The sequence below is a fragment of the Trachemys scripta genome, chromosome 5 (genome assembly GCF_013100865.1).
Source record: "Trachemys scripta elegans isolate TJP31775 chromosome 5, CAS_Tse_1.0, whole genome shotgun sequence".
Lineage (NCBI taxonomy): Eukaryota > Metazoa > Chordata > Testudines > Emydidae > Trachemys > Trachemys scripta.
This window is the reverse complement of record NC_048302.1, coordinates 113,625,853-113,914,210: the sequence shown is the minus strand read 5'-3', so window position 1 is coordinate 113,914,210 and position 288,358 is coordinate 113,625,853. Positions and strand designations below refer to the sequence as shown.

General features: G+C 41.4%; 4 protein-coding genes across 12 annotated transcripts; 2 read left to right on the top strand and 2 right to left on the bottom strand.

Annotated features, from left to right (window-relative positions):
- The first annotated feature begins 65,556 nt into the window (after positions 1–65,556).
- On the top strand, positions 65,557–161,327 carry STX18 (syntaxin 18). 5 transcript variants are annotated; one of them, XM_034771320.1, is made up of 12 exons: positions 65,807–65,915; positions 105,906–106,096; positions 111,237–111,304; positions 128,265–128,380; positions 131,342–131,419; positions 131,599–131,665; positions 137,224–137,339; positions 144,064–144,152; positions 155,685–155,743; positions 156,589–156,658; positions 157,315–157,395; positions 158,913–161,327. In XM_034771320.1, exons 4-12 carry the CDS (start codon positions 128,272–128,274, stop codon positions 159,006–159,008), a joined length of 765 nt encoding a protein of 254 aa, XP_034627211.1. In that variant the 5' UTR covers positions 65,807–65,915; positions 105,906–106,096; positions 111,237–111,304; positions 128,265–128,271; the 3' UTR covers positions 159,009–161,327. The 5 variants fall into 5 exon arrangements, 4 of the variants coding, with proteins under 4 accessions (XP_034627209.1, XP_034627208.1, XP_034627210.1 ...); XR_004645826.1 differs by lacking the exon at positions 105,906–106,096 and having other exon boundaries at positions 65,558–65,915; positions 157,278–157,395; XM_034771317.1 differs by lacking the exon at positions 105,906–106,096 and having other exon boundaries at positions 65,564–65,915.
- Positions 160,118–194,347, bottom strand: NSG1 (neuronal vesicle trafficking associated 1). Of its 2 annotated transcripts, none has more exons than XM_034771321.1 (5): positions 194,071–194,347; positions 193,221–193,354; positions 184,223–184,339; positions 168,733–168,843; positions 160,118–162,091 (listed from the first exon to the last, which is right to left on the bottom strand). In XM_034771321.1, exons 1-5 carry the CDS (start codon positions 194,306–194,308, stop codon positions 161,891–161,893), a joined length of 801 nt encoding a protein of 266 aa, XP_034627212.1. In that variant the 5' UTR covers positions 194,309–194,347; the 3' UTR covers positions 160,118–161,890. The 2 variants fall into 2 exon arrangements, with proteins under 2 accessions (XP_034627212.1, XP_034627213.1); XM_034771322.1 differs by having other exon boundaries at positions 193,221–193,374; positions 194,071–194,158.
- Positions 194,348–244,447: 50,100 nt separating this feature from the next.
- Positions 244,448–268,418, bottom strand: ZBTB49 (zinc finger and BTB domain containing 49). 3 transcript variants are annotated; one of them, XM_034771044.1, is made up of 8 exons: positions 268,306–268,418; positions 265,046–265,218; positions 261,471–262,576; positions 254,785–254,831; positions 249,320–249,393; positions 248,223–248,305; positions 247,971–248,132; positions 244,448–245,650 (listed from the first exon to the last, which is right to left on the bottom strand). In XM_034771044.1, exons 2-8 carry the CDS (start codon positions 265,195–265,197, stop codon positions 244,977–244,979), a joined length of 2,298 nt encoding a protein of 765 aa, XP_034626935.1. In that variant the 5' UTR covers positions 265,198–265,218; positions 268,306–268,418; the 3' UTR covers positions 244,448–244,976. The 3 variants fall into 3 exon arrangements, with proteins under 3 accessions (XP_034626935.1, XP_034626936.1, XP_034626937.1); XM_034771045.1 differs by lacking the exon at positions 268,306–268,418 and adding an exon at positions 268,069–268,294; XM_034771046.1 differs by lacking the exon at positions 247,971–248,132.
- Positions 268,419–268,511: 93 nt separating this feature from the next.
- On the top strand, positions 268,512–284,892 carry LYAR (Ly1 antibody reactive). Of its 2 annotated transcripts, none has more exons than XM_034771047.1 (9): positions 268,512–268,667; positions 270,495–270,685; positions 273,331–273,445; positions 275,942–276,049; positions 278,921–279,004; positions 280,813–281,236; positions 281,545–281,661; positions 283,718–283,803; positions 284,218–284,892. In XM_034771047.1, the coding sequence occupies exons 2-9, from the start codon at positions 270,564–270,566 to the stop codon at positions 284,353–284,355; spliced, it is 1,194 nt and encodes a 397-aa protein (XP_034626938.1). In that variant the 5' UTR covers positions 268,512–268,667; positions 270,495–270,563; the 3' UTR covers positions 284,356–284,892. The 2 variants fall into 2 exon arrangements, with proteins under 2 accessions (XP_034626938.1, XP_034626939.1); XM_034771048.1 differs by lacking the exon at positions 284,218–284,892 and adding an exon at positions 283,117–283,182.
- Positions 284,893–288,358: the final 3,466 nt, after the last annotated feature.

The following is a 288,358-nucleotide window of genomic DNA, read 5'->3' as shown; positions in this document are numbered from 1 at the left end:
CCCAAAACTAAACCCTATTCCATAATGCTGCCAGGAGCCAAGCTCTAAATACAAACCAAAATTTGGCACGAGCATTGTATAAAGTAATTGGGGATGAGGGTGGAGAGGTAGTTATGGTAAACTCCCTGGGGTTAGGAACTGTCTTCTTACTATTTGTCTGTACAGCATCTAGTACAGTGGGGCCTTGATCCTTGATTGGGGCCCCTAGCTGTTCTTGCAATATAAATAATAATCTAGGGGTAACCAGTGTTACTAACTATCATGCTTTATAGCAAGTCTTATGATAGTTGATGTTTTTCTTAAAGCCCCAGTTCCCAGTGACTATTTGAGAATCTCAGCTTTCATTTAAAAAAAAAATATGTTTTTAGCCCTAATGGTTGTGGAGACAAGCCTGCAAACGTTAACCAAGCGCACCATAAAATAAACCCACAGGCAAATGTAAAGAACCCAACATTCATTATATATTATGATTTTTAAGACAGTCTTGTGATTTTTTTGGAGCCTTACTCATGATTTTTGTTTACTTAGGGTTGGCAATACTGAGTACTAATTTTCTTCTGGCCTCGCTAGCACAGATTGGCCTAACAACCATGTCTTGTTTGATAGATTGATAATGAGGGCAATTTAATATTAACATATAACCAAAGACTGCCCCCTGTTGTAAGTAATTTTCAATTAAGATATCATCACTTAATCTGAGATTAAAGCAAAAGAGATACCATAGGGAGGATATATAACCTTAAAGAGCTGTACAGGGAAAAATCTTAAATGTCAAATGGCTGTTTACTGAGAATCAGAGGGGGAAAGAAGAGTGATGACTCAGTGCATATTTTAGACCTAGGTCTAAAATAGAGAGAGAAATGGTAAGATTTAATTTTTGTCTGTAATTTGTTATACTTTGACTCATGAATCTATCTTGTTTTTATACCTTTTGGGATTCCTGTACTGACAGATCTAAATGCAATAGAAATTCTGTTATCTTATTTTCAACAAGTATTTTCTCTGCACTAGTTCTTTATCAATATCTATAAATAATAAATACCATTCTAAAGAGATCTGATTTTGATCTGTTGTTTCAAATTAATTGAATTAATTAGCCTCTGAAGGGAGATATTATACGTGTAAAGCCATATAGTGCCAGATCTTAGACTCAGAGCCTAGAGAGATTCTGTTTTCTCTAGAAGAAGAAGCAATGCATAAATCCAGAGCATAAACCAAATAGTCAGGAAAGATAACTACACGCCCAAAGTGTGGATTGGAAACAGGCAGCTTCATGATGCATCTCTTTCAGGGTATATTGTGTCTCTAATTCTTACATTAATGGATTTCTACATTTTCTTCCTCTGTATGGTAAACATGAGAGAGCTATAAACATGACTTAGATGTATCTGACCCAACTAGCACAAGTGACAACGAGCAAGACAAGGCAATTTTGTTACTCTCAATCCCCTGCCCCCCAGTTTTCTTCAATATTTCCTGTAACAGTAACCTCCATAGGGCAAAGCAAGGCTCCATTCTCTGTACTGCTGCTCCCAGTTCACTCCTGGCATGGTGCCGTTTATAGCTGCGCCAGGTATTTCCCGTTCAATGCTTTGCCGTGTCAGAAAATTAAGTCCATCCACTGAATAAAAACATCATCTCCTGACGTTATAATGGCATGAGCATTGTGTGTGGTCTTTTAGTGCCTCCTGTCTTTGTTACCTCTGAATATGCATATTGCTTATGGAAAACAGACGTTCCCCAGTCTTGAAGGAACCAAATACAAATGGTGTTTTTTGGCAGGGCCAAGTAAAATAAATAAAGTAGCTTTCCAATTTCAAAGTCATTCAGAAGGCAGTGTCTGAAATAAGTGTTAGTTATGGGTAAATAACTAAAGGGTCAGTTTAGCTATGCATCCAAAATATCAAGGGTGAATACCTGGCCCTCTTGAAGTCAATGGAAAAACTCCCATTAACTTCAGTGGGGCCAGGATTTCATCCCCAATGTTTATCCTAATTATTCAACCTTTACACTGACTTATCACCAGCCCCAAGCCTGGCTCTATTATTTGTTGTGTTCCCTCTTTATGGAGACCAGCGGCCCACAACCTTCATGGGCCCTCATGTTGAGCAGCTTTAGGGCTGGACTTTCAAAAGAACTCAGTATCCAGTTAGGCAACTGGAAGTGACCAGAGCACCTAGCAACTCCCTCTGTTCTCAATGGCAGCTTCTGCTGTTCTGAGCACTTTTGAAAATCTGACCCTTAGAGTTTAGCATGACTGAAGAGTCTCTGCAGTTTATGCCCCAGCATGAAGAGTAGGATACTTAAAGCACCGAGCATTTGAGCTCCCTCCTTCCTTTCACATAGGAAGCACTAATACCACAAGTAGTGTTTTCACTCACTCTCTGAGCTTTTTCTGCACTCTGGGAAGACATTTAAAGGAAACCCAACATTTTTAAGTGGTCACTTCAGCATAAGGTTGCCAGTTTTGGTTGGACATATTCCTGGAGGTTTCATCACATGACAATCTTTAATTAAAGATTAATCTTTAATTCCCTGGAGGCAACCTTAGTTCAGCAGGCCCTTTGGCATGGGTTCTCACAGAGCAGAGCACATAGTGACCTACCAGATCAGTCATGACCTACTTGATCAATGTGTAAAAAGTACCCTACAAAAGAAGGGGAGGGAGTATACTATCTAGCTACTGTAGCCTTCAATAAGACATGCCACAACAGGTTGGTAATGTGATGGATAGGTCCTTAGGGATGGGATAGGAGAGCATGGAAGCTTTCTCTATGTTGGCTGGTTGACAGTGGGGAATGGAGGGATTAGGAGCAGAGGACAAGTATACCTATCTCTATATCCTCAGTATTGTACGCTGTTCAAAGGGTTTAAATGGTCAGATAAGCAGACCTTGGGTCCATCATATCACAGCCAAACTGACAGAGTATTTCCCAATGAAGAGATGACTAATGTGCAAGTCATCCTGTCTTACTACAGTGAGAACTTCACAAAAGATTCATAAAAGAGAAAAAAATAACTTGTGATGGTGGTTCTGTGAGCTGCCTTAATGAGAATGGACACTACGGTTTTTAAGACATAGCAGTTACAATGATATTTGTGCCTGGAAATACTGACACTTCAAAGTTATTGCATGTCATTTAGTTTCTTGCAGTTTTATTGGATCTGTTTCGGGGGAGGGGAGTTAAATGAAATTCCATGGGATTTTGCTCAAAAATAGGATCAATGTGGAGTGGAAATGGGCTCTGGTTTGATCAAAACAATTTAAAATATAAATTGAAGAATCAAAATAATATTTTTGCCAAAAAAACATTTTTTCTACTTTTTTTTTAATTGCACTTATGAAAATTTTGCATGAGTTAATGCACAGCTGCCATTTTTAGAGATGTTTTGTGACAAGGAACATTAGGGAAGAAGCCTGCAAAACAGTGACACATTTTTTCACTCCATTTTCACTTACTCCCAGTTCCAAATGATAACACCAGCAGAACTGAGCCAATGAGGGGAGAAATCCTATCCATGGGGAATACTGGTATCTTACCCTGACTGAGAAAAAGCAGTTGTCTTCGAGATGCAGAAAAGGAACATACGTTCAAGTGTTTTTGAAAGACTATCACCTCATGCATCACTAGGAATGAAGAAATTCCAATCTAATTCAACATCAAGAAAAAAAAAAAAAGAACAACAACAAAAACAGTAAATCAGCCAAGCTTGAATAGTACTAAGGAGAGTTTATAGCAGTTACTAGGTAACGTGTTTTACATGATTATATAAGTGTTGAAACTGACTTAACTTGCTCTTATAAATAAAGAATACCAATATGCATGTTTATCTCCCTGGAAAAGATAAAAGCGTTCCATCTGCCAATAGCCTCTGGTTGGGTTTTATCTGTATTGCATGGGTTCCAGATCTGGTAATCAGCAGTGAGCTTTCCCATGTGGAACAGTTTTGGCACTCTAACTTTATTTTAATCTTATTTTTAGTTATCTAGAATTGCTGATTCATAAATGTAAAATTAGGCTGCCAGGGAGCTGGGTCCTGATGGTCAGTTTTGTGGCACTTTGTTTTCCTGTACTTGCGGTTCGAATAAATTACTGATGCCACAATGGAATTTAGTGCTAATGATCACCTGTACACCTCCCCTACCCTTATCCTGCTGAACACATGACAATGAGTATCAAAGCTATCTTCTTCAGTGAAAACTAGGTGAGAAAAACCTGAATGTATTGAAAACCCCAGGAAATTTTATTTGTTACATTGTTTAAGCTAGAAACACCGATGTATGACAGCATTTCTGTGAAGAAATATGATCAGACTCTTCCTTATGCAAGTTGTGTTTTCACTTAACCTCTTTATTACATTGTACATATTTGGTATTTTTTTTACTACAAGCTTAATAAATTCTAACATCCCTGGACTTCCTGACCACCACTGTCCTACACTAACATGTATATCTTTGGAAACTTCAGTAATTAGATATAACTTACTTTTCTTGCTACCTTTGCTACTTATGCTTTAATCCAGTATAAAACAAATAAACTTTCATCTTCTAAGCACTTAAGCTAATTACATTTAGTCAAAATTTTAAAGTACTGGAATCTGTTCTATATACAGCCATTACGAAGCCAAACATCATAAAATCCAGATGCAAAACTCACAGCAACTTAGTCTAACAACTTTTCTTTGTCATGAAGTACAAAGCCCTACAAACCATTGCGCTACTTCAAATGTCCAACTGTTAATCAGACCTTTAAAACCCCTTTTTATTTTATCATTATTAACATATATTCACTTTCTATAGAAATATTAGCAAATCTGAGTTGTAACCTTTAAAAGACCCATTTGGATTTGGTCAGCCTCTTATCTGTGTATTTATTTTGTCCATATTCCAAAGATATTAACCATATGTTATAAAATCTACTTGATCCTGATATAAGATTGTCTGTCATTTTTGCCATAGAAAGGATTTCCCATACCTTATTTTTCCAGGCCACTAATGTAAGGGGATCTGTCCTTTTCCAAAAATGAATGAGCTATCATATTTGGCAGCAAGTAGTAAATGTGGTAAATAGTATATGTTTAAACTGGTCCTTCCCTGATCAATCAGCCTTTTTAGGTCCAAACATAACATTTGAAATCATCCCATAACTTTTTTCCCAAGCCATACTAAATAGTTTGAAAAAGTAGAACAAAAAAAATCATAATCTTAACTCAAATCAGATAATCATAACTGATCAAGAGTATGAAGATAATTCCCCACTGCCTCGTCCTTTTATTCTGTGCAAAGTGGGTCAGATATACTGCCCACCCACTGTGCACAGATGGAAGTGAATTTTGATTTGGTGCATTTTACACCTACTCTACAGAGATGCATATGACTTCAAAAGGTTCAGAAAGGTGTTATATAATCTCCAGGTTACAAAAAGACCAGTTCATCCATATAAAGCTATAGTGTAGAATTGCTGTAACTTCACTGGAGTTACTCCCAATATATCTACCTCTAGGGATGGTGTCCTTAGCCTCTGTTTGCCAGAGGCAGGGAGTGGGCAGCAGGGGATGGATCACTTGGTGATTGCCTGTTCTGTACATTCCCTCTGTGGCACCTGGCATTGGCCGCTGTCAGAAGACAGGATACGGGGCTAGATGGACCTTGTTTCTGACTCAGTGTGGCCGTTCTTAGTTTTTAGGTACCCATCTGTCCTAGAGTTTTATACAGCTGTAGTTTCTGAGCACCTTCAACATAAAATCAATTAACAGCAACGTTTCTAGTAGATTTTGTGGCATCTCTGGCACATCTCCCTTTACTTGAGGTAGTTTTTGTTTTCCTTAATTTATTTTTTAAGGTTGATTTTTTTTGATCAGGGTTATTTTTTATTTTGTTTGAGGGGTTGAGGATTTTTTTTTTTCTTTTAGAAGAATGGGGTGTCAATGTTGTGGTAGTCATATGGTAGAAAGGCCTTTTCAAAGAGGAAGGTTTTGCAGTAATAGCAAGATAGCAAGACTGTTTCTGTCTGGTTTCAAAGTAGGGACCACATGAGACAGATGTGATAACCAATAAACTATAGAAATTGGAAACCTGTGTGTTAAGTGAGAGGGAAAATCAGTCTAATGTCTCTTTTAAAAGGAGCTATGCTAGAAAAGGTTAGCCATTTAAGGGCCCACTCCTGCTGCCCTTACTCAGACAAAATGTCCACTGGTATTAATGGAAGTTTTGTGTAAGAACAAACTGAGCAAAAATTAGCTATCTAGTTTCTCATCTAGACCCCATCAGAGCAGTAACTGATCAGCATATTAAATAAACTGGATTAACTTGACCACCCTACTAGGGTTAATAAGCTTATATACAGGAGCACCAAGTTAGCCCTAATAGTCTTATTTCACTTGACCCTTTAAAGGGGTAAATTAAGGGCAGAGAAAAACCTTTACCTCTGAATTTCCTGGATTTTGTTCCTTTAAGCCAGACTCTTAACTTCTTTAATATATTTTTTGTATGTAATAAAATGATGTTTTGTCTAGCTTAAGATATTTCCTCCTTTATATGTTTTTAAACACAACTGATCAGCAAGAGTTTCACAGTTTTCTTTTTTGTGAGTGAATATTATTGCTGGCATGGTCTGAGACACATTTAATTCCTGAAAGGCAAATATCCCATGAAGACATAAAAATACATAAGAAAGAGTAATAATATTGGCATTTTTGAAAAGAGCAAATACCACACAGGTTATACTTCAATTTATTTACAAGAGATCATCAAGTCTTGCTGGAGTTTAAAGGGATTCTTTCCTTCATCTAAGCAAGCAAGAAACCAGTAATGCCAATTTTATAATGTAATCATAGAATCATAGGACTGGAAGGGACCTCACAAGATCATCTAGTCCAGTCCCCTACATTCAAAGCAGGACTAAGTATTATCTAGACCATCCCTGACAGGTGTTTGTCTAACCTGCTCTTAAAAATCTTCAGGATGGAGATTCCACAACCTCCCTAGGCAATTCATTTCAGTGCTAAAGTACCCTGACAGTTAGGAAGTTTTTCCTAATGTCCAACCTAAACTGTCCTGTTCCATTTGTGTGTTCCATTACATGGTCATTGGACTAGAGAGAGAGAGAATGATTCTATAGACCACCAGCTAAGGCACCCACGTGGGAGACCTAGATTCAAGTCCCTGCTCTGAGTCAGGCAGAGCAAGGATTGAACCTGTATTTCCTGCCTTGTGGCTGAGTGCCCTAACCTCTGAACTATTAGGTATAAGCCTCCTTGGATTTTCCTGCAAAAGAACTGATGTGAGAAGGTTCACAGCTGTGACTCCCAAGTGGAGGTAGGTGCCCGCCTCCTTCCAGCCAGATATTAGGCACTTAACATCTTTTGAGAGGCTGGGTTTAAGCCACACCCCTTTCCTTGGCTTTTCTTACTGGTTTAGGCACCTGCCCACTCACCATATTGGCTTCTGTTAATCCCTTTTTAGGCACCCAATTCTCCATGTGGATTGTATCGGGAGCCTGAGTGCCTAACTCAGTGCTGTGAATTCCATGAGATAGTAAGGCATCTAAGAGTTAGGTGTTGCAATGCTGAACTTTGCAATGCTTAAATCCCTTTGTGAAGCTGCTAGCCCCTAGACTCACACCTGCTGACCACTATATAATTTATAATCCACCACTTATCAATTTGGCCCAATAAATCTGAATGTAAGGGAGTCTAAGACCTTGTCTATACTAGAAATTTGCACAGATTTACCTAAATGTAGTTAAAACTTGATCTAGTTAAGTTGGTACAAATCCCTCGTGTAGACACATTTAACCGAGTTTCATCCTTGCTTAAATGGGATTAGTTTGCAGCTATAAATTGTGAGGCAGAGACAGTCATTTATTATATCTCTACAGCATCTAGCACATTGGGGCTCTGATCTGGTTGAGGCTTTTAGGCCCTGTTTCATTATGTTTATATGAAAAAGATATTCAAATGTACCAGTGGCAGTTAATCATCTAAATCCAATTAAAAGTCAATGGTGGCCACGTGCCTAACGGCCATTAATGCCTTTGACAATGCTGTTCAATGGCATTTATTGTTCATAGCCAGTAAGTTCCTAAATTACAAATAGACTTTAAAGCAAAGTATAAGGAATGCAGTTTATTTTTCACACAGCTCCCAGGTAACAGCTCAGAGCCGTTTCCCCAATGTAACCCCTGGTGCTCACTAGCAGAGGCCAGGACCTGTGCCTAGTGTGTAATTACTATAGCACTTATTGATGTCATGCCCTTAAACTAACCTCTTTTCCAATGGGATACAAGAGAACCTACAATACTCATTATTACAGCTGGTCAGAAATGATCCATTGAAATGTTTATTCAATGGGAAATGCAATTTTCCTCAAGAAAACTTCACTTTTCCGGATTTTTTTTTTAATTTTCTACTGAAATAATTTAAACAAAATATTTTGTTTCAGGTCATGTAAACCTGAATCTAAACATTTCAATTTGTCAAACTGAATTCAAATGTTTAATTTTGGATCAGGTTGACATTAATTTTTGTCTGCCTGAGTTGACGTACTGCCTCATGAGAGTTGTAGTCCAGCCAGAGAGAGAGCCTGGCCTGTAGGGGAGGGACTTGGAGTACCTGAACTACTTCTCCCATGATGCAATATGGTGTCCCATCTGGTTGAACTGATGTGGTACATCATAGGAAATATGTGAGCTTGATTCCTCATGGGAGAGTTAGTCTGATTGGGGAGCCCAGCCCATAGGAGTGAATTAGGATCTGAGGCTTTCAAACTACAGCTCCCATTAGGCACTGTGGCAACTCAGGGGGCACAGATTAATGTCAAACTGAGTCAAAACTAAACGTTTTGACATTTCCAAAACAAATTGTTTTTGGAATTACCTTAGAACGGAAATTTCAATTTTTCAACCCAGCTCTACTTGTTATGCAGCAAGTACAATAGCTGTTTCATCATTCCATCCCATGAAATTCAATAACCAGACAAACAAATAGCTAAATGCAACCATCTGCTGAACCCGGAGGATGCTTTAATTGGCATCACAAAGAAGACTTTTTAAAGCGATATTTTAAAAAAGGGGGGGAGGGGACAGGAGAGCAAGGATTACAACATAATGTGAATAACTCATGTAAAGGACCATGTTGTATCATATTCCTTGTCTTCCCCTAAATGGGCTTCAGCATGTGTTCTCTTTCCAAACTATTTATGAAAATAGCTTCTAATTTTGGGTGCCCTTGATTTCTGATTGCCTAATTTCTGACTCATTGAGTCAGAGGTGCTTTGCAGCCTCAGCTTCCATTGATTTCAGCTGGAGTTTTGGGTGCTCAACGCTTCTGAAAATTAAGCCCAAGTTATTCAAAATTAGAGGCTATTTTTGAAGCATTTGGCCTTGGTAATCTTGTGATATTTAGGCCTAAACCCTGTTTATCTACTGCATTGTTAGAGGGCAAACAGGTTCATGTAGTTACATACTATGATGATTGGTGCTATGTAAATACAGACACATGTGCTAGATTAGACAGAGTTGGCAGTAAGTTGTCCAAATGATCTGTGTTCCTCTACATGTACAGTAATAGTTAACAAACTTCAGGGAATCTTCCAACTGTGACTAAATAGTCCCATGGAATAAAAAGGGTTAATGAGTTCAAATATGGTAGATTCTTCCAACGTGATGCCAATGGCAAACTAACCACTATGCTTTCTGTGGAGGAATACATGAGGCAGCATTCAAACCTTTTCTGGGTTCTTTAGTTAGATTTTTTGGAGAAAACTTCCATCACCTTGACATATACCCTAACAAATGAGTTAATTAATGATACAAATCCCAAGTGCAATGGTGGAATTTCCAGTTGGCTATTTAAAGAAGCTATGTGGCCCATTTGTACTGCCAGAGCAGTGGGAAAAATTGATTTAAGTGAAGCTGTTAAGTTTTACACCAGCTGAGCATCTTGGTCATATTTTGTTGTTCTCTTACATTTCTAATTCTTCATATTAATTAGTAACATTAATACCATTTTTAAGGTACCCTTCATCAAAGTATCTCAGCTCCATTAAAAGCACTGATGCCTTCTAAAAAACTAACCAAACTTTTCTCCAGATTTTACTTTTCTTCTCTTCTATAAACATGCATATCTAAGGTGGGAATGTTTCACTAAGGATTGTCATTATTTCAGCTTGCCTTAGGACTGAGCCTTTGGTGAGAGATGATATGTGACTTCACTTTAGAAGAAAAGGGGGGTTTGTGAGTAGTTAAAGGGAAAAAATTGAATTTGTTAATGGTGCATTCCACACTTTTACAACTAAGCCTGTGACACATGTCTTTGTAACTGGCATATAACATAGCACCAGATGAACCCACATAACTAAATTGCAACATACCATTGCTTTTAGTTACTAATAAAACACGGACATGTGTCTCAAATGTTTTTAATTATGTGTTTATTATTAAAGTGCATTTTCGCTGCTGTGTTCCTATAAAGTTTTGATGTAAGTAAAAATTTATGCTCTGAAATTTAAGCTTAATTGTATAATTCAGAACTCTTCTAAATTGGGCATACAGCAGCTAATGGTCATTATCAACATGTGTAGATAATGTAGTGTCACCGCCTCTTGGGGTGGTCTCTCAAGGGGCCTCAGCTTCTCATAAGAACGGCCATACTGGGTCAGACCAAAGATCCATCAAGCCCAGTATCCTGTCCTCTGACAGTGGCCAATGGCAGGTGCCCCAAAGGGAATGAACAGACAGGTTATCATCAAGTGATCCATGCCCTGTCACCCAATCCCAGATTCTGGCAAACAGAGGCTAGGACACCATTCCTGCCCATCCTGGCTAATAGCCATTGATGGTCCTATCTTCCATGAATCTCTCTAGCTCTCTTTTGAACCCCGTTATAGTACCGGCCTTCACAACACCCTCTGGCAAGGAGTTCCAGAGGTTGAGAGTGCATTGTGTGAAAAAATACTTTCTTGTGTTTGTTTAAACCTACTGCCTATTAATTTCATTTGGTGGCCCCTTGTTCTTGTATTATGAGGAGTAAATAACACTTCCTTATTTACTTTCTCTATGCCACTCATGATTTTATAGACCTCTATCATATCCCCCCTTAGTCGCCTCTTTTCCAAGCTGAAAAGTCCCAGTCTTATTAATCTCTCCTCATACAGAAGCCGTTCTATACCCCTAATAATTTTTGTTGCCCTTTTCTGAACCTTTTCCAATTCCAATATATCCTTTTTGAGATGGGGCAACCACATCTGCACGCAGTATTCAAGCTGTGGGCATACCATGGATTTATATAGAGACAATATAATATTTTCTGTCTTATTATCTATCCCTTTCTTGATGATTCCCAACATTCTGTTCGCTTTTTTGACTACCGCTGCACATTGAGTGGATGATTTCAGAGAACTATCCACAATGACTCCAAGATCTTTCTTGAGTGGTAACAGCTAATTTAGACCCCATCATTATATATGTATAGTTTGGATTATGTTTTCCAATGTGCATTACTTTGAATTTATCAATATTAAATTTCATCTGCCATTTTGTTGCCCAGTCACCCAGTTTTGTGAGATCCTTTTGTAGCTCCTCGCAGGCTGCCTGAAACTTAACTATCTTGAGTAGTTTTGTATCATCTGCAAATTTTGCCACCTCACTGTTTACTCCTTTTTCCAGATCATTTATGAATATGATAAATAGGACTGGGCCAGTACAGATCCCTCGGGGACACCACTATTTACCCTTATTCTTACCTTTTTTCCTAACTTTTAACCAGTTACTAATCCATGAGAGCACCTTCCCTCTTATTCCATGACTGCTTATTTTGCTTAAGAGCCTTTGGTGAGGGACCTTGTCAAAGGCTTTCTGAAAATCTAAATACACTATATCCACTGGATCTCCTTTGTCCGCATGCTTGTTGACCCCTCAAAGAATTCTAGTAGATTGGTGAGGCATGATTTCCCTTTACAAAAACCATATTGACTATTTCCCAACAAATTATGTTCATCTATGTGTCTGACAATTTTGTTCTTTACGATAGTTTCAACCAATTTGCCCGGTACTGAAGTGAGGCTTACTGGCTTCCTGACTGATCCTCCTTAGTTTTCTCTCAGTCCAGTCAGATCCTTGCCTTCAATTAAGCCTGTCAGCCCTTCACTTTTGGGGCTTGTCATCTCTTTCCTTCTCTGTGCTCTCCCCTTTATAGCAGGCCTTATTTCCTCTGGTTTCAGTCTGGGTGCCTGCCTCCATGATTGGCAGCTCTGGTAGCTGAGTGGAGTTGTGATCAAGCTGCTTGCTTGTAAACAGGAGAGACTCTCCTCCCTCCTCTGCCTGTGTTCAGAGGTTTGTAGACCTCATTACATATCCTCCCCCACAAGACCGGCGTCCCACCTTGGCTACTTCCCTAGGCAGAAAATCGGTAGTGTAATGCAAGCTTCCTGCCCGGTGCTGTATCCAAAAGACATATGATTGTAGTGACAGGTACCATCTCATTATCCTCTGGTTTGTTTCTTTCATCACATGTAGCCAATGAAAGGGAGCATGATCAGTAAATAGTATGAACTCGTTTCCTAGGAGATAGTAGCACGGGCTTTCTATTATCCATTTGGCACCCAAGCACTCTTTTTCTATCACTGAGTATAGAAAGTTTCTGACTGACATATGCTAGCGGATGGTCCTCTCCATCTACCTTTCAGGAAAGGCCTGCCCGTAGTCCTACCTCTGATGCGTCTGTTTGTAGAACAAATTCCTTTCCAAAGTCTGGGCTATAGAACACTGGGTGTCTGCAGAGTATGGCCTTAAGTTCTTGAAAGACATTCTCTCAGGTGGGTGTCCACAACATCTGTCCCTAGTTAGGTCAGTTAGTGGGGCAGCTATGATGGCAAAATGGGGTATGAACCAGTGGTACTAGCCAGCTAAGCCTAGGAAGGCTGGCACTTGCCTATTGGTTGTGGGGGTTTGTATGTCTCTAAGACTTGACCTCCACTGACTCTGTCTCCCAGATAATAGACTTCTTTCTTCCCAGTTGCACATTTAGCAGCATTTTCTGTCAACCTGGCTTCTCTTAGTGATTGGAGAACAGCAGCTACTTTGTCTAGATGGGAGTCCCAATTCTTGCTAGAGTTAACTACATTGTCTAGTTATGCTGCCGCATATTGACTGTGCTGTTGGAGTAATCAGTCCATCAAACATTGAAAAGTGGCTGCCACCCCATGTAACTGTAACCCAAAGGTCATGGTCTTAAAATGAAACAGGCTGAACGGCATAGAAAAAGCCATCTTCTCCTGGAATTCTGGCATTAAGGGGATCTGCCAATGCCACTTTGTCAAATCCAAAGTGGTGATGTGTTGGGCTTCGCGCATTTAGTCTAAGAGTTCATCCACTTGGACGGGGCATCAAATTTAGAAATTGCATTCACTTTTCTGAAATCTATGCAAAACATTAGTGAGCTATCTGGCTTTGAGACCAGCCCAATAGGACACCTCCAATCACACAAGAATTCTTCTATCACCCTGAATTCTAAAATGGTCCTGATCTTTTTTGGAACAACCACTTTCACCTTGTTGGGGATTGGTTGGAGCCCTTCCTGTATTACTTTAACAAGTTTGGTATTAATGTGACATTGTGCCAGGAACGTCTTCCCCAGGAGAGCTGAAAATACTGTGGGAAAGTGACCACCAGTTGGAGTGCCTGTTCCTTTTGCTTTCAGTTTAGATTCTTCCAAGGAGTTCTGAGCTTTCTTTTAGGCAGTCATTAACTTGGGGTCTTAGTTCTGGTTCTTCCAGATATGATGTGATGAAAAGGTTTTCCCTGTCTTTCCAGGGCTTCAGTATATTTACATGGTAAATTTGTTGCTCCTTTCTCTTATCTGGTTATTTGACCACGTGGTCCACAATCCCCACTTTCTTTATCACCTTATAAGGGCCTGGCCACTTGGCTATTAACTATGATTCCAAGCTTAAAAGAAGTAGTAGAATTCTGTTGCCCAGTTGAAATATGCAATCTACGCCCCTTTATTATACATCTTTGTTATTGTTCCTGTGCTTCCCTGACATTTTCTCTGGTGTATGCCCCCGAAGCCTCCTCCAGTTTCTCACGCAACTTTAAAACATACTGCACTAAGTTTTCAGCTCTCAGTGCTTGGCTTTCCCAGGTTTCCCATACCAGGTAGAGAATAACCCTCAGTTGTCTTCCATATAGCAGTTCAAAGGGTGAAAACCCTGTTGGGGCTTGTGGCACTTCTCTGATGGTGAAGAGTAAGGCTGGGAGTAGTTGGTCCCTATGTTGGGGATCCTGGGTAATGAATTTCTAGAGATGTTCTTAAGTGTCTTATTGAATCTTTTTACTAGGCCATCCGTCTGTGGGTGGTAAACAGATTTGATTTGATTTTTAATAATTCTTATACTTCTCTCATCAGCGAGGATGTGAAATTTGTCCCCTGGTCTGTTAGGACCTCTCTAGGAAACCCATGCAAAGACTTTCAGCAACTCATTAGCAATAATCTTAGCAGTCATAGACCAGAGTGGTATGGCTTCCAGGTATCTGGTGGCATAGTCCACAATGAGAAGTATATGGTGATATCCAGAGGCATTCTGCCTGCAGGCACTGCCCCCACAGCTCCCATTGGCCATGGTTCCCAGCCAATGGGAGCTGCAGAACCGGGGCTTCTTGGGACGAAGAAGAGGCAGCATGTGGATCTAGGAGCTGGAGGTCGCCGCCTCCCAGGAGCCAGGTAGGAAGCCAGCCCCGCCAACTCCCCCCCCTCCGAACACCTGCCACACACACTCCCCCAGCACCTGTGGCACCCTCCCCCCAGCACCTGCAGTGCTCCCTCCCCAGGCCATGCCCCCCCAAGTGCATGCCATGCACTCTGTTCTACAAACAGATACATCTGAGGTAGGACTAGGGGCAGGTCTTTCCCAAGAGGTAGGTGGAGAAGACCATCCGATAGTATATGTCAGCCAGAAACTCTTTCCCTGCGAGAAAGTATACTGCGTAGGAAAGACAGGAAGTATGGCAAGAAACCACCCTGGCTTAACCAGGAGATCTTCAATGATCTAAAAATCAAAAAAGAGTCCTACAAAAAGTGGAAACTAGGTCAAATTACAAAGGATGAATATAAACAAATAACCCAAGTATTTAGGGACAAAATTAGAAAGGCCAAGGCACAAAATGAGATCAAACTAGATAGAGACATAAAGGATAACAAGAAAACATTCTACAAATACATTAGAAGCAAGAGGAAAACCAAGGACAGGGTAGGCCCGTTATTCAATGGGGGGGGGGGAAGAGAAATAATAACACAATATGTGGAAATGGCAAAGGTGCTTAATGACTTCTTTGTTTTGGTTTTCCCCAAGAAGGTGATTGGATGTCTAACATAGTGAATGCCAGTGAAAATGAGGTAGGATCAGAAGAGTCTAATATAGAAAAAGAACAAGTTAAAAATTACTTGGACAAATTAGATGTCTTCAAGTCACCGGGGCTTGATGAGATGCATCCTAGAATACTCAAGGAGCTGACTGAGGAGATATCTGAGCCATTAGCGATTATCTTTGAAATGTCATGGAAGATGGGAGAGATTCCAGAAGACTGGAAAAGGGCAAATATGGAGCCAATCTATAAAAAGGGAAATAAAGACAACCCGGGAAATTACAGACCAGTCAGCTTAACTTCTGAACCCAGAAAGATAATGCAGCAAATAATTAAGCAATCAATTTGCAAACATCTAGAAGATAATAAGATGATAAGTAACAGTCAGCATGGATTTGTCAAAAACAAATCATGTCAAACCAACCTGATAGCTTTATTTGACAGGGTAACAAGACTTGTGGATGGGGGGAAGCGGTAGATGTGTATATCTTGACTTTAGTAAAGCTTTTGATACTGTCTCACATGACCTTCTCATAAACAAACTAGGGAAATGCAACCTAGAAGGAGCTACTATAAGGTGGGTGCAAAACTGTTTGGAAAACCTTTCCCAGAGAGTAGTTATCAGGGGTTCACAGTCACGCTGGAAGGGCATAACGAGTGGGGTCCCGTAGGGATCAGTTCAGGGTCTAGTTCTGTTCAATATCTTTATCAATGCTATAGATAATGGCGTAGAGAGTACACTTATAAAGCTTGCGGACGATACCAAGCTCTAAGGGGTTGCAAGTGCTTTGGAGGATAGGATTAAAATTCAAAATGATCTGGACAAACTGGGGTAATGCTCTGAAGCAAATAGGATGAAATTCAATAAGGACAAATGCAAAGGACTCCATTCAGGAAGGAACAATCAGTTGCACACATACAAAATGGGAAATGACCGTCTAGGAAGGAGTACTGCAGAAAGGGATCTGGGGGTCATAGTGGACCACAAACTAAATATAAGTCAACAGAGTAACGCTGTTGCAAAAAAAACGAACGTCCTTCTGGGATGTATTAGCAGGAGTGTTGTAAGCAAGACACAAGAAGTAATTCTTCCGCTCTACTCCACGCTGATTAGGCCTCAACTGGAGTAATGTGTCCAGTTCTGGGCACCACATTTCAGGAAGGATGTTGACAAATTGGAGAGAATCCAGAGAAGAGCAACAGATATGATTAAAGGTCTAGAAAACATGATCTATGAGGGAAGATTGAAAAAATTGGGTTTGTTTAGTCCAGAAAAGAGAAGACTGAGAGGGGACATGATAACAGTTTTCAAGTATGTACAAGATTGTTACAAGGAGGAGGAAGAAAAAAAAATTTTTTTAACCTCTGAGGATAGGACAAGAAGCAATGGGCTTAAATTGCAGCAAAGGAGGTTTAGGTTGGACATTAGGAAAAACTTCCTAACTTTTAGGGCGGCTAAGCACTGGAATAAATTGCCTAGGGAGGTTGTGGAATCTCCATCATTGGAGATTTTTAAGAGCAGGCTAGACAAACACCTGTCAGGAATGGTCTAGATAATACTTAGTCGTGCCATGAGTGCAGGGGACTGGACTAGACGACCTCTCGATGTCCTTTCCAGTTCTATGATTCTTCTCTAGAGGGCCTATAAGGTCAATTCCTATTATTTCAAAGGAAGTCTCCAGCAAAGAAAGGGGTACTAGTGAAGCCCACGGGATTCCCTTAGGGGCTGTTAACTGGCATTTGGGACACAAGGCGCAGAAATTCTTGACTTCCTTAAAGAACCCTGGCCAAAAGTATTGGGCCAGGATCCTACGCTGTATCTTGTCTTTCCTGAGATGTCTTTTACATGGGGTTGCATGTGCCAGATGCAGTAATTCATGGTGAAACACCCAAGGTACTAGCAGTTGTGGTCTTGGTCTATGCCAGGGGTCGGCAACCTATGGCACGCGTGCCAAAGACGGCACGCAAGCCGATTTTTAATGGCACGCTGCTGCCTGCCAGAGCAGCATGCCATTAAAAATCCTGCCCGGCCCGGCCCATTCTTCTCTGCACCCCCCACTTCTGGGGGCAGGAGGCAGAAGCATAGGCATGCGCACGGGCTGTGCCAGGCACACCCTAATGCAGGGGTGGGCAAATGGCCCCACTCTTCCAGCGCAGCAAGCCACGGGGTCCGCATTTCCAGGCCGGAGCGCCTGGCCGAGCACAGTAAGCCGCCGGCCCCTCCCCCACCTTCCCCCCTCTCCTGGAGCCCTGCCGCCGCACGTGCAGCGCTCTGGGGGCCGGCACTGCGCGCTCCCGTGGGGCAGCATGTCTGGCTCTGCATGGAGCAGAACATGCTGCTAGAAGCCTCAGGGTAAGGAGTCCGGGGGGGTTGGATAAGGGGCAAGGCCGGCTCCAGGCACCAGCTTAACAAGCAGGTGCTTGGGGCGGCCAAGGGAGAGGGGCGCCACCTGCTGCAATTTTTTTTTTCCAATTGCCGCCAGCGATCGCAATTTTTTTTTTTTTTTTGGGGGGGTGGCAGAAATGCTGGAGCCGGCCCTGATAAGGGGTGGGGGCAGTCAGGGGACAGGGAGCATGGTGGGATCCCAGGCAGGGTGGTTAGGGGCGGGAGGTCTCTGAAGGGGGCAGTCAGGGAGCAGGGGGGGTGAATGGGGCCTGGGAGTCCTGGGGTCTGTCAGGGGGTGGGGGTGGATAGGGGTCAGGGCAGTCAGGGGACAGGGAGCAGGGTGGGTTGGATAGGGGGTGGGTTCCTGGGCGGGGGGGGGTCTCTGGAGGGGGCAGTCAGGGAGCGGGGGGGTTGGATGGAGCATGGGAGTCCCAGGGTCTGCAGAGAAGAAGTGGGGGCAGGGCCTTGGGGAAGGGGGGGGTGGAATAGGGGCACACACATTCCAGCCCCCTGCCCTGACCCCCCACAAACCCTCCAGCCCTCTGCCCTGAGCCCCCCTCACATACACCCAGCCCTCTGCCCTGAGCCCCGCAGCCCTGCACACCCCCAAGGCCCGTGCCCTGAGCCCTGTGCGCCGCACACACCCCAGGCCCCTGCCCTGAGCCCTGTACCCCCCTCATACATACTCAGCCCTCTGCTTGACTCCTTCACTCACCCCTCATGACCCCAGCCCTGACTCTGGCACCCCCACACATACCCAGCCCCCCCTGCCCTGACACCTGCACCCCCCTCACATGCCCCCAGCCCTCTGCCCTGACTCTTGCACCCCCCGCATCCCCACCCCCACCCTGAGCACCAAGTGGGAGCTCCTGCACACACACACCTCCCACATTCCCACCTGCACCCCTCGCACCAAATGGGAGCTGCCCAGGTAAGTGCCCCCCACCCAAACCTCCTGCCCCAACTCTGAGCCCCCTCCCTCATTCTAGCTCCTGGCCAGACCCTTTACCCCAAGCCCTGTGCTCAGTGCATTCCCACCCTCAGCTCAGTGCAGAGAGAGGAAGAGAATGGGCCAGAACCAGGGAGAAGGTAGGTACCCACTGTATGTGGGCAGGGCTGGGACCCCAGACCAGCAGTGGGCTGAGCGGGTCTGGCAGCCGGAATCCCGGCTGGCAGGAGCTGGCGGATGGAACCCCTGAGAGGCAGTGGGCTGAGTGCCTCAGCCCACTGCCGGTCTGGGGTCCCGGCCACCGGCCCCGCACCGCTTGCTGCCGGTCTGGGGTTCTGGCTGCCGGATCCTTGCCAGCTGGGGTCCCGGCCGCAGGCCCCACTCAGCCCACTGCCGGCCTAGGTGAACAGAACCTCAGACCAACAGTGGGCTGAGTGGGCCGGTGGTGTAAGACCAACGTTTTAATTTAATTTTAAATGAAGCTTCTTAAACATTTTGAAAACCTTGTTTATTTTGCAATACAACACTAGTTTAGTTATATAATATATAGACTAATAGAGAGAGACCTTCTAAAAAACATTAAAATTGTTACTGGCACGCGAAACCTTAAATTAAAGCGAATAAATGAAGACTCGGCACACCACTTCTGAAATGTTGCCGACCCCTGGTCTATGCAATATAAAAGGTCTGTTTTAAGGGCAAAGTAGGGGTACTCCTATGCCTTTAGGGGATCCACCTCTTCGTCGTCTATTGGGTCTACTTGTTTGAAGGCTTGACTCAAGGTCTCATCATTCCTTTGCTCCACATGGAAATCAAAACGTCTGGAAATCAAAACGTCCAGTTAACTTCTCCAGGGTCAGTTGTGGAGAGGGAGTTGTATTTGGTTCCATAGACGGCCATGGTCTGGGGTCCTCCACCCCACTGGCATCAGCTCCAGTGTTTGTGGTCTCTATTATGCCTACAGAGGGGTTTGCCTCTCTCACCAACTTTGCTTTTTCCTTTCTCTCCTTTTTTCTTTCTGGGATTTTCTTTTGTTAGGCCGGGAGGTAAAAAGGTCAGGGTCCTTAAAAGGGAACAAGAACCCTAACAACTCTTCTAGGATGTCTTCCTCAGGCTCCTGTGTTAATGGAAGTCTCTGCAAGAGCTCAGGGAAATATAGCCAGTCTTGGCCTAATGTCCGCTCGGTTCTTGTTCCTATGTAGGCGTGGGGCAAGGAGCTGGCAGGGCACTTAAAGGCACAGGCCTACTGTTGCATGGAAATATTACTCAAGAAACTTGAGGCATTTGCCTGCCCCCATCCTGTCCACCAACCAGTCAGCTGTCAGCGTTTTCTTGGGGTTTATATGAGGGGGCCACCACGCTTGGATCCCTGGCCCATTTCCTTCTCCAGTGTATCTGGAGCAGTTATTTCCTCTGGAGAAGATCCCCAAATGGCTTGTGTGGCCATATAGTCCATGAGGCAGGTGGCCTCAGCTAGAGTTACCGGTCGGTGTTTACAAACCCAGTCTCAGCCAGCGGGCAGAAGAATCTGTATGAACTGTTCCATTACTGAGATCAGCTATCTGGGGTCCCATCCGGGACTCGGGCTTTAACCTTAAAGCTTTGGGCGATTACCTGTGGGGGATTACCCCTTGAGGGGTAGCACTCATGGCAAAAACACTGGTGGTAGATTTCTTCATCTAGTCCTAGCATTCCAATATGGCTGCCTTCACTCGCTCATAGCCCTGGGCTGCTGCGTCATCAAGCTCCAGGTATGTTGCCTGGGCTTCCGTGCTGAGGAGTGGATGAACCAGATCACCCAGGCTAGTGGAAAGCCATGGCTATCCTCTCAAAGGTTATCAGGAATGATTCCGGGTCATCATCTATTGTCACCTTGGGGAGCATCAGGATTGCAGTGATCCCCTGAATTATGGGGGACACATTCCCCATAGGGGCAGAACTCTTAGGGGTAGCGGCCAGTACTAGTGCTGCCATCCATTGCAAAAACAGTTGCTGATGGGCTGCCATCTGTTCAAATACCTGTTGTTCTCCCTGTTGTTGTTGTGCTTGTGAGTCAGCCAGCCATTGAAGGAGCTGATTCACCTCCATAGTTCCCTTGTGTATATATAGAGAGAGAAAAAAAAAAAAAAAAAAAAAAGGAGGGAAGGATTTTTTTTGTTTTGTTTTTCATTCCCTTTTTGCAGGGATGGTTAACTGCAATCGCAACTTTAGTAACACACTGTCACTGCCTCTTGGGGTGGTCTCTGAGGGGCCTTAGCTTCTCTTGATTGACCTTCCTTAGTTTGCTCTCAGTCAGGTCAGTTCTTGGACCCTCATCTTCAATTAAGCCTGTCAGCCCTTCACCTCTGGGCTTTTGGTCTCTTTCCATCTCGTGGCTGTTTTCTTGGAGGCAGCCTGGTACAGGACTGTCACCACCTTGTTATCCCAGCCCTTTCTGCCTCCCTTTCCTTTTCTGCACTCTCCCTCTTTTGTACCAGGCCTTGTTTCCTCTATTGGTTGCAGCTGTGGGTGCCCGCCTCCATGATTGGCAGCTCTGGCAGCTGCTTGTGATTGTGATCAAGCTGCTTGCTTGTAAACAGAAGAGAGTCTCCTCCCCCCTCTGTCTATGTTCAGTATGGGCTTTGTAGACCCCATTTCATGTAGATACACTTGTAGATAAAAGAAAAGCCACTTTTGAGAATGTGATAGGTATATAAACCTCACACTGGGATGGAAGGGGATAAAAGATTATACTGGGCTCAGATAGTCCCAACCCCCCACCCTGCAGAGCATGCTCCAACTGTACAGGGTTGAAAGGGAGCAACCCAGCTCAGAAGGGGAGAGCCTGGGGAGGAATGCATATCCTGCAGGCTCCTGTGAAAGGAGTCAGAGATGCCTCCCCAAGACACTAAGACTGGGTACTGAGCCCATTTGGGGCTGACGGTTTGCTTTCCCTTTTATATTTTCTTTCTCCTTAGCTGGGACTGGAAGCAGAGAGAGCAGTGATAGGAAGCATGGAGGGTAACACAAGGGGCCCACAATTCTCTCCAGGCGCCAACATTGATGACCCTCATATGGCCCTGGGTCAGAGTCCAGTGGAGTAGGTGCGCATAGGCTCCCCTCAGGGCCGGCTCCAGGCACCAGCTTGGCAAGTGGGTGCTTGGGGCGGCCACTTCGGAGAGGGGCGGCAGGTCCAGCTCTTCAGCGGCAATTCGGCGGACGGTCCCTCACTCCCGCTCGGAGCGAAGGATCTTCCGCTGCATTGCCGCCGCAGATCGCGATCGCGTCCTTTTTTTTTTTTTGGCTGCTTGGGGTGGCCAAAACCCTGGAGCCGGCCCTAGCTCCCCTACCACTAACCCCCACCTGCGGCTGGGGAGGATGCTAACTGCTAGGCCACCTACCCTACCGAGGACCCCACTACCCAGAGATGGAATGTTTTGTTCAACCCAAAATTAAATTTTTCCAAATGTTTTAATTTGCTGAAAATTCAAAAAAAAAAAAAAAAAATCAGTTATTTACCCATCTGTAGTCTCTATCCCTTTCCTTGTGAGACAGTGTAAGATGACCACTAGTGATGTCTCCCACTGAGATGAAAAACCCAATTATCCATATTTTTGCCGATATGGGTTTCTGTTAAAGTTTCACCCTACTCTTAATTTCCTGGGTTTCGAATAGTTGTTTTTGACAGTGATAGCATCCTCTATGTGCCTGAGCTATTTCACCTGAAAGGGCCAGCTAGTGCCCAGTTGCTGCACAGGTATACAGGACAGGAGGGTGCAAGACGCCATTGCTCACACCAAGTTTGCATGGACAGGACTATGATTCCACTATCACCAATCAACCCCTACACACTGGCTAACAGAGCTAGCTGGGCTCAGAGAGGGGAGTACATGGGACCAGTCTAAAGGATGGTGCAGTGCGCCTGTTTCCTTCTGTATTCCAGGGAACTGTAGGAAGGACTGTGGAACCCTGAAACACAATCCCACCTAGAACACCCTCTGGGGGGATGTGGCTATTCACCCCCCTAATGCACATCTGGTAGGTACAAGTGAACCCTAAAAGGAGGTGGAGGGAATGTGAATCACCTACGTCAGAGGGGTGTTTGAAGTCTACGTCCATTGACGTTGGTAAAAGAGGTTTAAAATACTTGGATGAAAGGCAATATAAAAATGCGAAATATTGTTAATTTCCTACTCCTGCAACCTTTGCTCACAGGAATAGCTCTCATAATCTGTAATCCTTATCTTAGTCACATGAGTACAGGTGATAGAACTGACCCCTAAAAGAAGAACAGAATCTCAACTATATCTAAGTATATGAGACTGTCAAGAGGTCACAGTCCTGTTTTATTATTTGTTCATTAAATTTAAAACCTTTTTTCAGTAACTTACTCTTCTTTGTAATTAAAGGCGGTGAGAAGCATATCATTTATATTAAACTGAGATTTCCTTTAAGAACAATATGATGATGTACTGTACATTCTGCGATATGGTTTGGAAGAGCCTGTGGTAGAATGACTCCTTTTGTTTCAAAACTTTGTAAGCCTCCAGAGAAAGGGGAATGGTTTATTTGAAAATATAATGGATTTGTCATGGACCATTGAAATGCAGAGTTTTGAACTGAGAAGAATACACAGAATACAGACCGGTTATTTGGAACCTAACTATCCCTTTGTCTCTTCTTCATATTGTAGTTTTTGTATAAAGAACAAAAGATATAACACATACCTTAATGTAAACTAATATAGTACAAACCCTGTTAAACCATATATAAAAGTGGCATTAGTTTTGTCCACACACTCTGTATCTAGCATTTTGCTATCAGTTCTTGTTACACATTACAATTACTAGCTATTTTATAAGTTTAATAAATGCCCGTTACCTTAAAAAAAAGCATTCCTGTCAACAGAAAAAATACTTTACACATGGCTTAATTTTTTTCTTTACAGGTCCAATTATAAATGTTTATGTGTTCTGTTAAACAGAATGTGTGCAGCAATCAAAAGAAACAGATATCCCTTTGAGAAAAAGCTAGTTTGGGAGATATTGTAATCTGGGACCTCTTTCTGGAGCCTTAACTCGTGTTGGTAAGCACTTGGCCATCCAAGTAATCCCATTGGAGGTATTTACAATGAGACTTTTTTGCTCCAAAAGTTCCACCTTTGTTTCCAGTGGTTTAATTTCACCAGTGCTAGCAACGTTGTGAGCTTTTGAGTAGAAAGGGCTCGAGGCAGCAGTTGGTATCTTAAGCATTGTGTTGCCTAATTCTGCCAACAGCACATCTAAATGACATGGCATTTAAAACACTGGCACCCTGTCTTCATTAGTGCTTCCAATATAAGCCCAGGTAGAGACATTTTAGAGAACTAAGTCTAGTGCAGACAAAGCTAGTGAACTACTTGTGTAAACGCTGACCAGGGTGATTAAAGGCAAGTTAGTACATTCTCATCAAAATGAAACAGTTACTTTTAATTCAGTCTCATGAATACAGCACCAAAGTAGATTAGTTTATAGATTACAAACTCCAGCCTTTCAACACTGATATCAATGTATATAATTTAAATACGACTTTTCTCAAATAATTGCAGTTGTAATAATCTTAAATTAGTTTTTGTTTCATTTCCTTATGCTTTGTTGCCTTGATTTGCAAAATACTTACACAACTCTTTATGTTCCTCTGAGATCTAATGTGAAATGGAAGTTACATTCACTCTAGCATGATAGGGTGCTTTCTGCCTTTCACATCCTCCAACCCCTACACACACAGACCCCTCTATTTTTTCTGACTGAGTGGTTTTGCAGAGCAGAGATCAAAAGGAAATTTATCAGTATCTGTCTCCCTTCAGACCATTGAAGCCAGACTTCTGACAACGTGTAGCAGCCTGAAAGCTGAAAAAGGCACCAAGACCAGCAAAAAAAAGAGAGAAAGAAAAGCCCCATGACTACATTGTAATTGTCAGATTACGAAGGAGGAAATTGCTGTGTGAGCACCCACAGATGCTTTGAAGGTAGGGTGGCAGGGCCTGGGTACTGTGGCCTTTGTTGATTGTTGGTTTGTCCAGCTCAAAAGGCTCCAAGGTCACAGGCCCCTGAAGACCCTTGAGCTTATAGCTCTGAAGTTGAAACAGCATCCTCTTGTGTTATAGAAACTGTGGTTAAAGGTGAACTGAAATGCTTTAAATATACACACACACAGCTCTTGGAGATCTCATTTCCCTAACAGAACACATATGTAGAGATAGAAGTTACAAATATTGCACTGTAAATGCAGCTTAACACAAGTTGTTAAAAATTAGTTCTTCCCTCATGTAGCTTCAAAAGCATGAGTTAAGAACAACAAAGTTCTGAGTTTCTTATGACTGCTGTGCTCTCGCACTCAAATGCTCTGGTGATGGGTGAAGTAAGAGAACCTAGATAGAGAAATCACTGACACCTAAAGCGTTTACAGATTGCTTTGAGCTGCAAAATTGGGATCCTGATTTGAACTTTTCCAGACTTCCAGGAGGTTTGTCTTGGGATTGTCTGCAGTCCCTTCCCTGACTGCTTAGCCAAGGCCTGGTATCGTGATATTAGGCAGCAGACTCTGTTTAGCTAGATTGGAGCTATAGTGTCAGAGAGCACTACAGGAGCCTGTCTATCAAATGTGCACAGTATTCACTCAGTCGTATCCTGTCTCCACCACACTGCAGGGGCCTTCTCTAAAAGCACTATGAAAGATGCAGCTCCTGCATTACTTTAGATGATCACATTAGTGACATGATTGTTACAAGAGAAACACACAAATTCCCTGAGCTCAAGACTTGGAATGTAAAAACGAGTGGTAGGTGAACCTTCCATTTTGGCAATTCAGTTGGGGTCAGGTAATGAATTAAATGGATAGATGCTTATCTAAACCTCATCCCAACCGAACTATCCAAAACAATGACATTTACTACACCTGGAGCCAATCCAACTCTCTTTGAAATCAGTAAATGGCCTCTCACTGACTACAGCAGAAAGAGGATCAGGCCCTTGGGCTGGAATTCTAAAGCAAGTATGCTTTCTTGAAGGATTTATGGCTCTTTCCAAATTCGGCACAAAATGGACAGAACGCTTGTATTTTGACTCTTGTGCTTCTAGCCTCAGCTACAGCCAGGAAGGGTAGAGGCAAGTGTAAATGCAAAATAATGTCATAATCTTCCCCTGCAAAAAATTAATGGAACTTTTTATTAACTGAATTAAAAATTGGTTCTGTTTTACTCTTTCAGTTTGGGTCAGTTTCAATTTTATCTCAACTGGTTCACCAAGCACTAGTAAAAAGCATTCATTATGAATAGGTAATTGTTTATTTTCTGTCTAAATATTTATTTTTATTAATGAGTTGAGATCTCAATGGAGTTTTTTAAAAAAAAATAGTTTTATCTTTAAAGTAAAATAACAGCACAACAACAGAGCAAATTCTCCATTGATCGTAAATGAATTTTAGAGGTTCCATATGGCAACTGGCACCAGACAAAAGGAAGTTGACCAAAGAGGTTAATTATTTGGGACACATCTCCGCAAAGTTTCACACCATGTTATTACTATCCAGATATTCAGCAGGATGTGGTTATACTTCTGGTTCATGGCATTTCAGAAATGTTTAAGACAGCATTGCTGAGCTTTTTCCAGATTTAAAAACTGTCATTCCCAATATTTGTGTTTGACGGTGGAAATGACAAAACAGATATTTGCTTATAGGGTTCTCAACATAACACTCGTATTTAAAGAAAAATCTTTACTTCTATTGCTAGTGACTTTAGTTGGTCAAAAACATTTTTACCATGAGAAATTTTGAGCAATTTCTTTTTTACTTTTCATGGGAAATTTCTAAAAGCAAATTTTCATTTCTATCTTAATAGACAATTTTCATCGTGATTTGATTTTAATTGAACTTTTTAAAATGAAACAGAATACCATTTGAAATTAAACAAATTGTCTTTTCACTTTGAAATTTCCTAGGGGGGGACAAAATAAAATCAAAGGCTGGTTGAAAATTATTTCCCCACCAAAATGTTTGTATTTGATGGGAAAATTTTACCACACTTTTCTTCTGCCAGAAAACACAATTTCAATCAGCTGTACTAACAAACATCTTTGATTTTCAAAAACATCTGGGCACATTCTGGAACTCTTTGGGTTTCCCTTTCAAAAAGGCATCATTGTTGGAGCTCAGGGGAGGCAAGAGCAAAGAAGTTTTGCAATTGTAGTCTCTCTTAATGTTCCTTGGGATGCTAGCCACCCCAAAGGGGGTGGGGAAAAGCAGCGAGGAGGTGGGATCATGGCCTTCCAGAGGCCCCCTGTAGTGCTGTAGTTCTTCACCACCCCCAACAGCAGTCTGTGCTCATCAGATACAACTGAGCCCTTTAGAGCACCGACTGTGGTATTAGTTTTGTGTCTCCTATGGCCCCATGCACATTCTCTCTATATAGATGATTTCTTTCAGGTGCATGTGTAATCTGCAGGACTATCGCCAGGCAAGGGCATATACAAGCTTAAATGAACATTCCTGGACCCTGGACCTCACAATGAATGTTGCTCCATGATTCTTTTCTGAACCTCTTGAAGAGGTCTGTGATGTGGTCTTTCTGTAGGTTTTGGGGAACCAGATTTGAGGTGCTTCCTTATGCAACTAGGCACAAATGCCAGCCAGAATTTGGCTCAAAGGATTTCTCAAAATCTACTTTTCTTTTTATTATTGAGACCATTTATTTACTTTCTCTCAGTTGCATGAAATGCAAATTGAAAACAGTCATCAGTGTCACTTTTTTTATACTCACTTTCTGGTAATGTTCATATTCTGGTTTTCAGGCACTCACATTCCAGTGTTAGCTGGACTCACAACTTGGCAAGTGATGTTCAAATGCAAAATGCTTTTCATTATAATGAGAACAAACCATAACGACTTTTCCATTCATATTATTCTTTCAAAAACCCTCTTTATAAAAACTAGCTTGGGACCTTACACCAAACAGCAGTGTCCTTGTAAAGGTAAAAGTCCTGATGGAGATGAAATTTTCATCTATTTATGTTGAAAGTTAGAGATTTCCTGAAAGGTGCAGAGTACTCTCAATTCCCACTGAATTCACTGGGCATCTCAGACCAAATCCTGACATCTGTACCAGGAGCGGCGCTAGGGTTTTTGGTGCCCTAGGCAGGGGTCCTTCCGCGCTCCCGGTCGTCGTCGGCAATTCTGCGCCGGGGGGGTCCTTCCGCGCTACCAGTCTTCGGGGCACTTCGGTGGCGGGTCCCAGAGCAGTGAAGGACCCGCCGCAGAATTGCCGCCGAAGACCCGGAGCACGGAAGGACCCCCCGCCGCAGAATTGCCGCCCCCCCAAATCCTGGCGCCCTAGGCAACTGCCTAGGTCACCTAAATGGAAGCGCCGGCCCTGATCTGTACTCACCCCTCCTTCAGGCGAAACTCTCACTGACATCAGTAAGGACTTTGGGTTGACACTTAATTTCTTAGGACAAGATTGAGACTTTACATCTCAGCTAGATAAGGGATGGTGCATAGCTGCACTACCTCTGAAGCAGTCCAGGGAAGAAATTGTGACTTGGAAAAATACATTTCCTTCCTGCTTACTCCCAGATTGGACGTAATCTACTCATGGCCCTTACCAGTAGTAGATTACTTCTTCACATGCTGCCTCAGTTGCCTGTGTACAATATAGATAGCTTGTGAGGAGACAAAGAGTGTCATGCCCTGCTGGAATCACAGGTGTGTGATATGCCTTTTGTGATATTCACTGTAGTTCTATGAATGAATCAGGTAGAAATCCCAACCAGTTTGAGTGAGCTGAACCTAACACAGTGACTGTGAGGTCAGGTTTGGCAGACATTGTGTTGCTCGCATTGTGGCACAAATTCCATCATGTGCCAGAGCCTTATATTCTTGGTGACCCTCCCCAGACTGAGGGCATGAAAATAGGGTTAGATACTTCCTCAGAAAGCTGAAGACCGAGAACATCATCACCACAGCACAAGGGTTAGAATACAGCCAGTGATTTCTGCATGTGACTGACTAAAAGCCCTGCACTCTGGGAATCTATCCTTGGAGCATAGGATTCAGAAGAAGTTCAGATTCAGAAACGTTTATGGAGCATAGGAAAAGCCAAAGCCAGACTTTCCTCGGCTTGCCCATTCCCCACCTGTTAAGTGTCAAAATATGCTGCAACTATCTTTCAGACTGTATAAACAGTTTCAATTGTTTGTCCTTACATGGAGATGAATTCTGATTTCATTTACACCAATATAAATCCTGAAAACCTCCACTGAATTCAAAAGCATTACTGTGGGTTTGCACTCATTTAACAGAAATCAGACCTGGCCCAGGGAGTTGGAAAATGTTCACACAGTTATGAAGTCAATGCTGACGATGCAAGTTTCAACTCTGGTTCTACAATTTATCAGGCATCTGTTCTTTTTTGTTTTAAACAAAATATGAAGTGAAGCTGGTGCGATTGTGCTGACAGAAGATATTTCTTTTAAACTGTCCACACACATTTCAGAGCCAGTCAAAAGTCTGACAGGGAAAAATGTGCTTGCAACTTTAATTAATTAATCTACAGTCAGAAACAAGATCGTGCTTCTGAAGACTGCAGCTACAGACCACTGAGATGATGTTCTCTTAATGAAGTGTCTCAGGCTATATCACGCTCTTATCTTTGGGTCAAAGTGCATTATGTGAATGAGAATCTGCACTGCTCCCTGGGAAAACATCCAACTGTGAAAAAAAGGACTAAGAAACAATAACAATCAGTGAAACGCTACTGACGTCTGGTGAAGGGAATAATTCTGCTATGGTAACAATGACCTTTTAGGTCTTTTCCACCTCCAATCTCAATGGCCCAGATCCTGAAGTTCTTACTCATTCTCTCTTCAGGCACAATCACAGATGCCAATCTGGCTTTTGTCAGTGTAAGAACTGAGTAAGGACTTTGGAATTTGGCCCAATGTCTATTATGATAACATACTATGTGCCTAAAATTTTCAAGTTTGGATGCCTAGACATAGACATCTAAATCCATGTGTAGGTTCCTAAATGAGCAGTCTGACTTTCAGTGGTGCTGAGTGCACACAGCACCCATTGCTTCCCATTGAAGAACAGCGTCCCTTTTTTCATTGTTCTCTATTAACTCTCCTTCCCTTCCCTGCATCCTTTTGTGATTGGTTACCACTTTTTAATAGTCATCAAGATTGCAAGGTCTTCTGGGCAGAGACGTTGTTGTCTTGCATGTCTTGCAAGTTGTTGTCTTGCATATGTACATCTATGGAACTCGATACATTATACATAATAGTAAAAATCTAATTTAAAAGCCTTCTTTTAAATAGCAGCTTGGAAATAGTATTAAACACCCTTTAGATTAAATCACTTAAGTCTGGAGTTGGCCTTTTGTGTTCTGTTACTGTTACACCTATTTCCAAGAAGTCCAAATGTACTTGTTTGAAAAATGTTGAAGGCTAATCATTTAAAATTTCAGAAAACTTGGATCGTAATGAGCTACTAACTTTCTGTGCCCGATGTTCTACCCACAGTACCAACCTCAGCTCCCTGTGTGGTGAGTACATGTGTTAAGTACATGTGCAATACATGTTTACCTTGTGTTTTTCAGGTGACAAGTCAGGAGGAGGAATTTGGGGTGAGAATTAAAGTAAAATTAGTTTCTTCATTAAAATTGAAAAAACTAGTTTTGTGATGGGAAGAAGTGTTACTGTTTGTAAATGGGATTTTGCCTTTGATTTTTAATTTTAAGGAACCTGTTTGCATCCTGCATGACTACTCCCTTGGAGAAGCAGGGAGGTGTTTGGCAGGAGGAAGACCAGCTGAGCACTCCCTTAGCTGCTCCTAAACCCAGAGCCGGCTTTAGGAATGTGGGGCCCGATTCGAACAGTTTTGATGGGGCCCCAGCAGGGATGACTGAAAAAAAAAAAAAAACACGTAAAAAAACATGTGGGGCTTGTTCTCACCGGGCGGCACTCGTAATCTTCGGCGGTTTGTCCTTCACTCGCTCCGGGTCTTTGGTGGCACTGAAGAACCTGCTGCCGAAGTGCTGCCGAAGACCCAGAGCGAGCTGAAAGCCCGGCGCTGAAGTGCCGCCAAAGACCCGGAGCACTGCCGGGTGAGTAAAAATTAAAAAGGAGCCTCTAGCCAGGGAAGGGATTCTCGGCCACTTGCCCCCACCCCAGCGGCCCTGCCACTGGGCGCGGGGCCCGATTCGGGGGAATTGGTGGAATTGGCCTAAAGCCAGCCCTGCCTAAACCTGCGTGCAACAGAGGGGTTGGGGTAATAGGCAAAGCCAAGAGCTTCCTCATGCATGCAGCCAGTGGTTGGGTTTGACAGGTGATAGAGGCAATGCTCTGAGGTTTGTCACTGAAAGCTGCGCAAGAACATTGTGTAGTTGCGCTTGAAGAACAGTTGACCCAGTGCAGGTTCGTTGCCTGCATGTCCTGTCTATGCTAGACTGAAATGGCAGATTTGCGTGGTTCTAGTGCAGTTGCAGTGGTACCTGGAATGCTTGGGAAGCATTTGGAGCACTTGTATGTGTTGACATGAAGTCTTTCACAAGTGCTTCAGCTGGTGCTGTGTGCACTAAAATTCACTAGTGTAGATAGACCTAGAGGGAAACCCCTCTAGTAAGGGCTGAATATGTTACAACCCTAATAAAGGAATGGAGTTAAGGCTCCTGTAACTGCAGTCAATTGCACTGTTAAAATTTCTATTACTTACTACACTAACTACTTTCCCATGTTATTAGGGTTACTGGTTAACACCTCCTCCCATATTCTCTTCAAGCAAAAGGCTTAATTGCCCAATTTAACAGCCCAAACAGCCCCATAGAACAATATAACATTCACATAGTTCACATAACTCACTGGAGTTTTCAAGGAAAGCTGGCATGCGCAACTCAAAGGCACTGAAAGCAGTGACGAGTGTCAAAGGTCTGTATGTGAAAACGCTGCTTATGCCCTTTACTCACTTTACAATTCTTCATGGAGAAAACATGTAATTTAGAGCTCAGTCCCCTAAATACCCCTGCAAGGTATTAACTTAACTCTCATGGAAGTCAAAAACATTTGAAGGTGGAGGTGCTCAGCATCTCAAAGAATTGGATCCTGTATATGTGTTGCCTTAGAATCAGCCTCATCATTACCCACTTTGTCCTGTTTTGGGTTTTTTTAAGTTGCTTTATTTGTTTCACAGGTCCAGATCCTGATTGGGGCCTTTGGGCACTCCCATAATACTAACAATTAATAAGTAACTAGTAGTTTGGGTGTACTGGAAGGATGACCCCACATAATTCATGCAATGTGACATTGTATACTTTACAGCGCCAGCAGCAAGGGTGCCATTCTCTAATAACCAGAACTAATTGTAAGCAGTTTGTCAGTTCTCACATTTCGTTGTTTGTTTCATAACAACCAATTAAAAAGTCATTTTTAATACTGTCATTAACGAAGGGGTACCTGGAATGAAATGCTCCCCCCTATGGCATGGGTAGTAAGTAACTGGAGAACATACCGGCTTTCCATGTGCACTTTGATTAATCCAAACTGAGCAGGACACAAAAGGCAAATACAAAATATCTAACAGGCAAGAGAGATAATTACAGAGCTGGTATGACTCTGGCATAAGAAGTAGAGTGATGGATTACAGAGTATTGTAATGGTCCACAGCACTTTGCAAATACATGGCTAACAAAGGCCCTTCCTGAGGATCTTATGGTCAAACACCAAACCTATTATAAAAGATTCACTAGCAAACACTAAATTCACACCAGAGTCAGGGGCGTCAGACTGGTGTAAAACTGGGGTAATAGAGCAAAGAATAAGCCCTGAGTTCTTTAAGCCAGAAAGAAGCTCATGTTAACCCAACCTACATTATGAAATCTCAGCATTCTGACTACTCGGTATAGTTATAAACTCATATAGCATTATTATAGAGAAGGAAGAAATGTTGAGAAGAAATTATAAAGTGAAAAAGTTAGTTCCTTAAGGACTGCTCCTGAGATGTACTGAGCACTCCATTCCCCGCAACTTCAAAGCTATATATTTGGTTCACATGAAAGCCTCTTTAATTCCCCATTACTGTAAGATATACTTGTATACAACTGTGGGAGCAATTGTCATCATAAATCAGACAATTTATCAGGAGAGCTATTCTCTAGGGCAAGGCAGATTCTAACGCACCACGACAGACTTTATTTGTAAGCCTCAATTCCACAGGAATTTTATTCAGGCAGACACCTCAAGGCATGCATCTTTTCACAGTGTTTAGGCAGCAGGAAACGAAATTCAAATTAGATACAGTCACGATGCAAATGCATTATTATTTAGTTCAAAACGACTGAGGCTTCAGGGTCGTAAATTCCCCCATAAAGAGATCCTTCAATTACCCTTCTGTTCAGTGAATCAGAGAAGAGGAACCCTTTTCCCTAGCTTTTCTCAAGCAGAACAAAATTGACTCCCAAGCAAATATCAATCAGCATAAAACTCCTGTTCTGAATATTTTGCCCTCTATATAAACCTAACTCCAAACTGTGTTATATGGTTTTTTCTAGAGATAATATCACACCAACTCCTTGGGGTGATTGAAATCTTGAACCTATATATGAATTTGGATAATAGATCCTATCTTTCTGAGCTGAACCACAACTCTAGAGTGGAGGATGCTTGAAATCTGAATGATCCATCTCTGGATCTGAATGTGAAAGACCAGGCCATTCTCTAACATTTTTCTTTCTTTTTAAATTGCATCTTCATCTGCAACTCTTCAGTCTCCCTCACCCAACACATACAGGCCATGGTCAAAATTTTGCCACTCTTCCTCCACAACATTTCTAAATACTGAACTTTTCTTGCAGCTCACACCACTAGAACTCTCATTCAAGTCATCATCACCTCCTTGTGAGATATGAAAACTCCTCTTCTCTGGCCTCCCCAATACCCACATCCTACGCCCCATCCTATGTATTCAAAACCTTGTTACTATGGTCATCATCCACCATACTGACCATGTTATACACAAACACACTCACTTTGAATCCTTTAATTGGCTCCCCCTTTTTCACTACATCAAATTCAAGTTTCTTGTCTTCAGTTTCAAGACCTTTCACAAATTTGCCCATCCATACTTATCTGCTGATCTCTGAACTATACACCCCCTCTTCCCTGCAGCCCTTCCAACTTTAACATTAATGCTAATCTTATCCCCCAGCATTGAATGACATGGATGAGGAAACATGGACAAATTGCTAAGGATGAGAACAAAAGAATAGCTCAAACATACAGGGACAAAATCAGAAATGCCAAGGCACAAAATGAGTTATACCTTGCAAGGAAAATAAAAGGCAATAAGAAGAGGATCTATAAATACATTGGGAGCAAGAGAAAGATGAAGAAAACTGCTCCGGGGCTGGAGCACCTACAGCTGTTTGGCGGCGACAAGCGCTGGGAGGTACGCAGCGGAGCAGGGATGTGGCACACTCAAGGGAGGAGGTGGAGGTGAGGTGGGGTGAGGTAGGGTGGGAAGGGGCACTTGGCTGCTGGTGGGTGCAGAGCACCCACTAATTTTTTCCCCATGGGTGCTCCAACTCCAGAGCACCCACGGAGTCGGTGCCTATGCCTATAAGGAAAGGTTTAAAAAACTGGCATGTTTATTCTTGAGAAAAGAAGGAGGGGGAACCTGATATCAGTCGTCAGTATGTTAAGGGCTGTTATAAAAAGGATGATGATCAATTGTATTCCACTGAAGGTAGGACAAAAAGTAATTTCCTTAATTTGCAGCAAGGGAGATTTAGGTTAGATATTAGGAAAAGCTTTCCAAATATAAGGATAGTTATACTCTGGAATAGTTTCCAAGAGAGATTGTGGAATCCCCATAATTGGAGGCTTAAAAGAACTGGTTAGAAAAAAACCTGCCAGGAATGATCTAGTATACTAGGTCCTGCCTCACCGCAGGGAGCTGAACTAGATAAGCCCTCAAGGTGATGGTCCCTTCCAGCCCTACATTTCCATTATTCCATTATTCTTTTGTCCACTTCTTCCATAACCATCTTTGAGTTTTATTGCATGAAATCCTGGGAAATGGAATGCGCTCCTAGATGTGAACTGTAAGACCACTATCTTTTCCTTCAAATTCCTCCTACAGGTCTACTTCTGCTTGGGGCTGAAGCTGAAGTCTGAGCAACTTAGGTTCACGGGGGCCCTGGGCAATTGTTTTACCTGCTGCCCCCTAATGCCAGGCCTGGCTTTTAATCTACTGAAAAATAGCTGTTGTGGCACAGGTGGGCCACGGAATTTTTATAGCATGTTGGGAGGCCTCAGAAGGAACCTCTGCTTAGGTTATCCATGTGAATCAGACTAATGTTAATTGGAGTTGTAATTAATGGGATTTGTTTACTTCACTCAGTGGAACAATATTTATGCATGACTTCTAAGAAAAGCTTGTTGTCAATGTCCAGATATTGTCCATTATATGTTGTCACTGCAAACATTTGGTTGTGTTCCGATTGTACATATATGTTTTCTGAAATATAGAACTCATGACCTTGAATCATAAAATCATAGAATATCAGGGTTGGAAGGGACCTCAAGAGGTCATCTAGTCCAACCCCCTGCTCAAAGCAGGACCAATTCCCAACTAAATCATCCCAGCCAGGGCTTTGTCAAGCCGGGCCTTAAAAACCTCCAAGGAAGGAGACTTCACCACCTCCCTAGGTAACGCATTCCAGTGCTTCACCACCCTCCTAGTGAAATAGTGTTTCCTAATATCCAACCTGGACCTCCCCCACTGCAACTTGAGGCCATTGCTCCTTGTTCTGTCATCTGCCACCACTGAGAACAGCCGAGCTCCATCCTCTTTGGAACCCCCCTTCAGGTAGTTGAAGGCTGCTATCAAATCCCCCCTCATTCTTCTCTTCTGGAGACTAAACAATCCCAGTTCCCTCAGCCTCTCCTCATAAGTCATCTGCTCCAGACTCCTAATCATTTTTGTTGCCCTCCGCTGGACTCTTTCCAATTTTTCCACATCCTTCTTGTAGTGTGGGGCCCAAAACTGGACACAGTATTCCAGATGAGGCCTCACCAATGTCGAATAAAGGGGAACGATCACGTTCCTCGATCTGCTGGCAATGCCCCTACTTATACAGCCCAAAATGCCGTTAGCCTTCTTGGCAACAAGAGCACACTGTTGACTCATATCCAGCTTCTCGTCCACTGTGACCCCTAGGTCCTTTTCCGCAGAACTGCTACCTAGCCATTCGGTCCCTAGTCTGTAGCAGTGCATGGGATTCTTCCGTCCTAAGTGCAGGACTCTGCACTTATCCTTGTTGAACCTCATCAGGGTTTTTTTGGCCCAATCCTCTAATTTGTCTAGGTCCCTCTGTATCTGATCCCTACCCTCTAGTGTATCTACCACGCCTCCTAGTTTAGTGTCATCTGCAAACTTGCTGAGAGTGCAGTCCACACCATCCTCCAGATCATTAATAAAGATATAAAACAAAACTGGCCCCAGGACCGACCCTTGGGGCACTCCGCTTGAAACCAGCTGCCAACTAGATATGGAGCCTTTGATCACTACCTGTTGAGCCCGACGATCTAGCCAGCTTTCTATCCACCTTACAGTCCATTCATCCAGCCCATACTTCTTTAATTTGGCAGCAAGAATACCGTGGGAGACCGTATCAAAAGCTTTGCTAAAGTCAAGGAATAACACGGCCACTGCTTTCCCCTCATCCACAGAGCCAGTTATCTCATCATAGAAGGCAATTAGGTTAGTCAGGCACGACTTCCCCTTGGTGAATCCATGCTGACTGTTCCTGATCACTTTCCTCTCCTCTAAGTGTTTCATAATTGATTCCTTGAGGACCTGCTCTATGATTTTTCCAGGGACTGAGGTGAGGCTGACTGGCCTGTAGTTCCCCGGATCCTCCTTCTTCCCTTTTTTAAAGATGGGCACTACATTAGCCTTTTTCCAGTCATCTGGGACCTCCCCCGATCGCCATGAGTTTTCAAAAATAATGGCTAATGGCTCTGCAATCTCATCCGCCAACTCCTTTAGCACCCTCGGATGCAGCGCATCCGGCCCCATGGACTTGTGCACGTCCAGTTTTTCTAAATAGTCCCGAACCACTTCTTTCTCCTCAGAGGGCTGGTCACCTTCTCCCCATATTGTGCTGCCCAGTGCAGCAGTCTGGGAGCTGACCTTGTTCGTGAAGACAGAGGCAAAAAAATCATTGAATACATTAGCTTTTTCCACATCCTCGGTCACTAGGTTGCCTCTCTCATTCAGTAAGGGGCCCACACTTTCCTTGACTTTCTTCTTGTTGCTAACATACCTGAAGAAACCCTTCTTGTTACTCTTAACATCTCTTGCTAGCTGCAACTCCAAGTGTGATTTGGCCTTCCTGATTTCACTCCTGCATGCCTGAGCAATATTTTTATACTCCTCCCTGGTCATTTGTCCAATCTTCCACTTCTTATAAGCTTCTTTTTTGCGTTTAAGATCAGCAAGGATTTCACTGTTTAGCCAAGCTGGTCGCCTGCCATATTTACTATTCTTTCTACACATCGGGATGGTTTGTTCCTGCAACTGCAATAAGGATTCTTTAAAATACAGTCAGCTCTCCTGGACCCCTTTGCCCTTCATGTTATTCTCCCGGGGATCCTGCCCATCTGTTCCCTGAGGGAGTCAAAGTCTGCTTTTCTGAAGTCCAGGGTCCGTATTCTGCTGCTCTCCATTCTTCGTTGTGTCAGGATCCTGAACTCGACCATCTCATGATCACTGCCTCCCAGGTTCCCATCCACTTTTGCTTCCCCTACTAATTCTTCCCTGTTTGTGAGCAGCAGGTCAAGAAAAGCTTTGCCCCTAGTTGGTTCCCCCAGCACTTGCACTTGAACTGATATCTTTGAACTACACTCATTTTTTCCCAGTACATTTAAAATTGTAGTGCTCTTTTTCAAAATGTAATTATGTGACATTAGTGCTGGTGAGAGGTGTCAGATAAATATCTGTAAACATTGAAGTTCTTTGTGGGCCTGATCCAAAACCCATTAACATCAATGGATTTTGGGGGAGGTCCTATTAGAGGAATTATGGTCTTTTGGTTAAGACACAGGATTATAAGTCAGGAGATGTGGGTTCAATTACCCACTCTGCCAGACTTTCTATTTAACCTTAGGCAAGTCAGTTGATCACTCTGACTCAGTTTCCCCATCTGTGAAAGAGATAATATAGTCCTTACCTACTTCATAGGAAAGTGATGAGACTGATTTTGTTCATGTTTGTAATGGGTTTTGTATGGAAGATATTACAGAAGTGAAAAATATTATTCATTTATCCACAGAAAAGATACAGTACTTGCAATGACAGTGCAAGATCTCCCACCCTGCTCCACCGATGAAACTCAGGCTTTCTCTACACTGGCACTTCATCAGCAAAACTTTTGCCGGTCAGGGGGTGTTAAAAAAACACACATTGAATGACAAAAGTGTTACAGACGAAAAGTGCCAGTGTGAAACAGCGCTTTGTCGACAGGAGTGCTCTCCTGCTGACAAAGGTGCGTGGAAGCTTTTTGTTGGCAGAACAACAGCTACACTCTGCCCCTTTTAGCAGCACGACTGTAGCAGCACCGCTGTGTCATTAAAAGGTGAGTAGTGTAGACCAGAGGTTCCCAAACATAGTTTGTGGCCACTGGGTGCTGCGAGCAGCCATACCTGCGGACACTCAGGTAAACAAAGTGTCTTGCAGCCCGGGGCTTACCCTGAACAAGCCGCGAACCAAGTTTGGAACCCCAATGCCATAGTTCAACCTAAAAGGATTGTTGTCATTTTGTAACTTCACTAAAGCATTTATTCTTTTTTTCCATGTGCTCTTCTCCTTCTACCAATTCAAGTGAGTCTGCTTTTCTTGAGGCAAAACATAGAGATTAAAAGGCAAATAATCTATATTTCAGACATTTTCTCTTAGCTTCAGCCAAAAAAAATTACCCTCACTCTAAAAATATGCCTTATTTCTAATCTGTACCTATTTAAAATGAACTGACTAATCAGTCTTCATGTAAATTAGGCTTCATGAGTAGTACTAACAGATAAATACAATGTATGGGATCACAATGCTGCACTTTAAAAGATAATATCATTCGGGGTTGAGCCTGTGCAGGCTATTTCTAGTTAGGCCGTTATCTGTGATTCTGCTATCTAAACAAAAGCTAATCTTTGTTTGCTGTTCTTATCTTGTTCGTCAATTGATCGCATGTTAAGTGTCTCAACGAACAAGGCTAAAATAAAAACAACCATTTACATATAATTTGTTTGGATCAGATTACACTGGAATCAAGGTAAAAGTGGGAGACAGAGAAAGTAGTGTGGACCCTACAAACAGCTAGCGGAGGTCAGAATGAATTAGCAAAATCATTGTTTGCAGTTTTCTTCTCCCCCGCCGCACCCCATCTGGTTACTCTATGTACTTTAGGGGGGGCGTGCTAGTTACAGTTACATGACCAGGAGGAACTATGTGAATTTGAAAACATTCCCTCATTGTTTTTGTAATGTAAGAGAGTCTGGAATTATTAAACTTATCAAGGATTTTCCCTCTTGGATAGAATTAAAAAAACCCACACAATTACAGTGAATGTAGTTTCCTTTGACTCTCTGCTGCCTGCTGACAATTCTTCCAGCTGCTATTTCTAGTTTCTGCTGTATTGTGCAGTTCTCACATTGCTTCGTTGTACTGAAGTACCAAAATAGGTCTTGATCCTACATTTCCTGCCCCCCAGAAACTCCTAGTGAGTGATTGGGATTTTTTGTGTGGAGGAGGAACTAGCAATGACAGAGAAGTGCTTTGATGTTGTTTTTATAACAAGGTAGCATCTGGAGGCCCCACCTGAGAGAGGAGTGCTAGGTGTAGTACAAGCACATAGTAAGAGACAGTTTCTGCCTTGAAGTTTACATTCCAAACAGATACAACAATCAAAGGGTGCAAAGGGTAAACAGACACAGAGGTGTGTAGTGACATGCCCAAGGTCACACAGCAGATCAGTGGCAGGGCCAGGAGCCCTGAGTCCTAGACCAAAGCCCTATCCATCCTGCAAGTACAGCTGCCCTCCCAACTCCTAATGTCCCCCAAGCTGCCTCTTAAAATCTGTGATTCTGAGTAGGGAGAGTTAAGGCCAGAAGGGACAATTATGATCATCCTAGTCTGACCCCCTGCAGAACGCAGTCCAGAGAATATCAACAAGTGGTTCCTAGGCTAGAGCATATTTTTAGACTAGAGCATATTTTTAGCTATACATCCAATCTTGATGTGCTGATTTAAAAACTTTGCAGTGGAGGAGAATCGTCCTAAGTAAATCGTTGCAATGGCTAATTACCCTCACTAAAAAATGTGTCCCTTATTTCAAGTCTGAATTTATCTAGCTTTATCTTCAAGCCTCTGGATCTTGTTATGCCTTTGTCTAATAGATTAAAGAGCTCTATACTATCAAAAATCTTCTCCTGTGTAGATATTTATAGATTATGAGCAAGTCACCTCTGAACCTTCTCTTATATAAACTACACAGATTGAACTTCTTTAGTCTATGACTGTAAAACAGGTTTCCAGACCTCAGATCATTCTTGTAGCTCTTTTCTTCAGTTCTTTCCAATTTGTCAATGTTCTTTTTGAAGTGTGGACACAAGAAGTGTGGACACAAGAACTGTACACAGTATCTCAATAATGGTCTAACTAACACTGTATACAGTGCTAATAGCATCTCCCTACTTCTGTTTTTATATTTCCTTGATTGCACATTCAAGCATCACATCTGCTTTCTTAGTCACAGCATCAATGTTCATGTTCATTTGTTATCCTCCATGACCCATAAGTCCCTTTCAAAGGGAGCTGCTGCTTTCTGAACTAGTCCTCCACCCTATAGGTGTGACCTACATTCTTTGCTCCTGGGTGTGGGACTGTACACTTAGCTGTATTGCAACACATGTTATTCAAGTGAGTCTCATACCTTTACCCACACAGCCTTGTTCTCCCACTGCCAAAGGCAGGAGCGGCTCTATGTATTTTGCCACCCCAAACACAGCAGTCAGGCGGCTTTCGGTGGTGCGCCTGTGGGAGGTCCGGCTGGCAATGCGGATTCGGTGTACCCGCCGCCGAATTGCCGCCGAAGCTGCAGGACCGGTGGACCTCCCGCAGGCATGCCACCGAAGACTCCCTGACTGCCGCCCCCACAGCAACCGGCAGGCCGCCCCCCGTGGCTTGCCGCCCTAGGCACGCGCTTGGTGCGCTGGTGCCTGGAGCTGCCCCTGGCCAAAGGTACTATCCCTCTCTGGTAACCTCACTTCCTAATTTACTGAGGCCCTTCTTCTGAAACATAGGAGGGAGATACCAACCAACCAGCTCAACCTCCCTCTCAACCACCCCCGGACAGGGGTGAAAAGCCTTCCCCCCAGAAAAGGAAGAAAAACACCCTCACAACCCGTCTCTATCAACCCTCCAGAACATCCTAATCCCTTCTAGCTACAGTGGCCTCCAACCAAACCCCACAAACTTGTTACTCCTCAGGTAGTTTTCCTCCCAATTACAACTTTTTCACCCATTGACAGGAGGTCACATCCAGCTCAAATCAACCCCCTGCTGCGCAGGTGGGACAGTAGGGAGTAACCCAAGTAAGAAAGACCTGGCCTTTATTTTCTCCTTTTCCCAGGGGAATCTCTCACTTCCATAGAGAAAAAGGCAATGGAAACAGGGGATGGGCACAGAGGGAAGGGGAGCATAAAACTCCCTTCCCACACACTCATAACAGTCCCATGAAACCTCTCCCTCTGTGGCAACCTACACAAACAGATGTGCCTTGCAGCATGCCCTGAGGGACTATTTTGGCCTGAGGTGTGGGGAGGTAAAGCTTGTTCCAGAACTTTCTGCTGCCAGTCCCCACTCTTTTATAGCGAGGTGAATCGGTCTTGACCACCTGCCCCAACTACAGCTGTGGCAGGACAGCATGAGGCTAATATATCTCCATTCCCTATCAGTTATTATTAAAATGAAAATCAGGTCAGCTTTTTCTTTCTCATTTACTGGGACCTCTGCACAGTGGAGTTCAAAAGTGCTGCCAGACAGCCCATTCCTGAAGGGAAGGTTGCACTGTGGGATTGCAGCTGGAGGGCTGCTTATATTGGTACAGGTGTATGTGCATCCACGCTGCCACTGTGCCAAGTAAAACTATACCATAAAGGGGAATAACTATGCTGGAAAAAGTGGAGAGTTTTGTTGGTGGAGACAAAAGGAAGAGTGGGCGCAAGCTAGGCTGTGCTGACGTTTGCTTGTACAACTTTCTACTGTAGACCAGGCAAATCTGACTTTCCAAACATTGGTCTGGTTGGAATCTAGGCCTGGTCTATATGAGAAAATTAGGTCAATTTAACTAGGTCAGGGGTGTGAAAAATCCATACCCTGCCCTGAGCAGTGCAGTTAAGCCAACATAAATCCCTATGTAGATAGAGCTAGGCTGATGGAAGAATTCTTCTGTTGACCTAGCTACCACCTCTCAGGGAAGTGGATTACCTACACCAACAGGAGAACCACTCCCTCTGATGTAGGCTGTGTCTACACTGAAGTGCTACAGTGACACAGCTGTGTCCCTATAGCATTCTAAGTGTAGACAAGCCCTAATTCTTAGGTCTAAGATGGAAGCAGTTTAGAATATAGGCCAATAATACAGCTCGACTTATTTCTCACATACAAACTGATACAAGTTATATCACTAGCACGCCATCTCTAAAGCTGTATTGTTTCCTCTGTCCATGAAACCAATCATTCATTTGAAAGTAAAACTTATACAAATATTTTGTGCAGCTGTTATGATTATTGTCTGTAACTATCTCTGTTCACACACAGGAATTCCTTTGGTCTCATAAATACTAAACAGAGTCTTTCCCCTCTCCTGCCCCCTCCCCCCTCTAACTGTCAGATAATTACACAGTTGGCTTTAGAGTTTAACTTGTCAAAGGAGTTGCATTACTTTGTTCCTTTTGGGCAGCTTCTCCTATTGTGCTCTCTGAACACTAAACAGAACCTATATTAACTGTCAGTTAATTACACACCGTTTTCTTCAGTATTTACCAGTCAAAGGGGCAGGTAGGCTGCAATCGTATCATCTCAATCACTGTCTCTGCTCACAAAAGAATCAATAAAGATGAGTCACTTAGTGTCACCCAGTGTCTGATACTCAAAGCCACCCATTCCTAATTGCCTTTAGAGATGGATGATAATACAAACTTTGAAGTGATAATCAGCCTAATGAGTGGCCTTGCTGAGAGGGTAGATCATGTGTCAGAACAGTTTGCAGATGCTTACAGGCAAACAAAGCCAGCTTTCCTTTTAGAGCTGAGAGGACCATGGCAAGTCTGGTACCCAGAGCCCAGTACAATGGCAGAGACTGGCGCACAGCAGGAAACTGAGCCAGCTGATCACAACTGACTCCATCCATCTTGCTCTTTGCCTTTAATCACCACCGTCAGAACAAGTCCTCCAGATTTTCTGCATGTTTACACTGGGTATTTAGGCAATAATTGTATAACAGATAAATTATCCAATTCTGAATCATTGGATTTAAAGAATAGTTATTGGACTTGATGGGTAATGATCAGTGAGCCTGGATAAAACTATTGAGTAAGTGTAATTAAATGCAGTTGGGTGCAGCCATCCAGGCAAAGGCAGACACCACAAAAGGATCATTCAGACAGCAATGAAAACAAATAGCAGCAGCAGCAAAAACAAAGTCAGTGTTTGCTTTACTAATAAGAGCATGCTCTGAGGCCTGGTCTACACTCAGTTTTTCACTGATTTAACTAAATAATAGAAAAAAACTATTAAATTGGTGCAACCCCTAAGTGTGGCTGCAGCTATAGTGACATAAAGGTGTTTATTTTGGTTTAGCTAAGTTACATCAGATAGTCAATTGTGATCATCTAGCTATGTATATGTGTGTGTGTGTGTATATGTAACTGCATCCACACTAAAGAGTTGTACTGATTTAAAATCATGTTCTATGCCAATTTAGTTTAAATTAGTTTAAATTGGCACAGGAATTGAATGTAAACAAGCCCGCAAAAACATTTCCACAAAGGTTGTTACTGGATATGATTTAGTTTTAAAATAAAATTTGATATGCCTATGTGTGACTGGGTTGGCTAATATAGGGTTTAGCACATCAACTTGAAAAAAACCTGTGGGCCATAATCTGAAATCTTTACTTACTTTTTTTTAGCCTAATTCTAGTGCTAAATCCAAGATGTACTAAAGTGTTCACATTGAGGTAGTGATTATAAATGTCTAGTAAATCTTTCTTTGTGATACACACACATATCATAATCAAATCAGGTGTTAGTAATGTATTAATAATTGGCCTAATCCCATATTCGTTACTGGGACAAAACTCCCAATGAGGAGCTAGATTGACCCTTCTCAAGAAGAACATTGTAGGAGGGGGTCAGACAGGCAGAAAAATACTGTGAGGTTTGACTTCATGGCATTTTCTATAAACTATCCCTTCAGTAGGGAGGGGCTTCTAGAGCCACAAAGATAAGTCCTGTCAATACCATGGATCTCCAGGGTCCACAGAGAAAGGACATCCCAAATCTTGGGTGCATAGAGTCATTTATATAGGAGAATGCCCTTCAGTGCAACTTCACTTCTCTCCTGGACTCTCTTTTGGCTTCTCAGTAACAGCTATGAATGGAACCCATAGGGAGTTAATAAAGCCCCAGCTGGTTTTCTATAAGTCTGTATGGATTGGTGTCTCAGAGAGCATGTGGTCCAGTCCTCCATCCCTTCCTGCCCCCAAAGCATCATGGACCATTGGATTCCAATGGAAACACATCTGCAGGACCTGGCGCAAGAGGTTTGGTGCTATACAGTCAGTATTCCACATTCCACCCAAACAGCAAAGGTCCACCCATGAAAGGTCACCTTGGCAGTGTTGAGGTAACACTTAACCCAAAGAATTTCCAATGAACATAATTTTTTCGTAGCCCAAAATTATATTCTTATTTAATCCCACACAAGCCCCCACTTTAAATGGACAGTTAACATTGCTCAAATGTGTTTTCTAGCAACACAATCACTAAAATTCAAGGAAATCACCAATTAAACTAGCATCCTTATGCACACCAATCTCAGCTCACATGCCGCACTACCCTAAAACGTTAACACATAAGGACATTTACAGTCTTCTTCACTCCAAAACAAATTTCCCTGTCAATTCCAACTACATACCCAGCTATTATGCTCACATCTAGCTCTTCATAATGACACTCAAACTTAGCTAAATTAAGGTAAAAATTACCTGTTGACATATCTGTATCATTGAAGTCTACAATGTGTTGTTTGAAAACCAAAAAGTATGGAGGTCTGAGTTAAAGTTGTGCATTTGAGTGTGTGTGGTTATAGTTTAGAACTGAAAGGAAGTTGTGAAGCTGGGAAAGTTTTATGTATATTTGGGTATTAATATTGACAAGGCTGGGATTGGTGTAAGCAGCATATTGGTTTAATTGGTGATTTCCTGGATTTTTAGTGATTGAATTGATAGTAAATTCTGATGAAGAAGCTTAATAACCTGAACTCTGAGTTAACAAAGTTGGGGTTTTTTGGCAGGTGGGGGGAATTTCCCAGGTTTTTGGAGACAAATTTAAATCATTAAATTGTGAAAACACAGGTTTGAATTCTGCTTTAATTTCAATGTAAATTTATCTGTAGAGCCATTACTGCACCTGCATAATAACAAACAAAAAATAAGAGGCAGAAGCTCATTGCTTGATGAACCTATGATAATTTATCCCAGCTGAAGTTCTGCCCTTATGAATGTGTGTGAGATCCCATACATTGTAAACAATTTGCTGAATTGGATTTTAAACGAAATAAATTTGACTTTCAGTGTTTGCTGGAAATAAATTCAATCTAACTTTTTTTAGGCCATGAGATCCTTAGGACAGAAATTCCAGGGGATGTGGACTATGGCCAAGAATTTCAAATGTCACTAGTGATTTTGGCAGCCTCAATTTTTGGTTGTCCAATTTGAGACACTTTAAAGGGACCTAATTATCAAAAAGGGCTAAAGTCACACACCCTCTAAAAATCAGGTTCATTTAAGATCTCTTTCAGCTTGATCATCCCCAAAATCAATAGTCATTTTTGAAAATCTTGGCCAATGTGTGTATTTGCAGCTTGTACTGTGCCAAACATTACACTGCTTGATAAATATTTCTCTTAAATAAAACAAATGTTCTGACTTTGCTGTTGGGGTGGGAGAAAGAAATAGGAGGGAGGAGTCTGGGGAGACAATAAAGGAGTTTGAATTTATTTAAATGTATAATTGCGGTTTAGATTTACAATAATCATGTATTTAAAATAGAATCTAATTTGCATTTCCATCTCAAGGTATTTTACAAACACTAATTGAGTTCCACAAAACCCCTGCGTGGTAGAGAAGGTATAGATATACCTACCCCTGAAATGCCAGCTCATCTGCGAGGGAACATAGCCCATGTAAAAATGAATAGCAATAGTACACAATTATTGGACAAAGTAAAGAAAAATAGCATAAATAACTGTAACTACAGGAGGAATTTAAGGTAGGTAAATATGATTACTGGAGTTGGGTTTTGGTCAGGACAGTAGGGTTAACATTTTTATTTGTATAAAAAATGCTATGGAATTGTTAATGACCAACAGTAATTACAAGCTCCTTTTTATGCTTCCAGGAGCACAGCACCTGCAAACACCACGTAACAGCATAAATTCAGTACTGATTTAGGCCCATCCTTGCTCCCATTGAAGTCAATGTTAATTTTATCATTTGACTTTAACTGCAGCAGGATCAGACCCTCAGAGAGTGTAAGTCATCAAGCCACTTCCTGCAGGACCTACATGGTCTCCAACTGAAGTACTGGGGAGGGATAGCTCAGTGGTTTGAGCATTGACCTACTAAACCCAGGGTTGAGACTAGTTCAATCCTTGAGGGGGCCATTTACGGAATTTAGTTGGGGATTGGTCCTGCTTTGAGCAGCGGATTGGACTAGATGACCTCCTGAGGTCCCTTCCAACCCTGATATTCTATGATACTGGCCCAGTCCAGCTGTGCTTCATTTGAGCTGTCCCCCTTTCTGGTCTTAGTGCTCTGACAGCTGACAAATGGAACTGAAATGTATTTTGAACAATTTTTTTTAAATGTGTGCAATGTGCTAATATATATATATATATATTTTTAGCAGATAATCACAAAAAACAAAGGTACCTGCTTTTGCTATGGTTTTCTTTCCTTTGCTGCTTTTTTTATTTAAAGAAAATATGCTAGCATTGGAATGTCAAAACAGGGCTTTATTCAGCAAGTCGCTGTATACTCTTTATTTCCATTGACTTCAAAGTAAATAGGATCAGCCAGGGAATCTTTGGCCTTGGCTACACTGGCACTGTACAGCGCTGCAACTCGCTGTGCTCAGGGGTGTGAAAATGCACCCCCCGAGCGCAGCGAGTGCAGCGCTGTAAAGCGCCAGTGTAATCAGCGCCTGCAGCGCTGCACGCTTGCTTGCAGTGCTGCAAGCTATTCTCCTCGGAGAGGTGGAGTACTTGCAGCGCTGCGAGAGCCCCAAGTGTAGCCAAGGCCTTTGAATTATCGCTACTTGGGCATAGCTACATATTTAGGTTTGACAGAACTCAATTTTTTTTTCTAATTTTGACAGATAATATTGATGCTTATTTTTGAAACGTTTTTTAGTTTTAGCAAGTTAAATTTTCACAGTTGTAGGAAATTATGGAGGGGGTAGACAATAATTATTTAATGACAGTAGACCAGAGGAAGGCAAACTACGGCCCGCGGGCCACATCCAGCCCACGGGACCCTCCTGCCCGGCCCCTGAGCTCCTGTCCCAGGAGGCTTGTCCCCGGCCCCTCCCCTGCCGTTCTCTCCCCCACAGCCTCAGCTCGCCCCGCCAATGGCGCAATCCTCTGGGCGGCAGGGCTGCGAGTTCCTGGGGCAGCGCAGCTGCAGAGCCGTGGCCTGACCCGGTGCTCTGTGCTGCGCAGTGGCATAGATGGCTCCAGCTGGGTGGTGTGGCTGCCTGTCCTGGTGCTCTAGGTGGCGCAGCTGTAGCACTGCCAGCCACCGGCTCCAGGCAGCACAGTAAAGGGGGAGGGAGTGGGGGAGTTGGATAGAGGGCAGGGGAGTTCAGGGTGGTGGTCAGGGGGCAGGGGTGTGGATAGGGGTCAGGATGGTCAGAGGGCGGGGAACATGGGGGTTGAATAAGGGAAGGGGTTCCGGGGGGGGGCAGTCAGGAAGGAGGGGGCGGCGGGGGGCAGTCAGGGACGGGGGTTCCCGGGACTGCCAGGGACAGGGCATGGGGGGCGTTGGATGGGACAGGAGGGACAGGGCATGGGGGGCGTTGGATGGGACAGGAGTCCCCGGGAGGGCTCTCAGGAGGCGAGAAGCAGGGTAGGTCGGATAGGGGGCGGAGGCCAGGCCACGCCTCACTGTTTGGGGAGGCACAGCCTCCCCAAATTGTCAACATCACATGTCAAAATATACAGAGTAAATATCCTTAAATCAAACCTCTAATAAGTTCTCAAGCAACAGTTTTATTATTTTGCCTATTTGTAAATACTGATTATTATCAATTGAAATTAGGGCCGTCAAGCGATTAAAAAAAATAATCATGATTAATGCGCTGTTAAACAACAATAGAATACCATTTATTTTAAATATTTTTGGATGTTTACTACATTTTCAAATATATTCATTTCAATTACAACACAGAATACAAAGTGTACAGTGCTCACTTTATATTTAGTTTTCGTTACAAATATTTGCACTGTAAAAAAAACAAAAAAAAAATGTATTTTTCCATTCACCTCATACAAGTACTGTAGCGCAATCTCTTTATCATGAAAGTTGAACTTACAAATGTAGAAATATGTACAAAAAAAACTGCATTCAAAAATAAAACAATGTAAAACTTTAGAGCCTTCAAGTCCACTCAGCCCTACTTCTTGGTCAGCCAATCACTCAGACAACCAAGGTTGGTTAAAATTTGCAGGAGATAATGCTGCCTGCTTCTTGTCACCTGAAAGTGAGAACAGGCGTTCACATGGCACTGTTGTAGCTAGCATTGCAAGATATTTACATGCCAGATTCGCTAAAGATTCATATGTCCGTTCATGCTTCAACCACCATTCCAGAGGATATGCATCCATGCTGATGATGGGTTCTGCTTGATAATGATCCAAAGCAGTGCGGACTGACGCATGTTTATTTTCTTCATCTGAGTCAGATGCCACCAGCAGAAGGTTGATTTTCTTTTTTGGTGGTTTGGGTTCTGTAGTTTCAGTATCAGAGTGTTGCCCTTTTAAGACTTCTAAAAGCATGCTCCACACCTCGTCCCTCTCAGATTTTGGACGGCACTTCAGATTCTTAAACCTTGGGTCAAGTGCTGTAGCTATTTTTAGAAATCTCACATCAGTACCTTCTTTGCCTTTTGTGAAATCTGCTGTGAAAGTGTTCTTAAAACGAACATGTTCTGAGTCATCATCTGAGACTGCTATAACATGAAATATATGCAGAATGAGGGTAAAACAGAGCAGGAGACGTACAGTTCTCCCCCTGAAGGCGTACAGTCACAAATTTAATTGATGCTTTTTTTTTTTTTAAATGAGCATCATCAGCATGGGAGCATGTCCTCTGGAGTGGTGGCCAAAGCATGAAGGGCCATACGAATGTTTAGCATATCTGGCATGTAAATATCTTGCAACGCCGGCTACAAAAGTGCCATGCAAATGCCTATTCTCACTTTCAGGTGACATTGTAAATAAGAAGCAGGCAGCATCTCCCATCAATGTAAACAAACCTGTTTGTCTTAGCGATTGGCAGAATAAGAAGTAGGACTGAGTGGACTTGTAGGCTCTACATTTTTAAACCGTTTTGTTTTTGAGTGCAGTGATGTAACCAAAATAATCTGCATTTCTAAATTACACTTTCATGATAAAAAGATTGCACTTCAGTACTTGTATGAGGTGAATTGAAAAATACTGTTTTTTTTTTATCATTTTTACAGTGCATATATTTGTAATAAAAAATAATATAAAGTGAGCACTGTGCACTTTGTATCTGTGTTGTAATTGAAATCAATATTGAAAATGTAGAAAAACATCAAAAATATTTAATAAATTTCAATTAAGTGTGATTAATCGCAATTAATTTTTTAATTGCCATTAAATTTTTTTAGTTAATCACGTGAGTTAACTGTGATTAATTGACAGCCCTAATTGAAATATTTTTTCATTCCTTTGTGTGTATATGGTTAAATTGATATTTACCAACATTTACCAATAAAAATCTAATCCTTCCAAGTTTATATATAATTTGATAAATTAGAATAAACATTTTTCACATGCCTCAACTCAGTCTATATTCTAAAATGAAAAGGAAGCCTTCTTTAAAAGGACTTTACTTTCTATTTTGTTGTATTGATGGTTTAGAAAAGGGTTTTATTTTGTTCTTTGACTAAATATCAAAAAGTCTAACAGCTCACTAATTGAGAAGATAACTGTAGTTGTATATCTTCCACTTTGGGTTGTAAAGCCAGTGATTTCATAGTCATGAGTTTATCGAGAAAAGAGCACGAGAGCCAGGATATCAACATTAGTTAGACTGATGGGATTAATCAACTCATGTTAACATACTGATTATCATACAGTAAAGAGGAATGTTTCAAAAGAATACTCCAGTCTGAGACATAAAGTGAAATCATTGAAATAATTTCTAGAGAGGTCATGGTTGAATTATCACAAAACTCTCTTTACTCAAAGCAGATGCTTATTAAGATTAATTTAGTGTGAAAAGTGAACCAGGATGCATATAAAAGACATTGTCTCTTCAATTATGTAATAAGACACCTCCTCATTGTATTGTGTTCACTTAAAATGATTGTATTTTCCTAAGGGATGTATATCTACAGTTTGCCAAAGTCCTCTTACAATCCTTCTTCCCCATTTTAGATGAAATATCAGACTGCAGAGGATGAAGCCAAGAGAGCAGAAACAAGAGAACTCAAATAAACATCAATTTAAATGAAAAAGAAAAGGCATTTCTTATGTTTCTATTATGTTTGTATTCTCAATATACATATTCCAACTAGCAAATCCTAATGATGCCATAATATGAATGCAGAAAGAAATGGAAACAAACTAATACTTAACCTAAGGGTAGGTCTACATGGGGGATTTAATGCAAAACTTTTTGATGGGCATCTGGTAACTCGCAATATGCATGTCACACCAATAGCATGCACACAGGATTCCTGTTCCATTTTCAATTTTCATCATGTGAACACATGGTGGCAGTATGCTGTTAACTGAGGGAGCACTGTTCTTGGAGGGTATCCATGGTCCTTTGCTTTGCGGCTGAGCAGCGTGCATCATGGGATTGTTGGAGCTGTGATTTGTGGCATGTGGAAGCCAGGCAGGTTCAAATTTTTTTTTTTTTAAGTTCTTTCCATTGTCTCCACCCATGCTTCCTTTCTGGGCAAGTGTGATGGAATACACCTCTGTGTCCAACCCTACACACGATTGTAATAATTTTTGTACAAGGTATGCCTTGTAGGGTATCATTTGAAAACTCATAATTTGCTGGTCAGTATTGTTCTGATAAAATATGTGTGGCAACACTGAATGTGAAGTTATAAGATTCCCCTGTATGATGTTATTAATGCATGTTCCAAACCCCAAGCAGAAGTCAGCGAACAGGTCTCACCTAAACACAGAAATATGTACTTATCTTAATTTGCATTTAACCAGCAAACAGAGTCATCAAGCAGAAAGGTAAAACAAAGAAATCTCAAACAGGTTAAAATAACCAGCAGGGAACATCCTTCCACATAGACAATTTGTCTTCTGGTTCTCAGCTGGAAAGGTTTTTCAAGAGGGCTACTAGAACTATTAAAAGGAAGGACAAACACCCCAAGGGACCCACCCCCCCCCATGGCAACTGCACCTGAGAAGACGAAAGGAAACAGCTGCTGGACTTTGGGTGGGAGGAGATGTCCTGAAGCGTTTGATAAGTAACCTGGTAACTTGGTGAGAAATTTTGCTTGAATCTAACACAGTTTGTTAAGTTAGGTACTAGTAACATTTTATCTTTATTTTTCTTGTAGCCATTTCAGGGTGTAGCTGACAGGCTGCAGTTCCACACAGACACTCAGGGTGTGGCTTGCGTGTGGGAAGGCTGTTTGTGAGCAGCCCAAGTGGGAACTAATTCAGCAAGGCATTGTAAGGCACCCAAGATTGCAGGACAGGGGTGACATAGCCCCCTCAATGGTCTGGATTGACTCCGGTATGCCATAGCAGGCTAGCCCTATCTTGAATCGCTGTCTGCCAGCATTAGTCTAAAAATTGAACCCATGCTTTATTTGAAAATGTATTTACCAAAGCAATCTACTTACTGACCAACAAAGAGCAAACCTTTAAATAAAAACACAATGTAAACCATATTGAAAGTGCAACAATGCAGGCAGTGCAAAAATTACAGAGGAGGGGGGAAGGCTTAAATTTAGAGGCCCGTATAGGTCTTTCCTGTGCCTCTTCTTATTCACAGGGGTCCTGGAGCTGAGTGCCCCAGCATACAATTTTCAGGTACATTGAAGGGCTCAAAAGTGCTGGGATCCCAGGAGCCAGTGTTTTCAGTGGGCAGATGTTGGACCTGAAAGGAGAATGGCCTCTGGGACAAGTGCTGTGCAGGTATGGTGAGGGGGAGTTGGTGTTGGTTCCAGTAGCCAGTTTTGTCCAGGGGCTGAAGGCCATAGCTGGGTCCTGGCTTACAGGACTGCAGCATCTTCTGGCCTAACAGGAGCATGTTTTGTAGGAGAGTCTTCTGGCTCAGCACAATGCCATGAGTTGCCTTTGCATCTCCCTGACTTTTCCCATGCTCTCCTTGTCCATGGAAATGCTTTGTATTTGTGTATTTGAGGCACTTCTATGATGTCAGAGGGACTATGGGGGAACATCAGAGGCTGAGCCCCCCTGCATCTCCTTTAGGCTGACAGTAGACTGAGGCAGGTGACTAGGAGGCAGAAAATGGTCTTATACAAAAAGGCAAAGAGCAGAGCAGTGACATACCCTGTGAAGTTGGGTGGCTTCTCCAGAAGTGCTTCAGGAGTGGGAGGGGCTTGCGAGCTATGCCATGGGGCATGGGTGTATGTGGCTATTCCCTACAGCGTGTGAACCCAAAATTGAGCAATTCTTCGGGCTTAAGTTCTGCTTTATTTCTGCAGACATGAAGAAAGTGCAGAGAAAAATAGAGTCCTCCAATGCTTGTCAGCTGGAAAGCATGGCATTTAAACTTCAGCAGGGAACAGTCCTGTTTGTACCTTTCTACCCCAGGCATACAATGTCCCTGTATACCTCATGCAAACTACAAACATACTAACCAAGCTTCTTTCCCTGTAACCATTGTCCCAATAAACTGTCATGTTTTGCACAAATGATTTTTTTCATTATTCAAATATGTCGTGGGAGAGGGGTGGGCTAGGGATGGCAGCTGTGCTGCCAGATACTATTTTGGGCTGGCAAATAGGATTTGGGGGGGGGGGGGAAAAGGCGTTCTCTGGGCAGAAAGAGTTGAGGTAAGGGGAAAGGAAAAGAGGGGGATGGGCAAGTGCCCTCCATGCCTCGGTCCTGAAAATTGTCAATACTTGTGGCTTTAGCATGAGACAGAAGCCAATCGCCTGGGTGGGGCAGCTGGCATTTTGGAAATATGTATGGGAAGGAGGGAGGCAGGGGCTGGATACTCAAAGGTCACCCAGAATAGAAGGTAGAATGGCAGAATAGCACAATAATAATAAATTGTAAGCATAGCTGCTTACATTCCAAAGTTCCCTCCAAGGGATCTGCCTCTTCAGTCCTGGATATTGTTTCTGGCTAGGACTCGGGCTTGCCCTATGCGGATGGGGATCAAGGTATATTGCCCTTGGCTAAGGCTTTCCAAAAAGATCCTGGCTCTCAGGGGACAGCTCATCCCCAGTTGGCCTTGCCAGTCGTCCTCAGCGAGGGGTAGAATGGAGCCTGCAGGCTCAGCATGGTGTCTTGGACGATTGTGCTATTAATTGCATAGGATCCTGCCCAGTTCATCATAAAAATGGACAGGTTATGTGTCCCCTGCTGGATTGTCCCCTTTTGTCTCTCGTTTCAATGTACTTACTCCTGAGTTGCTTGGTCTTTATCCAGCACTGGTCAGTGTCCTGGTCATGGCCCCTCTCGGACATCTGCTTGGCAAAATCCACAAAAAGGTCTTTATTCTGGTGGCTGGCCACGAGAGCTTCCTATGTCGATGAGGTGATGAGATCCAGTATCTCAGCATGAGCTCAAGCAGCTCGAGGCACGTTGTAGGGCTTCTGGAGTGCTGTCCTTGTCATATCACAAGAATGCTAACACACTTGATTCCAGGAGCAAACGGGCAAGTTCTGTCGCTATGCCAACTTTTAAAGGGAGGAGGAGATATCTTGGGAACTTGACACCAGATCGGAGAATGGCATACAGGTGAACAGACAGGTCAGTAACTGTTCACCTGAAAAACACTGTGGGATAGCCATTGGAAGTAAGGAAAAAAGTGGTGCAGAGAAATTGCATCCACCCTAATAATAGACTACATTAATTCAATTTGTATCAAACCTACTCCACTTTATTCTTTATTGCCATAAATTCACAGGACTTTGTAATAGCTCCTCTCTCTTCTCCTGACTCTTTCTGTTAGCTCCCTCTAGTGTTTACAGTGGGTCAACTGGCAGAGCCAGGATTCAGCCCTGAATGTTGTAGAAAGCCAAACTTTATGAAGTTCCATAATTTTGTTTATACTACATACAAAAAAATCTTTAGTACTTTGATTATGTAATTTAGATGGTATCTGTCATATCAGTGGATGCACTTACACTACAGCTGTCCTCCAATACAATTTAAAAATGGTTTCATCTTCTAGGGTACCCATGTCCCTGAAGAGTGCTAAAGACAGGTTGTGTTTTCCCCTAAACCCTTACTCAGACTTTAATGTTTCCCCAGACATCCCATATAACAGAAGATTTTAGGAAATGATACATTTTAAACTAGGTTGTAATGATTTTTTTGTTGTAGATTGGATAGTAGTGGTCTGGAGTCAAAAGAAATAATTTAACTTTGATGTTATTGCAAATTGCATTAGTATCTAGCAGACACAGACAATGCAATTTGTTGCCATAGACAATGTAACTTGCTTATAACTATGCTCTTCAGATCCATTATTTCCATACAACATTCTGTATATACTGAACATTCTTTCGGTGAGGTTCTTCATACAGACATTGTAAATTTTTTCAAGTTTAGTTTCAAACGCTGAAAAAGAGTTCTTTACACATCCATGAAGTTGCTGAGTTTACTTTGAATTTGGGCCAATGAGAATGCATGCAATTGGCTCAGAGATTTAAACAATCTTCAAATACAGCTTTTCTCCCCTTTTGATTTGCCTTGATTACAAATGTGATTTGTAAGCAAATTGCCTTCCTTTTGATATGTTGATTAAGTTTTCAACATTACCATCGCATACAAGAAGTTGCTGTTTCTATGCCAAAAAAATATGGAACACATAAAATACACTGGAGGTAGTTTTATATAGTTAGGGCCAAATTATTGCTGCTCCAGCATGAGTGTACTGAAGAGGAGAAAGTTCAGGAGCTTCTTTACCTCTACTGAGCCACTCATGTAAAGGAGACTGTAAGTGACAGGGAATCTTGTGTTGGGGAGGATTAGCCTGTCCCAGATCCCATTTATCCCAGCAGGGCTGCACTGGGGACAGCACTGGATACACCTGTTGCTGTTGTACAGATGTATCAAGTCCTGATGCCCACCAAGCTCTCCTCACAGTGCCTGGAAAATTATACTTTGCAAAGGCCTAATGCCTCCAGGCATTGCTTGGGTATTTCTCTCTCTCTGCAGAGGTATAACTGAGGCCTCAGTGTATACATTTTTACATATTTACCTGCAGTGCTTATGGAAAGAATGTAGTTCTTTGTGTGTGTTTAGGAAATTTACTCCACCCTGAAAATCTTAAGTTTCAAAGTTAGTCCTTTTAGCAATTACAGGAAGCTACAGCATGTACTACTGAAACCTATCTGGCCCCAAACTAAGCTCTAAACTTTCAAAACAAGGTGCGTGCCTGTGGAACTGCAAATAACCATTGAGTAGATGCAGTTACTGTATACAGGAAGCTAGGATCAAGTTCAAATAAAAGGTCTGGGCACCAGTTCTTACCAACTGATTTTAAAGTAGTTGTAATCTACAAAGCTATCTGTTTATCTCTGCGGAGGAGGACAAGGGTATTATATACCTAATGAGAAAGACCATTTAAGCAGCCTTCTCTCCAGGTAAAAAAAAAAAAAAAAAATATTTTAACTTTTTCCTCTTCCAGATTAGCTGCTCAGTCTATTGCTGACAGATGAGATCAGCTATGCAGAATTTTAACACCATGTTGCCACTGAAACATATATCTGCTTCTGTCCTCATACTCTGAGTGGAAGTTTTAAAGACAGTAAGTTCAAGAATGGGTTCTGTAATTTTATTATGAATTAACCAATATTATAATTTTGCTATTTTCAGTAAATAGATGAAAACTCTCTCATTCTCCACCCACACATTATGTCTAGGCATGTAAAAGCATGCAGGGGCCTAACAGACACAAGTAAAGAGACAATCCTGATTTTAAGAGTTTACAATCTTAAGTCCTGATCCTGCAAAGAGTTAGGTATGTTTTTAATTTATGCATTATGAGTAATCCAATTGACCTCAATAAGAGAATTCACAGTGAACAAAGTATGTGCATAAGTCTTTTCAGAATCAGGACCTAAATTATATTTTGCGGTTTAAAATCTATTTTGCTTTAATATGCTGAAGCTCCCACTATCTTCTTTTTCATTGCTCAGATTTTTATTTATTTTAGCTCATAGGGTTAATATGACCCTTTCAGCCAATAGCGAATCACCCATGGTAATAGGTCAAATTTTCATTCCAAAATCATGTATAACATACCATTTAATTATAAGTACCTACATGCATATAACAAAGCAAAAATTGAATAGGCCATGATATGAAATAAGCACCAATGAGATGCTGTTTCTGAACACAAGAAGATAGGATGAACGTCAAAGTTTCAAACTAGTCTTTTATATTCCTAAGAGCTACAGTACAGTCAAATAGCATAAGAGTACATTAGCTACAGTCCAATAATATAAAAATTCTAAGTCTCATCCAAAGCCCATTGGAGTCAATGAAAAGGTTTCCACTGACTTTTTATTTTTTGGATCAGGCTCTATAAGCATAAGAATACATAGGAACACAGCCTGATTCTTCCACCTTCTCTCACTTTTAGTAATACCTTACTATGAGCCAAGCTGTGAAACTGTTATTCCTAGTGGTGAGGAGTTATCTGCCCAAGCAATCGCATTGACTTCAAGAAAACTGCTGGTGCAAGTAACTGCTCATCAATGGAAGTAAGGGATTCACAATGCCGCCCTAAGTGAATAGTCCCATTCATTTTAGGGAGACTGTTTGCAGAGTGAGGGACTACTCAGAGTAAGGATGGCAGAATCATAGCCTGCAAGAAATATGTTAACACATGGCAACAACATTAGTTATAATGTGTCAAAAATGTCTACAAAAAGTTCCATACAAGGGTGACAACAAGATCAACAAGTCATTATTTCTGGAATTTTATCAAGTATGCTTGTTTTATTCTTAGTAATGCAAAGAAAGGTGGAAATATGCAACATATCTTCTAAAAAAACCATCTCTCTAAGTATCTAATTTACCATATGTGAATTCCAGGCTTTATTACATACATATTTTGCTGAAATATCCCCCATACATTATGTCTTAAATCTCAAAAGAGCAATGGCATTTGACTGCTAGTTCACACAAATAATTGTGGCATTCCTGGAATGAAGAATCTTGCCTCCCCTGGTGCCCACTTAGTTAATACCTTAAATATTTTCTCTTTACAAATCCAGCACAGAAGACAGTGACTTAACTGAGATTAGCCACCAACTGTGTATTCTTTTTATTGGAAATATACATTAATGTCACAATAGAATCACCACATAGGATGATGAACAGAACAATAAGTAAAATATATGAATTATTATTAGGGACGTACTTAACGTGCGATATTGCAGAAATTGTGGATTCCACAATATTAGGCTTTTACCCCAATTTTGACAGCGGGAGTCCCAGCCACGCCAGGACTGAAAACGAGAACTGTCAGGTTGGAGGGAGGTTACTAGTGGAGTTCCTCGGGAATCGGTTTTGGGACCGATCTTATTTAATCTTTTTATTGATGACCTGGGCACAAAAAGTGGGAATGTGCTAATAAAGTTTGCAGATGACACAAAGCTGGGAGGTATTACCAATACAGAAAAGGACCAGGACATCATACAGGAAGATCTGGATGACCTTGTAAACTGGAGTAATAGTAACAGGATGAAATTTAATAGTGGAAAGTGCAAGGTCATACATTTAGGGATCAATAACAAGAATTTTTGTTATAAGATGGGGATGCATCAGCTGGAAGTAACAGAGGAGGAGAAGGACCTCAGAGTATTGGTTGAACACAGGATGACTATGAGCCGCCAACGTGATATGGCCGTGAAAAAAGCTATTGTGGTCTTGGGATGCATCAGGCGAGGTATTTCCAGTAGAAATAAGGAGGTGTTAGTACCGTTATACAAGGCAGTGGTGAGACCTCATCTGGAATACTGTGTGCAGTTCTGGTCTCCCATGTTTAAGAAGGATGAATTCAAACTGGAACAGGTACAGAGAAGGGCTACTAGGATGATCTGAGGAATGAAAAACCTATCTTATGAAAGGAGACTCAAAGAGCTTGACTTGTTTAGCCTAACCAAAAGAAGGCTGAGGAGAGATATGATTGCCCTCTATAAATATATCAGAGGGATAAATATCCGGGAGGGAGAGGAATTATTTAAGCTCAGTACCAATGTGGACACAAGAACAAATGTATATAAACTGGCCATTAGGAAGTTTAGACTTGAAATTAGACGAAGGTTTTTAACCATCAGAGGAGTGAAGTTCTGGAACAGCCTTCCAAGGGGAACAGTAGGGGTAAAAGACATATCTGGTTTCAAGACTGAGCTTGATAAGTTTATGGAGGGGTTGGTATGATGGGATAGCCTAATTTTGGCAATTAAGTGATCTTTGACTATTAGCGGTAAATATGCCCAATGGCCTGTGATGGGATGTTAGATGGGGTGGGATCTGAGTTACTACAGAGAATTCTTTCCCGGTGTCTGGCTGGTGAGTCTTGCCCACATGCTCAGGGTTTAGCTGATCGCCATATTTGGGGATGGGAAGGAATTTTCCTCCAGGGCAGATTGGCAGAGGCTCTGGGGGTTTTTCGCCGCCTTCTGCAGTGTGGGGCAAGGGTCACTTGCTGGAGGAGTCTCTGCACCTTGAAGTCTTTAAACCATCATTTGAGGACTTCAATAGCTCAGACATAGGTTAGGGGTTTGATACAGGAGAGGGCGGGTGAGATTCTGTGGCCTGCGTTGTATGGGCGGTCAGACTAGACGATCATAATGGTCCCTTCTGACCTTAAAGTCTATGATTCTATGATATCCCAAGAAAAAGAACTGGACAACTATAACACACTGTAATAGCACTACCTGGTGACACCTGCCATAATAATATTGTATATAAGAAAACATTGCATGAAAACACCCACCTAAGGCCAGGTCTACACTTACAAGTTTTGCAGACATACCTATGTAGTTAGAGTTATGATTTTTTTACGACACTTATTCTGGCAAAAGCCCTAGTGTAAATGCAGTTATACCAACAAAAAAGTGCTTTTGCCAAATAGCTTGTTTCATTCATTGAACCAGAAAAAGAGATACTGGCAAAAGCACTTTTGTGACCATATAACTGCATCTGTATTAGGAGGTGTGACGGGTTGAATCACAGAAACCCCCTTGGGGCGGCCACTGATGTGCCAAGACTACTTCTGCACCTGCTTTCCTGCTCTGGCAGCTTAGGACTTCAGTGCCCTGCCTGGTTTGAGCCAGACCTGCTAGCCTGCTGCAAACCCAGACCCAGGGTCTGAACCACGTCCCCTAACAGCTGTAGGCTTAACTGAAAGCAACTTACAGAAGTATTCCTGTCTTTAACACTTAGATGTCCAACTCACAATGGGGTGCAAACCCCAAATAAATCCGTTTTACCCTGTATAAAGCGTATACAGGGTAAACTCGTAAATTGTTCGCACTCTATAACACTGATAGAGAGATATGCACAGCTGTTTGCCCCCCCTCAGGTATTAATACATACTCTGGGTTAATTAATAAGTAAAAAGTGATTTTATTAAATACAGAAAGTAGGATTTAAGTGGCTCCAAGTAGTAACAGACAGAACAAAGTGAAACCAAGCAAAATAAAATAGAACACGCAAGTCTAAGCTTAATACAGTAATACAACTGAGTACTGATAATATCTCACCCTGAAAGATGTTTCAATAAATCTCTTTTATAGACTGGATGCCTTCCTAGTCTGGGCACAATCCTTTCCCCTGGTACAGCCCTTGTTCCAGCTCAGCTGGTAGCTAGAGGTTTCCTCATGATGGCTCCCTTTTCTCTGTTCCACTCACTTATATATCTTTTGCATAAGGCAGGAATCCTTTGTCCCTCTGGGTTCCCACCCACTCCCTTCTCAATGGAAAAGCACCAGGTTAAAGATGAATTCCACTTCAGGTGACATGATCACATGTCACTGTAAGACTTCATTACCCACTTGCCAACACACACATATACAGGAAGACTTACAGGTAAAACAGAGCCATCTGCAGTCAACTATCTTGGTTAATGGGAGTCATCAAGATTCCAACCCACCATTAATGGCTCATACTTTGCATAATTACCATAGGCCCTCAGAGTTATATTTCATATTTCTAGTTTCAGATACAAGAGTGGTACATTTATACAAATAGGATGATCACACTCACTAGATTATAAGCTTTGTAATGATACCTTACAAGAGACCTTTTGCATTAAGTATATTCCAGTTACATTACAGCCAAAATGCTTCTGAAATAAATGTAGTCAAACTTTACTAATTCTGGGTCACTGAGAACGAAAATGATGCTTAAAATTGTTGATTGGCTCTAGTTTTCAAGATATGCTATTGGGTCAGTATATACGACCCTTGACTTGGGAATGGCGGAGGATAAGTGAATTATAAAAGGAAGGGATCTCAATTTAAGCCAGAAATGACTAAAAGACATCTTTGACTGGATCTATGAATAAATCTATGACTGGGTTTGGACAGTACTTCCTTTTTAGGAAAAACAATGAATGATGCAATCTGAAGCTGGTACTGTGTCATACATGAGATGAATTGCATCATGTTATTCCTAGAAGTCATGGATGATGCAATCATAACGAAGCTTACATCACTCTGCTGAACAAATTGCCCTATATCAGCTCTAGAAGTCATACAGTGTCGTGCTCTCTTATTTGTCAGTGTTTGATTTTGCAAAGGGACACATTTCTGTTTAGCCAAAGTGAGCAGAGATGCCTCGTACTTGTGTGAACAGTGCAGATAACTTCTGCTACGTTTGTGGTGAAGTGACTTTTGCATCACAAAAGCGCAGTATAACCACTATGGTTAAGAAAGCCTATCACCTTTATTTTGGCTGCAAAATTGGAGATCAGGACAAGAGGTGGGCCCCACACATATGCTGCAACACTTGTGCAACAAATCTTCACTAGTGGTTGAACAGGAAAAGGAAATCTATGCCTTTTGCAGTGCCAATGATTTGGAGAGAGCCAACAGATCATACCAGCAATTGTTACTTCTGCATGGTGCCTCCAGTTGGGAAAAGTGTGTCAAAGAAGAAAAAGTGGACTGTGCATTATCTAAACATTCCATCAGCTATACGCCCAGTACCCCACGGAGAAGGACTGCTGGTTCCTGATGCACCAGAATCATTCTCACTTGAGTCAGATGAGGAAGAGGATGAAACTTCTGGTCCTGAATCATCAATGTCACAGGACCCACATTTTCTCCCATCCTCCTCCTCTGAACCACACCTCATAACATTCAGGTGAACTGAATGACCTTGTCAGCGATTTGGAACTACCCAAGAGTAAGGCAGAACTGTTGGGCTCCAGACTACAGCAGTGGAATCTCCTGGCAGGTGATGTTAGGGTTTCCATGTTCCGTGACCGTCAAAAGGATCTTGTCCCATTCTTCTTCATGGAAGGTGATCTTGTAGCCTGAAACAACATCGATGGTGTGATGACAGCCCTCAACATCGTTCACGATCCAGATGAGTGGAGACTGTTCATTGATTCATCGAAGACGAGTCTTAAAGCTGTTTTACTGCATAAAGGTAATGTTTTGCCATCAATTCCAGTTGGTCATGCAGTCCATATGAAGGAAACCTATGACAACATGAAACAACTTTTGAGGTGCATAAACTATGACCAATATCAGTGGCAGCTTTGTGGCGATTTGAAGGTTGTTGCTCTCTTGCTTGGTCTGCAGTCTGGATACACAAAGTACTGCTGTTTTCTCTGCGAATGGGATAGTCGTGCAATAGATTACCACTACATCAAGAAAGATTGGCCACTCTGACTGTCATTGGAGCCTGAGAGGAAAAGTGTTCAGCATCCACCACTTGTTGAATCAAGGAAGATTTTGTTACCACCCTTACACATCAAGCTGGGTCTGATGAAGAACTTTGTCAAGGCCATTGACAAAACACAAGCAGCTTTCAAGTACCTCCGTGGAAAATTTCCAAGGTTAAGTGAAGCTAAGATAAAGGAAGGTGTCTTTGTTGATCCTCAGATTCGTGAACTTCTTCGAGATGATGCATTTGACCATGCACTGCGTGGCAAGGAAAACACGGCATGGAAAGCCTTCCAGTTAGTGGCAATACATTTTCTTGGAAACAACAAGGCAGACAGCTACAGGTTGTTGGTGGAAAACCTCCTCAAGGCATACAAAAGCCTTGGTTGCAACATGTCACTAAAGATACATTTTTTGCACTCTCATCTAGATTTTTTTCCACCGAACTGCGGAGCAGTGAGCGACGAGCACGGCGAGCTATTTCACCAGGACATTGCAACAATGGAGAAACACTATCAGGGCAAACGGAGCCCATCAGTGCTTGCAGACTATTGCTAGACCACTAGTGACAAGAGATGCTCCATTTAATGAATACAAGAGACAAGCCAAGAAGCGCTGAGTAGACACTGAATAGGACTAAACTATGTACATAATAGTTTTTTGCCTTTTGTTTCATAACAAATTTTATTTATATAACCCTTTTGCTGATTTTTAAAGTGTTACATAAACAGGACAGGTGAAATATTATCATGTAAAGCAACCATAAACACATGAAAAGACCTAGGTTTACAATTTATGATTAAAACTCTACTATCTACACAATATACATAGACATAAAATGTAAAAACTTAAATATCTTAGAAACAGTAGCCAGTTGTTTTAATTGTCATATTTGAATTCAGCACATCAAAATACATAATAAATAGCACATTTTATCTCTGAAGCAGACGACTTCTCAAAAATTGTAGACCAGTGTTTTCATTAAATCATATAGAGTGCAATGTCACAGGAGGGTTTGGCCAGCATTGCTATACTGGCAAAATTCATGTGTGTGGCCAAGGCTTTAAATTAGTGTTGGCTTGTAATGGCTAAGTGTTTCCTTTTTACAAAATGTTTATTCTAAGAAACAAAAAGTGAATGCTAAACATAAGACCAAACTATGCTCTTGGATACATCAGAGCTGTCATGGAAGTAAATGGGATTAGAGTGCAAAGATCCAAAGACAGATATTGATCTCATTTAGTAAATGCATGAACCCTTCCAATTTTTATTTTACATGATTCAATTGAAGAAAAATTATTCCCCAAACCCCAGTCTTGATGGACCTCCACCATTCCTGCAGGGAGTCCTGTTGATTTTAGTGGGGCTCACCCCTTCCCACCTGACAAATTGGGGCTGTGCTGGGCCTCACTGGGACTGAAAGGGTGGCTCACCCCACACCCGAGTGGGACAGTACAGGGTTCCCAGAGGGATGGAGGGGGATAATCCCACACACACATGCAGTAAGGCAATGGAGGGGCTCACCTCCCCCCTCCCCATACATACACATACTAACTTGGGCAGTGCAGGATCTCATTGGGAGTGGAGAGGAAACTCATGTCCCCACACACACTGAGGCAGTGAAAGGTCTCCTTGGGGCACCCCCCACACACACACACTGGGGCAGTGAAAGGTCTCCTTGGAGGTTGAGGGAAGATTCAGCTCCTCCACATACTGGGGCAGTGAAAGGTCTCCTTGGGGGCTCCTCCACACCCACACTGGGGCAGTGAAGGGTCTCCTTGGGGATTCATCACGCACACACACCCTGGGGCTGGGCAGGGACTCACTGGGGGTGGAGGGGAGACTAACCCCCCCTCCACACACACACACACACACACTGGGGCAGTGCAGAGTCTCCTGGGGGGCTCACTCACCACATATACACACACTGGGCACTGCAGGGTCTCCCTGGGGGTTCACCCCCCCCACTAGGGATGCTAACTTTCTAATAGTACAAAATCGAACACCTAGGCCCCACCCCCCACGCACTACATTCCCCCTCCCTTCGTGGCTCGCTCTCACCCACCCTCACTCATTTTCACTGGGCTGGGACAGGGGGTTGGGATGCGGGAGGGGGTGAGGGCTCTAACTGGGGATGGGGCTCTAACTGCAGGGTGGGGCCAGAAATGAGGGGCTCAGGGTGCAGGAGGAGACTATGGGTTGGGGCAGGGAGTTGGGGTGCTGGAGGGGGTGAGGGCTCTGTCTGGGGGTGCAGGCTCTGGGATGGGGCTGTGGATGAGGAGTTCAGGGTGTGGGAGGTGGCTTTGGGTTCGGGTGCGGGGGGGGATTTGGACTCCGACTGGGGGTGCAGGCTCTGGGCTGGGGCCAGGGATGAGGGGTTTGGAGTGCAGGAGATGGCTCTGGGTTTGGGGAGGAGGCTCAGGGCTGGGTCAGGGGGGTGGAGCGTGGACTTACCTTGGCACAGTGGGGCTAAGGCAGGCTCCCGGCCTTCCTGTCTCCTTGGTGCCCCCTCCGCTTCAGAGCTGGATCTGCTGGCTGCTTCTGGGGTGCAGCGTGGTGCCAGGTCAGGTAGGGACTAGCTCCACACACTTACACAGACATTGGGGCAGTGCCGGGTCCCCTTTGGGATTCACCCTCTACCCCCAGGGTAGTGCAGGGTCTCCCCCTGGGGGCTCACCCCCACATACACACACACTGGGGCAGTGCAGGGTCCCCTTTGGGATTCACCCCCTACCCCCAGGGCAGTGCAGGGTCTCCCCCGGGGGCTCACCCCCACATACACACACACTCGGGCAGTGCAGGATCTTCCTGGAGCCTCGCCCTCATATACAGACTAGGGCAGTGCAGGGTCTCATCCCCCACATGCACACTCACTGAGGCAGTGCAGGGTTTCCCTGGAGCTGATGACTCACCCCCCACATACCCACGCACACTGGGGCAGTGCAGGGTCCCCCGGGGGGCTCACCCCCCACATAGACACACACTGGGGCAGGGCAGGGTCCCTGGGGACTCACCCCCCACATACCCACGCACACTGGGGCGGTGCAGGGTCTCCCTGGGGGCTCACCCCCCACGTACACACACACACTGGGGCGGTGCAGGGGCTCACCCCCCACATAGACACACACTGGGGCGGGGCAGGGTCTCCCTGGGGGGCGGGAGGGTCTCATGCTGGGACTAGGACTGGCTCTGGGTTCTCTCCCCTGGTGCGGCGCTGGGGCCGGCCGGATAAGGCGGCGGAACCCCGCACAGCGGCCCGCGTTGTGCGGGGAGGACTGTGCGGAGGGACTCGGGGCCGGCGTGTCTGGCTGGCAGCCGGTGAGACGGGGCCGGGCTCGCTGGGTCGGGCCGGCCGGCGGCGGGAGCGGGGCGCCATGGCCGTGGACATCACGCTGCTGTTCAAAGCCAGCGTGAAGACGGTGAAGACCCGGAACAAGGCGCTGGGGGTCCCGGCCGCCGAGAGCCCCAGGGATGAGCTGCTCAAGCGGGGCAGCCAGCGGCCCAAGAGCGACTTCTCCTGCCGGGCCCGCGAGGTGGTGAGTGCGGGGGCCGGCGTAGGGACTGTCCCGGGGAGGGGACCCAGGAGTCCGGGGAGGAAGATGGTTATGGGGGTAATGGTAGTATCAGCCAACAGCCCCGTCTGCAGAGGCGCCGAGCCCCCAGGCAGCCCCCTTCCGCAGCTACAGGTGACCCGCAGATTAGTGCCGTGCAAAGTGATTGCGGGGGCTGACTCTCTTCTCTTCTCCCCCCTTTTACTTCGTGCACTTGACAACCCTCCAGGCACCGGTCTCTTTCCCCTTGATAGCCCCCTCGTCCTGCCAGCTGCGGTGCGCATGGAGTCCGTCGGTGGCTCTGCGTGGCTGCAAGGCTCTGTCTTCGCGAGTCAGATTGCAGGTGGAGGTTTTAGGAGGTTTTTAAAAGGCTCAGTTCCCCCTAAGACCCAGGTGCTGGCCGGGCACTTCTGAAAAATCTGCCCAGTGGTCGTTTACTTTCTGTTGTTTGTGTGGGACTTTCACGCAAGAAAACGAGAGAAAGAAAACATTAGAATAAATAAAATAATAGCAAACAATATGATTGCAAAACTCTCAGTATTTGGTGTGGGGACTCAGGAAAACTTAAAACTACTCTCAACCCTTAAAAAAAAAAAAAAAAGAAACGGACTAGTTTTCCGGTTGACATTATCCCTTTGAAACTAATCCCTCCCCCAAGTGAGTTGGCAGATCCTCAGTAAGACATGCATATTGTTTATAATAATGACACGTAGTACAGTCTTTGGTGGTGTTATACAGCCTCTAGTCTGTACTCATTAGTGCTGATTCTGTTGCCTGCAAGGACCAGAATTTCCAAAGACACAGAGTCATCTCCTTTTCTGTAGGCCCTGCTCCTGCAAACATTTATGCATGAGTGTAAATTTACTAATATGAGTAGTGGTATAGGAATTACTTAAGTTTATTCACTTAAGTAGTTCTAGTATGTGCATAATTACCAGTAGTTTTTCAGAATTGGGGCCATACACACTATCAGTAGTTTTCTTGACCACTACTCATGCATAGCTGGGTTGCAGATTTATGTATATGTTCTGTGTGCAGATAAATGTTACACACCATTCTTCTTGCATCTGAAGAAGTGAGGTTCTTACCCACGAAAGCTTATGCGCCCAATACTTCTGTTAGTCTCAAAGGTGCCACAGGACCCTCTGTTGCTTTTTACAGATTCAGACTAACACGGCTACCCCTCTGATACTTGACACCATAAAGGTATAGTGCCATAACCATGTTTATAAATTGTATTCACCATGAACCTTTTGACAGCCATACCTGCCTTCTGTTCATTAATCTCCCTCTTTGGGATTTAGTCTGTCATTCCAATCATCTGAACAGCTTTAATGAAGTGCCACTTTTTAAAATCAACAACCAGAGAAATGTTTGTTTCTGGAGTTGAGGTTTTTTAAAAATAAATTTAATAGGCTAAATTCAATCCTGGTTTAAATATTGAAATCAGTGGACTTGTACCTACATACACTAGAGCTGAAGTGACCTGGTATCTATAAATTAAATATATAACCTGCAGTTATTGGGAACAAAAATATGTATATTAGAGAGAAAATGCATTATTAATAAATGAAAATGTTGTGACACTTTTGCTGGAAGGTATCCACAGAGTTGCACTTTTTGGCATAATGTCACAGGAATATTTTACTTTTGACAATATCAGAGATTTGCAGAATTAAAATCCCATTTAAAGACTATTTTGTTAGTTTAGGATAATTAATAAAATTGTGGTGGTAATTTGACTTTATCAAAACTGGAAGCTTGTCTCCAGGAAATCTCTCATCTTAAATCACTTAAAACTGTAGTCATAAGCACCAGAAAACTTCATGTTCCAGGCTTCTGGGCAATAGCATGAGTGCTGCCTAGGCAAGTGGAAGTGTCGGATTTCCTGCCTGCCAAACAAGGACAACAGGGTTGACTGGAAGTGAGTGACTGAACATGTACAGCAACACTGAGATGCCAGTTAGAGGGGCTAAGTATGAATGGCACCTTAGGGTTAGTCTGCACTGGCAATGCTAAAGTGCTGCCGCAGCAGTGCTTTAACGTGGCTTGTGTGGTTGCTGTCTCCCAGTGCTCTAAAAAAACCCACCTCCACAAGGGGCGTAGCTACCAGCGCTGGGGGCCTAGCTACCACCGCTGATGCACTGTCTACAATGGCGTTTTACAACACTGAAACTCTTGTTCAGGGGTGTGAAAAAACACCCCCCTGAGCGCAGCAAAAGTTGCAGCACTGTAAATTGCCAGTGTAGACAAGCCCTTAGTCATGAACAGAGCAATAAGCTGAGCTGTCAGTTTGAGGGGAAGGAGGGATGAGCTTACCTGATCTCAGCCACATAGAAATTGCTTCAAAAATTAGTTGATAAGTGTAAATTAGGATAAGTGTTCTGCTAAGCATGCATACCTGAGGCTGAGTTCCAGTTTCAACATGATGCCTGGTCAGTGGTCTCTGGCGACTTCACAGGAGAGATTGGATATGGGTTTGTCAGCTACTTAAGTAGTTCAAAGTATTTTTGTCAGAATGGCAACCAATGGTTTAATTTTCCAGCCAAACCAGAGTAGGCTGTGTAGCAACCTTTAGGGCCTTGCAAACTTGGTCATAGCTGTTTTTTGGAGATACGGTTTGATATTAAGAGGGAGAATAATGCAAACTATAAGCTGCAGTCCGAGGCATTTATTTTTGCTGGAAAGGCAAGAGATGGTTGGCAAATTAAACTAAGTCTGGGTAGGGCTTGTAGTAAAATAAACTACACTGCTACCTCGATATAACGCTGTCCTCGGGAGCTAAAAAATCTTACCGCGTTATAGGTGAAACCACGTTATATCGAACTTGCTTTGATCCACTGGAGTGCTCAGCCCCACCCCCCAGAGCGCAGCTTTACCGCCTTATATCCGAATTCGTGTTGTATCGGGTCGCGTTCTATCGGGGTAGAGGTGTATAATTTAATTGTTTGCTACTGCAAAACACAACTTGATTTGATTATGCGGAAGAGAGAGCGCCTCTCTCTTAATACTTTTACAGGCTTGCAATCACAAATTTAGCTGGTTTTGCCGGAGCTAGGCAATTTAACTTGCAAATTAATTGTTGATTTACACATTAACTCCTAAATATATTGTATAAAAATTATGCATACAGGGTTGGTTGATTTAAAATAAAAAGATGTCGGGAACATATCAGACCACTATTTTTTGTCTTAAAACCTCTCCCAAAAGCTCATAAGTCAGAATCAGCAGAGGTTAATTCTGCAGGCCCTGGGCTAATAGTAGAATATGCTGGGGAACAATAGAAATTTAGAACAAAGCACAGTTTTCATAATTTATGGAACACTAAATATCCATGTCAGAAAGATGAAATATTTAATGTAGTTTTCAGAAAATATGAGATGCTCACTGATAAGGGCCGACCTATTGCAGTCTATTCGATTCCTTATAGGTTCTTGTACCGCCTTCCGTCACCAATGTATCAGAGCACCTTCCAGGAGTTCATTAAGCAACATAACTAACATCTCTCATATATGGTTTGTTCTCTCAGCTTCTTCTTAGAGGCAAACTTCTGTGTGTTGTGTATTGTTTAGGTAGGCTTGTCTGTTTATAAATAATTACACGGTACTGTGTGTTTATGCTAGAGAAGGCAAGATCAAAGAAGTGTGCCTTGCACTTGGAGCAGAAGGTAGTGAAGTTTGTTCCTCAGTCTTGGACCAGTCTGCAAGAAAGCTCTACGTTCTGCACAGATGAGTTACCTTATTGTAGAAAGTTCCACTGTGTGTGAAAAGTAGAGTAATTGAACCATGGTCCTCATCACAACACTTTAGACAATCTTTTAGCTATCCTGGTCCCTGACCGTTGAGTGTCTTGAAGATAAGGACCAAGACCTTGAACTCAACTCAATATTCCATGGGAAACCAATGTAGAGAACAGAGGGAATAGGTTTGATGTGCTCAAGGTAACTCTGGTTGGTGGATTTATTTAAATCAAAGCAATTTAAATCACTGATTTAAATCATGACTAAAATCAGCAAGCAGGAAACTTTTTGATTTAAATAATCCATTATAATCGTGTTTTGCATTTGTACTTCTTAGTTACTGTTATGAGATGGGTGAAACCTTGTTATAGGTCGAGTTAAACCCTGCTGAGAAGGATGGGTATGAACTGAGCCTTGAATTAACATAACTATAAGAATAAATTAATCACAAGCCCTTACCTAATATTAAAGGGTTATGTGAACCCGCCCATGAGTTTGGACTGAATGGGTGGTGGTGGGGGGTTTGCTGAGTATCGTGTGAGAGAGTTTGAGAAAATAGGTAGAATACAGAGGACCAGAGAATGATATAGCTGGAAGGAGCAGCTGAAAGTCCAGTGTTTGACCTTAAAAGAAAAGTAGGGAGTGGTTTTTGGGTCGGGGTGCAGGATGAAAAGAGTGCTGTGCTGTGGTGCTGTGAGGAAAAGAAGCTGTTTCCTGCTTGATTCCTTCTGCATTCAGAGACACATTTGTAAATAAACCAAACTGCATCAACGAAATACCTGTCTATTACCAGTTTTTACTCCCAGCTGGAACAAAGCCAGGGCCCCAAAGTTTGACTAGCTGCTCAGATCAAAAAGGGGCAACGTTATTTTCCTAAAGAAAGGTTGTGTCTCATTAGTTGGTAAGCATTAAAACATGTTGAAATCAACATAAATGTGGCCTCTACACTAAATTTGATGCTTCTTTTTGCTAACTAGGAGGATGCATTATATCTATACAAAGTTATTTAAACAATTATCTAGCTTAATTTACATTTATTCAGATTCTTAATTTTTCTTTTTTTAAAATTGTTAGAAAATGGTGAATGATTAATTTCTTATTTAGTAGAAGAGGATTAATTCTTTATTTGAGATTGTTTTATGTCAAGCTCTATTTGGATGGAAATTCAAATTCAATTGAATGCATAAAATCAACATTTTAACCTTTTGATTAAATATATATGGCAGCCGACCGTCTCAAAAGACTATGGTGTAATCGGCAAAGCAGTTCAGTTACTGTGTATCAAGCATGGTGAGTGGCTAAATAGTCAATTCTCAAGCAACAGTCCTTGCCACTTACTGTGCAGGTGTTAGGCACAGGGCCAGAGAATGAAGCCAGTTAACTACATGAGGCTTGACGCCTTCTGTGCTTTTCTCTGCACTTTCCTCTCTCACATCCACCTCTCTTTGGGTACATCTACACTATCCGCTGGATCGGCGGGTAGTGATGGATCTATCGGGGATCGATTTATTGCGTCTCATCTAGACACGATAAATAGATCCCCGAACGCGTTCCCCGTCGACTCCAGAACTCCACTGCTGCGAGAGGTGGAAGCGGAGTCGACGGGGGAGTGGCGGCCGTCGATGCCGCGCTGCAAGGACGCAAAGTAAGTCAATCTAAGTCGATCTAAGATACGTCGACTTCAGCTACGCTATTCTCATAGCTGAAGTTGCATATCTTAGATCGATTTCCCCCACCCCCCAGTGTAGACCAGGCCTTTGACTCTGTGGTGCAGTGCAGTCCTCTAGTGAAAGGAGGGCGTGTCCACCGGGTTGAGGAGCTCCTCAAAGTGCTCCTTCCACCTCTCAACCATCTCCTCTGTCAAAGTCAGCGTTTCACCACTCTTGCTGAGAACAGCCTGGGCAACATCCTGCCGACCCCTCCTAAGGCGACAAATGGTCTTTCCAAACTCCTCCCAAGCCCGAGCTTTCGCTTCAATGACCACCACAGCTGCAACTCTCTTCGCCAGGGTGAGGGTCGGGTCTGATGCAAGGATGGCAGCAAGAGGGATGGACCACGATGGACTGGCCCTCCGCAATGGAAACTGGTTTAAATTTTTTCTTTCATTTTGGGGTTTATGTTTGCAACAAAAATTAATTCGTGCATAATTATAAATATATATTTTTATTTTTTGTGATATCACACATTTTCAGTTATGGATAAAAAAGGTCTTTATTAGGTTTATTTTTAAGTTGTAATAAGTTTATAAGTTGTAAGGCTATTTCTTCATATTTTGCTTTGTAAGCATCTTTGTTTTAAGCAATCAGAACCTTTATTCTGGTAATCAGTATTATAAATACAACAATATATAATGTAACCATAGCAATCCCTATAGCAAAATTGTCGAATAATCTGGAAGAGCACAAAATATAGAGCATATAGAGAATAATATAATCCCCCTTAGGGGAAAAGTTATAAATGGCTCATCCCTCAGCCAAATGAGTTGTTATCCCTATGGCATAACTTACCAGCTATGGGGCATCAAAAATCTTAAAAATCCACATTAATCAGTTAAAATGTTTAAAGAAAAAGCATATTATTAATATTTTGCAAAATGGTTTTGTTGGCGTGTTTTCTAAAATGCTTGTTAAATTATGAATTTAAATTGTACTGAAACAGACAGACAGTGCAATTTCTGGGAATGAGAGGATTTTCTCAGAGGTTTATACCTGAATCTGCAGAAATAGCTGTTCTCTTACATACTTTAATTAAAAAAGATATTGGAAATCAAACCTACAATTGACTGAAGCAGTCACTAAATTGAAATGGGCATTAGCCTCAGCTCCTGTATTGGTTCAGCCTGACTATTCACAAACATTTGTGTTGGAACAAGCTGCTACAGAAGAAGCAATGGCAGCTGCCCTGGGTCAGTACAGGAATTCAATTGTCTATTGGAGTCCAATTGTTTATGCATCTCAAGTATTAACTACAGTAGAACAGAAATATTCTTAGTGTAAAGAACATATGGTGGCTACAATTTGGACTGTTAAGCATTTTGCTTATATTGCCTTTCATAGAATCATAGGACTGGAAGGGACCCTGAGAGGTCATCTAGTCCAGTCCCATGGACTTATGGCAGGACTAAATATTATCTAGACCATCCCTGACAGGTGTTTGTCTAACCTGCTCTTAAAAATCTCCAATGATGGAGATTCCATAACCTCCTTAGGCAATTATTCCAGTGCTTAACCACAGACAGGAAGTTTTCCCTAATGTCCAACCTAAACCTTCCTTACTGTAATTTAAGCCCATTGCTCCTTGTCCTATCCTCAGAGATTAAAAAGAACAATTTTTCTCCCTCCTCCTTGTAACAACCTTTTATGTACTTGAAGACTGTTATCATGTCCCCTCTGTCTTCTCTTTTTCAGACTAAACAAACCCAATTTTTTCAATCTTCCCTGATAAGTCATATTTTCTAGACCTTTAATCATTTTTGTTGCTCTTCTTTGGACTTTCTCCAGTTTGTCCACATGCTTCCTGAAATGTGGTGCTCAGAACTGAACACAATACTCCAGTTGAGGCCTAATCAGTGCGGAGTAGAGTGGAAGAATTACTTCTCATGTCTTGGTTACAACACTCCCGCTAATACATCCCAGAATGAGGTTTGCTTTTTTTGCAACAGTGTTACACTGTTGACTTATATTTAGCTTGTGGTCCACTATGATCCCCAGATCCCTTTCCGCAGTACTCCTTCCTAGGCAGTCATTTCCCATTTTGTATGTGTGTAACTGATTGCTCCTTCCTAAATGGAGTACTTTGCATTTGTCCTTATTGAATTTCATCCTATTTACTTCAGGCCATTTCTGCAGTTTGTCCAGGTCATTTTGAATATTAATCCTATCCTCCAAATCACTTGCTTGCAACCCCTCCCAGCTTGGTATCGTCCACAAACTTTATAAGTGTAGTCTCTGTGCCATTATCTAACAGAACCGGACCCAGAACTGATCCCTGCGGGACCCCACTCCTTATGCCCTTCCAGCATGACTGTGAACCACTGATTATCAATACCCGGTACATCCTAGTACAATTCTTATTTCCCAAGTATTAAGGGAAACCCAAAAAAGGATTAATCGGTTAATTAATCACAATAATGATTAAAACTGGAAATTATAGTAGAGCTAAGGAAATAATGTGCAGTGCAATGCGTACATATACATTCATAAACATTCAAGAAGCTTTAAGAGATATCCAAATGGGGAAGATGCCTAGCTTAATCACCAGTAAATATTTGCTGGATTGGTATAGGAATGAAACGCAACTAGTCACAGAGATTGTTACCACAGCTAGGTTTCCCAGGATATCAGTGTTACCACTTTACAGAACGTTTGCAAGTTTGTTTTTCACTTTCCCTTCCAATAATTGAAAATAGTATACGTTCACTTTGTAGGGGTCCATTTTTAAGGGACGTGTCAAGGTCTCCCACATACTAGTAAGACACATGGATGATGGCAAACACCAGTGTTCCATCTAATTTTTTACGTCCATGTGCGGAATGAATTTTGTTATGTGCACCAATATGGAGGCGATGTGTGACACATCACCTTCGTATTGGTGCACATAACAAAATTCATGTGATGGGGGTGTTTTCAGTTTACATGATGATTTAATGTTTTTTTTTTTTTTAAAAAGAATTGCCATAATGGGCCAATGTACACATCAAGAATATGCTAGACTGCTTTATACAGGTATTGAGTATGGAAGAAAAGAAAAATTCCCCATCTCAGCGGTTTACTGTCTGAAATTACACTTGAGTACAAATCCATAACAAATGACGGTGTATATGCATGTCTAACAAAGTTTTTAACCACCAACCCACCTGCCTGCCCTGATATATTGACATTAGTAAAAAGACAGTTCTCGTTGTCCTGTAGCATTGCAGTGGTGATGGTTTTTCCATAACATATTTAAAAACCAAAAACAAAATCAGGCATACACTTACAGCAAAGCAGTCTCTTGCACTTGTTATAGGTAAAACCAAATGGGGTTAAAGCATCTACATCAGACTATTCTTTACTGATTTGAAGGGGGTCTAAGAACAACATATGTGGACACAGTCACAATATGTAATCAGCAGCAACAACAGGCGGAAATAGAACGCTGCTAGTCTATCTAACTGGATCTAGATTTCAAACAAAATAGCTGTTACCCATATATTACAATAGTTTAATAATGTTTGCAGTGTTGTTGTAGCCATGTTAGTCCCAGGATATAGGAGAGAGAAGGTGAATGTGATAAGATCTTTTATTGAACCAGCTTCTGTGGTGGATGAGACAGAGGCCTGGTCTATGCTAGAAAATTAGGTCGGTTACTAAGGGAAGCTACTGACACCATAGCGGCATGAGTTCCTTAACACTTTATGTATGTTAATACAGTACTATGTTTGCTAAAAGTTCAGGCTTGGTATGTAGGGTATAATAATTGAGGAGACTAATTTCATTTAAGTCTATGAGAAAATTGAGAGGACGTCAGAACTGAGTCTGTTTCATCATAGTTAATTAGTTATTCTGTGATGAAATACACCAGAAGAACTAGTGCTATGAAATCTTCTCAGAAAGAGACTATGGGACAAGAAATACTACCAAAAATGTCAGAATTGAAGTTGTTAGAATCCTTATATAATATATATAATCTTAAACAGATTTACTGTTTAGTTTATAGACTTGACTCTAATGGTTACCTAATAATTCCCCAAAGAGAACATATGCCTGCAAATGTATTATATAGTATTCTTGGTATTGCCAATTATACTCTTTAGTAGAAATTAATTAATATGACCAATTTTGGACTACAAGTTATTTTTAGTTCACTTTTTTAAACTGTGGTAATGAGTTAGAGTCTAATAAATTGGGCTCATAGCTGAGGTCATTAGGAAGAAAAAACAGATTTATTCTCCCTCTTCTAACTATTAAAAAGTTCATTATTTCATAACATATTTCTTGATATTCTTGATGCTGTGTTTTGTACAGTACTTGCACACAAACTTTTATCTTTTGAATGATTCCAAATTTTACATTTTTTTTAGCACAATTTAAATGCATCTCTTTCCAGCATGAATGTCAGATTCTGCTTCATAACTGAGGTTGAAAGTGATATCTGATTTATTATCAGCCTGATTCTTTTTTATTTTTCAACCCCCCCTTGCCCCCCCGTTGCATTCCCTCCCTCCTTCTTAGAGAAGAATTTTGTCCTAAAAGATTGAGGGAAGCTATGAAGATCATATTAAAAGTGCTGGGGAAGAAAGAGTGAAAAGCAATAAGAGAAAATGATATGGGAAAGATATTAAAATGATTTCAGAGTACAATAAAAAGCTTTCATTCAATCAGCTAATGGTCCCCATGTGATTGTTTCTGGTTTCAGCCAAATTCGTTTAAGAAATAGTGGTGAGTATACATGGTCAGCCTTTGGAGGATGTAGTTATGAGTGTCCTTATTTTTGGGATCTCTTAAATGTCAGTTCAAATTCAGCTACCTTTAAGAAAAGAAAAGAAAAGTAAACTCCTAACCCCGTTGTATAAGTCGTTTTCTCAATATAAAGTAAATGACAAGGCTGAAAATTACGGTGATTTTTCCCCCCTCTGAGTTGCTAGTTAATTTTGCCACTGTGGCTAATCGACCATCCTGTGGCAGTGAAGCATCCAAAAGTATTCCAAGTCTGCCACTCAGTATTCTGAGGGCATATGCCCTCTGTGGTGAAGAATATCCATTCCTCCCCATCCCCCCATTTTAGTCTTCCAGGGCCAACTTTGATGCCCCTGGGTCACTGACTTTTTTTGGATGAGGGGGCAAGGGGATTTTTTTACTGGGTTTTAACTGTGGGAGGATCTCCCTAGGATCCTATTGGTGGAGTTAGAGCCACTGTAAACTCTTTTCAGCCGCTGGCTAGCAGTTGAATTGGCTTCTCCTCTGAGTTGCTGACTTGATATCTTGCCACAAGTACAGGATAAGTTCAGTGGAGGCTCAGTTACAGGCTTCTAGACATGGTGGATTGGGGAAGAAGGGAGGATTTGGCCTCTTGCTGTCCTTAGAAGCAGGCCCAATTGTGGCGGGAGATGAACCCCAGGAAGGGGAGAAACAGAAAGGAGACTGGGGGGAGAACCTCAGAGGGAGCAGAAGGGGAGTGAACTTAAGTGGAGGAACAGTGATGGGGAAAGACAGGCACACAGAGAGGGGGGGGGGAGGACTGGAGAGAAAGTGGAATACTGAGTGAGATCCAGGGAGCTAGAGAGAACAGAAGAAGAGGAGAGACAACTGAACACACAGAGTAGGGAGATGGACAAAACAAATAGGACAAATGAGAGAAAGAAAATGAGGGAGAAAACAGAAAATGGCATGGAGAGTGATAGAATGGGTCTGAAATGGGAGGAGAGAAAAAGGGAATGAAGAAGGGGAAGCAAGGAAAAACTTAGAAAACTTTTAGATTAGTGAATTCTGTTTCAATTATGCTTTATTTTTTATTTTATTTTTATTATTCTGACAGATGTTATGGATCTCTAAATTTTGGGAGTAGGATGGGCTGACCATTTTGACCACTTCTGTCATGTTCATATTGTTGGCAGTTTGGATTCTGCAGTTAAAGAACTCATGAAAAAGACAAAAATCAAATTTGAAATTTAGCCGAGCAAACAGAAAATCAGCTTCATTCTTTGGAGAGTTGTCCACTGGAGAGTTTTTCCCCCCAGATGTTGCTTGCTTTGAGAATACTTCAGCTCTTTTTCTTCTTCAGGAGAAAGCTGAAGATTATCATTTCTCCCTTTCCTTATTTTAAATAAGTTAGGGGAGGGGAGCTAGGCCTGTACTTTTATCGGTGCGTATGGCATATGTCCCACATTTTAATTGATGTAAAAAAAAAAAATCATGACGAGGCAGGGAGGGATACCCTATTTGTCTTGGGCATTTGTAGAATGCTGTTCACCACAGAATCTGCTGAATACAGAGGCGGGCCGAAGTGGTTTCCTTTCTCTGACTAACAGAATGTCAGAGAGATCATAGATCTTAGGAACTTTGTGCTGTGAAACTTTTACCATATTATCAGAAATACAGTTGTGCTACTGTAGTTTAGGACTCTAGCAGTGATTATACATTAAATTTTGTCAGCAACAAAATGGGAGTCTTTTGGTTGTCGTATTCTCTCTCAACACAGGTACAAAGGCACGTGAGTAGGAAGTACTTAAGATGTGGCCATTCAGAGCTGAAAAACCAAAGAAACTGTATTGTGTAAACAAATAGTAATAAATATTTGCTGTCAATATGTGCTCAGGTAACATTTATGCTGCAGTATCTTTGGAATTGTTTTTGTGACCATAATTAGATGCTAGGGTAAAATCTCAATGTTAAGCTGTTTCCTTGTATTTTTTGGCACCTAATGGATTAAAATTCTTTTTGTTTCAGCATTGATGAAGAGATATTGTATGTCAGTAAAATATTGTGTAATGTTCTTTGTCTTGTGATCTCCATGCCAGTACACCTGTAAAATGTTTTTCAAGGTGGAGAATAAGTAGGTCAAGGATTGGAATTACATCTTTAGCAGTTAGAGCAATTAAAGGGTAAAATTGTGGGGTGAGGGGAGTTGCCAACAATTTTTGAAAAATGTTTCTAATAACTAAAATATTACAGTTTAATTGCTTAGAATGATAAATAGTGGCTACTTTACTAAAAACATAAGTTTTCCTGGTTTCAGGGCAGTGGTGGCAAACCTTTCTGTCTGCCAAAAATAACACTTCATAGTTGTCAGGTGCCAACCTTTCAGGTGTTTGTTTGCCTCTTCTCACCCTTTCATTCCGACTCAGCTTCCATCTTTCCCTTTGTTTGGGGGCAGGGACAGCAGTACAAACACGTGTACCTCATTTACTCAAGTTTAAGTTTCTGCCTTCTGTTTACACAAATATTTTGTCTCACACCTTTGAAAAAACAAATACATTTAAAGGTAATCCATCCCTCTCCTAAGTATTGTTTTCCTGGTAAGTAAAGTCCTCATGATGAAGCCCACAATGGATGAAATTTTTAAAAATGTTTTCACCCGATTATCTATTTTTAATACATACTAAGGTATCTTGGAGGCCATATAAGTGCTTAGATGTAGATGAATATGAAAAAATGAACTTGTGCAGAATCACTACTTGAATCACCATCTGTCAGGCATTTCCTTTTTTGGTTGACCATTTTTTCTCCTGGGGTGTTGTGGATTTAATCTGATTCTTGTATGCAGCGTGACCTGTGTCCACACTGCAAAATGGACGGAAGGAAGGCTTGGGCTCAAACCAGGGACAGAGTCTGGGCTTAGTATGCAGTGTAGCCATATCCCCCAGAAACTCTGAGAAAAAGCATATCAGTTAATGAGACAGATTAACTAAGATTAAGAGCAAGGTCTTAATGTTTTGTGGACACTACCGAGTTGAAACTCTGATGTAGAAGGCTTCGAGCTGGCTGCAAACTGAATTTCACTACTGTAAAAAAATTTCAAGGTTTTGGAAATTTTGTTATCCTGAATCGGGATGAAAAGCCAAACCCTGGACATTTTTTGTGGAAGTGAAATTTTCCAATATTTCATTTTGGAAACATGGAAATATTTCCACTGTGGGAATGTTTCGGTGTTTTCAAAGCAGAATATCCTCCCCAGGACACTGGAATGCCTGGCTCCATGGCAGCCTGTGAGCTCTGCCTCTGCAGTAGCCCATCAGGTGAGCTGCTGGAGAGCTCTAACCCCATAGCATTCCATCAGGTGGGCTTCTGAGGGGACAGGGAGGTGGGTGGGTGAGTGAGCAAGAAACCAGACAAGTTTCTGTTGGAATTTTTGTAGAAACTGACATGTTCCCATGGAGAATTTCAAATGTGAAGGATCAGCATTTTCTGATGGAAAAACATTCTGTTGGAAAATTTCCAACCACCGCTCATGACGCAGTCTCAGAATTTCTTGTTTTCAGACTGGCACTATGCATGCAGAGCTAAGGTTGCTTGAGTAATTGGATTGTGTGTGTATTTGCATACCTTCAGATAGTTTGGAAGTTGTTGTAAAGTGGAAACTTAACTTGGAATTTCCAAGCTTTCTAGTGTTTCTGTCATTTGAGGAAACTCCAGCATTCTTTTAAGAGGTTTTTTTGGCTGAACTAAGTGATACATTCTTTCAAATTTAACTCCAGGTTTACAAAGTTTTTGCCTGGGAATTTTTTTGATTTTTTTATTTGATTAGGGGAAGAGTGCGAGCAATGGAGGTGAGAGTTAAATAGGTATCTTACAAAACTCTTTGAACTGGAGGTAATATATTATGCAAGGATAGAAAAATCTAGCTTACTTTAATTGTAAAAACAAATAACCGAGATAGCAAACTGATGTGAAATAAAAACGTGATCATGATGATAACCATTTAAAGATTTGTGGAGAAACAAATATTTATTGAAAATAAAAACCACGTCTAAGGGCCCTAATGCTGACGTTTGGAAATATAACCGTGTTGTGGTATTTGGAATACCCTATGTCCCGTACAGTAGATATTGTTTAAAATTGCTTGGGAACTGGAGCTTGCAATTGTGAGTTTGGAATGTCCTGCGGATAATTAAGTTGTGGTCAGGTTTTAGAAAAATAAAAAGTTCTCGAACTATGATTTTATAAACATGCTACAATAACATTTCTTTATATTTAACAGTTTCTTGTAGAAAGCTGATACTCTCATAAGGCATTGATTAAAGGTAAAACATCAAGAAAGAAAAAATATTAAATTAAAACTTCACTTAGGATGTTGACAGTTGGCTTGTAATATTAAACAGATGTGCATGTTCTTGGGATATTCTTTCAGAACTTGGTTACAAAGGTTTTATTTTTAAATGATAGCTACAAATTTTTGATTATTTTTCATTTCTTTTTTCTTCAGCTTTTATTCTATATTCTACTCTAGATAGATCCACCTGGATAATATATGTAGTATAATTTTTGTTGTATTGTTCGGGGAGGTGAAGAGTTTCACCATGTAGATTTAAATTGGAGTACAGCAGATTTCATTATCTAAAGGATTTATTGAAAGTGTTCAGCGATTCATAGGCCAAATTGTACTGGGAGATGTGCAAATACTGCTTTTATTGACTTCATCGGGAAGTATGTGAGAGCAGAACCTGGCCCATTTAAGCTGTACTCATTGAAGAAACCGAAATAATGCTATTACATTTTCAAACCCTAAGATTTAATTTAAAAATCTAGTTTAATACAATAAGCAGGGAAATATTGAGTAGAAGTAGGAAGATGTTGTTGTCACTGCATATGGCATTAATGAGGCAGTGGAATACTGTGTCCAGTTCTTGTGTCCACACTTTTAAAAGGATGTTGAAGAATTGGAAGGGGTTCAGAAAAGAGCTACAAGAATCATCAGAGATCTAGAAAATCTGTCTTGCAGTGAGATACTAAATTAAATCAACCTATTAGCTTATCCAATAAGAGGTTCAGAGGTGACTCGATCATGATGTAGAAGCACCTATGTGGGAAGAAGATTTGTGATAGTGGAGGGCTCTTTCATCTCTCAAAGGCATAACATGATCCAGTGGCTGGAAACTGAAGTTGGACAAATTCTGACTAGAAATAAAATGCGTATGTTTAACAATGAAGGCAATTAATCTTTGAAACCTAGAGATGTGGTAGACGCTTCATCTCTTGAAGTTTTTAAATCAAGATTGGATATCTTTCTAAAAGGTCCTCTCTAGTTCAGCCAGAAGGTGTGAGCCTGATGTAGGAGTTATTGTGTGAGATTCTTTGGCCTGTGTTATTTAGCAGGTCAAACTACATCTAGGTGCCTATGGTACTACGGTCCCCATTATTATTCAGAATGTCCCACTGTCTTGAACGTAGTTATCTTCGTAACACCCATGTAAGAAGGGAAGTACTATTATTCCCACTTGACTGATGTGGAACTGAGGCACAGAGAGATTAAATTACTTGTTCCAGGTCTCACAGGAAGTCTATGGCAGAGCAAAGAATTGAACCCAGGTCTCTCGAGACCCAGGAAAATGCAGTAACCCTGGGACTATCCTTCTTCTGATCACAAGCATAATGTTCTAGTCTGGCCTTAGAAGTTATGAATCTATGAATGTTCTGTCTTCGTTTTAATAATAAGAGAAGTAAGCAATGATGCATTAATTTAAAGCTTTTCTAATGTAGCCGTACCAGTCTTGAATTTAGTCTTATACCTAGTTTAACCATCAGTTGTAGAAATTACCTTTGTGAATTAAGAGAGCTTTATTTTCTGTAATAGTTTGGTATTGTGGTTTCTTCCTACATAAATATCAGTGGAGATACTCAAATCTAAAGAGTATTTAATCATTTTATTTGAGTTGGGAAGCGAGCGGGGTGGGGGAATTAAATAATTACATCCTTTGAACTGCTTTGGTCTTTATACCATCTCAGTTTCATACATGTATCAGGTATCCCTTTCTCGTATATTCTACTTCTCATTTCTCTTAAAAAGATCATGATATTCAATTTCTGCAATAAAATAAGTACAACTGGCTCATTAAAATATGAATTTTGTTTTATTCAATGATATTCTTTCAGTTTCCTAACATTAAATTCTCGCCTTGCTTAAAAACCCATTGTATAATATTACAGATAGGAAACACTTATGAAAACACAGATGCTGCATCTGTATTTTGATCACAGAATCAAAGGTGTAAAGAATCAAGAGAACACTGTAAGGACTTATCTAAGAATTAAACAATTTGAATAAAATCTGACCTTGCGTATCATTTTATTTCATATTTACCATTCTTATGCTTCATGGCATATAAAGTGCACTATACTGTGGTCTATGATGGTAGCATTGTTTGAAAATGTATTGTCCCTGTCATGGAAAATTACAGTAGTTTTAGATGTAGTTTGTGAGTTCACACAGTCCATTTGGAATACCGCTTAGCATAATTTTCTTTTGTTGGAAAAATAAAACGTACCTTTTTTTAAAAAGTTTTTTTTTTTTCCCCTTAAGAATGATGGGCTGAAAAGAAGCCTTTTCCTTTGTTTCCTAAAATGGGGGGAGGTGTATTTTTATATGTTTATTTTTAACAATGTTACCCCATATAGATAGTCACATGAACATTATTCCAATTGTAATGAAATGTAGTCAAAAGCACCCAGGAGAGATCTAGGAAATAATATGGTTACAAATATTCATTGTCTAAATCTGCTCTGGAGTGCATGTGAATAGTTGCCATAACACCAATAGGCGTCATTCATGCACATCTGAGGACGAATTTGGCTAAGGGTGGCTGTGTTGTCAGTGTTTTTAAATAACTATGACTACAAAAAAGAAAGTAAAAGAAATCTTTTAAGATTCTTCATATTTTTTGAATTTTTTCTGCTTTGTGTTTAATTTTGTTCCGTGGACAGAACACTTTTTAACTCCTAAAACATAACAACAACTACTTTATCCATATTGTGCAGCAATTAAATTAACATTGAAATATACTAGTAGAATCTTACTCATTTCAATGGGACTTTGTCACTATATATCACACAATCCATGCATTAGGACATTGGTACGTTTTTGTCATAGAAGTAGTATGATGAACATTATACTTGTATATTCTGAAGCATCCACTTAAGCTTTTGTAGTAGCTACCTCGAAGTTCAATAAAACCAGGGTTTGGCCCTTAATGAGAAGAATCATTTGAAAGTAACATGATTAAAATATTAAGCATTTGAAGTTCCCTGAGTAAATGCCATACTTTCCAGCCTCTCTCAGCATCCTGTATGGAGACAAGAGGGTTTACATTAACATATTTGATATTATCCTTATTACCAGTGCTTAGATCCTAAATCTTTGATGAAATACTGTCCTAGGGCTTGTCTACAAAAATTAATGTGAAATAAGGCAAAATTTACACTTTCAGTGTAACAACTATGCCTGATTAAGTCTACTTTATTCCAGAATAAGAGTGCCTTATTTCAAAGGATTAAGATAACGTGTAATAAAGCACTCCTATTCCAGAATAAGAGCATCCACACATGGAAATTAGGAATAACTATTCCAGAATAACTCCCTATGTAGACAATCTTGTCTGATCCTGCAAAAGCAACTGCTTGAGTGTAAGGGCTGGTCTACACTGGGGGGAGGGGGGAATCGATCTAAGATACGCAACTTCAGCTACGTGAATAGCATAGCTGAAGTCGACGTATCTTAGATCGATGTACCTCGGATCCTCACGGTGCGGGATTGATGGCCGCGGCTCCCCTGTCGACTCCGCTACCGTCTTTCGCTCTGGTGGAGTTCTGGAGTTGACGGGGAGTGCGTTTTCGGGGATCGATTTATCGCGTCTAGACAAGACGTGATAAATCGATCCCCGATAGATAGATTACTACCCGCCAGATCGGCGGATAGTGAAGACATATGCTAAGGGTCTGCACAGCCAGATCTCTTCACAGGATAAGGACCTACATGTATTTTTGCTCAGATACAACTCATTCGTATTCTAGTTGGAAGATTATTATATAGAACAAAAAGGCTGAAGTGCAACTTCTGAGAAATTAATAGTAAAATATAAAAACCTGTCCTATTTTATTTAAAGAATCTTTCCCTTTATGTGTTGAGGCTGCAGTCTTCGCTGCTACATAGCATTCTGATTGGTTATTGTTAAATTATTATTTATTATTTGTACTTCGGTAATGGCCAGAGTTCCCAACCAAAATCAGGGCTCCACTGTGCTGGGCACTAACAGACATAGAATAACAGGAAGCAAGATAGTCCCTTTCGTGAACTGCTGACAATCTAAATAGACAAGATAATCAAAGGGTTACAGGGGAAGGATATACGAAATCCTGGCCCTATTGAAATCAGTGGCAAAATTACCATTGACTTCAGTGAGGACAAGATTTCACTCATGAAATACAAGCAAAGTAAACAGTGATGATCAGCAGATGGCATGTCATGTTCCACAATTTTTCTTGTTGATTTGAGGGATGGGGTGGTTCACTGGAAGGGAAACCTCACTCTCTTAAAATGTGTTTAAGACCCATTTCTGTAATATGCTTAAGCACATGTCTAACTTTAAGCATGTGAATAATGTTTAAAATTAGGAATGTGTTTACATACCTTACTGAATTGGAGCCTAGAAGAGAAGTTTTATCAGTTACTGAAAAGCCTATCTTTTATCAATTACTGTAGGGAGTTGATCTGACTGCTGTTATGAGTAAGAGCATTCATGGTTTAATTGGATAATTTATGGATTCCTGTGTAGATATTTTTCACCCTAAAAGATAGCATTTCTAAGAGTTTCTATATACCAGTTGCTGAGTAAAATTTTCAGTTTTCCAAAAGAGTGCAATTTTGAAAATATGTAAGAGATGTAGCTATTACCCTACATGCACGTTTATAATACTAGAAAATGGGCAGCTTATTACATTCAAAGACAGGATCTGATAGGCCCAATTTGCTTAAAACATCAGTTATTGAAGATATACCCCTGGGAATTTGAGAAACCATTTAACAGATGAAAGTACATTTTGAAAAGTTCAACCTTACAGGCAATCATAAAATGAATCAAAACAGTGCTTTCCCCCCTGAAATGTACAGAGCCCATCTGTGTCTAATCCAGTAATTACAGACAGAGTTCAATTACCTTTTCAAACTTGGAGCAGACTGGAGACTAGGCAGTGAACAAATGTAGGGTTTTGTCTAGACCTCAATTGACCGCAGTCTAAAACTTGAATTTATATCTAATTTTTTTTTTTTTTTTTTTGGTTTGATAGCTCTTAAAGGATTCATTTCGTTACCTAGTTGCCAGATCATGAAAGCTCTTGTTGCCAGGCACAGTACTAGCTACTGGTCTTAATCCCTTTAAAGTTAATAAATCTGCACCTAGTAGTAAGAGTTTTGCAGGATGGAGACCTAGTATTTTATTTTCTCAATATTAAGCTAACACATTTGAAGTGCAACAAAAGCTTTTGTTAATCAGCTGTTACAATTCTGTGTCTTTTACAGTGCAGCTTTTAGTTGAGACTTTAAGCTGTACTAGATTAAGTTTTGAAGAGTTGTAACAATGTTTTTAAATTCTATTGTGCAGTCACATAAATAGATATTACATCCTGAGAAAATAATTGTTGGTTTATTCTGAAAAATATAATCATGATAAGCTTTTCAGTTGCCCAACTTGCCTATTGGCACTGATCAGAAACCAGGATTAAAAAATTCAGATATTTCACTTATTTGTTTGTTTCAGATGGGATTCTGGATAAAAGCAGATTATAGCCAGAGTAAATGGGCTATATGTTCAGTCACATAAGAATACTCAAAGAACAGGCTTCACTGTAGTAGTTAATAGAGAGTCCATGGCTGCCAAGTCCTAGGTCAGACAACTTTTGTTATCAGCTCACAAAGTATATAAATCACCAGTTCATTATCTTATCTTTGGGAAATACATGGTGTGTGCTGCATCGGATAGTAGTAATATTTCCATCCTAACAATCTGAGTGATTAATAAAGTGGCGTATATATGCAACCATTAATTAGGAAGTGGTCTGTACAATAAGGATGATATACAATATGCAAACAGATCCTGTTTTACTATACAGAACGTGATCCTAAAAAGTAATGGTGGCAAGTTAATTTCATTCATTTCATACATTGATGGCAACAGTGTGAAGAATAAATGTTGTGTTTTTAACATATGTTCATACATCAAACTTTTGCTGAAACATGCAGAAATAACCTTTGTCAACATACATTATTATGAATTATAGGGGGTTATTGGTGTGCAGATAGTGAGAGAAAGGGATATGACTATAGTAATAGACACATCCAGTTTAACTTTCTGATTTATAATGGTGTAGTAATCAGTATTGTGTAGTAGTTGGTGTACAGAGTAATTACTAGTAGTTAAGAATGAACCTGGTGATGACTTCTCATGTTCTCAGCTACCATTTTATAACAAACAAGACAGACTCTTCCCAGTGAATAATCAGCTTTTCTAATGTATTGCAACAATAGGGCTTTTTTCTTTTTCTTTTTTTCTTTTTTCATGTTTAAATAACTTTCCTTGTTGGTAACAAAACCTATTAGCCAGGAAAAACTGATAAGATTGATATGTTAAATGACTATGAAATTGAGGTGTCTAATAAATGGTGAAGGTTATATTTTGGGGTCTATGTTGTTCAAAATGTATTCTCTCTCTATGCTTGGAAAACGTCACTTGATGCCAGTTTTCTAAATTAATTAATTGTAGTGCACATTCATTAGCTGGGTGTTCATATTTCCAATTTTTTAAGCAAAACATAATACCGAAGACATTATTCCAGAAATGCCATTGTAATATACCCATATTACACACCAAAAATTATGTTAAAAGAACATTAAGGTTGCAAAGTTGAGTTCTGAAAAGTTCGGAAATGCCAGAATTATATATGCTACTCCTTTATAAAGGTTTTTCCCTGAACGTTCTGAGAACCTGTGTCTCCCCTCCATTGGCTTCAGTAGGAGTTACAGGTACTTAACAAGGTTGAAAATCAGGCAAAACATTGATTCAGGAACCTAGTATTAGGAATCGGTTTCAAAATTGTGATTCTAGTTATTAAAGTTGAGTGTATAGGTTCATAGCAGTTAGAAATACAAAAGATCTCCTACCTCTGTGGTGCTAACCCTGTCGCGTGCACCAACATATTCTTTTTTATCTCATAGTTCCGCAGAACTTCAGCTTTCATTAACAAATAATTTTTTTAGCTCTTCATGGTTGCAAAGAGATTATTCTAAAAGTAAACTAAAGCAGTGTCTTCCTGAGTTTGTAGACAACCTAAATCCGTAAGTCTGTGATGTCTTGCAGCCTCCATGCAACTCAGAGTAGTTTAGTTCTGGAGCTTAGTAAAATGTTAAGACTTAACAAAAATGGTTGTCCATTGTGATGGATATTATGGTAGTTAGCCTCAAAATGTCTTTTTTATTTGTTTCTATGGTATACAACTTACTGTATACATAGTATACAACTTACTAGGTTACTTATGGCTCCATCTATACTACCAGTCTATTGGTGCCAGTACACAATTGTTTGCTGTGATTCAGGTTGTCTGTGGCTTAACACAATTTTTGTTTGTAGTGTAGATGATACAACATAGTTATGGAATACATATTACGAAACCAGGTTACATTTCATTCTGATACTACCTGGTATATGTTTCGTCATTTCCTTGATTACATACTCTTGATATTTGTAAAGCAGGTGTACAAAAATTAACAACTGTATTTTTAAAAGGAGCAATTCTAGTGTTGTTGGGTTTTTTAGTTTGTTTTTAAAAGTGATGGTAAATGTCCTCTGTGCCCCCATGGAAATCTTTCTGTTGTAATATTTTGGACCAGATTTTCATAAATCTCTCCCTGCAGTTGCATCCACATTTTCCAGATCTAATTTGTGATCGAGATACTGTACATGGATTCAGAATCACTCAGAGTGCTCACATTTTTGGTTTAGCTGCATCCCTTCAACTAAATGTTGAAAATATGACCCTGGTTTCTTGGTGGTGTCATTTCTAAATCTAAAGTAAAATGTTGTAGCAAACTACAATGTCTGGATTCCTCCTGACTGCTTATTATCCTTTTAAATAGTCATCCCATTCTCTTCTGTTTCATGCTTGCTTAGGGGGTCTCTCTTTTTTTTTTTTTTTTTTTTCTGTCCCATATTTTTCTTGGTTTATTTCTAATTCTTGATTTTTTTTGTTCTTTCTCTAATTGTGTGTGCTTTTATTTCTGGCTCTATTTGCTCTATCACACTCTTTTTCATGTCTGGTTCTGTTGCAGTCTGTGTTTCATATAGGCTTTGTTTCAGTATATTCCTGTCTTGAATCGCCTTTTGTCTGTGGTCCATTCAGACCCTTTCTGATACTGTTTTTCTTTCTCTGTACTTCCTTTTCTATTAGCGTGCACCATGGAATTAAAAAACACTCATTTAATTGAGCAATAAAATAATTAAAAATTGGCGTGGGGATGACTTAGTGGCCTGCAGATCTCTGGCCAATGTTCTTATCCTCCCTATGCATCAAACGGCAGTCTTTCATTGTTCCAGTTTGTGTGAATGATTATCTAGGATGATGATATGAAAAAGAGGATGGTGTATATGAATGAAAACCCTAATCTGCTGTAGAAATTCCTTTCCCTTTCTTGTTATTTGTTCTCCTCTCCCTTCCTCTCTTTCTCAGCCCTTGCTTTTCTGTTTTTATTTTCCCAACATTCAGAGTTGCACACATTTGATTAAAGGTGTGATATTTAAATTGATTTAGTTATAGCAGTGCAAAACCATGTGTGGGCACTCTTAGTTCTATTTTAATCTGATTTATGTTGATTTAGTTTAACATAAGGAATCTTCTGCCTCTTTCCTTGCCAGCTTCACAGCCTAGTAGAGCTCACTGTCACAGATTTGTTCCTGATATCCAGCCTACATTTTGCCTTTTGTGAATATCTCTCTGTATAATTCAAATAATTCTTTCCCCATCCTTGTTATATACATTCAAATAACTGCAGACTCTTCATATCTCCTCCTCCTGCAACACTGACTTAATACATATCTTATCTAAGTGATAATTTAGATTTATTTCTTTTTGGTTATTTTTGCCAACACTCAGTCCTTGCTCACAGTCCCTCTGCTGCAAATTCTCATACTATTTTCCTCCCTCCCTCCCTCTTTAGTACAGTATTGCTGTTTTTTCCCCCACTCCTGTGTTCCCATTAACTCATACACTCCCTCTTCGCACTGCTCAGATCATCACCCACTCTGCAGAATTTTAAAAAAGGGATACAAACCCCAACAAAAGATGGAAGTAAAATGACATTTACTCCCCATCATCCTTTCCTTCTCGGGGTCCGCTTTGTATAGAATGTTGAATGAGAGTCCCTTTCCTCGCCCCTGCCATATGCACTTGTGCTATGCCCCAGTTCAGCTGCGGAATGTCTACTTGTTTCTATCCACTCCCACTCCTTTCTCTTGTGCCTCCCTTCCACCCTTCTTTTCCTTTTTGTTGTTTTGCTTTCTGTTCTTATTTACTACCTTGTTTGCATTTCATCCCCAATTACTTCTTTCATTTGCTTCCTCCCTTACCAAAAGGCTACATGGTGCTATGAGTTGGGGGTGCTCACTGGAGGCTTGGGGCTGGGCATGTGCTCTGACAACCAAACTCTGGGAGGCAGCATGATCTAGTGGATAAGACACAGGGCTAGGAATCAGAGAAGAGGGGTGTATTCCCAGCACTGCCATCAGATCCATAACTAAACATTTTAGTGCCCGGAGTGAGCAAGCATATTTATGCCCCCTAGAGGTGACATGGGGGAGTCATGTGGGATCACACACCTCCTTCTCCCCCCTCCCGCCCCGACTTCTGCCTTGCATTTAGCACAGAGGTTTTCAAACTCTGGGGAGCACCTTCCTAGGGTGATGCGTCCCACAGTTTGAAAACTGTCATCACCTGCCAGGAGCCAGCAGATCGGAAACTGGTGGAAGGCACCCGGGCCACTTGAGTCCCTGGCTGTCCATGTTTTGGGAGCTGGGGTGCTGTATGGCTGCCCGGCAGCTCTCTCTGCCACCTCTGCATGGCCGGGTGCTCCCCAGGCAGGGTGGGCGGCACAGCTCCAAGCTGCACTCCGATATGCTCTTGCGTTTGCCCCGAAGGAGCCCGGTGCTGGCCAGCAACGCCCCCTGGTGCTGCCCCCCGCCCACAGAGCCTGGCTGACATGAGATGCTACACAAGGTGCTCCTTGGAGTACTCATCCCACTTGGGCACCTGCCTCTCAGCAGCCTGGTCACACCCTGCTCACAACCCAGGGACCTGCCATTGCAGCCAGGTCACTCTCCCCACACGCCTTGTGTGCAGAGCGGAACCGTCCCTTTCTCCTCTGGGCTGCCCTGCCCCACCAGCTCCGGCAACCGAGGCCGTGAGAATGGAGCAACCCCTAGCCATACCATATTTCAAGTTCCCAAACGGAGGACACTGCTGGGGTGGGGTACATTAAAGGGTCACTGGAGGCAGTAGTTGAGGGGTGTCTGTGTACTGGGAGGGATATTTGGGGGGCGCTGGAGTGAGTACAGTTGTGGGTGCTGAAGGGGGTACCTGTGGTGGGAGTACCCACTGGAGGTGGGGGGCAGTATTGCTCTCTCACAGTGCAGGGTTGCTGGTGCAGGCCACGGATGCTGCGCCAGCCGTCTCTCAGTGCCTCCTGTGGGCCTCTCCCTCTCCCCAGAGCTGGGCAGGAGCACCATTTCAGATTTGCGGGGACAACTTTAACCATGATTCCAGGGACTACTTAGGCACCTGAAAACTCTAGGTTTTTTTTGTAGAGAATAACTTAGAAATTAGCTGACCAGAGCACTGTATCTAATTCCTATATAAAGAAAGAAAAAAAATGTATACAAACTAGGGCTGTCAATTAATCGCAATTAACTCACGCGATTAACTCAAAAATTAATTGTGATTAATCACAGTTTTAATCACATTGTTAAACAATAGAATACCAATGGAAATTTATTAAATATTTGTAGGTTGTTTTTCTACATTTTCAAATATATTGATTTCAGTTACAAAACAGAATACAAAGTGTACAGTGCTCACTTTATTATTTTTTATTACAAATATTTGCAGTGCAAAAATGATAAACAAAAGAAACAGTATTTTTCAGTTCACCTCATACAAGTACTGTAGTGCAATCTTTTTATTGTGAAAGTACAACTTACGTATGTAGATTTTTGTTGTTGTTGCATAACTGCACTCAAAAACAAAACAATGCAAAACTTTAGATCATACAAGTCCACTCAGTCCTACTTCTCGTTCAACCAATCGCTAAGACAAACAAGTTTGTTTACATTTACAGGAGATAATGCTGCCCTCTTCTTATTTACAGTGTCACCAGAAAGTGAGAACTGATGTTCTTGTGGCACTCTTGTAGCCAGCGTTGCAAGATATTTACGTGCCAGATATGCTAAACATTTGTATACCCCTTCATGCTTCGGCCACCATTCCAGCGGACATGCTTCCATGCTGATGACGCTCATTTAAAAAAAAATGTTAATTAAATTTGTGACTGAATTCCTTGTGGGATAATTGTATGTCTCAGGCTCTATTTTACTTGCATTCTGCCATATATTTCATGTTATAGCAGTCTTGGATGATGACTCAGCACATGTTCATTTTAAGAACACGTTGGCTTCAGGTTTGACAAAAAGCAAAGAAGGTACCAATGTGAGATTTCTAAAGATAGCTATAGCACTTGACCCAAGGTTTAAGAATCTGAAGTGCCTTCCAAAATCTGAGAGGGTTGAGGTGTGGAGCATGCTTTCAGAAGCCCTAAAAGAGCAACACTCGGATGCTGAAACTACAGAACCCGAACCACTAAAAAAGAAAATCAACCTTCTCCTGGTGGCATCTGACTCAGATGATGAAAATGAAAATGCATCAGTCCGCACTGGTTTGAATTGTTATTGAGCAGAACCCGTCATCAGCATGGACTCATGTCCTCTGGAACGGTGGTTGAAGTATGAACGGACATATGAATCTTTAGCGCATCTGGCATGTAAATATCTTGCGACGCCGTCTACAACAGTGCCACGAGAACTTTCGGGTGACATTGTCAGCAAGAAGCGGGCAGCATTATCTCTTGCAAATGTAAACAAACTTGTTTGAGCAATTGGCTGAACAAGAAATAGGACTGAGTGGACTAGAAGGCTCTAAAGTTTTACATTGTTTTATTTTTGAATGGAGGGTTTTTTTGTACATAATTCTATATTTGTAACGTCAACTTTCATGATAAAGAGATTGCACTACAGTACTTGTATTAGGTGAACTGAAAAATACAATTTATTTTGTTTTTTACAGTGCAAATATTTAATAAAAATAAATATAAAATGAGCACTGTACACTTTGTATTCTCTTATAATTGAAATCAATATTTTTGAAAATGTAGAAAACATCCAAAAATATTTAAATAAATGGTATTCTATTATTGTTTAGAAGTGTGATTAATCATGATTAATTTTTTTAATTGCACGATTAATCGCGATTAATTTTTTTAATCGCTTGACAGCCCTAATACAATCACCAATTAAAGCCATAGTTTAAGCTTATATGAAAGTTTAGAACAATCAGGAGATAATACAGCAAAATATTCCTAATCCCAAACCTTGAGGTTCTAATTATGGTAGGCCTCCCAGCCAAGAGAAAGACCTGAAATTATTTTTCTAAAGTGTTCTGATATTTTCTCATTAATATAGCTGACGATAGTCTACTGATGGACTCAATGCATTGCAAATGTCATTCCATCCTTCTGCAACACATGTCCCTAAGTATGTTGTATGATTATTGACAAGATAATATTACATTGTGTCTGATAAAGACTTGACCTGTTGAAGGGCTAAAAGGATTTTAGTATCTACTTGGGTAGGCTCAGATGGAAGGAGTGTGTGCAGGTAGAAAACAGTGTGTCTTGTAATTGGGCTTGGCAGAATTTGGTTTTTATTATTTTTTATAATTTTGATAGATATCTATATTTTTAAGCTTTTAAAATTTTCATTAGTTAATTTTGTATAACTGTGAAAATTAATGTCAAGCATTTTTTTCTATTGATTTAAATTTTCAAAGTTTAAATTGAAAGTTGAGGGAGATTATAGGGGAAGGGTTAGATAAATATTAAATCTCAAGATGTTGATATTAAAAAATTAAAGCTTTATAACTGTTAAAACAGAAATTGTCAACATCACATCTAAACTGTAAGAAAATCAAACTCTAAGGTCAGGCAAAGTAAGAAAAATACTTTTTCAATCTGTAAATTTTCATTATTATTAATGGAAATATTATTCATTTGTGTATGTTGTGAAACTGACATTGGCCAACAAAAATCTAATACTTGTAAGTCTACGTACAATGGACTTGATCATAAAATCCACATAAATTAGAAATGGAAAAGACTACTGGGGACAGCTGCCTGTGAGTTTAAAATTATTCCCTGCTGTATGTTTTCCGGGGCCTTTCCAGTCAAATTTAAGTGGCTTTCCCACTTCCCTTGGGAAACTATTCCAATCTATGCCTCAGTGTGAGTATTTTTCTGGTATTTTTGCTACATTTTCCTTTCTCTGGTTTTATAACATCAAACCTATCTATGCTCCCTTGTATGAACCTAAACAATTACTTTTTCTCCCTTGCCGAAAAAATAATAGATAGTTATGTTCCCCTTAGTTCTCTTTTAACCAAGCTATAAAAAAGTAATTCCTTTAATCTTATAGTTCCTTATGTGACATTGTGCTACTTGTTGTTGGGGCTTTGTAGTTTACAGAGTTAAGATTGCCAACTTTCTAATTACAGACAGCTGGACCCCCAAGGCCCCGCCCCTGTTCCGCCTCTTCCTCCAGGCCCCACTGCCCACTTGTTTCTCTGCTTCTCTACCCCATTGCTCGCTGTTGTGTGTGTTCCCCCTTCCTCAGAGCTAGATCCACTCCACCTCCTTTCCCCCTCTCTTCTCCCTCAGCTATGCACCCTCTGCTCTGGAGTTGCAGCCTGACATGGAGCCTGCCTGCCCACTAGATGCAGGTAGGAGGCAGCCCCGGCTGAGCAGGGGCTGGCATGGACTGATGACCCGGCGCCTCTCCCACTTGCGGTAACCAGACTTTTGGTGTCCGGTCAGTACATCTGACTGGACACTGCCAGGTTCCCCAGGCAATCCTATACAGAACTGGTGCATAAAACTTTGTAAATACTTCTATTCCATGATGAAAATTGTTTTTCATAACGTCCTGTCATTTTATAGTCATGCTGACATAAAGATGTTGCTCAGTCTGTGGTTGCGTCTTGTCTATCATACTTAAAAGCCTTTTTGTGCTGTTTTCTCACTAACCTCACAATGTAATTGTGATTTTTCTTGGCTGCTTGACATCATTAAAAGAACTCTCCTATTGAACAGTTTTTTTTAATGACTTTTTTCTTTCTGATTGACGCCCTTTTAGAGTAAAATTTAAAATGCATGGAAATCTAAATGCTTTGTTGAAATTGGTTAATTGGGTACAATTAAGCTGTAAGAAGCAGCCCATCAAGTAAAATCGTATGACTACATACAGAACTTTCTGTTCAATTAAAGAAAAAATACCAACCCTCATTTGCAATAGCAGTGTTCTGATTTTCATTAAATGATGGTATTTTATGCTATTTTGTCTAAGCCAAGATTAATTTCTATGGTTACAGGGAGAAATAAATCTCTAGATTGCTTTAAAGAAAGATTGTATTTGTTCAGAACAGGGTTGACAGTCTCTCCTTAAGAGAAACTATTACTTAAATGTCTTGGTTTAAATGCATAAAAAATATTTGTAATGGTACCCCAGTGGCATCATAAAAATGTAAAATAATTGTACACTAAAGTAACCAAAATTACAGGAAATAGACACTTTAAAAAAAAAATTACTAGAATTGTTAGCTTGGAGAGGGTGGGAGGAATGGAATGTCATGCTGCACAACCAAACTCTATTGTCAGGTATTCAGTGATTGACTGACAATTACAAGTCTTTTCTTACAAATGTTAAAATAATCTGCTTGATGTTAAGAAAACTTTCCATTTTCAGTATCCCTAAAACTGTCCTTATTGATCCATAATGTACAGAATTCTCAAATCCTTTCTTGGGATGAATTTCAGTCTGCATATCTAAGTTGTAATTTTTAATCCTCAAGGGAAAATTATTTACATGTAGTTTTGCTTCCCTGAAGATATTATGGCCTATCATGAGACTAGCATTCTAAGGGTGTATCTACACTGCACCTGGGAATGAGCCTCCAAGCCCAGGTGGACAGCCTTACGCTAGCTTGGCTTGAGCTAGCACTCTAAAAATAGTAGTGTGGACATTGCGGCTCCAGTGGAGACTCAGGTTAGCCACCAAGCTCAGGCCCAACGGATCAAGTGGGCCTGAGAGAACTGTCAAATGGCAAGCCGAGAATGCTGTCTTAGGTACCATCCTTTCTGAAGTTTTGATATAGATCCTTGGTGCTGAAGGATACCATTCTCCCTGGTCGGCTGACTAGGGTTTGGAGTCAGAGGTTGGATTGTATGTGTCTGGCCTGGGGATAGACGCTGTCGCAATACAGAGGACTGATAAGCTTGCAACGACTGAAGACAGAGATGTGTCTTCTTTGGGAGTGATGTATAAATCCCCAAAGACTTCAATGTAGCCTTAGAGTCCTTGAGACTATGCAGTTGGTCATCAGTCTGCTGGGGAAAAAGAGTCAGCCAGAATCATGGCATCTGCCATAGCCATGCATGGGTTTTGATGGCTCCAGTCATCAGGTCTTCCACAGGAGGTCCAACAAACCATTCAGGATCTCCCTTTCGAGGGGTTGGCTCTCTGTGCCTCAACAGCATGATCAATCTAGGGGGTAGGGATTCCCACATAATCCTATTCCCCCTTGGGACTTAAGCCTGCTTGTGACATTCTGTATCCCTATGTTCACCCTTTTTACAAAACTATAATGGATTTTGTACAAAATATGCCTTGTGAGGTACCATTTGAAAACTCAGAAGTTGCTGATCATGATTGTCCTGGTAAAATATGTGTGGCAACATTGTATGTAAAGTTATAAGATTCTACCATGTAACATTACTGAGAGACGTTCCAAGTTTAGAAAAGCAGGCACAAACCAGTTCCTCAAAGGGCAAACTAATGCCTCAGCCAGGTGGCAACAAAATCAAATAGGCTATCACCTGCTTAAGTGGCCATTTTTCAGCAGGAAAAAGGGTGTGAGTGAGAAATCAACAATTTGGAAAAGAAACAGCTGGAGGTTCTCGTCCCCCAGACCATCTGTCTCTTGAACCTCAGCTAGAGGTGATTTTTCAAAGAAAAAGAGAACAATAAGAAATGGGAACAGATGCCCCAAAATACTCCTCCTTTTTTCTCTACTCCTGGCATCAACGCACCTGAAGGACAAGAAAGTAACATTGAACTGGGGGGGGTCCCTGGCTGAAAGGAGTCCATCCAGTAAGACTCCTAAAGCATCTGGTGAGATAATCCTTTGCTTTGAGTACATTTAGCTTGTTAAGTCAGATATTAATTGTGTTTTTTCTTTTATTTTCCTGTAACCAATTCTGACTTTTATGCCTCATTACTTGTAACCACTTAAAATCTTTTATTGTTTAATCTAAACCAGTGTGCTTGGACCGAAGGGTCTGGGAAACTCCATTTGAGATAACAGGATCTGTGCATATCATTTTCTATTGATGAAATGATGGACTTTGTATGTGCTTGTATTGTCCAGGAGGGTGCTGGGCAGTACAAGACACACATTTCTGGGGGAACATCTGGGACTGGGAGTTAGCTGATATTGTCCTACAGTGTAATCTATGAGTGGCTGGCTATAGCACTCAGCCAATATACCTGGGAGTGATTTACATGCTGGAGGCTGTGTGTGAGCAGACCAGGAGTGGTGGCTCTCGCAGCGAAGCAGTGTCAGAGGCACCCCAGGTTGGAGAATTGAGGGGACACAGCTGTCCATCAGTCCAGATTTTACTCTGGATAACGTCATACTGGTGTTAACAAAGTTAATGGGTCCACTCTTTGAACAGCTGGCTGTTTGTTGCTTCATCTTCCAGTGAAGGTAGCCTTTTTTGTGGCAGGAGAATAGGAGAATTGGGAGCCAGGTATCTGACCCACTGTATACAGTTGTTTACAAGGACAAGGTATACTTAAACCCTCATCCAATATTTCTCACCAAAGTCATTTCTCACATGTCCATCAGGCAATATTTTTTTCCCAAGCTTCATGCTTATGAGGATGAGGAGAAATTGCACACATTGGATGTTTGGAGAGCGTTATTGTTTTATCTGGATGGCACTAAATCATTTGGGACATCCTCATAACTGTTCATGGCAGTCGTGGACAGGATGAAGGGCCTTCCAGTCTCATCTCAAAGAATCTCATCATGGATTTCCTCCTATATGTGGCATGACATGGCCAGTGTAACTGCCAAGCAGGATGCTAGCGTATTCAACTAGATCACTTACAGCCTCTGCAGGTTTTCTGGCTCAAGTGCCTCTACTGCACATTTGTAGAGCTGCAACTTGGTCATTGGAACAGACTTTCGCTTCTCACTATGCCATTTGTCAACAGTCAGATGTCTGATTTGGCTGCATAGTTCTTCATCCTTTATTAGGTTTATTAGGTTCCTGAGCTAGGCTCCCAGGCTTCCTATGCAATGCATAGGGAGAGTTAGAGGCCTGAAAAAGAGATTCACAGAAGTCAACAAGCTGAGTGAGAAGCTGCCTAAGCTAGCCAATAGCAAATGTAGAGGGCAGAGGGTGGCCTAAACCCCACTCTCCTCAGGGAATCAGGTGCCTATGTCCAGGCCACATCATGGGTCAGTGCTCCAGCCACTGGGGTATTAACTAAAAGGGAGGCACCAACACCACCAGGTGGAGCCCTGTAGGTGCAATAGGCAAGGGGAGACCCTACTTTGTGAATCCCATCGGGGTTAGGTGTGAGTTAGGCACTGAGCTGCTTGGCAGTGTCAGAACTGAGGCGGCGGTGCGCATGCCTACTAGCAGAAATTTACGTACCTAGGGGACTTTACAGTGGAAACTTAGAGGCCTACAGAGTTAGATGGCAGCAGAGCAGGGGGTTTTGTGAATGCCGATGACCCCTAACTGTTGGACTTAAGTGCCTAAGGAGGCAGTTAGGTTCCTGAGTCTCACTTCTGACTCCTGCCCCTGCTTACCTCAATAGGAACAAATGGTCACTTCATTGTTTTCTTATGTCAAGTTCTTATTCTACTATGATTTAAGCACATGCTTAACTTTATACACTGTGAGTAGTCCTATTGACTTTTCAGGCTTTTTTCCATGCAATGACTGGTTCCGTTGAAGTCAAGTTAAGCATATTTATGTGCAAGCCTTTTCAGATTGGGGCTGGAGTGTGTAAACTTGGATTCAAAAGTTCATAATGAACTTCAGAAAAAAATCAAAACATTTTATTACTGAATGTGACTGGAAATGTTATCATTTTTTAAAACCTATTTGAGTCAAGAATATTTTACACTAAATGAGTTGCAGTTGTGAGAATAGAGGGAAAAGAAAAAATATCTTACAAAAAGACACAAATGAAGTTGAATGCAATTAATTACTGAAGAGTTGCAAATGGAGTCTTTTCAACAACAGAAGTAAAGGCCAATTATTGCAAATACGTATTTTGACCAGTTTGCTTTTATCTCTCAAGCAAAACATCCCCCACAATTGCTGTGGGGTTTGTATTTTAGTCAGTGAGGTTTGGATGCCTGTGTGAAAATATAAATGTTAAGGAAAGTTATGATTGGAGTTGGACAACAAACATGAAAAAACAAATTGGGACGGTCTATTAAAATCAGATGTTGCCTCTATTTTTTTCTTTTTGAACGTGCTTGTTGCCAGAGAGAGAAAGAGAGTGAATATAAGCAGACGAGTAGAGCTGAAAATTTATACTCTTTTGACTATGTGAAATCTTCCATTTATTTGGTTTAAAATTCAGGATATGTTCTTTGGGCCCTTTAATTGTCATTGCTTACAATGCATTCTCATAAAACGTCTGTATAGTTTGTGTAGACATAGGTAGCAAACTAATCTATTCTGTTAAGACATTTAAAAATCACACGAGAGCTAAATGTATGCATTATTACCATTAATTCAAAATGTACTGTACATTTTTTAGTTTAAAGTTTCTATTTCAAGTAATCTATTGAATAAAGCAGTTTCTGTCTTCAAATTTAATATTTTAGCAATTAATAGAATGATTCTATCTATACACTTGAGTAACCATTACACAGATTTTTATCTGATAAAGATTGTATCTTTTGGCCTTAGAAAACATAAAATATATTCTGAAGCTGTGAAAGTGTGGTGTGTTTTTTTTTTTCTTTTTTTTTTGTGTGTGCGCACAGTTCTAGAGTTTGGTTTAAGTACAATGCTAAGCTTTTAATGTATAGCAAAACAACCAGTGACCCACATCCTACAAGATACTGAGTGTTTTCAGTGCTTACTGAAGTCAGTTGAAGCACTGATAGTGTTTAAGTAACTTACCAGGATTAAGCCCTAATTTTGCCATCCTTTGTCTAGTAAAACTAAATTTAAAATCAAAATGCTAGTAACAATTGCATGCTTCTTAAAAATGGCGTATTCAGCATGTGTTTTTACAAAATCTTCTGGTCCTATTTTGAACTGGTCATTTTTAAGAACAGTATTGCACAATGTTCTTTATTGACCTAAGTTGAAACTGAGTTAAATACCCCCAAACCTCAGCCCACCTTTGTATTATAAAATAGGGAAAAAATGAAAATGATCAGATGCAGAATGTATTTTAAAAGTTGTAGTATTTAAAATGTGAACTGAGAGTAATAAAAATCAACATCGGTGAGATAATTTTTGAACCTTATACAATATATAAAAATATATATACTTAATAAAGTAAAATTATAAAATGAATGTTTCATTCCAAAATAAACTTTCTTTCTTATTGTATGAGAGAGTGCTTTTAAAATGTCTTTTTTTTAAATCATTTTGATACTGTGTAAAATGAAATGTTTTTGCCATAAAACTGGCAATAGTATATTAGCTGTTGCATCTTAATACAAATGATAAATAATCAGATTATTTCTTTTATCACTACTGAATACTGTCTGAACTATGTCAAGTCTCCATAATGTCTTTGCAATGGTTAATATAAATTTTGCAGGCATGCTTTCAAATTTTATTTTTTGGCTTTCCCCAAACAGAAAATATTTGAACGTTCACTAGCTATATGGAGAAATACATAATAAACACTTTACGAGTACATTTTTTTTAGTGTTTAAAGTTTCATGCCTTATTTACTTTGAAGGAGACCACAATGGAAGAAAGGAATGTGATTTAAGATAATCCATAACCATACTTCAGAATTCGAACTTGGAATTTGAATAATTTTGTTGGCAGAAGTCCTTGTACTCCATATTGTGTCCTCATATGTAGAACGAAAAACTGACTTTTGAAACATCCACATATATATTTTTACGGGGATTACTTTTTTCATAGTCAAACTGCATTGGGCTTGGTTTTTGTGTTTTATTTTTTAAAATAAAACTTGTTTTGTAACATTTATTTCTGTCATAGTTAGGAGAAATATTGTTATAGAACAAACATCTGTGATGTAATATGTAAATTACATTATTAATAAGGTAATTCTGAATTATGCTCTACCTTTAGACTTTCCCTATGGATTGTTGTTGTAGTTGTAACCCATTTGCTGATGTAAAGCAGAAACCAAACAAGGTAACAATTTTCATGAGATTAGAGGTAGCCAGGCTGACTGTCTCCTGGCTTTCTGCTACCCCATTTAAGCGCAGGGCCACCCTTGTCCCATTGTTTAGATATTACTTGCTCTTTTGGGTTTCAGATTACAAGAGCAATTGATCTGTATGACCTATTTTAGGAACTTCAACTTGCAGGGGAAACCTAAACCAAATGTATATTCTCAAGAAACAAATCATCTGAAAACTGGGCAGCTGTCATTTTGATGTAATGTACTTTTTTCAGGAAATTCATATAAGACAGCACCACATGATGAACTAGAAATAAACAGCCACCAAAAACTATTAGAATGGTGTGAATCCAGTATTATTTCAACCAGGAAATTCAGAATTGAAGTTGAACATTTGGGTTTAATCTTCATTATATGCCCTGTACCTTGGAATTGCAGCATATATAGTATGTTATATCAGATACTGACCTCAGGTTCCTGAAATGTATAGCTAGAAGTCCTGGAAACGAGTTTGAGACTCAGCTCCAAATCTCAGCTTTTAAATTGTAAATTTGTGTATTATACGTGCATTTCCTGAAGTGCCTCATAGTAGAGCTTCTGTCTGCTCATCTTAAACCTCCCTTCTTAACTTCCATGCCTTACGAGGTGCCAGTGTCTGAACCAAGGGATCCTGCAGAGACCATGTGCACCTTTTCTATGCTTTTCATCACACAGCCGAAAAGGCTTTGTACTCAGATACACTTCAGCATTTCTGAGCTGGTCACTTCATCAGCTTAAAAAAAAATCTCCATGCAAAATGTAGGGTTTGTGTTTAGTCCTCAATCCTGCAAAGACTTACACATGCGGACAGGGACATGCTCAGGGATTTAAATGTGACTGCTTTGGGGGAAGGACACTTTAAACACCGCCCCCACAGTGTTTCTGGGCTTTGCTGCCTCTCCTACCCCACTGGTTCTTGCAGCCTCCCTGGGCTCCCCACCCATCCCCCCCAGCGCCCCACTGCCTCTCCCTGCCCCCATTGTCCCGGGCTCCAAGCAGTTACTGGAGGCTGTGGGCAAGGAAGGGGGCTTAGTAGGGTTGCCAATTTAGATTGGACGTATTCCTGGAGATTTCATCTCATGATATAAGCTTTAATTAAAAATTCATCTTTAATTCCTGGAGACTCTATGACAATCCTGGAGGGCTGGCAACCCTAGGGTTCAGCTGGCTTCCTGGGCCCCCTCTCGCAGGCATGTCTCCAGCTCCACTCAGCCTGACTTCCACCCTGGCAGTAATGGGGGAGGAGGTGCTTGGGGGAGGGAACCCCAGGGCTGGGGCCAGGGCAGAAGATGCAGATGGTGGCGGAGATGATTATTGGGGGGCATGTGCCCCTGCTTCTCCCCCCCACCCCACGCATGCCCCTGCGAGCAGACTCAGTGGGGCTACCATGTTTAATCACACGTGTAACTTTTTGGCAGGATCTGGGCTTTAGGGCTATGAACCTTTGAAAGTGGCACTCTATGAAATCAATATCCGTTCTCACTGGAAGACTTTTCAGTGAGAGCTATTAGCTATATCCACACCAAATGTCCTCTAGTTCTAACTGTTCCTGCTGTTTAGCAGCTTTTTAAAAATGAAATAAAACACGAGAATTTTTTAATTATGGAAAAAGTTCATTGGTTTTAATGCCCCTTGTACTCTTAAATTTTGAATAGGTTTTGGTCCAAATTCCAAAAAAAATTCACCTTTGAATAGAGGCCAGACTTGGAAAATTTCAGCCAACAAGGTGAAAGTTTTGGAAGATTAGGTTACAGGGTTTTATAATGGAAGCAGGTATGCAACCTTAATTGTAGCTGTTGCTACATCTCCCACTTCTACAGAGGCTGTAGCTTTTCATGTTTGAGCCATGCAGTATCTGTATATCTTCTGACTGCTTTTTGAAAGTCACAAGTCCTTCTAAAATATGTTCTGTTGACAGGCAATGGACGTGTTTGAATTAAAAAAATTCCACTGTAGAAAACAAAATAATAATAATAATAATAACAAAAAGTTTTAGAAATATGGTTTTTTTTTAAACTTTACATTGTTTGCTTACTTAGCAAGAGGGGTAGTGGTAAATGCAAAGAAGCTTCTGTGAATTTTTACATGGGAACTATTGGGTGCTCAAAACCATTGAAAATCAGGACTGTTGTTTAGGTGTCTATATATGGAGTTAGGAGCTTAATTTAGGATTTCTTAAAAAAAAAAAAAAAAAAAAAAAAAAAAACCACACACCTTGGCTTTAGATTTTAACTTCTGTCCATAATCAGCGTTGATACTGCTGTCAGTTAAGTTGAAAAGCGGTACGTTACATATACAGGTCTGTCGCAACTTATGCGCATTTAACATGCACGATTTCAACTTTACACAGTCGGCAAAAACAAAAAAAAGAGAAAAACAACAGTTTTAATACTATACCTGTAGTGTGGGCGATTTCGCCCGCCATTGAACTCAATGGGATTTTGGTTTTCACTTGCGGTTTACGCGCTAACCATGGAACGGAACCCCCGCGTAAGATGAGACAGACCTGTATGTTACAGAAGACTTATGTAAAAGCTGTTCTGTAGTGCATCACTGTAAGGTATTTTTAAGTTTTTTTTTTTTTTTTTTTTTACAAACTGCATCTCAAAAAGTTTTAAAGTTAACTTATAGTTATAAAGTTTAACAAACTTTTCAACTTCATATGGCAGGAAATAGTGTTTTATTGTTCAGATGGAAGTGTAAACTTGACAAAATGCTACATTTGTTCAGTGAAAATAATTATTCAGTACTGCAGAATTTTCCCTACAATGTGTCATGGAAATATTCCAATCTCTTTAATCGTAAAAAATGCTGCTGCTTCTTGCAATGTTAAATTTATGCAAATTGGAGCCTACAGTTTCATGAGTGATTGTTGTAAGTAGAACAGAAATCTTGTATATACTGCTGAGATATGAAAATGACACAAGTCAAGTTGTTTAGGCCTGATTTGTATGTGCCTTTTGAAAGTGTTTCTTAGCAAATACTCTCCTGTTTATATCTCTTTTACTTTATTAAAAGTATCCCACTTTGAAAAATACAAAAATAAAAATGCATGTACCACTGCTATTCAAATATAAATAAAGTTGTGCATGCCACCTGTGATAGCAGATGCCAACCGTTCACAGCTTCCTTTCTGCTGGACTTGCACTAAATGCAACATTTGTTCTCATATTCGTTCTCATTTTTAATAACAACTAGATTCATTATTTTTTAAAAACTAAATACGTGTGCATTCAAGATGCTGTCTAAATGAAGATACAACTTTTAAAGTACATACAGCTTGGGACCAAAAGTTTGAAAAAAAAAAAAAAAACAAAGCCATATTAAAACTACAAATGTGAATGTACTGTACAGAGAATCTTTGATACTGGCATGACACTGAAACTTTCTGTTGCCATCTAGTGGATGATGTATGTATCACATTACAGCATTTTCACTTAACTCTTGTCTAGAGAATCAAGACTCAATCATTTTCTCTCTAATAGGATTACACTAGAGAATTTTTAAATATTACTGTGATTTGTGTGCTTAGTTTTGTGGTGTTTTAAGATTAGACTGGGTTGAAATTTGTGTTACAAGTTCTCATCGGAAGTTATTTTTCTTTATAGATATTAGAAATGCTTAATCCTATTCTGTTTGTGTATTTGATTTTTTTTAATCTAGCCCCAACCATAGCAGGATAAAAAAGCTAAATTTAAATTTAAAAATGTAATTTGCAAGGTGCGAGGCTGCTGCAGAATTTTATTACTCTAGGTACCCTACTTAAATTGTTGATTTGATAATGTCCTATATGTTTGGTAATGACTGATTTAGAGACTTCCTCTCGCAAGTAATAGTGCAGTAGGTACACAGCTGATAGAGGAGGTAGCATCACAGCATCTTCAGTGAGGGGCCCTCAACTCTGTAACTCTGTTGCCCCCTTGTTGGTCCAATGGAGCCTACGTTTGTTGAATGCCATGACCAACTTCCCAGATATTTCCTGAAGGGCAGGACAAGATTAAGTCACTGGCACTACATTTTCATGTCTAGGGCTGCAGTTTCTGGAGTCTTGTGATATTGGAATCTGAGCTTTCATTAATAGTTTCTTAGCTCTCAGAATGGCAAAGAAAAGCTTGAAAATGTGACATTAGTATAACTGGTGTAGTAATGTCTATCTGGCCAAGTCTACACTACAGGGACTAGTGCAGTATAGCTATGGCATCGTAGTTGTGCCGGCATAACCCTGTAACGTAGATGCAGCCTACAGCTATGTAAAGGGTTTTTACGTTGCAGTAGGAACACCACTTCCCGAGTGATGGCAGCTGAGTGGACGGAAGCATACTTTCGTCGACCTACCTGTGTCTACCCCAGGGGTGGGGTCATCATAGTTACTCTCATAAATGTGGATTTTTCGACCCCTGGAGCTCCATAGCTATGTTGTCCTAATCTTTAAGAGTAGCCCAGGCCTGAATCTGCTGTCAGCGAGAAACAATAACTCTCAGAGGTGTAAATTATTTTGTGCATCTCAGTGAGGTGTTAACTACACCTGTAATTAGTGGGGGTCCCACCACTAATGCTACAATAGGGGACTCTGTGTGTAGCAGGAGGATAAGAGTACAATGGGCCCTGCCCACCTACCTAAGCTGATGCATCACAGCTGCTGGGATATGTCCTATGGGAACCCCCCCGACTGCCACTCCCTACCTCTCCAATGGGTGAAGAAAGCTCCTACTGCTATTCCTCCAGGAATATTCCTGGAGGAATAGCAGTGTGTGGATGAACAAATTATAGTGAATATTAAGTAGGCTGAAGGGGAGTGGGCTTATGGCGTTTTCATGGGTATTTTTCTATGGAATTCTTTGTGATATAAAATAAACACAGTACATAAAGCATTGACTAGGTGTTTGAAAAATTAAGTAAAATGTCTAGTCCCTTCTAGTGAAACTTTTTCTTTTCACAGTGACCTGTCTGGGTCAACGTAAGCCTATGGCAATTACAAGCTGAACAAATGTCAATAGAACACTGCGGAGGCAAGTGAGAAAAGGCAAAAAGAAACAGCATCAGTACAAGGCCACAGAGGATGCCTTTAGGATTTAAGGAAAGGGGGGAAAACTCTTTTCTGGTGCAAGTCCTGGGAGATAAAAGCCTGATGTGAGTGGAGGCATAATGATATCAGTCTGAGTCCAAATTCATGGAAATAATGTTACAAATGGAGGAGAGGCAAAGTAGTGTCAATGCAATTAAAAAAGTGAGACGAGAATTTCAACACAGATAGAATACTTTGCATGCAAACAGCTGAAATACTTCTCTTACTACAGCTTTCTTGCTTGTCATCTAGACTTCTGTTTATGTGAACCGTTCCTAACTAAAGTTTGGAAGGACACTTTCATCACACAGTAATGTTGGCCAATGAGAGAGATTTATGTATTTGTGCTAATCTGCCCCTTTTTGGCTTTACTTTTTATTTTTACATGTTAATTTAAATGTGAAATATGTCACTATTTTATATTTCTACTCTGTTTTCTGAAATAATTTCTTGCTGCCTATTCAATAATGTTTTTCTGTGCAGACACCATATAAAAATACTAATTTGGGAATATATTTGGTTTTTATATTTTGTTCTAATTTTATATATATAAAGTACATGTCACACCACATGGAGTGGGAGGCAAGGAAAAGAGAAGCATGCAGAAAACAAATTCAAATAAAGATGAGAAGAAAACCACCTGCAAATCCCACACATTTGTAGAAGAGTTTGCCTGGTTCCCCTTTGGGCCCGATTCTCCAAGTTACTACTCCAGCTTACTTCTCCTTTTACAACTCATTTTAATAATAAACAGGGTGAAACAGGGTGAAGTCGGTAGCAAAAATTCCCTTTGATTTCAGTGGGGCCAGAATTTTGCCCTTTGTTTACTACATGGAAAACCTTAGAAATTAAACCAGGGAAAATTCTTATCTGATATCATGAATTGTAAGAAAGGGCAACTGGAGAAGGAAGGGGATAGAGAGCATAATGTTTTTTTTAAAAAAAAATACATGCATGTTTTTATGTGTCGTGAGGTACAACTAAATTACTTACAAAGTTATACAAATAAGCAAGCCTCCTTCCTAAACTCATGGCAGCCTGGTCTCTCTAAAGTATGTTCATATCTGATCCATGTCTTTGGCCTCTCCCTTTCTCGTCTTCCATCCACAATCATTGCAAAGGCCATCCAACCGATGTAACTCTTAGGTCTCTGCTGGACATGTCCATACCAGTGTAGCCTAGCCTCTCTCAACTCGTTTTCAATTGCAGCAACCCTTATTAAGCCCTCACAACCCTTTCATTTCCTACTGTTTGACCATCTCAACATCTTCATTTCCTGGTGGGGCATACTGGTTCAATTTCTTGTGACTGGTGTTAGATTGTTTCTGTTTCGTACGTTAGATTGTGGTCAATTGCAGTTTTATACACTCAACCTTTTTATTGGCATCTTTTTATCAAAGAGAATTGGGGTCTGCTACCACCATTTGTTCCAAAAGCTTTAGTATAGTGCCAGTCAAGAGAGCCACATTATCAGCAACCATTGATCCTAGGTATTTAAATTATTTCAGTCTTCTAAGCTCTCTGTCTGTAATGTTATTTTGGTGGGTCCGCCTCTGTCAGTTATCATAGCCTCAGTCTAAGTCAGGCCTGCTCAAAACTGTGTTCCCACTGTTCAGAGTTGGTTTGCACAGTCTCTCAATCTTTCATACATATCAGTAGGTCATCATCAAACAACAAATTTCAAGGTAGCTCTTCATATAGTCTCACTTATCGCCTCCAAGACAGCCACAAATAAAAAAGGGCTCAATACTGATCCCTGGTGCAGTACAGCATTTACTAGAAATTCTCGCAGTACCCCCATTTGGTTTTCATTACAGTAGTCACTCCATCACACATATCCTGGATAAGATGGACATATCCTTCTGGCACACACCTCTGTTGCAATCTCCACCAAAGTAATTCTCTTGGTACATGATTGTGTACCTTTTCCAAGTCTACCAAGACCATGTCCAAGTGCTGTCTGTTTTCTCTGAACTTCTCCGTGAGGATTCATAGACCAAACATGGCATCAATTATATTCCTTCCCAGCATAAGTCCTTACTAACACTTCCAAATTTCAACTGTTTCACGCAGGCACTTTTCAATAATCTCCCATATTTTCATAGCTTGTGATGTTAGCTTAATTATCACTCAGTTAACACACAGTATATTATCTCTTTTATTTTTATTTTTAAAAATGGACACCATAAAGCTTTTACCCCATTCATCCAGTATTTTCTGTCTTTTAAAAATATCATTGAACAGACTTGTAAAATACTTGATGCCTTCTGTTCCCAGTGACTTCAGGACATCCACCGGTACTTCATCTGATGCAGGTGCCTTTCTCCCTTTTCATTTTTCTTAGAGGAGGAAAAGGTAGTAGAGGCACTATGTAACCTATCACACCCCTTCCTTAGGTTCTCCTTATTGATCACTCAAAATAATCGTCCCAGACTTTGATTCACCATTGTTTGCAATATACCGTGTTCATTTTTAATATAAGCAAACCCATTCACATCCTTTTTCGTTTTCTCTCTTGCTTTAGAAAGTTTGTAAATGGCTTTTTCTCCCTCATATAGGCCTAGTTAGTTATTTAGCTCATCACAGGCAAATTTTTAGCTTTCACAACCTTTATTTTATTTATTTATTTATTTATTTGCCTCCAGACATGCAATCTTATCACTGCTTACGGCCACTGGCCTGACATCTTTTAAAAGTTACCTTTTTCTTCTCAACAGATTCTTTAACTTAAAGAATCCACCTCCATGTCTCCCTTTCTATTCTTTGCAACATTGGTTTAATCACTCCTAGAACTTCATGTGCCATTTCCAGCAATATTGTTTTTAGTTGGTACCAGTTATCATTTTCAGGTCTCTGTGTGTAGTCAGGAAATCTATGCATTACTTCTTGTTTAAAGATTTTTTTTCATTCCCAGCTTTGTTTCCACCACTTAGACCTTTCAGATGTTTCAGAAGGCAGAAACCTCAGAAGTCCATATGAAGAAGTCTGCTGATTCACAGTGCCCTCATTGGGTATTACCTTACAGTTCTTCTGGTTAAAAAGAGATCAATGTGAGACACTGGCATCTGAGACACTGAGTCAGAAGAGGGAAAACCACTTCATAAAAGTGTGTTTGTAATCACCATGTCCAGTGCCAGACAAATCTGTAGGACCCCTTGGGGTTTCTGGTTCCTGTGCTATGCCCTCATGAACTGTTTCATATCCAGCCTATTCTAGTGCGTGCATTTACCTCTGCTCTGATAATTATCTTCTCGTTGGGTGATATGTTTCTGATAAGGCACAACAACTCATCAAAAAACTCCTCTTTTACCTTTTGATCCTCTCCTAACTGTGGTGCATACCTATTGACTATATGGAGAGTTACCTCTTCCCAACCCCGTTTAATACTTATCAGTTGGTCTGATCTTCTGATAAGTTCTGTCGCATGTTTCTGTATGGTTTCATCCAGAATAACTCCAACACCATTTCAAGAGGTTGAACTCCCTGAATAGAAGATTTTGTAACTCTCTGCCAGCACCTGAACTTTACCATTAAGTCTCTTATACACATGGCATGTTTACTCTCTTCCTCTTTAAGACCACATAAAGCTCCAAGCTTCTGCCAGCCAGCATTTCTACATTGCAACTTGCAAATTTCAGCTTACTCACTCCCTTTAACTTTAGCAGCCCTTAGCCAATTAAAACAGCTAAGCAAGGCTGTTGCACTGCCCTTGCAGGGAATGCCCTAACTCTGAGGTACACTTGTCACAGACATCCGTGCTCATGAGCATATCTAATGGACAAGCTTTACAGGTTGGCTGTCCATCACTGACAACCTGTAAAGCTTTGACATCAGAGTTTCCCTTCTAAGTGAGCTGCCTACAGAGACTACTGGAGCCCACCTGCTCCAACAAGATTTATTTTACAGTGGTCTTTACTCACCTTGACATCCTCCTCATAGGGCATTTTTTAGAAGTAGACATGCCACCAGCTACCCCATCATGCACTGATGTTTATTTTCAACCAAATGTCATAATTCTGTATTTGTGACACCATAATTTGCTGTACACTGAATAATTAATACCTTTTTTTTTTAACACACCCCAGAGAGATTTTTGGTTCTCCTTTGAAAACTTCCTTTGTTCTACATAGTCATTGTATTCATGTACTTTTTTTTTTTTTTTTTTTTTTTTTTTAAGATACTGAACCATATTTGAGACTCAGTAAGGGAATCACATTGGGGATCTCACTCCTTAGGCTAACTAAGGCTGTATTTCTGAGGCTTCTTCCTTTCTCTATGCTAAATTGCATCTTGTATGGTACCAGCCCCTTTAAACCCAGACTTAAAAGTTGTTAAAAGGCATTGAAGCCTCATAAAAGGTGGTTCATTGTTCCATTTAAATGATCTTTTGGAAAGCGTAAAGATAATATAGAGGAAAAAAATGGTGGGAAAAAAATGAAGAGCTGGGTAGAAAAACAGCTTCCCCTCTGCATGCACATGCACTCAGATATGTTCAAATTCTGCAAGTGATTATCAAATGGTTGTGAGGAGTTACTTGATAGGCTTAACGTTTTTTGGTTGAGGTGGAGCAGGGATTAGTCAGTCTGATAATAAAGCAGTCACTGCAAAAATAGAAAGGTGAAAATATTCAGATAAATAATATTGATCAGTTTGCTTCCTTTTTTTGGTGGACATGGGTAATATAGCTACCATGAGGTTAGTTCTTATAATTAAAGTCAAATGTTTGGGTCAAGTTTTCTGTTTTATAAAGCACATACATATATTTGATATTTTTCTTTTTGTAAACATCTTTTTTTAAATGAACCTGTTTTCTAAAATGTGCACTTGATCCTTGCCTGCCAACATTCAGTTACATTTAGTGATTTAAATTTAAATTAAATTACATTTAGTGCTTTTTTCTTCTCAAGCTGGGCCCTCATTTAAACTTACCTCACTTAGATTATTTTTATGCTTTGGCTACATGCGTAATAGAAATGAGAATCTTATTGCAAAAGGGAATCTGTATAAATAACTTAGATATCTGTGTAACCTTTATAATTATAGTCTCAAATTACATAATAGGTAGTAGTTTAGTTTAGTTTATAGTTCAAGTGCACAGGACATACTGATATTTGTACATTTAAAATGAAACAGAAAATAGAAATATGTTAAAACCCATTTTAGCTGATTGTGGAGTTAACATTTATACTTTACTTTCCTATTTAGATTACTAATATTGGGAAACTGAAGGATTTTCTTCTGCAACACAGAAAGGATTACATTAATGCTTACAGGTAAGTGCGTATTGTGTTTAAAAAGTCTCTACGTTTTAAAACTTGATTTTCAAATTTATAAGATGAGCCCATTAAAATTCTCTGAGCACAATGACATGATTTAAAACCAAAAATACAGTTTGCTGACCAGTTTCGTACCTGATCATACATCATTCAGGATAAGCAAGACCTGTTGCCTATTACTAAGGCTATGTCTACATAGCAGCTGAGAGATATACAGGCACTAGCTGCTCAAGCTAGTGCACTAAAAATAGCAGTGTGACCATGACAGTACAGGTAGTAACTCAGGCTAGCTGCCTAAATATAACATTGCCTATGATCCTAGGTACCTTCTGAGTCGGCTAACTTGAGCCACTGCCCATGCCGTCCCAGCCACACTGCTATTTTAGAACACTAGTTCATGCAGAGCTAGCATGTGTACCTCTATTCGAGCTGGAAATTGCACCTCCCAGTTGTGCTGTGGATATGGCTTAAATGGTCAGTGGAAAGCCTGAGCAGATATCTCATGCCATTCATCATATAAGGCTTTTCAAACTCTGGGAAGTGAATTCCAGAACTGAGGAACCTCATTGAGAACACCATATTGGAATACCACTAACTCTGAATTTCTTTGCTTTCTTACATCAAAATTTTGAGGAGTTAATTCTGGGTGCTTGAACCTTATGGGGAGAATATATTTGATTTTGTGACAGTAAAAGCATCCTCACTTAAGTCAATGTAGGAAACATTTGACATCCTTGAATTTATTTGCTGCCTGAGCACCCAAGGAGCAGGTGTCTTGTCTGTTTCAATCCTTTGTCCGTTTACGAGATTGGAGCTGGTAGGAAAAGCTAAGGAAAAGCACACTTAGGCTATGTCTACACTTTGAGATAGGGGTGTGATTTCCAGCTGGCGTACACATAGTCACACTCGAGCTAGCACAGGTTCAAGTGGTTTTGTACTTGGCATCGCTAAGTTGTGCCACTGCTGACTGTGCTACTACAGCTACACTACTATTTATACTTGCTCTAGCTCTCATCAAGCTAACACAGGTATGGCAACATGAGCTGGGAATCAGACCTCTTGCTTATAATGTAGATGTAGCCTTACATCTACCATCCCAGCAAACTTAGCACTTTTGGTTTATTGGTAGGTCACAGTCTAAGGCTTAAGGTTTTAATATTGGTGCAACCTGAATTTTGGAGTTCTCAATCCAAATAATCTGTAGGAAACATTTAAAAACAGTAAAATGTAATCTTTAGGGACACTTTGTGATACCTGTCCACCTCAATAAGTGTACTGATATATATTTACACACTGTGAACAACATTCCATTTAATGGAAAACTGATATGGTGAGTGTAGAGGAAAGGTCTCCTGTTTATCAACTCCACCACTGTGAGCAGATGTTTGAAAGTTCAATTTAAAATACTTGATGATTAGTCATATTATTTAGTCTTTCTGTCTGTCTTATAAAAATATGCTAATCCAGTGCGCATAGTTTATGGCACACTCATTGTGAAGACTATAAACAATTTGAACCAATTACCTAAATTCTCCCAGAAGCCTCAAAACTAGCACTTACTCCACCTATCTAATCATTCTTCTCTTCCTCCTTCCTGCCTCCAGTCCACCGAAAAGTCAGAGAGAAAATGAACCTTGCAGCGTAACCTGAATATCAATAAATTAAGTCTTTGGCTAATTGACCAGGGAAGAATATTCAAGTGTGGAATACCCCAGATGGAAATTACCATGCCTCCAAACTACTTGCATTTTAAGATGATCTTCTGTGCTGTGGTATCACATGGGGAGAAAGGTGGCCTCTGAGATTACCAGAGCCCTGCCAACAGCTTAAATTTCACCTAAAAGTGAATTGGAAGCCCACGCAGATCATAGAATACCCCTTTAACAAATGGGCCATCAAATTTTGCACCAGGTGACATTTCCAAACTGTCTTAGAGTGTAGCTCTGCATAAAGGATCATGCTAGAATTCATTCTTGAGAGCATATGTGGCAACGCCCTCCCATATCTGAAAAAGAAGCATACTGGTCAAGCATAAATAATAAAAATTACTCCTGGCTTCTGCTGCTATACAAACTTCCAGCATCAACTGGAGAGCCATCAGGATTCTCCAACTGGGAACTTGGGTAAAAGAATGTGGGCAGACTTCCCCAGCTAAGGGCCTTGATACCACTCTGTAGTTTCTTGTGGTGTTTTTTTCCAGCCTATCAGCATAACTGGAGTTTTATGTTGCAGCCAGCCCTATCCACTTCCTGATTCTGGCAGGACACTGAGTAAGCTAATCAGTTGCACCAGCCAAGCCAGATGAAATACAGATGTAGAACTGAATGTCAACTGAATATTGAAGACCTTGAGTCCCAGACCATCTCTCTACCTTTCCCCCAAAGGCCTCACAGATGCACGGAAGTGATGACAAGATAGAACCCCTCCCATTAGAGAATGCTAGAAGTAGATGAGCAATCATCCAGTGCTACCCTTTGCCTCCTCTTGGTAACAGATGAACAGAGCCACTCAATAATGACTCCTTCCAACCCTGTGAGGGTCTGTGGCTGTGTCAGCAATGCCAGTTGATCAATGGTATCAAAAGGTGTCCCATGGTGAATTGCCAAATTACTGAGTGCACTTTTTCTCCACAGATACTGGTAACAAATGTCCTGTGTACTAAAAAAGGACACTAAGGGTTTGATTTTCAGAAGTGCTGAGCATCCTCAACTGTATTCAAGCCAACAGGAGCTGTGAGTGCTCTGGACTTCTGAAAATCAAGCCCATCTGTGTATATTGACATACACCAAAGCCAGACAAAGAGTAACTATATCTCCAAAACAACAAACAAAGCCAGTATAAAGATACTTGATATAAAAAACTCTTGTTTTTGTAATATTGGTTGGAATAGTTAATGAACAACACTAGGTGGTGCTGTAAATTTAATACAAAAAAGGCTGTCTTATTTTGTGAAAGCCACAGTATGAATGGGTACAGTAACAGAATTTCAGTAACTGCAATGGGGGGGTGGGGGAAGCTGTCATAATAATTGGGTGTATATTGACTCTGAAATTATTTGAATATTCTGGATGCACTAACTTTTTGTGTACTGTCTTTGGTTTACCTGTCTTGAAAGGGAGATTAAAAGTGAAGTGATGGATGGAGTGAAAAGTAGTCTACTTTCACTTCGGATTTTAAAAATATTGCCGTATGCTTTTTGGAAATGCTCTTTTGTAATCTCTTACAGCAGTAACCCTCAATGTTTCTCCACAGATGCTAGCAGCAATAGAGTCTGTATTTCAAGTGGAAACCTAAAATATACAGTATTGTCAAATGTTTAAAGTAGGTTGCTAAATTGTCATCAGCTCATTATGTTCATGAAAAATAATTTCTAATAGATCTCAGTTTCCCATGAATACATGCCAAGGAGTAGAATAATCTGCTTTCGTGATGTAAATGATAATATATCTCAGTGAAAGCATATAAAATTGTAAAAGATCTGGTGTTCTGTAACCAAAAAAATCCATCTGATTTCCTTCCTAATTTATTGGTTTTTCTTCTCCTAACAGTCATATTATTTTAGTAATGGCTCTATGGGTGCTTCACTTCAGGTGCATATGCACTTCTTGAGCTCTTCATTGGAGAGTTTTCCGTCAGCAGTGCCCGTTCGGCATGCACTGATGCCAGACACCGAATCTATAGATGGATGCGCAAGCAAAGTGTCTTCAATTCCTTCTCAAGCACCTCAGCCTGAGATAGAGCTCTAGCATGCCCACCTTGAGTGTGCCTCAGCTATTTTGTATACTTGTTGCTTGTTAAGTTGACAAACAGTGGCTATACTGCACACCTTTTAGCAGCACAGCTGTAGCGGCACAGCCATGTTACTAAAGCTGCGTAGATGTAGCCTTAGTTGTCACTCAGCTTTCCTTTTGATCTTTTTTTTTTTAAACTACAGCCACCCTCTGGCTTTACCTTTGTGACACTGCGCCCACTATTCTTCATATTATATCATATTGTTATGATATGAATATGGCATAACTAAGATGTGTTCTATGCAAGATGGGACATATGAGGTATCATTGGAAAGGTTATGATTTACTGAATATGATTATCCTATTTGTATGCATGTGTCATTTCTGTATCTGTAGTTAGGAATATTGACTATGTAACAATTACAAGTGGGTTTACACTTGGGGAATGCCCACTAGACCGAATGCAATGGATAGGCCATTAGGGAGAACAATAGGACTTCGAAGATGCTAATCTCCCACCTTCCTGAGAAGCTTCCTGGGATGCTGCTTTGACACAGCAGGGTCATCTGATTGTCACCTGGTACTGAACTCCATCTTGAACTACTAGTATTTTTCCACTAATACGGGGTGGGGATCAAACTGGGAAACAAAGGATTCCCGCCATATATAAATCCTGTAAGGCAGAAAAGTGAGTTAATCAAGATTAATTTTTCACTGAATCCCCGCCCAGGATGACTGCTGGAAACATCCTAAGAAACAAAGACAAAAGGGGTGAGGGAGACTGAGCCCAAGCTGGAAAAGGTGTCTGGCCTGTGAAAGGAATACCTGGAGTTTTAAGCAGCAAAAAAGAGCAAAACAACATTTAGGGTGAAAAATTATTACTTGTAACCAGTTTCCTTAGTGTATTAAGCTTAGTTTGTGTGTTTGTTTTATTTGCTGAGTAATCTGCTTTCATCTGTTTGCTATCCCTTATCATCACTTAAAGTCTATTGTTTGTAGTTAATAAACTTGTTTTTGTTTTCTCTAAACCAGTTTGTAAAATTCGTAACTGGGGGGCAAAAAGCTGTGCATATCTTCCTCCATGTTGAGGGAGGAGGCGAATTTCAGTTAGCTTACACTGTACAGTTCTCTGTGCAGTGCAAGACAATACAATTTTGGCCCCTGTATCCCATTTCTGCAGAGTGTGGGAGGGAGACATGGTTCAGGAGGAGAGCTTTCAGTTAGTTTTTTGACTGGTCTATGCATTTCTCAATTCAATTTTTATTTCTCTCTTACACTTAAATTTAATTCTTTGAGTAGTGAGTTCTAAAATGCCTAACTTGTCCTGGCTGGAGTAATTATCCCTATTGGTAACTTTAAAAAAAATATATTCTATCTAGGTTTTTAGTTTCTACTGGTGGTGCACATCCGCACATTACCTTGGTGCACATAACAAAATTTATTCCGCACATGGGTGGAAAAAATTAGAGGGAACATTGGTTTACACTCCAGAGGGGGTGTGCACTTGAGTGCTGGGCAGTTCCTTAGCTGAAAGACTCCCCAGGCAGTATTGATTTCAGTGTCTGTGTCTGTCTTTCTGCAGCTGGGTGTGTCCCTACCTGTGTGTGTGCTAGAAGAGGCTTGAGGGCCGGGCCCAGCAGGACAGGGTGAGGGAGCCCCAACTGATGGAACAGGCTGGCTCAGTGGTACCCCAGTATATCAGGTGGCACCCCAGAGCCGGGTCGTGGGGTAACCCATCACAATCCTCCTTTTGGGGAGGGTAAAATTTGGCAGTTAGATATGGCCTTAAATAAATTAGCTAATATTTGATAGGTGCTATAAAAGCTGTTTTGAAGTATTGTTTAATATTCGTATTTTAAGTGCTTGTTAATATCTGGTTTGTCGTTGTCTCAAGGATTTGCTCATTAATAATTTGTTTCCTGGTTGGATATTAAATTTCTGACTGCTGTTCAGAGAACATGTTCTGTTAGTTGTAGTTACTTGTGGCATTGCATATATTTTAATGGAAGTAAAAAAATGAACGCCGGACTTTTCTAAAGCAGAGTTTACTCGAATTGTAAACACATTTATTTTTAAAGCTTATTGATAGTTACAAAGGGTGTTTACACCTATGATCAATACAGATAATATCAGAAGGTTAAATATTGATTCCTGTCACATGTCAAAAAACCACCATTGTTAAACTGACTTTTATAGATTCTTTCCTGTACACTGGAATTCAATTAATTTGCTGTTATAATATATGTCACTGGTGAGCAACACTAAAAAAATCTTTCCTGACTTCATACACACTTTAGGCCTGAATCTCCTCTCACACCAGTCTTAACCTGTGTGACTCCATTGATTACAATGGAGCTATGGCATAAATGAGAAGAGAAATCTGCCCTTTCATGTTTTAGCCTTGTAGAAATTGGGTACATAGCTATTCCTTTGGGCCCTATCCATCCCCCAACTGCTTTCATGGTTGCAGAGCTGCTGGGAGTTAGGGTGACCAGATGTTCCGATTTTATAGGGACAGTCCCAATATTCGGGGCTTTGTATTATATAGACGGCTATTACCCTCCATTGCATCATGATTTTTCACACTTGCTATCTGGTCGCCCTAGCTGGGGGATTCTTGGGCTCAGAATATGCTCCATATTCTGTAGGGTCGTGCTATATCTTTTGATGCTTCTGCAAATGTCTAGATAGTGGAGACCCAACAGAGCTTTTTTTCCATCTTTGCTTGGCAAAGAGATAGTGATCATTTCTCTCAGATGCAGATCCAGTCATAGTTTCCATGCCTTTGTCACCTCCAGTGGATTATTGCTATGCACTCTGGCGATCTATCCTTCCCTCCCTTCATCCCACAATCTGTCTTGCATCCATCACTTTACCTTTCTACCTATTAGGCTCATATCATGGTATCAGGTTCTTGTAAATCACTCGGACTAGTGCAGAATGAGGTTGCTTGCTTGCTTAATTAGTGTTTTGTGCATGGAGCATACACACCTGTGCTCTAGATACCATATTGGCTTCCAATTGTTCTTCAAGGTGTTTTGTTTTCAGTTATGCAGCTCTTTGTGGTTTAGGTCCTGGATATTTGAGAGACAACTCTCTCTCTCACTCACTCAATGGTTGAAAGAGACATTTGAGATTAAAGGAGTGCTTGAGCTCATAGTTTCTAGATTTGGGCAATGGAGCAGGTCATACTCAGTGAAAAATCTCCAACTCTGGAATTTGTTTCCTTCCTTGGATTGATAGAGCACCAGTCCTTTGCAGCACGTGGGCAAGTTTATATAGTTACTCAGGCTTTCTCAAGGTGTGTGTTGAGTGAGGAGGATATTATTTTGGAGTTGGTGTGGGCTTGGCAGTGCTTAATGTGACCTCGTTATGAATTATACTGATTCTTAGATATTTGTGGCACCTTAAAGACTAACAGATTTATTTGGGCATAAGCTTTCGTGGGTAAAAACCTCACTTCTTCAGACTCCTTGTTGTTTTTGTAGATGCAGACTAACACGGCTACCCCCTGATACTTAGATATACATCTAATATAGTCTGGGTATACAGACGAGCAGTATAAATTGGAAAAAATAAAATAAGCTTTGTTCTGTTAGATGATCTGGGGGGGGGGGGTGTTTTTTTATTTACCAGAGACTTATATTTCATTTGTTGCCGTAACATCTATGCACCTAACAATGTTTGAAAACAAACAACAAATCAATTAACTATTTGTGAACTCAATAAAGCATGCTCCCTTTATACAGCTGAGAGCGCTCAGGTGATGTTAACCAGTATTGGAAGAAAATAAAATAGTTAATTTAGGCTAGGTCTACACTACCTGCCTGAATTGGCGGGTAGAAATTGATCTCTCGGGGATCGAATTATCGCGTCTCGTTGGGACGTGACAATTGATCCCCGAATCGACGCTCTTACTCCACCAGCGGAGGTGGGAGTAAGCGCCGTCGACGGGGAGCCGCGGCGGTCGATTTTGCCGCTGTCTTCATAGCGGGGTAAGTCGGCTCCGATAGGTCAAATTCAGCTACGCTATTCGCGTAGCTGAATTTGCGTATCTTAAATCGACCCACCCCCCCGTAGTGAAGACCTGCCCTTAGAGACTGAAAATAAAGTCTTTCTCTGGCTCCTGCACATTGCCATACGTTTTTTTTGGTGCCAGTTAAATCACATTATCGCAGAAGGAAGTATAAGTTTGCTGTACTCGTGTGCTTAAATTTGCAGGTCATCTGGGTCTACTTCAAAAATATATACCTTTCCCTTTAGGAACAGAATATACCCTATTTACTTTCATTAGAAAGATTTATTTTCACATTTGTTTTCCACTAAGGTTATGGACTCTATTTTATATTACTATATTTTAAAAATCTAACTTATTAGTGGCATCATTCCAAAATGTTTCTACAGTATTTTGAGATATTGAAAGAGAAGTCTACATGGTTGACTGAAGATTTTTAAGCAGCGTTTTTCCTCCAGATCTTGAAGAAAATCCGTACTCAAATGATATAGCAGATCATAGAAATAATGTATCTTAAAAGCTAGCAACTGGCTCTTTATGAAGACCATGATGATGCATCACTTTACTAGAGCCTTGCCATTGGATAGATGGGTTGAAATGGTGGTTTACAATTGCTTGGCCAGTACAAGTACAGTCATTTAGTAGTATTGTCTGACCTGATCCTTTTGTCAAACCTGGAGGGGTATCTACCTCACTGAGGCCAGGTTGCAATGCTTATGTGATGTTTACTGCTCATGCTCAAGTGCTGTGTAGTATGGAGTACTAGGTGCTTCTCATGAGCTAAGAGTTTTTTGGTGGTGATAATGTGTGTTCTCTGGGGAATCAGAATGTCTCCTCACTATCAGGGCCATGGCTAGGCACACTGCTGGTTATCTCCTCCGCCTGTTTAATGGGAAATTGCCATCCATTATTCCTCTAATTCTCTCTACAAATATACATACTAGATCTTGACACACTACTTCCCAGCCCTCTACCTGGCATTGCAGAACAGATTGGGACACGTGACAGGAAGAGTCAATCACGTGGACTGTTGAGCTGTGCAATTTAGCAACCCAGTTCAGTGGCTTTGTAGCAAAGCCCAGAGTGGCTTGAGCAGGCCTTTTTAGAAACACTGGTATCAGATACTATATAGAGAGGAAAATTTGTTTAATAGGAAAGATATTTGTTTTACTGAATCAAGCTGGTTTTCCAGCTTTGCAGCACCAGAACTCTAATGTATGCTACCAATAGATCAAATTGACCTTTTGTTGGAAATTAGGAAAATTTGCCACATAATTTGTCTTCATATTTCAAGGCTGCTACAGTCATCCTCTATGTGCCACCGGATGACAAGGATTTAACTGTATTTAAACAGCTTGAAGAAGCAGTTAGTTTCTTCACTTGTATTTCTGAAGTCTATTTAAAAGAAAATTAGTTTCTGATTACTGTAATCTCTATTCTCTTCTACTCTGTATTTTTTAAAAGTGCCCGGATACCATGAAAGTGTTCAAATACCACAGTGATGGGCAGAGTATAAGAATCAAGAGATGTGGACACTATAGCTTCTGTAGTGGAGCACCCAATACGCTATGAATACTGCTTGGATTATAGTGTACCGAAACACAATACTGCTGGGCATGGTTAGGGAGGAGGTCCATCATGAAGTTAGTTACAGCTCCCTAATTTTCTGCCTGGACCCAAGTGCAGGTTAGACAAGTCCAGGGGCTTCAGCTTAGAGTCTTGCAGCCCAACCCAAACCCAACTACATGTGTCAGGTTTGGGTTGAGTAGAGTCTGAAAACAACGTGATGTTCTTGGGCTCAGGTAGGGTTGAGTAGTCTTTGATCATCTCCTCCAACCTGTGGGGTTGGTGCAGTGGCAGCTCTGTGCCCCGCTCCTGTCGGCCACTGCTGCTTCACTATGCTGTGTGTGTTGTAGAGTGAGTGTGCCAGTGAGTCACAACGTGTCTCGCTCTACAGCACACACAGCATAGCAAGGCAGTGTCAGAAGGCAGGAGCGGGGCACACAGCCAGTGCTGTGCTGACCCCATGGGCAGGAGATGGCCGAAGATGGATCGCAGGCCTGGGCTTGGGGAGTGTGGAGTCCCCACCAGACCAAGCCGCAAGGATGAGATGGCAGTGTTGACACAGGTTTGGAGGGAAGTGTCAGGTTCACGTTGGGTCTGAAAATGACTCAGCACTCGGGCTCATGTTGGGTTTGGGCTAATCAGGTTGAGGTCAGGCAGCCCTCTACTCCCTCTGACAATATTCCCCTAGTGACCATTCACTAGCTGTGGATAGCTAGAGGACATGGTGGTATACCCCATCCCCAGTTACCTGGATATGGGGCATAGCGCAGTGTTTGGTCTATGTGGAGGCTGGTGTAAAAGCTAGCTTTACTGGCGCTCTACCTGTGGGGACTCACACATGCCAGGTGAACCCTAGTCAGAGGAGCGCTGCCTGAGCTATGGAGAGGGAGTGGAGCAAAGAGAGCATCTGTCCCAATATGTTTAACAGCATTAATTTTATTATACTGTGGGTGAGGAATTTATATGCACACTCCAAATCTCTAATAAGAAAATATTTATAACCCATACTTTGCAGCACAGTTGCATTGTCTCTTTCAGGTATTGACAAAACACTTTGATGTAATACTTTCAAATAATGGAAATATAATTTCAAATAATTGCTGCTATTTTCTTTTATATAATCACTCATGATCTGTCTCTAAATAATCTGTTGTTTGAAATATATAACTTTATTGTGGCTGTGGGATGGCATTTCTACTGTTTTTCTGAAATGAGACAATCTCTGAGCATTAATCCTCCAGATCGTATTTAAAAAGTGCAAATTAGGAAGACTAAAATTCCTACTGGGATTTTGTCACAGATTTATGAAATCTCTCAATTCTTAAAAAAAAACCCAAACCCCACAAATAAAATGGTTAACTATATAAATGGAAGAAGCATAAGTGGCTGCACCTATGAGTTACAATTTTCCCCATTTCTTCCCCTAATTGGATTAGCTGGTTTATCTTTTATTTAAGAAACTGAAATAATTTTGTAGTACTTCGCATTTAGAATTGCTCTCATTGGCAACTTAGACCTCCTCAACGATGGACTTGGTATAGCACATAGCTGGGAATAATAAGAAACAGAACAGAATAAAATACAGATTACCAACTATCTCACTTTTTATTTTTATATACTATACATAAATATAATTATATGTGCATGCATATAATATACATGCTCTGAACAAATGGGAGAGTTGGGTCACACATAAAGGATCGCACTAATTAAAATTGGGGGAAAGTTCCCATTTATAGTTTTAAAGTGGGTTGTAATGTGCTGTGGTGGATATATAGCCAGGAGGAATGAGATAAATATCAATTAAATCACCGCAGTAAAAGCTTTATCACCCTCTCATGTACAGAGCAACTATGGAATCACTAAAAAGTGGATACTGTCAGACCATAGATATTCTCTCCTTGTATATTCTTACTAGGTATCTAGTGTGTTATATGTGTTATTGATATAATATGCTGAATTAAAAAACTAAAGCTATAACGTGGGCACTTAAATGCTTTGGACCTGTTTTGCCTTTGAATGGAGAGTTCGGCTTAAAACTCCCTGGTAGTATTTGATCCTTTGTATGTTTGCTTCCATTTTAGTTTATCTCTGAACTACAAGACTAATTGTAAAATGTTATTAGACACTATTAACTGCATAATATATCATCTATAAATAAAGAGGCAAGCAGTAGTAGATGTTTTCAGGTATCAGATAAACCTATATCATGTTAAATATATTCTTTTCCATACACCTTCTTCCAAGTGCTGTCCTTTGAAGTCAGAGATTTTGTAGTAGTCAAGCAATATGCATTATAAAGGGGAAGTTCAGATTATGAAATGACAAACACATGAATTTCAGGGAACTCATAATCTCCACATTTTTATAGTTCTTTCACTATTTGAGTTGTTCCTACATCCTATTCAGTAAGCTAGTGTGCTTCTTCTGAAACATGGATCTTTTACTTTCAGAACCAAAAACTGCCTAAAAAGAACAGGTACTGAGAATGATAGATGATGGGTTCTTCAGTTGCATGCTTCTTTTTTTTTCTTTTCTCTTCAGTTTGGTAAAAGAGAACCTGTGGTGGACTTTCATCTAGGGGTTTGATGGGATGAAATAAGTTTCTCCACAAATGATACTTTTTCTTATAAATCCCAAAAAGCATGTTCTCAAATATTGATTATTTCACTGAATACTTATAGAGTCCAGACCAGACTACCAGAAGTTTCTCAGTTTCGTAGTGAATGAAAGCCACTACCAATTTGCAGTACTTCTGTTCGGCCTATAAGCAGCCCCTCACAGAGTGCATGATGATGGTGGTAGCTGCATATCTTCGGAGGTTGGGGATCCATGTGTTCTCCTACCTGGATGGCTGGCTAGTGAGAGACCAGTCCGAGATTCAAGTACTGTCCCCTGTGACCATCATCTAATCCAGGGGTCGGCAACCTGCGACATGCGGGCTGATTTTTAGTGTCACGCTGCTGCCAGCCGGGGTCCCAGCTCAGCTGCTGCTGGCCTGGATGGATGGAACCCGGCCAGCAGTGGGCTGAGCGGGGCTGGCAGCCGGGACCCCGGCTGGCAAGGGGCTGGCGGCTGGGACCCCAGACTGGCAGCGGGCTGAGCGGCTCATCCGCTCATCATGGCCTGGATGGACGGAACCCGGCCAGCAGCAGGCTGAGCGGGGCCGGTGGCCGGGACCTTGGCTGGCAGGGGCCAGTGGACAGAACCCCAGACCGGCAGTGGGATGAGCGGCTCAGTCTGCTGCCCGTCTGGGGTTCTGTCTGCTGCCCGCGCTGCTGGTCTGGCATGCGAAACCTTAAATTAATGTAGATGTGGCACACCACTTCTCAAAGGTTGCCGACCCCTGATCTAGTCCACCTTCAATGCTTTGGGGTTATTATTCAGTCCAGACAAATCAATTCTGAAACCTGTGCAAAGAATAGAATTTCTGCTTCACACAAGGTTCCAGTTGTTCCAAGGCTTGGTCATGGAACTAAAACCACATCCTGTTACCGCAACGCACACTTGCCTTAAACTCCTGGGGCACGTGGCAACATGTTCCTATGTAGTACAGCATGCCAGTCTAGACCTCAGGAGGCTTCAGCAATGGCTAGCATCAGTGTATCCTCCCAGTTGACATTGTCTATAGAGTAGTTCACATATCAAAGATAACTTTGTCCTCTCTGGACTGGTGGACAGGCCCTTGGAAAGTTTGTTTGGGAGTTCCCTTCGTTTTCCTGCAACCAGTGCTTACATTGATCACAGATGCCCCATTCCTGGGTTGGGTGGCACACATGGGAACCCTGCAAACTCAAGGGTTGCGGTTTTTGCAGGAGAACTAATATAAACATCAGGGAGGTACGTGCTGTTAGTCTAGGCTGTTCAGCCTTCTGTCCACATCTTGTGGGGAAAAATCTGCTAGTGTTAATAGACAACACAGCAACTACATTCTGTGTAAACAGACAGGGAGGAGCACATTAGTTGCAACTGTGCCAGGAGGGAATTCTTCTGTGGGAGTTCTGCATCATCAACTCCATTCATCTCAAAGCTGCTTACCCTCCCGGAAAGCAGAACACATTGGCAGGTCCTCTGAGCAGCTCTTTCTCCACTCACCATGAATATCATTACATCTGGATGTACCAAGTCCTTCTTCCAGCGGTGGGGGACTCCCCAGGCGGACTTGTTTTGTAATGAAGGCCAATAGAAACTGCCATCAGTTCCGCTCCCTGGAGGAGGGTTGGGGGCATCACAGTGCGGGTTCATTGGTGGATGCTTTCTTGCTACCAGGGAAGAACTCTGAGCTCTATGCCTGTCCTCTGATACCATTACTTCCCAGAGTCTTGTTCAAGACCAAACAGGACTATGCTTACCTCATACTAAGAGCACCAGTGTTTCCTTGACAGCACTGGTTCTCAACCCTACTAGCGTTGTCAGTGAGACCTCCTCTGCCTTTTCTGTTGGATCCAGACGTGATTTTTCAGGACCATGGCCATCTGCTCCACTGCAATCTGCAAGCATAACAGCCTGGATGCTTCTTGGCTAACACCATTAGAAAGGGCTTGATCAGGAGACGTTCAGGAAATACTTCTGAATAGTAGAAAGGTGTACTTACCTGGCCAAATGGAAATATTTTTCTATGTGGTCTCAACAGAAATGTGTCTCTCTAGTGCAAGCTTCCATCAACTACATCTAGGGCTATCTGTTGCACCTAAAACATCAAGGTCTGACAGTTCTGCTACAGAACCTTTAGCAGCAATTTCAGCTTTCCACCCTTCAGTGAGTAATAGATTGCTTTTTTGCAATCCCAATATCAGATTTCTAAAAGGGTTAGACAGTTGTACCCACAGGTACCAGAACCTGTTCCTCCAGGGGATCTCAACCTGGTGCTAGCAGAATTAATGGGATCACCCTTTGAACCTCTTGTGTCTTGCTCCCTACTCCACCTTTCTGACAGTGGCATTTGTGGTTGTGGTAACCTCAGCAGGTTGAGAGCCTTAGTCTCCGAGCTTCCTGGTACAGTTTTCTAGAAGGATAAAGTTTACCTCCACCCCACCCAAAATTCTTGACAAAAGTAGTTTCCAATTTCCACATTAACTAGGCAAATTATTTGCCAATTTTCTTCCCAAAGCCTCACATGCATAGAGATGAGGACAAACTTCATTCATTGGATTAAAAGAGCTTTAGCCTTCTACTTAGACCACACTGATATTGGCATCCTTTCATCTGTGAGAGACTGGGGGAATTGCAGCCTATGATGTCGATGGTTTGCAATGTCTCATGTGACTGAATAGTCAAATCCGAGATTTGCATGTTTTTTGGCAGTTGTTGAAATGTGTGTGTCTTGGTTGGGAGCTGCTTGCTTCTTGTGGGCTCTTTTCTCTTCAAGCTGTAGGAGCCAGCTCCTGTCATGGATTTTGATGCCCTGATGGAAACGATGGCGTCACTTGTTACAATCTCTTGCCAAGATTTCCCATTGTTCAGGATCAATTCAAAATTCCTTCATATCTCGCTTGCATATGTCTTTATAGCGACGCCTGTAGTTCTTGTTTCCTCTGATAGCTCCCCGTATAGCATGTCCTTGTGTATGTGTCTATCTTCCAACTACTCATATGGGTTGGGTGTACCACACTAGGTCCTTTGGATTCTCAGTGTAGTTATTTGTCATGATTGCAGACAGAACTGGCTTCTCCTCAGAGGATTTCTTCCTGCATTCATTTGTGCTACCAGTTAACTAATATCATGTCACTTCCTAGAGCCTTTGCCAATTCAACAAGAGCTTCAGCTGCTTTCCTTGTGCAAGTACCTATCTGAGACATTTGCAAAGTGACAACTTGGTCATCAGTTCACACTTTTGCTGCTCATGATGCCATTTCTAGCCAGTCTAGGAATGGAGCCAATTTTGGACGGGTTGTTCTACAATCACTGTTCAGGGAGACTCCGAGCCCTCCTTCATGTTAATCTGTTTGTGATTCCCCTACAGTGAAGTGAACACTCAAAGAAGAAAAAATGTTTACCTACTATGACATTCCGGGGTACAATACAGCCAGTGAGGGGTTGTGTCGTCACCTGCCCTGCAGCCTGGGGTACCTCACAATTCTATGCAGCTGTAGCTCCCAACTTGAGCCCCTCACAAACAGCCAAACAGAATGTAGGTAAATCCCTGAGTGTCTGTGTATAGCTGCAGCCTGCCAGCACGCTCTGGCATCCACCAGCCTTAGTTCTACCCCAACACGCTCCCAGTGCTGAATTTTCCTTCAAAATGTGGGTTCTGCAATGTCCAGCCCTTTCCTGGAAAGTTCAGATATTTTAGGTTTGTTGCCCCTGTAAGGGAACAATGTCCAACAGTTTGCTACTGGGGTCACCCAAACAATTCAGTTTGAATGCAACACTAGATTTGTTTGATTCAAGAAGAAAACAAGTTTATTTAACCACTAAGAGATTTTAAGTGAGTACAACCATAAGGCATTAAAGTCAGAAATAGTTACGTGAGAAACAGAGAAAATGCCTTCTTGTGCGAAAACATAACAAATTAGACTTGGTTCAAGATAAGATCCTTACCACATGCTTCCAACAACACGGCTGTCCAAATTTCAGGTCAGGTTCTCTCCAAAACTCAAATGGCTGCTTCCTTTAGTTGTCTTAGGTAAAAGAGAGAGAGAGAGAGATGGATAAGAAGAGATACCATGAGGTGATTTTGCCCCTCACTTTATAGTCCAGTCCCCCTTTGAAATGCATTTCCTTGAGGGTTACCCCAAGATAAAGTTAATTCCTGCTGTGAGGACAGAGACAAGAAGTCTTGTGTTGAAAGAGGTTCCATGCTGTTTGCTAAAATACAGATCTGTTTGTTCCTGCCCCCGTCCCTTGCCAAAGAATGGCCATATGACAGGTGATTTGCCCATCAGCTTTGATGACAACTGGCTAGAGGTGTCAGCTTTGAGAAACTGGTTTACCCACTCTCCAAACTTGCTTGGTAAACACCTTGAGTCATAATTTCAGCTTATGTTCATAACTTTACCTATAATGTTGTTGCACACATTTCACCATGATCTTACTGACCAGTGAGTTGTTAGTTTTCAAATGCTACCTCACAAGGCACATTTTGTACAAAGATTATTACTATAGTGGTGAATATAGGGGTGCATTCGGTCACACCTACCTTTCTGTAAGTGGTGTTGTTCGAAATGTGTTGCACATGTCCATTCCATGACCCACTTTCCTTCTCCTCTCTATTGGAGTCTATCCAGTAAGAAGGAACTGAGGGGAGTCAGGGTGGCTCTGTCCTCTTATACGTGCATACAATGGCATGTGATGGCCGAGGGTGCTCGAGCTGCCCCGATAGGTACTGAAGAGTGGGGAAAGTTCTCTGACAACTGTGCGTGAGGCATGCACACACCCACAGTGGAATGGACATATGCAACACATCTTGAAGAACAACAGTCACAGAAAGATAGTTGACCGTTTTTTAGTGATATTTCTCAATGTGCTGAGTATTGTACTTTGAGAGTGGCCCATTGCACCTTCTTGGTCTTTATGAAAATCAGGCTGTATAACAAAAAAAACCCAAATATCTATAGGAAGAGAAGTGCGGAAAGGAAGGTCAAAATATACATTTATAAATTATACACAATTTTAAAAAATGATAGTATTTGGTTTTTTTCCCCAGCCATCTTATGTCGGAATACATTAGGATGACAGACACAGAACGTGATCAGATTGATCAAGATGCTCAGATATTTATGAGGACATGTGCTGATGCCATTCAACAGCTGAGAACAGAAGGTAAATTAGTATAATGGTAAATGGATTATGTTAATTATTGAAGAGTTCATGATAAATGCTGATGTGACTGTGAAGGTTGAACAGTGTTCTGAACAACCTTTTAAAAAAAAGATACATAGGGTTTAATTTTCCATTTACTTAAACCCATGTAACTCCTGACTTCAGTGGAATTATTCTTGATGTACATTTGTATGCGTAAAAAGAAAGTCCAGCACATAGAATTTAACCTAGCCACCCCAGTCCATTCATTAGCATCTGATTAAAAGAAAAAAAATCGAAGTCTTTCTAAACATTTACCGTGTAAGTAATATTTTTTTGCAAAATGGCATACAGGCCTGACCCAAAATCCATTAAAGTCAATGGGCGACTTTCCCAGTAAGCTGTACTAACAAAAGTCAACAGCTTAAGTGACCAATACATACAGAGTATAGAAATATAAATATTTCTAATCAGACTGCGTAGTTACTAAATCTTCATCATTACTTTCCCCACCGTTTCTAAGCATATCCTTTTTAAATCAGACCTAGCTTTTGTGTTAAAAGGTGATATCCTAGCCCTACTGAAGTCAGTGGGTCCCAGATTTCACACCAAGTGAAGGTTGTTGGGTATTATTTGTTTTTATTGAATCTGGGAGCAATACAGAAACTAAATTTTGCACAAAGTGCTTATAATGTCTACCTTTTATGTCTAGAAATATAAAAAATATTGTATCTTGAAGTGAAATTACTTTTCATTTTCAAACTGACGAGCATCATTCTGGGATACGGAACTAGTTATTTGTTACATTCGTTCTGATAAATAATGATAAAATTAAAGATTTCAGTGAAATATGGACAAAAATCAGAATTGATCAATTGTCCTTGCTAAATTAGAAGCCTTTCTTCTAGAGAAAATTCTAACAAAAAAATGAAACCCTTCAGTGATGCAGAGAATTCCAATATTAAAAGATTTTACATTTTCTATTACTTCATAAACAGAGGGCTTGTCTACACAAACACTTCTTTCCTGGCAAAGTGGGGTGTAAATCAACCCCGCACTAGACTGCTACACACTTATTGTCCATGTGGACCCTGCTGCCGTGCACTAACAGTTCCATAGTATGCATAGATCAGTGGTGGGCAAGCTGCGGGCCACATGCGGCCCATCAGGGTAATCTGATTGCAGGCCGCGAGATGTTTTGCTGATGTGGCACCGCCACTGGGAGCTGCGGCGGGCTGTGCCTGTGGATGGTCAATGTCAGCAAAATGTCTCGCGGCCCGCAATCAGATTACCCTGATGATCCGCATGCGGGCCGCAGGTTACCCACCACTGGCTTAGATCTACTCCTGGTTTAAAGCGGGATAGATCAAGGTGCACTAGGGAACTGTTCACACCCCCGCTTGCCATAAACTAAACATTCATATAGACAAGCCAAGAAGAATTAGTTGTATACAACTAAGTGATGATGATTTCATTATGCAAAGTTATCGTGATAGCACTCTTGGAATATTGTGGCCACTGCTGGATACTGAGTTTGTAAAGGAATATGGCCAATCTTGATAATTTGAGGAAGAATCTTCTGATATCCAGATGAAAGCCTTGCAGGGTATATTTTGAGGGTTCAAGACCTGAGTGTTCTTTTGCCTTTTTAAAATGGATTTGACTGCATGCACCAAGTGTCATGTCAGTACGTGGCATGTCCAAGGTCATGGTCAATCATGACAGGTCAAGCTACAAGAAGAGGACAAAATTGATTGAACTGGTAAAAGATAATGTATAACTAGGGTTTCTATTTTGGGGGTTTTATTAATTTTATTTGGGGGGGATTATTTTTAGCAATTTTCGAGTTTTATGTAGATGTCCAAAAATTGAGGGGAGGGGAGGTCGGGGCTCTCTTTGTATACATTCTTTGTATATTTTACTCATATATACTGTAATGAGTAATGTGTTTGTAATATTTCATATGCTCTTTAACATAGTACTGTTTCAAACAGCACTACATTAAAGTACACTGGGGTACTTTTAGTGCGCACCAGCAGGATCTGAATGGACCAGTTAATGTGCAACACTTCATTGCACTTTAGAAATCACACTTCTGTAGTCTATATTACTGCTCTGTGTAGACAAGCCCTTAGAAACAAGTATCTATTTCTTGTCTTTATTATATAAACTCCAATTTCATTTTTTTTATCTGAGGGGTTTCATCTGTGTTTATTGGTTAAAAATCTTACAATTAGAAGCCCTATTTATAACTAATGCCAATGGGAGCATTCCAAAGAGGACCATCAGCACAGGGAGTAGACTATTAAGAGAAGAGACTGGAATACGTGGTAAAGATAAATTCAAGGAATGGGTGGGCATACTGTGTCAGGGTTGGATAACCCTAGGTTTACTTGCTAAAAAGCGGTCTTTCCTAATATGTGATAAAGATTGTGAGATAAGTGTACTAAAGGTTTGCATCAAATTTAAGCTTCCATAGATAGATAGATAGATACACCTCTGTAGCACTAATCAGAAATGTATATCTGTAATGTTGTCATGGGAGCTATATGTTATTAAAATAAAAAAGATAAATATTTAAGGGCCAAATTGGTGTTTGGCACTGGGCAAGAAACAAATATCAGGACAATCTCTGTCCTGGAGAGTTTACAGTCTAGAACACTAGGCAAGTTGAGTCTTTAGATTTGTCTCTTTAAGCTTGGCTTGAGCAAAAGTCTATTTTTAATACAAATGTAATTGACACATAAGTAGGGCACCCAAAGAGAATATCTACAAGCAATGATAAAAGGTAAACTACGTGAGACTATTTTTTTTCTTTAAATGCTATTGTGAAAATATACATTTAATTTCTTAAAATATACTAATAGACTTTTGTAAATATAAAGTTGTATATAGAGTATAATCTGTGGAAAACTGAAGAGGTGGGCTTTCATATTCTTCAACACCAAGTGTAAAATATTATCTTGAAATTTTTCATTTCAGCACACAAGAATGTCCAATCCCCACAAGTGAGGGAGCACAGAGCAGCCGTCTTGGACTTCACTGAAGATTATTTAAAAAGTACCTTGTACATTTTTTTTCTACAAATGTATAACAGTTCAAAGTGAATGATTATTTGATTGTACAATATTGTCAAACTCTTTATTTTCATATTTTTAAGATCATACTGATAATTTCTGAGAGAAAATCTTGATCGTCTAACTACATTTTTTTCTGCTCTTCTTGACATTTTTGAACAGGAGTGTGTAAGCTGTACTCTGAACAAAGAGCCGTCCGAGTCAAACGAATGGTAGATAAGAAAAGATTGTGAGTACTGTTACTTTAAATTGCCTGATTCCTATGTAACTCTTTAACTGAATAAATGTGAACCTAGTGCATGGGACTAGCAATTCTCAATTGATGCACATATTCATTAGAAGCAGCAATATGTGCATCTTTCATTGTGAACTGCTGCATATTAGTACTTTTTATGCCTGTATCACACCGTGAAGGCTATAAAATGCTGAATGCTAAAATATATAACCATTTGTTCCAGATTTCAGATATGTATATGAATAAACCACAGAATTGTTAAAAGAAGGGTTAACAATCTGACTTGAAACTCACAAATACAAGGAAACTCTTGTATAGATCTGAAATTGCCTCTGTAATCCATCCTTTTTAAAATTAGATATATGCTACTGTATGTAAAATCATCCAGTTTGGGGACACTGCAACCTGACAATATTCCTCAAACCTGATATGGAGGATACCCTCTCTGTGGTTAATTGTTCACTCTTCATGCCCATTCAGCTCTGATCTTTCTGCGTACACTGCTAAGAGGGATAAAAGAATGCTTGACTTGGCATTTTTTGTGATGAGGACTAACTAGAAACTGGATTGAAACCACAAACTCATAGCTCATCAAACAGCTATTGGAAGAGAACAGCTTCTTCCTGCCACTAGCATGAGTTAGATTTGAACTAGTCACCTAGAGGTGAAAAGTCTTAGTATTGTTTTACTACTCCCCTGGAACATCCAGTTATCCAAATGAATATTTTTTTTCAAGGAAGGCTTCTGTGAAAGAATATGCACATTGTTGCTTTTTTCCAACCAAGGGTTACAAACACAGCTGCCCGCAAGTTTTTTCTTTTTGGTTTGTTCATTTTCATGTGGGGAGACTGAGTGAGGAAGTTAACAATTTAAAGTTTGTCACTTTAAACCAAAGTCTCTAAAGTTGTAATACTGCCAACCTTTTCTCAGTCTTCATAATGCAAATTTTAACCCTGATTTCCCTTAGGCAGGTTTTCATGTGGAAATAGCAAATTGCACAACATATGTGCCAGTAGTTAAAGTCTCAAACATTTTTCAAAGAACTCATACTCCTTTATCTGGTTAGAGTGTGAACATGTCAGATATTATTTAAATTAAAACTAGTGGGGTGGTCTTTAAATATCCTCTGGGATGTATATTTCACCCAGAATCATACAACATCTGTAATTAAAGGTGATGGGATTCAGTCGAGGCTTTTCCCCTTAGAAATAAATTGCTGTAAGATCTATTTTGTTTTTCTTTTGTGGAGAGGTTCAAACCAACTGTATGAGAAAGTCAGGATAACTCCTTAAAATTTTTTGTAATCCATTGAGAGGCAGTTTCTCATGATGACACAATAGATAAAAAGTAACCCAGCAATAAAGTCTTGCACATTAGGCATAAAATCTTGTCAGATTCAGTATTCTTCATATTGAATTTTGAAGAAAAAAAACGTTTGATTCCAGCAGTCATCTAATTAAGCTAATAAATGTTCCCTGCTATTCTGCTCACCATGCTGTTGTGCTATCACCTCCATGTGAAGCCCATTTTCAAGATGCCTCAGTGAACTAAATGGAGAAAACAAATCAATTTTATGTGCACTAACAATGGAGCAAAAGAGAGAAACTAGAAGTTAGAACTTCTCTCAAGGCTAAGCAACAGTATAATGCTTAAATAAAATCTTGAGCAGAAGACCAAAGGATGTTGTTTTGCCACTATTACCCAGTGTAAGAACCAGAAAACAGATGTTAGCCAGGTGGAGGCTGTATGCATTGCAGATGTGATATAATAGCTAAATTGCTATTTAAATTAAAATTCAATTTAAATAAATCACAGGGCATAAACCAATCTTTCTGAGGACTTAAAGAAAAATTGCTTTTTTTCATATGCCTTCAACTAGTTGATTTGTAATTTCCCTAAGGATTTCAGTAGACACTTTATGTGATAATAAGAATTTGTTTTATTATTTAAACTAGGTTTTGTTAAAGTCTGCTGCATTGCAGGCTTTTTATTCATTTTTTAATTGAAAATGGGTATATTAGCATACTCTGGAAGTTAAGGATTACAAAAAATAAAGGGATATATTTATTTAAAAGTCAATTTATCCTTCATCAGATCTTCTTTACTGCAGTTTAGCAGGCATTAAATATATGCTTGTTAACAGGAGCCTTTTTTAGTATTGTATAAGTAAATACAGTAAGTAAATAAGGGGAGGGAGAGATAGCTCAGTGGTTTGAGCATTGGCCTGCTAAACCCAGGGTTGTGAGTTCAATCCTTGAGGGGGCCACTTGGGGATCTGGGGCAAAATCAGTACTTGGTCCTGCTAGTGAAGGCAGGGGGCTGGACTCAATGACCTTTCAAGGTCCCTTCCAGTTCTAGGAGATGGGATATCTCCATTAATTATTATTATTATTATTATTATAATTATTATAAAAATCTTGTTTCTCTTTATTTAGATGAGCATGTTAAATCTTAAACTATCTGGCTGTTATAATTTCCTGACATAATATAATTTGGCTTTGTGTAGTCAAAAGTTCTGCCAATTAGATTTGACTAATTTCCCAAAATGAAATGTTAAGAGAAGTGGGCTGTTTCCCTTCTCTTTTATGTTGCTAGGTTACTGACCTAGTGGATAGTGAAAAAGCAGTAGATGAAATGTATCTTGATTTTAATAAGACTTTTGACACAGTCCCTTATGATCTTTTCATAAGCAAACTAGGAAAATGCAGTCTAGATTAAATTACTATAAAGTGGGTGCATAACTTGTTAAAAAACCATACTCGAACAGTAGTTATCAATGGTTTGCTATCAAACAGAGAATGTATCTAGTGGGATCCTGCGGGGATCAGTCTTGGGACCAGAACTAGTCAGTATTTGCGTTAATGACTGGATAATGGGGTGGAGAGTATACTTATAACATTTGCAGATGACACCAAGCTGAAAGGGGTTCCAAGCACTTTGGAGGACAGGATTAGAATTCAAAATGACCTTTAGTTTGAGAAAAGAAGGCTGTGGGGGGCCTGATAATAGTCTTCAAATATGATAAAGGCTGTTAAATGAGGACTGTAAGTAATTGTTATTCATGTCAACTGAAGATAGGACAAGAAGTAATGGGCTTAATCTGCAGCAAAGGGGATGTAGGTTAGATATGAGGGTAGTTAAGATCTGAAACGGGCTTCTAAGGAAAAAGAACGAGGAGTACTTGTGGCACCTTAGAGACTAACACATTTATTTGGGCATAAGCTTTCATGGGCTAAAACCCACTTCTATTGAAGTGGGGTTTAGCCCATGAAAGCTTATGCCCAAATAAATGTGTTAGTCTCTTAGGCCTGGTCTACACTGGGTAGGGGGATCAATCTAAGATATGCAACTTCAGCTACGAGAATAGCGTAGCTGAAGTTGACGTATCTTAGATCGACTTAGAATCAGTTACTTTGCGTCCTCGCGGCGCAGGATCGATGGCTGCCGCTCCCATGTCGACTCTGCTTCCGCCTCTTGCCATGGTGGAGTTCCGGAGTCGATGGCAGAGCGATCGGGGATCGATTTATCGTGTCTACATTAGACGCGATAAATCGATGCCCAATAGATCGATCACTACCCGCCAATCCGGCGGGTAGTATAGACGTACCCTAAGGTCAGAAATACTCCTGTTCTTTTTGCTGATACAGACTAACACGGCTACCACTCTGAAGCTTCTAAGGGAGGTTGCAGAATCCCCATCATTAGAGGTTTTTAAGAAGAGGTTGGACAAGCACCTGGCAGGGATGGTCTAGGTTTACGTGGTCCTGCCTCAGCAGAAAGGGCTGGACAGACCTCTCAAGGTCCCTTCCAGCTCTACATTTCTATGATTTTATGAAATGTGCCTAATTAGTTAAAATAGTTATATTCATTGATATTTAAAATTATATTTTATCTCAAATTATAAACTGTTCATAGGTACAGACTACAAACTCTGGCAGTGGATACAGCTTTTAAAGTTAGTTTTCATTTATATGGGGAATCAGTATTTTATTGGTTTTCAGAACAATTGTTATTGTCATTTTCAGCAAGTTATAGATTTCTGTCTATAGTACAGATGCAGGAGGCTTTTCTTTACTGTTTGTGCTTCCCCCAAGACCCCGTTCTTGTAGTTAATTTTTTGGACCAAACAGAGTTCCTGTTACCTCTCTTTTGTCTTGTTTTAAATATAGTGAGAATGACCAGATTAGACTTTTTATCCCACTTTCTCTATTTTTTATTAATATCCTAACTAGGTACATACAAAAGGAATTATACACAAGTATTTAGACACAGTAAAAGATCATATGTGTGGAAGCTAGTGCAATACCTAGTACACTGTGTGGGCAGGTGTTACTGCCTGATAGTTTTTATTAGTCATTTGCATTCTTGGGTAGCAAATTTTCACCAATACTGGAAAAAATATAAAGAAGTCAGATCTGCTATTTAGTTGCTCCATATAGTAGTTTAGCTGCAGTCCTCCATTCCCTTGCTGTTAGAGTTCATAGCTGAGAAAGGCAAACCACTGAAGTTTACTGCTCATTTTTAATTCCACTATTATTCTATTTTTTTAGGAGAAATATGTATGACAGATATTTAGTAAGAGATCACTGAATAAACAACTGATATTTTAATTGGGCTTTTAATAATAATAATAAGAGATAGGGATTGATTAATTAATTTATTTATGTAGCTCTTTTCAACAATAAATCTCAAAGCATTTTACAAATGAGGTCAGCATCATTATCCCCATTTTACAGATGAAGAAACCGAGGCACAGAGAGATGAAGTGACTTGCCCAAAGTCACTTAGCAGGCCAGTGGCTGAGCTGAGGATGGAATTCATGTTTCCTAAGCCCCAGCCCAATGCTCTTTTCATACCACACTTATTAACATTACAGACAGTTTCAGGGAGTTACTTTACAATAAATCTGAACATCATATACAAACATTCTTGATTTGCTTCTAAGTATCTGCTATGCTCTTCAGCAAACAGTATATGTGAGATTCATTTTCCTTTACTGGCTGCACTAGTGGAGTACTTTGGCTTGCTGAGTAAAGATAATTATGTTTGAAACCAGATGCTCAGAGTTTATATTTTGTTACCTTTGCTTGATGATATTTTGACAATATATACAGTAAGAATTCAAAAATTACTTGAAAACTAATGTTGAATTGGCCATTGGCCAAACAGAAAGCATGTTTGGTATTAGAGGACTGTTTAAACAAATTAGCTTAGAATTGACATTTTAATATGCTACGTTTATCAAAGGAAGTTCATTGAAATCTTTAATAAGGCTGCAATAAATGGATACAATATTTTGCTTACCCTGAGCAAATAATTATTTTTTCTGGAGTGAGTAAAATGTCCTTCATTTTATTTATTATTCTCAAACATCATGGTAAAGGATGGTAAGTAAATTTTGTGTCTTGGCTGGTAAATTTTCATAAGAGTTTTGTAAGGATTATTTTACTGTGTGCTATATTTCCAAGTAATCTTTCATCAACTCCTTATTCTCATTTTAGGGAGAATCAGCTGTATAAACTTAGTTAAATTATGGGCTCTTGTGCTTGTAGGTCCAGGCTTGAACCTGAACAGAGCAATAAAGCTCAAGCACCCTCTTTCCCAGAAAAAATTGTGCAGAATTCTTCAGAAGAATCTAATGAAAAACTTGCTTATGAGGAAAACAAAGGTAAGAATCCAATCCTATTCATTTTTACTTTTGTGGCAGGCACTCTTCATCCAACTGGATACCTTCCTCAGATCACAGAGCAATTGTAAGGCTTCCTCTTGTCACTTGTACCTCCTCTTCTTTCTGTCTCCCTTCCTATGGTAACCAGGCTGTCGCAAAGCATATTCTGAGAGTGAGGCAGCAAAGTCTTTAAACTTTGTGGCATGTTTCAGAAGCATTCTTCAGCCAACAGCAAAAACGTTTTTTGAAGCAATTTTTTCCATGCAGAGCTGCCAGCGGAGATCACTGTGAACTTTCTCACAAGCCTTTATTCCCTGGTTGTTTCTAATTTCCTGATTTTTTTTTTTTCCCCAATATTTAGGATATGACAGTTCAACCCATATTAAACCAACTCTGTGAATATCTTGGTTCTCACTTTTTTAGTACTCCTCTAAATGCATTTGCCCTGAGGTCCTGTAAGATTTTGTAGAATTTCCTTAACTGATAAAAGGGCAGGCTGTCTGAAAATTAACCTCCTATATTCTTAAAAGAACATCTGCTCTTTTTAAGCCTGAATCTAGCATCTATAACAAGATTTGGAATGTTAAGAAAAAGTGTATGTGAGTTGAGGGAGAGGAGGCAGATGGGATGGCGAATATCTTGTTCATGTGAGAATGCTTTTTCTCCACAATTCTGATTTTTTGCTGCTGAAGGGATTGCGTCTTGTCCATCAGTAGGCGAGCATTGTCTGATAGCGAGGTTGTTAAAAGTGATACTTGGGATAAATATTCAATTCAGCCAGTTCCCTTTAGGCTAGAGCCTGAGGATAGGGTTAGAAATTCTCTAAAGTTGTCTACCTGAGCCTGTGAGGTCTGTCTCACTTTTCTCCTCTATTTGTCTTCTCAGGGTATGTCGAAACTGCAAACCATCCCCCCTCCCAAAAAAGTGTTCTTAACTCGGGTTACCTAACCCGCATTAGCTAGCTCTGGTTAAAATAGCAGCGAAGACACAGCAACTCGGCCTTTAATTCAGGTTAGAGAGCCTGAGGTTGAATTTAAGCTGCTAACTTGAGTTAAAAGCTGAATTGCTGTGTCTTTGCTGCTATTTTAACCTGAGTTGGCTAATGTGGGTTAGCTAATGCAAGTTAAGAGCACTCCTTTTTTGGCAATGTAAGCATATTCCAAGTCTGCATTAGGGCCGGTAAACTGGCAGAACTTTTTTGCAGGAAGCCTTTCTGTGCAATAATAGCAACCTCAAGGTTAGTTTCAGAGTTTATCCCCAAAGGGACCTCTATTTTCTGAATGCTGTTATAGAAACAGATGCTTTCTCCAGTATTGGTTCTGCTATTCGATTTGATAGAGGAGCCTGGAGTACTGTATGAATATGATCTATAGCACTGAAATTCTGTTTCGAGGGAAACAAAAACTAGGATAACTGTTACGTGAAGTTAGGGTCAGACTGCATCAGCATCTGATAGACAGAGGGGAAGATGTACATGAAGGTGGTCTATTAAACAGAAGGGTATTTCTGGTCATCAGCTATTGAGTGTTTTTCTTAAAACAATTTTGGTGAAAGAGGCAAGCCCCTCTGGGCAGTGATTTTACATGTCATGTGGAAGGATGATTGGGGAGAAGTGGAAACTCCATTTCTAAATAAAGGCTCTAATTTTGAATGGCCCCTCAGCACATACAAAAATTTTAATTCTCAGATGCTGTAGTTTTATCTACCTAACCAGCTACATTTCTGCAACTTTACAGTGAGCTTTTTCTTCTCAAATTGAACCTGCTATAAGACATAACGTTGCAGGTTTTGAGTGTCTCTTTATGATGCACACTACATTTTCATAGTAAATCTGAGCAATGCAGCATGCAGGTTATATTCATGTTTTTTCTTGGCTCATATTAGCAGTATTTTATAGCTGGGAGGCATGCCAGCAGAGAACCGGTAATGTAGTAGTATCTTCAGTGGTTAAATAATAATAATAATAATAATATATGGCGATATACCTATCTCATAGGACCCCGAAAGGTCATCGAGTCTAGCCCCCTGCCTCACTAGCAGGACCAACTACAGATTTTGCCCCAGATCCCTAAGTGGCCCCCTCAAGGATTGAACTCCCAACCCTGGGTTTAGCAGGCCAATGCGCAAACCATTGAGCTATCCCTCCCCCTGTGTTCTGTGCAGTTCCATCTGCCTGGAACACCACTGCAATTTTGGACAACTCTGTGCAGCTCAATCATCCAGAGCACTGTTATAATATTCAGCTCAGAAATCTGTGCCATGCCACAAGAGGTTCTAGTCTTTGATTGCCTAGGGCCTCAGATCTGATAACGACATTACACTGCAAAGAGGTGTCACTTATTGCACCTTTCACCGCATTTGAGACTTGATTGTGATTGTGCTAGTTAGTTTCATTATTAGCCTACCTTTAATTGTTTAGATTTCAGAGTGGTAGCCGTATTAGTCTGTATCAGCAAAAATAACAAGGAGTCCTTGTGGCACCTTAGAGACTAACTAATTTATTTGGGCATAAGCTTTCATGGGATAAAATCCACTTCATTTAGCCCAAGAAAGCTTATGCCCAAATAAATTAGGTAGTCTCTAAGGTGCCACAAGGACTCCCCATTGTTTTTAATTGTTTAGAAGCAAGTAGCTAAAAGTGTATTTTATTATATAAGTGAAGCTGATGCAGAGCTCTTAGAGGTGCTGATTATTCTTTGAGAAAACTGTGAGGCCTGTCTATGAAAATAGTTCTACCTGAAATATTTTATACACACATACAATACCCCCACTCACCCTGCACCCCGTGTTCTTTATTGCATGAATGAAGTTGACTTAAGAGTTTGCTGCTATTGTTTATAAAACTATCATTTTCATTATGGCCTCACAGTAGTTGCTGTGAAAATTATGGTGATGCTATCAACAGGGGATTGTGAGTTTAAATCTTTTGACCTTTGATTTTTTAAGTGTTTTCTGTAATAAAAAACAAACAAAGGAAAATAAATATAATCGAGATTATTTCTAAATAGGATGTTTTCCATTGGGCATCAATACCTTGGGAAATGGTGATTGTTTGCATTTCTGAAGTGTCAGTCACCATAGCCTCTGGGCACTCTTACACAAACATCTGTGCTACAAAGATTGTTCCCTGCTGGGAGCATACCTCTCGCCCAAATCCCCACATACTCTGTCCTTTGTTAAAACATTTGGAATCTTGGATGACTCTTTTGCCTCAGTTCATCATAGTTTAGTCCGTTCTCTGGCAGATTGGATTATGGTACTTTGTTTTGATACTGAACACCTTTTTTACATCCGAATTATAAAAAACATGCATCATTGTAGGAAACGCCCATTTGGTGTTTGTTTGATAAGCCTTTAAGGATTATATATGCCCAATTTTGATTTGCTTATTACAAACAGGACAGTTTGTTTATGGAATTAAATATAAATGATGGTTTTTGAATTAATCCTTCAGTTTAGCACATCTTTCATTTCAATGAAGTAAACCAGTTTGGAAATGGGTTAAAAGGAATTTGATTGTTAATTAAAACAGTCAATGCATCTTTCAGAAACAACAGAGATATGAAGTAATTCATTTCAGCAATCCTAGGAAATAGATATTTTTCTTTCTCTAGGTTTTGCTAGATGAATCATAATCATAGAGCAACATTAAGGTATACTCCAGGAAAGCCCCAAATTTGCTTTCCCGGTAGCAGAAAATGTGTCGTAGTGACAGGAGCAACTCTGGAAAGATGAGAGAATGTCTCTCACCTAGTGCTTACTCTGAGTGTATTTGCTTATTAATGAACTTGTTGGATACACGTACTGTTTCTTGCCAAGTATTGGCAGTGCCTGGAAATAATTGGGTCCTTTGGGATAAAAAAGGGAATATTTATTATTATTTTATAGTCCGTTCCGTAAACTAATAATTATCCTCTTTTCTTTGAATTAAGTGAATAAGATCAGAATGACAGATGAAATCTTGAACAACTACTTCACTGAAAACTGAACAGGATATTTTCCTGCAATGACATGTATTCATTAAAATTTTGGTGTAATATCTAAACAAAATAATTTATTTCTCTATGAAATATATGTAAAGAGCTGATGATGACCCAGGTAAAACATAACCAGAATTATTTGTAAACAGTCTTAAATTTTTTCTTATCTTTACTTGTTTTTTATTAGTTAGGGCACTTGTAAGAAACAAAAAGCCTGGTTTTCATAAGAGCTAAGCTGATCCTGCTGATCATTCACAATCCTTTGTTTGTAACATTGCAATCATTTCCACAGTTGTGGAACCAGTTGTGATGTCAGAAACCAGTCATATAATTTTCGGAGAAGGAATGAGCAGTTACACCAGAGTTTAAAAAAAAAAAAAAAGAAAAGAAGATGGGTTTCATGCAGATGTTCTGGTAACAAAGAGCAAGAGGAAAATATCTCCTTACGATATCTCTCATGAAATTGTTTTTAAACAGACTGCTGTTAGAGGTTTCCCAAGAGAAGTTGGTTTCTCAGAGTGATGCATCAACATTGCTTATTTAATTGAAAACATTCAAATACAAGATTATAAACAATTACAATAAATCAAATAAAAAAGTATCTAAGCATCTAAATAAGGAAAATATTATGATTAACAGCGATTCCAAAACTTACAAAAAGGTGAAACAAAAACCTTTCTGCATCTTAGTTTTGTGACTTGAATCTGGTAACTCTAAGCAACCAAGGCATACAGTCCTTTGTGGGATGGCACAATGTCCCAGTTGGGGGGTAGTAAAGAACCTCCCAGGGATACAGTAGTAACTCCGACACTTGGGTATTGATGCTGCTTCTTGCCAAAACAGATAAAATGTCAGAATCAGTTGGTTCCTATGAGAACATAACATAAGAATGGCCGTACTGGGTCAGACCAAAGGTCCATCCAGCCCAGTGACCAATGCCAGGTGTCCCAGAGGGAGTGAACCTAACAGGTAATGATCAAGTGATCTCTCTCCTGCCATCCATCTTCACCGTCTGACAAACAGAGGCTAGGGACACCATTCCTTACCCGTCCTGGCTAATAGCCATTAATGGACTTAACCTCCATGAATTTATCCAGTTCTCTTTTAAACGCTATTATAGTCTTAGCCTTCACAACCTCCTCAAGCAAGGAGTTCCACAGGTTGACTGTGCGCTGTGTGAAGAAGAACTTCCTTTTATTTGTTTTAAACCTGCTGCCCATTAATTTCATTTGGTGGCCCCTAGTTCTTATATTATGGGAACAAGTAAATAACTTTTCCTTATTCACTTTCTCCACACCTCTCATGATTTTATATATCTCTATCATATCCCCCCTTAGTCTCCACTTTTGCAAGCTGAAAAATCCTAGCCTCTTTTATCTCTCCTCATATGGAACCCATTCCAAACCCCTAATCATTTTAGTTGCCCTTCTCTGAACCTTTTCTAGTGCCAGTATATCTTTTTTGAGATGAGGAGACCACATCTGTACACAGCATTCAAGATGTGGGCGTACCATGGATTTATATAAGGGCAATAAGATATTCTCCATCTTATTCTCTATCCCTTTTTTAATGATTCCTAACATCCTGTTTGCTTTTTTTGACTGCTTCTGCACACTGCGTGGATGTCTTCAGAGAACTATCCACGATGACTCCAAGATCTCTTTCCTGATTAGTTGTAGCTAAATCAGCCCCCATCATATTGTATGTATAGTTGGCGTTGGCGTTATTTTTTCCAATGTGCATTACTTTACATTTATCTACATTAAATTTCATTTGCCATTTTGTTGCCCAATCACTTAGTTTTGTGAGATCTTTTTGAAGTTCTTCACAGTCTGCTTTGGTCTTAACTATCTTGAGCAGTTTAGTAGAGATAAAAGGAATGAAAAGAAAGTGGTATTTTTCTCCTTGTCCGGAAGTACCTTATAGTAGTTAATCTTAAACTTCAATTTCTATTGTATACTCCATTTTCAGAAGTTATATATTTAAGATGTTTTAGGTCCCAGTCTTGCAAATCAAATACAACTTCACTTATGAGAGTATTTCTATTGAAATGAACGGGGCTGCTCCAGTATGTAAAAACAAACAAACCTGGTGTTAAATGTTTGCAGGATGGAGCCTGATCTAACTTGTTGCATGTAGGCAGACCCCTCGTGAGGAATCAGTTGCACAATTGGGGCCATAATCTGCAGAATCAACAACATAAGGAAATGAGATAAGTCTTGGGAAGTTTATGCTAATATTTTGAAATGAGGTTCTGGGTTTAATTTTGCAAAATAATGTGAGTAGCAAGGAGGTGGTTTTCTGAAATCTCAGGAAAGGTAATGGCTTTCTACAGTTGGTGTCATTTTCAAAAGTGTACATATATTTCTGTTAAAGTCCACATTGTGGGAGAAATGACTTTTTGACTTTTACAGATGTCTCGTTTCCTGACAAAGGAAACGATGCTGCAAAGACTTCTGCATGGGCTTAACTTTATGCACTATGAGTATTTCCACTTGCTGCAACGTCCATACTTCAATGCAGCTACTCCCAGTGAACAAAATTAAGCGTGTGTCTAAATCTTTGCCCCCAGTCCTGCACTTGTACCTTACCTGTGTGAACTGCTGATAAATGTGTGGCATGAGTCTCAATTAACTAGAAATGAAATCTAATCATTTGGTAGTTGGTACTACATGAGTAAGCAGTGGTTGTAGCTTCACATTTCAGTATGCTGATATGTTTGGGATTTTTGGTTATCTTTACAGATCAGAATCTGACAGATGCCCACACTAACTTCGGGCTATGGGGGGATGGCAAAGGTGAAGATGAACTGTCACCTGAAGAAATTCAGATGGTAAATTCTGTTTTATATCTTCCCTCCCCCCACCTTTCCAGCTAATGCTATCTGTGCATATGGTGCATTAAGGAACACAATACACGCTCTCACTTTGCTCTTGACTTTCTTTTTATGCAGAGTAACTTAATAACAAATTTCAGATTAGCAGCCGTATTAGTCTGTATCAGCAAAAAGAACAGGAGTACTTGTGGCACCTTAGTGACTAACAAAGTACAAATGTGCCTTTTCAACTTGGATTCCTAATTCTTCGTATCAGTATTTAAAATTGCTACAAAAAAGAGAGACTGCTGTGCAGCCATGATATTAGTGAGAGAGTATTTTTTAGCAATTAAAACTGCCCATTGAAATTGCCCTTTTAAATTGCTTCTATGGGTTGCTGTTTCAATCATCAAACAAAGGAAGTCATGGCAACATTAAGAGAAGCATAAAGAAACTTTTGGAAGACAAAGATTGTTGCTGCTGCTATTGCGATCCCTATTTGAGTTATTCTGTTGCCAGTTACTCTTATGTAATTCATTCTTTTTATCTGTGAATTTTTAGTGCTTATAAAAGAGTTTGAGCAATTTTTTTAGTGTGAATAGGCAGCCTGCAAGCTTTCCTTCATAGCTGTCTGTGCAGCTCACTTCTTTGCCACCTTATGAGGCTTGTTCTCAGAGCAATGTGTTGGAAAGCTAGAAAACTCAAACCCTGGACTAACAAATACTCTGATCCCAATTGTCAGAAAGTAGGTAAGGAGAGAGGCAGTCTCCGAGGCTCTTCCTACACTAGGGAAATTTTCTGAATCTTTCGTGCCATTGCTAACACCAATTCAGCTCTATCAAAAGGGGCATTGCCAGCAGATCGAGGGATGTGATCATTCCCCTCTATTCGGCATTGGTGAGGCCTCATCTGGAGTACAGTGTCCAGTTTTGGTCCCCACACTACAAGAAAGATGTGGAGAAATTGGAAAGAGTCCAGTGGAGGGCAACAAAAATGATTAGGGGGCTGGAGCACATGACTTATGAGGAGAGGCTGAGGGAACTGGGATTGTTTAGTCTGTAGAAGAGAAGAATGAGGGGGGATTTGATAGCTGCTTTCAACTACCTGAAAGGGGCTTCCAAAGAGGATGGATCTAGGCTGTTCTCAGTGGTAGCAGATGACAGAACAAGGAGTAATGGTCTCAAGTTGCAGTGGGGGAAGTTTAGGTTGGATATTAGGAAAAACTTTTTCACTAGGAGGGTGGTAAAGCACTGGAATGGGTTACCTAGGGAGGTGGTGGAATCTCCTTCCTTAGAGGTATTTAAGGTCAGGCTTGACGAAACCCTGGTTGGGATGATTTAGTTGGGGATTGGTCCTGCTCTGAGCAGGGGATTGGACTAGATGACCTCCTGAGGTCCCTTCCAACCCTGATATTCTGTGATTCTAATTTCAGCCACTGGTTATCACCATCATTTCATGCTGTGTCAGTTAACCCTGCTGTTGGCAGAGCTGATTGACGTGGTGCTTTAAAATGCATGTAGCAGCTGTAGCCCATCTACATGAGTCCTCTGTGTCGCTAAACTTTCCCTAGTGTGGACAGGACCCAAAGTATTCGGAAACCAGGTCTCGTGGGGCTTTGACATAAACACCTTGTATTGCACTTTGGAGCAAACTGGAAGCAATACAACATGACTAGTGTTGCTAAGTAGAAGGCTTCTGCATCCAGCAGTATCTGAAGCTTCCATGATGGTATTCAAGAGTAGTCCTAGGCAATGTTCACACTAATTTTTTCCATCCATGTGCGGATTGAATTTTGTTATGTGCATCAATATTGAGGTAATGTGCGGATATGCGCCACCAGTAGCAACAAAAAACTAGATATAATATATATATTTAAAAAGTTACCATAGGGATAATTACTCTAGCCAGGACAGATTAAGCATTTTAGAACTCACTACTCAAAGAATTGAATGTAAGCATAAGAGAGAAATAAAAATTGTGAAAGGCTTAGACCAGTCAAAAAACTAAAATAGCAGCACTTCGAAAGAATAAAATTACAGAGAATATATGTGCATTGCAGGAAGTATCAAGAAGTAACAACAACAATAATACAAGTATGTGCTGGGAGGTGTGTGTGTGTGAGAGAGAGACAGACAGACAGACACACACTGAGTGTGCGGGTGTGTGAGAGACACATGCTGCCCCCTTAAGTGTGCTGCCCGTTTAAGTAGATTGGCACTCGCCAGTCTGAAGCCTGTTTGTTCAGACACAGCAGCAGCTGCCAGCAAGCTCCGTCCCACTCCTGAGCCCTGTCGTGTCCCCTCCCCTGCTCTGTGGAGATGGGGTACGGGGTGGGGGAGGAGGGAGACACCCTGACATCGGTGCCCACTTCCTTTCCCCCTTCTTCTCCCTCCCCCACCGCTCTTCACAGAAAGCAGGAGGCTCTCAGGAGCAGCTGGCCAGGGGCTCCAAGGCAGAGGGCAGGAGCAGCGCAGCAGTGGGTGGAGGGGTACCTGAAGTGCACGACACTTGATAGACTGCTGGACAGCCATATAGCTTAGAGGGAACTTAGGTCCTAGGTAGAGCACTATAATACCCATCTTAGACATGACAAAGGTGTAAATAACTGTGGGAAGGGCTATATCTAAGGAAGAAGGTCACACTCACTTAGTTAATCGCAGATTTAAAAAACAAATACTCTTGACCACAGTTGCTGAGTGTCTAGGGGGAGGGGGAGGGACAGGGACCAAAACAGCCTCCTGAATTGCAGACCATATTGAGAAAGAGTGAATGTGGGCTGTCTCAAGAGAAAGGAGCAGACATGATCCTACTTGAAGCCCTTAATAAGCTTCCCTGGATGACACACATTATCATCTTTTTTTTTTTTCTCAATCTGACATAAAAAGGCCACTTTTCACAGAGGCCTCTTTTCTTCTGTTTTCTTCCAGCAGTCTGCATGCTAATGTTAGAGTTCTCCATAAAAAGAAGAGGAGTACTTGTGGCACCTTAGAGACTAACAAATTTATTAGAGCATAAGCTTTCGTGGGCTACTGCCCACTTCTTCGGATGCAGTAGCCCACGAAAGCTTATGCTCTAATAAATTTGTTAGTCTCTACGGTGCCACAAGTACTCCTGTTCTTTTTGCGGATACAGACTAACACGGCTGCTACTCTGAAACCTGTCATTATGCAAGAGTTCTCCATGTAAATCTCCTGCAGGTCAAATGGAGGTTAACACCGGCTATATATAAAATGGTTTTCTAATAGTTGATTAATAACCTTGTTAGTGTCTTTTCTTTTGGCTCTGTGCTATATACTAGGTTTTGGACCAGTTGCCATACTCTTTATTATAGCAGTTTAGGATAAAGTTTCATGGCATCTCTATACAGTATTTAAAGATTTTTTTTTAAGTGATTGAGAAATAAATATTCACAACGAGATGATGGAAGGAATTCTAGAATTCACAATCCTGAACTAGCTGTAGCCTGACATTCTGTCAGTTATTCCTAAGGGATAGCTGCTGGATGTTTTTAGAAAGTGCATTATTACACCATGCAATTTTTCAAAGTCCTCCTGCTCTTCATTTTTATTTTTTATATACTTGCACTTGGCATTGTCCATCTTACACCGGCTCACTTTTTACACTTCATTTGATGTGTGTCACGAGTAGGGTGACCAGATAGCAAGTGTGAAAAATCGGGACGGGGTGGGGGGTAATAGGAGCCTATATATAAAAAAGCCCCAAATATCGGGACTGTCCCTGTAAAATCGGGACATCTGGTCACCCTAGTCACGAGTGACATTTAATATTAAAAAAACCTGCCTAAAAACAACATTGAAGTTCTGAGCTAAATAAACAAATACAAGGCCGTCCTGTCACTTTTATTCTTAGCGTGCCTTGTTCTGCTGACATTTTGCAGGATGATACCCCAAACATGACCATGACCTGACATCCCTACCAGGCCTAGGCTAGTGGAATAACTTGTGTTGGAAGTTTTAACCTTAGCTCCAAATTTAATAGCCTGGTCAGTGGAGCATCAGATGCAGAATGCTACTGAGATTTTTTTTATAAATCTCTGCTTGCAAAGTAATGTACTTAACATGGTAAGTAAATTGCTCCTGGGATGTGCATTAGTTTACTTTTAAATATTAACGGCAAATTTTCACTTCAAATGTGTTTTTGTTACCATCAAAGGAAAAGTAGCTTCCCTTAGTACTGGAGCAAATAGCACTGAAAATACAGCAGGAAACGAGGTGAAAGAAGCATACAAAAGTGAGCTATCGCTATAGCTAGAGTTACCCTCTCTCCTGCCCTAACTTACTTAGAATGTTGCCAAAAGTGAATCCGGAACTGGTTGGCTGATTTTCTTTTGATTGAGGTGTAGGCTAGCGGCCCATATGTTGAACCTTTCTTACCTGCAGTTCAAGTGCTGGAGTCCTACCTGAAAAATCATTGATATCTTACCCAGAGTTGATCTCTTTTGCTATACAAGCATAAGAGGCGAATATGGCCAGCATTAATCAAAGCTGTAAGTAAGGTACTTCAGCTTCTCACCCTCTCAAGTGGGATTTGAACTTAGTGCTATCTGCCCTTATGGTGCCCCCCTTTGACCTGTTAGCCTCCTGCTTGTGGTCTTTTTAGTGACCGTCACCTCCATGAGGAGAGTAGGTGAGCTGCATACCCTACACTGTTTTGTTAAGAACAAGGTACAGTTTAGGCCACAGTTTCTCTCCGAAGGAGAACATGTCTTCCATCTCAGTCAGTCAGTATATTTACTGGTTTTCTTTCCAAAGTCACAAGCTCATAAGGACGAACCAAAGCGCCACATTCTGGATGTTCTGGCTTTTTGTCTTGATAGAATGAAGCCCTTTCAGATCTCTTCCCAACTATTAGTCTCCTGTGCAGAACAATGACTGTCCAAGTGGATCACCAGCTTTGTTGTCATGTGCTACAACACGTAGGTTGCCACCCCTCCAGAAACACTGTCTGTGCATTCAACCAGAGCATGCAACATCCACAGCATTTATAGGAAACGTCCCTATTGCGGATACTTGTAGAGCAGCAATGTGATGGTCAGTCCACACCTTTGTGAGACATTGTGATTGCCACCAGGTCAAGGGAAAATACTAATGTAGGGAAAGCAGTTCTGCAGTCCCTCTTCCAGTGAGATTACTAGCCCCACCTCCACTGGAAACTCTATGGGAGTCACCTAGTGTAATGGACATATGCAACCACTCAAAGAAGCAAGAATGGTTACTCACCTCTCATAACTGTTGTTCTTCAAGATGCATTACATGTCCATTATACAGCTCACCCTCCTTCCCCAAACCTCCAGGATGTTTCAACTAAGGGTTGGGTATGAAGGAAGTGAAGGGTGGGCAGCATGGCTCTGCCCTTTATACCCTCTGGAGCATGAAGGCACCAGGCACAGGCATGGCCCCTATGGATACTGCTAGGGAAAACTCTTCAGCACTGGTGCACGGGATGCCCACACATCTAGTGAACATACACACCACATCTTGAAGAACAACAGTTATGAGAGGTGAGTAACCATTCTTTACTAGTATTGCCCTCTTTCCTTCTCTCACTCTCTTTTTTCATATGAGCAGTAAGAATGTTACTGATATAATCTTTTCCCACTAATTGATAGGTGCTCAAAGTGCTTCTAGCAAGCCTTAATTCTATTTCTAGACCTAATATGAATAGTTTTATTATTAAATATAACTAGATGAGGCTATTTACAAAATGCAGGGATGTGTGTAGTGGTTTTGTCTAAATGAAACTGCACTGTCGCCAACACCTGAAAGCATTTTTGAGTAATAGTTCACCAGTTATGCCTGAGGTTTGGAGACCTGCTGGCACCTAGCCAAAGGATTTTGTGTATATTTTGATTAATTTTAGGTTATTTTAATATTATTGTGTTGATTAACAAGAACTCAAAACTGATACATTTGCAAGCTGTTCTGAAAGATTTTCTCCCTGGCAGAAATAAAACATTTGACAAAACACTGGGCCCAATTTTTCATTCGTGTGCAAAAACTGAATTCAGTGGAATTACATTAGTCTGAGTAGAAATCAGGCAGCTATATGCTCTTCCCTGGAGCATTGCATTAGGACATTATATCAGATAACAACATGCTTCATTGCAACAACCTAGTTTCTTCAATGCAAGAATCTCAATGTGCTTTACAAATGTTAACGAATCCACACAACATCCAATTGCTGATTTGATGAGGGGTATTTAGACATTTCTCCTCTATTTATATGTATGCTATTACAGGATTAGTTAATTTTTACTCTTTTAATTCTTTTTCTGTGAATAATGGTCTATAATGGTCCAGTTGCATGGAAGTTCCATTTATTTTAAGTAAATTGACTCCCAAAACGAACAAGGTGAGAAATACTGTAGAAACTGGAGTATTGGTTTTAAATTGGAATGTGTTGTGGCAAATTATACCCATAATTCACAATCAGTGTTTCATGATCTTTCTTGAGGGTAAAATAATGAGTTAAACCTCTATCATATGGCTACAACTGCAATTGAATTCATTATTTCACCCACAGGAGAGATCATTACATGGTCCAAAATGGTTGCAGACTATTGTATTATTTGCACAATAAATCCTAATTTATAACCCATAGTGCAGGTATATTTATGCTTTTATAGTTATTGTAAGCAGATGTCTTGTGGTCAGATTGAGTGTAATTAAATCTGTTTCTGTTTGAAAAGGTCTAATTTCCTCAACTACTTTCATCTTATTATTTTTTGTCTATGGTGAAATCACATACAGACATTTAATGATGTATCTCTTGGGATAACAAAAAAGAACTCTGATAATTACTTTTATTCATTAAATCTTGGGCAAAGTCTAAGCAATTTGTCACTTGGTGCCATCCTTTTGTAGCAGCATATTTTACTGTCCTAAAAAGAGCTTTCTTTATTAAGCCATAGATAGTTGAGCTATATTTAGATTGTCGTAGTTTCAGTTTTATGTTCCTATCATGTAAATTCTTTTGTGACATATTGATGTATTATGTGCTCTGTGTTCTAACCTTTTGTTCAATTGACTGTTCTATCAGAGCTTATTACAGTGCAGACCAAATAATTCATCAGCCATCATTTCAAATTACAAAGTTTATCTAGGGATATTTTTCTTAAATATGAGTAGAGGGTTTGGGATTTCTTTTAGAATACATTCTCAAAGTGGATTTATACTATTTGTAACAGATCACAAGCATTTACTGTGTATTGAAAATCTGATTTCTAAACTGGTTATATAATTCTTACTAGGGTGCTAAAAAATGGTAACATTTTTGGTGCTGAATTTTTAATGCAGGACTGTCCCAGCTTATTCCCGCAACAGCACAAACAAGTTTGAATAGTCCTGCGTGAAAAATTCAGCACTAGGAATTTTACAAACAGCTATAAATTGGTTGCCTTCTCCAGTCAATGACTATCTTGACTAATCAGTGCTGGACCTCCTGGGCTCGGTACACCACTTTACTTCAGGTTTACACTGGTGTGACTCCATTTAATACTTACACCTGTGTAAACCTGATGTAGTGCAGTGGTGAATCAGGTCCCAAGGGTGTAACTCTTCTAGCCATTCATGACTATAATAGTAAATATGGCTATACCAGTCATTAGATTTTGTTAATGCATGCTGCCTTTGGAGGAAGAGTCTCCAAAGACAGGGTCCTTGTGATGGGAGGTAATTTAATTATTTAGGTTGGGATGTTAGGATTCTGCCATGATCTAATCATGAATCTGTGGGCAGGGGAATAGGCTTGGACTATGGATGGATTGCTGCTGATAGGATTGAACCTCTGGAAGACAATTTCTAGAGTGCTTCAATGCCTGTGGGGAATGGGTGTCGCTAAGTATCATCCCCTAGCATCACTCTGTAGTTGAGGATGGGTAGGCCATGGCTGTGGGCACAGTTGAATATTCCTGATACATGGAATGTAGCTGTTACGAAGCCACCCCTAAATATATATCTGTAGACAGGATAGGACATTTTGGAAGAAACAGATAAATGGAAACAGATAAATTATCGTATTTAGTACCCACTCTTCTGTTGTGAATGTTGAGACAATATTAATTGGACACCTAGCTCCTTTTAATGGGTTAATGCTCGTTTTAAATATCAGAATGAAATAAATGCCCCACAATTACAAAAATAGTCTTTCAAAATGTAAGACAGTCTGTTGTGGGGTGGTGACCACTCTGTAACACCCCCTGTTGGCCAAACATGGGCACTGAAGGCACCCCCTGTTGGATTTCCTCCCCAAGGAGTAGCGCCTTAGCTTTCCAGACACCAGGCTGTTCTAGAGATGTGACCAAGTCACAAACACACACTTCTTCCAGGATAGCACAAGTCACTAAAATTCCCAACAGACACAAGGTGGTTCTGCCTTTCAGGAGCTTCTTTTCAGCCATGGGCTCCGTTCCCAGCCCCTTTTTGGGCTACCATTGAGAGTTTGTCTGGCTCTGGGATAGACGCTCAGCCTCCAGGCCGTTTTTCCTGGAATACTGTCCTCATACCCTGCTGGGCTCTGTTTCTTGTGTCCTTCCCTACTCTGGTATAGAGCACCAGGCCACAAGGCTGGTAGCTTTGGCGTACCGAGCCTCCTGCAGACCATCACTTAGGGCTTTTCACAGGAGCCTGCCTGCTCTCCGTGATTCTGCTCCAGACTGATCTCTCTCAGCCCTTCTTCTGTGACCCAGGTGTCCATCTGACACCTCTTAGCCCTGCCCTTTCAGGCTGGGAAGCAGCTAATTAATTATGGCATATATGGGGCTGGTCCCAATTCTCCTTAAAGGGACCAGTCACATTGTGACACTATCTATTCATAATGAGTAAATAAATCCCAGAACAGTGTATCGTAAAAAGAAATATTCTTAAACTCAGGCTTCCTTTCTTGAAGGACAAACTTCCTCATCATAGATCTGCTTTGTATGTTCTATACCTGGAATGGTCTAATGGTCACTCTATGAACTAAGACCATTTGGAAGAGAAGAAGTGCCTGACTGTACACCCCTCCCCCCCCCCCCCCCCCAAAAAAAAAAAAAAAAAAGAACTTGTACTGTTGCTGTGTTGGAAAGTTGGAATAGCATTACCAGCAGGAAAGAAAAATACTGGACAGTATTCAGTGGCATATCCTAGAAATATGGATCAACTAGTAGACATCATGGAGGCATGGTTCAGGCCTCCATAGTTAAAGAAGTGTTGATTCAGCCTCTTGAATCTCTGAAAGTAAGATTCAACTTCTGTGTTAGTACAAAGATTCCAGTGTATCTTCCTGAAATTTATAGAACATAATCTATGAATAAAGATTGAATTTTCTGAGGGTTTTCAAATAAATGTCAATTAGTTTGAGATAAAAGTAGATCTTTTGAAAAAATTGTGCTGTGAGCATCATCCTTTTTTATGCTAAGAGGACTGGGGAGAAAGTGATAGGGTGAGCAACGAACATTGTGATTAATTATGAAAGATGGCAGCATAATGGCATTAAAGTTGCCTACTCATGCAGATTGGAGCTGCACAAAAGCTGAGTTTGATTAGCTCTATGCCATATTGTGCACATTGATTTACTTGCCGTATCTTGAAAAAATTAATGATGAATTAAATGTTTAAATTACTCTGAAGTATTTAAATGTTTACATTGTCCATCATTTTAAATAAAATACAGCTTAGGGCATTTTCAGTAATGTCTGTTTGATAAGCAAAATGTCTAGCTACCAACATCAGACTAATTTTACATTAATGTAACTACCCGTCTTTCCTGTTAAAGATCATGGTTCAGGCAGTTACTAAATTCCTCTGCTTTTTGCATTGACATATAGTGTTCTGAGTAATTTTTGCTTAATCCCTACAAAACGTCTGTTTCTTAGAAATACTGGGCATTTACTCAGATTGCTACTAACTCCTATTGGACAGCGCTGCGGCGCCAGTGCGCGGGGTAGGGACAGCACATGGAGCCCTTGTGACTTTCCCTCCGCCTAGGAGCCGGAGGGACATGCTGACCGCTTTTGAGAGCTGTGTGAAGCCAGGCAGGGAGCCTCCCAGTGCCGCCAACCGGACTTTTAATGGTCTGGTCAGCACTGCTGACTGGGTAGTCCAGGCAAAAACCGGACACCTGGCAACCCTATAATGGAGAAGCATTGTATTTTTATTGCTAATTAAATTGAAACTTGATTAGATTATGCAAAACACAAAGGAAGTGTTTTAATAGATGAGTTCAGTGTAAATACCAAGTGTTCTTGAAAGAAATGGAATAATATTCATTCAGTTTGCACAGTTAAGGTGTTGGACTATTTCACTCTGCTTCTGTGTGAAATTATTTGGACTGGGGACCACATTTTCCACTATTCATACTGCTACGTATGGGGCTCTATATTTAGAAATAAAGTATATCACAGGCGCATCCTACCTAGGATGTGTATTATATGTATTAATGTTTCATATTCAGTAAAATTTTCATAGAAAATAAATCAACCCAGCATTTTCAACCTATAGTTTTTCAGGGACTCTTTGAAACTTTATAGTGAGCGATTTCAGAAGCATACCTTCTCAGCTCCTACTCAAGCACTGCTCTTGTAGAAGTAATCAACATAATTCTGAATTCCCCTGGGTGGGGTTTTCAAATGGAACTTGTGACTTTCAATGGGATTTGTTCTCCTAAATCACTTAGGCACTTTGGAAAATCCCATCCCCCATCTAAATAGAGTTTCATAATGTGGTGATTAGAGCATAGAAACTGGTTCTTCTTGGAAAAGTTTCTTTAAGATGAGGTTTGCAGTTAGCCTGTTATTCATGATACAGTTTGGCTGTGCAGACTTGTCAAATCATCTTCAGGGCTCTTAGTCTTTTTGGATGAGCATGATGCAAAAAACTACTACTGTGAACTCCAAATGAATTGGCAATTAATGTAGTCCATCTCTGAAAGAAGAGCTTATTTCCCTAGTAAAATCTGTTTATGGTTATTTGCTTGGAAAATGTAATGATAATAGTAAATTTAAAAGCTACTTAATTGAGTAACCCCAATTTCAAATGAAAAGTGACAGGGTAGAGAGACTGCAACTGTACTGGCCTTTGCTTTATTTTCTAAAGTATCAGTACTAGATGTCAGAAAGTTTTATATTTTGGCAAACTCAAGCTCTTCATTTCATACCACACTAGGTTAGAATAATATCATATACTATAGCTGCTTCTCAAGTGAAAACATATATTAAATCAGGAGGAATGTTGCTTTTATTGTGTCTTTTGTGTACTTGTGCATTGAGCAAATCTGTAAAATCATTTTGGCTCATCATTGGGGGAAAAGAGGAGAGTAATGGCTTTTCAGGTGGCTGGTTAAAGCAAACATGTTCATGCTGGGTTTTTTTAACTTCCCAAACTGGGGTGAGTAATACAGAAAGATCTCTGTAGCTCTTAAACATTGGCTGTTAGTGAATTAATTATAATTAATATTGAAACCTTGCTTTCTTGTTTAGAATGTCTTTTACAACAATCTGATCTGTGACTTCATTTGGTGTTTTTTGTTGTTGTTTTGTTTTTCCTCCTTTAGTTTGAACAGGAAAACAAGCGACTTGTTGGTGAGATGAATAGCCTATTTGATGAAGTGAGGTACAACTTTCTCTTATTTGTTGGGTTTGCATGTTTTATAACCAGGGTCCCGTGTTCCAGGGCTATAGAATCCACCTCTTGCTAATATCTTGCTCCAGAATATGAGCTTTCATATAAAAAACTGAAGTCAATAAAGTTGGCTATAAACCTTGAAAATGTGAACTGAATGTAAACGCATGCCATGTTGTTTCCTGAGTCTGCAGGCAGCCTGAAACAAATCTCCGCAAGGTGTTTGATGTTTCCATTTGATGGGTTATGTCTGAAACTTAAATATAGCCATTTAAATATTAACTGTTTCATTTCTGATCATTTTAATAGAAACATCCAGATCGTGTTTATCCTATAATGCCCAATTATCTCCCATGCTTCTCCAGGTGAAAAAGACCCAACTGCCCACCTACGAAACCCCTCCATCTTTTCTCTGACAACTTCTACCATACATGTGTGTTCAATACAAGTCTTCAGCAATCAAAAATTGTAAACATGGGGTCAGCTTAAAATAAAATAGATATAATGTCAAAATAACTAATTTAAGGGCTACTGTAGTTGTATTATTCATTTCCATATCATTTTGATAACACTCTTCCCCCTCATTGTTAATATAAGTGAAGCTCCTACAGAACTTCCAGTATACTCCCAGCACATCTGCAGGCGCCACTCCCTCTCACCATAAACATGGAATATTTGTACATTACTGCTAAGTAAACAAATTGCTGATAAAATGACTACCTTATTAATAGTGTGATTTGCTGGGTTTGAGGATGTGAGTCTAGAGTGAATCTACAGTGGAAAATCTTTGCACTAACACAATGACATATCTGGGGGGGGTGTTTTGTTTTGTCAAGACAAATTGAAGGGAAAGTGGTTGAAATCTCCAGACTTCAAGAGATATTCACAGAAAAAGTCTTGCAACAGGTAAAAAACGTTTGCTGCTGTAACATCAAAATGTCAAGAGAAATAACTGAACTGTATGCTTAAGAGAAATGAGCTTTTCCTGCGGACATTTCTCAGCTGTGAAACTGCTCTGTGTCTTGTTAGTTGCATTATGTTATCAGAGATGTGAATAAAAGAAAACACAGACACTGAGGAAAAATGGAACTTAAAAGTCGTGATTCAAAGTCAAATACATGATGGCTTTTCCTGCATAATAATCTTAGTAGATACATCTTCCTAGTAACATTAAAAGATAAAAACTCTTGAATTAACTATTAAGGTCCCTTTGCCTCAGAACAGTGTATTGTTAATGTTACTTGTTACTTATGCTCAGTTAGTGGCATTTTGGAAACGAAACATCTTCCGTAAAACAACTGGTGAAAAATTATATGCTATATCTGATACAAGGCTACTGAAGTCAGTGGAAGTTTTTTCTATTGATTTCAGGCTCCTAGTGACATAGACAGAAAATTTAAGATTTAATTAATCCTCGGTCCCTTGAAGATTGGTAAAGATGCACATAAGATATTAAGACACGTACTTTATTTCATAGTTGTGATCTATTCTGACCCAGATCTTTACAGTTAACATTTTTCTGCAGAATTTGTCATTGTCTTTATGGAACTCTTGCTCAACAGGACACCGAAATTGACAATATTCATCAGTTAGTTGTGGGTGCAACAGAAAATATCAAAGGCGGTAATGAAGACATAAGAGAGGTAATGTTACTAAGTAGTGTTTCGATGCATTTCTTGCTCCTAGCTATCAAAGCATTTTTGCACTATACCATGGCCATATTTGCAACTTGTGGCTACCTTTGGGGCATATCTGATTAGCAACAGTAGTGTGGTTGGAAGCTACCTGGATCATTTACACTGAAGTGTAGTCTGTGAAACTTAATGTTTCACTAATGTTGATCTGAACAACCACTGGGACCTGTAACCTTTGCTTGTCTTCACCTCCTTGTTAAAGATGAGGATGACCCCGCGCTGCATGTAGTCACCTATGCAGTGTCCCTAAGGAGTTTGGTGGAAGAAGACACCACTGAAATCGATGGAAATGTAGTCTTGATACATTATCTTGATCAGAAGAGGCCCTTCCCCATACTGCATAAGATCCTGTTTATAGGTTCACTTATCTAAATGCTTAAACATGAATTTAGGACCCTATCATTAGGCACTTATTTTTGAAAATCTGTTTGGGACTTTATTTTCAGAGACTTGATTTAGGATTGTTATTATTCAGATTTGGTTATCCAAAAGGTAACATGGCGTAGTGGGCAGAGCATATGATGGCAGGGATGAAATTTTTTAGACTAATTGTCAAGACTAAATAGATTATTATTAGTAGTAGTATTCAGCACTCAAGTACAGTGCATCTCATTCCTGACTCTCAAAGCATCATGATCTTCATTTTACAGCTGGTGGAACTGAGGCACAGAGAGTGTAACTAACTTCCCTACGATCACATAGTGTGTCAGTGGCAGAGCTGGGACTAACACACATCTTCTGATGCACATTAACTTGGGGAAGTCACTTAACCTCTGTGTTTCAGTTTCCCTACCTGTAAAAACTCTTTGAGATCCACAAATGAAAACTTCTCTATTTAAGAATTGAGACTGATACCATTAATGATAGTCTATTGACATTAAGTCTAAAATAACCCCCCCCCCCCATCCTTACCATTTCAGTTGAAAAACAAATCTTGGAAGCAATGTTTACTATTTTGAACTTGGTCATTTACAGTATTTAAATACTGCCTTGATCTATGTTAAATTAGCCCTCAGTAACAACTATTAAGTTATTTAATCACTGAAGAGCTTTAATAGAACTGTTTAGAGAAGCCGTTTCTCTTGTTCTTAGAAAGGTCAACGTTTGGCATTTAAATAGATAATGTATGCATTTTTTATCAATTCTTATAACACTTTCTTTAGAACTGTTCATTATTGTGAATGGCATATGTTCTATCATTAACTAACCCAACTATATTGGTAGGATGGGGGATTGCTTTTTTCCCTTCAATTGACTCTGCTTTTGAAATTTTGAGGCCTGAGTCATGGGGGGGAGAATCTAGAGAAATATGGGCCTAACTCTTCTCTAAGTGAAGTCAATGGTGAGTTTTGCCACTGGCTTACAGAGGTGCCAGACTGGGGCCAGATGGACTGTTGTTTGAGTCATATTATGGAAATCTAGTATTTTTAAGGAAAAATAGTCATTGAGCTCATATCTTCCTACAGGCAATCCAAAAAAACGCTGGATTTCGAGTATGGATCCTTTTCTTCCTTGTAATGTGTTCATTCTCCTTGCTTTTCCTGGACTGGTATGACAGTTAATAAAACAAAGCCTGTGTGCTATGTTTGTATAAGATTTAAACATTCCTCCTCTCAAAGCAGGATACGCTATCTGCAAATGTCATACTGTTGTGACTGGAAAATATTTTCTAGCAAAAAAAAAGTATGTGCACGTACGTACAAAAAAGTGTGTGTCTGTGTATGTACCATTCTTGCAGTGAATAGATCAACACCATTTAAGTCCATTCCGCAGCTTCATAAAACAAAAGCTAAAAATTTTGAATCAGCTAGCAAGTAAAAAGCAGGCTCAAGTTTAGTAAGTTGCAAGAAATTTTCAATAAAATGTAAATTATACATTTAAGAAATTATAGCCTACCACACCAATTAGTGGAAAGTTCACAATGTAGACAAGATGTACAATGAAGAAAATTGTTGCAATGCAGACAGGGTTGAGCTTTTCTATCTATTGTCTCAGGTTTCTTTTTTAGTCACACCACTCATTACAAATTGTAATAACCTTGTACATCTGTGACAGACACACCTAATCCTGTAGAATTAGTTTGGGCAGGGGTCATTTGTATTTGTTGGAAAGTAATTCTCTTAAACACTGTTGTAAAGCTTTACTTATGCTAGGTTCCAAGAAGTGTCATATATGTTAAATTATAGTAAACATGTGATGCAACTGATGTATTGAGATGTTGGAGAAAGCTGAAGAATAGATAACATGGAAGCCAAACTTTTTGAAGTATTAAAGTTGTTAATTACCTGTTGAAAAAACAAACCTCAGAAGCTGTTGGAGCCAGGAGCTTATGAACCACCTCCTGTTGAAGTCAGTGGGAAAACTCCCTTTGACTTCAAGGGCTGCAGCATCAGTCACCAAATGAGTTTTATGTTTCCAGCTGCCTGAAATTTTTGAATGTTTTCTTTTGAGGATAGTAATTAGTCTTACTGTTCAGCAGATGGCTGTACAGTGAAGTTGTTTACTGGTCTAAGGTTAAGGGAAAATATATTTAAATCACATCTCTGGAGGATAATAATGAAAAGCAAATCTTATAAAATTTGAATTCATGTTTTTGGTAAAAAATTTTGATTTAAAAGTTCATTTTATTGTGTGTCTTGAAATGTATGTCAACATACTGTATGCAACAGGCAATATCATCCTTATTCTTTATTTTGCATGAAGTGAAAATGTCAAAAGTTACATGTGAATTAATTTACATTCAATAAAGTACATGTCTACTAGCAGACAAAACATGGTATGTTTTAATGTGTTTACATGAGTCTGAACTTTTTTAAAAATGCAAAGAAAAATTTGGCACATAATTTATTGCTTTTTATGCATTCCACACAGCATAATAAACAAAGCTTTTTATAGTTCATAACTATATAATGCACACTCATTGTTATGTTTGGTATCAAACCTATAGAATTGAGAAGCAGTGGCCATTTTGTACTTTATTGGTATGTAAAGTTTTGATACTAAATACATTAATAATGGATTAGAAGAAAACCCAAAAGTGGAGCTGACCAAGTTTGTTCTACTACAGAACTAGACAAATAACCAATGGCTTCCTTTCATTTTTGTATAGTGCCTACAACAATGGAACTTTTGACATGTCCACTAGAAATATCACATTCAAGTAATATGAAAGGAAAAGTGAATCTCATACCTAAAAGCTTCACACACTTATTTTGTCTAACTGGCAGATTAATAAAATTATTTTTGTAATGCATATTTAAGATTAAATGAAAAAACATTGTTTCATACAAAATAAGAAATTTGTCAATACAATGAAACATCAAACTTGAACGTGCACCCACAATACTAGGCTTGTCTACATCTTTTTTTCCTCCAAAATCATACATAAACAGAGTTATGCTTCTTCACTCCGTTTTGACATGTCACTTTAAAACAGCAAGTAGCATAAATTAATACATTAGTTTCACTTGTGATGTCCTGTAGTTTAAAACTTAGCAAATTACAAACAGCATAGTTAACTCAAAGCAATTCAGAATATATATATAAAAAGGGGAAAAGTGTTAATGTTGTATAAAAGGGATTCTTTTAAAGTGTTACTCCCTCTGTCATATCAGACAAATTACAGAGGGCAGACTACATCGAGAGTGAAAAGCTTTCTGCCTCTTTCTTCAATGTGATCAAAGGATGTCCTTTCTCATCAGAACACCCTCCAGTTCAGAAGTTGTTTTTACACAATCTGAACAAATCCATAACTAAAAGTGTGTCTCTCGCTCCACTGTGTCCTATCTAGTTTGTTTCAGTGCACATCCTTACTAACATACTAAAGCATTGTGGGAATGTAGTGAAATTTTGTTGACAGTAATAATAAAACATTGAGCATGCCTTGTTGCAGAGAACTTCATTATCACTTACAAATCAACAGTGAAGAAAAATATGCTACCTGACAGTTTTTCTTTCTCCATTCTAATCATTACAGCAAGTCCTTGATATCAGCCTTGAGCTGAAAACAAGTTTTAAATACAGCTCTTCGCTAAACAAGAGATCACTCTAGTTATGGCTATGGTGTTTCAGTTTGCAAAAATGGCTATGTAATAAAAACAAAGTATCAGTTCAGACAATAAAGCACATTATGTGAAGTCCAAACCACTGAAAAATCCAGTGAAAAATTGTCAGCATCCAGTAAATTGCAAGAAAATATCTAAAGTTGATTTCTTAACATTGAAAATGGTGTCAGAGCTCTAAAGCGATGCTGATATGCACCTTATTTTATGCTCATGAATGTTTTGTAGCAAGTTTTATTTTTTGCAAAGCGGTATCAGCAAACAGAAGCAATTGCACCATAAACATGAGTAACCTCTAAATTATCCATAATTATATTTAATGAAAAGTTCCTTAAAGTCCCTTCGTTACCTTCAAATGACCTATTAATTATTAGCTTATCGCACTAAGCTGATTTCTCAGCAGCTTCAGTCTCCTGTTCAGACAATTTCTCTTCTGACAGTACTGTCATCCAGGGAGACACTGAACGTGTGATGGTTTGTTTGGCCAGATTGTAGTGGTTTATGACGGTGTAAAATTTCCCTCGAGCGCTGGAGTCTTGTTCAGAGTAGTAGTTCTCTAATCCAACTGGAATGCATTGATTATTCTGGAAGAAAATCCACCATTTACATTAGAGACTGTTCCAAAGACAAGTAACAAGTAACTTCTCTTTATAGTCTTCATGATTTACTTGTGAGAGTCAAGAAGCAACACCAATATTGTTGAATTGTTGTGATACCACCACTATATACTGGTCTCAATAATCCAAGTTTATTTTGGAATACGTTCCTCACTGTGATAACCTCCTACATCACATCTTATTTTCATGAGTCCCAAGAGGACAATAGTCATGCAATTGTATTCCACTATACTTCAGTACAGTTATTATACAGACACTCTAAAATAGCAGACATCATCAAGCAGTCAAATTTAGTTGGTTACCCTAACAAGGTTTTTTAAATGGCTTTAAATTTCTAGAACCAGACATTTTTGGTGCCTCTCAATTCAACAGTTAACTAATTCAAGCAGTTAAAGCTACAATTCCATAGTTAGATATGGCTGTAGGCACTTTAATAGCCTGGTTTCAGTCTGTGTTGAATAAAAGCTAACAAATAGGCTGTTGCCAAGTTATGAACACACTATAACAGTGTAGTAAATTTAATGCCACAGCAAAAAGATATGCCTATATATGTTTACCCAAAAAGAAACCGAGATTTTCAGAAATACATGGCTGAAGTTAAGCTCTTAAATCCATGTTTAGGCATCTAAATATGGATTTCAGAGCCTAAACGTAGCCACCTATTTTTGAAAATTTTGTCAGATGGGGACACGTGCATGCATGTACATGCTTTCATTATCTGTTAGCTAGCTCTAAGCTATCATTCCATTGATGTTGTAGTAAGCAACACCAGCACTAGCTAAGGCAATTTCAACTCAGTTTAGGAGGCTAGTTCTAGTTAAGATAATGAAGGAAAATATAACTAAGAATAAAAATCTTTTTCCAAGGTATTGGTACTTGCACTACTCAGATCAGTCTGAGGACTGAATAAGTCTAATTATGTCTACCTCATCTAGAAACGCATTTAAAAAATGATATGCTAAGTTTCCTTACAGATATGGACTATTTATTTAAATAATATTCAAATACACAATACATTTTAATAGCATTCTCCCAGAACTCCACAACAGCAACAACATTTAGCGGCAGCACTTCTCAGGCACAATAGAGGGCATGTTAAAATTACAACTTTAATGACTAGACACCCTTTTAACAGCGTTTATTTTTCTGTTTGTCAGAATCCTCATCTTAGTTAAAAGCCACTTTCTTTTCTACTAAGTACCAGTAACTTGGATTCCCCAAACAGCTTAATGTTTAAAGAGACAGACAAAAATAAAACACGATATTCTGGGAGATACAATAAAAAGTGTTAATTTAGAATGTGTGTCCCCTAAAATGTTGGGGTAGAGCATGCATTAGATAAACACTAATCCCATTCTGTGGACCACACACAAAACTTAAGGGAAAAGTAAAGGCAAACCAAAATTATGAGCTTGTATATGTTAGATCTATCAGAAAGTGTCTGAAGAATAAAATATTGTGGTAGGCCTGACCAGTGCAGGAGACATTGCTGCCAAAAGGCATTTGAGTAAACTCCCTTTTGAAATCCTTAATAATTTGTAAGAGTGCATTGGAGTTGATGACTTCGCAGTTCTAACCCATTCATCAGTGTTTACAAAAGCTGGATGAATGTCAGATTAATGACAACACATGACAAGAGACAGTGGCTCTACCCAACAAGATTCAATCTACCTCGATTTTCCTCTTTGTCTTATCACTAGCCTGGCTCCTACAACTGGCTCCATGGATTAAGTCCTAGCCCCATTGAAATCAATAGAAGCACTGCCACAGACTCCAATGGGGCCAGAATTTCACTCCATCTGAGCTCATGCAGAGCCCCAGTGAAGTCAATGGGGCTCTGCATGGACACAGTGGTCATAGCACCCAGAGACAGTTGGAGGATGGGAGCCTAGGTGAGGAATGGCAAGGGCAACTCGGGGATAGTGATTATTTTGTTGTTTTTGCTCAGCTATAGCAACCGCATCATCATCTGGAAATATCCATTCTTAATTTGAAAAACTAGAATAGTTCTGTAGTTGGCATTTATGGCTGTGCTTTCATTATAGACACAAACTGGAAGCAATGCCAATGATTCAGGTTGCCTGATTCTTCTCATTATAGGTCCCTATTTTCAGTTGCTTGTAACGTTGACAAACTGAGTTAACATTCCACGTCACGTGTCCAACTCATCTACGTTGCATATCGAAATTACTACATGGATATGGCACATTCTGTATGTGATTCTATCAGAACCTCAACGGTTCCATTCCCTGACTTTCCTGCACTTACACATTCACTGTGATGTATCAGTTTTAAATGTAATGGTTATAGAGTGCTTGGGGAGCCTTAAAGATGAAAGGGGCTGTATACATTTAAGCTATTATTAATGATTATTTCACCCATCTGTAGAATGTGGGGAATGGGAGCACAATCCACTTGCCTAATTAAAATTGCATGGGGCGAACAGAATTACCAGCACTGGAACCAAGCCAAATCTACTTGCAGTTCCAAAAGTATCACAGGATCTTTAATTGATCATAAAGGCACTTCATTTTGTCACACCCAAACAATAGCTTCCCAAATGGCACAGTATCCCCTATTAAGTTTGTTTGGTTTTTTTGTCCGTCACAAACGTACACAGCACGTGGCAGAACAGCTTAAGACACATATACTAGAGATTCCATCTTGACTGGATTCCTACTCGCACTGAAAGGATTTTGGCCCTTTGAGGAACTAATAAGTGTACCTATTGTATGGCCCAGCCCAGAGTTCTTGAACATTTCCCACCACTAAGGTACTGGTCGTAGCCACCAACTGAGCTCTCTGATGTAAATGTTCTGTGGGGCTGGTTCCAGAACGCTACCTGTCCTGCAGCCTTTGTCTTCGTTCAGAACATCATCCTGTATCCTTTTTATCTGTTTTCCTAATTCCCAGATTATGTAAGAAAATAACAGAGGGGTGATAGAGATAGTGGGTATGCCTCAGGTCTGGGACACCAGTCTTTTTCACAGCCTGCAGCTGTAGCTAGTCATAGATGGAGCCCTTCATGCCATGGCAACTGTGGTTTCTAGCTCTGCTTGAAGTTGGCTGTATCAAGATGGCCTCAATGCTTTCTTTAGGAGGAGAATGATTCTATTGAGCTCCATTAGTTTTGCTGTGTCAATAGCTTCAGGTGTAATGTGCAAGGCTGTGCTGGCCTTTAGTTAATGTATTGAAATTGTTTTGACCTACTGTCTCTGGGTTCAACAGAAGGCAAGCACTCTGGCATCTGGGGCCAAAAACTCCTTTGTGAATATGTTAAGGTAACTCCATATCCTGGAAAAACTGACCCAGGATGTTTAGATGAGAGTGGAATGACCCATGTCTCCAGCTTTTTTCCAGAAAGCCTTTGACAAGCTCCCTCACCAAAGGCTCTTAGGTAAATTAAGTTGTCATGGGATAAAAGGAAAGGTCCTTTCATGGATTGAGAACTGGTTAAAAGACAGGGAACAAAGGGTAGGAATAAATGGTAAATTCTCAGAATGGAGAGGGGTAACTAGTGGTGTTCCCCAAGGGTCAGTCCTAGGACCAATCCTATTCAGCTCATTCATAAATGATCTGGAGAAAGGGGTAAAAAGTGAGGTGGCAAAGTTTGCAGATGATACTAAACTGCTCAAGATAGTGAAGACCAAAGCAGACTGTGAAGAACTTCAAAAAGATCTCACAAAACTATGTAATTGGGCAACAAAATGACAATGAAATTTAATGTGGATAAATGTAAAGTAATGCCCATTGGAAAAAATAACCCCAACTATACATATAATATGATGGGGGCTAATTTAGCTACAACGAATCAGGAAAAAGATCTTGGAATCATCGTGGATAGTTCTCTGAAGACGTACACGCAGTGTGCAGAGGCAGTCAAAAAAGCAAACAGGATGTTAGGAATCATTAAAAAAGGAGATAGAGAATAAGACTGAGAATATCTTATTGCCCTTATATAAAAATCGATGGTACGCCCACATCTTGAATACTGCGTACTGATGTGGTCTCCTCGTCTCAAAAAAGATATACTGGCATTAGAAAAGGTTCAGAGAAGGGCAACTAAAATGATTAGGGGTTTGGAATAGGTCCCATATGAGAAGAGATTAAAGAGGCTAGGACTTTTCAGCTTGGAAAAGAGGAGACTAAGGGGGGGATATGATAGAGATATAAAATCATGAGTGATGTGGAGAAAGTAGATAAGGAAAAGTTATTTATTTATTCTCATAATACAAGAACTAGGGGCCACCAAATGAAATTAATGGGCAGCAGGTTTAAAACAAATACAAGGAAGTAGTTCTTCACACAGCACACAGTCAACTTGTGAAACTCCTTGCCTGAGGAGGTTGTGAAGGCTAAGACTATAATAGCGTTTAAAAGAGAACTGGATAAATTCATGGAGGTTAAGTCCATTAATGGCTATTAGCCAGGATGGGTAAGGAATGGTGTCCCTAGCCTCTGTTTGTCAGAGGGTGGAGATGGATGGCAGGAGAGAGATCACTCATGTTCTGAGACTCCTGTAAGTCTGACCGGTATGTAGCCAGTTAAGAATGCTTCAAAGGTGCAGTCTATCTCATGGCAGATATCTGCATTAGGCTCACAATGTCAAAATTCACCCAGCATATAAATAAGCCATGGCCTTATGTCTACTGCCTGGTGGAAGGGGACTTTATTGTGGAACAGCTTAGAGGCTATAAAGCTATCCCCCAAGGCCAAATTAGGAGCCAACACAAGTTTATACTATTGATACACTGGCACAGAGCTGCACCATGATGTTTATTTCAGAAGCAACAAAGTTGGTCCTCAAATGGGAAAAAAGGTAGCTTAATAGAAAGAAATGAAAGGATGTTGTTAAAAGCTAGCAGTATAATAAGAGGCAGACAGCCAGGAATGTGAGGAGATGACAAGCAGTAAGAAGGTAGGCCTCATCCTGCAGACGGTGATGGTGGTGAATTTAGAAGTGAAAGAAATCACACTGCTCAGCTGTATGGCCAGAGAGATAAATTCTTGTGAGAATTGTGATTCCAGTTCCAATCTCTTTCTCCCCTTCCTTCCTAGTAGATTCATACTCTATTATCTTCATGCTACCTCCCTACCCTTTAACACTGTGTATGTAATTACATTAATTAGCAAAGATTTTTTCCTATATATTTTTCCTTTATTGGATCTTCAGTCCTGTTCCTGTAGGAGGCAATATATACCCAAGGTGGCCATTGTAGTATAAGGTATTCCTGAGGACATTCTGCACAAAAAAAATAAAAATTCTGTGCACAATATTTTAAACTTCTGCAAATGTTATCAAATAAATCTGGAGGCTCCAGCATAGCATTGGGGAGCACAGGCCACTGGCTGAACAGAGGTGGGAGATCACTCTGCAGCTCCCACCCCCAGACACAGACTCAGCAATGAGGCGGCACCCAACCCTGACACAGCACAAGGACTGGGCCTATCCCAGAAATACCCTGCCCCTTTGCACCAGGTGTGGGCAGGCAGGCTCAGCAAGGCAGAATCCAAGTGTGGAGGAAGTTAGTATGGGGGGATCCAGGTGTGGATTGAGTGTTATGTGGGGCAATCTGGATGCAGGTGGCTCAGTGGGGGATCTGGGTGCGGTAGCTTGTTGGGGGTGGGGGAGGGGTTTCTGGGTGCAATGGTAATCAGACTCTGCAGGGGGGTCCAGGTGAAGATGGTTGGGGCTCAGCAGGGTGGGGATCCAGGTGGCTCGCTGTAGTGGTCCAGGGCAAATGGGGCTCATTGGGAGGGGGTTGGGGCGGGGCTAGATACACCGAGGTTGGGTGGATGGGGAAGCAACTCCCTGTACAGGGATCCCTCCCCCTGCAGCTGAGGAGCGATGGGTGCAGGAAGCAGGTGGAGGGGGGAATTGGAGGACATGCAGAGCTTCCTGCAGCTGGGGGAAGAATCTGGGGGTGGGTCTGACCTGGCCCCGGAGGCCGTGCAGGGGAAAAGGAAGTCCCATCCTCGGCAGCCCAACTGGGACTAGCAGCTGAGCCTACCACAGGTTAGGAGCCACCAGCTGGGTCTTCCCCAATCCCGACCCCTACCCCACAGTGATTTACCTCTCTGCCATACTGCTGGAGAGGGTCGCATGACTGCTCTTGCAGTGGCGCAGAATTTCCCCAGGAGCATATAAGAGCTTCTTTTTACACACACTCTCACTCCCACTATGACAATTTTCAGACATCTGTCATATCCAAAGTAGGAGCTAAGTCCAGATGCTTCGCTCCATGTTTTAGATTTATATCTTTGTTCCTTCCTATGGCCTATACATTTGGGGAAACACATGACATCCATCTTGCCTAATAACTAAGCTCATCTTTCAAACAGCTGCAGGTGAAGATTACCTGATTTTAAGGGCATAGGAGTTAAGAATTATGTTCTCTTGATCTCTGGAGCAGTAGCAAAAAGAATCAAGAACATTATGAAAATTATGAGATAGCTGATAAGTGAGGTGGTGAGTATGCAGAAAGAAAGAGAGAAAGCCTTATTCTATAAAAAATTTAAATTATGCAAATAAACATAACTTTCCCAAGGATACGGAAAAAGTAGCAGAGATAGTTTTGCATATTCTTTGGAGAATGTGTGTGCTTTACCTTGAAAACGAATCCTTCTGGACAGGTATGATCATACTTGTAAACCTTGTAGACTACTAGAAATACAACACACGTTAGGAACGCAAGGGCAAAAAGGACCAGAACAGTTACCTGCAAAGAGAAACAATACATTCTTGTTAGTGATGCATTACTTATTACATTATCATTCATTAATGTACTTAACACCTGTCTAGTATCAGTGTGCTTTGCAATAAAAGAAAAATCAAACAGATCAAACAGGTAATTAACCACTGAGAGGTGAACAGAGTAGCAAGAGTGCCCCTGTTCCTCCCACTCAGAGAAGCCAGAAGATAGTTCTGGTCATTTGTTCATTGCCTAGAGGGCTGTTGTGACAGTTAGGCCTATAACTTTGTCTGCTTGGGAATTAACCATGAAAAGTAGGTCAAGTAATTACTAGACAGAAAAACTGAATTAGTCAAAAAAGGGACGATTACTATAACTCCAGGACTATGTTGAGTTCATGCTTTGTAAACAAGAAAGTGTCCGGAAATAAATGGACCAAAATTGGTGTGTTGGAAACTTGGCCTTGTTTTGTCCACCAATTATGAGGGGATGGGCTATTCCACCCACCACTCCCTTTTTGGGTCCTTAAAGAAAGTCTTTGAGAGGAAGAACAGAAGGAAGCTACCATCGTGGTTCCCACCCCCACCATCTCCTGGGACCCCAGGCCTTTGTCATCCTGATCCTGAGAGATGTCTTGACCATATCAGGCCAGAGAGAGGGACCCAGATGATATCACCACCTCTACCGGTCCAGCTGAATCCCGACCACCACCTGGGATTAAACGGTATCTGATTTTAACAGCAGCAGCCACAACTCCTCCTCCTGGCCATCTCAACTAGCTGCTCTTTTCCCCAAAAAGACAGTTATATTACCATCTTTGATACCATCTAAGAGACTATCAAACAAGGGGGAGGGGTCCTTCTAAAAAGCTCTCTCGAGCCAAAGAGAAAGGGAACAAGGGATGTTGTTAATATGAAAACCTCACTACTGTACATTTCAAGTGTTTTAACTGTTTTTCCTTCTTTAATAAAAAGTTAAAAATGTTTAATGTGGGTTTTCCCTGGTTCCAAGCGAGCTGATGTCTGAGCTGAACAGCTGCCACCCGATGTGCAAAGACTACCCCTGCTTCTGTTTTCCTGCCAGCTCAGGACTCCAGCACCCTGTCTTGCTGAGCCAGACACTCCCGTCTGGCTCCAGACACAGACCCAGGGTCTGAATCACTTGTCCCAAAGCTGCAAGTTTACCTGAAAACAGCTCACAGTAGTGTGCTTGTCTTTAGCACTCAGATGCCCAATTCCCAATGGGGTCTAAACCCAAATAAATCCGTTTTACTCTGCATAAAGCTTATGCAGGGTAAACTCATAAATTGTTCGCCCTCTATAACACTGATAGAGAGATATGCACAGTTGTTTGCTCCCCCAGGTATTAATACATACTCTGAGTAAATTACTAAATAAAAAGTGTTTTATTAAATACAGACAGTAGGATTTAAGTGGTTCCAAGTAGTAACAGACAGAACAAAGTAAGTCACCAAGCAAAATAAAATAAAATATGCAAATCTATGCCTGATCAAACTGAATACAGATAATCTCACCCTCAGAGATGCTTCAGTAAGTTTTTCTCAGACTGGACACCTTCCAGGCCTGGGCACAATTCTTTCCCTGGTACAGCTCTTGTTGCAGCTCAGGTGATAGCTAGTGGATTCTTCATGATGGCTCCTCCCTCCTTTGTTCTCTTCCACCCCTTTATATATCTTTTGCATAAGGCGGGAACCCTTTGTCCCTCTGGGTTTCCACCCCCCCTCACTGGAAAAGCACCAGGTTAAAGATGGATTCCAGTTCAGGTGACATAATCACATGTCACTGCAAGACTTCATTACTCACTTGCCAGCACACACATATACAGGAAGACTCACAGGTAAATACAGCCATCTGCAGACAATGGGAGTCATCAAGATTCCAAACCCTCCTTAATGGCCCACACTTGACATAATTACAATAGGCCCTCAGAGTTATGTTTTATATTTCTAGTTTTAGATACAAGAGTGGTACATTTCTACAAATAGGATGATCACACTCAGTAGATTATGAGCTCTGTAATGATACGTTACAAGAGACCTTTTGCATGAAGCATATCCCAGTTACATTATATTCACTTATATTTTTATAAAACCATATAGACTGCACGTCACACCATGGTTCCAAGCGAGCTGATGTCTGAGCTGAACAAGCCCCAGTCTTTGTTTAACACTGTTTAATGCTGGATACTGACTGGGTTAACATCTTTGCACCACTTATTCCATCTAAACTAATACAAAAGGCCCTGGTATTGAAAGGTTCTGTTGTCACCTTTCCTGTTCCATATGGGCTTGAGCCTGCTGGGACAGAATGAGGTGGTTTGGGGCAGCAGTACCAGCAGCATGGGTATAACCTACGCTCTAAGTCTAGCTTGCATTGGTTAAGTGTATTTCCTTTCCCAATGCATTCCCAAAACAGGGATTTGGCTGTCAGCAACTTAACATCAATCTAGATATGACAGAAGTGCCACTGGTGGGTGCAAGAAAACACTTTCTCCATACCCTCTGGATGGTTATCTGCTCCCTCTAGTTAGGGGATATGAGACTTTTTTGCTAATGACCGTTGCAGTCTGGGGATCCTTTTGGGATTCTCAGTGTTCTAGCATTCATAGGTTGCATCAGCAACTTGTCACTTGCAGGTTGCACGGTAGAAGTGTCTTGCCACTTCCAAATGGAAATACAGCAATGTGTTCAAAATAAGGCTACCTTTGAAGACTAGAAACTCCAAATACAACTGCCCAGCTACTTAGCCATGCATGTGGTAGAGCATGTGACAATCTGTGCTCAACAGACTGCACTGGTTACCAATCTGTTACTGAATAAAATTCATGGTGTTGACTTTGACCTAAAAAAGCTCCATGACTGAGGGTCTTTATGCCCACTGATGTCAATGGAAAGATTCCCATTGACTTGAAAGGGTGCTAAAGCAGAGTGTTAGTCTCTTTCCCTAAGCACCATCCTGATGGTTGTGATGTAAACTCCCGTGTTCAAACTACCCATTCCCAGAATGGGACTGTGGGTGGGGCTTTGGCTCTGGAATTAGATCTCCACTTCTCCTTAGAAAGCCAAGTTGGTTGAGCTAAAGGGCATGTTACAGAGCTTATCTCATCAGGCCTTTGCCTGGAGGGAGGTGTAGCCTGAGTGAGTTTATTTGTTGTTTGGGGAGTTGTCTTTGAAATGACCTTGTTATTTTTAGCTGAAATTCTAAACGGATGTACAAGTGCCTAGATGCTGCAAGAGGCTTTTTTTTTTTTTTTGGACAAATCAGAAAAAATAACATGTTTCAGCAAGAGAAACAACAGTAAACAGAGCCAAACAAAATTAGGTGACTAAGGCATCAAAAGAGAAAAGGGATTTCAATGGAATTTGGATTTTAAAAAGAGCTAAGTGAGCCAACTGTACAGATCTTTAAAGGAGAAGACTTTCACTGCACTAGGCTTACATTAGCAAAAGACAATATTTTGAGATTTTAGAAAGCAAGAAAGGATTTTGGAATTCTGCATTTAGAGACAAAAAGAACCCTGTGGTCTCTTTACAGTAAGTGCTAACCAGGGCTGGGAACCCCATCCTACAAACCTTATTCATGGCAGTAGGACCACCTGTGACATTTACAGATCTCAGTATCAGATTTTGGGGCCTTGTCTCCCCTAGAAAAATTACCTGCACTACAGGTGGTGAATTATAAATGCTGACACTCCTAGTTTGCAGTGCTGTTGTCGTCATGTTGGTCCCAGGATATTAGAGAGGCAAGGTGGATGAAGTAATATTTCCCATTGGGCCAACAGAAGTGGATAGAGTTCTCTGAAAAATAACTGCTCAACGCGTAGCGGCAGTCAAAAAAGCTAACAATGTTAAGAACCATTATGAAAGGGATAGATAATAAGACAGCCAATATCACAATGCCACTATATAAATCATAATATATCCACACCTTGAATACTGCGTGCAATTCTGATCACCGCATCTCAGAAAAGATTTATTAAAATTGGAAAAGTGAAGGGCAACAAAAACTATTACATGTATGGAACAGCTTCTGTATGAGGAGAGATTAAAAGACTGGGATTTTTCAGCTTGGAAGAGAGAGGACTAAGAGGGGATATGATAGCGGTCTATAAAATTGTGACTGGTGAGGAGAAAGTGAGTAAGAGTGTTATTTACTCCTTCACATAACACAAGAATCAGAGGTCACCCAATGAAATTAATAGGCAGCAGGTTTAAAACAAACTTAAGGATGTACTTCTTCACAAAATGCACAAATCAACCTGTGGAAAATGTTGCCAGGGGATGTTGTGAAGGTCAAAACTATAGTTCTTTTTTTCAACCCAGTTAGATAAGTTCATGGAGGATAGGTCCATCAATGGCTATTAGCCAAGATGGTTAGAGATGCAACCTCATGGTATGAGCGTCCCTAGCCTATGACTGCCAGAAGCTGAAAGCAGATGACAGGCGACGGATCACTCCATGATTGCCTGTTCTGTTCATTCCCTCTGGCATTGGCCGCTGTTGGAAGACAGGATACTGGGCTATATTAGCGTGACCAGACAGCAAGTGTGAAAAATCAGGATGGGGTGGGGGGGATAATAGGAACCTATAAAAGAAAAAGACCCCAAAATCGGGACTGTCCCTATAAAAAAAAAAAAAAAAATCGGGACATCTGGTCACCCTAGGCTAGATGGACCATTGGTCTGACCCAGTATGGCTGTTCTTATGTCCAATCCTGCAATTTTACTGGGAGTTGTAAGTGCTTGGCACTTTGCTAAATCAGGCCCTGGGGGCTGATTTTCAGGGGTGTTGACTACTGACATCTCTCACTGACCTCATCTGGAGCTGTGGGTGCTCAGTGCTTCTGCAGATCAGGTCCTAAATGAATTGCCCATTGTCACACAGTCCGCAACTGGAAATAGATCCCAGGTCTCCCAATTCTCAGTTCATAGGTCTTACCATTCTCCCACACTTTATTATAGAATATATTACCTAACCTAATTAATAATGGTATTCAAATGTGAATTCTTATTCCTGTGATGTGTGCAATTTACAACCATGCTACATTCCAAACCCCTAATCAGAAATCTCTTGGCTACTTCCAACACAACCAGGTGTCGTCTTCTCCTCCTCCCATCCTGCCTCCCCTCCAAGATACAAATTACTCCTTGCATATGCCTCTATGGATATATACAAGGAGAGGGAAAGAATAAGGTCCCTAGATTACAATCTGAACTCCCCTCAGTTCCACCAATTCACTCATCCTCTCCTATAGCCTGACCAATGCCTCATCTACCTTCCAACAGCCAAATTTCCCCTAACACAATAACCCTCCTTTTGATACCTCAGAGCAACCCTCCAGACTGATCCAATCACCTGGCCAGAAATCCACTCCTCCCACACAACTAATCCTCCCCATGAAAACCCCCATCCTTACAAGTCTCACCCCCCCGCTCCCCAAACCCACATTTGATCCCCATGGTCTCTCCGTCAAGAACAACCAATTGCCAACTGCAATCTGAGGGGTGAGAAGATGGAGGCAAAGGACAGGAGCAAGCTGCTCCACATCCATGACTCCCAACTGAAACAGTCACTCTACTGCTTCCCCCCACAGTAACTTTTCATCCTCTCCCTCACTTAGGGGAAGGTTCTTTTCTTCCTCCCACAGTGGTCCTGGCAACAGTTCACCCTCATCCTCTGTTCTAATTGGAGGAGAAGGTAGAATTTCTGGTGCAGACACGGCTGTTCTTCTTCCCCAAAGGGACTTTGCATCTCTTCTGCTCATGGCAGGCAGTTGGCGCAGTGCCTGAGGTACCGACACAGTGGGAGTGGAGAGTTTGTGTGCTAGTGAGCATGCATGCCTGAGTACTCTCCTGAGAAGCGTTTGGGTCTCCACCATTTCACAGGAGTGATTACCCATTAAAATGATTTTTATAGGTACAAAAACAATTCATGGAAATATTTCCATTACATTGTTCTTTAAAAGGAAAAACTAAAGACAAAAACCTAAATGTTGCGCCTCACTTGAGCGAGTCCATTTCAGCTAGTTTTAGAGAAAGCTGTGGTGTAACTGCTCAAACGGAAGAGGTGACAATATATTAAGCATATAACAGATTTCTGAATAGATTTTAAGCGAAAGTCTAGCCAGAAGCTGTGGTGGGGGTTATAAACTCTGCACTGGTGACAAAGGGGTTAAAGAGCTGCTGTGGACAAGACTGGCCCACCTCTCCAGCCCGGTCAGTCATGTCAGGGGTGGAATCAGGGTTTAGAAAGCAGGAAGTTCCAATCAACTGCTGGACAGCTCTGGGAGAGAGCAGACAGCAGCTCTACAGCTTCCAAGAGAGGACTCCTGGAAGGCTTCAAGGAAACTGCCCTCAAGAAGGTCAAACTGATCCTACAAGGAGACAGCAGACTCTGGCTTACCATCCGGGCAGGATAGGTTCAGCAAGCCCCAAGGCGAGCCGCCAAACGGTTGGTATTGCTATACTCAACCCCTCCCGAGGTTAGTGAATAGGGACCTATACTGAAAGGACACGGGGAGTGGGAGCTAGGAGCCCCATCCTCTTTAAAACACAGTTAGACTATTCAGTTCTGAGACTCCTGTTTATGCAGATGGTGGCCCCCTACAGGTTTTGCAGCACCCAAGCAGCAGGAGGCACCTGTCAGTAATCCGAGAATTGTGGCAGAAGCCTATTACAATAATCTAGGCAAAAAATGAGTAACAAATGAACCAAAGTTTCTGCTGTGGGTACAGTTAAATGATTATGGATTTTGGAGATACTGAACAAACAAAACTCCCGGGTTCTGACAATTAAATTAACATAGGAAGAGGCAAATGATACAGACCCAAAAAAAAAAAAAAAAATCAAAAGTCCAAAAAGCAGTGCAATAGATTTAGTGCTACGAGATCTTCTAATCAACCCATTCCCCAACACTACAGCTGCAAAAAACATAGTTGAAGCTGTGTTCACCTCTCTCCTTGACTACTGCAACCTCCTCCTCTCTCACTTTGCTGACATTTACCTTGCTCCCTTTCAACCAACCCAAAATGCTACTGCAAAGTTATCCACTGCTCCAACGCTGTCTGCCCCTCTTCAAATCCCTTACTGGTTTTCCCTCCCCTTCTGAATTAAATTTAACCACCTTAGCTAAAAGTCAATTTGTTTCAGTGCCATGTGCAATTTAGCTCCCATCTCTGTTCTCTTCTCCTTTCTTCTGTCCAGTTACTTGGCTTACTGCTCCTTTTGTGTCCTCACCTCCACACCGTCTTTCAACTAGCCCCTTTCTGCCTGAAGCCTTTCGTTAACCCAGTCTATCATGCTTCCACCCTCCCCTCCATCAAATTTTTTCCTCAAAGCACACATCCTTCGGGAGGTATATAATCCTACTCCTAAAAGCATTCATATTAGTAAACATGGAACTAACATGGCATGCTCTAGGTCTCCCTGCTCAGCCACTTGCTTTTAGTCACATGCCATCCCCCAGCGTATGTCTCCATATTAAGCAATTTAGGTTATAGACTCTTTGGAACAGGAACCTTGTTTCTGATTTGTCTGTAAGGTACCCAGCACACTCAATGCTGCACAAAAAGAGTGAAAACTTGTATTTACCTTTCATCCAAGTGACTCACAACCTATACAAATGCTCCACTTACCACTGAAATGCAGGCACGTCTGGGAGGAAATACATCAACAATGCAAAACAGTTTAGGCCATACAGAGAATTTTATTGTTATCCAGGAGAATTTTAGGCAGGCAGAACGTAATTACTCAAGACTAAGTCTGGCTCGAACACTACAGGTAAACACGGTTGTAAAACATATCATGGGCTCCTAACCAAATGATCACAATGTACCTTCCACAGCACAGTGACCCCTACCATTACGATAGAGCTTTGGTTCAGGACTTAACTTAGTAAACTGGAAGAGAACCACTGGTAAAATCAACTCTTCCACTTTATGTGACACCTATGCTTTCCATGATGATCTCCGAGACCCAGGAAATCTCTTTGTGCCAACTGGCAGAAGGAATGGGGGACATAGAGTTTTACAAGAATCCCTTGAGTCAAGTATATGCACATTAATACACCAAAGGGTGTCCTGCAAGGTCTCTCCCAAGAGCCAGCAGCCCACTGATCGTAATTGTCGTGAAATGTACATATGGATAATATTTAAGAAGTTACGTATTTATACTGGAAATTATATTCTTAAAGAAATTAAATTCTTCTTTGAAGTTAAAGGCAGGTCACCTGGAGGTGACATGCCTCAAATATGTTCTGTACTGGCAAGGGGTAGTAGACGCTTATCTCTCTGGGCTGCTCTACACTTGATACACTGTAACGGCACAACTGCATCACTGCAGCTGCACCGCTGTAGCGCTTCAGCGTAGACAACTTACGCTGACAGAAGGGGTTCTTCTGTCGCTGTAGATAACCCACCTCCCGAGAGGCAGTAGCTAGGTCGATAGAAAAAATTCTTCCATTGACCTAGCACTGTCAACACCAGGGGTTTGGTCTGCTTAACTACACTGCTCAGGGATGTGGATTTTTCACACCACTGAGCAATGTAGCTGGGTCGACCTACCTTTTTAGTGTAGATCGGGCCTAAATCTAGTCATTGTGTATTGTCTCTCTCACAATGTAAGTCTATTTGCATACTGAGCCACCAACTAATCAAGATTGTGAAATTGATGAGAGATCGCGAAATATACAGGAAGGAACACAGCACCCTGTCTGGTTTATGAATAAAGCTCAAAGGACTGTTTTGATATACCTGGGGTTACAAAGAGAGACATAATAGGATATCCTTTACCAAAACGACAAGCTGGTAGCATGCTCAGTCTCAGGAAACAGGGGCTGGACACTCCAGGGAGATGCTCGAAGGGCTCAGGGGGCGGCACGTTTCTATCACTAACCTGCAGAGGGACAACGTAGCCTGCATAGGCTGGAAGGCGAATGCCATGTGTTGTCCATTGCCAGTGGAGTTGGGGAGCTGACTGACCCATGGCAGGCACAGACAAGGCTTCGTCACATTAAGGGCAGGTGGTAGCGAGGTGCCTCACTGCCCTGGGTACCCTTAGGAAGCGCACAGTGTCCCATCCAAGTGAGCTTATCCCTCCTAGTTTAGGAGCTCTTGTGAGAGCACAGCCTGAGACAACACAGCCCGATGGTAAAGAGAAATATTCAGTCTTGAGAAAAATGGGAACTGGATGTCAAAGACTGACTATTCAAACCTACATTAAGTTTCAACCCATATTAATTCTGATTCACGAGACGCTTCAAACTATACATAACAGTTCTATTAAACAGCTACAGTACTTCATGTGGTGTATTTTGGTAAAGGATATCATATTATGGTGTATGCTTTTGCTAATTCAAAAGATTAATAGGCTCCTTCTTTCAGAAGGATATTTCTAACATGCTGTGTCAGATCTGGCCATATGGCCAGCACACATTGCACTAGACTTTCCCTCTACAATTGCCCATAAAAAACTGCCTTTATGGGCATCCTTGTTCCAAGGCCCAGCCTCTTAAGGTTAAGGAGGATGGGAGATGCCTCAGAATTACTGGCTGGGCTGCAATGCATGATGGGAGAAGCAGCAAGATATTAAGTTTGCCTTTTTCAAAAGAGAGAGGCAAGGGAGGAGGCAGGACTTGGCTGGAGAGATACTCCAAGGAAGTGAGAGTTCTGATAAAAGGCCAGCAGCAGAAGAGCTCTGGGGAAGATGACAACTGGCAGGGGAAATTAGCCAGGGATGAGTTCTTCCAACTGGAGAGTGATCCAGGAATGGAGCCTATGAGGGGATTGGCTAAAGAATTTAGGAAGAGGCAGATAGATATAATATAGGAAGTGATCCTTGAAAACAGAGAAAGAGGGCAGTTTTAGAGTGGACAGTCTATGGAAGGGGTTTCCAACCTTTTTACGCCCAAGATCACTTTTTGAATTTAAAGGCAACCCAGGATCTACCCTGCCCCTCCCCAACACCCTGCCCCACTCACTCTATCCCCCCCCGTCACTCGCTCTCCCCCACCCTCACTCACTTTCACCGGGCTGAGGTAGGGGGTTGAGGTTTGGGAGGGGGTGTGGGCTCTGGGCTAGGGCTGAGGAGTTCGCAGTGTGGGAGGGGGCTCTGGGCTGGGGCAGAGTGGTAGCAGGTGTTGGGGTGCAGGAGGTGGTGCTGGCTCTGGGAGAGGGTCAGGGCTGGGACAGAGTGTCATTGCCCCAGAGTGCCCCTGCCTATTTGTGTGATTTTACAATGGCAATCCTATTGGAAAAAATAAAAATAAAAATTCTCTTCCTTGTTGCTCTGGGAAAGCAAATAATATGAGGACATGACCAAGGCATCAGTCCTGTAAATATTTACATGCATGTAACTTTAATCATGAGTAGTTCCACTGAAATCAAAAGAACTATTCATGTGAATTAAGTGTTTGCAGGTTACAGGCTTTAATGACTAGTCACAAAGGCACTTAAGCACATGCTTATCTTTAAACAAGTGCTTTTCTGAATAGGGATGGGATTACTCATGTACTTACATGCTTTGTTGAATTGGGGCCAATGTGTCATGAAATCCACAAAGAAAACAAAAACAAAATAGAAATATATTTTTCTTGTCTCTTTTTCAGTTACAGAAACTTTAGTCGTTATGAATAGGAACAGCCAGCAAAAAGGTTTTAGATAAAAAGTTGTTTGCAGTGTTGTAGCTGTGTTGGTCCCAGGATATGAAGAGACAAGGTGGGTGAGGTAATAGCTTTTCTTGGACCAACTTCTGTTGGTGGAAAAGACAAGCTTCCCAGAACTCTTCTTCATTAGAGCTCTATGAAGCTTGAAACCTTGTCTCTTCCACCAACAGAAACTGGTCCAAGAAAAGATATTACCTCACTCACCTTGTCTCTCTTCAGACAGAAGTGTTATTCTTAAATTGATTCTATCCCTTCAATAATGAAACCTTTAAGTATGTTTTATACACTTGCATTTCTTCCATCTATTAAAATTATTGAAACAGTAGGAAAAGATACTAAACTGTAGGATTTGAATAATGAAAACTGTTTTTTCTTAGGAGGATGCCTCTTTTGCTTTTCCATAACCACTTGTAAACATTTAAACAACTGTTTGTTACTTGATAGCACATGACTTGCACCATATGGTTGTGCTGCAAATAGGCTTCAGGCTTTGGCTGCGTAGTTTGACGTGTGCATAGATGTCAAGGATAATGTCCGAACAATTCATTTGCCTTTGTAAGTACCACATGGATTATAAAATCTACTACAATTTTTTTTTAAAGTGTAATACGTTGGAATGTATTGGGGAAAACAAACATTTACAGTTTAAATTATTTGGAAAGTAAGTGTTTCTCTAACCAGGTTTCTTTCACAAAAGGTAAAAGGATCATCTTTCAATTGTGCTCTAGTGTACCACATTATTTCTGAAACTGTTGTGTGCGGCGACAGCGTGTGAATCACTATACCAGTGTTCAATGGGAGGAATATCGAACATCTAGTGTGAAATCCTGGCTCCACTGAAGTCAATGAGTCAATTCTGACCTGCAATAGCTTCTTCCTCTCCCCACAATTCCCACCATAGGTCTCTTCTGAGCAGAGACTGCCAGCCATGCTGAACTATGTGTAGTGATGCTGTGTTGTGGACGCTTGTTGGAGACTAGATAAAAACCTCTACATGTAATTCAATTGAAGCTGGCTTTCCAAAGGTGACAGAACAATTCCCCGTATTTCCCTACAGTAGTTCCACAGACATCTATTCACATCTAAACTAGCCATTTAAATTCATGTCCATACCGGAGTGGTTACTTGAGGAAAACTAGACTAGGATTCTCATATACAGACAATGTTCATATTCTGTCCATTTTGGACACTTGAACCAAATTCTGATTTCAGTTGCATTGAAGTAACTGAGATCCGAATCTGATGGTATACATCTAATTGAGCTTCAGGGAAAAATTACACTTTAAAATCTATCTACAACAATTTCAGCTCTATCATAACGATGATAGTGTTGTCGGAATGCAGAGAATATATTTTATAACTTCTTATTCACCCAACTGCTGAAACAAATGAGCTGCCTGACATATGCACATTCTGGCTGCTTAGTTTGTCATAATGTAGAACTTCTTAAGAAGCACAGCTTTAGATGATCTGCACTAATGAATCCCCAAAATACAATCTGCTTTGTCCTTATTTAAGGACTACATCTTGGAATACACATGTGAATTATTAGTAAATATATTTGTTTATATTTTTAGTGCAACATTATGCTTTTAGTCTGCAGAAAACATATCCATAGCTGATGTACAATATTAAAGTCATTAAAACAGCTTCTGAAGCTTTTTCCATGCACACCAGCCAAAGTCAATATACCACCAGTTAAATAATGCATTTTATAATTATAGCAAATATTTAACTTTCAAACAAACATCCTTTTGCTCTCTCAGAATCAACAGCAGCAGTTAACACGATGGTTCACAATTAATAAGGACCCAGGAGAAAACCCCACAACAATCTCTTCTTTTCATCTGCATATTTATGAAATTTCATCAATTATTCATGAACTGTTTACTACTGGGAGTGGTGAATATAACAATCGTCTCTGCTGGAGAAGCAGTCAGTGCTTTCTAAAATGTTACAAAGCAGCATAACTTAATCCTAACCCTGCTATAAGAAAATTGAGGGACATTTTTAAGGCCTGATTGTTCTGTATGAAACTACGGTTTTCTATTAACTAAACTTCAATTTTCCTAACTGGTCACCCCTCACACCCTCCCTTCAGAAACCTAGACATACAGCCATAGTGTGATTCATCCTGCAATCCCCCAGAGATACAAAAATCTTACAGAAACCTCTCTCTGATGCAGCAGTTACCTAGCAGCACTACCTAGCAACCCTGTAGTTTGAGATTAATCCCAGAGAGGTAATTGTAAAGTCATATCTAAAAGACATTTTGTTTCAAGTATGCCATTCAAAGGTACATAAAAATGCAACATAAAAATGCTCTCGCTTCTAACTAATCAGCCCTACAAATTAGAAATAACTACACAACAGTATGACAAGCAATTTACTTGTTGCTTAGAGAGGTCTTCTTTGCTCAGCTCTCTCTCAACACAGGCACAAAGACTTCAATTCCACTGTTGGCTATATGCATACAGCTTGCTTTCATTTCAGTGAAAGCTATCTGTACATTTCTGAGGGCAGCTTTTGGCCCAAAGAACTTTCAAAATCATTGTTCATGCGTGGTTGCTGTGTTCTATTCTGCATGCTAAAGAGTATGTTCTTCTCTTGATGTGCCCACAAAACTCCCATTAACACTAATGGGAGTTACACATGTGCATTGGGAAAAGAATATGGTTCTTTATTTCAGCCCAGCATTTTATTTCCAAACTAAACCTTAAACCTTCCAGTCATGTTTTAGTCTGTGCACTAAACTGCCATCACATAGAAAACCTCTTAAAATATTTAGTGAGTGAACTTAATGCCTGTGCAAGGTGCCAGACAGACAGCATAGGAAACTGAAGTTTGACAGAAGCTTGCCTTGCTGCTGGCATTTCATCACTTTGCCTTGCTAATATGGCTCACGGAACCTTATCCTGGGGGAGGGAAAGGGGTGGGTGGGTGGAACGATTCAAGTCTTTTCATCCATTAAGTCCTATGTCTCTGTTAGGGTTACCATATTTCAACAATCAAAAAAGAGGAAGGGAGGAGCACTGTCCCCGTCCTGCCCTAGCCCCGCCCCTTTCACTGCCTCCCACTTCCCGCCCCCCTCAGAATCCCCAACCCTCCCCCCCACTCCTTGTCCCCTGACTGCCCCCTCCTGGGACCCCTACCCCTAACTACCCCCCAGGATTCCACCCCCTACCTAAGCCTCCCTGCTCCTTGTCCACTGACTGCTCCCTCCTGAGACCTTCCCCCCATCCTAACTGCCCCCCTAGGACCCTACCCCCTACCTGTCCCCTGACTGCCCTAACCCTTATCCACACCCCCACCCCCAGACAGACACCAGGGACTCCCATGCCCCATCCAACCACTCCCCCGCCCCAGAACTCCCGACCCATCTAAACCCCTCTGCTCCCTGTCCCCTGACTGCCCCCTCCTGGGACCCCTGCTCCTAACTGCCCTCCAGAACCCCACCCCCTATCTAAGCCTCCCTGTGCCTTGTCCCCAACTGCCCCCTCCTGAGACCCCCCCCACCCTAACTGCTCCCCTAGGACCCTACCTCCTACCTGTACCCTAACTGCCCAAAACCTTACACCCCCAACCCCCAGACAGCCCCCCCCCCAACTCCCGACCCATCCAACCCTGCTCCCTGTCTCTTGACTGCCCCCTCCAGAACCTCTCTGCCCTTCTCTGACCCCCTTACCATGCCGCTCAGAACAGAGTGCTGCGGAGCAGTGCGCTGGGCAGCAGGGGAGGGGGAGGGGGAGCAGGAGGAGGAGGAGGAGCTCCAGACTGCTGGAGGCCCGAGGCGATCGGCCGGCCGGCGATCTGCGAATGCAGGGAGGGGGAGGGAGGGAGAGAGAGGAGGGGATGGGAGTGATCTCAAGTTGCAGGGGAGAGGAGGGGGAAGCGGAGGAGGGGCTCTAGAGCCCCGTGCGAGTGGCATGATCCGGCCGGCTACCCTGTCAGCTGCGCGCGCTCTGCATGGGGGGAAATCCGGACATTTACAAATTCCCCCCGGATGCTATTTTTAACTCAAAAAAGCCGGACATGTCCGGCAGAATCCAGACGAATGGTAACCCTAGTCTCTGTCAGACTACCTACAAAGGGAGTTACTACGACGTGGACACATTTTCACCAAGGAATGGACTTAGAACCCCCACTTTCACTGAACAGGCATCAAATGGTAACAGTTTTTATACATCACCATACTAGGGAATAAATTTGAACCAGTAAGCTGGTGGCAAACAGCTCTGTTACTAATTCTCTAAGCCATCAAATCACTCAGTGCATTCAAAACCATCAACCATTACAAGGAAAAATATTGGGAAAAAGATTTCTTTAAAAAATGTATTTGATAGGGTAAAAAAAAAAAAAAAAGGCAAGCAAAAAAGAAAGTGCATGCCTGTATAGTACTTCTCCTCTAAAGCTAATGGGAGTATTAGTCACATAATGGGAGTTACATGTCTATAAGATACTCGCCACTTAATCATGCTGAACTTCCATTGACTGAAACTTCAATGGGATTTTTGTCAAAGTAAGGAGTGAAGTACCTGGATGTTAGGACCAACTCTTGCAGTCCTTATTACTAATGACGAGGTACTGTAATTGCACTCAATTTTTTTTTAATTTTCTGCCAGATCTTTGTTCTTTAAATCCAGTTTTCTTTGACTACAGTTGGTAATTGATTGAGTGTTGTTCTGTAACAGCAATTGAGTTATTAACAGCATAGATAGCCTTGCTTACCTTAAATCTTTCCGAAACTCCTTCAGTGATGCTGATTGTGAATTCAGCTATCTTGGGGGTACGAAATTTTCCTTTCTTGCGATCAGGTTCATATTCTGTTTTTGTTTTGACTACAACCTTATCAAAAACATCAACAAAAAAAGTGATTACTAGTTAGATCAGCAAACCCTAAGGCTTATTTCCTAAAAACAACTAGCTTTGCACTGACATGGGAGTATTCTTGGTCATAGCTTTACATATGAAATAACGTAAATTTCCCAATACAATTAAAAGGATACCATTGTCACATTCTGGGGTGCAATCTGGACCGGTGAGGAGTTGTCACTACCTGCCCTGTAAGCTTGGGTGCCTCACAATGCTTTCCTGTTGTAACTTCCAACCTGGGCCGCTCAAAACTAGCCTACCAGCATGCAGATCACACCCAGATTGCCTGTGTGCTAGACCGCCCTGGTTCAGCAGCTCTGACCCCAGCAACCTGTCAATAGCCTCACTCTGGCTTCCACCAGTCTTGGTTACTACTTGCAGGGTGACCCCAGCACCCTCCCAGTCCCAAGTTTTCCCAAAACCGTGTGCCTTGCAATGTCCAGCCTTCTTCTGGACAGTTCAGAGAAATAATATTGTTTGTTTATTCCTCTAAAGACACAAAACAACATCACAGTTTATTAAACTAACCAGGGTAAATACACACTTCCCTTTAAACACAGCACTGAGTAAAACTGAAAAAAATTAACAAAATAACATAGATTAAGTGAGTTCAAATATAAGGAGAGAAGATAGAAAGAGTTACACAAGTAAAACAAAACTAAATATGCTTCTAAAAGCCTAAAACTTAATCTAGCAAGATACAGGCTTTATTCAATATAGTTTCTCTCACTAGCAGGGGTGCTGGAATAATTTATAGTAGGGATGCTGAGAGTCATTGAACCAAACTGTAAATCCTGTTTATAATGGAAGCCACTTCAAGCGAGGGGTTGCTGCAGCACCCTCACCCCCTATATTTCCAGCACCTATGCTAACCAATCCTTCTTCAAGTCTTGGCTGACTTTCTCCCACAAAAATACAAGGCATTGGCTTCCCTTGTCTTATTAGATTAAAGATCTTTGCCTAAGCAGGTTTTCCACTTATATTCAGTTCCATCCCCCCCGCTGCCTTGGTTTTAAGACCCATCTTTCTCAGCTTGCAAGAACTCTGGCCTCTTGTGTCCGTCTAATGGTGGATGCCAAAGATGGCTTCCATCTTTACTCTATCTTCCAAAGTCCAACGAACTTGTTTCAAGAGGCAGGATGACCTCACACTGTTCTTCTCTTCCTGTGGGCTTCTATTGTTTGATTCCACCATGCTTAATTTACATAGGGACAGGTTGACAGCTGTGACAGTCCCTCCTATCTGGGCATGCATTCATAAAAGACCTTACATGATACATTAATATTGCATTCAATTGGTTGATTCAATTGCTTATCACTTGAGGTACAGCTCCCCTGTCTTTATAGGCTAGTAAATCTTTGAAATGGATTCTTCTGAAAAGTAAAACCCAGACCAAGCTTCTCTCTTCTGCAGGGTGTAGACACCATCCTGTCTTCGTCCCCACTTGTTAAATGTGTTTTCCTCCACCTCTTGTTAGCTTGATAGGCCTGTTTACTACTTATATGTAAATTGATGGAAACACAAATTCCTTTGTTCAGGATCCCTGTTTAACAACTCCCCCACACACCTGGTTTACACTCTTATTTATAATTGCAGCATAGATTCATAATTCTTAATACCCATTGCATACTTACATCATGCAAGAATATTAATGAGTGAGTTATTAGTTTTCAAATGATACCTCATAAGGCATATTTTGTGCCAATATTACACTGGTCTACAATTTTTGAGAAGTTGTCTGCTTCAGAGAGAAAATGTGCTATTTATTATGTATTTTGATGTGCTGAATTCAAATATGACAATTAAAACAACTGATTGGCTACTGTTTCTAAGATATTTAAGTTTTTACATTTTATGTCTATGTATATTGTGTAGATAGTAGAGTTTTAATCATAAATTGTAAACCTAGGTCTTTTCATGTGTTTATGGTTGCTTTACATAATAATATTTCACCTGTCCTGTTTATGTAACACTTTAAAAATCAGCAAAAGGGTTATATAAATAAAATTTATTATGAAACAAAAGGCAAAAAACTATTATGTACATAGTTTAGTCCTATTCAGTGTCTACTCGGCGCTTCTTGGCTTGTCTCTTGTATTCATTAAATGGAGCATCTCGTCACTAGTGGTCCAGCAATAGTCTGCAAGCATTGATGGGCTCCATTTGCCCTGATTGCAACAATGGAGAAATGCTATGTCCCGGTGAAATCGCTCACCGTGCTTGTCGCTCACTGCTCCGCAGTTCGGTGGGGAAAAAAATCTAGATGAGAGTGCAAAAAATGTATCTTTAGTGACATGTTGCAACCAAGGCTTTTGTATGCCTTGAGGAGGTTTTCCACCAACAACCTGTAGTTGTCTGCCTTGTTGTTTCCGAGAAAATGTATTGCCACTAACTGGAAGGCTTTCCATGCCGTCTTTTCCTTGCCACGCAGTGCATGGTCAAATGCATCATCTCGAAGAAGTTCACGAATCTGAGGACCAACAAAGACACCTTCCTTTATCTTAGCTTCACTTAATCTTGGAAATTTTCCACAGAGGTACTTGAAAGCTGCTTGTGATTTGTAATGGCCTTGACAAAGTTCTTCATCAGACCCAGCTTGATGTGTAAGGGTGGTAACAAAATCTTCCTTGATTCAACAAGTGGTGGATGCTGAACACTTTTCCTCCCAGGTTCCAATGACTGTCAGAGTGGCCAATCTTTCTTGATGTAGTGGTAATCTATTGCACGACTATCCCATTCGCAGAGAAAACAGCAGTACTTTGTGTATCCAGTCTGCAGACCAAGCAAGAGAGCAACAACCTGCAAATCGCCACAAAGCTGCCACTGATATTGGTCATAGTTTATGCACCTCAAAAGTTGTTTCATGTTGTCCTAGGTTTCCTTCATATGGACTGCATGACCAACTGGAATTGATGGCAAAACATTGCCATTATGCAGTAAAACAGCTTTAAGACTCGTCTTCGATGAATCAGTGAACAGTCTTCACTCATCTGGATCGTGAACGATGTTGAGGGCTGCCATCACACCATCGATATTGTTGCAGGCTACAAGATCACCTTCCATGAAGAAGACTGGGACAAGATCCTTTTGACGGTCACGGAACATGGAAACCCTAACATCACCTGCCAGGAGATTCCACTGCTGTAGTCTGGAGCCCAACAGCTCTGCCTTAGTCTTGGGTAGTTCCAAATCGCTGACAAGGTCATTCAGTTCACCTTGTGTTATGAGGTGTGGTTCAGAGGAGGAGGATGGGAGAAAATGTGGGTCCTGTGACATTGATGATTCAGGACCAGAAGTTTCATCCTCTTCCTCATCTGACTCAAGTGAGAATGATTCTGGTGCATCGGGAACCGGCAGTCCTTCTCTGTGGGGTACTGGGCGTATAGCTGATGGAATGTTTGGATAATGCACAGTCCACTTTTTCTTCTTTAACACACCTTTCCCAACTGGAGGCACCATGCAGAAGTAACAATTGCTGGTATGATCTGTTGGCTCTCTCCAAATCATTGGCACTGCAAAAGGCATAGATTTCCTTTTCCTTTTCCTGTTCAACCACTGGCGAAGATTTGTTGCACAAGTGTTGCAGCATATGTGTGGGGCCCACCTCTTGTCCTGATCTCCAATTTTGCAGCCAAAATAAAAGTGATAGGCTTTCTTAACCATAGTGGTTATACTGCGCTTTTGTGATGCAAAAGTCACTTCACCACAAACGTAGCAGAAGTTATCTGCACTGTTCACACAAGTACGAGGCATCTCTGCTCACTTTGGCTAAACAGAAATGTGTCCCTTTGCAAAATCAAACACTGACAAATAAGAGAGCACGACACCGTATGATTTCTAGAGCTGAGTGATGTAAGCTTCGTTATGATTGCATCATCCATGACTTCTAGGAATAACATGATGCAATTCATATCATGTATGACGCAATACCAGCTTCAGATTGCATCATTCATTGTTTTGCCTAAAAAGCAAGTACTGTCCAAACCCATTCATAGATCCAGTCAAAGATGTATTTTAGTCATTTCTGGTTTAAATTGAGATCCCTTCCCTTTATAACTCACTTATCCTCCGCCATTCCCAAGTCAAGGGTTGTATATACTGACCCAAGAGCATATCTTGAAAACTAGAGCTAATCAACAATTTTAAGCATCATTTTCATTCTCAGTGACCCAGAATTAGTAAAGTTTGACTACATTTATTTCAGAAGCATTTTGGCTGTAGAGCAGTGTTATTACAATAGCGTGTAGGGTGTAAAAGCAGGGGTGCTTTGGGTCACAACCACCAAGTAATTTTTTTTATTCATTTTATCTACTTTCACTGGCATCAAACACACCACTGATGCTAACTAAATAATTCTTCCTATTACATATAATTCCCTCATGGAGGACATGAAAATTAAAATATCCTTCCTATCAATTTTACCCTTTTTCAACTAGCAAATACTGACGAATATCCCTTCCATGTGTTTTTGAGGAAGTTGAAGGGAGCATATAATAGAAAGACTATTCCATAAATGGTTGGTTTTGTTTAAACGCTATATTTTATTTATGCATAGGGGTGTATGTGCATGTAAGCACATCAGAAATGCAATTGGTTAGTTCAATCCACTATTGGTTAAGATCAAATATGATGTGATGCTGATTTTTTCCCCTTTCCTTTAGTATATTTTAAGAGCAGATATAATTGTCACAGTTCAGGGCAACTGCACCTGTATTTCCCCTCACTGGTCCAGCAAGGGCACCTACTCTCCGGCTTTCAGCTTCCCAGTTGTTGTCCTTCTGGGTGACAATCCACATCTCTCTCCCTTCTGACCAGGGTATTTCCAGGCTGCACAGTTCCCTGCCTTAACTGTGTTACTCCCAGCACAGACAGGTTGCCCAAGGATACCTACTTGCTTTCTCTTCAGAGACAGTTACCAGGTGTAATTGCTACCATTATAAGGTACCACACAACACTTCCTATGCAAGCCTATGTTATTCTTAAGGTAAAAAAGCACTACAGAGAAGATATACTAAAAACAATAAAAGCACCTATACACATATTAATAAGCTTACTAGAGATCACCCTAATATAGAGTCTGTCAGGAGCAGTCCTTCCACCCCTCACCCAAGGGGATTCCTTCTGGTTACAAGCTCATCACAGCTTCAGCTCAGAACAAGCACCCAGTCTTATGGGGCTTCATTAGGCCCAGTCCTTCCAATCCTTCCCAAAGGATTGGGGCCCTCTCTGGACCAGGGCCCTGTCCGTTTACTGGATGAGGAAGAAGGCCAAGAGCCAGTTTAAAACCAGTCTGTTTATCCCAAAACTCTTCCTTTGTCTGTTGGTCCCTGGAAAATACAGTTTGAGCTAGTATACGTGCACCTTTCTGGGGAGGAGGCTGGGGAAGCGGGTTTCAAAGGGCTAATAACAGAGGCAGTACATTAGCCTCTCCCTCCTTACTAGAGAAGATACACAACAACACATACACAATTGCCTTTTTAGTACAATGTATCCCAAAGGTATTAACCCAAATTCAATACGATTTAGCTTAATTCAATAAAGTTTATCTTAATTCCATAAGGTTTGTTCAGGATATTGTCAGTCTGTCACAATGGTCATCTCTATCAGCTTCAGGGGAATTCAACTATTGAGGTTTGAAGCCAGAGATTGACTGGATCAGATAGTCAATTAAGAGGTCAGTTAAAAAACAAACAAACACACACTAGCAGATGATAACATAGCAACAATAGCAGTATTCTTGCACACTAGCATTCTGGGACTGAAAGAAGTATAGGTCTATCCACCTACCTATCTACATACTGTGTTCTGCATGTATGCTGTGATACTGTTCAAGTGTCAGGCTAACTTAAAAAAAAAAAATTACCTATGGTAGTTAGCTGCACACAGGCCTTCTCCATAAAGAGACTTCTCCTGAAATCCCATAAGGCCCTAAAAGCCCCAAACAATTCTGTGTCATCATCGTATCCTTAAAATATTCCATACCTCAGTCACGTCCCTATTAATCTAATGAATTCTAGTGAATACAAATCTAGATTCTTTTAGTTCATCATCTTCTCTGCCCCATTTTCAATCTTCTACAACTTTCCAATATCCTCCCTATAGCATCGCATTCAAAACTGGGCACAATCCTCCCTTGGTACAAAGCCTTGAGGATCTGTTCCATATTTTGTCATCTTCCACAGAATATAACTCTGTATCCTTTTTGGTTTTAGGGCCCAATACTGTCATTAGATGAAACCCATTGATGTCAATGGAAACTATACACCTCTGAAAGCAGACCTGTGACACTTATGCCAGACACTGAACTGAAAGCTTTGGGATTTGCCTACTTTCACAGCTGAAACAGTGTCTTGAACATGTGATGGTTTGGGCCCAATGCCACAAACGTACACAATATCTTTAGAATATTGCATAGATGTGCTTAGTTTTGGAAACTAGTTTCCATACACCCTATCTTCATTTTGATTATAATGGTGTTCAACGGCATCATGGGAGTTAATTGGTCTTGGGTTTTGGGATTTTTTTTTAACCTCCCCCCCCCTTCATCATATTGCATAATCTTAGGCATTTAAAAAAAAAAATCACATCCAACTGACAGTGAACATAGTTTTAGCTGCCTGGTTATATAATGTTTTCTTTTGTTTAACATAACCAAAAATATACTTAAATCAATTCAGCCTTTAATTTAGAAACTGTCAAAACCATCAAATTCTTAGCGTTAGTCACTACTCTTCATGAAGTTTTTATGCTTCACTGCCACACCAGAGCTCTGTAACTGCATAATAAGCTTGGATATGTGAAATATGTACTTACATTTATTACACAAGACTATACTGCTACTTCAGAATTTGATTTCTGTCAATCCTTTCTACTACTGGCATATTTAATATGAGCTCTATTGAAAATAAAACATTTAAGGCTGTATCAGTGGCCTACAAGCTAAGAAGCATTTTACCTGGCTGGGGCCAACTGGGCACAAAAGGGACCCATTGAGGCCTATAAAATACTCTTCTACTCATGTGTAAAATGATTGCACAAAGGAAGGGAAACACACACACACACACACAGTTGGGCAGTGAGGAAAGAAGAAATGCTAACCAAATATTTGAGTCCATAACTTGCCCTTGGTTCTGCTCACACAACTCCTGTTGTCTGCAGTGGGAGTTCTGCCCAGTGCTACTTGACCATGTACTAATCAAAGAACAACTTCCAGTAGCAACAAACTTAGCACAGCTCTTACTGGATTAACCACAGTGGCTCCATTTTGGTTAAGCTGCTGCCTGTGGACCACAAGGGTTCCTGGTTCAAGGCTCTGCTTAGCAACTGAGTAATATAACATGCACTCTCAGCAAGTTTGGCCTCTGGATGCAGGACCCTGCCAACTGGTTGTCTGCTCACCAACTGGCAGACACAGTCAGCCACAACAACAGTTTTAAAGCCTTAGGGTCCAATTCTGCCCTCAGTACAGCAATTACACACATGTAACTGAGGGCAGAAATGGACTCTAGGGCTTTGAGGATGCTGTTATGGGCTAATCCTATCTAAAGTGCCTGCCAAGTGGTGACCACATACTATACAGAAATGTCAATGGGAGTTACACCCATGTAATGGAGGGTATAAATGGACCCTTGTTGTCTACCATACATGAAAATTTTTAGACAATTTTATAGATATTCTCTCTCTAGGGTAAGAGCACATGAAATTTTCAAGATATGCAACCTATACCTACCATTTATCTAAGAAGAGAACTAAGCCCTCAAAGATTACGAAGCAAAAACTCGCCATGAAATTTGTTACTATATATATATATTAGTGACCATTTGCCAGTTCAAGTTTGGGGCTGCTTATATTACTTTTCAGAAGGTATCAACACCAGAGACCAGTAAGCTTTTAAGTTATACAAATGGAAGAAGATTTGAAAAAAACTGTTTTCTTGTATCTGTCCCATTATGTCCCATAATTGATAAGTATCATCAGATTATTTGTGTGGGGAATGAAAAATATCTTGAGGTTTCTGTATTTGCCCTTCTTCATCAAAGTTTGAATAATCAGGCTTTGCATGAGGGACCACTAAGCTGCGGTCAGGGAGGTGAAATACAAGCCTCTCCCGCAAGTGGACAGGATGTGGGGTGGCAGTACGACCTTTCTTTGATCCACACTCCAGCCTATGGGCTGGAACAGCAGATACTAATCCACACACACACCCTATTCAGGAGTTTTGGACCACAGAATCTGTTAATTATTAATCTAGTAGCCCAGCCACTATCCCATCCACAACTTCCCCTTTCTGGTTGGCTTATCTGGGGCCAGCACGGAGCCCCTTCTGAGACACACAAGTGATGCAGAAGTTCCCTGAATGGCTGTTTTGCCTGAGCCCACACCCCGTGGAGTTCTAAAGCAATGCTTCCACACTGTGGGATGTCTTACAGCCAGCGGGGGTACATTTCACCCACAATGAATTTTCACAGCTGCCTTACAGATTCTGAAGACAAGGGCATACAATAAAAAGAGTGACAACATATCATGAACAAGCTTGCAAATAATACATTGTATCCCCAAAGCAACAAAGAAATCTAAATGTACTTATCACTGATTTTTTCAGTACCATCTAACCCTATAATACATGTTTTAATGATAACTAATGGCATTAAATGAAAAAAAAATCACTTTTACTGAAATATTTATGATTGTCATTGGCTTAATTATTTATTTATTTCTCAAGAAGAAATAGCCACTCCTTAAAATGCCCTCTAATAAATGAGATTTCTAAATGGCCTATTATACAAACGATTCTCCTGTTGTTTGAGAGAGATTGGATGTGATTCTCTGTGGTGGAAACTGTAGCCTACTGTACCTTATCAGGAGGTGGGAACTGTAGCTGATTGACATCCAGGGGTGTGATCAAGGGGATGGTGTCAAATCCATCCTCCAAGAGGGGCTGCTTTGTGCTCTTCTCACTGAAATTATTCCCTAGTTTCACCATCCTTCCTGGATTTAAAAAGAAAGTCCTATAAACACACACAAAAATGAAAACCACAATATAGTGATAGGTCTCAAACTCATATTGCACCAAAAATATGCCCCAAACACACAAATCCTAAAACCCGTTTTTGTTTTGTTTGTTTTTTTTCAGGCAAAATTTCTTCTGTTGAGCTCAAGTGACCTAATTCCACTTTTTTTTTACATCGCTATTACTTTCTGAAATGTCATTACGAAGGCATAGCTATAATTGTGTCACAGTTTGGGAGGGGGTGTTTCTTTTTGTTTTTTTGTTTTAAACAGAAGACTAATTGAAACAGTATAATTCTTCCCAGTCCAAGGGTGAATGGCATTCTCTCCAGAGCGCTTTCTGGAAGCCTTGAATAATATCAAGTGGAAATGCAACATCTTTCTATGTAATTTATCCATCCATCCCCGCAGTCCCCTCCATCTAGATCGACACAGCTTCCCCCCCCCCCCCCCAATCCATTTCCACAGTCCCCATCTCTGCATCTCTCTCTGTCCAGCGACACCGCCCCCCTCTCCGCATCCATCCCTTCTCGCCTTTCTCTGAACGTGCCCATCTCCAGGAGAGGTGGGTGAGAGCGCGGAGCGCAGCGTCCTTCCCCACCACGAGATGCTGGGCATGAAGCTCTCCTCCCCTCTCCCAAAGAGCAGCAGCAGAAAGAATCTCTACCTAAGGGAAAGAACAGCCTTGGACTTACCCCAGCTATTCCTCTGCCTTTTCCCTTTGTGTGGGGCCGGTGGGTGGGAGCAAGGTAGGGGATGCTCCAAGCCCTTCTGCTTCAGCTCTCGGAAATGGCGGAGCTGCTCGGACGCCTCTCCGAGCGGTTTCGGGCGGGAGGCTGGGTGCAGGGAAAGGATCGATCGGGGATGGGTTGCCTTGGGGTTAATGGGCTTGTGCGCGTTGCTAGCAGCAGCAGCGCCTCCACCGTGACGCATCCGCCGCGTGTCTTAGGGCAGATCCGAGCAGCAGCACAAAGGGGCCCCGGGGGGCGGGGGAGGCGCACCACTAGCTCCCCCTGCGCCGGCTACTGGTGCAGCTGCAGGGGGGTTTGCAAGGCTCCCCCGGCAGCAGCGCTACAAAGGGGCGTGGGAGGCGCAGTTCCCCTTGCAAGGTCCTGGGGCGGCGATGGTGCGATGGGGCTGGGGTTGGGCGCATTGCTCCCGCCAGGGTATCCGTGGCACGGAGCAGTGGAGGTGCATCGCTTTTCCCTCCTAGAGGTCAGGAGGGGAGCGCCAGGCGGTACAAGCAGGCTGGGCTGTGAGGGGACAATGACCTCGTCGGGCCCCTGCGAGGGCTGAAGCAGCGGTACAAGCGGGCTGGGGAGAGCGGGGGTTGGGGGGCGTATCTCTCCCCAGGCTCCCGGTGGAGCTGCAGGTCCCTCCCTGCTCCTCTGGCAGGAGGCGCGATGCAAAGGGGCTGGGTGGGGTTGGGGGCTTTGTTCCTGAGACGCGAGCGCTCGTCGCTCTCTCACTGGGGCAGCGGCGCCCAGCTGGGGCCGAGAAGGGGGGAGTGCGGAGTTCCCCGAGCCTGCCCCCTTCTAGGGGCAGAGGAGATGCTGGGGAGCCGCGTTATGGCCGGGGAGGACAGGGAGGGTCGCGTTGCCACCCCATCTCTCCATTCTGCCGACTCAGCCCCTTAGCAGGGAGCAGCCTGCCTCCCTCTCTCCGGGGCTCGCACCTGTGAGCCGCTGCCTCCATACACACCCCTGGAGCCAGGCGCCCACGCTCCTCGCCTTAGGCGGGGGTTGGTGAAAGGGGGTCAAAAACGCTGCAATCTATCATGAAGAAGGAAAATCTGCGCTAAATAAGCCGCCCGGTGCGCCCTGCTCGCTGGTGCAGCCAATCTATCATTTTAATTGCATTGTTTTCCTGGGCCCTGGTAATTGGGAGGACGCGATCCGTTATTCAGCTTTTCTGGCGCTGCTTGTTTTGCTGCTCATGGGCTATGCATAAGTATTTCAGCACCTGCACAACCTCCTCAATGTCAGAGCCAAGTCAAAAAGCGAGAGGAGGCCCCAGGGAGGGGAGACAGCCCAAGGCAATGGGCCACCTTATAAAGCTCAAGCTGTCTGCTGAGTATGGGTAGGAGATTTTAGGATTTCTGAGCTTCCTCATTTGGACAGTTAACTTTGCCCTTAAGTATTTCTCCCCAACTGACAGACAGACCTGCCATTCAGATTAGTAAAACACAGGAAGGTCAAAACAAACAGAAAACTAACTCTTGTATTGAAGTCCATGGCACTCCAAGGCAGACACAGATCACAAAGCCCAAGCAAGAGGCCATTTTGGGTGGGGAAATGTGTTACAGGTGCACTCTCCTAATGTCTTCTGTAACCCCAGGCAACCAGTGTGCAGTGCTTGTAATCTTGCAGGTGCATCACCTTGTGGAAAGCAAATGTAGGCATCCTGAGGAATACTGATCTACATATTATGAAGCCACTGAGGGGATGGAGAGGATAGAACAAGGTTGCTTAGCCAAGATCCACTGACAAAAATCAAAGTACACCCTCTAAAACAAGACACTGCTCACAATTGATCTTTATAATATGATCATGCCTCTCCTTTCTTGTGTGCTTGGTTTATGCTGTAGGTTTACGCTCATTTCATATGGTGAAGATTTCCTTTGTCACCATAAGGGCTAGAAACTAGTTATGTGCCTAACTCCCATTGATTTCAATACTTTTTAGGATCTGGACTTAAGAGTTTATCTATATTTGGGAGTCGGCCATCAGTGCCCAGAAATGGGGATAATAATATCTCCCTGTATCACAGGGGTATTGTGAGGATAAATACAAGATGCTTTGAGATCTACTGATGAAAAGTGAAAACAACAGGAGTCCTTGTGGCACTTTAGAGACTAACAAATGTATTTGGGCATAAGCTTTTTTGGGCTAGAATCCACTTCATCAGATAAATGGAGTGGAAAATACAGTAGCAGGTATATATACATAGTACATGAAAAGATGGGAGTTGCCTTACCAAGTTGGGGGTCAATCTAAAAAGACAATTCAATTAACAGTAGAATACCAAAGGAGGAAAAATCACTTTTGTAGTGGTAATGAGGGTGGCCCATTTCAAACAGTTGACAAGAAGGTGTGAGTAACCAGGGCCGGCTTTAAGCCGATTCCCCCGATTCCCCGGAATTGGGCCCCACGCCTAAGAGGGCCCCGCTCCGGGGGTATTTCGGCGGGGGGGGGTCTGCTCCGGGGGTCTTTGGTGGCATTTCGGCGGCAGAGGTCCTTCGGTGCCGCAGAAGACCCGGAGCGGACCCCCAGCCGCGAAGTGCTGCTGAAGCCCCGGACTGCTGCCGGGTATTGGAATCTGGCCCCGCAGGTCATAAAGCCAGCCCTGTGAGTAACAGTAGGGAGAAATTAGTATGGGGCAATTAGGTTTTGTAATGACCCATCCACTCCCAGTCTTTATTCAGGCCTAATTTGATGGTGTCCCAATTTGCAAATTAATCCCAGTTCTGCAGTTTCACGTTGGAGTCTGTTTTTGAAGTTTTTTTGTTGAAGAATTTCCACTTTTAAGTCTGTTATTGAATGACCAGGGAGACTGACGTGCTCTCCTACTGGCTTTTGAATGTTATAATTCCTGATGTCAGATTTGTGTCCATTTATTCTTTTACGAAGAGACTGTCTGGTTTGGCCAATGAACATGGCAGAGGGGCATTGCTGGCACATGATGGCATATATCACATTGGTAGATATGCAGGTGAATGAGCCCCTGCTGGTGTGGCTGATGTGATTAGGTCCTATGAAAAAAGTGCTGTATGAGAGCTGGGTGTCATTATCGTTCAAGTGCAGATAAGGAAAGCTATTTGCGCTGGGCTAGCTTACCAAGGCTAAGTTCAAATGGTAAAATCAGTTATTCACCAGTGGTAGCTGAGTTGAAGTTACTCCCAAATATGAACAAGACCTTAATTTTAAATGAAAGTTTATATTTTTCTTCAAGGTGGCGGCTGCATATTTTCAGTGGTGGGATGCATGCTATTGCTTCCACTGTGCTGCTGAAACTCAAGAACCTCCTGGAAAGCACTACCTGTTAGGGGCATACACGCATGCTTTTGTGGCCTCAGTAGTTTAGAGCTGAGGTTAATAAAGAACTATGTGGCCTCTACTACCCAAAATTTCTTCTTTTCCACAGCTAGCTGCCCTTGCCCAGAACAAGTTCACATTTTTAAATTCCATAAATCCCCTAATTTTTATTGTTTAGTGGCATTAGAGTTAGTAGTGTTAGGTGTGTAACTGTGCAAATGACTTAGGGTGGGATTTTTATAAATGCTCAGCATTGACCTACCTCCCCTCTTGACTTCAATAGGAGCATTGTTAGGCCAGTGTTGAATGCTTATGAAAATCCAACTTTTCATTTTCATTTGGGCAGGGACTCTTGGACCACTTGGTCATGGCCAAACAATCAAGTTGTAAGTACCTGGAGGATAATAGGGTTATAAGGAACAGCCAGCATGGATTCGTCAAGAACAAATCATGCCAGACCAACCTAATTTTCTTCTTTGCTAGGGTTGCTGGCATAGTGGATGGGGGGAAGCAGTAGATCTGATATTGATTTTAGTAGGTTATAGACACAGTCCAACATGAGATTCTCAAAAGCAAGCTAGGGAAATGTGATCTAAAACAGTGCTTCTCAACCAGGGGTGCATGTACCCCTGAGCGTATGAAGAGGTCTTCCAGGGGGTCCATCAACTCACCGAGATATCTGCCTAGTTTTACAACAGGCTACATAAAAAGCATTAAGTCAGTACAAACGAAAATTTCATACCGAGAATGACTTGTTTATACTGTTCTATATAATATACACTGAAATGTAAGCACAATATTTATATGATAAAAATGAGAACATAAATAATTTTTCAGTAATAGTGTGCTGTGACACTTTTGTATTTTTATGTCTGATTTTGTAAGCAAGTAGTATTTAAGTGAGGTGAAACTTGAGGGTACGCAAGACAAATCAGACTTCTGAAAGGGGTATAGTAGTCTGGAAAGGTTGAGAGCCACTGGTCTAAAAGAAATTAAAAGAAACGGGTTGAAAAACTGTTCTCAAGTAGCAGTTACCAGTGGTTCGCTGTCAAACTGAGAGGGCATATCTATTGGGGTCTTGTAGTGGTCAATCCTGGGTCCAGTACTATTCAATATTTTCATTAATGACTTGGATAATGGAGTGGAGAGTATGCTTATAAAATTTGTGGATGACATCAAGCTGGGGGGAGTTGCAAGCACTTTGTAGGAAAGGATTAAAATTCAAAACATCCTTGACTAATTGGAGAATTGATCTGAATATAGCTAGATGAAATTCAATAAAGTGCAAAATCAGGGCCGTCCCTAGGAGAGTGCGGGGCCCAGGACATAAGTGCCGAGTTTCTATCTGCCAAGGGGTGCTCAGCCCAGATCCCACCCTGACTCCACCCCTTTTCCAAGGCCCCACCCCTGCCCTGCCTCTTCCCTTCCCTGCCCAGTTCTGCCCCCGAGCGCACTGTGCCCTCGCTCCTCCCCCACAGTGCCTCCTAGGGTGACCAGATATCCTGATTTTATAGGGACAGTCCCAATATTTGGGACTTTTTCTTATATAGGCACCTATTACCCCCCATCCAAGTCCCGATTTTTCACATTTGCTGTCTGGTCACCCTAGCGCCTCCAGACGCCGTGAAACAGCTGATTGGCGGTCGGTGCTGGGAGGGAGTGGGAGGCGCTGATTGCCAGGGCCAACCAGCGGGCAGGAGGCGCAGGAGAGGAGGAGGTGGTTGGTAGAGGGGCTCCTCCTTGCCCCCTCCCGCGGCCACCCACCTCACCTCCCTGCCCACCTCCTCATGAAGCATGGGGCCCCCCAAAGCACAGGGCCTGAGGCGGTCACCCCAATTCACCATACCCTAGGGATGGCTCTGTGCAAAATCCTTCACTTAGGAAGGAAAAATCAAATGCACAACTACAAAATGGGGAATAACTGGCTAGGTGGTAGTACTGCTGAAAAAGATCTGGGGTTTATAGTGGATCACAAATTGAAAAAGAGTCAAAGATGTGCTACAGCTGCAAAAAAGGCTAATATTCTGGGGTATATTAACAGGAATGTCATATGTAAGAGACGGGAAGTAATTGTCCTGCTGTAATCAGCACTGGTGAGGCCTCAGCTGGATACTGTGTCCAATTCTGGGCACCACACTGGGAAAAATGTCGATAAACTGGAGAGAGTCCAGAGATGAGCAACAAAAATTATAAAAAGTTTAGAAAACCTGACCTATGAAGAAAGGTTAAAAACAACCCCGTAGGCATGTTTAGTCTTGAGAAAAGAAGACTGAGGGGAGACCTGATCACAGTCTTCAAATATGTTAAGGGCTGCTGTAAGGAGGGCTGCGATCAGTTGTTCTCCATGTCCACTGAAGGTCAGACAAGAAGTAATGGGTTTAATCTTCAGCAAGGGAGCTTTAGGTTAGGTATTAAGAAAAACGTTCTAACTATAAGGGTAGTTAAGATCTGGAATAGGCTTCCAAGGGAGGCTGTGAAATCCCCATCATTGGAGGTTTTTAAAAACAGCTTGGACAAACACCTGTCAGGGGTGATCTAGGTTTACTTGATCCTACCACAGTGCAATGGACTGGACTTGACGTCTCAAGGTCCCTTCTAGCCCTACGATTCTATGATTCATGCCCCACCATGTTCCTAGAGGTAGACACATATTCACATCTCAGGATTCCCATTTCACAGATGGCTACTCCCAGTGTGGGGCCTACCCTCCTTGAGCCCGCACTAATAGACAACAGAGGCTCTATGCCTTCCTCTTCTAGGAGGCCATCCTGGTCTGTGGATCCGGCCTCAGAGTAGCTGTCTGTTCCCATGAAGGGACAGTAGGCTGCCTTTGGCTGCAAAGCCAAGCAAGTCAGGGATAATCCCGGTGTTGAAAATAGCACCGGAGAGATCAGGACCCTGGCCGTATTGCTAAGTCTTCAATGGGCACTGAATCTATAGGTGAAATCCTGGTTCCAAGACTCCCATTGAAGTCAAAGGAGCCAGGATTTCACCCTTAATCTTTAGACTGAAAAACTGAGCAAATTTGACTTGGAAGTAACGAGAGAATATACTTATAAACCCACAATATCCTATTCCAAGAATCACCTTTAGAGCCATTTAAAGTGATAATACAAAGTATATTTTGATTCTTATTTTTGCTCTCTAAGGGCCAGGATATAATTTTTTTCTATCATCATTTCCTTTTTTCTCTTTGGCAAATAATTGATTTATTTTTCCTTCAGTTTCTCAGGGAATACAAACCAAATGGATTTTCCTTCATTGACTGTGTTGTTGTCATAAGCATTACTGATAATGTCAATGTCATCGGCACAATTCTAGGAAATACAGTTCATTAGTTAACTTGGTGGGTATAAGGCCATCTTTTCAGCAGCAAAACAAATCTTGTGGGAGACCAGCATTTACAGTGGATATTATTTGCTTTTAAAAAGTTTTTTGGTGGAGTAACAGATTCCAGAAATAGGTTTTTAGGATCCACAGGATACTCCTAAACCAGCACAGAGTATTTTTATGGTAGGTGAAATTTTGGGCCTAACCTGCTTGTCTATATCTCTTTCAATCACTGGGAGATCAATTCTGATCTGTAGTTTTTTTGCGGGGGAACCCTTAAAAATTAGGTGTATCTCAGAGCACTATAATAGCAGAAGCATTTACATTATACACTGCTGTTTTCTTTGGCAATCTTGCATGTACAGAATATCCAGATCCGTGCTCCATGTTCTGACAAATATGGCCACTGTTCACGTCTTACCTCTGCCTAAGTATAGGTTTCCTATGAGGTTTGTTCTGGTTCTCCAATCCAAGATGGGATTCTAATTATTTTTTTTCTTTATAGGGCACTGGACTAAGACTCAGGAGACACTCTCTGTGCCTCCGTTTTCCTTTTGAACCCTTTATCCATCTGGTCTATATAGACCGTACGCTCTTTGAAGCAGGAAATGTCTCTCACTCTTCGTATAGGGGAAAGTGCAATGGGATCTGATCTGGGTTAGGGCTGCTGTGTGCTACCATAATGCAAATATGAAATAAAAATAACCCAGAACAGTGACTAAGACTAAGTATCAAACTAATTTTAATTTGCTAAAACTGGACGTTCTAAATAATCTAGCCAACATATGCATTAGCAAGAGAGACAATTAATATAATATATACTTGTATTTCTAATAATCTATTTGTGATTGATGGAATCCAAAATTACATATAGACCCACAGTATTTTATGCCTGCAATACATATTACAAGATGGGGCAGTTAGGGTTACAGCTTTGTTTGAACTGAAAAGCATATTACCACACTATTCTTCAGTCAAAAATTGTATGGCTGTTACATTACTAAGATGTACGCTACATGTCTAACAAAATGCTGTATACATAATATATGAGAGGGAATTGCAATTCCCACTGAGCTATGTTCTCCCACACAGAGTTGAGATGGATAAATAAGATGAATAATATTTCTACCTTATAAGCAACATTTTACAAATTATTCTTGGCTTTGTTAGTAAACAACAAATATTACCTATACTGTAGTGAAATCTGCCCCCACAAATGGAAATGATATAGGAAGGACTTCTCTGAAGCAATGGTTATCGTAGTTGATCAATTAACTTTGGCAATGCTTGTATCCCTAGTCAGAGTTTATTGAATTGAACCAGTGAATAAACTACAGCTGGGGGAGTGTAATCCATTCATTGGTTTGTGGAGCCAAAGTCACGCATTGTGTCACAAATCCATATGATGCCCCCAAGTGTACTTGAGAATATACTATAGGGAACAAACTTGCAATGGCAAAGGGATTAACAAGATGACTGAGCAGGTCTTTTCCACCTCTAATGTCTATGATTTTACATTTGGATCCCTGAGTTAGCTAAAAGATGTGCAAAATTAGCATGTACTGAGACAGCTCACTATTGATTATGCATATGAGGAAACTCACGTACGTTTTTTAATTCCAGCAAGCACATTTCATACACTGTACCTATGAAATATGCCCTTTATTTATTACTATTTATTATTTGTATTATTGTAGTTCCTAGGAGCCCTCATCATGAACCAGGACCCCATTGTGCTAGGCCCTGTACAAACAGAGCCAAAATACTGTCCCTGCCCCCAAAGAACTTACAACCTAAGAATAAAACCAGACAACAAATGGATAGACAGATAGATGGAGGAATATAGGCAGACAGTGAGATGGTATTGGTCAGCATGATAGGCAGTGGCCTCTGCACACCAGCAGCCTAATCATTGTCAATTCTTTTGTAGACATCACAGCAAAGAAGAGTTTTGAGGATGGATTTGAAGGTAGATAATGAGGTAGCTTTGCAGACCTCTATGGGAAGTATTTCCCAAGCATATGGAGCAGCATGGGAGAACGCATAAATGTGATTGTTTGAAAATTTAATAAGTGGGTAATGGAGGTTGGCATCATGGGCCAATCAGAGGCAAGCATTGAAAATGAGAGATGAGAGGCTGGGGATTGCCCAAGAAGGGCCTTGAAAGTGAATACAAGCAACTTATGTGTGATTTGATCGAGAAGGAGGAGCTAGTAAAGAGATTCAAAGAGAGGGGTGATATGGTCAAAGTGACATGTTAGGGAAATGATCACTGCCACAACACTCTGAAGAGTGGGCCAAGATTGCATGTGCCAAGGCCAGAGAGAGGGCCGCTATAGTAATTGAGATGCAAGATGATGACACCTTGAGCAGAGGTTTAGCTTTGTGGGTGGATAAGGGCTGTATCTTAGAAACGGTATGCAGAAAGAATCAGTCAGATTTAGACGTAGACTGGATCTGAGGACTTAGAAAGAGGTCCAGGTCAAAGATGACACCCATGTTATGAGCCTGCGTGGCAGGCCTGATGGTGGTGGTGTACGTAGTGATTGAGAAAGGAGGTAGTGGGCAGGACATGGACCAGGGCAAGAGCAGGCATTCTATTTTAGCCACATATAGCTTGATCTGAAGGCTAGACATCCATGAGGAAATGTTAGAGAAACAGGGATGTCAGAGAGACAGGCCAAGATTTTAGATTAGAAGAATTAGAAGGAGACAGGAGTTGAGAGGTAGTTCCGTGAGTTGTCAGCATGCAGATGATAGTTGAATTTGTGTGTGGATGAGACTACCCAAAGATGAGGGGTGAAGAGAGAAGAACCTTGGGGAACCTCCCAAGGTTGGAGGAGGGGATGAAGAGGATCCTCTGAAGGTCCTGCTGAAGGTGCAATTAGAGAGGCAGGAGGAGAAGCTGGAGAGGACAGAGTCACAAAGCCAAGGGAAGACAAGATTTCAAGAAGAGCATGGCTGACCATCACAGGTGGCTGATATGTGTACTTGGGATGGTCAGTGGTTCTCAAACTTTCCAGGATACTGTACCCCTTTCAGAAGTCCGATTTATCTTGCGTACCCCAAGTTTCATCTCATTTAGATAATTGCTTACAAAATCAGACATAAAAATACAAAAGTGTCACAGCACACTATTACTGAAAAATTGCTTAATTTCTCATTTTACCATATCATTATAAAATAAATCAACTGGAATATAAATATTGTACTTACATTTGAGTATACAGTATATAGAGCAGTATAAACAAGTCCTTCTCGGTATGAAATTTTAGTTTGTACTGACTTCACTAGTGCTTTTTATGTAGCCTGTTATAAAACATCTACATGAGTTGATGTACCCCCTGGAAGACCTCTAAGTACCCACAGGGGTACACATACCCGTGGTTGATAACCACTGGTCTAGGTAAAGTTGGTCTTGCCTCAGCACGGGGGGATGGACTAGATGACCTCTCAAGGTCCCTTCTGTGGCAAAAATAGCCAATCATAGATCCTCTTTAGGCGTCCCATGGAAACCCCCCCCCAATCTTTAACCAAAAGACCCCGGAAAATAACATGTGTCTTGAGAAATGTACCCAAACTTGTGCAAAGTACCACCCCTGGGGAAAACCACCAAGCGCCCCTCTACCCAAATAAACATCCAATTCTCGGAAAAAATGAGGAAGGTACCTGGGGGGAAGGGGAACTGACCCCGACCCTAGTTTCTTAACTCGCGGTTTTGGGGAGGAACTGACCCCAACCCTAATTTCTTAACTCATGACACATTGTTTGTACTTCATTTGCGGTTTGACGAAATAAAAGCCCGCCTGCGAGCGGCCCTCGGGGTGTCAGTCTTCGGACTATACCCCAGTGCACTGGTATGTATGTCAATAAACTGGCCTCAGGCTTGAGTCTTTGAACTAAAATCATTGCGTGGGTGTCTTTGACCACAACACTTCCAACCCTTCATTTCTATGATTCTTCTGGTACGTCAAGGAGGATGAGGAGGGAGTATTGGTTCTGATCTTTAGCTAGAAAAAAGTCATTAGAGACTGTGGGAGAGCAGTTTCAGTGGAATACAAGGGGCTGAAGCTAGATTTGAGAGGGCCTAGGATAGAATTGGAGGAGTGGAACTCCAGACAGCGATTGAAGACAGTGAGTTCAATGAGATTAGAGATAAAATGGAGGTAGGGCAGTAGTTGGAAAGGCAAGTAGAGACAAAGGTTTTCTTAAGATGGAAGAGACTAGAGCAGTATTTCTCAACAAGTGGTCCGTAGACCCACGCCATTCCCTGAGATCTCCCTGACACAGTTTAGGAAGGCAGCAAGCTAGTCCTTAGCAGTGGCGAAGCCAGGTTTTAGCAGCAGGGGCCACCCGCCACGAAGAAAAATGAAAGAAAAAAGAAAAACCCCGACTGACCCGCCGTCAAAGTGCTGTCGAAGACCCAGAGCAGACCTGAAGCAGCTGAAGGACCCGCCGCCGAAGTGCCGCCAAAGACCCGGAGCGTCGCCGGGTGAGTATTAGCGCCGCCAAAGATCCAGAGCGCTGCCGGGTGAGTAAAAATTAAAAAGGCGCCACTTTTCTGCTCAGTGGGAGCGGCTGCTCCCCCCCAGCTGCACTACTGGTCCTTAGTATCAAAAAGGTTGAGACACCCTGGACTAGAGCATACTTGTGTTTTGAGGGGAAAGAGCCAGAGGAGAGCAAGAGGTAAGGGGAGGGGAGGGGAGGAAATGAAAGTGGGCACATGGGAGATGGGATGGGTCATTGGAGGGGTTAGAGGAGAGCAGTTGAGAAACTTTGGCATTTGTGACAGGGGAGAAGGCGGCGAGAGTTGTAGGAGGGGAAGGGAAGGCAAGCTCTCGGGAGGGAGAGGGCCATGTCATATTTTGTCAATTTTCTCTTGGAAGAAGTTGGCACAATTGTGTGCGGAGAGAGAAGTGGAGGCAAAGAGGAGGGGAGGGTTTGAGAAGTGACTCAAAGGTGGTGAAAAGGCAGCCGGGCGAGCAAGTGTGGAATTCAGTTAAGTTGGAGAAGTGGAGTTGTTTAGCAGGGGGCTGAACTGAAGGAGGAGAGAATTAATTTGTAGCAGAGGAAGTCAGTCTGGTCACGCAATTTCCAGCAGAGTCGCTCTGCAGTGTGAGAGCAGGAGCAGAGGAAATGGATGTTGGGGGTGAGCCAGAGCTGGCAGTTGTCAGGGAGGACCTTGTGATAGGAGAAGGGGCAAAAGAATCAAGGATGGAGAAGAATGAAACACAGAGAGTTAACAAGCATATCAATGGACAAAAGGGAAGAGAGGGCAGAGAGGAGAGATCTGTGAGCAGATAAGTAATCAACACTGATGGACTGACAGTCACAGAAAAGCCAAGCAGCGGGGCATGATACAATGTGAATAAGAAGTATAAAGAGCTAATTTCCCTCTCTTACTAAAAACATACCTCTTTGAGCATATGCACTGGGAAAATGCCTCTATGTTCTAATGGCCATTGAGGAGGACAGCAGTATCCCAGACCAACTAGAGTTCTGCATAACCCCCCACTGCATAGGTTCTTCTAGTCTTTGGTGATCTGCATTTCCAGAACAGTGATCATGCTGTAAAAATGTCCCTATATAGGACCCAGTCCTACCCAGAGATATTCATGTCATATAGCAATCTGCCTGCTCAACACTTTCTGTGAGCAAATAACTTGACTGCTGTACTGAATAGCTTGGAGCCGTTCATCCTGCTCAGCCCCAGCTCGCCCCATAATGCTACAAGCTGCAGAGCAGGAAAAGGGGTAGATATTAGAGGTTGAGAAAAGGAGTGCCACAGGCTGACAAAGCCCTGCACTTTGCACACTAGATACACAAAATGAGCACTAGCCATCAGAGAGTTTATGATCCGTTTCATCTCCAGCTTATGCGTAACTGTTGTCATAGATAGATTGCTACCAGTGGTTACAGTAGAAGAGTATAAGGAATGAGGTCTTTATGAAGTACCTTGCCACATTCACAAATCGGAAGTTGCCACTGCAGGATCTCCTAGTTGGATGTTGCTAGATTTCACTTGTTGTCTAGACTTTGTTTTTAACAAAACAAAATTAATCTTCCACTACAGCCCCAATCACTGATGTGTTGTAGGAACCTTCCACAAACACCAGTTTTTAAGTTTAGTTTTGGTCCCCAGGTCTCTTTTTACATCTTTTTTGGCAAGCCACAGAAACAGAGCTGTTAGCTAAAGTGTTTAGGCCACAGCTAAGTCCACTGTACAGTGGAATACCCTTATCTAATTCTCAAAATCCTGACTGCTTTATGACAATCTGACTTGGTATTACCAAACTCTCCACTCATGGACTAATACACATCACCTAAATTTCTTTCTATTGTCTCATAAAAGGGGGAAATTTCCAAATAAGTTACAGAGGAGCATTTTAGCGAGATAGATTCTACCCTCAAAACTATCTGCCACAATTGTGTGCTTGGAAATATTTTTGTTTATGCTCCACAGATAACCTAAGTCATCAGTTGCATGTTCAATTCATGTTTCATCACACTGGTTTGGTCATGACATAAATGAGAGGAGGAATATTCCCCATTTCTGCTGTTTTTTGAGGTCGTGAAAAGCTGCAGAGCTCCTTCAGTCAGTGCCAGTGAAGAAAAGGAATTATGAGTAGAAGTTGTGCTTAACCCTAATACCTTTTCATTCATAGATGTTGAAATTTGGTTTTACTATTCTCTACAAATACTAGACTTGACTAAGACACACTAGAATTTCATGCATTCTTTATTTCCTTCTCCTATTCCCACGTTTGTTTTTTTCTATGCTGCTTCATGAATGGAGTGATACATTCCCATGTATTCCCAATACACTGGCTCCCTCCTTGTTTCTCATTCACATCTCTCCTAAAAAAAAACCTCACTTCTCCCAGAAGGATGCAAAAGGCAGAATATTAAATTCACTATATTTTAAAAAACATGTACTGTTCTTTCCTCTGCGTTTCCTGTTGCGTGTCATTTTGCTATGTCTGCTCAATCGATTGTAAAATCCTCCTCCTGATAGTGTGTCTTGTACAGAATCAAGCAAGTGACCAGTGCACAACATATAATACACATCCCTGGTGTGGAGGTATACAGTCATGGGACAGCAATCTTTAGCTAAAGTTAGTGATCTCTGAGAAAATGCTATACTTGTTTGTGCTTTAAAAAAAACAAAAAAAACTGGTGGGCAGGCAACAGAACAAACAACCTAGTAGTGGAATTGCTCACCATTGGCTTGACTCATTAAGTCAAATTGTGCTCTGATTTACTTGCTCTGGAATCTCACGGAGTTCATTGACATTACAAAGATGTAAATCAGCAGAATTTGGTCCATGGAGTGTGCACCCTGAATACTACCACAAGCAAAATGTAAAAATGATACTCATGTAGTTTGTAGTAAATAGTTGTAGTGTTACATAGTGAACTGAAAAGAAGCCCTGGCTGTGCAAATAGGAAGTATGCTAAACTTGTCTCTACTGGCAGTTATTCTTAGAAATTATACTAGAATAAAATCTTGTTTACTGTAATAAAATTGAGGCAAATTCTGCTCTCATACCAATACAATTCACCTTTGTAACAGAGCAGACTATGGCCAAATTTGGACCAAATACATCCCTGTTGCAATAGAATAGAGTTGTACTAGGAATGAATGTGGCCTAATATGTTTAAATAATATTAAGATTGTGACAAACAAAGGAGGTGTGGTGGGAGGAACAAGTAGACAGGGCAAGCTATGTCCTGTTGTGACCAGAGTATGTATCAATCATGTCAAGTTCTCAGTCTGAGAGAGGGTTTAGGGATTGGAGGTGCTGTAGAGGCTTCTCTCCATATGGAAATGGAGAATGTGAAACAGTTCTAGCAAGGTGCACACTTCAACCAACAGGACTGGACAGCAGATTACTAGGATTTTCATTTTCACCAGTGCTTAAGTATAAATTTTTGTTTCTTTATAAAGAGGAGTAAGTCCCTTTCTTTTCAAAAATAATTTAAACGAGAAAATTACTCATGTGCATATTGACATGTTCAGCCTTAAAGATGCTGCATACACATCTGCCATGTATAGTCGTCTTTGCAGTTTGTGGTTCATTGCCACAATCAACTGAATTGGCTCTTTTGGAGCCATTACAATTTATCATGTCAATGCAGCTGAAAACACTTTAACATACCATGTGTCACACCCTGTCAAGTTATCAGCTGATGCTCCCAAATCAGGATTAGGAACAGTGCTGATGCAGAACAATGCAGCAATTGCTTGTGCAACAAAAGCTTTCATAAAAAGACACACACTCTGCTGAAATAAAGAAGAAAGTGTTAGCTGTTGTTGTTTGCCAGCTGTCCCACCAGTTTATTTATTCAAAGGCACTCAGTCCTCTACATATCTGTGTTTAATGCTAAAAGAGGGCTGCACCTGCATGTAGTGAAGAGAGAATAGCTTCTTTAAATCAAACAGATCTCAGACCACTAATCCTTTTTTTTTTTTTTTTTAAACAAACCAGTAATCTTTGCAAATACACACTGGCTACTGCTAGTATTGAGTTTATTACATCTGAAGATCTGAAAGCACATGGCAAACATTAGTGAATTAATCTTAGCAGCAGCCTTGTAAGGTAGTTTAGTATTAATTATTGTTATGCAGATGGGGAAACTGAAGCTCGGAGAGGTTAAGTGACGTACTCAAGGAAACTTGACACGCGTGGCAGAGGTGGAAATAGAATTCAATTCCTTGAATCATAAACCTATGCTTCTTCCCTAACGTACAAACCAAGAAAACAAAAGTGACAATGAGTATGTGACAGACTTTTAAGGGTGGATTTTAATTAAATTGTCAGATATTCATGTTGAAATGGATGAAGAAATGTTTGTATTAATAAACACATCTGGTAGTTACTCTTCAGTGAATGATCAAAAACTATCAGGTTAGAGACAAAGATGAAGACCTGACAGTGTTAAAAGCAGTAACATAAAATATGCAAAAAAACAGTGATTCTCTGGTTATTCTATATTAATACTGTACTAAGGTTGTGTCTACACTATGGAGACTATACCAGCATAGCTATGTCAGCGTAGCTATGCTGACAAATCTCCATAGTGTAGATGCAGCCTACACTGATGCAAGGGGTTTTTCCATTGGAGTAGAAAAAACACTTCCCTAGACAAAGTTAGCTACGTTGATGGAAGATGGAACATAGCTGCATCTACATTAAGGCCGTTTAGCTATGTTGGTCAGGGGTGAGGTTTTTTTCGTACCCCTGACTGACTGACATAGCTATGTCAACCTAACTTGTAAGTGTAGACCAACCCTTAGAGATGACCTGGGCGGGAATGAAAGAATGGTAATAAAGAGGTAAAATCTACTAATTCAAGGGGATATTAATCTCAGACATATGAGAATTCAGAAATGTAATCAGTGATTAAGAAATGTGGTGTTCTAGACTGGAATATTTGAACATGTGGAAGATATTCGCCAATTTATTTTGCAAATCTGGATGCCTAAAGTTAAGCTCCTAAATTCACATTTAGGCTCCTAAATAAAAGTGACTCTGAGTTTCAGATTTAAACAGCACCCATAAATCGGACTGGAGTAGATGGGAGCTGCAGGTGCTCAGATTCTCTAGAACAGCGGTTCTTAAGCTGTGGGTTGGGACCCCAAAGTGGGTCGCGACCCCTTTTGAATGGGGTTGCCAGGCCTGGCTTAGACTTGCTGGGGCCTGGGGCTGAAGCCTGAGCCCCACTGCCCAGGGCCAAAGCCAAAGTCTGAGAGCTTCAGCCCTGAGTGGCAGGACTCAGGTTGCAGGCCCCCTGCCTGGGGCTGAAGCCCTGGAGTTTCAGCTTTGGCCCCCCCTGCCCAGAGCGGTGGGGCTTGGGCTTTGGCCCACCACCCGGGGCAGTGGGGCTCGAGTGGACTCAGGCTTCTGTCCCCTCTCCTGGGGTTGTGAAGTAATTTTTGTCGTCAGAAGGGGGTCGTAGTGCAATGAAGTTTGAGAACCCCTGGCCTAGAAGTAAATCGAGATAGAGCTTTTAGTGGTCTCTGCACAGGTTAATCCTGCTTGTGATTTAAGTTCATTTAAATCACAAAAGTCATTCTTGTCTGCTTTGTCAAAACACAATCATGTTTTGGCTATTTTACAAATTGCCACTACACATGGATTTCAGATAGCATCCAAAATGCACATGGTCACATATATATTCAAGTGACCTTTTATTAATTGAGAGCATTAGGTGCAATTTTAAGGATAAGACCAGTTTCAACTAAATACCAACTTACCTGCTGAACCACTTATTTAAAAAATAAAAAAAAGTAAAAGTCTTCACCGAGCATTCTGGGATATGATTATAGACTTCTCTTTGGCCTTGAACCAGTTGGTCTGGAGCCAAAGGAGGTGTATAATATAATGCCACAGTTTTATATTTAGGCAAAAGTCATTAGAAATGAAAAAGTTATGTAATTCCTCAGAGAAAGCAAAGGAAAAAAATAGGACAAATAATACTCAAAAACTGCAGTTAGCCTGCAGCTAAATCAAATCAATTTATCTTTAAAAAAATATTAGGACAAAGTCTTATATAATGCAGGAAGAAAAAGCTCTTCTACAATAAAATGTAATTATAAACAGATTAATATATTAAACACACTGCCTTTACATTTGTTAAACAATGTTGAGCTCATTATCATTTGTGTGTGTAAATAGAATTTGTGTATGCAAATAGATTGATTGGGCACTCATATCTAACTACCGTTTTTCTGGATGCTAATATAGAGGCCAGGGTGAAAATTTGGACCTCTTCAGATCTTTATTTTGTGTGTGTACTTTTTAGATAATTTTGCAGCTACAGCCTGATATACAATTTTCAGGTAATTTTTGCTTTAATTTCAATAGCCATAGGCTGAAATTTTCAAAAGGGACTATTGATTTTGGGTACATCAATTGTTGGGTACCCAACCTGAAGCACCTTAGAAGAAGCCTGATTTTCAGAAACCATTGAGCAGGGATCCTCTTTGAAGATCAGATCCCGTCACAGGTGTCTTAATTTGAGACACCTAAAATCATTGGTCACTTCTGAGAATTTAAACCACAATTCCTAAATGTGCTCAGTACTTGATGGGGATAGAAATGTGGTTGCAATTATTTGGAGGCAATACTGAAATTTCACAAGCTCCTCAGGACAGGGACCTTAGGTAACATTTTCAAAAGCACCTAAATAGCACAGGCCATATTTACACTTGGAGTGCTTTACCTATACAGGAATACCAGTATACTATGCTGGCAAAGTGTGTCTAGTGTGGACACAGCTATACTGGCCAAGCTGTGCTTTGTACTGATTCAGTAAAACCACCCCACATAAGCAAACTAAACTATATAACTAAAAGCACAATTTTGTGGGTATAATAGCATCTGTACTAGGGGTTTCTGCCAGTACAGCTATGTCGGTCAGGGATCACACCTCTTCACACCCCTGAGCAACACAGCTATGGCAGAAGAAGTCTTTAGTGCAGACAGAGCCTTAGAAGCTTAAATTTCATTTTCAAAAGGGACTTAGGTTCAGATTTTAAGGTATTTATGCTCCTAAAGATGTAGGTGCCTAGTGGGATTTTCAAAAGTGCCTATTAGAAAGTCACCGGGAGTTGGGTGCCTAAGATCAGAACTGTCCCTTGGGTACGGTGAATTGGGGCAACCACCCTGGGCCCTGTACTTTGGTGGCCCCCGCGGGTGGGGAGATGAGGTGGGCGGGCGAGCAACGGTGGGGTGCGAGGAGGAGCCCCTTTCCAGAATCTCCCCCCAGTGCCTCCTACCCGCCAGCGGGCCCTGCCGATCAGCGTCTCGCCCTCCCTCCCAGCGCCTACCGCGAGGATGCAGTGCGCTCGAGGGAGTGGGCAGAACTGGGTGGGGGTGGGGCGGGAGCAGGAAGAAGAGTTTCTAATGTCCTGGGCCCCGTACCCCCCTAGGAGCTTTTGAAAATCCCACTAGTCACCTGTCTCTGTTTACCTTGTGGACTGGACTTTAGGTTGCATAGAGCTACAGATGCAGGTAAGGGTCTAGTAAGATTTACAAAAGCACCTAAGTGAGTTAGGCTCCTAACTCCCATTGAAAATCAATGGAATTATGATTAATGAACAATATGTTTGTCTACTAAACAAATCATGCCAGATTAACTAGATTCTTTTGACTGAATTACTAGATAGAATGGACGAATGGAATGCAGCAGTGTATATTGCAATTAAACTTTTTTGCAAAATTTTAAATACAGTGGACTGAAAACTTGAAAAAGGATTGCAAATAAAGATAACTAGTAAACAGCAATTCATTGAGTCAGGAGATGTCTGTCAGGATGCCACTGGAAATGATGTGAGGCTGTTTTATTTATAATCCTCATGAATAATCTGGTAGGAGTAGGGGCATTTTACTAATATGTACTGCTATTCGTACAGGATACTATTGTGTTTCTACACTCTGGATGCACATGGGTTTATGTCGGTGTCATTTGCTTTAATGGAAAATGCATATGAAAAACCTTTATCCAGAGTGATGAGTGTACCATATGTACACATCTTTATAAGATTAGAGCCCCATTGTGGCTTAAAGTGCTGAGTTTCTCCTCTCCTTGTAATCCATTTTGGTTCCTTTACACTGACAGTCCCTACAAGTGGAGATCCTTTGAAGAGGCATAACCGAAAAAATGCAGCAGGTAGTATAAGTAGCGACTCAAGGGGGAAAGTAAGTGTTAGACCCACAAGATGTTGTCGCTTAAGGGATAACTCTGTTCAATTAGTTGAAAAAATGAAAAGCATGACCAGCCACATCCAGACACCACAGATGTCAACTAGCACACAACTACTGATATTCAGATTTGTGCCTCATGTAATGCAGCCAGAGAGCAAAATACTTGGAGAGAATAATATTTGAAAATCTTTTCTCCTTGTCTTCAATAAAATATTCATTATTGATGGTAATTTATTTAATTGCTCATTTTTATATTATATATTGCTATTTTATATTTTATAAAGCTCCCATCAGAGGCATCAGATACTAGACATTTTAGGAAAAAAAAAAGACTCAAAATGGCTAAAAATGAAAAGGCCCAGGATCTGGCCAGTTAAAAAATACATCAAAGTGGGTTGTGATGATTTGGAGTTTTGAAGGAGAATTATCCACAAAAGAAAAGATTGTGAAAAATAAGAGACATGACCAAGAATGAACTGGCCCAGATCGAAGGGCTTCATACCAAGAATTAAAGACTGCATCAGAAGAACTCTGCCAAATATATTCAGGAAGTCCCTTAAATCAATATCCTGAATCAGAACTGACATCAAGGACATCCAACTGCCTAAGAGAAACATAGGGGAGCAGGATGTCTTAAGTGCTAGGCTGAGGACAGAATGAGGGTAGCAGATGTTACTAATGCCTTTGCCTCCTTCATGAGGGGAAAACCATATACTGCAGCTTCCGAGAACACTTGCAGAGCACTTTCCATATTCAAAGCACTAGACAAACATGAATTAAGTAATCCTTACAACATCCAATGCAATAAGCAAAATTGAAGTCCAAGTAGGAGCAAATTAGCCAAATGCTGAATGCTTGTCTTGAGGACAAAGAGAGATAAAAGGACAGCTTCTGGAGTATGTGGAAATGATAACAGTTAATTTGAGGTACTGGTGCAATATGGACTTCCATGCTGAAGCTCCTTAATTCTGGACCTTGCACCTCAAAAAGAAGGGTGCACAAATCTCCCAATTTCCTATAGGCATTTTGCTCAATTCACTGAATTGCCTCAGTTTAATTCTGATTGAACTTGACCCAGTTGCCTCTTACCCAAGCAAAAAATGTCTACAGGTTAATGAGATAGTTGAGACAGCTCAACAGGTAAAGAGACAAGCAGCTGTGTATCACTGGTGATATCTCAGCCCACTACAATCCTTTACAATATCTCCTAGTATTCTCATATATAAGATTATGTAATCATAAAAAAAACTAGGGCTGGAAGGGACTTCAAGACATCATTAGTTCATCCCCCTGCACTGAGACAGGATTAAGTATACTTAGACCATCCCTGACAGGTGTCTGTCTAATCTGTTCTTTGAAACCTCTTTAAACCAGCCCTGAACATGTCTGAAGACTTATCAGGTCCTTCCTCAGCCTTCTCTTCTCTAGACTAAACATGTCCAGTTCTTTGAACCATTCCTCATAGGTCATGTTTTCTAAACCTTTGATATTTTTCTCTCTCTCATCTGAACTCTTTCCAGTCTGTTCACATCTTTCTTAAAGAGTGTGCCCAGATGTTGAATATTGGAGGTCAGGGGAATTGTGGCACCCCATAAAGGGAACTCAGGTGATGACATGGCAAGTGTCCATCACCAGCTTTGAGGCCTTTTGTAATAAGAATGAGCTCAACCACTGAAGAGCTGTTTTGAGCACTACTGCCAAATGTTGCAACCTACCCATCAATACCCAGTTTTCAATGGTATAAAAGCTTGCCAGTAGATCAGTAGCATCAAGGACAGGATACTTTTTGCCATTGTTCACAGATGACTGTTCCTCGGTGTGGCTATTGCTATGTCATTAAATGGTCTTGATCCAAATGGAAAGATGTTTAAAAAAACAAAGCATACTGGATTTGAAAGTCTTTACTTTCTCGGAGATCTTCTCTCCAGTTTCTAATCTTTGCCTTTGGCAGAAGATTATCAAGATGTCAATCTAAATAGGTTCTCTATGACCCCCCAAAAAGCTTTTTAAAGCAGTGGGCTCACCATGATGCTTTTAGGCTGGGATTTTCAAAGGAGACTTTGGCCTATTCTACACACAATTTTTGTACTGGTTATAACAGTCATTGATTTTTTAAAAACTGAATAGTTATACCAGTACAACCCCTAGGGTGGACACAGTTATACCGGCACCTTATACTGGTCTAGCTTATTATTCTTCCCATATGGGAATAGCTATGCTAATATAAAGCACCTTTATACAATTATACATTCATCCATAGTAGGGATTGTACTGGTATAACTATGATAGTTTTAGTTAAACCAGTATAACTTCTGTGGGTAGACAAACCGTAAGAGAATTAGACACCCCACTTTCACTAGAAATTGAGGACCAGATTTGTAATGGTATTTAGGTGCCTAAAGATTCTGACAGATGCCTAGTTGGGTTTTAAAAAACAGATGGGCACCTAAGGAGTTAGGTACCTTTGAAAATGCCCTAGGTTCCTATTTGCATCTTTAGGTGCCTAAATACCTTTGTGAATCTGGCCCTAGGGTCTAGGTTTACAAAAGGACTTAAGCACCTAACTTCCACTTTAGGTACCTAAATCCCAGAATCAGACCCCACTGGTATTCACAAAACCCCTACTCAATTGGCCCAGAATCCTATAGGCACCTAAACTCATTTGATGCATTAAAAGTTCCCAAGCTGCCTACATTTCTGCCTCTGCACATGTGCACTGCCTCACTGAACCAAGTGTCCAGACACCTGAACTCCAGAGTGAGTCATGAATGGGGGAAGACAGGCGTTCCTCCACCTAACTTGTTGGCAAGGCCCAGACAAGCAAACATGCTCAGATCTCACCTACCAGCTTGGGCCCCTATAGGTGAGCTTATACAAAACAGCAGGGTGGGGGTGGGGAAAGAAGAGGACTCACTCACCTGAGATAGTGTTCTGGTACATCTCTTGTTACTCACCTGAAATGTGGGAGACATCCAGTTCTAGACCCCCTTTACCTGAAAGAGAAAGAATTTGAATAGGCATCTGCCACCTCATATGCGTACTCTAACCACTGGAATATAGGATGTTCTGATGTGGGGCTCCTTCAGTCTCATCTATTTAAGCTGTTTCACGGAGGACAAATAATTTTAAAAAATCATTGGAGCATGAGGACTGGATCTTGGGTCTCCCATACGAGTGCTCTAACCACCAGGCTACAGTCTCATTCCCATGTTTTCTCTCGCTCTCTTGGGCCCAATAGTGAAGCTATTGAAGTGTAACTGAATAATGGAAGAATCATTGGGCCAGCGACAGCACAAGCACAAGCCTGACTCTGTGCTCTGTAAAGCACTGACCTGACAGACCCAGAATTTAGTTGTCCTGTTCCTATGGATGTTTTAATTATTTATCCACAGTGGAACAGGTTCAACAGAGGAGACCAAGGGAACCACATCAGAATATTCCATAGCCCTATACACTTAGGACATGTAGAAAACAAGATGCTCTTAAAAAGTTAATAACTATTTTAACTTGTGTAATAGTTAAAATATACCTTTAGTTGCTTTCTAAACTTTCAGAGGTGCTTGTGCTTTAGCAATTCAGTTCCTATTGAATTTAGAGGAAGTTATATATGGTAGTTAAATTCTGTTCAACTTGGGTAATTTTTCCTAACAGTGACACAGGTAGTATCAAGATAATACCAATTATGATGATAAACATTCTTACTGCTAATGGTAAATAAATAAAATGTAATTGGCTTCTATAGCCAAAGCCACTACAAAAGCTGTGTTATTTGACACATAGCACTTTATAGTTTCCTTTATAGCTTTCAGTGTTATAAACAGATTTAAGACCAAGTGAGGTGGGATGAGCCTTATTTTACTAGCTTCAAAACTACATTGTATAAGCCCAAATTATAAAGACATCTGCAGCAGTTGCATAATTAAGGTTGTGTTGAGATTTGCACTTAGGGCAGGATTAAAATCCTTGGTTTACACTTCAGTGCTTGATTTTATTCTGCACATTTGGCACAATAATGTTTTATTGATTTGTCTACATAATTTTTTTCAGGAAAATATTTACTATTGTAGAGAAAATGCTTTCAAATGCTCCCTTTTTGCCCACATTTCTTTGGGCTACTCTAGCTAAACAACCTCACTCCTACAATCCTACAAATTCTCCTACTCGGATACATTGGACATAGCATAAGCTACTTCTGAACTCTTAAAAAAAGTCAGTCCTTTGATTCAGGATAGCTGGTTTGAGCTGCACTGAGAGTAGCTGATGGAAATGTCAAGTTCTGCACCTTCTTCTGTTTTTCTGATCATGCCAGCTTGCTCACTAGTCCATTCATCCCAAAGAATGTAGGGAGATAGGCTCGGCAGTAGCAGGCAAAGCTGGCACATTGCCTGGAGCTCTAGGGGCCTAAGGGGTTGCACAGGCCTTTGGGAAGACCAGATATAAAACTGTGCTGTACCATTTAGAAACCCAGCACAGAAGTTACAGCCCAGCAGTATGATGGACTAAGGAGGCACTTCCCTAGGGGTGTTCTAGTTAGTCTCATGTTGGAGGTTTGAGGCCCCGAGATGCAGATACTATAATTGGCACATTTAAAGAAACCCAATTGTAAACTATGTCCACATTAAAAAAAATCCTTCTAATCACAATCTTCTTACACATCATGCTTCAACATAACCATCAACTAAAAATCTACAATTTAACGTAAACCTTCTATTTCAGTTCAACTTCCATTTTTAACCTCTCTACGCAGCAAGAGATAAAGGATGGCCATCTTGTGTGAAGGTGGAGGCATGCTATTTTGGGTGAGATAACGAGTAGAAAACAAAATGCTGGGTCTAGGTTGCAAGGGTGATGACTAAATTAGGGATTTTCTGGCTTTTTATGGTTGTAACAGGACATGCTGGCCTATTACATGCAGGCCTTTTACTAATTTCAGCCTAGAAAGAGTTGTAGATCTCAAGGATCATGGAAACTATGGGAACAGAGGCAGGTCTATAAATCATTTCCCTCTTCTGAGTGAGACCTGTGCTGAAGGAGCTGATAAAGAGACCTGAGAACTCTTGGAGGAGGTAGAGGGGTAAAATTGTTCATTTGGTAAAGGATGGCTTGTGAGTCCCCACTCCAAGGGGTGAAGATTTTGGATTTGTAAGAAAGGGTTGTGATGTTGTGCAGTCTATATGGTTTTATAAAAATATGATGATAAGTGAATATAATGTAACTGGGATATGCTTCATGCAAAAGGTCTCTTGTAAGGTATCATTACAAAGCTTATAATCTACTGAGTGTGATCATCCTATTTGTATAAATGTACCACTTGTATCTAAAACTAGAAATCTAAAATATAACTCTGAGGGTCTATTGTAATTATGCAAAGTGTGGGCCATTAATGGTGGTTTGAAATCTTGATGACTCCCATTAACCAGGACCATTGTCTGCAGATGGCTGTATTTTACCTGTAAGTCTTCCTGTGTGCTGGCAAGTGTGTGCTGGCAAGTGGGTAATGAAGTCTTGCAGTGACATGTGATCATGTCACCTGAACTGGAATCCATCTTTAACCTGGTGCTTTTCCAGTGAGGTGGGGTGAAACCCAGAGGGACAAAGGGTTCCCGCAGGATGCAAAAGATATATAAAGGGGTGGAACGGAACAGGAAGAGAGAAGGAGCCATCATGAAGAATCTCCTAGCGACTACCTAAGCTGGAACAAGAGCTGTACCAGGGGAAAGAATTGTGCCCAGGCCTGGAAGGTGTCCAGTCTGAGGAAAAAACGTACTGAAGCCTCTCTAAGGGTCAGATTATCTGTATTTAGTTTGATTAGACATAGATTTGCACATTTTATTTTATTTTATTTGGTGACTTTGTTCTGTCTGTTACTACTTGGAACCACTTAAATCCTACTTTCTGTATTTAATAAAATCACTTTTTACTTATTAATTAACTCAGAGTATGTTTTAATACCTGAGGGAGCAAACAACTGTGCATATCTCTCTATCAGTGTTATAGAGAGCGAACAATTTATGAGTTTACCATGCTTAAGCTTTATACAGGGTAAAACGGATTTATTTGGGTTTAGACCCCATTGGGAGTTGGGCATCTGAGTGCTAAAGACAAGCACACTTCTGTGAGCTGTTTTCAGGTAAACCTGCAGCTTTGGGGCAAGTAATTCAGACCCTGGGTCTTTGTTGGAGCAGATGGGAGTGTCTGGCGCAGCAAGACAGGGTGCTGGAGTCCTGAGCTGGCAGGGAAAACAGGAGCAGTAGTAGTCTTGGCACATCAGTTGGCAGGTCCCAGGGGGGTTTCTGTGATCCAACCCATCACAAGGGTGTTGACTTGGTAGTTTTGAGAGTTGTGTTAGCTGGAAGGGATGGTGTATTCAATCTGGTAAGGGTAGCAAGGGAGACAATGAAGTAGTGGCAGCAGCACCTGCTTTTAAACTATTTTTCAAATTTCAACTATATTTCTATACTGTTGTGCTGGAAGAACTCAATGGCTGTTATCTTTGATCTGCAGACAGTTGCAGACCTGGTTAAAGCCAATTGGTGTACTAAGCACTCTTGTTTCAGTCTAAGTGGAAGGAGTAATTAATACTCCTTTATGTAGTGATAGCTGGAAACAGTAGGAGGCTATTGGCCCAGTGTCTTCAGCAGATGGCAAAGCTTGAGCAGGGCTAAGCCATGTGGTGTGAGGGGTTTCCCTGGGATTGGTTACAAGCAGGAGGGCTGGGAAAATGTTTGTCAAGCTGTGTGTTAGATGCAGAAAGCCAGGATGCAGCAATTGAAACAATCAAGCATGGCCCCGAGTGAGGTCAGAGACACAGAGCTCCTGGTGCACAGAACTGACTAGAGGGCACATTTGGAAATAGTGAACAAGGAAGGCATGCTGTCTGTTCTTACTATAATCAGGGAAACTGGATTTTGCACATTCTTTGTAACAGGATGGATTGATCTAAATCAAAGTGATTTAAAGTGCTGATTTTATTATTTATGTAACAAGCAGGAAACCTTGATTTAAAACATCAATTTTAATCTTGGTTTAGATTTTTACTTTTCCTAAAGAGATGTTGATCCTCCTTAAAACATGCTGATTTGCAATTAAATATAACCTTTACACTAAATTTGGTACTCTTTTTTGCTAACCAGGATATACTATCTATGCATGCTTTTTATACAAGTAATTATTTACCTTAAATTACATTTAATTCAGATTCTTAAATTTTACCTTTTAATTATGTTAGAAAATGGTTAATGATGCATTTCTTATTGAATAGATTAATTTTTTAATTGCAACTCGCATCAAGCAGTATTTGGATGGAAGCTGGAATTCAATTATAATTCACAAAACTAGTATTTTAAAATAGTTTTATGTAAACTAATAAACAACCTTAAATGTGCGGGATACATAAGGAAAGTAGCAAAACATGTTTTGCATTTAAAACTGATTTATTTTTAAACAAAGAAAGTTCTGTAGTTGGAGTATTGAACTGATTGCTTCGGGTCACCATGTCCTTCAAGGTTTTAAAACTAGTAGATCCCACCCTCACATATTTTTATTCAGAGTGGTAGCGGAAACAAACTTTCATGCTTTTTCAACCACTTGGTTTCTTATCTTTGAATGAACTAGTCATTGAACTGAACTAGTCAAATAAACTGAAATAAAGACAATATGGTATTCTCTCCGTACCTGCAAAAGAGGCTACTGCGGTCAAAACTGGTTTAGCATTTCAACAAATTCTGGTTCATGTCCTTAGCCAGTGACTTCCACCAATTCAATGGTTTGATTTTCTTTAAAGCTTTGGCAGCAAATATTGGCTTGAATATTTTTTATTTAACTTTAAATTATTTTAATAGATTATACTAAATTGAGGCCTTAATATAGGTTTAATCATTTCAAATTTATATATATTTTTAAAAAAATGTATTTAAATTTTAAAAATCTAAATAAATAAACCAAATTTTTAAAATATTTTTAATCCATACTGCTTTGTAAATAAACAGGATTGTACCAAATAATACACCTCTACCCCGATACAACGCTGTCCTCGGGAGCCAAAAAAATCTTACCGCGTTATAGGTGAAACCGCGTTATATCGAACTTGCTTTGATCCACCGGAGTGCTCAGCCGCGCCCCCCCGGAACACTGCTTTACCGCGTTATATCTGAATTCATGTTATATCGGGTAGCGTTACATCGGGGTAGAGGTGTATATCTGTCTCACATAATCAATTTCTCCTCCTCACAGAAACAATCCTGCAAGGCCCAGAATATTGGCTAATCACCCAGGCCAATCAGACAACAATATGTGTAGGGGTAGATGTTATTGGGAAGCCTATATTGTTTTTTAAATGAAATATTTGTTGGAATATAGATAACGCAACTAAATAAAACTGAGCATTGATATTCTTTTGCACAGTCTTACTCATTGCTTCTGGTGAACTTAGTTATCCCTGGAGAACTGCAAAATCTAAAAACCAGAAGAATATATTGAATGTATTTAGCTAAATCAATGGCTCATAAAATATAGCACTGATTTTTCAGACTAAACAAGAACATAAATTGCCAAGACACACAGTGATAACCCACATTATGAAACTTGATACGCTATCCGTGCATAATAGCCACAGATTGAAGCCTGCACAAATCCTTGCTATTGGTGGAAATGGTGACTGCTCCAGCTTTTACTCTAATAGCAAGCATTGTCAAGAAATCACTTTGTTACAGTTTACTGTTAGAGTTCCAGATTTCAACCCAGTTTATTAACTGCATAACCACACACTAATATAAATGAACAGGTTTTATAATTGCAGATAGCGCATAGGGCAAGAGTTTTCTGACTGCATACAGAGTATGTATAAACAAATAAACCAGGCTTAATTACTGAATTGGAGCCATGATATCGGTCATGCAGTCATCTGAAGCAAGACACAAAAATATAATTCACTTCTGTTAAATAAGGCTTTTATTGCCACCTGGTGGACAATTGCCAGTAACTGATTTGGAAAAAAAAAACACATGACAATGAGTAAAGATGCATAGACTTGTAAACACAGGGCCAAGTTCATTCTGTGTGAATCTGTGATTTCATTACTGTTACATAAGGGATGAGTTTAGCCCACAATCCATGGAAGAAATTTGCTTGACAATCTAAACCCACAAGGCACAAAGCTATTGATTACATAATGCATTATTGCAAACCCCAAGAACTCAAATCATGAGACTCTAAAAATATTTTTGGGGGTTCACTTTATTTGCCTTTTAGTTTGAGTATTTAGTATACATTTGGTTCATGATTTCAGGCTTTCCTCTGCAATCATGAGGGCCAAAAGTCCCCCCCCCATAAAAACTCTAGTTCTCACAAGTGCATATCTCCAGGAGCTGGAGCTTTAAGAATAACCTCCAAATATTATGAGACTTGCAATTAAACATGAAAGTTGGCAACACTGATGATGGGTGCCTAGGTCTCTTATTCAAAACAGTCCGACATGTTAATTCGTCTATGAATCTACAGCAGTGATTCTCAACCTATTTACTATTGTGGGCTGCATATGCAGCTCTCTATGTGTTATGTGGGCCGCATCCACACAATATATATATTGCCTGTATGGCCCTGAGGATGTCACATGGGCCGCAGCTATGTGCTGATTGGGCCACAAACGGCCTGCGAGCCACCGGTTGAGAACCACTGATCTACAGTAACCAATTCTACTGCAGCAGCCATAGTTTAACATAAACAGGGCCAGTCCTAGATTTTCAAGGTACCCCATCCAGATTCCACTCCTGCTACCACCATGGCTGCACTCCTCACCTTTACTAAACACAGTGCTTAATTTGTGTTGGACCTGAGCACCTCTCCCAGCATCTCTAAGCATGGCAGTTCATAGCCCCGGCACCTCTGGGCTGCTGCATCAGTTTTGAATGTAAAACATTGCTTGAGCCCTGGCACCTCTTTCATTACAAATTAAGCACTGACTAAACAGCACAACCCTACCCACATCTGCCTCCGGTTTAATTGTTCCGTAGCCCTCCCCTGTCCATTCTGTGAGGATTCTTAGGCCAAAGGGGTGCAGGAGGGTGAGAAAGAGTGAGTGCATGCACAAGAAATTTGACTTCTCAGATCATGTTTAAAATCAGGCACAGTTGGAGACAGGAAGAGGAGTTAAGTTCGTAAATTAGCAGCCTGATTCTGCTAAATTTATGCTGAGTGGTATTTATTCACTCAGTCAGATTAATAGATTATAAAGCCAGAAGGAACCATTATGATCATCTAGTCTGACCTCCTGCATAACACAGGCCAAAGAACGTCCCCTCGCCTAAATTTCTGCATCAAGCCCGTCGCTTCTGTTTGAGCTAGACCATATCTTTCAGAAAGAGATCAAGTCTGGATTTAAAGACTTTGAGTGATAGGGAATTCACCACATCCTTAGATAACTTGTTCTGATGGGTTAATTGCCATTGCTGTTTCAAAATGTGAACCTTATTTCTAGTCTGAATTTGTCTAGCTTCAGCTTCCAGATGTTGTATCTTCTCATAACAGAGGCAGGAAGATGGGGAGTTCAGAGGTGCCATTAGAATCTTTGGCCATGCAGTAGTCTGTCTTCAGCTTCTTAATTCACGCTCTGCATTGTTCTCAGTCAATTCTCAGTGCCGCCAGCCACTTGGATATAGCTTTGTAGTTATTTCCACTACATGCATCTGAAGAAGTGGGTATTCACCCACGAAAGCTCATGCTCCTATACGTCTGTTAGTCTATAAGGTGCCACGGGACTCTTTGCTGCCTTTGTAGACATGTTAATTTCTTGGGTTCTTACTGAAGACGAAAATCTTGCTCGCCTTATATCAGAGGTTAACGAGAATCCAGCTGTGTTCCTCTGGCCTCTTGGCAATGCACTTGATGCAGGACTTCTTAGTGATGGCCACACTAGTACACAAGAGGTTTAGCTGTGTTTCCAGTTGAGCAGTCTGCGTGGTAATGAAGAGTTAAACGCCAAGTAGCTGAATTTGAACCAGGAAGTTGCTTCCAGTTCCTGGAAAGTGAGTGGGAAGTTTTGGGATGGAAGAGCTGGCAAACAGAAGATTGTGGGATAGCACTGACAGACTCTCCAGACCCAAGTCTGGTGACCCGGGCTTCAGCTGCATCCATACTGCAAAATATCTGCATCACAGGACTCAGGCTCTGACCCTCCCTCTAGCAGGGTCCACAGGCCTGAGTCCAGAAGGATTCCTGGCCCAATTCTAATTTCTGTGTGGATGGAAGTGGGGCTTGGTCTTAAAATGGAATCAGAGATCGGGTCTAGTGTGTTGTGTAGACATACCCTATATCTCTAACAGCATGAGAATTTTTGCCATCATCTACTTAAAAAAACAAAAACAAAAAATCCTGAATATTACAGAAATAGAAAACTGTCAATCATCACGATCACTTTAGCATTTCCAAGCTGTAAAACAACTTTGGAGGAAACCTGGACAAACTCATGGGTTTGTGTCAATCCTTATAGTTTTCAGATAACAGTAAGAATGAGCTTTGCTTTGTGGATTTTTGGTTTCATTCAGATTATAAATACAAAGTGAATATTAGGATGTGGAGTGTTCTGGCTTACAGAGAATGACCTGATGAAGTTAAATTTGCAAGTTTTGCACAAATGGAGACTACTTACCTGTAACTGGAGGTTCTTCAAGATGTGTTGTCCCTATCTGTATTCCAAATATGGTATGCATGCGCTCCATGGTCCTGAGACTGGAGATTTGTAGCAAGTAGTGTCTGTTGGACTGCACCTGCGGCAGGTGCCCTTCTTGTGCTTTGGAATGACGGCATAAAGGATGGCATGGACCTATGTCTCTCCAGTTCCTTCTCTTACCAGGCATCAGAGAAGATCCAAAGCAGAGGGGAAGGAGGGCAGGATAGTCAAATACAGATATGGACCACACATCTTGAAGAACCCCAGGTAACCTCCATTTCTTTTTTGAGTGCTGGTCCCTATGTGTACTCCACAGGTGGGTGATTGGTAAACAGTATTTAAACAAAATGTAGTACTTGTTTACTGCTGTCTGTAGTACTGCTGTCCCCATAGCTGCATCTGCAGAAGGGGCCTAAACTTGGGTGTAACTCTTCATAATGGTGGCTGGAACTCCAGGTAGCTGCCTTACAAATGACCTAGGTACCTCTCAAAAAAGATACTGTTGAGGTTGCTTGTGCTCTCAAAAAGAGTGGGCCCCCGCCTTGTCTGGTGGACAAATACATGCCAACTGATTACACAGAATGATGCATCCAGAGATCCACTTAGAGAGTCTCTGGGCAGATGTTTGTCCTTGCAATCGGTCTGCTATAGCAACAAATAGCCTCAATGTTTTCCTAATCAGTTTTGTTCTTTGCAGATAAAAAGCTTAGGCCTGTCTGACGTTGAGGGAATGCAGTCTCTTTTCTTCGCTGGAAGCATGAGGTTTTGGGAAGAATACCGGTATGTGAATAGGTTGGTTCATGTGAAACTCAAAAATTACCTTGGGAGGAATGTTTGGGTGAAAATGAAGGGAGGCTTTTTCCCTATGAAATATGGTATACAGCAGGTGAGCCATGAGTGCTCCCAGCTTGCTCACCCGTCTGTCTGATATGATGGCAACAAAGAAGGCAATGTTCATGGAAAGGTATGACATGGAACAACGTGGTCCTCGGTCCAAAGGGTGGTGTGATAAGAACAGAGTACCAGGTTGAGGTACCACTGCAGGGTGGACTACCCGTGGAAAGGTCCTAATGAAACCTTTCAGGAACTGAATCATAGTCAGGTGAGTAAGATAGAATGGGCTTCCATCAGGGGATTAAGGCCCTGATTGCTGCCAGATGGACTCACAACAAACTAATAGAAAGTCCTGAGGTCTGGTGATTCTGGTGATAACTGATTATGTTGTGTCCAGGTAGAGAAATGCCTCCATTTTGCTAGAGAGCAGAAGAGTTTCCACCAGAAAGTGTTAGCATTGAGGACAGCTTGGACAGCCTCTGAACATGAATGTTCTAGGTCTGATGCCCATCCAAATACCAGGCTGAGATGAAGAGGATTTAGGTTGGGAAGTTTGATCCTGCTGTTCTGCTGAGTTAACAAATCTGGAAAGAGAGAGATACTGACAGGAGAATGGGATAACATTTGTAAGAGATCAGAAACCAAAACTATCTGGGCCAATTTGGTGTAACGAGGATGACCCTGACGTAGTGAATTTTCCACAGAACCTGAGGTAGAAGCAGGTAGGAGGAGGATGGGAGAAAAAGTATACCTCAGATGGTCTGTCTAGGATAACAGAAGGGCATCACACCTAGAGCCTCTGTCTGATGCTGCTCTGGAGCAGGAGAGATTGAATTTCTTGTTTGTTTGGGAAGTGAACAGGTCCCAACATGGTGTTTCCCACTGGGTAAAAATTTTGTTGAAGACAGAATTTCCCGTTTGGTCTGTGGACAAGTGCCTGCTGATATCGTCTACCAGAGTTCTGAACACTGGTAGGTATGTTGCCAAGAGTGTGATGTGGTTTCCGATGTATCAGTTCCATAAACTCACTGCCTCTATGCACAGAGGAAGAGATTTTGCTCCGCTCTGTTTTGTCATCATGTCTGATATTATCTGGATGCGATGGAATCAAATAAGGGGGAGGAATGTGTTGCAGACTAGACGACCTGTCATAGAATCATAGAATATCAGGGTTGGAAGGGACATCAGGAGGTCATCTAGTCCAACCCCCTGCTCAAAGCAGGACCATTCCCCAGACAGATTTTTACCCCAGTTCCCTAAATGGCCCCCTCAAGGATTGAACTCACAACCCTGGGTTTAGCAGGCCAATGCTCAAACCACTGAGCTATCCCTTACCTTCTTACCTCCTAGAGACTGGTATGCATTTTGGCTTCCCGGGGGACCATGTGATTGTTCATGTGGGCTCCCCACCCTATGAGGGATGCATCCATAATTAGAGTTGCTTCAGAGGTGGGTGGAAGGAAAGGGACTCCTGATCACACCTGTTTCAGTTTTGCCCACTAGAGAGGTTCTGACCTTTTGGGGAATGGTCACCTTGGTATTTATGTTCTCTCTGTCTGGTGAGTAAACAGACCGAAACCAGGTTTGCAGATAATGGAGATAAAGCCTGATGAATGGTGTTATGTATATACGTGAAGCCACATGGACTAGTAGGAAAAGAGATACAAATTGTGATTGTGATACAAAGTCTGAGGGTGAATTGAGTTATCAGGCTGTTCATGGCCTGAAACTTGGCTATAGGAAAGTAGGCTTTCGCTGAGAATGAGTCTAGGGTTGCTCCTATAAAATCTATAGTTTTTGTGGAAGTCAGAATGGACTTTATTTTGTTTACACAAATCTCCAATGATATCAGACGGTGAAGTAAGAATACAGTCACCAACTGGGTCTACTGGCTCAATCTGCCTGTTAGTAGTCAGTCGTCCAGATATGGGAAGACTGTATAGCCATTGCATCTCATCTGGGCCACTACCTCTAAGAAAATCTTTGTGAAGAACCTAGGTGCTGTTGCCAGCCCAAATGGGAATACTCTGAACTGGTAGTGCTCTAGTACTACTACAAATTTGAGAAAATTGGTGTGGGACTGGTGACAATCCACATGAAAGTAAGCATCTTTTACACTGAGGGTATGTCTACACTACGAAATTAGTTCGAATTTATAGAAGCCGGTTTTATTGAAATCGGTTGTATACAGCCGATTGTGTGTGTCCACACATAAAATGCTCTAGGTGCTCTAGTCGGCAGACCGCGTCCACAGTACAAGGCTAGCGTCGACTTCCGGAGCATTGCACTATGGGTAGCTATCCCACAGTTATCCCACAATTCCCGCAGTCTCCGCCGCCCCTTGGAATCCTGGGTTGAGATCCCAATGCCCGGATGATGCAAAACAGTGTCGCGGGCGGTTCTGGGTACATGTCGTCAGGCCCCTCCCTCCCCCGTCACAGCAACGGCAGACAATAGATTCGCGCCTTTTTACCTGGGTTACCTGTGCAGACAACATGGAGCCCGCTCAGCTGAGCTGAGCTCACCATCACCATATGTCCTCTGGGTGCCGGCAGACGTGGGACTGCATTGCTACACAGCAGCAGCTGCTAACTGTCTTTTGGCGGTAGACGGTGCAGTAGACTGGTAGCCTTCATCGGCGATCTGGGTGCTGGCAGCCGTGGGGCTTGCCTTTTGGCAGTAAATGGTGTATTACGACTATTAGCCGTCCTATTACAAGTCGGGTCATCGTACGTTAGCAGAGTCTTCCCTGAGCAGCCGATTGTGCACTAGGCCTGAAGACCATCGTCATACACCGCCCCGTATTTGCTGCCAAGCACCCAGAAAGATGCCGAGGGCTATCAGTCACGCTGCACCGTCGTCTTAAGATGTAAAAAATAGATTTGCTCTGTATTCATTTGCTTCCCCCTCCCTCCGTCAAATCAACGGCTTGCTAAACCCAGGGTTTTCAGTTTAATCATTGTGTGTGACAGTTGTTTGTGTCTCTCCCTGATGCACAGCCACCGTTCTTGATTTTAATTCCCTGTGCCTGTACGCCATGTCGTCACTCGGCCCGCCCTCCCTCCTTCCCCTAGTCCGTCAGATACTATGTTTGCGCCACAGCTCAGAGAGCCGAGAAGCGGTTCGCGCCTTTTCTTTGAATTCTGCGTTGAGGTCCCAATGCCCGGATGATGCAAAACAGTGTCGTGGGCGGTTCTGGGTACATGTCGTCAGGCCCCTCCCCCCTCATCACAGCAACGGCAGACAATAGATTCGCGCCTTTTTACCTGGGTTACCTGTGCAGACAACATACCACGGCAAGCAGCTGAGCTCACCGTCACCATATGTCCTCTGGGTGCCGGCAGACGTGGGACTGCATTGCTACACAGCAGCAGCTGCTAACTGCCTTTTGGCGGTAGACGGTGTAGCATGAGTGATAGTCGTGGGGCTGGCAGCCGTAGGGCTGCATTGCACCAGCCCCTTGCCAGGCGATGGTATATTATGACTGGTACCCATCGTCGTCGTACTGGAGTGGCTGTCAATCATGGCCACCTGGGCAGACATGCTACTGTTTCGATGATGATGGCTACCAGTTGTAATATACTATTTTCTGCCAATTGCCCAGTATTGTCTGCTAAGCACCCAGAAGAGGCCGAGGGCGATGCTGGGTGCTGGCGGACGTGGGGCTGGCAGACGTGGGGCTGCATTGCTACACAGCAGCAGCCCCTTGCCTTTTGGCAGATGATGGTATTTTATGATTGGTAACCGTCATCATCGTACTGGAGAGGCTATCACTCATGCTGCACCGTCAGCTGCCAGCTTAAGATGTAAAAAATAGATTTGTTCTGTATTCATTTGCTTCCCCTTCCTCTGTGAAATCAATGGCCTGCTAAGCCCAGGGTTTTCAGTTTAATCTTTGGGGGGACCATTCTGTGTGACAGTTGTTTGTGTTTCTCCCTGTTCCTGTACCTGTACGCCATGTCGTCACTCGGCCCTCCCGCCCTCCCTCCTTCTCCTGGTCCATCAGATACTACTTTCGCGCCTTTTTTCTGACCAGGCGCCATAGCTAGCACTGGGATCATGGAGCCCGCTCAGATCACCGCGGCAATTATGAGCACTATGAACACCACGCGCATTGTCCTGGAGTATATGCAGAGCCAGGACATGCCAAGGCGAAACCCGGACCAGGCGAGGAGGCGATTGCAGCGCGGCGACGAGAGTGATGAGGAAATTGACATGGACATAGACCTCTCACAAGGCACAGGGCCCAGCAATGTGGAAATCATGGTGTCACTGGGGCAGGTTCATGCCGTGGAACGCCGATTCTGGGCCCGGGAAACAAGCACAGACTGGTGGGACCGCATCGTGTTGCAGGTGTGGGACGATTCCCAGTGGCTGCGGAACTTTCGCATGCGTAAGGGCACTTTCATGGAACTTTGTGACTTGCTTTCCCCTGCCCTGAAACGCCAGAATACCAGGATGAGAGCAGCCCTCACAGTTGAGAAGCGAGTGGCGATAGCCCTGTGGAAGCTTGCAACGCCAGACAGCTACCGGTCAGTCGGGAATCAATTTGGAGTGGGCAAATCTACGGTGGGGGCTGCTGTGATCCAATTTGCCAGGGCAATGAAAGACCTGGTGATAGCAAGGGTAGTGACTCTGGGCAACGTGCAGTCAATAGTGGATGGTTTTGCTGAAATGGGATTCCCAAACTGTGGCGGGGCCATAGACGGAACCCATATCCCTATCTTGTCACCGGAGCACCAAGCCACCGACTACGTAAACCGCAAGGGGTACTTTTCAATGCTGCTGCAAGCCCTGGTGGATCACAAGGGACGTTTCACCAACATCAACGTGGGATGGCCGGGAAAGGTACATGATGCTCGCGTCTTCAGGAACTCTGCTCTGTTTCGAAAGCTGGAGGAAGGGACTTTCTTCCCGGACCAGAAAGTGACCATTGGGGATGTTGAAATGCCTATCGTGATCCTTGGGGACCCAGCCTACCCCTTAATGCCATGGCTCATGAAGCCGTACACAGGCAGCCTGGACAGTAGTCAGGACCTGTTCAACTACAGGCTGAGCAAGTGCCGAATGGTGGTGGAATGTGCATTTGGACCTTTAAAAGCGCGCTGGCGCAGCTTACTGACTCGCTCAGACCTCAGCGAAAAGAATATCCCCATTGTTATTGCTGCTTGCTGTGCGCTCCACAATATCTGTGAGAGTAAGGGGGAGACATTTATGGCGGGGTGGGAGGTTGAGGCAACTCGCCTGGCCGCTGATTACGCGCAGCCAGACACCAGGGCGGTTAGAGGAGCACAGCAGGGCGCGGTGCGCATCAGAGAAGCTTTGAAAACGAGTTTTGTGACTGGCCAGGCTACTGTGTGAAACTTCTGTTTGTTTCTCCTTGATGAACCCTCCAAACCCCCCCCCCCGACCCAGTTCACTCTACTTCCCTGTAAACCAACCACTCCACCCCACCCTCCCCTCCCGCTTGCAGAGGCAATAAAGTCATTGTTTTTTCACATTCATGCATTCTTTATTAGTAGCCTGGGATGGGTGGGGGAGGAGGGATGGAAAAGGACACACTGCATTTTAAAACTTTAACTCTTATTGAAGGCCAGCCTTCTGATGCTTGGGCGATCATCTGGGGTGGAGTGACTGGGTGGACGGAGGCCCCCCCACTGTGTTCTTAGGCGTCTTGGTGAGGAGGCTATGGAACTTGGGGAGGAGGGCTGTTGGTTAAACAGGGGCTGTAGCGGCGGTCTCTGCTCCTGCTGCCTTTCCTGCAACTCAACCATACGCTCGAGCATATCAGTTTGATGCTCCAGCAGACGGAGCATTGCCTCTTGCCGTCTGTCTGCAAGCTGACGCCACCTATCGTCTTCAGCCCGCCACTTGCTCTGTTCATCCCGCGATTCAGCCCGGCACCTCTCCTCTCGTTCATATTGGGCTTTTCTCATCTCCGACATTGACTGCCTCCACGCATTCTGCTGTGCTCTATCAGCGTGGGAGGACATCTGCAGCTCCGTGAACATATCGTCCATCGTCCTACGTTTTCTCTTTCTAATGTTCACGAGCCTCTGCGAAGGAGAAACATTTGCAGCTGGTGGAGGAGAAGGGAGAGGTGGTTAAAAAAGACACATTTTAGAGAACAATGGGTACACTCTTTCATTACAAGGTCGCATATTTCGGCTTGCAGGCAGCCATGGTAGGCCACAGTGTTTTGGCTTTTTTAACCTTCTTAACATGCGGGAAAGGTTGCAAACAGCAGCGCATTTCCCATATCAAGGATGAATTGGGTTGTCCATTTAAAATGGGGTTTCAATGTAAAAGGAGGGGCTGCGGTTTCCCGGTTAGCATGCGGCACAAACACAAGTAAACCACCCCCCACACACACACACGATTCTCTGGGATGATCACTTCACCCCTCCCCCCACCGCGTGGTTAACAGCGGGGAACATTTCTGGTCAGAAGAGCAGGAACGGGCGCCTCTGAATGTCCCCTTAATAAAATCACCCCATTTCAACCAGGAGAGCTTTCTGGAGATGTCCCTGGAGGATTTCCGCTCCATCCCCATACACGTTAACAGACTTTTCCAGTAGATGTACTGGCCGCGATTGCCAGGGCAAATTAATCATTAAACACGCTTGCTTTTTTTTTGGTAATGTTTACAAATATTTACAAAGTTACACTCACCAGAGGTCTCCTGTGTGCCCTGAGGGTCTTGGGTGAGTTCGGGGGTTACTGGTTCCAGGTCCAGTGTCACAAACATATCCTGGCTGTTGGGGAAACCGGTTTCTCCGCTTCCTTGCTGCTGTGAGCTACCTACAGTACCTCCATCGTCATCTTCCTCGTTCCCCGAACCGTCTTCCCTGTGTGTTTCTCCAGTGAGAGAGTCATAGCACACGGTTGGGGTAGTGGTGGCTGCACCCCCTAGGATCGCATGCAGCTCCGCGTAGTAGCGGCAAGTTTGCGGCTCTGCCCCGGACCTTCCGTTTGCTTCTCTGGCTTTGTGGTAAGCTTGCCGTAGCTCCTTAATTTTCACGCGGCACTGCTGTGTGTCCCTGTTATGGCCTCGGTCCTTCATGGCCTTGGAGATCTTTTCTAATACTTTTCCATTTCTTTTACTGCTACGGAGTTCAGCTATCACTGCTTCATCTCCCCATATGGCGAGCAAATCCCGTACCTCCCGTTCGGTCCATGCTGGAGCTCTTTTGCGATCCTGGGACTCCATCACAGTTACCTGTGCTGATGAGCTCTGCGTGGTCACCTGTGCTCTCCACGCTGGGCAAACAGGAAATGAAATTCAAACATTCGCGGGTCTTTTCCTGTCTACCTGGTCAGTGCATTTGAGTTGAGAGTGCTGTCCAGAGTGGTCACAATGAAGCACTGTGGGATAGCTCCCGGAGGCCAATAACGTCGAATTCCGTCCACACTACCCCAATTCCGACCCGCAAAGGCCGGTTTTATCGCTAATCCCCTCGTCGGAGGTGGTGTAAAGAAACCGGTTTAAAGGACCCTTTAAGTCGAAAGAAAGGGCTTCGTTGTGTGGACGTGTCCAGGCTTAATTCGGTTTAATGCTGCTAAAGTCAACCTAAACCCGTAGTGTAGACCAGGCCTGAGAGTCATGAACTACGTGTTCTCTTCTAGGAAAGGAATTATTGCATTATTGCAGGTATCACCCTGCAAAATTTTGCTTTGTGAATAAAGACATTTAGTTGGCGTAGATCCAGAATAGGTCTCCAACCTCCATTTTTCTTGGGAACTATGAAAAATCGGGAGTATAATTAGTTTCCTGGATGTTGGGATGTCACTTGTTCTATGAGCCCTCACTGAAGGAGGGAGTCTACCTCTTGATGAAGGATTTTCTTATAAGAGTGGAACTGGAGGCTGGCTGAGGAAAATATGTTCCTCCCCAGAAAATCAAGGCATTTAATGCCCTTGTCAGTTGAAGTCGACTTGGGATGCTGTCCTAGACCTCTCTGTAGCCTCCTGCACCACTAAGGAGTTGGGAGATGGGTGTGTAAATAAAAACCTTACCCCTTTGGTTGGAACAAAAAAGCATTTTTACAGAGTAGGCGCACCGGAGGAATGGGCATGCCCCACCATCCTGAGGGGTTCCAAAATGTCCTAGTTAACTGGGATGGCCACCCTACTAAGGCCAGAGGGTTGCAGGATGTCCAAGAGACTGTGTTGAGTGTCATGGACCTCCTTATGACGGATCCGAAGCTCAGCTGCCACCTTCTGCAAAAGCTCCTGGTACTGCCTGTGGTCATCAGCAGAGAAGGGGATGATGGAGCAATTGCCTCATCTGGTGAGGAGGATGACACACCCATTGGGACCAGCAGATCGGGCTCAACTTCCTCCTCTGCAGACTCCGATGGAGGCAGTGTGATTCCTCCATGCATCACAGGTGTCTAGTATATGGAGTCCATGGAGCCCACTAGGGCCAGTTGGAAGGATTGGACAAGGGTGGGGATGTGTGGCCAAGGCTTTGGGTACCAACGGTCCCCTGGGTAGTTGTAACCAGGAGGATGGCAGCTCCAAGACCTCCAGTGTGTTCTGTCTGGACTTGTTTCCCTCAGGGGGAAAGGTCTGTCTGGAACAACAGATTCATCCAGTGAGAAGGTAGATTCCTGTTCTACCGGCAGTGCCACCAGCCCCAGTGGAAGAACGCTCCAGCTTGTGGACATGGTGGGAAAGCATCCTCTCCTCATAGTGGTTTATTCTGGTATTGAAACATCTCTGAGGAGGACTGGCCCAACAGGAGAGGAGACTGATGATAAGGTAAGGCAAAAATGTCCTCTGGTGAGGTAAAGGTTTCAGTCCTTCCCAGAGTTCAGCGTTCCCAGAGTCAGGATCAGCTGATTTGGTGCATCCAATGACTTGGTACTCTGAGGATCCTATCTGGAATGTACCAGAACTGTTGAATGGGGGGTCCAACATAGAACTCCCAGTCAGAACCAGCTGATGCTGATCTTTCGGCCTCTGAGATCAAGATGAAGCCAGTACCAGCAGATCCTCTTTCCTTTGCAACTTCCCTTCCTGGACAGAAGATTTATGTGGACTTAATTCCTTAGGATCCATGCGCGAGGACTCACCTGACTTGGACCGACATGGGGAGAGATCATTTTTCTTAGAGGCACATCTGGACAGGGACCTGTCCTTCTGCCTATGATCATGTCCCCCTACTCTCGTGAGAGGGGTTTCTTATGCATAACTAATATACCTCTGTTCTCGAGCTCGTGCCTCAGCCTGGATCCAATTGGGGTCTCGTGGCCTTCTCTGTGAGATGTTTTCACAGACACAGCTCTCATTCCTCACAGGTTCAGGGAGGGAAGGAGAAGCAGATGCTGCACTTAGCAGCCACGTGAGCCTCCCCAAGGTAGTGCTGGTGTTTGTTGCTGATTGAGAAGGAACAGGGGCAAGACATATTGTTCTTAAATCGTGGGACTCTGCATATTCCTTCTCCACAAGAAGAAGCTCCACAAGGGTGGGAGGAACTAAACAAACTATACTAGCCATTAAAACACTAAGTCTAAGCTGACTAAAAACTATTTACAATATACATTTACAGATTCTAACACAACAGAGGATTCCGACTTAGGCTATGTGATATTAAGAAGGAACTGGAGAGGCACCAGTGCATGCCACTCTTTATTCCCTTGGTCCAGAGCATGAGGGGAGCAACTGTGCAGGTGCAGACCAACCGACACTACTTGCTACAAGTGTCTAGTCTCAGGCACAGGTAAATACGTACTCACGTGTGGAATACACACGTAGGGGACCAGCATTTGAAGAGCTACTAACTCTTCTGCCACTCAGGCAGAAGTTCTGTGTTTTACATGTGAACCTGATGTAACATTAGGATACAACTTTTTGTATCTTGGCATATTTTCCTGTAACTTATTCCCCTGTGCCCTAGCTTCTAAAAATCAAAATTTAAAAAGGTGGTGGGTTTGAGGGGGAGGGGGAAAGGAAAGAGTGGTGTTGTAAACACTGTAGACTGTTTGCTTAATAGCACTGTCTTTTAAAGCACATTAGAAGTGTTAAAATATGCTTAAGATGACAGGAGTGATTCGTGACTAGACAGCTGCTGAGAGAGGCATCAATGACCGGGGAGAGAAATTTGAAATGTAAATTATTCAGAGAAAAAAACCTAAATGCCTTTCTTCCTGGGGTTCAGAATTTAAGAATTATTTTAATGACTCCTGAAATGAAATTCAGTTGTTGTGTCCCATGAAGCTGTCAGAATTTCAACCCTCAGACTTGTTTCATAGGGTTTCTCCTTAATAACTTGCCTGATGCGACCACTGTCTCTACTCCTTCTCCCCGGGTAGGAAGAGGTGATTCTAACTGAGAGCTAGTGTTCATCTGTCCATTTGCTGTTTTGTTATCTTAGGAAGTTGTGAGCTGAACTCTGAACCAGGACTTAGTGTTTCATCATGTTTGAGCACAAGCGAGTGCTGTCCTTCATATCAGACTTTAACTGAGGTCCTTCCTGTCTGAGTGGAAGTTAAGATTTGCTCAACAAGAGTAGGGGATAAACCTAGTACCTTAGATTATTAAAATCAGTTCTAATGGTGACTGGCATCCAAACCTTAAAACAATTATCTGACTCTTTTAATGTCAGTTTGAACCTTCTAAGGTCCCAGACAGGTCCTAGCTATTCTGGGGCCCTACGCAGCCCCCTCACAGGAGCGGGGGCGCCCAGGCCTCCGGGGGGAGGGCTGTCTTGGAAGGCAGAGGGGAACCGCTCCCCAGCACTCACCGGTGGCACGGCTGGGATCCGGTCGCTGCACTTCACACCACCAGTGAGTGCAGGCCCGGCCCTGCTGCAGTCCTCGGGGGCGGGAAGAGGCGGGGCTGGGGTGGAGCAGGGGTGGGGGCTTTGGGGAAGGGGTGGAGTGGGGGCAGGGCTGGGGCAGAGCAGGGGCAGGGGCTTTGGGGAAGGGGTGGAGTGGGGGCAGGGCTGGGGCAGAGCAGAGGCCATGGGGAAGAGGCAAGGCAGGGCAGGAGCAGCACGCAGCTGCGCAGGGCACCAGGAAATTTGGTGCCCCACACAGCTGCATACTTTGCGTATGGGTAGGGGCGGCCCTGGTCCCAGATGTGCATCTCTGCCACTGGTAATCCCCTGTTGATAGAATACGGTGGTAAGAAGACTGGCACCTAGTCTACACCAGTACTCCTGTTGCCGGCCCAGAGGGCCCGAGGGGAGGAAACAGGGTTCGTTGCCCGGTGTGTGTCGCACCAATAGACACACCAGGGTGGAGAAGCAAACCAAATTTATTCAAGAGCTCTGAATAGGCACTAGGAAACCAGCATGTCTCAAATCAAGCGCAGCAAATACAAGCAAGTTTCCCATTTTATATTCCAAGCTGTTTGTGTACAAGCCTTTGTTCTGTTCTCCCAACAGCAGTTACAGCAGGCATTACATTGTGGCGTGTTAGAAAAGTTTTCGTCCGCATGTTTATCTTTGGCCTTGCAAGCTCTACGTAGTAGGCCTTTCCCCCTCGTTATCACTACTGCTTCTGCTAGTATGAGCGAAACTTCAGCTGTCTGCTAAAAAAAGCTGACCGTTACATATTCTGCTTCAACATTTAAACATGTAAACGAGGCCCAAATGACTGAGTTATTAACCTTCGGACTACGGTCCCTCATCTACAATAGAGCTAGTACAGTGTTATCTGAACCAGTTTTAAACATGGTTTAAGAACTCTATTTAGCCTGCCAGAGTTGACATGGCCTAATTCAGGGGCCGGCAACCTTTCAGAAGTGGTGTGCCAAGTCTTCATTTATTCACTCTAATTTAAGGTTTTGCGTGCCAGTAATACATTTTAACTTTTTTAGAAGGTCTCTTTCTAAAAGTCTATAATATATAACTCAACTATTGTTGTATGTAAAGTAAATAAGATTTTTAAAATGTTTAAGAAGCTTCATTTAAAATTAAATTAAAATGCAGAGTCTCCAGGACTCAGGCAGTGTGAGTGCCACTGAAAATCAGCTTGTGTGCCGCCTTTGGCATGCGTGCCATAGGTTGCCTACCCTTGGCCTAAATACTAATATAAGCAACTAAGCACCCTTTAGAAAGGTTCTGATAACATAGTTTAGATTGCATAAACAGAGGTTTACTGTAGCAGCCCAATACTAGGACAGGAATCCTTGTAGCTTCCCCAATTTGGTGTTGCAAACTTTACATGCAATGGTATGTAAACATCTTCTAGAATATGCTAGATAGCTGCACGCTGATAGCTCAAAAGCTAGAGTCTTCACCCTGAATTTTTGACTATAATTCACTCTTTTTAACTTTCCCTGACTCTGTTTACAGTATTTCCTTGCTGATTAACACTTAGGGCAGCTCCGCACCCAGACCCAGATATAACAAGAAGGGTGAGTTAAAATAATCACCAAAGAAAGTGGGTTTTTAAATCACCCCTCTTGTTATTCCAGTGCAAATCTTGATGTGGAAAACACTTATTTTGGAATTGAAGTGACTAAAGTTTATTTGTTATTGAGTTTTAGATATAGCAAAATTGACTTTAGCCACTTCTATTCCAAAGTAAGTATCTCCCACCCCAACATACCAAAATCACTAAATTGATTTAGGTAATCAATTTGGTTACATGAGTGCAGATTTGTGTGTAGCCTATCCCTTAGTTGCAATGAGGGTGAGTTTTCCACTGCTTTGTTTCAGTGGAATACTTATTGTCTACTTGAAATACATTAACTGAATAGACTTCCACTGAGGTTGGTTTATTCTAGTTTTGTGATTGAAAGGTTATGAAAGGATGTCTGAGCACAAGCTGACCTCCCTTTGATCCCTCTATACTTGCAGGATACATTTTCACATTTAAGATCATTCCCTTCTATCTCAAAGGCATAGAGCTACTTACAAATATTAACTGCAATCACGCTGACTTATCTCTCTGGTTCCAGTCATCTGTTTAATATAGAGTAGAGAAGGTCAGATCTACACTAAAAGAGCCTGAAATAATTTATATCACTATACTGACCCCTGCAGAGCTTAACAAAAAGCAGGCAGATGTGTAGCTCATGAATGCAGATCCTCAGCACTTCATTGTGTGCTTGCATTAACAGGGGCTTTGTAACCTTCAAGGAAAAATTCCCTCACCCCAAGAGAACAAAACTGTCGGCAAATCACAAAACCCCTGTGAATATCAAATACAACACCCTTCCCCCTGTATTTAAACAACATTATGGATGTCTTTTAAAAAAATTAAATACTGAGATGTGATACCATTTAAAGATAGTATTTTTATGCAATAGGTAAAATAATTTTTATCTTCATTCGCTAGGATAGAGATTTAATAAGGAGAGATGGAAATTGACTATTTAGAGACACCAAATTCAATATTAGGTTCAGTAAGGATTAATGAGTCAGGCTATGGGTCAGAAAACATGAGTCAACGTGTATTAATACACACAAAAATCTATTTGCAGTAGAGTGGAACACAGGTCATTCTAAAATCATTAGTGAATTACATTAAAAGACAGCTACGCTTAAGGCACTTGTACTCTGTTGGCAATTTATTTTCCAAGTGACTCCATTCTCATATTTCAAATCATCCTGTAAAACTCACTTGGTTTGGCTGGCTTTCCACCGCTAACTTTCTCTTCAGCTAACATCATCTACATGTATTCTTGTACTTGACCTTTTGCATTCTAAGCACAACTCCCCAAACAAATCCTGAAGCAAGAAGATATAAAAAATACAAATTATCATTACTCTTCACTGTTGAATTCCTCGGCTCCCTTCCCCTCCTCCTTGTCTATTTTCACTCTGATGTGACTGGGTCTGGCCAGAAAACCAGAATTCCATTTAGCAAGAAATCAGGGTTTTGACATTTGCTTTCATTCTGCATCAGGACACCTAGACTTTTTGAACTTTTTCTCTCTCACGTACCAACCCCCATCCCTAAACAATCTCTCTGTCTCTCTCTATCTCACTAACTCACACCCACACCCATCCACGGTAGTTAACACATTTGCCTAGGATGTGGAAGACCTAGGTTCAAGTCCCTGCCCAACCTGAATTGAGGTGGAAACCACAAAATGAATAGGCAGGTTAGTGCCCTATCAGACTCAATCTAGCCCATTCTGGAAGTGGTCTCTTATTTTGACCAGAAATTCTACCCTGGACCTGAGAAATCTTCCCAATGAAATTTGTGTCAAAACCAAAATGTTGCCACAAAAAGTTTTGGTTTTGACAAATTACTGTTTTCCAGTGAAAAACGCCCAACTAGTTTTCAGGAAATTAGATTGTAAACTTCACAGGACAGGGAGCTGTTCTTTCAAGGGCCAGGCAGACCTATTAGTAATAACAGTGCATACAGTTCCCCATATGCACACACAAAGGGTTGTAATCATAGAACTTTACCCTTGGTTCTTACATAATTAAATCCAGATATTATCCAAAAGACACACTAACATCATTAGAAGTCTAAGCACTACCACTATCTAAAGTTCTCTTAATTATTGTGCAGAAATTAAAGAAAAACGGGTAACTAAACCATGGGCAATTAGTAACACATCAGAAACAAGAAGTGATTCAAGTACACAACATGGACTGAATGGCAATGCCAAACTGTAGGATACTGTTTATAATAAATAATTAGTAGGTACTTTATTTACACCACATTAGGTCATATCATTCCAAGAAATATTGGTTTAAAAAACCTAGCCAAAGTACTTACACTGATGATAATGGCATAGCAGCAGTGCCTGATGCTTATGCGCGTGGCTAGGCATGTGAGCAGCAGTTATATGAATTTTCTGCTTGTAGAAACACTGTCCCCACAAAGCTAGCAGAATAATTATTTTATAGTTTCCACCTCAAACTGAAGATGCAGCTGCTGCTCTCTGATTTGGCTTTTTTCTCCTCAGAGGCAGGATCATTTTAGTAGCACCACCTTTCCTATTCAGAAATGCTCCTTTCATGCGGATTGCGTAATTTGTCTCATAGGATTCTTTCCATATTTTAAAGAAACACTATCCCTTTCAAAGCATTCTTCCAGCGAGAGACCCTGCTGTAAAAGACACTGAATAGCACTTGTTATGGCACATTTAGGGTGACAAGATTTTTTAAATGCAAAACCAGAATGCATCACCATAGCAGGGGTGGGGAAGCATACACACACCAATGAGGAAAAGGAAGCATGCAGGATGCTCCCCTTCCTCCACCAGCTTGTCCCTCTATATTGCTCAACCCCTTTCTCAAAGTCCCTTGAAACCAGAAGTATAGCTATTGGGCCTCAGTGCTGCTACAGTAATTCCTGCTGCCGCTGTGACTCTTCCTCCATCTTCTGTTACTGCGAGGCCCGACTGTGTCTGTGTTGAGAGTGTGCTGTTTTTCTCTACTTCCTTACTGAAAATGCTATGCTACTATGCAGTGGATTATGAGGAGCCTCAAACAGCACTCCATAATTCATAGCCTGGCAGCAAGTCTGAATTGAGTCTTTGTGCATTTGGGCAGGGACAGGGTCGCAGAGGGGACTGCAGAAAAGGGGGAAGAGAGTGTCTTCAGCTTGCCCTTTGTGCAATGTGGTGCTCACTCTATGCGCATGCAGCAGTGCTCAAGGCTGTTGTTTCCTCTAAGACAGTGGTTCTCAGCCAGGGGTCCAGGGCCCCTTGGGGGTCTGCGAGTAGGTTTCAGGGGGTCTGTCAAAATAAATCAGAGAGCAGGGTTGGTGTTGGACTTGGTGGGGCCCAGGAAAGAAAGCCGAAGCCCAACTCTGCCAGGTGGGGCTGAAGCCACAGCCTGAACAACAAAGCTTCGGGGGGGGGGGGGGGGCTCCTGTGCCCTCCTTGATATCCCCTAATGTCAGTCCTGGCTTTTAAGCTACTGGATATGCAGATAAACAGTTGAGGCACAGGTGGGCCACGGAATTTTTATTGCCCGTTGAGAGCCTCAGGAAAAAAAAGGTTGAGAACCCCTGCTCTAAGAGAAATCCTACAATGTGAACAGATCTATCCAGCATGAGAGAGACGGAGGAAGGAGTTTGCAACAGCTGCAATGTCCCCCAAATGTTCCTCTATCTGGGGGGACAGGGAAAGACTGTCCCAGGGCACCTCCAGAGGCAGAAGAAAGGGTGAGAGGTCCACAGGGTCACTCGTTTCTCCCTTTCTCAGTGACAAAGGCCACTAGATTTACCTTTCATCTTGGATGGGACATACCGGCTTGTGGGATCTGACAAGGGTAAGGCCAAAAGGCATGATGGATCTTCCTTGCTCTTGACTAATGCCTACTCACACTTTGCCTCTGATACTGGGCCAAAGAACGGTGGTGGGAGTGCGAGAGTGAAAGAGAAACAAACAGGGGACAAAACAAGGACTATTGAATACATGAGCTGTTTTTACAAAGGCCTTTGGTGTTGACCAAAAAGCAATCCAAACAATAATGGTAGAGGGAAAAGAAAATGGGGAGAGAGGAAAAAGCTACAAGAAAAGGCTCAAAATAGACAGCAGAAATTCTTTCCCATCTGCTCCAAACAGAAAGCACTGTGGCCTACCAGTTAGAAGCTTTTTTTTCTTTCTGGTCTGCACCTGCTGGCAAGAGGTCACAGTGTTTCCCAAAGCATGTGTGGACTCCCTCTAAGGGATTCCATCAAATCTCTAAACTGTTTTCAAGTGTCTTAGCTTTTGTGTAAAACAAATGATGTTATGGTTGTGAAAAAAGTCTTCATAGCATGGAGTGTGTCAGGGTTCCTTCCCCACAGGGTACAGACATGGGGACCCGCATGAAGACCCCCTAAGCTTATTTTTTTCCAGCTTAGGTTAAAAACTCCCCAAGGCACAATTTCCCTCTTATGTCTTAGATTAAGTAACTCTGCCACCACCAAGTGATTTAAACAAACATTTAGGGAGAGCCATTTGGAGCTCTACCTTCCCCAATAAATCCCCCAAGCCCCTTCACCCCTCTTCCTGGGAAGGCTTGAGAATATATCCTCACCAATTAGTCCTGGTGAACACAGACCCAAACCCTTGGATCTTAAAACAATGAAAAATCAATCAGGTTCTTAAAGAAGAATTTTAATTAAAGAAAAAAGGTGAAAGAATTTAGAACATAAAAGATCTCTCCTCTAGGCAAACTTTAAAAAGTTGCAACTCAGGAATAGCCTCCCTCTTCTTGCAAAGGAAATCACAAACAACAATAAAAGTAACCTAATGCATTTCTTCTGTTATTACTTACTAATTCAAGGGAGTTAGATGGCTGCCTCCTGGATCTTTTCCGGCAAAAAGCACGCACGCACGCACACACACACACACACACACACAAAACAACAACGACTTTTTCCCCCCTCCCAGATTTGAAAGTATCTTGTCCCCTTATTGGTCCTTCTGGTCAGGTGTCAGCTAGGTTATGTGAGCTTCTTAACCCTTTACAGGTAAAACACAAATTAACCCTTAACTGTATGTTTATGACAGAGTGAAACAGATGCAGAGATGTCTGCCCGAGTTTCCAGAGAGTCTAAAACAATAGCTAATGGACACATCCTATTCTTGCATGGTGATAACATTTTTCTACTTCCAACAGGATCACAATATCAAAGATGAAAATAAAACAAGGGAAGCGGAGACCTTCTAATTACTTTTTTCTGGTATAAAATAAAGATACTGTATAAACTGATACCTAGACCATAGGTGGGTTCCTAACTGCATATAAAGCCAAATAGGAACAGCAATGTCATCATTTACTGATGAGAAGATACAGATCTCCTTCACTGCCATAGAACATTGGCAGCAACTCCACGGACTACTAACGAGGCCTTTTGGTCTTAACTTTCATGCAATCAGTTGTTTTAGGAGTTTTTTTCTGGTTTGACACGTGGCGCTGTGTCAAAATGATGCAGACTTAAATGGAAATATCTAAATATTTTCCACACAAGCATGGTACCAAAGCCTAACAAGAAGCAAGGTTATCACATTGGCTAGGGGACATCAGTGCTGAGAGCTATCGTCCCATGCACAAATCCAGAAGCTCCTTATAAAGAATCAACAGTATGCCCTCTAGTTTATAAGATTCTCCAGACACCGAAAAAACTTCAAAAGAAACAAGATTAGTGGAAGTCATTTAAATTTCAAAGGCTTTAATATCTGTAAAGACGTTTTGGCACAAAGCCTGAAAACACACTTAAATGGTTTGTAAACTTGCTTGGCCTGTAACACTTGTTTGACTGCAGCAACCCAGTCTGTGAGACAGAACCAAAGAGATACAGAAAATGAAAACCACCAGCCAAACACTAATGCCTCTGGACAACCTCCTTCGAGTACATTAATCCCAATAATTTGCCAACATTTTCCATTAATTTACCAACAAACATGACAGTCTGTTGGTAGACTGACCACGTACTGTAGTGCAGCTCTGCTTGTCTTAATAGTACCTTTAGCAACAATGCAAGAGTCATCTAGAATAAATGGAATTATACTGTTGAAATAGCTACCAACACTTTTCATTGCACTTTTCTGAATTAGTAAAGATGCAACACACTGAACAATTAAGATGTTACGTAAAATAACTTCCCTTTATTCAAATTAAATTAGCATTTCTTTACTTTGATCTACATTCTACAGATAAAACTTCTGTGCAAAATATTTTATAAAATACTAGAAAAGGCTTTTATTGTAAAAATAAAGTTTCTAGATATACAATTACTTTGCACTACTGACAAATATTGTACAGTATTTGACAATCAGTTTTAATATGTCACATTACTTAAATATAAGAAGTTATATAAACCAATGATCTTACTGATAAGCATTCCATTATTGGTACGTCAGCCTCTTGTGATTGGAACACTATTCTCTTCCTACACCTTACCCTAACAAACCTCAGTACTGGTTTTGCTTACACGCTTTATTCACCTTTGTGCACTTTAATAATGAAACTGGGCCTTGGAACAACTCAAGTTCCATTGCAGGATAGAGCATGCACAGTTAAATGGGAGGTAGTGAGCACTAGCTGGAATACGTAGTCTTAGTCTGGTAAATTAAAACAATTTCCCTAAAAGGTTGTGAATCGGTAACATGAACCCTCATTGATCCAACTCGCTTTCATTCTGCAAGGTCTTCATAGCTAAGCCCCACAGGGTCATACTGGAAAAGAATGGTCCTTCATTACTCCTATATGCAGCAGAAGATGCACGATTGCCCAGGGGGTCACCACAATGACCATCCAAGGTTGTCATTGATGAACGAATCATAGAAATATTATCAGATTGTAGGGGTTCTTCTGCAGGTGATACATCTACCTCTGTGTAAGTGAAAGATGGCTGAGGAGTTTGTTGTGTCTGAGGTTTTGGGAGTTCAGCGGAATCCAGACTCAATTTCTGTTGGATTGTAGACTCATGGTGTTGAATCATTGACCGCAACTTGCAATAAGATCCTGCAGAACTATCAAATTCATTAGCTGAATTTCCAGCTGGACGAACAGGAAATTTAACAGATACTGGTAACAAAGTAACAGACATTTCTTGGGCAAACGAGTCGGAACCCTGAGATTTCTCAAGATCAGAAGTTTCAATTGCCTGAGTAAATTCCTCTAGTGTATTTGATCCCTCATCACTGGACTTACAGTGCATTTTCTTGTGCCGCCGCAGAACAGCAGAACGAGTGAAGCATTTGTTACAAGTCTCGCAGGTATAGGGCTTTTCTCCTGTATGAGTCCGTACATGTCTGCGTAGGTCACCAGATCCTGCAAAACATTTTCCTGAGAGACAGAAGTAATACTTTTAGATTTTGTTCCTCTCAATATGAGTGTCATGAACATGTTTGATTAGAGGGAATATCAACAGCTAAAACTACAGATCAACTCCTAATGTGTCACATTCTCTGTCTAGAACAGTCTTAGACTTGTTCCTTCTATTTTTAAAACTCAATTATTTGTACTTTTCTTCTTCTTGACCCGACTTGCTCGCCTGTATTTCCATATCCTTCCATTTTCAGTCTATAGTATCAGAAATACCCACTAGCACTGGAATGCTGTGACAAGCATTAGTAGCAACCACTTTTTTCAGTTTGTCTCTGTCTTTGCTGAACTGAATCCCTTTGATCCCTACAGTAACAGTCTGAGGAACATGGCATGTTGATGACATTTCAAAATACATTTTTCATAAAAGAACTGCACCACCTCAAATACACCTTACAATAATTCCCTTAGTACAGAGGTACTATTCTCAGATACTACAGGGATAGGTACTGTTATAAAAACTTAGCTGCATGGATAATGTAAACGTAAAACACATTTTGGCTATAGAATAATTTTCAGTGTTGCAATTTTATTATTGCTAGGAGCATTCAGGTACCATGAAAAACTATCAACTTCTTAAGATGCAGTATTTATATATTTTCCGAATAAACAGAAGCCAGAGGTAAAATAACTCTTATAAAACTATAGACAGCAATATAGTAAATGACTTAATTAGGACAAAGATACCAATGTCATAGTGCACCAGGAAAAAAGGGTGTTTCTAATTTCTAAAATTGCTATTTTAATTGTACATAGCGATTCTGAGATTTTCCATTCTTCAAAATAGTATAATTTGATTTTACACGGTTTTTCCATATTAATGATTGTTTTAATGCTGTATTTTATGTGGACAGGTACTATGAAAATAAAATACGTTATTTGAAAGCTTAGGAAATTGCAACTGATCTACTAGACATTCAGTTGACTATATTCTTTTTTTTTGGCATTACACTTTTAAATACAACTGTTTAGATTAATCTCTACTTTTACAAAGCTCAGACTTTTCTGCATAGCCGATAATGCTACACTATCATTGAGTCAGCGGGTGTTGAATTTTTGCATATGGTGGGCCATTTTTGCTCTCAGTCTAGATTTCACACCATCTCTGTGGAAACCAGATGAACTGGCTATCAGAAAAACTAATCAGAACAATATCAAAAAGGGACAAGTTTAAAGTAAGCCTATTTTAATGTGATGGGAGAAACTGCTTGTTTACACTTTCTCTAATTTGTATCTTCTGATTCTTTCCTCTGACTGGGTGAAAGGCTTTACAGTAGTTAAGACTCACCTTGTTGCCTCAAGACCCCCATGCCAAGACATACTGCAGTTAGGTGTTTATATCCTATGTGTTTGCTATCCCTCTGTAATGTTGGTGTTCTTTGAACATTTGAACATGACTGAACTTACACCAAAAGCAACAATAGTCACAGGCAGATAATTAAATACCATTGCAGGATGCTGAGAGGTGCTTGGGGTGTGAGAAATTAGATGATCAATAAAACCTCTGTAAACTCACAAGCAAAGATAAATCACCATCAAAGACAGCAGCTTTGCAGACTACCTGGAAGTGGGATCCATCCGATAAAATTTGAGAACTAATATTCTCAGCTATGAGATGTTGACCCAGTTATGCTTTATAATTCAAAAGAGCTTCCCTTTACAAATGAAAGTGAAGGACTAAAGGTTGCTTCCAGCTTTCACTAGGATTCAGTGAGATCTCATTTGAATGTTGCAACCAAATGTTTAGGACAAAAGCACTAAGGCTGCTATTTCAACATACTTCTTTTGGAGGGAGCATGTCCTGGTGATAACCAGAAAGTCAATCAAACTTATGAAACAGCTATGATCAATATTGCTGTTGAAAACCAGCCTATAGGGTCTAGAAACAGATTCACCACTTTAAACAACATTCACTCTTCCAGATTCCTTTCTGTATTCTCCATTCAAAATTAACTTGTGATCTCATTTGTGCTCAGCCTAGCACTGTTTTAGGCTTAAAGAAAAAATAACTACTGCATAGGTGATAATACCAGGGCACTTTGTTGAAAAAGTTAACATTTATGCCATCAATAAAGTTAAAGTCCTATGTCTGAGATGGTGTAAATGAGTAATAAACCAAGCTGAAAATTATTTTAACCATCAGCTATGCCAAATAGAAGAGATCCAGGAAAGGATATTTCAATCCAGTTTTACTTTGTCTATTTCCAAGTCATTCAGTGAATAAGGTGAATTTCCACTAGTTTTCAAAAATAAATATGTATGTATTGTAAGCCTTACTTACCACATGCTGAACAGCTGTATGGTCTCTCTCCTGTGTGCCTAATTCTGTGCTTTACTAACTTCCGTTGCATGTTAAATGACTTTCCACACTCATCGCAGGTGAATACTTTATCTGCTGTATGGGTCTTTTTGTGTTCCTTTAAGTTACTAAAGTTACTAAACCCTGGAAGAATGTAACAGACACTAAGATTAAGAAGACTACTCACATTTCAATCATAAACCCTACAGACAGAAAAAATTAATTCTAGCATACCTCTACCACAGATATCACACAAATGAGGTTTTTCTCCAGAGTGAATAATAATGTGACGCTGTACATCACCAGAAGCAGCAAACCTGGAACAGAATTTGGAAACTCAGTTAAAGTGCTTCTACATACCTACTACTCTCCATAGCTGTATATCATATAGGGAGCAGCTGTTTTGAATGCTTCATCAACCTAGCAAGTTCTAGAACGGTTAGAAGACTGTAGTTTGAAATATTAAAAACTCCTAACACTAGATGCTATTAAGGGGACATTGTCAGGTTCAAAATATTTTTTAAACAAACATAATGCCTTAAATTTCAAACATCTATTTTTAACAATCAAATTTGCCTTTAATACTATTTCTTTAATTTTTGTATTTTGCTCAGCTTGAACAAAAATAGACAAGCCAGTTACAAGTTTGTGTATTTTCTGTCATGTGCTGAATGCAGCAATATTTGTATTGTAAAGACATCAATGAAATATTTAAAAAACTCAAATAAAAATAATAAAGACCTATCTATTGATCATAGTTTTTGTACAATTTAACAAAACCCTAATCATTCTGGGTCTAAATCATGACGATGTATAGCTTTAAAGGAAAAAGGACAGAACTGTGCATACTTTATGAGTCAAAGTTTCCAAAAGTTGTGTTAAGTTAAATAGTTTAATTTGACATTGGATATTTTTAATTAATTAAAAAGTTGCCAGTGAACAGAAATCCAAATAAGACCATAAAGACTCACTATTAATTTATGGGCTTATTTGGATTTCTATTAATTGGCAACTTTATATATATATATATATATGGCACTAAAAATAAATTTGCATAAAGTAATTTAACCCATCATTCTGCACTTGCTTTTAATAAGCAATTCCTAATGTTAATATCTTGTCATTTACCAATATCCAATAAAGGCAGAAGTGCACAAAGAGTGATGGGCAATAAAAGACAATAAAAGCCTATGGTGGTGTAAATCAACACAGTCTACTCATGTTCCTAAACCTTCGCCTGTGGGTTGTTATTAGGGTTAAGAAAAAGTTTTATTAATACAATCTTAAAGCACTGACATATAACTGTATAGGAGATTAACAATTGTACTAACCTTTTCCCACAGATTTCACAAATATATGGTTTTTCACCAGAGTGCCGACGTAAATGAGTCTGTAGGTTACCTGCCTGAAAAGATGGGAATAAAAGGTTTAAAGAGGCCAGCACTAGCTAGTTGGTGTCTGTAGATGAAGAGGTATAAAGAACAGATTCCAGAAGCTGGCTTTCAGTTCCTAATTTTAAAATGGTTAAGGTTATGCACCATTTGGAGAATGAAGTATTATGCTGATAAAATATTGTTGTCTACACTAATAGCCACCTATCTATCTATGCACCTATAAATTGACAACAGCAAATTGTGAAACAGAAAAAAGAGCAAATAAAAAAAAAGAAAACAGAAGCCCAGATTCAAACAATCTGGAAACAAGCTACATCTGAAAGACTGATCCTATTAAGTGTAAAAACCTAGAACAACATCCAGGATTACAGTCATGGGGAGATGATTACTTACCAGTAATTAGATTTGTCTTAGTCTCCTTCTCTTCCCTATCCTATAAATAAAACACCACTACATCATGATGTATGACTTCACCTACCAGGAGGCAAAGAAAAATGGTCAGTCATCATCTACATATAAATGTACTCAAGTCTGAGTACTTCAAAAGCCACAAATATTTACCCCCCAACAAAAGGAGAAAGTAGGATAAGGAAGAGGAGAAGACTATGAACAAAATGAATTACTGGTAAGTAATTTTTCCTTGTACATCTTCCCTCTCCCCTGTCCTGCAAAAGTAATGCTGGCATATCAAGCAAGGCAGATAAGAAGCCCAGAAGCATGAAGCACACTTCTTCCTAATAACTCTTTGGCCTAGGCTTAACCTAAAACTTAGGTCGACCTAACTACATCAGCCAAGGGTGGAAAAAATTCATACCCCTGAGCAACACAGTTAAGATGACCTAACTCCTGGCATAGAACCATTAGGTCAAGAGAAGACTTTTTGGAGGGATGGATTAACTACAGCAATGGAAAAAACCCTTATATGCTGGAGTGAGTGTCTGCACTGCAATGCTACAGCACCAAACCTGCAGGGCCATAGCTGTGCCGCTGTAGCTGTAGTGTAGACATAGCCTTAGTAGCGAAGATCAGTGATGACTCTGAATAGGTAATCAACTGAGACTCCAACTGTATATGCAAGACATAGACATGTTGGAGGGAGGAGTCCCAAACATTGTCCAGGAATGTTTTACCTGATCCCACGCTCACATGTTAACACTTGGCAGCCTTTTTGCAATTCTAGAACCGTTAAGGAAAGCAACTGCTTTGGCTTTATTTAAATACAGCTTGAGTAGGAAATGTAAGATACATCTCTCTTATTAAGTGTACAGAGATTCTGGATAATGACCTTTATTCAGTGACCTCCCTTGATAAGGAAAGATCAGAGAAACAGACCACAAGGGACACACTTCTGACTCTCTCCTTGAAATCCTCATAGGCAATGATAGCAACCCTTGACAACCAAAGTTTATGGATATAACGAAAGGTGGTGAAAGGAACTATCAGGGGATGAAACAACAAAGAAAAGAGTGAGAGATGAAACTGATTGCAAAGAATCCAGACAGATGAAAAATGACCCTGGACTGTACCCTGAAACAGCTTGCTTTTAACCATTTCAAAGTCTTTCAGAAATAAATCAGATTGACCCTTATACTCTCGGACAAAGAGTCAGAAGGCTGAAATCTATAACAGGAAAGGGAACTAGGACAGGTGTTCTGGAGACTCACAGAGTCTATGAGCAGATCTCTGGAGGTCTGAGAACAATGGGCAGCTCAACTAAGATAACCTCTCTTTTGTATAACCTGACCGTGTAGAACAGGGGTTTGGGAGGAGGGAGATTCTCCATGCAGAGGCACAACCTAGAAAGCTTGAAGTACACACATCACAGAAAGGGCAGAACCTCTGTCTCTGTTGTACCACAGAACAAACAGGAATATAGGGATTATCTGCACTTGAAAGTCATTTCAGATTAAGGTAGAGTGTGAATTTAAAGCGCAATAGCTATTCTGGAATAGTTTCCCATTTGGACATTCTTATTCTAGAATAACAGTTTCCACGGGGAGCTATTGCAGAATAGCTATTCTGGTTAATTTCCCTATGCAAATAAATCCATAATCCTTGATCCCGTCCCCTAAGGATGCCAGGACAATGAACTTATTATTAGCAGTTCTGATACCTTTCTTACAGTGTTAACTTGAAGCCTGGAAGAGGAGGATAGAAGTACAGTAGAACACCAGAGTTATGAACAGACCGGTCAACCACACACTTCATTTGGAACCGAAAGTACACAATCAGGCAGCAGCAGAGACCAAAAAACAAAAACAAAAAAGAAAAGAAAAGCAAATACAGTACAGTACTGTATTAAATGTAAACTACTAAAAAAAGTAAAGGGAAAGTTTAAAAATTTTTTTGACAAGGTAAGGAAACTGTTTGTGTTTGTTTCATTTAAATTAAGATGGTTTAAAGCAGCATTTTCTTTCTGCATACCAAAGTTTCAGAGCTGTATTAAGTGAATGTTCAGTTGTAAACTTTTGAAAGAACCATAACGTTTTGTTCAGAGTTACGAACAACCTCCATTTCCGAGGTGTCCATAACTCTGAGGTTCTACTGTATATCATTGTCCTATTACCTTTGGCCTGATCCCTGGGCTCTGCAAAGGAATCATATTGACTGACTAGGAAGATGATGGATAGGCTGAGGCTGGGCATTTCAGTGAAAGGAAGAGATATTAAAGATAGTGGGATTGGATTTCTAAGCCTGACTGATCCTAGTTGGATTTCACACATTAACTTAGAAGAAGAAAAGGACCGTTGATTTGATCCTTTTACAAATCTTTGTGATCAAAACAATCTCAGACTCAAGTGGCATGTCTTAAGGAGCAGGCACTCACACAAAACATCCTGAAAGAGACGCTGCCGAAAAAGGTACACAAGAGACCTGCAACGTTATCCTTGATTGCAGAGAAGAGGTGTGGCAAAAAATCATGCAGGAAAACAGCTGGTATACTGGTAGTGAGGGGAAGACACATGCTGAGAGGCAAAGGGGCCCTTTCTTCTCTCCAAAAGTCAAGGTTAGTGTAAAGTAGGTTCCTTTTGCTCATCTTCTTCCTATATCCAATCTCAATTTTTATTACTTTAATCTTCCATTTATTTCTAAGTACAAAAAACAATACTAATCCAGCATCCGCTATGCACTTGGAACTGCCATCGACATCAATGGGAGTCCTGGACAGATGCAAGACTAGGCCAAAAGCACAGCAGATGAAGGCTAGAGAGAACAGTGCTGTAGTCTCCCATGCTTATAGGCTGTGACAGCAAAGAAAACAGAGGAAAGTGGGAGGAACTAGTCATTATAAAGGAAGAAGTCAATTTTCTTTATGCCTTACTTCTTGGTAGGTGGAGTCTTACAACATGTGGTTGTGGTATTCTACTTGCAGAATGGAGAGAGGAGAGAGATATGATAAGAGGACTGATACTTGGAATTTCACTATTTCACCATTCATTTGCCAATATTCATCAGTACATTAAGCCAAGAACAACAGAATTTTCAACGCTGCTTTTGTAAGTCACAACACTAACATAAGGAAAGAATAGGGAGGGAGGTAAATTCCACTTTGTAAACAAGAAACTAGTTGTAGCAATTGGATTGCATTGTGGACTTTATATTTTGCAAACATGCATACCCTGTATTATAATTCGTCTATCAGCACCTTCAGGAGATTAAGATAGGGGAGAAAAACTGTTTAAGAGTCGTTAAAAAGAGAAATTACAGTTTGCAGTACCTTTTATTAAGAGATAGAAAAATAAAATAATTCATTAAAAACAAAGTCTGTTACATGAAAAAGTCTTAAGTTTGTCATAACTGTGATACATACTTTACTGTTTCTCCCCTCCCACAAATCCCCCTTCAATAACTTAAATCAGCCTTGCAAAATGCTACTCCAATTGCCCGAAGCAAGAAATGTTTTATGGTCAAATAAACCAACCTTTTCTTATTCTCATCCACATGAAGGGCAGCAATACGTTCTTGCACCTAGGCTATACCTAGCTGCTTTTAATGGTTATACCCATTGTGATACTTAGAATTTCAGTCTTCAACAAAAAACAACAACGTTTTCTCTATGGCTAATATGAACTCAAAGCTGTCCAAAATGACTGGACAAGCACAATTGAACACTGAATATAGGGCCGAACCTCACACTTCAATTATTAAATCTATCCCAGTATAAAACATGCACTTGACTGTTTCTCTCTCTTTCCCCCCTCCCGCTCACCCCTCTTTTGTAAAGTATAAGTATTCTGATATAAATACAGGGCATCTTATGACCAAATAAAAGATGGAATACAGTAAGATTGTGAGTACAGATAATAAATTACAATGAAAAGGTGGAGTCCTAAATTTTCAGAAGTGGTCTCCAATATTGCTGATGCAGTTTTAGGGACAAAACGAACTGCATCCTTTTAACAGCCTATCTGATTGTACCTGTAAGTCAAGTAGTTAGGTGCCTGATGTGTGCAAATGCAAGTGAATTTAACAGTACTTGCAACTTTGCAATTTAAATATTGGAGGTCAAGTTGAGGCGCAGCTAAAATTCAGGGTCGGAGGATCAGGAAAAAAAAATCTGACTTTTATTTCCTAAGTAAATTTAAACTGGATTATTGTGTCAGGCTTTGGAACCATCTGAATTTCAGTTAAAAAGAAATTAGACTGATTGTATTTATGCAATTATCAGCTAATCAATGTTTCGTATTTGGACCTCTGGAGAGGTCTGCATTGCTACATTTTGGAAGCATGTATAGGAAGACTACAGGGTATGCAACAAATTACATATCTGACCAAGAGGTATTTGCTTTAGAGCAGTGGTTCTCAACCTGTGGCCCAATCAACACAGAGCTGAAGCCCGTGTGACATCCTCAGGCCCAAACAGGTAGTACTGGATGCAGCCCACATAACATATTGTGGGCCACATGTGCGGCCCATGATGGTAAATAGGTTGAGAACCACTGCTTTAGAGTATGTAAAAATAATAATATGCAAGACTCCACTCAAATTGTATTCCTAGATGAGATACATATATATTTTAGGCCCCACGTTGTTATAATTTGGTAGTGAATGTACACTAGATTTTAAATATGCGGAGGACTTTCTTTTAAAAATCTGCATAACTCAGAACCCAATTGCTGAGAAAAAAAGGATGAAAATTAAAGACAGATTGAGGGAGAGGTGATAGAACTGCTACATAAAAGTAAAAGAAAAAAGACAGAAAACATCTTTAAGAAATCTAGAAAACTGTAATTTGAATTTTCAAAAGCCACCACAGGTGGCTAAATCCTAAATTTAGGATTATAACATTGGACAAGGCCATGTCATTTATATCACCGCAAACAGAACTAAGTTTACTTTTAGAATCAAAACACGGATGCATTTAGTTTAACTGTAAGTATCATAAAATAAAATATTCCCACCTGTGAGAAGTGTTTCCCACAAATGTTACATTCAAAAGGTTTCTCACCTAAAAGGAGAAAAGACAGAACATAGCATATCTAATAGTTTCAACAGAATACAGATGTTTTAAATTGGTATACTTCCCTCTAAAAGATATAATTTAGATACAACTTAAAGCCAAAATTACTTACCAAAGTAATTTAAAGAGAAAATTAAATAGGTATTGTGTTTCTGTCATTTACCTCTTAAAGGAGAATCTCTTTGAAATATAATTTATATTTCACAAACAAATACTAGCAAAAAAATGGACAGGAATAGAAACATTCTTAACAGTTACACTTTCTTCCTTGCAGGATAGGGGTGAGAATGAGAATTATAAATGCTTGAAGGAAATGTGGTTACTCTGTCAAATTAAGACAAAATTAAAAAGAGCACATCAGTTTTACACTTTTACACACACACACACACACACACACACACACACACACACACACACACACACAACCACCCTGACCTATAGACTGAAGCTAATAATTCACAGAGATATTGAATGTGAGGTCTTGTACTCTCCCTTTACAAGATTCTGTTCACTAGACGTATCAGCTCTGATTAGTCAGAGACCCTGGAAGCAATCTACAGCTAGTGACTTCTCACTAAAAATAAACTGTATTTAACTGCCTTTACTTTTGCCATCTAATCCTTCATACTTAGTTATCCTTTATAATAGGATCTGACAACTGACTTGAGCATTTTGGTCAATAAAGAGTTTTGTTATTTCTCAACCAGGTATAAACTGGTATTTCAGTCTTTCTCGATATTTTTTTTGTGTAAGAAACTTGACCAATAGGGAAATTTGCCCAATACACTATACTTTTTGATTTTATACTGATATTTAGCCACATTCTTCTGTTTTCTAGTCCAGAATCCTCGTTATCAGTTTGAATCAATGTATACTCTTTTCCACCTATTCCCTAAGGACATTTAGCCACTAAACAGTTCTTGCACAGTTCTCCCTTTTAATGGGTTTCCTAATTTTAGATTATGGGTAATTTTCAAGACTGCATCCATGATTTAGGAGCCTAAATCCCATTTTCAAAGTGACATGGGCCAGATTATTAAAGATATTTAGCTGTCTAAGGATGGATATAAGCATTTAGGGCTACACTTTTAGGTGCCTAGAAAATCACTGTGATTCACAAAGCCTGGGTTAGGTGACTAGGCTCTCTATACAATGAATGGAGATCAGTACCTCAGAACGGGATTCACAATAGGCAGCATGCTAGGCAGCTCCTCCCCCAAGCTAGCCAATGGGAGATGGCAAGAGGAGGAGTGTGTGCTAAACCCTGCCAGTCTCACAGAAATAGGCACCTAAGACTGGGCTGCTGGGAATAGGGTGACCAGATGTCCCAATTTTATAGGGACAGTCCCGATTTTTGGGTCTTTTTCTTATATAGGCTCCTATTACCCCCCACCCCCGTCCCGATTTTTCACATTTGCTGTCTGGTCACCCTAGCTGGGAAGCTCTTCCCTTTGCTTGGGATTCTCAGCTGCAAACCCTCTCTTGGGATTAGGTGCTTATAATGTTTTAGCAAGAAGCTCAGAGAGGGGAGGACCACATCCCTCATTATTTTTAGCTCAGTGGACAGAGTACTCACCTGGGATGTAGGAGAGCCTGCTTCAAGTCCCCTCCTCCACCTGAGGAAGAGAAGGGATTTGAACAGAGTTCTGCCACCTTTCAGGTCAGTGCCGTAACCACTGGGCTACAGGATATTCTGATATACAGCCCCCTCAGTCTCAACTGTTGAACCTGTTCCATTGTGGATAAATAATAAAAGCATCATTGAGGGAAAATAGGGGAAAGAGAGAATGAATATGACTATGTATCTTAGTGGTTACAGCATTCACCTGTGAGACCCAGGAACCAGTCCCCCTGTGCCAATAACTTTTTAAAATTATTTTACACAGTTTCAGCAGGAGAACTTGAGGCAGCCACATATCAGAATATCCCATAGACCTGAGAAGTAATAGATCCCCATTTAAATTCCTTCTTCCCCTCAGGTGGAGGGGGGGTCCTCACACCCAAGTGAATACCCTAATAACTGGGCTAAAAATTATGAGGGAGGTCCTCCCTCTACCCCACGGCTGTTTTGTGTAAGCTCACCTATAGAGTCCCGATCTAGTAGGTGAGTTCTGAGCACATTTAACAGATTGGACTCTGCAGGCAAATCCGGGGGATGAATGCCTATCTTCCATTGGTTTGAGACTAGCCATGGGGCTCAGGCATCCAAATGCCTGGAGTGAGGCAATAGCACACATGCTCAAAAGCATAAACACAGGTGTCTATGAAACTCTTAATAGACAAAATTAGACACTGAGCAAGTTTAGGCGCCTCAGGTTTAGATGGCAACTGGGCAGGGGTTTGAAAGTTCCAGTGAGGCCTGACTCTGGGATTCAAGCAATTAAAATGGCAGTCACCCAAGTCCTTTTGTGAATCTCACCCTTTCTGGGATTTTCAGAAGTGCCCAGGAACCTAACTTCCACTGATTTCAATGGGAATTAGTCATCTTGTCACTTTTGAAAATGCCGCTAAGCACCTAAACATCTTTAAAGGTCCAGCCCTTCAGTACCAGGGAACCGAAGACTCATTGAAAGTCAGAGTACTAAGGCACTTTTGAAACTTTTACCCTATACCTGGTTTCTGAACCATTACTAAAGTGGAAAAATAGTCTGTTAACCTTGTCTATCACTTCCCTAATTTTGCAGAACATCAATCATATCGTCTGTGACCCTGAGAACCCTCAGTGGCAACTGGCAAAGGGTTCACTGTTCTGTAGCAATAGCCCAGGACAGGCCTGACAAACTCACTACACCCAACAAATTGATTTCATAGTATTTATCCAAAGAGGGTCAAGTGAGGTATCTAATAAAAGTTTATGTCATACTGATCTTCCTAATTGTTGAGAGACGTATGTATGGAGGACACACACACAAGAAAATATATTTTAAAGTCTGAGTCACAGCAGGGTTGACAAGCAGATTTTGATCAGACAAAGGATGTATGTTCACTCATCTGCCTTGGTTCACATGTAAAATAAGCACTGTATGCCAACACAATGGAAGCCAATTTGCATACCACATCAACATGAGGATGTGAATGCAACATGGAGCCAGTGCATCAGGAATGAACCACAGGGGTCATCCTGACTCTGGGGACAAAATAATGCATATTGGGGATATAGAAGACTGGAAAAGGGCAAATATAGTGCCCATCTATAAAAAGGGAAATAAAAACAACCCAGGTAACTACAGACCAGTTAGTTTAACTTCTGTGCCAGGGAAGATAATGGAGCAAGTAATTAAGGAAATCATCTGCAAACACTTGGAAGGTCGTAAGGTGATAGGGAACAGCCAGCATGGATTTGTGAAGAACAAATCATGTCAAACCAATCTGATAGCTTTCTTTGATAGGATAACGAGCCTTGTGGATAAGGGTGAAGCGGTGGATGTGGTATACCTAGACTTTAGTAAGGCATTTGATACGGTCTCGCATGATATTCTTATCGATAAACTAGGCAAATACAAATTAGATGGGGCTACTATAAGGTGGGTGCATAACTGGCTGGATAACCGTACTCAGAGAGTTGTTATTAATGGTTCCCAATCCTGCTGGAAAGGCGTAACGAGTGGGGTTCCGCAGGGGTCTGTTTTGGGACCGGCTCTGTTCAATATCTTCATCAACGACTTAGATATTGGCATAGAAAGTACGCTTATTAAGTTTGCGGATGATACCAAACTGGGAGGGATTGCAACTACTTTGGAGGACAGGGTCATAATTCAAAATGATCTGGACAAATTGGAGAAATGGTCTGAGTTAAACAGGATGAAGTTTAACAAAGACAAATGCAAAGTGCTCCACTTAGGAAGAAAAAATCAATTTCACACATACAGAATGGGAAAAGACTGTCTAGGAAGGAGTACGGCAGAAAGGGATCTAGGGGTTATAGTGGACCACAAGCTAAATATGAGTCAACAGTGTGATGCTGTTGCAAAAAAAGCAAACATGATTCTGGGATGCATTAACAGGTGTGTTGTGAGCAAGACACGAGAAGTCATTCTTCCGCTCTACTCTGCTCTGGTTAGGCCTCAGCTGGAGTATTGTGTCCAGTTCTGCGCGCCGCATTTTAAAAAAGATGTCGAGAAATTGGAAAGGGTCCAAAGAAGAGCAACAAGAATGATTAAAGGTCTTGAGAACATGACCTATGAAGGAAGGCTGAAAGAACTGGGTTTGTTTAGTTTGGAAAAGAGAAGACTGAGAGGGGACATGATAGCAGTTTTCAGGTATCTAAAAGGGTGTCATAAGGAGGAGGGAGAGAACTTGTTCACCTTAGCCTCTAAGGATAGAACCAGAAACAATGGGTTTAAACTGCAGCAAGGGAGGTCTAGGTTGGACATTAGGAAAAAGTTCCTAACTGTCAGGGTGGTTAAACACTGGAATAAATTGCCTAGGGAGGTTGTGGAATCTCCATCTCTGGAGATATTTAAGAGTAGGTTAGATAAATGTCTATCAGGGATGGTCTAGACAGTATTTGGTCCTGCCATGCGGGCAGGGGACTGGACTCGATGACCTCTCGAGGTCCCTTCCAGTCCTATAATCTATGAATCTATGAATCTATGATGGAGAAAGTTCAAATTTCTTGCTTCTGGAAAGGCTGCTCACTAACAATTTATGGAAATCTAAATTCCCATTACTAAAGACCATGATTTAGAAAAGAAATGAATGCATGTTAAAACAAGGGCCACATTCTCTTTGACTTTTGCGCAGAAAATGCATATTCACTTGTCAGATGGTATTTTATTTGGTGAGATAAACCCTTATGCATTTGTATATTATGTCATTGGCTATTGGAATATAAAGGAAAAGGAGGGCAGAAAACATCCATTAGCTTAGTCCCCACGAAAGACACCATGGTAAATGATGGAAATTAATGGTATTGCTTGAATAGCTAAGCCAGTGGTCACCAACCCATCGATAGCGATCGACTGGTCGATCCATGCCCCTGCAGCGGGGGGGTGGAGGGAGCAGGGGTCTCCACACACTGCTCCTGCCTGCAAGCACCAGCCCCGCAGCTCCAATTGGCCGGAAATGGGGAACTGCGGGGGCAGTGCATGCAGAGCGGGGCAGCCCGCAGAGCCACGTGCCTTCCCCATGGGCCACAGAGGTGCATTGGCCCCTTCTGGTGTGTGGGGGTGTGGATGTGGGAGGGTGTCTTGGCTCGTGATGGGGAGGAGGTGCCGATGTGCCTAAGTAGGGCTGGGGCAGGCAGGGAGCCTGCCTTAGTCCTGCTGTGCCACTGACTGGGAGCTGCCCAAGATAAGTGCCCCCCCCCTCCCCGAGCCAGCACCCCAGCCCTGAACCCCCTCCCAGAGCCAGCATCCCATACCCCCTCCAGGACCACAACACACTGCCCCAGCCCAGAGCCCTCTCCTGCACCCATACTCCCCCCTCGAGCACACACCCTGCACCATCTCCTGCACCCCAACACTCTGCCCCAGCCTGGCGCTCACTCCTGCATCCAAACGCCCTCCCAGAGCTTGCACCCTGACCTCTTCCTGCACCCCAACCCCCTGCCCCAGGCTCAGCCCAGAGCCCCCTCCCACACTGCAAACTCCTTGGTCCCTCCCGGACCCCAACCCCCTGCCCTAGCCTGGTGAAAGTGAGTGAGGGTGGGGGTGAGCGAGCAACAGGAGAGAGGGGGATGGAGTGAGAGGGCCGGGGCTTCAGAGAAGGGGAGAGGCAGATCCTGGGTTGCTCTAAAATTCAAGAAGTGATCTTGGGCATAAAAAGGTTGGAGACCACTGAGCTAAGCTATAGTTTTATAAAAGATTTTTTGAATGAATTTACTGTCGTTCTACAACTTTATTTGTTGGGGACATTAAACATTTAGAGTGATGAGTTAAAAAGTTAGAGTGGATTTATTTTTCACTGTGACAAATAGTAAGCTGTGTTTTCTGTTTTTAGAAATCACTCTGCTCGATTTTAAAATGAAATTATCTGAATGAATTTTAGAAGTGTACAGTCAAATTATTCAAACTCTCTCATTTTCTTTACAAAGTACATATGTCCACTAGGACCACAGTATCCACTAGAAATCTTGATAAACACTATAACTATCTACCACAGTGCCTTTGGCACGATGCAAAGCAGAGGAAAATTTCTTACCTCATATGATTTACAATGGTCTCAATTCAGAGTGAAATACTACAGAAAAAGGTAAGTCTGTTGGAAATTACAGATTCTTTAACTACAAGTTTTCCCTCACCCACATCCATTTGTACTGACTTTTCTCCATACATCTATGCTTTGGTGGGGGTTATACACTTTGGTATTGAGCGCAAAAGGTGTCTCCTTTAAAAGTGAGAAAAAATATGACATTTACATTTAAATATTACAAAGTGTGCTTTTGAAGAAAACCTTAGAAAATTTAGTTGAGAGAAAGGAGAATAAATTAAACCTAAAAGCTTTTCTCTATTCACTTAAAATATTCCTGTAACTGTCCTTTTCCCTACATCGCTTGCCACAGAAAGTACATTTTTGAAAGTGAATCCCTATGTAACAACTGTCTTTGAACCAGGAGGAGGCCTGGATGTCATTTTCCTTTTTATCTCGTTATTAAATATTTGGTCTGCAAGCAGTAAATAATTGTACCTGTATGAGACCTTTTATGGAGCTCCAAATTGCTTGGATGTTTAAAAGCCTTTCCACATAATTCACAAGTATATTGCCTCTGTGACTGAAGAATCTGTGATTGCTCATCTTGTTCTGAAGGACCTTGAGATCTTTCCATTTCAACAGTTTGTTCAAAACTCTCTGAACTCACAAGATCTTCAGTTTCTTTTCCTTCAACAGCATTAATATTTGTCATCTCCATGGTACTTTCATTTACAGATTCAATTACCCTTGTTATACTGTTGTCATCTCTCTTAGGTTCAGACAATTGTTCTGCAGACTTCTGTGATCTCAGAAAATTCAGTTTTTTAAGGTGTATTGCCTTTTTCAACCGCATCTGTTTGGTAGGCTGCAAGGATGTGCTTTCCAAATCTTGGTCTGGAGCAGAATCATTCAAGGATTGAACCAGAAAGTTCGAGGGTAAGTGGTCAGAGGATTCCAAAATACATTCAGATTGATTGACAGTACAAGAATTGCTCTCTACCGTACTTAGTTCAGTAGATGTATTGAAAGCAAAAGACTGTTCTGTTATTCTCTCATGGTTGGAACATGCATTCTGCTTGTAGAACTGCTTGCTATAAAAGTTGCGCAGTTTATAATAGTAATTTGGCTGTTTAAATGGGAGCTCTGTGCAATTACCATCTAAGGAGTCTTGTGTCTGTTTCTGTACATCACCTGAGGAAGTATGAAGATTAATAGATTGTGATCCGTGGGAATGGTGGTCATCCAACACTTTACTCGCTTGTGCATCTGATGAGCATTCATGCAGTAAGTTAGTACCGTAACTTTCATTCACACAGTTAGTCTCTGTAGCCAAAGTACTTTGCAAGGAGAACACACTATTGCAAGGCATGCTGGCAGGAGACTCTACAGCTGTGGAGGATTTTAAAAAAGTGTGGCAAATGTTCAGCACATTTTGCACTTGCAGACATTGTGCAATATCCAACATAGCTTGTACATTGTCCTGGCTAAGATCAAGGTGTGAAGTGTACATGAAGTCCAAGATCTGGCCTATGCCACCTACATTTTTAATGTCCAAGTGAAAGACATCATTCTTCTGGCCTGGAGAATTCTGAAACAGGGTCCTGATGAAATAAAGCATAACCCTTTATTATATACAAGCACATACACTGCTAGTCTGAAGAGCTTTTTTATAAAATATCTATCAAACACAATATCCTAACCCAATGTGAATCAATAACTCGATATGCAGTATGCAGCTGAGAGACAGTTGCTCTGGTACTTACTGATAAGACTTTTGAAACTGCTCATAATTAGCCTAACTCTGCTTCCTTTGAAGCAAATGGCAGTTTTACTGTTGACATCAACAGGAGCAGCTATGCCACCGCTAAGTGCTTTTGAAAATCTCACCCTACACTTGTAATTTCCCATCTTACGTGCTGTAAATATCAACCTTAATGTTGTGTTAGTGGACTGTTTGTGCAGAAGCGGATAGATTGAGAAGGGGGCTTCCCCTTCCCTCCTGGCAAAGGGAATGGGGACCAAGAGAGAAAGCTCTACATTTAATTAATCAAAATGAAAATAAAGATGGGACCCCACAGTTTGGAAAAATCAAGGTGCTCCCCCTTCCAGCAACTAAGCCTTTCCTTCAGGCTCTGCCAGTGAACCTGGCTGGGGCTCATCCTTCTTAGAGCTCTGCCTAACAAGTAGGTTTAAGTGGCTGGTAAAATTTTCAAGCTGTGGCCATATCCATAAAATAAAAACACTTTATATGCATACTACCGAAGCCTACTGTAATTCTTTTTTTATTTTATTTGGGCTAGGATGTTGAAAGGATCCTAAAGCAATTGGGCACCTAACTCCCTTAAATTCAAACTTGATGGCCAAAAATCTTTGGGCATGAGTCCAAAATACAGTTTATTATTGACAGTGCTTAAGATACTATAACAGGCGGAGAAGCATTTGAATGTCAATTTTCCTTCCCCTCATAAAGTCACTATAAACTACCTTCTCCCCTCATAAAGTCACTATAAACTATCTTATATATATATTATTGGTAGCACAAGCTTTAGAGATGGTGCGAGAAGAAACAGAGTTAAAAAAAAAACAAAAAAAGAACTATTCACTGACAGGCAAGGACAATTTTGTTGCCCAGCATCCCAAGACAAGTGAATAGTAGATGCTGCTTGCTGCAAGGGCTACTGACACACTTTACAAAGTTTCAGATGCACTGACTAGCACATCAAGAGATTTCAGTGTGTGACTCTGTTCCAGATACAGATTCAGAAAAGCTAAAAGAAGAAAACTGTCCTCCTGCTCAGTTTCCTTTTAAGCACCAAGCAGCAAAAGGGGATGATCTGGTTGTCTGACTCATTAAATCTCTCACCTGGCTCTGCTCACCATATTGCAAACCCATACTGCACTTTGGAAGGTGTAAATTAGCTGTTACCACTCAAGAAAGATCTTGGAGTCACTGTGGATAGTTCTCTGAAAACATCCACTCAGTGTGCAGTGGCAGTCAAAAAAAGCAAACAGAATGTTGGGAATCATTAAGAAAGGGACAGATAATAAGACAGAAAATATATTGCCTCTATATAAATCCATGGTATGCCCACATCTTGAATACTGCATGCAGATGTGGTCGCCCCATCTCAGAAAAAGATACATTGGAATTGGAAAAGGGCAACAAAAATTATTAGAGGTATGGAACGGCTTCCATATGAGGAGAGATTAATAAGACTGGGACTTTTCAGTTTGGTAAAGAGATGACTAAGGAGGGATATGATTGAGGTCTATAAAATCATGATTGGTGTGGAGAAAGTAAATAAGGAAGCGTTATTTACGCCTTCTCCTAACACAAGAACTAGGGGTCACCAAATGAAATTAATAGACAGCAGGTTTAAAACAAACAAAAGGAAGTATTTCTTCACACAACGCACAATCAACCTGTGGAAATCTTTGCCAGAGGATATTGTGAAGGCCAAAACTATAACAGGGTTCAAAGAAGAACTAGATAAATTCATGAAGGATAGGTTCATGAGTGGCTATTTGCCAGGATGGGCAGGGATGTGTCCCTAGCCTCTGTTTGCCAGAAGCTGGGAATGAGCGACAGGGAATGGATCACTTGATGATTACCTGTTCATTCCCTCCGGGGCACCTGGCATTGGCCATTGTCAGAAGACAGGATAGTGGGCTAGATGGACTTTTGGTCTGACCCAGTATGACTGTTCTTATGAAGGAGCGTGCATTACTATTACTATTTATTTGTACTGCAGTATTGGCAACAGCTCTAACCAGAGACTGGGGCCCCACTGTGCTAGGCACTGTAAGTGAAGAGAGGATCTCAAAACGCTTACCGGCTAAATATGTACAATTACAACATAAATTAGGCAGACCATATTTTCTAATTAGACCAAATGTGAGATATAGATTATCTCTGGACAAATGATCCAAGGACCCCATAATTTTTAATTCCAGCCTGTGATTAGGCATTACTACTTTGTAACTAGCATAAAAATTCTCTCCTCAGAGATTAAGACATCAGTTATATAGTACCCTGTTTATTCAATAAAAATATTTTCCCAACCACATACCTGAAATACTGACTGAAAGCAGCTAATACATTTTTATGTGCTTTGAAGCAGACGCCTTTTACTACCAACATGCAATCACAGAGAAGGCCTTGAATGCGCTGTTCATGTAGCTGCTGGAGAAGATGACAACTATGGCTAGCAACAGTGTCCATGCTAGAATACCAGTTGATTATCTACAATACAATAAGATAAAAATACTCTTGGAATTAAGTTTTAAATTAAATATTGTATTTGCAGAACAAATTTAAAATATTAAAAATTAATGTATTGCTACTATTTTCCCTACCTCGCAAGGGAAACAGAGCTAATGTAGATGTCTAATATATTTGGGCCATTTAAAGATAAATGAAAAAACCTTTGGTGATTAATGGCTTTAGCAGTACAGACACAGAAAGTTTTATTAAAGTCAATATTTTCTATTACTAGATGTTTGTGCAAAATCTCATTGTAATGGAGATGCCGCAAATAAACTGAACTTTGTAACCATACATTTTCCTTATTCACTTAAATATGTATTAGGCTTTAGCAAGCAGAACACAGAACATCCACAAACTTAACAGCAAGTTGGCATTTTGTATTGGAAAAGCTCAGTTTCTTAATTCTCTAAACACAGAATAGAAAATCCTGGAAAGACCAAACATATTTATATCATGCTCATTGCTAGAGCATTGAGCACATTTCACTTATAGTTCTCAGAGAAGTAAAATATAACAGTATTAGAGAAATTCAGGACTCTCATTTGTACTGGGAGAAAAGTTTCCATCATATTTAAAGTCTCTTCAAGCTGTTCACAAGAGTGACCTGGAACAGAAAACATCTAACATTTGTTCCCAAATGAACAACTGTATATAATCTATGCTTTAACTTAATTTTTGCCCACGGGAAAGGAGAGGGAATCTCCCCCTTTCACATCCTTTAAAAGTAGGAGAGGAGAAAGAATCCAATCTTTTAGGGGCTTCTCTTCACTACTGGATCTAGCAGTGAAAATTAATTGGGTCACCCACCAAAAGAAATTTGCATATGCGCCACATCCTACAATTAAATTAGTTATCCATCACATTATCAGGACTACTACAGGGCACTATCCTGGGACCATTTTGACACGTCTCCTTTTAATGCATCCTAATTACATGCAGCTTCTTATCTGCTATTACAAGGATGGCCAAACTTACTGACCCTCCAAGCCACATACAATAATCTTCAGAAGTTTGAGAGAAGTGCATGCCTGCTGGGGCTCAGGGCTACAGCCCTGCAGCGGAGTGGTGGGACTAGGGTCTTCTGCCCTGCGGGTGGGTGGGGGCGGGGTATGTGTTGGAGCTTCAGCCCCATGGGAAGCACCTCCCAGGGCTCAGGGCTTCAGTCCCACTTCTTCTGAAGCCTCCAGCCCCAGCAGGTGTGCTCCAGGGGGCTGAAGCCTTCAGCCTTGGCAGGCGCCTCCCACAGGACTGAAGCCCCTAAACCCCCCTCCGTGTTGGGCAAAAGCCCCTACCCCCACCAAAGGGCAGAAACCCAGAGCTCCCCTTCTCCCCCAGTTTGGTAGGCAGAGAAAGGGGGACGGCATGAGGGGCTACGCAAGCGGCATTTTAACTGTAAAAGAGATGCAGTTTGGCCACCCCTGTGATATTAAGAGGTATTATTTCATTGCACCTTTTGTTAAAATTCCTATCAGAGATTCATCAAGTCACTAAAACTTACAAATGGTTCACTGAAAACCCCTTAAGCCTATAATAGTTCTTAAAACCTCTTCCTGCTCCAAAGGATTTTATAGTTTATTAAAGCAATCTGTGACCTTGGTGTGTGTGTGTTTCAAGGACAGTAAGCGCAAGTGCCTCACTCCCCTGGGGGAAGGGAACCCAAAGGTGCTGCAAACCACTGCCTTATCAGGAATAATTTCAGCAGCACACTAGGCTCTTTATTTTTCTTTTAAATGTTCATTAAAAGTCTCCATGAAGTCTGAACGTGGAAGGAAACAACCTCAGGTGTAACACAGGGGAAGGCAGACAGGGAAAGGGTTTGCTCCAATGTTAGCAGATAAGGAATGTAAGTGGGTCACTATCATCATGTGAATTCCCACTTTAGCACTAGCTATAGGGTTAACATGAGTGTGTAGAAGTGAGGACGGGTCTTGTCTAATGTTAGTGAGTGTGGGGAGGAGGATATACAAGGTTTATGCTAACCCCAACATTACCCCTAGCTACAAGTATACTATAAGGGGAAAGATGTCAGTTGTCTAATGTTAGTGAGTGGGGTAGAGAGATATGCAGTGCTGGTTGTGCTAACCCCCAGGTTAACCCTACTTACTGGGCTAACATGAGTATGGTGGGTGTGGTCTAATGTTGAAGGGTGGAAGAGGGGGGCACGCAGGGGTTATACCAGGGGTAGACAATCTATGGCACGCGAGCTGATTTTCAGTGGCACTCACACTGCCCGGGTCCTGGACACCAGTCCGGGGGGCTCTGCATTTTAATTTAATTTTAAATGAAGCTTCTTAAACATTTTTAAAATGTTATTTACTTTACATACAACAATAGTTTAGTTATATATTATAGACTTAGAGAAAGAGACCTTCTAAAAACGTTAAAATGTATTACTGGCACGTGAAACCTTAAATTAGAGTGAATAAATGAAGACTCGGCACACCACTTCTGAAAGGTTGCCGACCCCTGGGTTATACTAAGCTCCACATTAGCCCTCACCACACGTATAACGTGGAGGAAGTTTGCCCACCAACATAGACTGAGAACAATATATACACATGCTACATACCCCCAAGTCAGCCCTAGTTACGGATATAACGTGAGGGACAAGTGTAATGTTAGGGACGGAGGAGGGAACATACAGGGGTTATACTAATCCCCAGGTCAGCCCTAGTTACAGATATGTGGGGCTGGTTTAATACTAGGGAGTGAGAAAAGGAATACATAGGGGTCATAATACCTCCCCCCCCCCAAGTCAGCCCCATTTACAGATATAACGTCGGGGGCTGGCGCAATATTGGAGGGTGCGAGACGGGTTATACTGACCCCAATATTGCCCCCAGCTACAGGTATAACACAGGGGCAGGGGGGACGCTGCTCCAGCGTTGACGGGTACGGGCAGAGGCAGACTCCAGGTGCTAACTGCCGAATCACTGACCCTGAAGAGTGAGGCCGGCGGGGCCTGGCCCCGGTACCGGAGCAGGGCTCCCAGCACTGGAGGGGGGAATCTGCTCCTTTCCCTAGGGGGCCGCTCTAAGGCCTCCTCCCTCCCAACCTTCCTACCGGCTCCGGCGCCTTCTCTCCTCCATCACCGCGGCCACCCCATGCCGGCTTGATCCCGAACGAGCCACTACCCGTCCCGTCCCGGCACTTCCGGTGAAAGCACTTCCGCTTCCCTGCAGAGGGACAGAGGAGAGGACTCGCGGTGGCACGCGAGCCGGGGGGGGGAAGACGGTAGCGGGGACACCGAGGCGCATGTGCAGCAGGGGAAGGGGAACATGGTGACACCATCCGGGGCGCAGGCGCAGTTGGGGCCGAGCCGTACCGCTTGCTCCGCGGCGGCCGGGTGGAGGGAGGCGAGGTGGCAGCGGCAGCACGTGCCGGGTGCGGGATTGGCCGTTGGAGGCTGTGGCGCAGCATTTAAAGTTAGTGGAGGGGGGATTTTTCAGGCCTGCGCGGTTCGGAGCGCCGCAGGCTCCTAGGCCGCGGTCTGAGGGGCGCTTCCCGGGCATGGGAAGTAGCTGCGAGCACCGCGTCAGGCCGGGGCCTCTCCCGCATGGAGGCCGGGTGGGGCAGGCCGAGCCCCGCCTGTGAGGGTGTGGAGGGGTCGGTGGCGCCAGGGGAGAGCGGGCAATAATGGCAGGGACTGGGAGACGCGCCTGTTGTCAGCTCGCGGCGCGCTCCGCCGGGGGACCTGCCCCGCGTTCCCGCCGCCGGGCTACGTCTGCCGTGACCCATTCCCCCTTCCCCTGCCTGCGCTATGCGGTGGATACTGGACAGGCGGTTTATGCAGGGCCCCCACCAACCCGTCCTGCCCCAGAGAGCCCCCAAGCCTGAACGAGGGAAACACGGGCTAACCCGGCCAGCAGGGAGCAGAGTTACAGTGACTGATAGACGCTAGCCAGCCGTGGGAGCGCTGCTGGAGCTGCGAGTTGAGCGCAGATAGCATACGGCGAGGAGGAGATGGGCGGGCGGTAATGTTCAAGAGCAAGGCCTGGCCTAGGCTTGAAACAGGTCGGCCTAACTGCCTCGGGGCAAGTCTACGCTACAGCGCTACGTAGGCGCAGCAGCGCGTCTGGTGAAGACGCGCTATACCGATGCGGGAGAGTTCTTCCCTCAGCATAATTACGCCTCCATCTCCGCAAGAAGCGGAAGGTACATAGATGGGAAAGTGTCTCCTGCCAAAGTAGCACCGGAGTGGACAGTTTGAAAGTTGCATCGCTGGAGGGGTGGGGTGGAGCTCTTCACACTGCTGAATGATGTAACTTGTATCAATTCAGGCTGTAGTGTAGACCTGCTCTCAAGGTGTGAAAAATTTTGTGCCTGAACGCTGCAGTAGGTCAACCTAACCCCCAGTGTAGAGGCAGCTAGGTCAACAGGCTTCTTCCTTTGATCTAGCTACCACCTGTAAGAGAGGTGAAATAAACTACATTGACAAACCCTTTGTGTTGATGTAGGAAGCATCAGTGCCTCAGCACTGTAGCTGTGCTGCTGTGGCATAGGCCTGTCCTAAGTGAAAGAAATGGGTTCTACAAGGGGATCTGAAGAAGACCAAGGATGACTGGCATGAGATCCCCTTAGTAAGAGCCAAATATGGGAGCGGGTTTTAAAAAAGGCGTGAAGGCAAGACTGGGAGGAGAAACAAAAGGAGAACTAAAATGAGAAAAGCGAGATGGAGAGCAAGAGATGGTTATTTAGGCAGAGGGATAAAGCTTTAAATTTTGAGTGAAAAGAGTTTGATCTTTATGCAAAATGTGACCAGGAATCCCTGATAACATCAGGAAGTCAAAAGTGCTAGGAGAAGATTGTTTTTATCAGTACAAAGTTGCATAGAATAGAGTCCGTGACTCTCTGCTGTTCAGATTGGAGGAGGTTAAATTAATCCAGGTGTGAGATAATACCATGGTGTCTGAACCAGGATTTTGGCAGCAGAGACAAAAAGGAAGGGCATATTTCAGAAATGTTACAAAGAGAGAACAGCAAGATTTGGCAAGCATTTTAATGTGAGGAGAGAGGGAAAGGCAGGAATCAAAGGTAATCCACGTTTGTGACGTGCAGTTTTCTATTTAAAAACATCAGAATAATTGAGTTGTATATACAGAGAGCTAAGTTTGCAATTAAAAATGAATGTTACATAGAAGTGCAATTAACTTGTGAATCTTGTTCACATTTAAGTCTGTTTGTTAGATTGATCCACGTGCACTTAATTCACGTTTTTTTAGTTATAACATGAATTGCATAATTTTTTGTAGATTTCGATTTGAAAAAGAAGCAGTTGTAAGCACCTTTTGAGAAGAAACTATTTCAATCACTTGACCAAAATGGTAGTTTTTACCTGCAGTGCATGTGGAGAATCTGTGAAGAAAGGGCAAGTTGAAAAACATGTAAACATTTGCAGAAACTGCCAGTGCCTTTCTTGCATGGATTGTGGCAAAGATTTCTGGTACGTCAATGATGTTTGTGTAGTAGAGCTTGACAGATAAACTTGCACACTTAGTAGTGACCATAGAAAAGCTTCCTAGGATATGTTGGAGTTACATTATTTTGTGAGGTATTCAGTTTTTCATTTAAAACCAAAAAAACCCAAACCAACAACTCTAGCTGTAAGGTTGCGCAAATACCCTTTCAAGTGTGAACCAATGTGCTGTCCTGAGTTGACAGTTGGTAGACCAGTGATTTTCAAACGGCAGGTTGCGACCCAGTACTGGGTCACGGAATGTAAAGCACTGGGTTATGGCAGCTCTGGTCAGCACCACCGACAGGGCCGTTAAAAGTCCCATTGGTGGTGCTGCCCAGCTAAGGCAGACTAGTCCATACCTCTTCTGACACCACGCTGCGCCCGGAAGCGGCCAGCAGCAGGTCCAGCTCCTAGGCGGAGGGGCCATGGGGCTCCAAGCACTGCCCCTGCCCCGAGCACAGGCGCTGCACTGGGAGAGGGCGGTGCCTGCGGACGAGAGCCGTGCGGTGCCGCTTGCACGCCTCCACCTAGGAGCTGGACCTGCTGCTGGCCGCTTCCGGGGCGCAGTACAGTCTGCGGTGCCAGGACAGGCAGGAAGCCTGCCTTAGCACCCTGCTGCGCCGCTGACCAGTAGCTGCCCAAGGTAAGCCTGAGCCCCCCTTGCCGCAACCCAGATCCCTGTCCTGCACTCCAAACCCCTCATCCCTGGCCCCACCCCAGAGCCAACATCCCCAGCCCAGAGCCCTGACTCCCCTCCTGCACACCAAACCCCTCATCCCTGGCCCCAGCCTGCACCCCAATCCTCTACCCCAGCCCTGAGCCCCTCCCACACTCCAAACCCCTCATCCCCAGCTCCGTTGGGTTGCGGGCATCAGCAATTTTCTTCAACTGGGTCGCCAGAAAAAAAGTTTGAAAACCACTGGTAGGCCATTCCAGTGGTTCTACTGCATAGCTTCTCCAAAGTAGTAGCAGAGTGAGAAGATTAATTTCACAGTTGCTCTTCAGAGCCTTAGGTGCATCCATGAAACCGACAAGAAATTATGCTAAAAACATATAAGCAGTAACAGGTTCTAATTGTGAGGTAAGAGGGCCTAAAAATGAAGGCTGCACTTCTCTGCAGGTTGAAGTGGGTTACTTATCATACTATTGCTCCCTCATCTTTGGTATTGTTTATTTGCTTTCCTCTTGTTAGTAACTTAAGTGTTATGGCATGTAGGTGTCTGCTAAAACTTTTCAATCCCTGTTAAATGGTGTAAACATCAAAGTTATCATTGTTACTCGTTGCAGCTATGAATTATAGTACTTTGAGCTTTTGATTATGGCAAAAATGTTGCTGATTGCTGCAGAATCAGTGTGACTGTGGAATACTTTTTGCCAAAATTGTAGCAGCTCTGCCTGTAACTACCCAAATTCTTCAAAAAAAACCCCACTCTACAGTCTACCTTCCCAAATGTAAAAGTAGAAATTAGTTTTATCTAAATTAACAGGCAATAAAATATTGTAGGTACAGACCAGTAGGCTCTCTTGGTGGTGGAATTTGCTTTTCCATTATCAGTTCTATTTTTCAGTTATTTATAACTTGATTTGAAACATGTCCCTAGACAGAACTTGGTAAACAATCTCTAAATCCGGGAACAAGTTTCTTTTAGAAGCCTATCTGGTTTTTCCATTTTAGCACTAGTATCTGCTACAAAATTCAGGCCCCATTCAACTTTGCTGAAGGGGAAGAATGGTCCAGTGGTTAGGGCATTAACCTAGGACTTGAACTGAAGCCAGGTCTCCCTTGCTCCTCCAGACTTCCTATGACAGGTTTCAGAGTAGCAGCCGTGTTAGTCTATATCCGCAAAAAGAACAGGAGTACTTGTGGCACCTTAGCGACTAACAAATTTATGCAGCCCACGAAAGCTTATGCTCTAATAAATTTGTTAGTCGTTAAGGTGCCACAAGTACTCCTGTTCTTTTTGCAGACTTCCTATGTAAACTTGGCCAAGTCACTTAGCCCGTCTCTGTTCCCAGTCTGTAAAACAAGGATAAATAGTACGTCACACCCTCACAAGAGTGTTGTGAGGGTTAATACATTAAACATTGTGAGACACTCAGATACTATGGTAATGGGAGCCATATAGCTACTTTAGATTTGAGCAATGAGTGGTGCTCTATAAATGGCTTTTAAACTGTGCCGAAGAGCTTTTCCACAATATGAGCATAGGTAAATGTTATGTATAACAATGTATATATGTAATTATAGATGTATACTACTTTTACTTTATATTTATTAAAGACCTAATTCTGCATTCTTTGCAAATCTTAACATCCATTGAAGTCAACTGATATTTATCAGGCCCTAGACTGGCAGGAATTCAAGCAGTCCTCAAATATGCATGTATTTTACTTTACTCATATGAATAGTTCCACTGACTTCAATGGGGCCACTAACACAAGCAGAAATTTACGCATTTGTAAGAGTTCATAGGATTGGAAGATAAATTTGTATTGTACAATTATAACTCAAGTTTCCCTGCTTATGAAGGTTGCCTTGTTTGAGAGACTGACTGTGACCTGTTAATAGTTTTGTTAACTGAAATGGAACATGGTTTACAGATTTTAAGTGTGGCTTATTAATATTTAAGGGGTGATGATTATAAGAGCCATGTGAAATGTATAAGTGAAGATCAGAAATATGGTGGCAAGGGTTATGAAGCCAAAACTAACAAAGGAGATGTTAAACAACAGGAGTGGATCCAGGTAACACTTTTAAAAATATATATTTAATGTTCTTTCTGATAACTCAACTTTATTTCAGAAAAGCTTGTATACTAAAAACATAAATATGAATTCATATTGTGAAAATAAATGTACAGATGTTTTATTTTAAATAGCAATACATGTTCTGAAAAATGGCCTGAAGCGAAGAGAAGAGCAGACAAGCCTGACGCTCTAACATTAATGCACCTCACCAGCTGAGGCATCAGAAATTCAGGTTCTGTCCTTGCTCCTGTGCTGGATATTGTAAATGTTAACATGCTCTTCTCCTGCAGAGAGTATGTCCATCTATTGTGACCCTGCTTACTTTTTAGGGGGTTGAATTTGATTATTTATCTAGTGGGGTGGTTGCTGTAAGTTGTGGAAAAGGAGAAAAAAGTGACAACCAAAAATTGGTGAGAGGATTCTTGAGGTTTCTAAGAGGAGGTTTTAGAGAACTCTTTATCTCAGCCTTGAGAATGAATGCACGAAGTAGAGAATTGTATGTATTTATATATATATAAATAATCCCATTGACTCTTTCTTATAAAAAATGTGACAGTATTGTAATCAGTAATACAGGTATTGAACTGGATTTGTAACCTTGTTTCTTCCACCTATATAGCAACATCATTGACAATTGTCACTTGAATTGCTTCAAAAATTATCATCAACAGTAAACTAAGGGCTTGTCTATGCAAACATTTCATTCGCAGCAATGTGAAGTGTGAATCTACTCAACAGTAACCTGCTGTGCACTAAGGGTACGTCTACATTGCACTGGGAGTATGCTTCCCAGCAGGGGCAGATGAACCTGTGCACTAACTCTACTTGAGCTAGCGTGCTAAAAATAGCAGCATGGCTGCAGCAGCTCAGGCTAGCTACCCAAGTACAGTATCAGAGGGGTAGCCGTGTTAGTCTGAATCGGTAAAAAGCAACAGAGGGTCCTGTGGCACCTTTAAGACTAACAGAAGTATTGGGAGCATAAGCTTTCGTGGGTAAGNGGCACCTTTAAGACTAACAGAAGTATTGGGAGCATAAGCTTTCGTGGGTAAGAACCTCACTTCTTCAGACTTGCATCTGAAGAAGTGAGGTTCTTACCCATGAAAGCTTATGCTCCCAATACTTCTGTTAGTCTTAAAGGTGCCACAGGACCCTCTGTTGCTTTTTACCCAAGTACAGTCATGCCTGACCTGCTAGCTATATACTCAGGCGGCTAGCCTGAGCTGCTTCCCTTCCCAGAGTGGCCACACTGCTGTTTTTGTGCTCTAGGAAGCACACAGCCCTCTACAATGTAGACATCACATAGCCTAAGTATTTGTGTGGACCCTGCTGACATGTACTAACAGTTCCTTAGTATGCTCTGATCTCCCCTGCTTTGCAATAGGAGTAGATCAAAGCACACTAAGAAACTGAGCAGGCTCCACACAGGCACTTAGTGTGTGGCAGGCTAGTGCAGGGTACATTCACACCCCAGCTTGTTGCAAACTAAGTGTTTGTGTAGACAAGCCTTAAAGCCACTATCCTGCAGAGCACTGAAACCAGTATGTAACTTTAAGTATTTAAATAATCCCATTGACTTGAATGGGATTACAGATATCATTGAAGTTATTCGTGTATTTGAGTGAATAGCTAGAACAGGGTCTGAATTTGTATGGATGGTGGTGTGAAGATGGGCACTAGATTATAAAAAGTACTTACTTTTTAAGTTACCAAAAAGCAGCATAGTTTCATAGTGCCTCCTCATTTATCTGGTGGTCCTGAGAGATGCACAAAACCTTTGGGGGGAAAAACCCTTGAGCTGCCCAGTGTCTATTGGTTATGCTTTAATTTGGAAACCCACTGTGCAGGTTTGTCAAAGACAACTGCTCCCCTTCTTTTAAAAGGCTGTGAAATTCTGGAGTGATTTATGAAGAGACAACCAGCTGGCATTCTCTTCTAGTACACACAGGGTATAACCAAACTTTAGTGTAACAAAGTTCTCCGGTGTTATGCTACTTGTCCTAGTTTTAGATATTTTAAATTCGAGATCATCGCTGAGCTGATTTCGCCCCCCCCCCTTACCAGTGCATGATCTGAAAACGAAGATAAACTATATAGTGTGTAGATTTAGTATATAAGTAGTGGAATAGCTTACCTTGGCCAGGCTATTTCTGAATTTCATTTTTCAAACTCAGTGCATCAGTTGTGTTTCAGCTTAGCTGTAAAGTGTGTAAATGATTCATATAATCACTTTCTATGATTTTTTTTTTCCCAGTGAATTTTAAACAAAAACTCAAGAATTGGTGTTTCTCGTGCACTTTTTGTAATACTATCGCACTTTCAGAATTGCCTGTATAATCTGTCTAAATATAAAGCTGGCAAATACTAGACTGTACGCTAAATGGTTTGCAGATGTTATGTATTCAAGGTACTCTGTATTTCTGATCTCATCTTGCATCTGACTTTGCTAGTTAACTCAGTGCTCCTTTGAGAAGTTATTCGGTTTCTTTCTTACAGAAGATTCATGAAGTAATAAAGAAGCCAAACATTAGCCCCAAAGTGAGAAACATCTTGGAGCAAATGCACACCTATGACAATATTCCAAGAAAAAAGGTCAAATTTCAGGTATGATTTTCGAGACAAGTAGTGGATTTGAAATTAGGACTAATGGATTATACGCTCATATGTGCCACTAACTTGTGTTACCTGAGACAAGTTGCTTAACCTGTCAGTACATCTGTATAATGGGCAGGTGGGGGAGAATAACTGTCTGCCTGAGACTTACTTAATATTTATAGAGCATTGATCTTTGGATGAAAAGCCTTCTGTTTATGTAGTTTTTATCTAAATTATTATTAGTCAGACATGTTGGAGAATTTGTTGGGTTTGGAGCCCTGCAAGTGCAAATTCCCGCTCTGTAAGTCTCTCCCCTCAAACCACACACTTTAATATTTCTCCATTTGCTGTTTCTGCCAACTTACACATCCCCAAACACACCTCAAAACATTGAGTGATCTTTCTGCTAGACATTGCTCCTTCCAGAAACCTTCATTGCCGTTCAGGGCTCCAACTTGTATTTCTCCAAATAACACCTTATTGAGCTGCCACTAGACAACTATGCCAGGTTCCACATATTTTATATAGCATCCATAAAGAATAACAGACATGTCTGGGATAAGTGAGCATGTTTTTCCTACTCCATACCTCAGTTTGTGTGGCTGATAATGGACAATACGTATATTTGTATAGTGGACCACAAGCTAAATATGAGTCAACAGTGTGATGCCGTTGCAAAAAAGCAAACATGATTCTGGGATGCATTAACAGGTGTGTTGTTAGCAAGACACGAGAAGTCATTCTTCCGCTCTACTCTGCGCTGGTTAGGCCTCAGCTGGAGTATTGTGTCCAGTTCTGGGCACTGCATTTCAAGAAAGATGTGGAGAAATTGGAGAGGGTCCAGAGAAGAGCAACAAGAATGATTAAAGGTCTTGAGAACATGACCAATGAAGGAAGGCTGAAAGAATTGGGTTTGTTTAGTTTGGAAAAGAGAAGACTGAGAGGGGACATGATAGCAGTTTTCAGGTATCTAAAAGGGTGTCATAAGGAGGTGGGAGAAAACTTGTTCATCTTAGCCTCTAAGGATAGAACAAGAAGCAATGGGCTTAAACTGCAGCAAGGGAGGTTTAGGTTGGACATTAGGAAAAAGTTCCTAACTGTCAGGGTGGTTAAACATTGAAATAAACTGCCTAGGGAGGTTGTGGAATCTCCATCTCTGGAGATATTTAAGAGTAGGTTAGATAAATGTCTATCAGGGATGGTCTAGACAGTATTTGGTCCTGCCATGAGGGCAGGGGACGGGACTCGATGACCTCTCAAGGCCACTCTCGAGGTCCCTTCCAGTGCTAGAGTCTATGAATCTATGAATTCAGGTTCAGGAAACAGAAGCTGTGGTGAAACTACTTGAGCTACCCCAGCAGAAGTGAACATTCAAGTAGCTTTCTGAGGAATCAGTGATTTCAGGTGAAGTGAATGGTATTGCCTGGGAACTTGCAATGTAATATACCAAAGCTATAGAGATCAAAAGTGCGATGTCACTTCAGTAGTCCTTTCCTGGAACAAATGAAATAGTACATTGCAATGAGGAAACCTTTATGGCCACACCATTCAAGCCTTTTTTTTTAAATCTGCTTCTGCTGATTTTTCAGAATATCAAAAGAAATTTGCTGCTGCACTTTCCTCTTCCTGAGACAGCTCCAACAGTTTTCTAAACAGATACATGTGAAACTTATTTGCATTTTAATAATCTGTGACAAACTATGGAAATGACCTTGGAGTGTGCTCACTTGTCCAATATTTTAAATGTCTTCAGTGAGCCTGAATGTTATCCCTCACTTAATAAACAATTACAGGGTTTAAAGGGATGTTAGCACAATTGGCAGCCTCTACTCAGAAGAAGCCTGGAACTAATTCATGACCTGGACAAGAATTTTGTGCAGCTATTGATGTGCTCAGTTAGACGCATGAATGGCATGTGGCATATTATAATAGATACAAGTAATATGCAAAATAAATTAGAGCAGTAGCACAAAGGGGAGAATGAACCTTTAGCCTGCCGACCACTGTATCAGCTGACTGACTCCTAGATTTCATCAGTACGTGGCCATATGGTGTTGGAATTATTAAATAATTTGAAATTATTAATATGGGAAATCACCAAACACCAATTTAACCATAAATTATTTTATTAAATCCAAAGGCCAAATAGTACTTTATGCAGTTGCTCCAAATATGCCTAAAAAGCCTAAGTAACAGGCAGTTTGCTTCATCCAAATAGTAACAAAACATTTATAAGTATTTGATCCAGATACTTACAAATGGGCTAAACCCAGGGGTGCTCAAACCCCATATTGGTTGGCTCCAGCATAGTCAGGCAGATATTAGCAATGAGCCCTTAGTGTTGACTTTTTTTTTTTATATATACTCTTTAACAAATGTCATTGCCATTTACTGACTTCAGCTAAAAACCAATTGGAGACAATTTACCCATATTTCTAGTTTTAATCCAGATAAGGTTTACAACTTCCTTCTTCCCCTCCTTGCTGTCCAACAGTTTTTTCTCATTGCACCTGGGTTCACACTGGTGTGTGGGTTGGGGAAGGGCCGTGTTGGCTCATTTTAAGATAGATTCTTCGTGCGTTTTTTTTTTTTTTTAATCATCTGCAGTCACCCCTATCAGTCAGAGGCCGCCTTTTCACTTATTCCATTAGTTATTCTTTAAACCATACGTTCTCCCTACTTTATTCCTTTTGGCCTTATAACTCATTATTTTGAAAGCCTTTCTTCTAACTTGCTAGTCATGGCCTTTCTTTACAACACACACACATTTCCTTAACCAAACTTCAGTTAATTTTAATTCTTTAATTTTATACTTATCCTACATATGGTTAAAATTGAATGCCTGTCACTTCTCATTTCTACTATTCTTTTTCTGCACAGAATTGGATGGTGAACAGCTTTAATATTGACAATAGTGCTCTGCAGGACCAGGTGTGGGATATCTTTTCTGAAGCAACCAGCAACGTAAGTCAGATCAAAGCCACAAAATCTTTCAGTAAGATTACAACAATAGGGCAACAGGGTGGAGAACCTTCAAGACCCCTATTGGAGACCCTAAGTACTGTATATTAGGGAAGAGTCATTTCTGGTGTCCAAAGAAAAGATGGAGAGTACTAGACCAAATTTTTTCTAATCTGTGGTGCAACGTATTGCTGATACAGCATAGCTGGGGTATGCACAACAACCTCTGAAGGTAAGCTATAGGCAGTGATCGCATCATGGTAGTAGGAAGGTATGCGTAAACTTCTTATCCCAGATTGCTTTTTCTAATAAGGAACAGAAATTCCACTTTCTGATCATTACTACCCCAATCTGACATCTGTGTCCGATAATATTTTTGCACATCTTTTTTCCATTGTAACGGAAAGTATGTATATTGTTTCATTTACCCACCCACTGGAGTGTTTTATTAACTCATTTTATAAGTGCAACTTTAAAATTGGAATTAAACTATTGAAAAAGAATAGTTTCTATTAAATATAAATGTTATCTAATGCATTTTAAGATTGATTAATTCTGTTCCCAGAGGCACAGCTTCATTAAGATGAATTTAAGGTTAAGAATATCAATAATTTAAGGGTAAAACATCATAGGTATGTTTCAACTGTTCCCCAGTCAAGTGTTCCAAACCTAGGAAATTCAGAGTTAAGGTTACACTTAAGAGATCCAAACATATTAAGAAATGCACCGTTAAGACAACCAGGCAACTCTAAGTCTGACCTGTAGTGATGTCATGCAATTACTGTCAGAGTACGATTAAGACATTTTTACTGTTTGTGTTCCCAGTTATTCATAATTTTTTTTTTTTTTTTTTTCCCCCTTTGTGGCCTCACTGCAGGGCAGTAATAAGTTTGTTACTCGAAGTGTAAATGCTGTAAGTTTGGAGAGTATGTGCTCGTGTTTTCATACAAAACGCAATGGTGAATCCATGCTTTAAGTCAGGGGTCAGCAACCTTTCAGATGTGGTGTGCCGAGTCTTCATTTATTCACTCTAATTTAAGGTTTCGTGTGCCAGTAATACATTTTAACGTTTTTTATAAGGTCTCTTTCTAGAATATACAACTAAACTATTGTTGCATGTAAAGTAAATAAGGTTTTTTAAATGTTTAAGAAGCTTCATTTAAAATTTAAATTAGAATGCAGAGCACCCCAGACCGGTGGCCAGGACCCGGGCAGTGTGAGTGCCACTGAAAATCAGCTTGTGTGCCGCCTTTGGCACGCTTGCCATAGGTTGCCTACCGCTGCTTTAAGTACAAAATGGAACTCAATCTTGCTTATGGAGTTGTAACCAGCAACTCTCAACAATTTTTTAAAAGACTTTTATCTTGTTCTTCTCTGATGTTCCCTACTGCTGCTTGCCTGAGCTTCACAGCACTCCCTGGAAATTTTGCTGTTGCGATGAAAAAATTAAGTTTATCATGTTGGAACATCTAAAATAATGAATAAACTAATATATATTGCAAATGCCCACTTCATTCTTCTAAAAACAAAATTAAGTGAATAACAAATGACCAGCATGCATGTGTTGTTAATTTTATCATTTCAGATGGGGCAGTTAGAGTAAGGCATGTCCTTTAGTCTTCAACTAAGATGCATTCTCTCCACCAAGTAATGCTATCCTCAATAATTGATTGTGTGTGTGTGGTTTTTTTATTCAGAGCATAACATTTCTCTTCCTCCCCCCATGAATAATGCAGTAGATCTGGGTGGCATTACCAAATGAAGTATGTGAAAGACATTTTTATTACAATATTATTTTCTTTTAACAAAAGGGGCCAAGCAAAAAAGAACTAGAGAAACCATTGCAGAAAGTAGGAAGCCAGCCTGTAAAAAGTGAAGTAAACCCATTGTCTATAGAAAAAAACGAAATGACGGCTGATAAACTTGAGAGGAAAAAGAGTAAAAGAGAGCGAAAAGAAGAAAGACAAAAGAACAAAAAAACAGAAAAAAAAGAAGTGAAATTAGAAAGCAAACGAGAGAACTCGGAAAATAAAAAAGGCAAAAAGTCTAAGAAAGAAAAGGAAGGTACTGAGGATGAAAATGAGGAAACTTCCAAAAGCAATAATGCAGAAAGGAAGAAGAAGAAAAAGCATGAGAGGAATAATACAGCTCAGGTGGAAATAAATGGAAATGGTGATCATAATGAAGAAGAAAAACAAACACATATAAAGAAACAAAAACGTAAACATGCAGAAGGTATATATCTAGCTCACATTCCATGCAGTTTTTAGTGAAGACTGTTTTCTTTTTGGCATCATGGAAACTCATAACCTGCTTTGGTAGAATCTTTACCACACCTATAATTCATAAGTTGGGGGGTTATTTGTTTTTGTTTGTTTGTTTGTTTGTTTTTTTAATTTCAAAATCAGGAAAAATCTTACAGCAAACTCCAATGCCAAGAATAGAAACTTTTTAGTCTTTTTTTTTTTTTTTTTTGGTAATTTAAATTTTTTAATATTTCCTCCTCATATTTATCTCTTATCCCACACACTCCCCTTCTCTAGAAGAACCTTACACCAGAACAAAAAGAATGAAATATATAAAAACATCTGCAGCCACAGAAACTGAAAAAAGTGAGGATGCAGCCATGGAAACTGAAGAAATTGGGGATGTAGATAAAGGTATCTTCAAACTTAAAATGGAAGTTTAGACGTGTATATTTTAGTAAGATAGTTATGTGCTTATGAAATCAGTCATTAGTGCTGCTATTCATTTGGGGCAAAACTCTGAGCAAAGGGCTGCCCCAGGAGAAGACTGTGAACCAGATTGTGACTAAGGGCTTGTCTTCACAGTGTTGCATAGCTGGGAGATGCTGTCTGGTCGACTTAGCTTACCCTTCTGGGGGAGCACCATAGTCAACTGGATAGCACTCTGCCATCGATTTAGCGGGTCTTCACTAGACCCGCTAAATCGACACCCGCTGCATCGATTGCAACAGCATCAATCTCCCCATTGTTGAAGACAAGCCCTCAGTCTGTTTACTTCCCTTGGAGCAAGGTATGAAACAATCTCTGCGAACCTGATACCTGGTGCAGACTATTTCCCCTGGTTGGTTTGTTCAGCTTTGCTGGCTACTATCCAGAGCACCCACTTCCACCCACCTTCTAGGAATGGGCAACAGCCCCACAGAGGCTGCTCTCTCTTGTGTTCCTACATACTTCCCTGCACCGGCTACCCATATTGTAAGAGGGGGTGGCATGTCTTGCACCCGCTTAGTCCTTTGCATGACATGATAGCTGGGTCACAAATTGGCCTTATTTCTATTTTTAGCTAGTTGTATTTGACATCCGGGATATGTATAATGAAGCTTTTATTGAGCCCATGTAATTTTGGGGATATAGTTTTCACATTTAGAAGCAATACTAATTAACTTAGGAAGCCGTTAGCATTATGTGTTAAATTTGCCACCTATGTTTTTAAAAAAAAAAAAAGGGGGGGGGGAACCCACCTCAATTTCCTATTTGTGTGTCACATAGGAGCTGAGATAAACTAGATAAAAGTGCTTTGAGAGCTACTGGTGAAAAGCACGATATAATATTTATTTTAAGGGCTCAGCTTCTCCCTTTCCCAGGATGGTGTCTTGTCATTTGTTCTTGCTTCATGCAAAGGTAGCTGAGCTGGTGTGCTAATGCAACAGCACCCACTTTGGTCAGACGGAGCATTGCACAGAATCTGCTTCGTCTGGCAGGGCAGTCAGTCAGCATCTCTTGCTTAAGGCCTGGTTGGCTCTAGAAAATTAAGTGGGTTTAACTGTTGCTCAGGGGTGTGAAAAATCCACATCCCTGAGAGAGAGAGCTAAGCCAACCTAACCTCCAGTATAGACATCACTAGATCAATGGAAGAATTCTTCTGTCAATCTAGCTGTTGCCTTTTGGGGAGGTGGATTACCTATGCTGATGGGAGAACCCCTCCCATTGGCATAGGTAATGGCTATACTGAGGTGCTGCAGCTGTGCCGCTGTAGCATTTCAAGTGTAGACATGGCCTGAGTTTGTATGGTAAGCCCATTCTGAACTATGAAGGGTGTTAGTTTCAGTCCTGCTTGGGTTTATGGGTTTCCTTCTTTATCCTTGGCAGAGTTTGCTGGTCCCTGTCCTCAGCAGATCTGGAAACTCCTTTTTGGCTCTTAAGTCTGAGGGACTGGTAAGGGAACCTAGCCCCACCCTCTCCACTGGGTTCCAGCTCAGGCTCCTTAAACCAGGCATGAGGAATCAGGCCTCAGCAACTCCTCCTGCTGTGCTGAACTTCCTACCTCCCTAGGTTCTGTAGGCTTCTACAGCCTGTATATCCGGCCATCCCTTCTCTGGGTGGCTTCACACCAGCTTTCCAGCAGGACTTTCCTTCTCCAGCTTGCTTGCCCCTCTGCTTCCCAGCTTTTTTTTTATTCTCACAGCTGCTGTGAGGCTGCCAACCAGCACTGGCTGGTGATTGCTACATTAACTTCTTGATTGCCAGGCCAGCATGGGGTCTGTACACCCCATTACAGTAACTAACCTGAGGAACAACTTGTTTGATCCTTGTGCCAGGGTGGTGATAGTGCTTTGGGTGCAATAATAAGGCAAGGATAAAGGAACTGGACAATGGTTCTGTGATTAGTTTTAGCTAGAACATGTGATGAAAAGATGACTTGGTATTACATATCTTCTATATTTCTATTATGTTTTTAACTATATTATAGGTAAATTCAACTGGAAGGGAACTATCAAAGCTGTTCTGAAGCAAGCCCCAAACAATGAAATTTCAATAAAAAAACTAAGAAAAAAGGTACAGTAGAGTCTTCATTTTTAAAACCCCTTTTAGTTTGTGAAATAGGTAATTTAAAAGAAAACTATCCTACATAGACAAACTTTTATATAGTCATATGCAGTTGAATGTGAACTGGTTAATTTAGTAAATCGTATAAAGATTCAAAAATGCGTGATTAAGGAGTTTATCCTGTGACTTTTTTTTTAAATTGGAGATTCCCCCAATCCAGCAAAACACCACCTAAGGACATACTTAAGTTTACAGTTTCAGCTTTGAGTTGTAAGTATTAATAGATTTCTTGCTGGATTTTAATTATTCAATATTATTGAATTGAGACATAATGTGTGTGCATTTTAGTGTGGAATGTTTAAGTAAAGAAGTGGAAATAATTCCTGTTAACTTGAACTATTTATTTATTTTTTGTTTGTGTAGGTTTTAGCCCAGTATCATGCAGTAGTTGGTGAACATCATCATAACTCACAAGAGGATCTTCTAGTCATATTTAATAAGAAAGTGAACAATAATCCCAAATTCAAGGTTTTAAAGGACAAAGTTAAACTCATGAAATAGAAAATGAGTGTTTTCATAATGATCAAGTTTTACAATTGCAGACTGTCCAAATTCTCCTATCAAGTATGCAAACACAGCTTTCACTGATTCAGTAGACGTTGAGTATGTATCACAGCATAATTTAGCTGTAATTCTATTTCTGGATTCCCTACTCCTTTTCTTCCCTACACTTATATGTACAACTGAAATTTGGGAATGGTTGCATATGTTTTCAGAAATTTTGATTTTTACAGAAAATATATTTTTGGTAGAACTTTTAACAGACAATGGAAAATTTGTTGCCCATTCTATTAAAATCCTTTTCATGTTACTGAATTTATGCAGGTGTGAATTTGCTTATTAAGACCCAGGTTGTATTGCACCTTTGCAGGAAGCAGTACAGCTGCAAACTTGATGATGTATTAATACAACACACACTGAAAATATTTTGTTATATGCGAAACAAAAATGTTTTGGTCCAAAGATAATGGTATATGCTGCAGATCATACATACTAATATTTTAGCATCCTGTTTTGTCATAAAAGGAATAATTGAGATTTGTCTGTGTCAACGTTTAATTTCCTAATGCACACTAAATGAAAATACATACCTTTATACACACAGAGTTAAATCTGTTCATATTTCATTACCATAAATATTTGGTTAGAAGCCAAGTAAAGCGTGGGTGTTTGTTTTGTTTGTTTTTTGTTTTGTGAGGGCTATTGCTTCAATTGGAAATTTGACAATAAAATACTGATTTTGCTCACCTCTGTGCCCGCCCACTTGGCTCGCCCACTCCCCCCCACATCCCTCCCCGGCTCTCCTACTCACCCCCCACCGCTCGCTCGCCTCCTCAGCCCCTCTCGCCACCGCCAACTCACCTGCCAGCTCGCCTGCTCCCCCGCCTTCAGCTCACCTACCTGCCCACCGCTGGCCTTCTGCCGCTGCTCCTGCCGCTGGCTCACCCTCGCTCCCCAGCCTGCCCGCCCACCAGCCAGCCGGCCAGCCAGCCGTTGGCTAGCCCCACCCCGCTGCTTGCCTACTCTAGAGGAATATGTTCTATTGCTCCCCGAGGAGCAAGGAGCTCATCTAGTAGGTGAGGATACTGTTGTGAGAGTGGTCCCTGAAGGCAGACTGGGAGTGGGGGAGAGGTTTGGAGGAGGTAGCATGACAAACTTGATTGTATAGCTGTGGTGGATGATATTCAGCACCCATTTGTCTGTCTGTTATTGTACTTGGTGCTAAGCGACCAAAGGGAGTGGAGGGGTCGCGAGGTCTTAAGCTCTGTGGTTGGTGGTTCTCAAGCTTGTGCGAACAATACCTCTTGGTCTCAGGCTGGGCTTGACATGAGGAAGACAGTGAGGGGAGACAAGGGAAGTGAGATCTTCAGGTTTTTTTGGTGTTTTCATGAGGTTCATAAGGTGATTGAATTGAGGAGTTCTGTATCTGTGGATGGATGATGGGCAGTGGAATTTGTTTCAGGGCAGGAGTCTCTATGCCCAGTGAGCGGAGGGGAGCTCTAGAGTCTTTTGCTTGAAAAGATGGGATTCATCAAAGAGGAGGTCCTTGATGGTGTTCTGGATCTGGACCTCCCTAGGAAAGCCAAAAGCATGAAGTCAGGACTCCCTATGCATCATGATAGCTACGGCCATGGCCCTGGAGGAAGTATCAGCTGTATCTACCACAGACTGTAGGACAGTTCTGGTTATAAGGTTCCCTTCCTCAACGAGTGCCTGGAAGCGGGCACAATCTTCTGGTAGGGCATCAGTGACTTTCTTGAACTTAGTGTAATTCAGGAGGTCATATTTAGCCAATGGGGCTGGATAATTTGCTATCCTGAATTGTAAGTGGAGGAAAAGAAGGCTTTCCTTCCTAAGAGATTGAAGCGTTTCCCATCCTTGTCCTCAGGAGTGGACGGAGGGTGTTGCTGCTTGGTCCACTCTGCAGCAGCCTGAACCACCAGCAAGTTCAGAGCAGTATGGGAGAAGAGGAATTCTGATCCCTTGGTCGGGACATAGTATTGTTTCTCTGCTTCATTGGTAATTGCAGAACACGTGGCAGGGATATGTCATACAGCTCTGGCTGGCTCCAATGTGACATTGTTAATTGGAGTGCTACTCTTGCCGATGCCAAGGTGTGTAAGAAATACAGGATATTATGCTGCGAGTCTTGAATCTATTTCAATGTAATCTGGAGTTCTCCTACAACTCTTCCTAGCAGCTCCTGGAACAGTCTGAAGTCACCTGGTGGGGAGGGGGATGATGTAGTTACCACTCTGGTGAGGAAGAGGGGAGGAAGATGGGAAGGTCGGGACTGGGGTGTAAGTGTCTTCCTCTGCTATTAGATCCGTGAACCTGCTCGATGCTTCCCTTGGAGGGGAAGCAGGTGGTGATTCTCTTGTGGATCGGGTGGATGCTGTGTCCAGGGACCCCAATATGGCCAGTAAACTAGATCTGCCAGTTCTAGAAGTGGTACCATCAGAGCTGATGGAACAGAGTCTAGTACCTGCAAAGAGGGCAAGAGACCCCATACCATAGGCAAATTCCATGGAGGGGCTATGATCTCCCTGGAAGTGGGAGGAGCCAGATAGCGCGAAGGGACTCTTGGTTTGGTAAGGCAAAGACCTCTTGAGATTCAGCCACGGATCTGGATCTTCCTGCTGTGAGGGACACTCTTTCCTCCATCGGCACTGTGCTGAGAACTTCCCCGGTATGGGCAGTTCTTGTGCCTTGTGGGGTGCCAGTGAAGGTGGTACCAGTGGTTCAGTGCCCGAGACAATTGGATCCCATAGTTTCTGGGTCTTCTTCTCATGTCTGTTGCACTTGGAATGTGCTCTGTCCCTATAGGCTGAGCTAATGCAGGGAGTGTCCATCCTCTTGGATTTAGAGGAAGAATTAGCCCTGTGCTTATTCGCCCCAAACTTCCCAAGTAGGCCCCACCATGAGGTCAGTGGGGTGGTTGCACCGGAATTAGACATAGTAGTGGGAGGCATGTTCCTTGCTGAATCAGACTGAGGTACAGGAAGGGGTACCCTGGCCTGGGTCTGAGTTTGGTCTCATGGCCATCTCCACGAGATACTTGCAGAGATGAACTCTGCCCTTCTTGGATTTGTCTGGGAAATACAGCACCTAGCTGAAGTGTGAGCTTCTCCCAGGCAGTAGAGACAGCATTGATGGTCATCACTGACTGAGAAGGATCGCAAGCATGACGCACAGAGTTTGAAACGCGGGGTCCTTGGCATAGTTCTGGGCATTTTTACCAAGTGATATTACATTTTAGATTACTAAATATTTATTTTTAAATGTATTTTTCACCATATATGCTATGATTATTTATACGTGGCTTGAAACAATTAAAATGTACTAGTTTGTCTTCATTCAATTTCCCTTTGTTGTTCTCTGGTATTTGCTCAATGTTGAAACTTACCAGAAAGAATTCTTGAAACTTGTTTCTATTGTGACATGAGGCCACAATAGGGAAAAGTTTGAGAATCACTGCAGGGGAGTGTTTATAAAAACATTTTGCTCCCTTGTCTTTTAAATCAACACAGTCATGAGGTTTCTTGTAACCTTTGATTTTCTTTTTCAAAAAATCTAAATATTGGGCTGCCAGCTTCTCATTATAACAAGCTAACATGGAGCACTAAGGTAACAGGAAACTACTGTAGTGAGAAGCTCAAATGTCTCCTTATGCTATATCAGTAAGGCTATGTTTTAGTCACGGGTATTTTTAGTAAAAGTCATCAACAGGTCCTGGGCCGTAAACAAAAATTCACGGCCTATGACCTGTCCATGACTAGTACTAAATACCCCTGACTAAATCTTGGGAGGGGGTGCGGTCCAGGGGTGCCACGCGTGCTCGGGGGGGCAGTCCAGGGGACACCGCAGGTACAAGGAGGAGGTGGGGGCATGCAGCCCAGGACCCCCACTGATGCTGGGGGATACGGGTAGTGATGTGTGGCCTGGAATCCCCGCTGGTGCTGGGCAGGGCTGGCAGGCTCCCTTCCTGGCTCCACATGTCCCC

What these genes read in the sequence shown, in the direction of transcription:
- STX18 (XM_034771317.1), top strand. Translation starts at nt 65,754, where the DNA reads ATGGCCGTGGACATCACGCTGCTGTTCAAAGCCAGCGTGAAGACGGTG. An exon ending in TCAACAGCTGAGAACAGAAG is followed by an intron (nt 128,381 to 131,341) that starts GTAAATTAGTAT and finishes TTTTCATTTCAG; the next exon opens with CACACAAGAATGTCCAATCC. An exon ending in CAGAAAAAGTCTTGCAACAG is followed by an intron (nt 156,659 to 157,314) that starts GTAAAAAACGTT and finishes CTTGCTCAACAG; the next exon opens with GACACCGAAATTGACAATAT.
- NSG1 (XM_034771321.1), bottom strand. Translation starts at nt 194,308, where the DNA reads ATGCGTCACGGTGGAGGCGCTGCTGCTGCTAGCAACGCGCACAAGCCC. An exon ending in AGTTCCCACCTCCTGATAAG is followed by an intron (nt 184,340 to 193,220) that starts GTACAGTAGGCT and finishes GTTTTTGATAAG; the next exon opens with GTTGTAGTCAAAACAAAAAC. An exon ending in CAGAAGGATTCGTTTTCAAG is followed by an intron (nt 162,092 to 168,732) that starts GTAAAGCACACA and finishes ATTTTCTTCCAG; the next exon opens with AATAATCAATGCATTCCAGT.
- ZBTB49 (XM_034771044.1), bottom strand. Translation starts at nt 265,197, where the DNA reads ATGGACACTGTTGCTAGCCATAGTTGTCATCTTCTCCAGCAGCTACAT. An exon ending in GCTTTCAGTCAGTATTTCAG is followed by an intron (nt 262,577 to 265,045) that starts GTATGTGGTTGG and finishes TTATTTCATCAG; the next exon opens with GACCCTGTTTCAGAATTCTC. An exon ending in TGTGAAATCTGTGGGAAAAG is followed by an intron (nt 248,306 to 249,319) that starts GTTAGTACAATT and finishes ATTCTGTTCCAG; the next exon opens with GTTTGCTGCTTCTGGTGATG.
- LYAR (XM_034771047.1), top strand. Translation starts at nt 270,564, where the DNA reads ATGGTAGTTTTTACCTGCAGTGCATGTGGAGAATCTGTGAAGAAAGGG. An exon ending in GAAAAAAGGTCAAATTTCAG is followed by an intron (nt 276,050 to 278,920) that starts GTATGATTTTCG and finishes TTTTCTGCACAG; the next exon opens with AATTGGATGGTGAACAGCTT. An exon ending in TTTCTGAAGCAACCAGCAAC is followed by an intron (nt 279,005 to 280,812) that starts GTAAGTCAGATC and finishes TTTTAACAAAAG; the next exon opens with GGGCCAAGCAAAAAAGAACT.